The sequence below is a fragment of the Rhinoderma darwinii genome, chromosome 3 (assembly GCF_050947455.1).
Source record: "Rhinoderma darwinii isolate aRhiDar2 chromosome 3, aRhiDar2.hap1, whole genome shotgun sequence".
Lineage (NCBI taxonomy): Eukaryota > Metazoa > Chordata > Amphibia > Anura > Rhinodermatidae > Rhinoderma > Rhinoderma darwinii.
Window position 1 is genome coordinate 265,286,880 of NC_134689.1, and position 288,358 is coordinate 265,575,237.

The 288,358-nt window shown below is 41.3% G+C and overlaps 1 protein-coding gene across 2 annotated transcripts; it reads right to left on the bottom strand.

Moving 5' to 3' along the window:
• Positions 1-42,771: 42,771 nt before the first annotated feature.
• FOXB1 (forkhead box B1) lies at positions 42,772-175,966 on the bottom strand. 2 transcript variants are annotated; one of them, XM_075855194.1, is made up of 2 exons: positions 175,914-175,966; positions 42,772-44,940 (listed from the first exon to the last, which is right to left on the bottom strand). In XM_075855194.1, exon 2 carries the CDS (start codon positions 44,916-44,918, stop codon positions 43,950-43,952), a length of 969 nt encoding a protein of 322 aa, XP_075711309.1. In that variant the 5' UTR covers positions 44,919-44,940; positions 175,914-175,966; the 3' UTR covers positions 42,772-43,949. The 2 variants fall into 2 exon arrangements, with proteins under 2 accessions (XP_075711309.1, XP_075711308.1); XM_075855193.1 differs by lacking the exon at positions 175,914-175,966 and adding an exon at positions 45,155-45,510.
• Positions 175,967-288,358: the final 112,392 nt, after the last annotated feature.

A 288,358-nucleotide genomic window follows, 5' to 3' on the forward strand; every position in this document is an offset into this window, starting at 1 on the left:
GCTCCCTTTATGTGCAGGAGATAAGAACATCCTCCAAAGCTATAGTCAACTTATGAGAGCAAAATGTTGGTTTATAAAAGGCTTTTTATATATATATATATATATATATATATATATATATATATATATATATATATATGCAGTTCCCTATTATACAAGAATAAATTCCCTTTTGACATACCAAAGTCTTACTGGAATTATTGGAATTTCTGGATGTGTAGTCTAAACAAACAAAAGACTAGGTCAAACCAAATGGCAGATGGAATCTTACTATTTGGCAATACCATCACATCATCTTCGGACTTTTTAGTCTATATGTTATTTCATGTCAGAATATAAACAGTGTTGAGGTGGAAACCGTACCAGATTTACATGTTAGCATCCTATAGGCATGGGATGCTTGGTGCCTTATGTCACGCCGCTTATTTAAAAAAATAAAAACTGAAAGGACTTGCATTAGGAAACAGTTCTTTTAAGAAAAAAAAGAGTATTACCACTAGATTTGTGAACCTGACCTTACATATCACTTGCAATTACTGCCCCCCTAACAGTAGTCAAAACACAGCCCCACTACCGCTTAACAGTTGGTGCATCTGTAACCACTCAGAAAGAAACCACAAAAATGCCGCCCTTTCCCCCCAACTACACAGTGGTGGTCCCCCTCTGTCTTCCAGTAGTCACAGCAATGTCCCCCTTATACCTTTATTATCTGACAACCACTGTGGGCTCTTTTTATCTGGCAGGAGTGGTCTGTGAATGTCTCTTCTAGTCCACTTCAAGCACGGCTGTCCATAGGAACGTGCCTACTATTACTTATAGTTAATCAAGCCCTAGGTGCAAAGAAAATAGTCTCAGACGGAAAATTCTTTTTTCAATCTAACAAGCTCAGATAAGGCGGAAGTGGTCACTCAAATTACAATGGCCTCAAATTACAATATTTTCAAATTACAATAGTCTAAGTAACAATATTTTTAAACTATAATGGCCTTTCCTGGACTATCGTAACTTTAAATCACATTCAACTTACATAGCCACGGACACTGCCGATCTGCGGCCAATCAGTGTGCTCATTTCATTGGCTAAATTCCTGTGAACCAGTGAATCACATTACATTGTGAACAAGAAGAGTCATTGAGTAGGCACTGTAGTACTAAAGTACATGCACAACTTGTGCCTGGCAGCAACTTTTTGCAGTACTGTATAGAGCTATAGGCGCTATACCGCTATCTACCTCTGTCAGGACGAGCTGCCCTTATAGTGGCTACATTTTCTTTTTATTATGTACTTTTATATGTAAGGACTTGTTTTACGGTACTGGTTATGTGCTTATTTTTCTTATTCTGAATTTTTTCTTATTTCATGTTGACATTGTTGGGGGCTTTGGAAACCATTGCCCGTTTTCTATTAAATTATGGTGTTTAGTTACAATATTTTCAAGCTATGATGGTTGACCCGGAGTGAATTAACATTGTAACTTGAGGGACCACTTTTATGTGATTGTCTTGGTCCATACTAAATCTTTTGAAATCAGCAGGAGAGGAAAACAAGCACATAATTGTACATTTTGTCCTCTGTACTTCTACAAGTAGCCTTTAGCAGAAGAATTCAGCATTTTGCTCTGGCTTCAGATTCACAGTCTCTACCATTTGCATTCAATGTATCCCTCATCCCAATGTTCTACATACATTAAACAACCCAGAAGTCATGTTTTTATTGTGAATAAATGCTACTCCCATTTCTACTCTACTTTTCAGCCGCAGTTCACATGCACGCGTACATGATGGATTGTAGAGCTGAAGGAGTTTAAACAGAAATTTGTCTTCTCTTTGTCCTTAATCTTGATTTGCCCTGTAGGTTAGTCTTATCATAAAGACAGTATGAATGACTGTCTCAGCTCTTTTGCTCATTAATACTGTTGGAAATTGATGAGCAGCACTTGCAAACTGTGGGTTTTCTGCTCTAGAATTATAGCCCTTATTTATTCTAGAGGAACCATGCAGCTTTCTAAGTAAATATATGTAAAATGTTTCATCCTCCCAAAAATAAACACTATAATTAATTGCCTGATATATGAAACTGACACTTTGGATTTGTAGCAAGCCTGAGTTAGGTAAAAATCTAATTTTCTCAGTGGAATATTGTGAATGTATAACCGCAAGTATATTTAAAATGCTGGTACTTTTTGAAAGAGATTAATAATCTCTTGCTGCAAATTGTCAATATTTGTGATAAGACCAGCATGCTATTTTGTGCTTTACTTGTACTGTACTTAATAAACACCTAAGGCTTCGTTCACATCTGCGTCGAGGCTCTGTTCATGGGTTCCATCTGAGCTTTCCGTCAGGGAATCCTATGAACAGAATCCAAACTGAAACAAACGGAAAACGTGAATAGCGCAGTCGACTACGGTATTGATTCCGTCATAACGACAGAACCCTTACACAACGATGACAAACAGAAACCATTTGCACCCGATCGGTCAGCATTGAAATCAATGGTGATGCAAACGGAAACCTATGATTTCCGTTTGTTTTAGTTTGGATTCCGTTCATGGGTTCCCCTGACGGAATGGTCCAACGGAATCCATGAACGGAGTCCCGACGCATCCTAACATACTTACTAATCACAAGTATCTACAGAGGGACAGACTCTTCCAGTTTTGCTTTTTTATATTATTTTGAGAAATCTTATCCGTCCACTTTGGACAAAGAACTACTTAGATGTTTTACTTATAAGGTTATTCACCTATATCTAATAAAGCTTACCTATCATTATAAATAGAGATAAGAGAATCAATTCTACACTATTCAAAGTCGTTCTAAATTTCAAAAAAGTTTTGGAATTTTGGGAATCCAAATCTTTTGGGATTCGTCCCATCCAAATTGCTCAAAATGGCGGCCACCATTTTACAGATCAGAAGAAGACAACAGAGAAGGATCACATGATCTCAGGTGGCAGCCCTGGAGGGTTTCCCCATAGTGTCTTGCAGGCAGCCCTCCCTCTAACACAGCCAATATTGAGGTGTATACGTCTAAGTCACTGATGACTCAGTAGATGTCAGTCATATGAGCCATAGCAACTATAAACAGCCCAACCAGGAAATGCTGCTGCAGATAGATAGTGCATTAGTGTCAGTGAGTGTGTTTCATTGTGAGGAAAAGAAAATATATAGTTAGATTTACAATAATTTGATAGAGAGATAGATTTTAGAGAGATAGGAGTCAGTCAGTGTTAGTGTGTTAGTTAGGCAGGCACAGGCAGCCATTGCTGTGAGTAAGTGCTGATTGTGAATCAACAGTCCTCTTCACGTCATTCACAAATCATCTTCAATAATATTAATCGTGCTGCTGATAGCGTGCCGCTGCCTTCTGAAACAGACATCACAGACGTGACCTCACTCATTGTTTTGCACACATCTAATAGTGCCACCAAAAATTGGCATATTGTTATGCTTTAAAGGGAATGTGTCGCTAGAAAAAAAATAATTTTTTTTTTTAGTTAAACAATTATTATTTAAGTGATTACACATTGTGTTCATATTTTTTTTATTTTTTTCACAAGTCTGGAAATATTATAAATTAGATTCTAATTTATAACATTTCCATGTGCTGGTCACTAGAGGGAGCAGTTCCCAAAATTGCATCATGTCAATGTGGTAAAGCAACCTCATTGCTTTATGCTGCAAATTTGGGGTAGACACACTCGCTCTAGTATCCTCACACAATCCCCCCTCCCTTATTCTGGCTAGTGCCAGGAGAAGGAGCGGGTTGAATATTCAAACCTCCTACACTGTGTGCCGCCATTTTCTGAGCGAATTCACAGTGTAGGAGGATTAGATACAGGGCTAATCAGACAGTATAACACGAACATATACGAACATAATACACACATCACATACACAAACATGACTTACCTGCTCCTGCCGCCGCTGCCGCCTCCGCTCCTATTCCTTGCGTCTTTGCTTCCTTGAACATATGGCAGGAAGCCGCGGCCGGAAGTCGTCATCTGACTGTCCGGCAGCAGCTTCCGGTCCACATGAAAATGGCGCCGGATTTCGCTCTGCTAACGAGCTTCGAACACAAATAAATAAATTTAAATTTTTTTATCATACTAAAAGCAATTGGATAAAAAAAATATTTCATTAAACCTTCCCTTTAAGAATCTATATTGTAGCATTATACGTCAGTCTCTGTCGAAGTGACAGTTTTTTCTATTTAAAAAAGCATACAAATCCGACAGTGCAATGTGTTTTTAAACAGGCTGTTTGTTACCACTGGCTTTCATCCATTTACCCATAGCCACGAGCCATTTTTAATGTCCTGGAGTTTGTCACTCAGGATTTGACGGTACATGGCTCCATCCATTGTCCCATTGATGCAGTGAAGTAGTCCTGTGCCCTTAGCAGAGAAACACCCCCAAAACATAATGTTTCCACCTCCATGCTTGACAGTGGGGATGGTGTTCTTTGGGTCATAGGCAGCATTTCTCTTCCTCCAAACACGGCGAGTTGAGTTAATGCCAAAGAGCTCAATTTTAGTCTCATCTGACCACAGCACCTTCTCCCAATCACTCTCAGAATCATCCAGATGTTCACTTGCAAACTTCAGACGGGCCTGTACATGTGCCTTCTTGAGCAGGGGGACCTTGCGGGCACTGCAGGATTTTAATCCATTACGGCGTAATGTGTTACCAATGGTTTTCTTGGTGACTGTGGTCCCAGCTGCCTTGAGATCATTAACAAGTCCCCCCCGTGTAGTTTTTGGCTGAGCTCTCACCTTCCTCTGGATCAAGGATACCCCACGAGGTGAGATTTTGCATGGAGCCCCAGATCGATGTCGATTGACAGTCATTTTGTATGTCTTCCATTTTCTTACTATTGCACCAACAGTTGTCTCCTTCTCACCCAGCGTCTTACTTATGGTTTTGTAGCCCATTCCAGCCTTGTGCAGGTCTATGATCTTGTCCCTGACATCCTTAGAAAGCTCTTTGGTCTTGCCCATGTTGTAGAGGTTAGAGTCAGACTGATTAATTGAGTCTGTGGACAGGAGTCTTTTATACAGGTGACCATTTAAGACAGCTGTCTTTAATGCAGGTACCAAGTTGATTTGGAGCGTGTAACTGGTCTGGAGGAGGCTGAACTCTTAATGGTTGGTAGGGGATCAAATACTTATTTCCCTGTGCACAATGCAAATAAATATATATAATTTTGACAATGTGATTTTCTTGTTTTTTTTTTTATATATAATCTATCTCTCACTGGTAAAATTAACCTAGCCTAAAAATTCTAGACTGTTCATGTCTTTGACAGTGGGCAAACTTACAAAATCAGCAAGGGATCAAATACTTATTTCCTTCACTGTATATGTTCCGGTCACTTTAAAATTTACTAATATTATCTTGGTGTTAAAGGGGTATTCCCATCTTAATGATTAATGTACATGTCATCCTTAATGTAAATATAAGCATCTTTAGTTTTTAATGATGCAGCGTTTGCCAGATATTTCATGCTGTACAACACATGTTCCCTTCTTTGTTTGATTGCAATCACCTATGGATTTGGCCACTGCCAGGGTACAGCAGCGGTGGCCGCGCTTGCGCAGTTTCCTCTGCGTCATTTTCTTCATTCTAGCCAGGTCTCGAGTGGGCACATAGATTGCACTTGTGCACTAGCTCCTAGCCCAGCCACCTCTTTCTCTTTCTATTTAAATCAATGGGACGGTTCCCGGGCATGCGCACTGCCCTGGAGCCGTTCAATCGCTTTCCACTTATCGCATGGCTGCAGAGCGCTTATTAGGTTAGATACACTGTGCTTGCTCAGATACAATGTTGTCTCTATTGCATAGTGTCTCGGACTTTCTCACTGCAGCATAGGGAATGTATGTTTTTGTTTGTATTTGTGTGCCCGATGCAGCTATTGATATTTTAGATAGTAGCATTGGGAACACGCATGTTGAGGAAAGTGGTGCTGTGAGGTTATCACAGCGCCGCTTGCTAGTGATTCTTATGAAGAAAAAGCGTCACGCCCACATTATAAAGCTGACGAGGAACAAGAAGAAGGGAAATGTGGATGGATGATGAGGAAATCATGGTAGGAGAAACAAATGGAGATGTGCAATATATTTTTTTTTCTATAGCATAACGGTCTAAACAAAAAAAAATTAACAAAGGAGATGGGAATAACCCTTTAAAGAGTTTAAAAGGGGGTTGAATACAGTCCTAGAAGACCTTATGGTATGTTCACATGCTTAACAAGAAACGTCTGAAAAATACGGAGCTGATTTCAGAGAAAACAGCCTCTGATTTTCAGGCGTTTTTGAAGCTGAGAATGAAATTTGGAGCTTCTTTTGAGGCTTCTTTTCAGACGTTTTTTGAGGCGTTTTTTGAGGCGTTTCTCATAGTGTTCAATGGAAAATCAGCTCCAAAAAACGCCTCAAGAAGTGACATGCTACTTCTTTTGACGGAGCGTCTTTTTACGCTCCGTTTTTTGACAGCGAAGCGTAAAATAAAGGCTTAAGGGTATGTTCACACGGCGGGGGTCCGTAACGGCTGAAATTACGGGGATGTTTCAGCCTGAAAACATCCCCGTAATTTCAGCCGTACCGGCATGTGCAGGCGCTTGAACGCCGCGTCAATTACGGCCGTAATTAGCGCTGCTATTCATTGGAGTCAATGAATAGCGGCTCCAATTACGGCCAAAGAAGTGACAGGTCACTTCTTCTACGCGTGCGTCTATTTACGCGCCGTCATTTGACAGCGGCGCGTAAATATACGCCTCGTGTGAACAGACAAACGTCTGCCCATTGCTTTCAATGGGCAGATGTTTGTCAGCGCTATTGAGGCGCTATTTTCGGGCGTAATTCGGGGCAAAAACTCCCGATTTACGTCCGTAAATAGGCCGTGTGAACATACCCTGAGGGAACAGAACATCGTAATTCCCATTGAAAGCAATGGGCATATGTTTGTAGGCGTATTAGGGGCATTTTTCAGGCGTAATTTGAGGCGTAAAACGCCTCCATTATGTCTGAAAATAGGTTGTGTGAACCCAGCCTTAGAGCGTCATACATGACTCTTCAGGGCAATCGAGGCACTTTCAATTTGCGAATCATTTATTTGGACAAAATCGAATCTGACGACAAGTTATAACTTTATAGATACTGTAATACTGTGCCCTTCCTCTAACTTTATAAACTGTGCAAGTGAATGAATGAGAGAAACATACTTACATCTTTGAACAATTATGGCAAGTGGAATACATGGTTACTAGAGTATTAGGACTGCATTCTTTGGACTAACATGTCCATCTCTACTTGTACCACATTAAATAACTATTCCACAACATACAATTAAGGTTGGAATTGACACGCTGTAAAGTTGTAGCACTCACAGTGTTTTAGAAGCATTTTTTGCAGCATTTTTCTTTTTGAGACATTTTTTTCTTGGGGAAAATAATTGCAGCAGTCAAATGCTGGCTGTGTGTCAATGGGAAATATTAATTTCTATTCACACAATGAGACCGTTTTATTAATGTATTTTTGGCACTTTTTTAGTGTAAATGTGTTGGAAAATGTCTGAAGCCCATTTGTAACACATATGAGTGTGTCGGAAAAAGTAGACGATGCTAAAAAGACCTGCCAACCATTTCTACTTAGAAATAAAAATAGGTTCACAGGTTCTTGCTCTCATAAAATTTACATTTTAAAACATGGGCAGGTTAATGATTTTGATGTTTTATAATTTTGCATTTTTTAGAATTTTTATATATTTTTTCCTGTCTTTGGAAGTTGGTTTCAACCTGTTGTACACATCACCTTTAATCACCTTGCAATTTATGACAGTCTAGAAAGTTATGTTTCATTTGTGAATGATTAGCATGGACTAATAAGAGACTTCTGTGTACTGAAACAACCTAGAGCTATAGCAGAGGTGAAGAAATGCATGCCTTTACCTGAGGGAGTGTGTGTTGTGTAAAGAACAGCTATTAGGACATTAGATTTAACTAGGTGCTACTAATAAAGTGTCAAAAAGCAAAGTTCAAAAAGAGTGCACTGTGTATCTAGGAGACACCAAGCAGATGTCTCTCTTGGGCCCTGTTCACACAGAGTTTTTTTGACACAGAAACCACGTTGAAAAATGTGCCAAAAAACGGCCGAAAACACCTCCCATTGATTTTAATGGGAGGCGGAGGCGTTTTTTTTCCGCGAGTGGTAAAACCGGCTAGCGGGAAAAAGAAGCGAAATGCCCTATCTTCAGGCTCTTACGTCTCTCACCTCCTATTGACATCAATAGGAGGTAGGGAAAGCATTTTTTACATTTTATTTGCAGCTTATACAAAACATTAGGTTTACAGGGCCCATAATTGAATAATATAAATACAAACTATTTAGACTTCATTCACACCTTCATAGGTGTGTTCCATTGTTCTGTTCAGTCAGAGGAGCAGAACAAGGGAATAATGGAAGCAACATTTCAGTTGCACACCGGATACCGCCGGCGGCTGACAGAACCCACTGATTTTAATAGGTTCCGTCGGCTTTCCATCGAGATGTCTGTGATATTATCGGAGACAATAGCGCAGCCTGCTACGTTATTGTCTCTGGTAATCTCCGGTAATCTCAGTCGGATCTGCGATGGAGGCCACTAACGAAGCCTCCAACGCAGATGCGAATGAGGCCTGAGATTATAATAGATGAGGAGTAGTTTATAACAATAAGGAAGGAAGGTTTTCTCAATGAGAACTGAAGTGCGAACTAATCCCTGAGATATCAGACTGATGAAGTCTGTTTTGGTAGGACTATTGAATAATCCTATACAGTTCTCAACAATCGACCCCTGAGGAAGCCACAGCATAATCTTTTTACCTTTTTTTTATTTATTCTTGTCATTGTCACAGCATTGGCCAACTATGTATTTATTCCTGATGCATTTCAATAGTGTATCAATATTTTTTTTGCAGAACACACTTTATGCCAGGGTGGTCGGCCCTGACCTTATGATCAAATTTTAGGTTTTTGCAAAAGAGTAGTCTATAAATTCTACGTATATATCTCAGTTTAGTATATTATTTATTGATCAAGGATATTACCATTATCATTGCTTATTGTTCAATGGCATTTTGCACTATATTTTGTGAGGGATGGTCTAGGGGGCTTAACAGTTTATGGTCTGTACCTCCTTGAATTGATGTTTCGAAGCATTCGAGTGTTTTTCAATTGTTTTTATTTATTGGTGTGTGTGCGTTTCCAATATATATTGAATTCAATAATTTTTTTTCCTCTATTGAGAGGTCATTTGCATTGAACACTTCTTATCTTTAGTTGAATACCCCAGTTGTTTGGTGTGTAGCAAATGGAGCCTCTACTATGTTCATATAGCGGATCATGGAAATTATTTGTACATCAGTCTCTTTATATGGATCATTTGTGACATTTGTCATTTACCTGAAGTGCATTGTGTGCCGGATTAAGTTGTGGCAACTAAAGCATTTTTAAATTTTTTACAGTTTTGTTTTTTTTACAGTTTTTTTTACTGTTTTTACATGTTTATTAGGGAGTTTTATGTATTTTAAGTATAAATTGCATATATAAAGTGAGCATTATAATTTTTCAGTAAAGTATAAACAGCTATAAACGGATACATAAAAATATGCTTTATTTTAGCACATTAGCCTTCGTTGGTGCTACACTAATATATACGTATCATCAACCCCTATTTCTCCATATGAAAAAAAAACCTGATATTAAATTGCCATTCTCCCTATTTTCCAGTAACTGTATTATGAAAAAGAAATATTCCAGTAGGAATGCTACTAAGGGAGAATAGCTTTGTAATATAGCGGGAAATAGAGCACACCATAATTTTATTTTCTGTTTTGGTAATACGGAATACGACAGGAAATACTTCCACAAACCTCTCTTTGAAGTCAAAGACATTAGCCCCCAAAAAAAGCCTATGCATGTATTTTGGCTCCGTGCAACTCAAAGGTTATATGCTAAGGTGTATGAGCCCTAAAGTATGTTGAAATTCCCCTTTTTTTTTATTTTGAGTCGTATTATGCTGCTTTTTTGTTTACCATAATGGGGGCAGATTAACACAGTACAGCTTTTACTTTATACTTCTTCTCCCTCTAGGATCTAATTTTGTTTTGACAAAAAAATAAACATAAAAATTAAGATATTATAAATGATACTAAACATGAGAACATAGCCTATTCATGGTTTTAAATGCGTATTATTATTTTTTGTTCCCCCCTTCCTCATTGAAGTTAATTATGTGAGACTACTTAAATGCAATGGACATGTGATGATAAGGCATGTTGAAGTTTGAAATAGCACTTTATTAAAAAACAAAGAAAAAAAAAACTACAATACACTAAAACTTGCATGTATGGACATCACGTGAATGTGTTGAATGTTGAGGCGTCTGGGGGTCGTCGATCATGGACACGGCTTATCCCTCGAGTGTGGCCCCACGCTGAGCGCCAAAATGTTCGGGTACTAATCAGTCTCAACCGGCAGGGATAATACGCTGAGTTCGTACGAAAGGAATCACACCACACAAAGTCTGGTATAAAGCTCCTCACTCAGCATCAGGAGAGGCGTCACTGCTTTATTAGACACATTTGTTCTATATCTCCTTTCTCCTGGGGGTGGGTACATGTTATCACACTTTTATAAAAGCACGTATCACTGTAAGCCTCTTGATACTTGTGTCATCCTTGGATAGGTTCACCCTTATCTGGTCCTTTAGATATGTCTTCATAGTTCGTTCATACCAGGAAGTGACTTGTTATTTTATTAGTGCGTAGTCCCTGTTCAGGGGCCATCTTGCCACGTATACTTATCTAATCCTACTATTGCTTCATCACAATTATGTACACAACTCTATAGTCTATATTTTATTAAAGAAAGAAAATTATTATAAACATTAACTTCTGTCCACTCCATCCTTCACACATCCGCTGCTTAGAAGCCTAGTCAGGAAAATTTTTTATTGTGGAAATAACAGTCACTTGAAGACTGTATCCCATTTCTGACTTGAATTTTCTTTTTAGGCCAGGATCACACTTAGGGCATGACCACACATGGCGGAATTCCTCCGCAACTGTCCGCATCAATGCCGCACCTAATCCGGGTTGCGGATTACGGCTGCGGATCTGCACAAAATGTGCAGAAAATTGATGCGGACTAGCTGCTGCGGACTGCGGGAAAAGTGCTTCCCTTCTCCCTATCAGTGCAGGATAGAGAGAAGGGACAGCACTTTCCCTAGTGATAGTAAAAGAAATTCATACTTACCGCCCGTTGTCTTTATGACGCGTCCCTCCTTCGGCATCCAGCCCGACCTCCCTGGATGACGCGCCAGTCCATGTGACCGCTGCAGCCTGTGCTTGGCCTGTGATTGGCTGCAGCCGTCACTTACACTGAAACGTCATCCTGGGAGGCCGGACTGGAGACAGAAACAGGGAGTTCTCGGTAAGTACGAACTTCATTTTTTTTTACAGATACATGTATATTGAGATCGGTAGTCACTGTCCCGGGTGCAGAAACAGTTACTGCCGATCGCTTAACTCTTTCAGCACCCTGGACAGTGACTATTTACTGACGTCTCCTAGCAACGCTCCCGTCATTACGGGAGCCCCATTGACTTCCTCAGTCTGGCTGTAGACCTAGAAATACATAGGTCCAGCCAGAATGAAGAAATGTCAAGTTAAAAAAGCAAGACGCATCCGCAGCACACATAACATGTGCATGACAGCTGCGGACTTCATTGCGGAACTTTGAATCTCCATTGAAGTCAATGGAGAAATTCCGCCATGAGTCCGCCACTGCTCCGCAACAGACAGAGCATGCTGCGGACACCAAATTCCGCTCCGCAGCCTATGCTCCGCAGCGGAATTGTACGCATCGTGTAAACGAACACTGCTAAATTAAAGTGAAAGTCAATGGAGAAACGGCTCCGCTGCGGAATAACGCTGCGGAGTGTCCGCAGCGGAATTTAAGTGAAATTCCGCCATGTGTGAACCCGCCCTTACAGTTTTGATGCAGGCTTTGGTGCATTTTGTGACTACATTTTTTGAACAAAACCTAGAAGTGGACACAAAAGAAGGGAGCTACATCAGTCTTTTCTTTATACATTTCCTTCCTTTTGGTTCCACTTTTGGCTTTGGCTTAAAATATGAGCCAAAGACTGCATCTAAAACGGCATCACAACTGTGTGTGTGATCCTGGCCTAAAACTTACCTGTAGCCAAAATTTAAAACCGTTACGATTCTGGAGTATGTGGACCCACTTGGCAGCTCCGCTGTGGCAGAGTGGCAGCTGGCCAAACAACAGTCAATGAAAGTCTTAGCGCAAGAGTACCTGTGTGAAAGTCCAGACAGACCCGAGATGTAGCAGACTCTTTGGCACAGATGATGCTTGGCGTGGCAGATGACGCTTGGCATGGTAGATAACACTGGACGTGGCAGATGGAACAAACACGCCTCCAACATTAGACTGCAGCTCAGGAACAAACACAGTAACAGGATACATGAACACTATGAACAGGATAAAACTAAGGGCCATTTGATTAAACTAACATGGGAAGACAACAACAACAACGCTCAGGCAAAGAAGAAGATGGCAGAGTCCTTTTTTATACAGCATGGAGAGTAGTGATTGGATAGGAAGCTTTTTCTAGCTCAATGTATACAGGTCTATGAGAGAGATGTTTCACAACTGGTGAAAAGAAAAAGTGAAGTAATTGCCCATGACAACTAATTGGATTCTACCTTTCATTTTTCAGAGGCCCTTTTAAAAAAAAAATATAACCAGTGGCATGATCTGTTGCCATTGGCAACTATTCTAATTTTCCATGGAACCAGTTTTGACACGTCTCCTCCTGTTGTGTGAAATAGTTCCTTGCTTTGCCTATTCCCTCTCCCTTTCAGCTTACTCTATAAAAACTAATACCCATGAGATTAACCTTCTCCATGCCTGACTGAATCTACACTACCGTTCAAAAGTTTGGGGTCACCCAGACAATTTTGTGTTTTCCATGAAAACTCACACTTATATTTATCAAATGAGTTGAATGACTAGAAAATATAGTCAAGACATTGACAAGGTTAGAAATAATGATTTTTATTTGAAATAATAATTTTCTCCTTCAAACTTTGCTTTCGTCAAAGAATGCTCCATTTGCAGCAATTACAGCATTGCAGACCTTTGGCATTCTAGCTGTTAATTTGCTGAGGTAACCGGGAGAAATTTCACCCCATACTTCCAGAAGGCCCTCCCACAAGTTGGATTGGCTTGATGGGCACTTCTTGCGTACCATACGGTCAAGCAGCTCCCACAACAGCTCTATGGGGTTGAGATCTGGTGACTGCGCTGGCCAATCCATTACAGATAGAATACCAGCTGCCTGCTTCTTCCCTAAATAGTTCTTGCATAATTTGGAGGTGTGCTTTGGGTCATTGTCCTGTTGTAGGATGAAATTGGCTCCAATCAAGTGCTGTCCACAGGGTATGGCATGGCGTTGCAAAATGTAGTGATAGCCTTCCTTATTCAAAATCACTTTTACCTTGTACAAATCTCCCACTTTACCAGCACCAAAGCAACCCCAGACCATCACATTACCTCCACCATGCTTGACAGATGGCGTCAGGCACTCTTCCAGCATCTTTTCAGCTGTTCTGCGTCTCACAAATGTTCTTCTGTGTGATCCAAATACCTCAAACTTCGATTCGTCTGTCCATAACACTTTTTACAATCTTCCTTGCCCATATTAATCTTTTCCTTTTATTAACCAGTCTCAGATATGGTTTTTTCTTTGCCACTCTGCCCTGAAGGCCAGCATCCCGGAGTCGCCTCTTCACTGTAGACGTTGACACTGGTGTTTTGCGGGTACTATTTAATGAAGCTGCCAGTTGAGGACCTGTGAGGCGTCTATTTCTTAAACTAGAGACTCTAATGTTCTTGTCTTGTTGCTCAGTTGTGCAGCGGGGCCTCCCAATTCCCTTTCTACTCTGGTTAGAGTCTGTGTGTGCTGTCCTCTGAAGGGAGTAGTACACACCGTTGTAGGAAATCTTCAGTTTCTTGGCAATTTCTCTCATGGAATAGCCTTCATTTCTAAGAACAAGAATAGACTGTCGAGTTTCACATGAAAGCTCTCTTTTTCTAGCCATTTTGAGAGTTTCATCGAACCCACAAATGTAATGCTCCAGATTCTCAACTAGTTCAAAGGAAGGTCAGTTTTATAGCTCCTCTAAACAGCAAAACTATTTACAGCGGTGCTAACATAATTGCACAAGGGTTTTCAAGTGTTTTCTAATCATCCATTAGCCTTCTAACACAGTTAGCAAACACAATGTACCATTAGAACACTGGAGTGATGGTTGCTGGAAATGGGTCTCTATACACCTATGTAGATATTGCATTAAAAACCAGACGTTTGCAGCTAGAATAGTCATATAGCACATTAACAATCTATAGAGTGTATTTCTGATTAATTTAATGTTATCTTCATTGAAAAAAACTGTGCTTTTCTTTCAAAAATAAGGACATTTCTAAGTGACCCTAAACTTTTGAACGGTGGTGTATGTCTGGAGCAAATTACTACAGATATAAAATATTTCACATTAACTGTAAACATGCTCAAAGAGTGCACGTGCATTATACACTTACATCTAAGGACTGGAACCTACGGCTCGCTATCTGTTATGAAACTACAAGTTTCACTATACCAATGAAACCACCATTGATTATAATACAGCCATATGGAAAATGGTACTATCTGCCCCGGCAGAAGTTCGGGTTATGGTAAACTTAGGAATGTAGGACATATTTATGTAATTATTCATTGAAGTCATTAAACTTTCCACCACAGGGACCACCAAGATGATACGTCATACAGCAGGAGTGGGGAATGTCCGGCCTGCGGGCTGTGTAAGGTACGCGAGATCATTTGGTCCGACCCGACCTCACTTAGACCGCGCTGCCGCCGCGTCATTCGCTACTTGGCTCTGTCCGCCCTACTCACTCGCATTAAGGAGCAGGAGAAGGGCAGATGGAGCCAAGTACGGTGGCGGCGGTCTGAGTGAGGTTGGTGCAGGCCGGCCCAAACGTGGACCTAAGTCAGTGACATGAGGTCAGGTGACCGTAATGGTCCACTCCCGGGCCAGCACAGACCAGTCACCTGACCTCACATTAGTGACGTGAGGTCAGGTGACTGGACTGGTCCACTCCCATCACAGCACACCCCGACCTCACTCTGACCGCCGCTGCCGCCGTGTCATTCTCTCATGGGCTCCGTCCACCGTCCCTACTTACTGACATTTAGGAGCAGGAGAAGGGCGGACGAAGCCAAGTATGGCGGTAGGTGGTCTGAGTGAGGTCGGTGCGTGCCGGGCCAAGAGTGGAGCAGTCCGGTCACCTGACTTGAGTCAATGACTGGTCCACTTCCGGGCCGACACAGTCCAGTCACAGAAAATAACTGCGGCGCTCGTTTGATGCTTTTTTTGTCTGCGTCTTTTGCATTAGCTTCAATGGCTTAAAAAAAAAAACGCAAAAAAAAAAAGGTCAAACAATGCTGTCAATTCAAAATCTGCTTCAAAATTCCTGAAGGAATTTTGAGGCAGATGTTTTTTGCCTTACAAAAAACGCTGTGTGAACATACCCTAAGAGTGTAGTGCCTGTTTTTAGCAGTTTTCTGTCTTTCTCAAAAACAATTTTTAGTAGGGGTGCCGTGAGGAAATTGTATTTTTCCAGTGGTGCCTCGAGTCTGAAAAGGCTAGGAAACTCTGTACTAGGCTACAGGAGCTCAGTTTGTCTTGGCAATGGGAACCAGGTGAGTACAATTTATTTTTTTGTTTAGGGGCACTGTCTACAAGGGGGAGGCGTGGGGCTGAATGGCACAATCTACAAGGAGGAGTTGGGGGATTATGGCACTGTCTACAGGGAGGCTGTGTGGCACAATCTACAGGGTGGCACTATCTACACGGGGGGCTGTGTGTGGCAGCCAGACGACAGGGGCATTATACTGTGTGGGGGCCACTAAGCGGACATTATACTGTGTAAGGGTCCTACAAGGGTCAATATACTGTGTGTGGCAATTAGGGGGCATAATCCTGTGTGGGCACAATTAGAGGACAAAATATTGTGTCTATGAAGGGATTATAATATATTATTAAATATTATTATTATACTGTATGTGGGGCACTAAAGGGGCATTATACCATGTGGGGGCACTATATAGGGCATTATACTGTGGGGGCATTATACTTTTTTTATGGGCCATTTTTTTTATGATTTGGTGGGGCGCCGAAAGATAATTTGGGGTGGATGGGTGTATGGGTTAATTTTTAATGTGCCTAGATAGATTTTAAATGTTATCACATAGATGTTAATATGATTGGCAAAGGCTGGTACTACTACTGGTAGATCTTTGATAGGTCCTGAGCAGATCACTGATGCCTTAGTTCAACAGGCCAAATAATAATTGTTCAACAAAAATAATAACAAAGAGGCATATATAAACTTGCTCTTCTTTTCACATTTTCCTTTGCCTAAATGGTCCCCTATGTGAGTATACAAATGTAAGTCGTATTTGCCCTCTAAGGAAAATAGCTCTTTAAAGAAAATTAATGGACAAAAACTAAATTTCACCTCTTTACCCTCTCATCGGTAGCAAACCTAAGCTAAATAAATATGTGACCATTCAATCTTTTTCACGTAAGGTTAATTTGAGTTTATTATTCAGGCTACTGCCCTTGTGTATTAAGCAAAGCATAAATTATGCATACTAATTACAGTGGATGGGGCAGCTATTTAATGAATTATTTTAATTAAACTGCAACACCGTGATTTTACACAGGAAGGTCTGTATTTCATTTTTAAACTATGTTAACCTTCGTCTTTGTCTGTGAGAATCACACATATGCTTAAGGTGTTTGATATCAGATCCTGTACAGGTTTAGCAATACAAACTCTCATTGACCTGTCATGCATTGAACTTATTGTAGGCCAAATAAACACAAAGTCCCAATGTTGCATGTGGAAAAAAAGGTGGTCAACCGTGAAGTAGCTCAATACAATTGTTTGCAAGTGTTTTCTTATTGCTCTATCCTGCTGGCTATTATCCTGTTAAGTCCTGGTACTAGATCATAGAGGATAAAGTTAGGAGGAACTTTGACTATGACCCTCTTATGCAACCATTAGGTTATATTCCCACGACAGTGAAAAAAAACGTCCGCTAAATATTAATTAAAGTGTCAGTTTTTATGGCTGTTTTGCATCAGTGTGTCTCCAAATTTGTATCCATTTCCCGGCCTTCTCTCATACGTTTGCTGTCCGTTTTTCAGGGCTGTTAAAAAACGGATACAGTTGATTTGTCAGGTTTTTTTCCAGCACCCTGAAAACACCACAGTGCCCATGTAGAGAGTGCCACAATTCCCCTGTGGATAGTGCCACAGTGCCCACTGTAGATAGTGCCCACATAGATAGAGCCACAGAGCCCATTATAGATAGTGCCCACATATAAAATGCCATTGCCCACGAAGATAGTGCCATAGTGCCGATGTAGATAGTGCCACACACAGTCTCCATGTAGATAGGACCACAGTTTCCTTTGTAGATTGAGATAGTGCTTACATTGTGCCAGAGTGCCCATGTAGATAGTGCCACACCACCATCTGGAGATAGCGCCACACACACACCCTGTGGATAGAGCCACCGCCTGTAGACAACACCACACCCCCTGTAGATACGACAAACATCCCCTCTAGATAGTGGCACTAGAATCAGAATCAGTGGGCAGAGCGTCTGCCCGGAGATTCTCGCATTACACTGTACATATATGGACAGTGATGTCAGGGGCTCCCTCAAGGAGTGGAATCCCCAGCCAGAGCATTGCCGATGCTCTGGCCGGGGATTCTCGCATTACAAAGCCCCTATCGTCACTGTCCATATATGGACAGTGACGCCAGGGACTCCTCCAGGAGTGGAATCCCTGGCCGGAGTGTTGCCAATGTTTTGGCCGGGGATTCCAGCATTTCAAAGCCCCTAATGTCATTGTCCATATATGGAGAGTGACGTCGTCAGCTGCTCCCTCTAGGAGCAGACTCCCCGGCCAGAGTGTTGCCATCGCTTTTTCATGCACTTTTTTGTGCCAAAGCCAGAAGTGGATCCAAAGGGAAGGAAAAGTATAAGGCTGGGTTCACACGACCTATTTTCAGACGTAAACGAGGCGTATTATGCCTCGTTTTATGTCTGAAAATAAGGCTACAATACGTCGGCAAACATCTGCCCATTCATTTGAATGGGTTTGCCGACGTACTGTGGAGACAACCTGTCATTTACGCGTCGTCGTTTGACAGCTGTCAAACGACGACGCGTAAAAATACAGCCTCATCAAAAGAAGTGCAGGACACTTCTTTCAGACGTAATTTGAGCCGTTCTTCATTGAACTCAATGAAGCACAGCTCAAAATTTACGGCTGTCAGAGAAGCCTCGCAAAATGCGAGAAGGAGCATTTACGTCTGAAACGAGGCAGCTGTTTTCTCCTGAAAACAGTCTGTCTTTTCAGATGTAAAAGCCTGCTACCGTGTGTACATACCCTAAAGGAAAGAGATAAATCTACTCTTTTGCATCCACTCCTGGCTTTGGCTTAAAAACTGCATCAAAATCTGCATCAAAACGGTTTTTACCCTAATACATCCCTGCATTAGACCACTGTTCATGGTTGATTAACATGATCATTAACGTAATTTGTTAAGTTCAGCAGTGAGGTTCAGCTTTATATATATATATATATATATATATATATATATATATATATATATATATATATATATATACATATATATATATATATATATATATATATATATATATATATATATATATATATATATATATATATATATATAAAATGAGAAAAAGAGTAAAGCAGCACAGCAACAGCAGTGGGTGCAGGCCTCCTAGGTTGAGGCTAGGAACCCTTGTTAATGAAATCCAAAAAAATGAAGAGGCAGCACTCCAAGGAAATTGGTGAAAAAAAGTGGTGTGTTTATTCACCCCAGGCAGGCAACGTTTCGATCCGTCTCTATGATATATATATATATAGTTTCTCAATGGTGAATAGAAACAGGCCACAAGTCACTAATGTCAGCCAAAAACAGCTTAATATTAAGTATTTAAAAATAATGTACATAAAAGATCTGAGCACTCAAAAGCACAAGTTGGAGTTTAGTAATGACATCACTGAGAGAGTACGTTAGACTCTTTCTTTTACAGAGGTCAATGGAGTGCAGCTCATCTGCAACCAAAGAAATCGAAAGAAGAATTTTTAAAAAGCATCTATACTACTTGTGTCTTAGACACTGTGATCAGATAACTGGAAATGTCCTCTAGTCTTCATAACACTCATATATGAGGAAAATGCATCCATTGACGTTCTGCCTTCTAGATCAAACCTATAAAGCTATTTTGGGCTGAAATTATAGTAAATATCATTTTGTAATATATATTAAAATAGACTTTGGCTAGCATATACAATGAGCAAGGAATACATGGCTTTTATTTGGCTCTTTACCTCATTAAAAGACCAGCCCATGGCATGACACTGTGCCACCGGGAAAAACAGAAAGTGCCTGGAAGCCTTTTTTCATGCAACATATGTTTTATGACATACAATCTGGTCCATATTCCCAGTAGACCCATATTATATACGCCAACTGTCAAATTGTACATTACCAAACAAAACCTTCATTTTAAAACTATAAATGTTTTTGTTCAACTATATTCACTAAACTGTCAAAAAACCTAACATATTTCTTAAATGAGTCATTGGAATGGAATGCTAGCAGTCCGCTAGTTCCCTTGGAGGGGCAGCTAATTCTATTTGAATTTCTTATTTGTACCAACAGTGCTGTGAAAAAGTGTTTGCCCCTCACCTGATTTTTTTTATTTAAATTTAAATGTTTCAGATCATCCAACTCATTTTAATATAACAGACATAACACGAGTAAACACAAAACACAGCTTTTAGTCTCTTGACACACCAGGACGTCCCCGTACGTCCTGGTGCGGGTGTTGAAATATGGAGCGGGCTCACGCACTGAGCCCGCTCCATATGCTGCGGTTGTCAGCTGTGTATTACAGAAAGACAGAGAGAACTCTGATTCTGGCCGTTTAACCACTTAGATGCTGCAGTCAATGCTGACCGGAGCATATGTCATTAGAATGAGGGGAGCCAGGGTGCCGATGGTTGCCCAAAAAGTTATGGCTCTTGGATGCAGGGAGCAAAAAGAAACGAAAATGAGAAAATAAAAAATGGTCATGGCGCCAAGGGGTTAAATGATCATTCTATTTATTAAATATAAAGATTTATTTAAAACCTTAATCACCCATGTAAACCTAATAACTGGTTGTGCCACCCTTGGCATTAACAACTGCAATAAAACGTTTACGAAAACTTGTGATGAGTCTTTTACATCACAATGAAGGAATAATAGCACACTCTTCTTTGCAGAACTGTTTTAATTCAACTACATTGGAGGGTTTTCGAGCATGAACTGTCTGTTTAAGGTCTTGCCACATCATCTCAATGGGATTCAAGTCAGGTCTTGGCCACTTCAAAACCTTTTATTTATTTTTTGTTTTTAGCCATACACAAGTGTGTCCTTGATCATTATTCTGCTGCATAACCCAACTGCACTTGAGTTTTAGGTCAAGAAATGATGGGCGGACATTCTCCTTCAGGATTTTCTGATAGAGAGAAGAATTCATGGTTCCATCAATTATGACAAGTCATCCAGGTCCTGCAGAAGCAAAGCAGCCCCAGACGTTCACACTACCACCACCATGTTTGACTGTTGGTATGATGTTCTTATGGTGAAATGCGGTGTTAGCTTTACGCCTGATGTGCCATGTACCATGTCTTCCAAAAAGTTCCAACTTTGATTCATCAGTCCACAAAATATTAGCCCAAAAATCTTGGGGGTCATCTAGATGTTTTTTGGTTTGTAGAGGTTTGTGCCTTGCATCTCTCCCATGGATGCCACTTTTGCTCAGTGTCTATCTTATTGTGGAATCCTGTACATTGATTTTAATTGAGGCATGTGAGGCCTGCAGTTCTTTAGATTTTTTTCCTGGGTTCTTTTGTGACCTCATGGATGAGTCGTCAGTGCGCTCATGATGCAATTTTGGTAAGCCGGACACTCCTGGGAAGGTTCTCCGCTGTTCCAATTTTTTCTATTTGGGGATAATGGCTCTCAATGGGGTTCATTAGAGTCCCAGAGCAATAGCAATTACTTTGTAACCCTTTCCAGACCGGTAGATTTCAGTGACTTTGTTTGGCATCTGTATTTGAATCTCTTTAGAATGTGACATCGTGTGCTGCTTTTTGAGACCTTCTAGTTGTATTCATATTGCAAGACAGTTCTATTTAAAGAGGCTCTGTCACCAGATTTTGCAACCCCTATCTGCTATTGCAGCAGATAGGCGCTGCAATGTAGATTACAGTAACGTTTTTATTTTTAAAAAACGAGCATTTTTGGCCAAGTTATGACCATTTTTGTAGTTATGCAAATGAGGCTTGCAAAAGTCCAAGTGGGTGTGTTTAAAAGTAAAAGTCCAAGTGGGCGTGTATTAGGTGCGTACATCGGGGCGTTTTTAATACTTTTACTAGCTGGGCGCTCTGATGAGAAGTATCATCCACTTCTCTTCAGAACTCCCAGCTTCTGCCAGATCACGCTGTGACGTCACTCACAGGTCCTGCATCGTGTCAGACGAGCGAGGACACCGGCACCAGAGGCTTCAGTTGATTCTGCAGCAGCATCGGCGTTAGCAGGTAAGTCGATGTAGCTACTTACCTGCAAACGCTGATGCTGCTGCAGAATCAACTGTAGCCTCTGGTGCCGGTGTCCTCGCTCGTCTGACACGATGCAGGGCCTGTGAGTGACGACACAGCGTGATCTCTCGAGAACACGCTGTGTCTGCACTGCCAGAAGCTGGGCGTTCTGAAGAGAAGTGGATGATACTTCTCATCAGAGCGCCCAGCTAGTAAAAGTATTAAAAACGCCCCGATGTACGCACCTAATACACGCCCACTTGGACTTTTACTTTTAAACACACCCACTTGGACTTTTGCAAGCCTCATTTGCATAAATACAAAAATGGTCATAACTTGGCCAAAAATGCTCGTTTTTTAAAAATAAAAACGTTACTGTAATCTACATTGCAGCGCCGATCTGCTGCAATAGCAGATAGGGGTTGCAAAATCTGGTGATAGAGCCTCTTTAAGTGAAGTTTAGACTCAAGAGGTCTGGCAGTAATCACACCTGGGTGTGGCTAGGGAAATTTAACCCAATTGACAATTGAATTTTGTTAACTGGTTGATTTAGTAGCTAAGGGGGACACTATTTGTTCACATAGGGCCAGGTAGGGCTAAACAGAATTGTTCTTTCTATAAATGAAATCATAATTTAAAAACAACATTTTGTGTTTACTTGGGTTATCTAAAACATTCAAATGTGACTGTCACGATGCAGGGTGTGGCAGCTGGCCAAACAGGTATAGTACAGAGTCTATAGTACAGAAAGCGTACCTGTGGCAACTCGGACAGTAGCAGGTAGACGTCAGGCGTGGGGTAGCAGAACAGGCGTGGAACACAGCACTTGACCAGGATAGCATGGGATACAGGATACAGGAACAGGGAACACTTGGGAACTGGAAGACACTAGGAGACCATTTGCAAGACAAACTTTGGGTAATGAACAACGCTCAGGCAAAGAACAAGAGGGCAGAGCCCTTTTTATAGTCCAGTAGCATTCTGGGCTTGATTGCAGACTTCCTGCAATTATGCACGCACTGGCCCTTTAAGACCGTGCACACGCGGGCACGCGCGCCCTCCTCTCGATACCAGGAAGTTAGTCCCGGCGCCTCACAGGGGGACGATGCTGCAGGGAACTCACATGTCCATGGCCGCAGCCGTTGAGGGTTAAGTCAGAACGACGGGCCGCGGCCATAGACGTTACAGTAACAAATATGCAAAAATAGAAAATCATAGTAAGAATTTCATATTAAAATTTGATGACAACACAAGAAGATACTTTTTAGTAGTTAAAGAGAAGGTGTTACTTTCCATTTTTTCCATTAAACAAATATTCATTTTCACCTTTTTTTCTTTAATAGGGTTGTCTGGTATAAATATTCTGTGTTACTGGAGAGGGGTCCCCCATTCAGGAGTATCATCCATTGGATTTATTACGTAGTGAAAAGTGGTTAAAAATAGCATCTTTCATTCTGCAGGACCTGGTACTTCCATGGATTACACAGATAGACTATTGATTTCAATGGGACCTGTGCAGGTTCTGAGGGGGAATTAAACACTTAGATGCCCTGTAATCATCTTTTCATTGGGGGACCCTTCTAACAAAAAGGGATTGATTGTCCAAACCTGGCAACCTTTTTAAATAGTTTCCACAGCTGTATTACCTGAGCCTATTGCAAATAAATTATGAATAATACAGACTTAATCTTTTTTTAGCTGTTCTTTTGGTTGTACAGCCAGTGCAAACTGAATACTTAGAAAAAATTATGATACCATGTCTCCCCTGTCTAAAGCTAGCCATAGACAAAAGATGAAAGTCAGCTAATATCGGCCGACAATCTTATGTGTTTGGGGGCCTCTTAACTCCCCCTAGATGACAGGTTCAAGGGGAAAGTGAGACTGGGCATGTTGGATTTCACCAGCTTATTCCCCTCTCCCCCTTGAAATGTGTGCATAATTAGGGTGGTGCTGGGAGAAATAGCTGTCAGGCAGAACGACCATTGAGCTAAGTCCTCATGCCTAGTTCAGTTATTTTCTTCAGGGTGCTATCCGTTGTTTTAATGGATAGCACCCTGACACATTCATTTCTATGGGTCCATGCACACTTCCGTTGTTTTGATGGTTCCGTTCGTCCGTTCCGTCAAAAGTAGAGCATGTCCTACTATTGTCAGTTGTTCAGTGACCGTGGGGCCCATAGAAGTCTATGGGTCCGTCAAATTAACGGACGGCACACGGAAGGCATCCTCGTGCTGTCAGTTTTTTACGGATCCGTTGCCAAGCAACTGCAGGGCCTGCCAAAGTTCCCAGCATTCAACACACAATATAAATGTGGAGAAATTAATCAGCATGGTGCATGACCACCCAGAACTATGGGATAAGCGATGAGAACCCTACCACGATCGCTATAAAAAGGATACAGCGTGTTAGGAACTTGCAAAGGAGCTTTTGCAACGCAGATGGGAGCAGAGAACAAGTGCACAGCATCAGAAAATAAGTAAGTAAATACACACATTACACTTTTGCTGTAATTGATTATTTCTGACCAGTTTTGCTATCATGCCATTATTATGCTTATTTGTGGTCAAACTTTACACACACGCAAAAATGTTTTGTTGAAATAAGTTGCTGTGCTTGTGTGAGCACTGCAGCCATTTCAATGATTATCGGCTCATTACGGTGTTTTGCAAACATAATTCTATGTTTGGTATACAGAATGTGCAGCTCCAAGTGTGTCAGAGGGTAAACAGGAAACCTCGCACAATCGCCACGGCCCCGTCAGCTGATCCGCGTGGGTGCATCTAGTTTGACCGCCTGCGAGCATACATATGGCCTGTTCTATGACTAGTGCAATAATAATGTAATTCTTTTTTTTATAAAGTCCGGCGGAATCCGTGTCGTGGCCAATTTCGACGTAAGCCCTCACAAGATGGAAAAAGAGGACAAGCTCCATTTAGAAAAAAACAACGTACATGTTCAAGCAGCAACTTATGTTTTTGACATATGTTATGGAAGTAAATGGGGGAGGAATCCTCCAGCTCACCGATCCTATGTTCGAGCCCGGACAGCGCATGTATCCTCGTGGCGTTGTTATGGAACTTCGTCCGTAAGTGTACAATTTTTTTTTTGCACAATTTTTAAACAATATTGTAATTTTATCATAAATAATTAAAGCAATGTTACTATCGTCATGACGTATTACAAACCTATATTTTTTTTAAAAAATAAAAAAATATTGCATGCATGTTTCAAATTTTTTTGTGTAAGCGGCGCTTCTACGAGGCATGCTTACCCTCCATTCTTTTAACCTGATTGTAATGTCAATCGCAGACACACTTTGAGCTGCAATTCACAGTACACACTTCTGTAAGCTCCCACTACAAGTGTGTCAGGAATTGACCATACAAATAGGTTCTAAACTATGTCGTCTAAGGACCGTAGGTACGACCGCTATGCCACATTCAATACAGCTGATAGTCGTGTGTGCATGTAGTCGCACCGCCCACCAACAGGATATACAGTATATGGCCTATTATGAGGAAAGGGCATCCCTTATTAATAATTCAAAAAGTAGCGACAATCTCCAAGATGCCCAGGAAACGGACCACTCAACTAGAGGAGACCGAAGCAGAGTCGACTTCCACGAGTGAATCTCCTCATGTGTCAACAGAGTATACGTTCGAGCCTTCCACCACGACCAGGGTTACTTCAAACACAGCACCGCAGAGCACTTCACGGCACAGACGTGAGTCTGCGGCTAGTACTGTGTACACAGGGCTCTAATTGACTCCAGAGTCCTGGATTATCTAAATAAGAGCAGTGTGGAAAATCGTCTTCGGAGCCTCACCCTTCATCTAACTCGCCTTCCTCCAGAATGTCGGTTGCGAATACAGGGAGCGATGATCGTGATGCTCCAGGCAGCAATGCCACCAAACGATCTGAGGCCCATCGTCCGGGCAGTCGATTTGTGGTGTCTCCACAACGATGAGCCCATTGATAGTGGAGCGCCTTTAACAAACCCGGTCACTCCTGTAGCGCAACCTACGCACAATACCCATTATAGGCCTGCGTACGAGTCCTCACCTAGCCTGTTCAGCCAGGATAGAGGCATGAACGTATTGCCTGATTACTATGGCGCCTCATCAGGCGGGCAAAGTTACCAAGGTAACGTGGCATACCCCTACCAAGGGCATCTACAGGGCCACGAAATGTCAGACTTTTTGACCTTTAATTGTGGATTGAAAAGATCTTAATTGTTGGCACCATGTTGGTGCATATGAACCATCTTGGTTTATTTTGTATTTTTATTAATAAACTTGGTTGAGTTTAAAAAAAATTCTCTAACAAAAAAAGCACTTGTGTCTTAACTGATTGTGTAGCGTACTTGGGTGTTTATAACTTTACGCGTCAGATGTTTTAGTGTACATTTACATCTTTTTTTTTTTTGCTCTGTTGTTCACTGAACAGTGGATGTAACTATTACGGTACCAGTATCTGTCAACAGAACTTATAAAAAGATCATCTTTTTTTAACGATACTCAGGAACCCCAACATTGTTTTATTGAGAAATAGATATATTTTTTAAATTACATTAATTATATATTTATTTTCAATTTTAATCAAAGCTTGACATGGATCGTCGATCATACCCAATGATGCAGGGTGCCCATTCCACACCTAATGAGGTATTTGTTTATATTTTTGCAAAATTAATTTTTTGAGTAGTCAATCAATTTGGCGTTATATGGCAAGACCAAATACTACAATTTGGTTTTTGTTTTAATGTTACTTTTTGGGGGGAAAAAAAATACATTTTACAAAAATATATAAACTCACAAGCCCACGTCAAGTGTCCTCACTGTCTTGCAAGTCCCTACACTAACTAACCAAACAGGTCTAACTAATTAAACTGAATCGAAGAACAACTAGAACCATTCTTCAAAATTAAATACTTAACGAACAGCACAGAGAGAGTCCTGCTGCCAGGGGACTGCTCCCTCAGGGGTTAGGAAATAATCCGCATAAATTTCACGGATAGCCAGTCCAGACGATGCAGGTCTTCTATATGTCGTCTGATCTATCAGGACCTCAGCAGCATATTGTTTGACAACTGGGTCCAAACAAGTATCGTGAATCCTGGTGAAATTGTGTAATATCACACACTTAGTCATCAGGGTCACATTGTCTGGATCCATCTGTATGGCAGACATCAGCACTCTTCATTTATGGGTTAAAATCCTAAAGGCGCACTCTACATACAAACGTGCACGTGTCAGCCGATAGTAAAAAATGTGCCTCCTGTTGTCCGAACCTCGACAAGGGAATGGACGCATGACGTGGGAAGATAGTGCAAAGCCTTCGTCAGCCACAATTATAAATGGGGCTGGCGGTCCAGATGATCCTGGTAGTGGTCTGGGTTCAGGGAGGGAGAGATGATTTGATTGAAGCCGTTCATCCATTCTGGAAGCACCAAAGACGTGAGCATCCACAGTGCTCTCATAGGCCCCGATATCCACAATTATAAAGCTGTAGTTGCTGTCAGCCAAGACCAACAGCCAGGGGCTGGTTCCAGGTTTTTGCGGGTCCTTAGGCGACACAGACTTAATAGGCCTCTTTGCGGAGGAGATCACGGGGGCAGTAAAATGGCAGAAAACGTCACTTTGTGCCCCCCATATAGATGTTTATGCCCCTATAAAGAAGTTAGGCCCTCAGTTTGTACCCCCATAAATTTAGTGCCCTCAGTAGATAGTGCCACACAGCCCCCTCCAAGTTAGTACCACACAACCCCCTCCCAGGTAGTGCAATACAGCCCCCCTCCCAGGTAGTGCTACAGATCACCCCTCCCTCGTAGTGCCACACAGCCCCCCTGCCTGCTAGTGTCACATAGCCACCTCCCTGGTAGTGCCACACAGCCCCACTTACTAGTACTGCCACACAGTCACCCTCCCTGTAGGTAGTGCCTTTGGGGTTCCCTCTAGGAGTGGAATCCTGCTCTGGCTGGGGGTTCCGCTTCCGGAGAAGCCCTTGACGTCACTGTCCTTATATGGACAGTGTTGTCAGGGGAAACCCCAGAGCCATAATGCCGGGCAGAGCACTACTAGCACTCTGCCTGGGACCAGGGGCGTAGCTAAAGGCTCATGGGCCCTGGTGCAAGAATTCAGCTTGGGCTCCTGTACCCCTCCCCAACACCACCAGACCCCTGCGGACGCCTATGCCCAGCTGCCTTGCCCGGCAGACCCAATGAATGCCACCATACAGTATAATAACCCCATAGCTACCCCCTACACTGTATAATTCCCCCCCCACACAGTATAATTCCCCCCATAGCTGACAAACATTATATAATTCTCCCCATAGCTGCCCCCCAGAGTATAATGCCCCCCTATAGCTGACCACCACAGTATAATGCTCCCCACAGCTGCCCCCACACAGTATAATGCCCCCATAGCTGACCACCACAGTATAATGCCCCCATAGCTACCCCCTCAGTATAATACACCCATAGTTACCCCCCCCCAGTATAATGCCCCTCCATAGCTGCCTCCACAGTATAATGACCCTATAGCTGGCCCCACACTGTATATTGCCACCCATAGCTGCCACATACAGTATAATGCCCCAATACAGTATAATGCCCCCATATCTTCCCCATAGACTTTAATGCTCCATAGAGTATAATGCCCTCCATCGCTGTCCCATACAGTATAATGCCCACATACAGTATAATGCCCCCGTAGCTTTCTGTGCTCTCCTGGCCACTTGATTACATGTGGAGTTACTGAAACAGCGTAACTGGATGAGCTACGCTGTTTCCGTAACTCCATTAGAACTGAACAGTAGAACTGAACAGTAGTTATGGAAACAGTGTAGCTCGCATGCTACACTGCTTCCGTAACTGCCATTCACTACTATGGGAGTTAGGGAAACAGTGAAGTTACGCTGTTTCAGTAACTCCACATATAACCAAGTGGCCGCTGGTTGAAGTCCCCTAGGGAAAATAATAAAATGTGTAAAAAAATAATAATTGTTACATACGTTTTCATGAGTGTAAAAAAAAACATTTTCCCATTTTCCACAAGCACAATGTAAAAAATAAAATAATTTGGTATTGCTGCGTCCGTAAAAGTCCGATCTATTACAATATACCATTATTTAACTCGCACGGTGAGTTTAAAAATGTAAAACATCAAAATAGTTTTTTGGTCACATTAGTGCTTAAAATATGAAATAAAAAACAAAGTGATCAAAAAAATCGTATGTACCATAAAATGGTGCCAATAAAACTACAGCTCGTCCCACAACAAAATAAGCCCTCAGACCGCTCAATTGATAAAAAAAAAATATATAAAAGTTTTGCCTCTCAGAATGTGGTGAAACATTTCTTAACAAATAATTTTTTTCCTATTTTCTGTTGTCTAAAACCTTGGTGCGTCTTATGGTCAGGTGCATCTTATAGTCTGAAAAATATGGTATAGTATAAAAAGAGCTTTATTAAGTCATCTCTAAAAAAATCCATAAGGAAACAGGTAAGGCGTGTCACAGTTGGGACTTAATAAAGCTCTTATTTATACTATATTTTGCGGATGTGCTGTGGAAAAATTTGCAACCGTTACCACCCCTATAGCTACGCCACTGCCCTGGACACTGCTCTGCTCCTGACAACACTGTCCATATATGGACAGTGAAGTCAGGGGCTTTCCCAGAGACGGAGTCCCGGAGCAGAGCCGCTTCTAGCACTCTGCCTGGGACTCCTCTCCTCCTTACATCACTGTCCATATATGGACAGTGATGCCGTGACGATGATGATGCTGACACCGACCCTGCTAACAGCACTACAGAGAAAAACAATTTTTATATATTGGGTTGTTGGAAAGGGGTCATTTACGTTAATGCTAGCTGTATCAGGGTGACATGGTGGGTTTTTGGAAAGGGGGCATTTACGTTAATGCTAGCTGTATCAGGGTGACATGGCGGGTGTTTGGAAAGGGGGCATTTACGTTAATGCTAGCTGTATCAGGGTGACATGGCAAGTTTTTGGAAAGGGGGCAGTTACATTATGATCAGTTGTTCTTCAGGAGAAATGCAGCGCCTCATATATGTGTCCTGGAGAGTGATTCCAGGACACACAGCCTCCAGCAGACAATCAAAAGTGCTGATTGACATACAGCAGAAATTGTTTAATTTTTCAGGGGGCTGCCACAGGTCACGGTAGAGGGTATGGAAATGCTCTTTAGAAGCCCGTTGGGAAACAATGGGATGAACCCAATACCTCCTACTTCTCTTCGGTTCTTCTTCAAGCATAGTAGATTGCTGTCCAAAGCACAGAGAAATAAGCCAGGCTTAAAGGACACGGTCAACTCATCTGGAACACCTCTTTTCTGTCAAAAAGTCACAAGAAACCAAAGCAAGCCAAGTAGAGGAATCTCAAACTGTTCTCTATGCTCTGAAAGCTACAGAAAACAGTGCCAAAACGATCATGTGACATTCCTATGGGTGTTCCCTGTAACATGTGACAAGTTCAAGCTAATTTTAATACCTTCCGTTTTTTTAACGGACCGTTTAAAACGGAAGATAAACGGAAGCACAATGACCGTTAAAAACAGCACAATGAAACAGAGGCGGAGTGAAAACGGAAACCACACGGAAGACATAACAGACACACGGATCCGTTTTAAACAGACGGGAAAACGGTGAAGTATGCATGAGGCTAACAGTTAACTCATGTGTATAGCAGGCTTAAAGTGCAACCACTGATCCATTTAAATTCTACAAACTGTGATCGTGTAGTGAGGAGGAATAGGGGTCCGGACCCCCGTTCTAGTGATCGTGGGGGTACCAATGGTGGATAGCCTTTGGATAAGTGATAAATGTGATTAGTAGGAAAACTCTTAATTATAATTTTTATAATTTTTTGTACATTATTAAAACATTTATTTACCGTATTTTTCGGACTATAAGACACAGTTTTAGCAAGAATAAATCTTGCTAAAAAGTCTTATAGTCGGCAGTCAAGGGACCCGGCAGCGCCAGGCCCCCTGACCGCTCCTTACTTAAAGAGGCTCTGTAACCAGATTTTGCAACCCCTATCTGCTATTGCAGCAGATAGGCGCTGCAATGTAGATTACAGTAACGTTTTTATTTTTAAAAAACGAGCATTTTTGGCCAAGTTATGACCATTCTTGTATTTATGCAAATGAGGCTTGCAAAAGTACAACTGGGCGTGTTGAAAAGTAAAAGTACAACTGGGCGTGTATTATGTGCGTACATCGGGCCGTTTTTACTTCTTTCACTAGCTGGGCGTTCTGATGAGAAGTATCATCCACTTCTCTTCAGAACGCCCAGCTTCTGGCAGTGCAGACACAGCCGTGTTCTCGAGAGATCACGCTGTGACGTCACTTCCCCAGGTCCTGCATCGTGTCAGACGAGCGAGGACACATCGGCACCAGAGGCTACAGATGATTCTGCAGCAGCATCGGCGTTTGCAGGTAAATCGATGTAGCTACTTACCTGCAAACGCTGATGCTGCTGCAGAATCAACTGTAGCCTCTGGTGCCGATGTGGCCGACACGATGCAGGACCTGTGAGTGACGTCACAGATCTGCACTGCCAGAAGCTGGGCGTTCTGAAGAGAAGTGGATGATACTTCTCATCAGAACGCCCAGCTAGTAAAAGTAGTAAAAACGCCCCGATGTACGCACATAATACACGCCCAGTTGTACTTTTACTTTTCAACACGCCCAGTTGTACTTTTGCAAGCCTCATTTGCATAAATACAAAAATGGCCATAACTTGGCCAAAAATGCTCGTTTTTTAAAAATAAAAACGTTACTGTAATCTACATTGCAGCGCCTATCTGCTGCAATAGCAGATAGGGGTTGCAAAATCTTGTGACAGAGCCTCTTTAACCCCTTCCCGACCCATGATGTGTCGGCACATCATGGAGTGGGGAGGGGAAGATGTACGGAGCGCGCTCACGCGCTGAGCCCGCTCCATACACTGCAGGTGTCAGCAGCTAACATGCTGCTCTAACGGCCAGGAACAGCCAGGATCTGTTCCTGACCATTTAACTAGTTAAATGCCGTGGTCAATAGCAACCGCGGCATTTATAGTGGTTTTCCCATGAATGACATTTAGGACATATCCACAGGATATGTCATAAATGTCAGATAGATGCAGGTCCCACCTCTGGAACCCGCATCTATATCTAGAACGGGTTATTCAGGCCACTTCACTAGCTGCTTACATAGTTGAGTTACGCAAACAGCGTAACTCGCTGAGCTACGCAGTTTCCGTAACTCCCATACAAATGAATAGTAGCTGCACTGCTTCTGTAACTGCCATTCACTACTATGGAAGTTAGTTATGCTGTTTCCTTAACTCATCCATGTATTGCAGTGTATTGTAGCAGCAATCTAATGATCGCTGGTTCAAGTCCTCTAGGGGAACTAATAAAAGGTGTAAAAAAAAGTTAGAAAAATTTTCAGGAGTGTAAAAAACTTTTAAAGTTTCAAAAAAAAAAAACATTTCTCCCCAAGCACAATGTAAAAATAAAAAAATAATAAAAAAATTGGTATCACTGCACAAATTGGTATTGACTCACACAGTGAATGGCGTAAAAAAAATTAATTGAAAACCCCAGAAACGTTGGCTTTTGGTCACCATAGCGCTAAAAAAAATGAAATAAAAAGTGATAAAAAAATCGTATGTACCAAAAAAACGGTGCTAAAAAATACTACAGTTCGTCCCGCAAAAAATAAGCCCTCCCACCGCTCAAACGATGGAAAAATATAAGTTATGGCTCTCAAAATGTGATGAAACTGAAAAATATATATTTTTAACCAATAGTTTTTTCTTTGTAAAAGAAGTAAAATATGAATTTTTTCCTATTTTCTGTTGTCTAAAACCTGGGTGCGTCTTATTGTCTGAAAAATACGGTAATTGTTTTTTATTTCCCTACCCCTAAGGGTTAGAAGAGCAATTAAATATAATACAGTGAAGCCTCTTTGAGACGACCACCTATAATTGCATACAAAATGGTCCTTTATGGGAGTGTCCAGTTAAAGAGAAAAATTATACAGAATGCTAGATTTAAAGGGAATGTGTCATCAGAAAATGAGCTCTTGTTTAAATCAAGTTCATGTTAAACATATTTTTAGAGAATTGTTGGTATTTAAAAAATGTTTATTTTCTTTCATATATGTAAAAAAATAATCCCAAAATCTTGCAGTTTTCGCTCTGGCCACTGAGCCTCATAATAGCGATTACTTCTATAATGTCCGCCGCACCCTGCCACCGTGCTTTATTTACCCTCTCCCGCGTCCTCCTTCTCCTTGCTGGCCCCGCTCCTGTGCTCTGAGGTCCATGTCTGCCGGCATCCCCTGCCGAGTATGTGCGCGTTCTCTCCCACCATCTTAAAGGGACAGCACGAGCCAAATAATTCACACAGCTTTCCCTAAATATTTGGGGTCCTTCCTTCTATGCCAGAGCAATTTGATTCTTACTTCTTACTAGTGTTCCCTGTGTTCTTAGTGTTCCTCTGCTATCTCATCTATAGGATTCCAGTGTTTTGGCCTCAGCTTGTACATTTGACTATCCTTGCCTGCCACCTGCCCTGACCTCTTGCTAAGTGACCTGTGACAAACCTCTATCGCCTGCCCTGATCACTTGCTAAGCAACCCATTATAAACCTTGCCGTCTGCCCTGACCTTTTACTATACCAGACCACACTTACTAGCACTACACCTGATACGTCGGCCGTCACTATGGATGACTATTTTAGGGCATTTCCCTGCAGCAAAGTCCAAATCCCTGTATACGTTGTTAAAGGGTGAATACCAGGGGTTCCCTTAGACTCCGCTCCACGGTTTAGCCCCACGTCAAATCCCTTGCTGGCAAAGTGGGTTACACGACCCCCTGTTAGCCGTGTGAAAGAATCTATCAAGAGCCTCGTGATAACTTCTCAGGAGTCATCTCATATCATCACAGGCAGGATTACAATGAAAGGTAACACTTTTATATAGATGACACAGAATCCACCATTGACAATAAGTAATGCACACAGCTCCCCTCTTATTTCTTCCTGCACATGACCTCTGCACAGGTCACAGAGAATGCCTAGAAGATTCTCCCAAAGAAGTGAATGTGTTCCCTCCTGATCACATGTTCCTATGTTCTATGTGGCTACTGTAAAGCATATCTCTTAATGCTGTTAAAAGCAGCTCAGGATGGCTGCCCCCATAATAATGTACAAAAATAGAATAATAACATATACTATCCCAAAAAAAACACACATACCAAAAAACATTATGTTTTAATATCTGGTTTTAATTAGGAAAAAATATATTATTGTTTTAGAGGTCCCCAATATTTAGAACGTTAGGCGGAGTAACATGATATAGGGGCACGTCAGTCATAGTTTTCTAAGAAAAATATGGGAGAGACCTAAATTATGTGCAAGATAATATTCTGCATTCAGGAGGGTTTCCTAAAAAATCTCTTTGCCTAATATTGTGCAATTGCCCCACCAGATAATGTAAATGCAGGTAAGGTAGAGCTGTGTCACCATGTCCAAAGGGCCTGTTGGCTTCAGAACAGTCAGATTCAAGTTAGATGTGTTCCTACCCCAAACAAAAGAAGCAGTGGCGTAGTTATAGGGGTCGCAGCAGTCGCAGTTGCAACCGGGCCCCCAAGCCTGGGGGGCCCGTAGGCCCCCCGTTGCCACGCAGCGCGCTGATATAAACTTTGTTTGTGCCGTGATGCGAGCACTTCCTGATTACGGGCATGTTTTGTTTAGACGTCACAGTCACATGGTACACTCAGTGAGGGGGCGTTCCAGCCACTGTGCAAGAGCCGATGCGGAAGAGCATGGAAGACTGCAGGTGAGCTCGTAATGTATCTGTGTTATATTGTACTGTCTGTTGTATTGTACTGTCTGTGTTTGCGGTCGAGAGAGGAGAGGGGGGCTTTAAATTACAGGCCCCCTCTTCTCTCTCCACCGCAAACACAAACTGCACGACACAATACATTACAAACTGTGGGTCGCACTCCCCCTGGGGGGACTGGTGAAGACCTCCGGGGGGTTGCGAACCACTCACCGAGGTCCTGCTTCCAACTGTATTTGCGTCCTCAGGACGCAGATCCAGTTGAATTTAATCCTGGAGCAAGGAGCTGACGGCTCCTTCCTCCAGCATTCATTGTGCCGTGAGATATTAGCGCGCGTCATTTAGTGACGTCATTGCACCTGTCTGCGCCGAGTCACTCAGCACAGGGCAAAGAAGGAGAAGTATCTCCTCCACCCATCGTGGGAACGGGGATAGTTAAGTAATTTTATATGGAGGAATTATACTGTATAAGGAGGGGGCTAATATGGTGGCAGCTATGAGGGGCATTATACTGTATGGAGGGCTGATATGGCGGCAGCTATGGGGGCTATTATACTATCTGTGGGGCTGAAAAGGTGGCAGCTATGAAGGGCATTATACTGTATGGGGGGGGCTGATGTGGCAGCTATGAGGGCTATTATACTGTCTGGGGGGCTGATACGGTGGCAGCTATGGAGGGCATTATACTGTATGGGGCTGCTATGGGGGCATTATACTGTGTTGGGCAGCTATGAGGGGCATTATACCATATGGGGTCTGCTATGGGGGCATTATACTGTTTGGGGGGCTGATATGGTGGCAGCTATGGGGGCATTACACTGTAGGGAGACAGCTATGGGGGCTTTATATTGTGTGGGGGCAGCTAAAAGGGGCATTATACTGTATGGGGCTGCTATGGGGGCATTATACTGTGTGGGGCAGCTAAGGAGGGCATTATACTGTGTGGGGGAGCTATGAGGGGCATTATACTGTATGGGGCTGCTATGGGGCATTATTCTGTATGGGGGAATTTATGAGGGGCATTATACTGTATGGGGTCTGCTATGGGGGGCATTATACTGTATGGGGGCATTATACTGTGGGGGGTAGCTATGGGAGTATTATACTGTGGGGGGAGGGTAGCTATGGGAGCATTATACTGTATGGGGGCAGCTATGGGGAGCATTATACTGTATGGGGACAGCTAATGGGGGCATTATACTGTGGGTTCAGCTATGGGGGGAATTATACTGGGGGGACTGTTGGCCAAGGCGGCTGCCCATAGGCACGGCAGGAGTCTTGTGGTGTTGGGGAGGGGTAGGGGGGCCCAAGCTGAATTCTTGCACCAGGGCCCATGAGCCTTTAGCCCCTGAAAAGAAGGGATAGTTTTAAAATGGAAACAGATAAAGTAACAGGACAGAAACATGCTTCAGAGCCGACAGACATTTCAATAAAGTAATAATAGCAATAAAGTTTAAGTGCCCAGACACAGCGAGTGGAGGAGAACTCCAGACCTAAAATCTAATGTGGACATTATCTAGAAAAGGAAAAATATTACTAGCCAAAGAAATTTGCACAAATATTTAAAGTAAGACATGTACCCATATTTTTATATAGCAGTAAGCATGGCCTTATTGCAATGTAAAACCACCATATTTGGGATCCTTGTGGTAGATACAGATCCATAACATAGTCATGTACATTAGCCATAAGAGTTAATTTTACTGTTTATCAAAGTTTTGACTGATTAAGTTAAAGGGGTTTCCCAAGTCAAACATTGATGGCATATCTTTAGAGCGGTTTGAACGGTGGGAGTTTAACCTCTAGGGCCCCCGCCGATAACACAATTACAGGTACAGTGTTGAATAATTTTTCAGACGTTTTTTAAGAATCTACCAATGCCAAGGATCAGCATTCACATTTGTTTGGACAGTGAAGTACATGCTTTTTCATAAATTCTTTTGTTAATCTGTATATGCCATTGGTACATGCTATTCATTACTTCGTTCGTTCGTTCGTTCGTTCGTTCGTTCGTTCGTTCGTTCGTTCGTTCGTTCGTTCGTTCGTTCGTTCGTTCGTTCGTTCATTTCAGTTTCACTTGTAGATTTTAAATGTGGTAGTCACTCATGCATGGTCACCTCTCCATAAAAATGGGAAACCCTATTAATTTCATCTATATCTTGATGGTGGCTCAGCGGTTAGCACTAGGAGAACTAGATTGTGAACCCCATTGGGGACAATGAGTGATGACAATCTGTGTACAGCACAGTGGAATAGGGTAGCACTATATAGACAACAGGAAATAAATACCTAAAGGAATAATAGATTCTGCTTATTTCAGACACAGTGCCACAGAAAAATATAGTTTTAAATAAAACTTCTTTGAACTGGTAAAATCGAACATCGGATTGTTTTCTACTTGAAATTATGCAGCTAATACAATGACGAGGTGAAGGATATATTCTTTCTGACAGTGCACTGGATAAAAAATATATAGTAAACAGACGTGATAGCCACTCCATCTGTATTATGGCACACGATGATAGCTGGATGTTAAATATTTGATATATAGATCTATTTTTTATTGCCAACCCTGCCCCTGAAGAAGGTATTAAAATTTCCAGATGAGTAACCAAACAATAAATAGATGAGACAGTAGCTGGGAATATAACATTTTTGCATAATAATGAGAAATTGCAGGATAATGCAGTGCGCAGTTCACAGTTTGTCTACATTATCATTTTGATTGGTTGACTGTAAAATAAAGAAATATAAACCAATAAACACATGTCAAATGCTTTATTCTCTAGAGATTTCCAAGAGTAGTAATGAGGAAAATTACAAAATGTATTTATAAAATGCCCCACCCCACCCACTGTATTGAAAGGTATTTGAATGTTTTTGTGATGTTGTGGCATTATTTTTTTTATAAAGATTTATTAAATGTATACTTGTTTATTAGTAACAATATCCATTATTTATGAACATAAGGAATACATAAAAATAACTCAATGAAAACCCAAATGGTGCAGTGCATTTAAGCTATTTTAGAATGTATCTCCATGTTTATTTGCAATATGTGCCAGAGTCTTTCTGCTTAAAAAAAAATATGGCTAGAGAAATGCCATGTATTGGCCAAAACGTCACCTATCCTGTATGTGCATCTGTATTCTCTGATGATAGAATAAAGACATTGTTTCTTATATGCAAATTTACTCCAATCGTGCCATTGAACCTCTCAGATGCTGCTGTCAGTAGTACGACCACAGCCTCCCCATAGATATTTTAGGGGTGAATTCACAGAGGCTGAAAATATTTACCGCTAATTCTAGAACAGTAATTATACTTAAATTCTGCGGATTTTGGGGAGTATTTGTTGCGGATTTGTGTTGTGAACCTTGGTGCAGAATTTCAAATAGCATTGAAGACTATGATGAATTTCTGCATCCTAAATCCGGAACACACAGAAAACACATACGGAAATATGATTTACTCAAATGAAAACTATGTATGTATTGTGACTCATAGAAACAGATTTTTCCGTTATGAAAATTATGCCACGTGTAAATTTACCCTGCAGTCTGCATCCTACCTGAGCCATCATAATACTATCACAAGATTCTTTAACTAATCAATTAAGATGTAGTAAAAGCAGAACATAATGGCATTTCAGTACTGATTTTCAAAACATTTTTTTTTTTCATATGCACGTGCCTAGTGTCCCTGCATGGTAAATATAAACCTTTTTGTGAACTTTTATATGGTATAAGGTATTATTGGGTCAGTTGGAAAATGCAGCATAGGAGTGTGTGGCATATGCATAATGATATTTAAGATTTACAAAAATATTAAAGACAAATCCAATAAAAAAATATTGAAACCTCAATTTTAGGTGGAGCTCACTTGATCTTCCACCTTTGGTTATTTTGGGCCTTTTTGTTACATTCCCTGTGAACAATAGAAGCAATTAAACTATTCATTATGGCAAATACCATAGTTTTCAGTATGAATAACTTATGCTCTTCATTATGGCATTCATTAACCTCTATGACTTTTCGGTAAGTAACTCATCCTCACCTACCCCAACTCTTTCAGATATTCTATTTTTAACACCACATTTTTCTGTGTCCATAGCAATTAATATTTGTATTGAAAAGCATAATTTATGCAAAAATGTCTGCTTCCTAGCACAACGCCTATTAAATTACATCATTAACCCTTCCATAGTAGCAACACTATATTAACTTAGTGACCTGTTCATGTTGGTGACTGAGCACATTACAAGATCTTCCTTGTAGTTATATACATACACCAGTCACTGCACAAAACAAGCAAATTCACCTCCTGCTTCACGCCGCAGTTGGTTAATCTTCATGCTTCTGCAACCATAGATCTGTCTCTTTATCATATGTTACAGGTTCTACATTATTTGGTCAGGCTACAAAGGGTTATAATAGTGATTTAGTTACACATCTGAAACTGTCGGTGGTTTTAAGGAAGAGATTTACTAATTAATATTCACTTTTAGTAGCAGTTGTGAAATATTTTGTATTTGATAATAGGTCTAATAGTAACATACAGTGGTAATATATTGGAAAAAAAACTGATTCAAATAAGGAGTAGATATGGAACCGACATAACAGCCAGACCATGCGACCTACTGGTATTCATATATATATATATATATATATATATATATATATTTATATATATATATATATATATATATATATACATATATATATATATATATATATACACACATATATATATATATATATATATATATATATATATATATATATATAATCAGACACAAAGTGGGTCAGGGAAAAAACTTATTTTGTTCTATATTATCTGTTGTCCAAACAATTCTAAGTGTTGCACAGTTCATTATCTGAATGTTTGTGTATGTGTAGTTGTGCTTGTGTTTGTCTAAGGCGAAAACAACTAATGAATCATTAGTTCTGTAGGAGTGTTCACTTCCATGTGATATACTGAAAGGTATACAGTTCATTTTTTTACTTATAAATTTAGGGTTAATTAAAATATAAAATGTATGCTTTGCACTACTTATTGTTCCAGTCTATATAATATGAAGTGACTCTATGCTATGGCCTATTATTATCTTGTTATTGACACTCTAAGTTGTATGCAATAAAATAATATCTGTACACATTTAGAAGTGAATAGTTAACATGAATAAATATACGTATCACACAATGCAGTTGACCTACATGAACATGATAGCTCAGTACATAAAGTATCAAAAACAGATATGTTTGTTTTTTGTTTTTTTAAGTGTACGTTACAATTTACAGCCACTGATTGTTACAATTTACAGTGACCACTGCAGATTAGATAGATAGATAGATAGATAGATAGATAGATAGATAGATAGATAGATAGATAGATAGATAGATAGATAGATAGATAGATAGATAGATAGATAGACAGACAGACAGATAGATAGATAGATAGATAGATAGATAGATAGATAGATAGATAGATAGATAGATAGATAGATAGATAGATAGATAGATAGATAGATAGATAGATAGATAGATAGATAGATAGATAGATATGAAAATCTCCGTTGATCTACCATTCCAAATAAATAAAAGAAAATTTCCAGTTATAATGATCATATTTACCACACATCTAGTCTAATAACCAAATGCTAATGCATATTTTTTTTCATACTACTAAAAAACTAGTAAATAAAACAAATAGAACTTGTTTAATTTATAAATTGGCCTATCTCAAACACAATGTAAAATGTGAGCTTTTATTGTTTCTTTTTTGGAAAGCTTCACAACTTTACGGATCTGTTGGGCAATTGGTGCCTGTAAAAACTTTACACTATATTTTTTTAACAGAGGATGCCAATATAACTAGCACTGTAGTGCAAACAAATCCTAAAAGGAGGCGAGATAACATGAATTTAAATTCCAAAGGGGTTCCTGTGCTGGTTTCCTAGTGCACCAGTCAGTAATGTATTTGTGGGAATTCAGTCTTTTTGTCTCTAAGAGGGAGAAAAAAAGCTAAATCTACATCGGTGGCCCAGTCTAGGTTTGCCATTCTTTAGGTTTTCTATTGATGTGAATGAAGTGGCCTGGACCTTTTATTTGATCTACTCAATTGCATAAAGTGACAGAATTCTAATATATTTGTTTAATGCTCTTCAATAGGATTTCACTTTCTAACTTGCAAATAAAGCCCAGATCTTCTAATGTGTTATCTACTCTTGGCTCAGGAACATATTTCATATAACCCTGCCACTGTTTTCAGCAGAATTTAAGAAGGTTTTGCAAATCAAAAGTTGGAGATAAAGCAACAGATGTGAAGTTAGTGTGAATTCCTATAGTGAGGTCTGAGCCTATTGTAAGAACACTGCAGGAGGTCCTGAGGGTCTATTTTCCATGCTGTAATTGAAACATATTAATTAGGTAATTTGTTGTTAGTTGGGTGAAAACAAATAATGGACTCAGAAAAGACTGACATGGGGCGTTTTGGGAATTTTATTTTTTATTTTTGCTGTTTGATTTATTATTGCATTATCAGACCCATATACGGTTTGTCATACCAATAAGTGGTTAAATTGCTTCCATACATACACTAACCTTTGAAAACAGTTAACATTAAATAGATAGTAATAAATAAATTAACATGTTAAAATTTGGCAGCATAAAATTATTCTATTATTTCAGTTAACTACCTCATACTATGTTTTGGTCTTTTTTTTTTTTTTTTTTTTTTAATCCCTAAAAGCGTTTATTGACTTTGGCTGTGAGCCATTGACGAGGATTGGAAAAAACTAAAAACAAAGCTGTTGATTCATTCAGTCGTCAACCTACTTACTTGTTGATAAGCTTAAAATTAAAGTATTTTTAAACAGAACAGATTTGTTACTGATTTTTTTTTCTCATTTTCACTTATTTTCACAATATAGTACATCCAGTATGTCTTGGTTATTGGTTAAACAAGAACATGCACTGTATAAGCCAAAAAAAGTTTGAAAATATTAAAAAAAGCGCAAAACATTATATATTGTTTAGATAACAATTAGAATAATTGACTTTTTTACACATTTACCAAAATTGCCTGTTGTAGACTTTAGTAAAATTAGACAATTTTTTTCCCCATAAAATGCATTTTATTCATGACAGATGAGCAGATACCCTCTAGTCTGCAATGTGCTGCAGGTGCCGCTTGAAGATGTCATACTTATTACTGTTCATAATATCATGATGCATAGTTTTCTATGTATGGTCATATTGATAGAAGGCTTTAGTTGATCTTGATGAATATGATTGCTCAACTTCTAGCTATAGGACCTTCCTGCCTTTTAATCAACTGCATGATTCATTTGCTTTTTTTTTATATTGTATATAGAAACATAGAACGATAAAACTGGGGGAACTAATTCTTATATCTCTCGCAAAAAGTAACTAGAAAGGAGCAGATACTTATTTCTGTAGTAGACTTATCGGCATTAGAAAGCCATGTAACTGTGTTCTATGTTCCGTTTACTGAAATTGGATATTTGTCAGCCTTCTGCTTCATCATTATTACACATATATATTCTTTTCAGTCTGGAGTTTATATTAATCTGTCTGTTTTTTTTCGTTGTTATATTATATTAACCAAATAAAGTATTTTACATTCATTTGGAATTGTTATCGATAAATGTATACAATTTATATTCAAATAATATTCTGTACATGTCCCAATTTTATCAGCTTCATTTTGACCCTTTAATCTATCCAGTAGAGTTTCCTAGTCATAAAATAGTCCATGACATAGTGTGTTATCACACACCTGTTAAATAGTAGTAAAATATGCTGCATTCAATGTCCTGTTAAATTGTCCCTAGAGTTATTTAATATGCAAATATTCAAGTTCAATCTATGTTTGATTCAATTCAACTGATGAAGTCTACAAATTGTGGCCACTCATCACTAAATATAAACTGGGTAAAAATACTCACATAAGATTACACTCCTAAACACACACATCGGCACATACTCACTCACACCTATATATAAGCAAAATAACATGATTCAACTTAATACTATAAAAATGAATACAAAAAGACAGACCATCGATTTGAATTAACATTTTAATGAGAAAATATTATTTGGACGACTAGGTTCATAATTTAACGGTGACACTTATTTTTGTAGTCTGACATACACACATGCTGTGAATAATAACATCAATAAGCAAATGCCATGCCTTCTGTACAACAAGGAGACTGAGTGGTCATTTCTTTACAGCTCAGATGACAGTAGGGTCATTTGTAATTAACTTAAATTCACCATACAGCAACAGTATATTTTTGTATATTTTAAAAAATATTTGTAAAAAAAAATTGCCTAAATTAAAACTAAAAGTGGGTCAAATAAAAGTGCATTAAACACATTTTATATTCATTCATATTCACAAACATTTACAATACTTCTCTGGACTTTTGGGAGGGCGGCCCCAAAGAAACTGTGTTTTTAACATAACAAGGGTTATGACCCCTACCCTCAAAAATAAATATATATAAGCAATTTTTAATTCAGAGATATCGACTGATCATTTTTCAGTGCCTTGAGATCAATACTCACAATTGACAGCCAACAAGTACAGTGAATGGTTTGCTTTCTAAGTTCGATATGTACATTAGGGCAGTATAAGTGTAAACATTTATTTTTCACTGTTAAATATATTATGCTCATTTTCAATGTTAGTGTTATGGCTGAAACGATTTTGCATTATTTGATCGCTGTGCACATACATGTATGGGTTTATACGTAGCAAATGTAAGCAAACTATGTCAAGATGTTAAATTTGGCCAAAACAACCATTCACGGCATCTTTTTTTTTAAAAAAGGAGTCTGGATAATACTGCAATGCAGATTGCTAAAATTTTAGGCATACTCTAACCATTGGATATGGGATGCTTTTCCTGTTGTTTTTTTGTTGTTGTTTTTTTAATAAAATTGAAATGTGCTCTTTAAATCTTTTACCTGAAAATGCCTGCCCTTCAATTTTGAAATACATTGAATACAAGATGTGCAAAAGTGTCTTTAAGAATGGCATTGCTATGCAGAAAAACATTTTCAAGTGTGTGAAATCATGAACAAGAATACAAAATATCACATTGGATGAACAACTAACAAAGCTCACATACAATGTTTAACCTCCTCGCTGGAATGAGTCTTTTCCTTTGAGAGGAAAAAAGTAAAGTGAGTAAACTTTGGAGAAATGTTTTGAACTGCACAGTCCCACAGGTTAATGCACAGCCACAGAAAGTAGGGCAATGGGTGGGCTGGTGAGAGTTTCACTAGGCGTTGCAGGGCTACTTTGGCTGGTTGCTGTTTGAGGAGATGTTGGGCTCAATGATGGAGAAGAGTTCGACAAAATAGCTGGGATATGTGTTGGGAGTGCTGGAAGTGTTGGCATAGCTGCTGGTGTAGCTTTGATAGGAACTGGGATAGCAGGCAAAGTCTGTCCTCCATGGCAGAGTGGCTTGATGGGAACTCCATAAGCACTCATACTGTAATCACTGTTAGCCATTGATATAGGTGAGGTAGTGTCTATCATGCTGGAACTGTACATATGGGGCCAACCAGTGCCAATGGAGCTTCCAACTGTAGTCAATTGGTTGTGAAGAGGGTAGGCAGCTGACATTGGTGGCATTGTGGAAAAGGCAAGTCCTCCTGGCATTTTATATTCTCTGGCAATTATATTCTCAATAGCAAAGGGATGTTTAAAACTGGATGTTTGTGAGACCCCCAAGTTATATGTTGACATCTGTGGCAAATGGGTGCCAGAGGCAGCCAAAGCACTAAGCCTAAGCTTTGCTTGTTGCTGCAGGTACTGTGCTGCATCTGATGGCTTAGTAGGGGCAAGATGGTCCGATTTCATTACCTTGAACCTCTTCCTACGCCGTAGGAAACTACCATTTTCAAACATATCACCACAACTTGGATGAAGTGCCCAGAAACTCCCCTTGCCAGGCTGATCTGGTCTCCTTGGGATCTTGATGAAACAGTCATTGAAGGACAAGTTATGTCTCAGAGAGTTCTGCCATCTTTGAGTATTCTCTCTGTAGTAAGGAAATCTGTCCATGATGAATTTGTAGATTTCACTCAGGGGCAGCATCTTCTCCTGGGAGCTTTGGATAGCCATGGCCGTCAATGAGATATATGAGTAAGGGGGCTTTTGATCACTGTATGTGTTTCTTCCTGGTCGAGGCATCTTCGATATGCTCACAGGTAATCTATATATAATTGGAGAGGTGACCAAGTCAGCTTTTTAGATAATATAACAACTATATATGTAAACCATTATCATAAACAAGACTGAAACAACTATAGTTATTAATCAGTATTAAACCTGCATGTATTCTAACATAAGCTTTAGTTTAAGTAGTCTTTACATCACTTTGCTATACATTATAAAGAATAGAGAAAATAAAAAACACAGCATCATACCTTCAACTTTCTTGTTACAAGTTGACACTCTGCATCTGGAATGTAGCAACAAAGCGGTTTGTTCCTGTCCAAAAGCAAAATCCACAAGAACTAGCACTTTCTAATATTTCAGATCTTAATTCAATTCCTAGCCAGTCTGGACCCTTCTTGGATAAACTCTGATCCTCTCCTTAGCATCAGGAATAAGCTCCTTTTCTGAACTGCAGTTGAATGGGAGCGGGTAAAGTATTTCTCATTTGCTGGGTGGGAGATAAGCTAAGTAGTTGTGTCCATGTCCTTCCTCAAACCATCTGATAGTTTTATGTGGTGACATGAACAGAAAAGACCCCTGTAGAGGCGCTTCATTAATGTGCCACTTCTTTGCTATCATATGACAATCGCCTTGGGAGGAGGAGGAGGGAGAGAGCAGAGGAGAGGGAGAGTAGAGAGGAGGGGGCATGGGGGAGAGAAAGGAATAATCTGGTTTCATTTACACCTATTTACATGGACACCTTGGGCCAATAGAAATCATTTCCATTTGAAGACAAGGCAAGGGGTGAAAAGGCTCAGCAACCGGAATTGAAGTGTGATGGTACCCAGTAACAGTGTGTGTGAAGGTATGCACAAACCTTCCTGTGTGCATTGCAGGGAGCTTAGTCTGCAATTCACACTTACAAATGGAGCTACTGAGCAGTGGGATGTTTGACATGGAAATTGCTTGGCTGTGGTATTCTGTTTGTTCTATATTGTTATCTGATTTGTATTGTTAGCTAACTTAAGGCAGCGCTTTTACTTTTTAACAAGAGGGGGAGGGCACTTGTTCTTAGGCCAACTAAACTAATTCACTGAGTTTTACTTTATTTTACATTTTAGATGTTTTGTTTGTGTTTTTATAGATAATGTATAGATATACATTCGGAGGAAGTTAGAAGCATTAATAACATATTATGTTGTTATTGATATTATTACGCTAGTGTGCATTTTGTGCTGTGCTTTTCTTAATAATGAAAGTGCCAAAAAATATTGCAAACTTTCCATTCATCTTTGTCTTTTTTCTTTGTATAATATTTAACCGTGTCATTTGGATTATGAATATTATTGAACAATCATGTAGCAATGTATAACTTTGGATAAATAAACTTTTTGAAATGCTTGTCAGTAGATTTACGTTTGTGTTTGCTAGACTGATCTTATATGACTTTGCTTTTAACTAAGTAATTCAAATGTTATGTTGAACTTCAACAAGTGTGTATTATCCCAAATGAATGTATTTTGAGTTTGATATATAGCAGAAGCATGTTAATATGAAATGAGTAGCTAGTGAATAAAGAACAATGCCCAATTTTATTATTACAGTAATATTTAATATAAGTAACATTAGCTAACTAGTTATAAAACATCAGAAAAAGGTGCTCTCCGAGGGGTCTAAAAGCAATTCATTTGATTCCGCTGCAATCCCATTCTAAATCCCAAGGGATGCCACTGATAATCCCTAATCATTCAAGCTCATAACAACATTGTACACTAAACAGCTGCTAAGCAGCCAGATGTGGGGGCTTTAAGAAGCACGTTACAACTAAACAACAACAGGCATGTTAATGACATCACAAATGCATAAGCAAGAGTTAGTCTAGTTACCCAGTATAATTGATAGTTTTGTATGAGATGGGAAACATTCAAAAAGAAAAGCATTCACTGACTGTATACTATATATATATATATATATATATGTATATATATATATATATATATATATATATATTTATCTATTTATTATATACATATATTTATTTATTATATATATATATATATATATATATATATATATATATATATATATATATACACATATAGATCTTCAAAACAATGACAAAACAGGAAGATGAGATTTCAAATAAGAAATGTAACAATAAATACAGTGTGTGTATATGTGTACGCTCGTACATATGTTTAGGAAGAATTCATCATTGTCTCTGTTTCATCTACGCTGCTTGCCTCATCAAACCCTCCCTCTCCTTACAGTGTGACACTGTGTGAATCTGCTGGTTCTCGGAGATGGAATGGGTGATTACCATGATATTAATCACACGTATCTTGTAATTCTGGCTATTCCTGTTGAAAGTAGTTGCTTGTTCTAAAACTTCCCATGCACATAACAAGTTTGTTTAAAATAGATAAAGGATCTAATATTGTTAAGATTGTCTAAGAACAAACTAACATTTGTCCCAAAAAAAGAAATATTTTTTAACCATGACACAAACAATTTTTAATTGATTACCCTGAGTTAATGAATAATATGTGCCTCAAAATATAATATCAATAATAACCTCCAAATACATAAGACAAAATTGAAAATCAAGTATGATAAAAAAAATAGTTGGATTTTAATAGTTGGATTACTGTAAAGAAAATAGTTTAGTCTGTGACCGCCTTGAGGAATTTTAGTTGGAGATTATTTGTCCCTTCTCCCTAGGAAACAATATGAGAAATTGCAATAATGGCTGTTAGCTAATATTAATAATAATGTATATGAAATATATACAATAATGTACATACAATACAAATATATAAATAACATGGATATTATTAATAATAAACATGATAAAATAACATATAGATTATGGCATAAATGTGTCTTAATTAACACTACATTGTTCATTTTTCCTAAATATTTTCTTAGTAAAGATAAGGGGGTAGGTTTATCTGCAGTCCTATGTAAACCCATAGATAACACATTACAATCACTTTCCTTTCCCAATCAAGATGCTTTAAACATGTAATATCACAGAGTGCAAAATGACAACTCAGTTCTTGAATTTATGTTTTGCTATTCTATAAAGAGATAGGGCAAATGTCTTACATTTAAAGATAATCCAAAATGTATACAAAAGCATGCTCGAAATGTATGACCTAGTATTTTTATCTGAAAATATATATGTGGAAAAATGCAGTACATGGCAAGAAAATAAAATAAAACAACTAAATCTCCATCATTTTGCAAAGAAATACAGAAGTGCTTATTTCTATTCTAAATACATAATATTGCTTCCATATTTTTGAGCAGATTTGGCAGAAGAATTACTTCCTAGCGATAAAAAAAACATGGAATTATTAAAGTTTTAAAGAACAAATTGTTGACTAAAGTCCTAAATATAAAGAAATTGTCTAAAATATAATTAAAGTAAAATATTGTAAAGTGCGTCCAATAAGAATTTTTGTTGTCTAATTCAGAAAATATAACAGTAAAGCATAACACACTCTAAACACAATTATTAGATCTTTTATACATATTGTTTTCTTAACGGATAAATTATCTTATAGAAAAAAGTTCTATAAAAGCCTATTATATATAAAAAATGAAACAGGAAAATGTTTTACATGTCCAACATTGACATAGATATCACATAAATTATGTCAATTCAAAAGCATAACATTGAGAATTATTATTATTTTGTATATATCAGTAAACATAGTGTTTTATTGAATCATTACCGATTTGCTGGAAAATATGCAAACAGTATATGGTTGAAGTTCCTGAGCTTTTTCTTGGCGTCTTTCTACTCATTGAGAAGTTTTCAAGATCGAGTTGTACATAAAATATTGGCATTGGAATAAACATTAGCACTATATTGTTATCGATAATGGTCTGTTACCTCACCGGTTACTTAGAAGCAGGAATGTTGCTCTTAGTTTAAATGAATGTGTTATTTAACATCTTAATTTTTTTTTTCTTTTCCTTTGCAACATTTTAGAGGCTTTTTTTATGGCTGTAAATTATATTTCAAATATGGTGTCTTTAAGCCCAGAGGGCTTTGTACAATTAGATGTAGCTCAACAAAAGATATGTTGGGACAAGCAAAACATTAATGACAGTTTTCCTTGCTGACCAATAAATCACCAAATCGTTACTTAAACACGATGAATTTAGGAGATTAAACAATTTCATTAATATTGAAATAGCTGCTGTGATTCAGATTAGTTACTTGAAATGCAGAATCACGTTTCCCAATATTAACAAAAGCACTTGAGCACTAACACAATATGACCTTCTAAATTCAGTTAAAAAAAATAATTCATTTACAGAAAGCATAGCCTATATTTTTAAAAATAATAATAATTACTTTTTATGGTATTAACTCATAATATTCCGGGGAAGAATACTGAACTGCAATGCTAAGTCTCCGGTAGAAATGGGTTACTACATTGCATACATAGAAATGATCATGTATATGGATAAAAGGAGATCATTAGAATAAAGGATTAAAATAAATTAACTCACCATAGAATTACAATCACTTTTCATCTGGGATTGTTTAATTGAATGTTTTAATTTATTTATATTGTTGATAATACTACAATATTTAAGATAATTACTTATTGACTTTTCTCCACATTCAATTGTTGTTTTTTGGTCTATGATTTAATTCTTTTAAAACAAAAATATTTATTTATTATTATTAATTTTTTTAATATTAATTTATACGTGAAAAAATGGAAATTGTACTTATTTATTTTTGTATGTTTTAAAATGTGCTTTAATATTTATTTTAAATATGTTTAACCAATAATTAATAATATTTTGTATTTGCACTTTATTATATATATATATATATATATATATATATATATATATATATATATATATATATATATATATATATATATATATATATATATATATATATATATATATATATACATGGAGGTAAATTCCCTGTCAATTTTAAATAGTTTTACTTGTGGGAATGTGACAATTTGCCTTTATGACTATAGCAGATATAAGTTTATGAAATTACTGGGTATTGATATTATTGACATACAATCATTAATATTTTTTTAAAAGTCTTATTGTTATATAATATACAATAATTACATATAGTTGTGTAAATGTAATGTATAAGTCTGTTGTCCAGAAGAAGACATAATATTGTTGTGGTAGAATGTGTTATCTATTAAAAAATATATATTATTTAATAAATAACTATATACTGAGCTTTTAATTTAATTATTTTAATTATATACGCCTTGGTATGCATTGGGAATCACATTGCAGTGCAACTCTTTTCTTAATAATGGAATGAATAGGATGTGAAATGTGTGTACCGGGTGTCTTTTAAATGTGAATGTATCTCTTTGTTAAGAAATGCAACACAAATAAAAAAAAAGTCTTTCTAGAGACTCATTTGAATGAGGAGATCCAACTGTTGTTGGGAAAATGGAATAAAATACACATAAGTCAATTATATCAATGTGCAAAGCAAATGGGAATCTTCTTCAAACCAAAGCTATTCAGTCTTTCCATCACGATGTGTAAAGCTCAGCTTTCTGCTTGAAAGGACTGCAATAGACTCCTGTTTTCCCCAAAAGCAGGACCCCACACGTTTACAGGTTTGGTAATAATTTATGCTAATTTCCCTTCAATAAATCCACAATTCGTTTCAGTAGCATGCAGCCTGTTCAGATGACCAAGGGAGAGGGGCATAAAAGTGGCTAACACAATATTGGTTTTCATCCTGTATCTTTTCAATGCAGGTGTGAGCATATTGTGAGCCCAGGATCTATCCTTTAACTCCAGCTAAAGCTAAAATAGACTAGCCCTCCTTTTCAAACACATGTTAATATTTGCAATATAGAAATAGGGAGATGTTAAGCAGCTTCTTAGGGTCTCCTAGGCTTCAAACAATACACAGATCCAAACCAGATTTCTCAACTTGAAAGTATCCCCCATGCATTTCCAGTTAAGTCCTAGATTATATTTGATGAACTTACTTGTGCTCCCTCTGTTTACTTATTGATACTGAAAAGGGAGCTGATAGAATTGGGTTTGGGGACTGGTTTCTTTTGTTGTACTTGAAGGTTTTTGAGTTTACCGAAGTGATTTCACTGCCTATGGGAACTAAGAGCATGGACCAAACCCTTTGTTGCAGAACACTATTTAACAAATATACCACATTGCTGTGAGAAGCTACTTATCTTTCCTTTAAATGGGGCTTTGCTGTTTAGAATAATCTCTATGTTCCATCAATGACCAATGATTTTTCCATACTGTCAATTTCTGAAAATGCACTTGTCATGTAAATATAGTAGATTTTAGGTAAAATAGCAAAAATGTATTATTGTAGTATTTTTCTAAGAATGGACAGAAATGTAACTATGTATAGAAATATTATGTTTATCGTGAGAGAATTCTTTCTAGTGGAATACATTAACATGATTTGTATATAATATGTACTATTTTTTAATATAATGTAGTTTATCATAGTGAAATATACTGTTTGTTTGATTAATGTCTGTGACTTTGTACATTTAAAATGAACAACATTTTTATTTCTTGTATTTTGTATATGTTCCTGTTATTGTATTCTGTAAACATTGTTGTGTGCTATAGCATGTTGCATATTAACCCACATATGTCATATTTTAATATTTAAGGAAACACTTATTGACAATGAAATGTATTGTAATATTATTTATCAACACAAAGTAAAAAGATGACCCTGTACCTTCCCAAGTATGCAGCTCTTCTGCACTTGTATATGTAATTAATATTGTTGCCACTATTAAGAATAATGTGTGTTGCTCCCACAGTTTTTTCATGTAAACATCATTTTCTGTGGTTTTTAGATACATAGTTACTACTTATTGTTGATAAAAGAAATGTATTAATCCTACATATTGGTACAACAATCTTACATATTAAATAATAACATAGAGCATGACATGAACATATTCCAGATCAGAGGATAGCAAAAAGTTCTTGTGGAACTATAAACCCCAGCCAACCCGACACTGAAAGCTGTAATGTAGTATTAAAATTCTAGAAAAGATGGAGTTGACTGGAAATGATTTACAATCTGTGTACATTTGGAAAAATAAGTACATACTGCAGGAGTGGTCTGGCCCTCTCGGCGTTAAAGGTCATGGGCACTTTATAAACTGTTATATCAATAATATACTTGATTTAAGTAAATTAAATCTATTTGAGGAGCGATCACTTTTCAGGCCCTGCAGCTTTGAAGCAGATGTGTCATCAAACTATGCTGCCATATTTAAGAAAATATTGTGCCGTTTAGCTAAAAGAAGCGTTAAAAGAATTCACCGGACTCATTTGTTATGAGTCCGATGTATTAATCACCAAGAAAGGTGAGGAGAGGCGGGAGGAGCGCTCCACTTATGAATACGCTGGACTCATAGGGCAGCTATGACCAATGATCTGTGGGTCTTCTCTATCCATTGGCCCACAGGCCATGCCCTAAAACCTGTAGTACATTACAAAAATGAAACATATATAAAAGCTGATGTAAAGGAATTCTATACAACTATAAATAAAAATGTGATCTTAGGTCATTTTTAGATTTTTATTTTCTCTCCACGTACCAAGCTTCATTCTCCCCCATAGAGAGTAATTTACAATATAACTTGACAAAAAGTTGACATGTGCATGTTGTTTACAAAAAGGCATGCAGTATGAAGAACTAGATAAGAAAAAATATTCAGACCCCAGAACAGACTCCTTCATAAACTAACCCTCCTTGCTCCTGGGCTCCTATTCCGCTCTAGATGACGCTAGCGTCAGGACATCGTACACACCACCGTACTTCCTGACACGATTGCATCAGCATCCAGTGCAGTGGCAACTGGAGAACAAGAGGAACCCAGCAGTGAGGAGGCTATGTGTTATGGCCTTTATGTCTTGGATTAATCCAATGGATAACAGCTAATTAAAAATAAAATTAAAAAAATGCACGGTTGTGGCAGAGGGCTGTGTGTACTGCTATGACCCACGCGTGAGCCTCAGGCCTTCATGTGGCTGCCTAAACCGCCTATATTTAATCCACCACTAATTTTTGGCCGTTTTCCAGAGGAATTTAGCTATCCTACATTTATAAAGTACCATTTTGTTTTTAAATTACAGCACTAGCCAATTAATCTTTATCTAAACATGGTTATTAAATGTGTGCCTATGTATAAACTATAAAGAAAACTATAGAATAAGAGCTATAACATAACACAATTCAGTATTAATTTTCATATCTTTTGTCTACTTGTGTCAGAATAAAAAAAAAATCAAAGGTTCAGGCAGGGAGAGCTATTTTTGTCAACTGTGATTTGTGTGTAAAATGAATTTACATGTGAAATGTATTTACATATTACACTTGCCCTAGAATAGGCAATAAAACAATCAAGGAAAATATAAGGTTCTTTGTTGCCACCTGCTGGTACCTTTGTATAAGTTACACTGAGCTACTACAATAATACTAATAATGCAAATGTACCTAAGGAGCAGAAGTTAAAACATTAACTTACTTAAAGCAACACCACAAGCGGCACCAGAGATTAAATATTCTTAATGAGTCCTAACATTTAATGTGCAAAGTAATCATGCTAGCAGGTTTTAGTGCAATTACATGGCTAGTTATAATGACAGAGCACACCATGACTTCCAACTAATAGACATATAGGAAAATAGTAGCCTAAAATATCTGAAACATCCCCCATAGAATCTATCGGTGGTCGGTAAAATCTACTGTATTAAGTGGATGAGTAGAGACACGTGACCTAAATATTTCTGCCTACCTGGTTCAGTTAGCTACCAGAAGCATGAAGACTGCCATCTGGTCAGGCAGAGACAAATAATTTATATTAAACAAGTAAAAGGGATCTCCAGTGCAGGAGGTCAGAGTGCCAATTTATCTTGCTAAATTAAAGTATAGAATACCACCACATCAACCAACAGTTATATGACCAAAAAAATTGTAGTTCCAGCAGCCAAGGGAAATGTTAAAAATAAGCTATGAATAAGACTAGTTTTATTCAGTCTAAAACGCGTAAGCGGTTTCGACCCCCGTTCTGACACGTTCATGTTTTTAACATTGTTTTCTAAATAAAAGGTTTTTCTTTTTAAAATTTCCCTTGGCTGCTGGAACTACACTTTTTTTTTTTTGGTCTGGACTGCATCTGACTTGGCCCGGCCCAGTGCCTACGTTTCGTGCACCTGCCTTATACATGCCTGAACCAAACTCCACTCTCAAGCATAGGTGAGCTGATACTTTTCATTTTTACAGTTATGTGACAAACCTGTATTGAATATGTACTGTGTATACCTCATATGGCACAGTGGTTATCTTATAATAACTTAATACTAACAATCTCTGCAATTTGGTGCAGAAAAAATATTAATCAACAATGATCCCTGCGAGTCACAAAATATAAACATATAAACCCTCCTTATATGACATACACTAATTTCCTAATAAGGCTAATAAAATATGTCCAGTGAAAATATATATACACCTTCTAGATGTTCCTATTATTGCATATTTGCCATATCAGGCAAGAGAACCTGAGTAAACACATAATAGCTTTTGAATAATTTTTGCATTTATTTGAAAACTAAGCTCTCAATGCCCTATATTGACCATGTAAGAAAATAATTTTTAAACTTAAAAACTATTTGCAGTTGTTGTCTTTTCTATTGTGGAGTTACTGTACGAACATTGTCCTTAGCTAACACTAGAGAGGCTTGCAGATCGTTGTATATTCTATTTGTCGTGTAACGCCCTGAACAAGTTTTTGCTGTGTGGTTGGGATCGTTTTGGGAGGTCGGCCACTACTGGGAAGATCCACCACTGCCTACAGTCTTCTTCATTTAGCAGTCACCATAGCTTGGAGTTGTTTCTCATATTTTCCTTTGATTTTAACGAGTGCGCTTATTCAAACTCTGGTGACTGCTTTCCTTCCAGTAATATATATATTTTTTTTATATACTTCTTTATTTTGTTGAATTTTTTCCTCCAATCTTCAACAGATTAAGGGTATGTTCACACGATAGCAGGCATTTACGGCTGAAATGACAGACTGTTTTCAGAAGAAAACAGCTGCCTCGTTTCAGCCGTAAATGCTCCTCCTCGTAATATACGAGGCGTCTGTGACGCTCGTATATCTTGAGCTGCTCTTCATTGAGTTCAATGAAGAACAGTTCAAATTACGTTGCAAAGAAGTGCCCTGCACTTCTTTGCTGAGCCAGTCAATTTACGCGTCGTCGTTTGACAGCTGTCAAACGACGACGCGTAAATTACAGGTCGTCTGCACAATACGTCGGCAAACCCATTCAAATTAATGGGCAGATGTTTGCCGACGTATTGCAGCTCTATTTTCAGACGTAAAACGAGGCATAATACGCCTCGTTTACGTCTGAAAATAGGTCGTGTGAACCCAGCATTAGAGTGTACGAGAGATACCAAAGAAAAGCAAGACATATATATGCAAATAGGGCAACACAGCACCCAATCATTTTTGTATGTATATTTGGGGGAGGGATCACAGTTATATTTAATATATGGTGCGGTAAGGATTCAACAAGGCTGTAGACATGGGACTTATGGAATGCATAAGAACCATTTGGTTGTTCCTTAAATAAATGCATTAAGAAATCAAATACTAAGCTATGTGTTTACTCCTGGTCCTGGTTGTGTAATATTCAATTTTGATAAGGATCACAAACCATTCCGTATGACATAAATCTGGTGCTATGAATATATGGAAGGGAGCAAACACTTTCTCAATTGAAGTGTTGAAGTAAAATGGAATTCTCAGAGGAAGCCCATGTGAACCTGTGGAGAATATACAAACTGCATTCAAATGTTGGCCTTGTCCATTTAAACCCAAGGCTACAATGCTGCTTTACACTATAGTGCAATACTACACCACAGTGCTGAGGACATCCTATCAAAGCACCATCTTTAAGGAGTTTGTATGTTTCTACATAAAGGCTTCCTTCAAAAACATAGCACCAGTTTATTGTATTCCTAGGAAATTAGAACTTTGTGTTGCTCTTGTGGTGAAATTTTATTTTACTTGGACAGAAACTCATGTGAAAAAGTAAATCTAAAGAGATATATGATATATAATGTCTATATCAATAAAGGATTATAACAAGGTTAGTAAGGCAATGACGATGCTAACTATTCCAAAATTCTATTCTATGTCAAAGCTAGACTTGGTGATCATTTGAGGAAAGGAGAAGTACAAATATTTGGTGTAGTAAAAGTGGAAATCAGATCAGTATAGATCAGGCAAATTGTGTAAATTTCACAATTAAATTAGATTTACTTATTAATTGGTAATATTGGTGATTAACCTTTTTTATTAATTAAAGGGGTTTTCCAGTCCCTAAAAACTGATGACCTATTCTCAGGACAGGCCATCAATAGCTCATCGGCCGGGGTCCAACTTTCGGGACCCCCACCGATCAGCTGTTTTGAAGGGGGTGCAGCGCTCGTATGAGTGCTGCTTCCCCTCTATTTCTACTTGCGTACTGTGAATCGTCGACACACATGTAGCGGTGATTCACAGTATTGCAGCTTTCTCCGATTGAAGTTAATGAGAGAAGGCTGCAATACTGTGAATCGCCGCTACATCTGTGTCGACGATTCACAATGAGCAAGTAGAAATTAAAGGGAAGCAGCACTCGTACGAAAATAGCTGATCGGCGGGGGTTCGGGGAGTCAGACCCCTACCGATCAGCTATTGACGGCCTATCCTGAGGATAGGACATTTATTTTTAGGGACTGGAAAACCCCTTTATATGTAATGTATGTTCTAGAATGCAAAATGAAAGCAACTTTGCAAATGGTCTCGATTTACCCTTTCCTGTGATTTGACGCTTATGTACTTAATTAATGGGAAGTAATCCCCGCAAAATGGTGTACATGTGTGTTATGTGACTCCACGGGAGTCTGGCAGTGTCTGATAGACACTGTTATATGACGAGATTGGAGATAACCTAATAACCTGAGGTAGGGCCTAATAGGATGCAAGCTGGCAGGCAATAATACACTGAAATACTGAAGTATCACAGTCAATTAGATAAGTGATCAGGATATTGCCAAAAAGTTCTGGCTCTAGGAAGGCTGGGATGAAAAAAACAAAAAAATTGCCATATCATAAAGGCCAAAACATTTTGTGTCTACAGCTCCTTTGCAGATCTCTACATCTCCATGTTGACAGGCTTCAAATAAACTAAGTGTAGTCTGATTCTGCAGACATAGCCCCTGCCATTTGTCCTTAGTAACATAAAGTTGGTCAGTAAGCAAGAAGTAAGGGACAGATAGAAGAGAATTATGGCAGCAGGATCAGGCTCTACAGAGTGTAGTCTGTTACCATGGGGACACATAGGTCTGGCTAGAGACTGTAGATACACAATTATAGGAATTTATTAAGCAAAGTTGCCTCATTTTTCACTTTAGATGTTTTGGAGAAATTACAAAATATTTCCTGCCACGGTGAACATAAAATGAGTTTAATCTCGAAGGCTGGGTTCACACGACCTATTTTCAGACGTAAACGAGGCGTATTATGCCTCGTTTTACATCTGAAAATAGGGCTACAATACGTCGGCAAACATCTGCCCATTCATTTGAATGGGTTTGCCGACATACTGTGCAGACGACCTGTAATTTACGCGTTGTCGTTTGACAGCTGTCAAACGACGACGCGTAAAATGACTGCCTCGGCAAAGAAGTGCAGGACACTTCTTTGCAACGTAATTTGAGCCGTTCTTCATTGAATTTTTAATAAACACTAATTATAAAGTTGCACCAATCACACTGATTGACCTTTTTATTTTAAAAAAAAAATCCCTTTTAAAGGTTTAGATAGTCTTTAAGTCCCTTCCTTAGAAAATAAACACAAGATTTGTGTATATTTTCAGAGGATAGGACTGGTCAAGTTTTGAAACATGTTTATTGAACCTATACACTATAATAGAGAAAGTCTATACCTACCTCTGACATATCAAAGCCTTTCTGAAGGCACGCCTCCAGCACAGCAGCTTCAAACATACAAAGCGATCTAAGGTGTTGTACTCTAAATGCAACACGTATAGGTGAGCAGAATATATTGCTCTATGAAGCGCTCTTTTCCCTCTTTTGAGATATATTATCAGCTATTAAATACTAAGATTAGTCTTTGTTTATAACAATAAATTCGAAGTTATAGAATATTTGTCTTTTCTTACTACATTACACTGAATTTAGACTAACCCCCAAAAAGAAGTATTGTCTATATTTCATTCCAATAAAATATACTTTTCCTAACAAATGTACTTTCAATGTCTACCTAAGTACTAAGGGGTAAATGTATTAGGACTGGCGTATAAACGTTAGAATAAAATGTGCCTAATTCATTAAGAGGTGTTCAAAACCACAAAAAAGGCCATACTCACTAGGTAGGTGGGTGGGTGAAAACCCGTTCCCATCAGGACGCAGACGGGTCAAAGAATGCTGCAGCACATTATCCCTCCACGTATTACACATAGTACTGACACCCCATGTACTATTCACAGCACTGACCCCTATTTATCACATTTATTTATTTATTTATTTTTTTACATTATTACACACTTTCATACATACATATTTATTTTTTACCATCCATTCACACCCTAGCACTACACTGACACTCATTTATCGCACACCTTTGAGCACTTAGTCCGCCACTCCCCTCAAGACTAGTGGGAGGGGCTATCACTACTTAATGCACACTCCTTCTGCAGCATTCTTTGACCCGTCTGCGTCCTGATGGGAACGGGTTTTCACCCACCCACCTACCTAGTGAGTATGGCCTTTTTTGTGGTTTTGATGATCTTTATGTCCCATTTTTTCTGTTTGTGTTTTTAAATTAGGAACGAAAAGTTCTGGTTAGGGACTCGCAAGGCACTGGGGACCCTTGACGTTGGGTTGCGAGCTTTGCGTATTTTGGCCAAAATAACAACTAATACCCCATGTTTCATGGATATTTCTTACTACGTATACTACACTTTTTTTCAGGACGCAGCCGGGTCTTATATGCTGGGAGGGCATGATGTGCTGGCGTTTGGTTTGGAATGCAGAGCAGCCCGCTTTAGCTAACACTAGCGGCGTTACAAATAGGCTGTTATTCGGCAAGATACGCCATGCCTGACGACCAGCACATTATCCCTCCACGTATTACACATAGTACTGACACCCCATGTACTATTCACAGCACTGACCCCTATTTATCACATTTATTTATTTATTTATTTTTTTACATTATTACACACTTTCATACATACATATTTATTTTTTACCATCCATTCACACCCTAGCACTACACTGACACTCATTTATCGCACACCTTTGAGCACTTAGTCCGCCACTCCCCTCAAGACTAGTGGGAGGGGCTATCACTACTTAATGCACACTCCTTCTGCAGCATTCTTTGACCCGTCTGCGTCCTGATGGGAACGGGTTTTCACCCACCCACCTACCTAGTGAGTATGGCCTTTTTTGTGGTTTTGATGATCTTTATGTCCCATTTTTTCTGTTTGTGTTTTTAAATTAGGAACGAAAAGTTCTGGTTAGGGACTCGCAAGGCACTGGGGACCCTTGACGTTGGGTTGCGAGCTTTGCGTATTTTGGCCAAAATAACAACTAATACCCCATGTTTCATGGATATTTCTTACTACGTATACTACACTTTTTTTCAGGACGCAGCCGGGTCTTATATGCTGGGAGGGCATGATGTGCTGGCGTTTGGTTTGGAATGCAGAGCAGCCCGCTTTAGCTAACACTAGCGGCGTTACAAATAGGCTGTTATTCGGCAAGATACGCCATGCCTGACGACCAGCACATTATCCCTCCACGTATTACACATAGTACTGACACCCCATGTACTATTCACAGCACTGACCCCTATTTATCACATTTATTTATTTATTTATTTTTTTACATTATTACACACTTTCATACATACATATTTATTTTTTACCATCCATTCACACCCTAGCACTACACTGACACTCATTTATCGCACACCTTTGAGCACTTAGTCCGCCACTCCCCTCAAGACTAGTGGGAGGGGCTATCACTACTTAATGCACACTCCTTCTGCAGCATTCTTTGACCCGTCTGCGTCCTGATGGGAACGGGTTTTCACCCACCCACCTACCTAGTGAGTATGGCCTTTTTTGTGGTTTTGATGATCTTTATGTCCCATTTTTTCTGTTTGTGTTTTTAAATTAGGAACGAAAAGTTCTGGTTAGGGACTCGCAAGGCACTGGGGACCCTTGACGTTGGGTTGCGAGCTTTGCGTATTTTGGCCAAAATAACAACTAATACCCCATGTTTCATGGATATTTCTTACTACGTATACTACACTTTTTTTCAGGACGCAGCCGGGTCTTATATGCTGGGAGGGCATGATGTGCTGGCGTTTGGTTTGGAATGCAGAGCAGCCCGCTTTAGCTAACACTAGCGGCGTTACAAATAGGCTGTTATTCGGCAAGATACGCCATGCCTGACGACCAGCACATTATCCCTCCACGTATTACACATAGTACTGACACCCCATGTACTATTCACAGCACTGACCCCTATTTATCACATTTATTTATTTATTTATTTTTTTACATTATTACACACTTTCATACATACATATTTATTTTTTACCATCCATTCACACCCTAGCACTACACTGACACTCATTTATCGCACACCTTTGAGCACTTAGTCCGCCACTCCCCTCAAGACTAGTGGGAGCGGCTATCACTACTTAATGCACACTCCTTCTGCAGCATTCTTTGACCCGTCTGCGTCCTGATGGGAACGGGTTTTCACCCACCCACCTACCTAGTGAGTATGGCCTTTTTTGTGGTTTTGATGATCTTTATGTCCCATTTTTTCTGTTTGTGTAATTCATTAAGAGGTGCACACCGCTTAATCAATTAGGCATAGCTCTTGAGGTGCATGTGCCAGAAAGTAAAATCTACACCAGCTATGTGTTTCTGGCATAAATTATAATAAATTTATCATTGCTAAGCCATGCCTCCTTTTAAAAAGTGTGTGGCACAGAGTAGAAGTTAAAAAAAATTAGCACATTTTTGCACAAAACAAGTGTGCAACAAAATTTGTGGCTTTTTTATTATGGATAAATCTGATAATGAATTCCCTCAAAGGATTGTTTAACACGAACTTATGGGCAAAACCAACTATAGTTAAAGGGGTTGTACGACAGCCCAAAAAACAACACACATGTATATAATTTCCCTTATGGTACTATATAATTTCCTAAAAGAAAATAATTTAGTGCCATTAACTTACCCGCGATATCGCGGCACAAACGCTCCTCTACTTCTGGGACTTAGTGATACAGCTTGCGCTGATATACTACATATCCCATCATGCTTTTCTTACCTGACTGCAGCCTATTCCCAGCTCATTCCTTGCCTCTGATAGGCTGTGCATATGGCCGGGACTAAGGAGGGGGCTGGCTTAAGAGAGCAGCAGTCTCATTGCTAGCACCTCTAGGTCACCTGATTGAGTATGCGGCAAAACCAGCAATAGGAAAAGGGTCAGAAGTCACGTGGGGCTGTGTCGGCCCGTCATCATGTAGAAGGAAACTACAGTGCTTCTTGCATCACATGACCAGGCTTTCGGGCAGTGTTTCTGCATAGAATTGAAAATACAAGTATACTGATAAGTCACTTGGATTCCTATTCTAGGAATAACAATGGGCAGATTTAGGTCTCCGGATAACCCCTTTAACCATTAAAATGTTTATGTTTGTCAGTAATACTTAGACCAGTTGGCCCCATATTACACCTGGATAATTTGCTTAAAGTAAAGCCTGAATAATGTGTCCGAAATATACTATTTTAGTAGCGCTTGCTAATATTGGATCCCATTCAGAACTAGTAATATCATCATAGACTCTGACCTAGATTGACTGTACATAGCCTGCAAAGTACACAATTCAAAATCAGGCTTCAATGATGCAATGGACCATACACGTAACTCTAGGCTTGTAGTCTACTTACTAGGTCATGACTATTTTACTGCACACACAAGCAAATCATTGCTCTTCTTTTCTTGCCTGCCATACAGGTGACAAATAGAAATAATGTAAGTAGGGGTGATTCAGAATTCATATATCCAGACCAGTGTTGGTAAGTGAGTGTAGGTGAAGACTGTTGGCTTTACTGTATATGATTTAATGTCGTCAACTTTTCTTTCAGTCTTAGATTCGCTCTAAGTCACAGTCAAGATTACATTTGTGGATTCCCTTGCTAAGCTCACACCAATTTCAACTGGACTGTAGTTAGTTAAATATAGAAACATTTAGATACTAAGCTGCATCTGTAAGTTTACAAAGATGTAATTTTAATGTTTATAGCTAATTCTACAGTTAATTTGGTAGATAATTAAACTATATAATTAAGAGCTTTATATAAAAGGACCAATTGATATTGGATTATAAGCAGTGGGATGCTGAGTCTTTGTGAAAACGATCAAATACGAATTTCCACATTTTTCCCGGTTGGAAATAGTACCAACATTGAAAATGCCACCTTGGTACTGGAGGGATTAGCTCTCTCCCAGCCCCTCACTTCAGTGTTAAGGCAGCAGTAGATCAACTGTATAATGTGTACTCTGTTTGGTCATTTGTACAAGCAGAACAAAGGTTGAGCTTAGCCAAATTGCATTGCACTTGTGAACTGAGCCCCAATTTGAAGTATCTTTTACAGCAGGGGGAATGAGAACAATTTCGTGTGTGTCTAAAAAAATGGAATAACAAAGCCACTTTCTAGAGCATCTCAAAGTGAAGTACTGAGGCGTGACATTCCCAGGGTGAGGTAGGACAAAGGCCGGGTCAGGAGGATGAAAAAGAGAATCAAACAGCCACTTTCACATGTCTGCCCTCAACTGCTGCACCTCTCCATAATAGAAAACAAATGTTGTAAAAAGGGGGATTGCTCCAATTCATTTAAAATAGCAAATGATAGCTAAACAACATTGTCAGAACGGAATCAACTTCTATGCAGTGCCACCCAGAATAGGCTATAGTGCTTGATTCAATAAGGGGCAGCAACAGTTTTTAACTCTCCCAAAATGTTCAATGGAGTCCTGCCCCTTAGCCACAAATGCAGAGCAGGTGTCTGTTACTATATATGAATATAAGATACAGTCTGCATGTAAATATTTATATATATATGGACATATATATACATATATATATATATATACATATACATATGTCCATATATATACATACATACATACATATATATATATATATATATATATATATATATATATATATATATATATATATATTTATATTGACAAGCACCTGTATCAGAAAATATCAGAATACGTAAACATTACGTAAAATCATTGGATTATTTTGTAATAGAAATCCATTATTTAAAGACTTTTTGTTAGTTAACAAAGATGCTTGGGTTTGTTTGTTTGTTGTTAGTGTGTAGAAACATTCTATTATACTATTTATTTTGCTAATCATATACATGGTTTAAGTATACCAACAGTTTATTATTGGCTCTTGAAAAGGTTAATAGAACTCTATTCATTCCTTTCAACTTGTCTTCTTTATTTCTCTTTCCTCAGTTCACCACTGCCTTGCCACCCACAAAGCTGGCAAAAGGAGGTCATGTGATTATAACTAACCTCCAGTCAACCAAAGGATGGCTAATTCCTAGTGTCTAAGAGCAGCATTGATCCCTTTCCAATGAATGATCTTTGCATTCAGCAAAAAAACAAGCACTTTCTACAGGAAAGAGGTCATTTGCAAAAAGTCTGGACATGAAAGACTTTCAGACACAATATGGACTTTTTCATGTTGAAATAAAAAGTTACTGGCTTAGAATAATAAAGTATCTTACAATCCTTCAAATAAATATGTGAATGTAACAGTAATTTGTTTATTTATATGTGTCTGTAAGATTTCTTTTTTTCTATCTATCTATCTATCTATCTATCTATCTATCTATCTATCTATCTATCTATCTATCTATCTATCTATCTATCTATCTATCTATCTATCTATCTATCTATCATTAATGCCTTTATTGATCTAACATATCTAGAGCAATCTAGTCTACATATATTAAATATAAATAGAAGGAAGAACTGTTGAAGGCTGGCACTGTTGAACCAGTAAATATTTGAATGGAGTTTTTCAATGGCCTTCTTTGATGGACATAAATGTAATTTGTTGTAAAGTCGGTGAGTGCCTCGATATCTTCTATCTTTTGATATATTAAATATAATCTATCTGTGCATCTATTGATCTAGCACTTATCAATCGATCTATCTGTCGATTCCTATATATTAATCTACTCCTTAACTCTTTATCTAGACAGCTGTTAAATCAAATTTATCTATCCATCTTTCTACATATATATATTCTTCTGTTGTTCTAATATCTATCTTTCTAGACATCTGTTATAATAATAACAGCTATCTTTCTACCTTATTTTGCCCTATCTATCTATCTATCTATCTATCTATCTATCTATCTATCTATCTATCTATCTATCTATCTATCTATCATCTATCTATCTATCATCTATCTATCTATCTGGTATATACATTGTATATTGATGCTTGATTCAGAACAGGAAAAAATTGTTATTGAAATGTAAAACACTTCCCATTGCATAGATAGTTGACATCTGCTCAACATAATGTTAACGTTAATCCTATTGAAAGCCTCACCAAACCTTGGTGCTTGAGCAGAAGGATATATTTAACTTCTTTAATATTTAATTCTGGGAATATGTTCTTTAGATCTGACTTTAGAAAGGATTTCCCCCGCAGCTATCCCCTCCTTTGTGTTATTTTTCTGAAAGATATCACACAGATAGGCAGGATTTAATCACTTGCCTAAAGTAGAGATTGTGGCTTAGACTTTTTTTGAGAGAAACTTTTCTGATCATAGAATGCAAGTGGAAAGTTCATTTAAAAATGTTTTTAGTTAATAAATAAGTGCCTTGTAAGGATTTTCTAAAACGATATACTTACACTAATTCTGAATAGATCTCTACTACGAAAACAAAATAATGCTTACAAATATCCATTTCTCCCTTGTGATTTCTCCATCATACACGTTTTTAAATATGCTTTAGAATACAGAAGAGAGAATAATATGGATGCCTATGGGTAAGTCACCTAAGCCAGAATAAATATGCCTCTCAGGTCTTAAAATCAACCTCTTCTTCAACTCACAAACTTTATCAAGACCCTCTATGACAATAAATATCATCCGTATTTAGACAGGACATGTTAGAGGACTAGGGTAAGGTAAGTCTACCTGCTATAAAATCAAACCTAAAGGGGCTTTGGAGTTCCCAATATTACCCAGTGCTATTAAGCAGCCCAAGCAGCCTAACTAGCCCTCTGCCATCTCACATAGTCCCATGAGAACCCCCCATTTATCCTGGGTTTGATTTAATGGATCCACTATCATCTGTACAATGTACAGTGTTCTCTCAGGTTACAATGGTTTCAGACTACAATAATGTCAATGTACTATGGCTTTTCCTGGGCCTTAGTAAATTGAAAACATAGCAAATATGTTATTCTTATAGCAATGCTCTCTCTTCTGGCCTTGTATGCTGTGTTCACTTCAATATGACCCATCAATCTCATTGTTTGCAACAAGTTTATAAGAAATGTACATTGGATCCACTACTTTACAGGAGCAATGATCCCAAATGTAGGTCTTCTCTGCATCTTAAATACCTTGAAGTTGGAGACAGGGTTGCCCACCGACTGTAAATTCACAGACAATCAATGAACATAAGGGTTATTGGCCAGTGTTCGGGGTGGACGTTCATAAAGGCACAGTGGAGGAGATATATCAGAATTGGTGCAAAAGAAAAGTGAAGTAGTTACCCATGGCAACCAATCAGATTCCGCCTCTAATTTTTCAAAGGTCCTTTGAAAAATACCAGTTTGGATATATCTCTATATCCCCCCCGGAGTCTGTTAATTAGCATCTAATAATGACGCCATACCTTCAAGGGTTAGATTATAGCTAGAAAGCCATGCAAAACGCATGATATTTGATCAACTTTTGAAAGCCCAACAATCATTTTATCAAATAGTTGTGACATATAATATAGACTGGGACCGCAGTAGCAATAGCAATGACCATTGCAAATGCTGTCCCAGTCTTTATTATATTTAATACATCAGCTCCTATGAGGTCAAGGATAATATTTTATTGCCTGCTTATGTGCAGAACTAATAGTGAATCCAAAGTGGTTCAGTGCGAGAAATGACTGTACTGCCCATGCACCTGATCTCTAGTAAAAGCTGTCTTCTTTATCTTCCACTATCAACCTCATTTCTGGTTCTGAAACTGTTGCAGTCTACTGTCATGCTGCTTCATAAATCTCAGCTGTTTATTAGTCTACAACTGATATGCAGAAGAATGATCACTGAGCAGGAGGTGATACTTAAGATTAGTGATGTGGTCACCTGTACGCAGCATTAAAGGGAAGGTGTCACGGAAATTATTTTTTTTATATGTTTTTGCTTTTAGTATGTTATTAAAATAAATTTTATTTATTTGTGTTTTTGTGTTTTACTTTTTTCTTTTTTCTTTCTTTTACTTCTCTATGGGGGTTGCCATTATTTTTTCATCTCTGTATGTGTCGATTAACGACACATACAGAGATGGAATACATCACATACATCCCCATAGTGAATGCGAACGGGAGCCGTTCCATTCACTATAGCGTACGCCGTCTGTGTAGGAACGGCGCATGTGCCGCTCCCACACAGTACAAAAGGAAGGTCTTCGGCCGAGCGACATCCGGCGCCAATTTCATGTAAGTAAGATGACTACTTCCGGTCGCGGCTTCCGTCCATATGTTCAGATGCAAGGACTAGGAGCGGAGGGAGCGGAGGGAGCGGACGGAGCGAAGGCAGCGGTGGTGGCAGGAGCAGGTAAGTTATGTATGTGTATGTTCGTGTTATACTGTGTGATTACACTGTATCTAATCCTCCTACACTGTGCATTCGCTCAAAAAATGGCGGCACACAGTGTAGGAGGTTTGAACATTCAACCTCCTCCTTTCTCCTGGCACTAGCCAGGATAAAGGAGGGGGCATTGTGTGAGCACACTAGAGCGTGTGTGTCTGCACCAAATTTGCAGCATAAAGCAATGAGGTTGCTTTACCACATTGTAATGCTGCTATTTTGGGAATTGCTCCCTCTAGTGACCAGCACATGGAAATGTTATAAATTAGAATGTAGTTTATAATATTTCCTGACTTGTGAAAAAATCTAAAAACTTAGAACAATGTGTAATCATTTATTGACTAACAGTTTAACTAAAAAAAATATATATATTTTTCTAGCGACACATTCCCTTTAAAACCCGCACATGGACAACACTGGAGACAAGACACATCAGAAAACAATAGGAAGTGTCAGATTTTCCTTGAATGATTATTTTCAACAAACTCCACAGGCAGCAGATAAATCCTCAGTGTATTTTCTGTTGTAGCCCCTTTACCTTCATATACCCTCTTTCCTTGACTTGACACATATCTTTCTTTTCCTGTATCCCCTTAACTCCAATCTTATCTGGCGTCTCCTGACTCTCTTTCGCAGGTTTTTTTAGACTCTCTTACGGTTCATGTTGACTACAGGGGTATTTCCATGTTACAATGGTATGAGATATAACTAGGAAACCTTGGGGACTAGCACTGTCCTGAAAATTAAGAAACCAAGGTCCCTTCTGCTTTTTTTTACTGCACAGTGGCGTTTCCAACTGTCTGCTGTACAGGGAACTGCAACACAGTGAAAGCACCTGCTGTTCAGGTTACAAACATAAGGGAATTGTGGGGCTTAACTACAGCTCCTTCTTAGGATTAGTGGTGGTCACTATGATGATCAAGAATTGATGACATTGATGGGAAACCCCTTTTATATGTTTAGCTCCAGTTTATTGGGGTACCATGCTGACCATAATAATCTTGCATTATTATATAGATTTATCTAGACATGAAGGAAGTGAAAAAGATCATTCTAGATTAAGGCCTCATCATGCAGAAAAACCTTAGACAGAGATTGACAGGATAAATGGTAGTTATTCTGCTAACCTGATAATGTGCTAACTAGGGCAGAGCGCTAGTGAGGACGTATAAGGTAGATATCAAGTGCAGCTTCTCTAAGCCGGCTGGTGAGGAATCACACGATGCTCAAATTATACGGGACAAACCAAAAAATGGAGAACATCAAAAGCACTGCTGATAACATAGGCGGTCACTTAATGGATTAAGATATAATAGCTTTATTTGGCTATGCATTTAAAAACCGGACCAGGGACAGGCCATATACACATTAGTCATACACTCAGAACATATATGTATACAAAAAAAGTGAGATAAACCAATTGATGAAGTCATAAACGGTTAATAGGTTATACATGATCCCATAAAGTAAATACAAAGGGAAATTGATAAAATGTGAACATTGTCTACATAGCTAGATAAATACATTAGCAAGAACGAAATAGGTTTAACAGAAAATACAAAAAAATATAATAAATAGGAATTACATTTGCATATGGAATATATAAATGAAATGCCTTAAAATGGCATCAACTAATTACCAATCTTCTGACCAGGGCCAGCGTCAGCATACGGCGAACCCGGGCAAGTGCCGGGGCCCACTATCCTTGGGGGGCCCACTCAGCAGCCGAGTGCTGTTGCTGCCATCGTCATGGCATCACTGTCCATATAAGGACAGTGATGTCAGGACGAGAGAAGGAATCCCAGGCAGAGCGCTAGCAGCTCTGCTCCAGGACTCCGTCTCTGGGGAAGCCCCTGACATCACTGTCCATATATAGACAGTGATGTCAGAGGGAGAAAAGGAGTCCCAGGCAGAGTGCTAGAAGCGGCTCTGCTCCGGGACTCCGTTTTTGGGGAAGCCCCTGACATCACTGTCCCCTGACATCTGTTTCGGGACTCAGTCTCTGGGGGAGCCCCTGACATCACTGTCCATATATGGACAGTGTTTTCAGGAGCAGAGCAGTGTCCCAGGCAGAGTGCTAGTAGCGCTCTGCCCATGACTTTGGCTCTGGTGTTGCCCCTGACATCAATAGCCATATATATGGACAGTGATGTCAAGGGCTTCCTCAGAGCTGGAGTACCAGAGCAAAGTCTTTACTAGCGCTCTGCCCGGGACTTCAGCTCTGCTCGGGACATCACTATCCATATATGAACAGTGATGTCAGGAGCACAGCAGGAGTCACAGGCAGAAGGCTAGTAATGCTCTGCTCGGGATTATGGCTCTGGGATGGACCCTGACAACACTATCCATATATGGACAGTGACGTCAGGGGTTTCTCCTGAAGCGGAATCCCCAGCCAGAGCATCGGCAATGCTCTGGCTGGGGATTCCACTCATAGGGGAAACCCCAAAGGTGCTATCTACAGGCAGGAAGGCTGTGTGGTACTACCAGGAAGGGTGGCTGTGTGGCACTACCAGGGAGAGTGGCTGTGTGGCACTACATGGGAGGAGGGGGATGTGTAGCACTACCTGGGAGGAGGAGGCTGTGTGGCACTACCTTGGAGGTGGGTGCTGTGTGGCACTACCTGGGAGGGGGCTGTGTGACACTACCTGAGAGGGGGGGTTGTGTGGCACTACCTGGGAGTGGACTGTGTGGCACTACCTGGGAGGGGGGCTGTGTGACACTACCTGGGAGGGGGCTGTATGCCACTATCTACAGAGGGCACTAAATTTACGGGGGTAAAAACTGGGGGCCTAACTTCTATATAGGGTCAAAAAAAGAAAAAAAGGCCCTAACATCTATATGGGGGAACAAAGTGACATTTTCTGCCTTTTTACTGCCGCCGTGAGTTCCCCCGCAAAGAGGCCTACTAAGTCTGTGTCGCCCAAGGGCCAACATAAACCTGGAGCCAGCCCTGCTTCTGACTTTTATGAGCTCAAAGGTAATCCACTGAAAGTTATCAGAAACTATGAAAGTACAGAAATTAATTGTATTGCTATATTATTAGTAGTGCCTTATTATACATTAAAAAGTATGGACCCAATCTCATTAGGGCAAATATACCGCGTATAACATAAAAGAGACGTTCAATTGTGATGGCTAAATGACCAGAGCCATATCCAAAACGGAGTGTCTTGTGTACATATCAAAAGTGGTCAAAGGAATGACAAATGGTGAACCGGCAACATGGTCATGGATCGCTAGCTCGTCTGGTCCGATCCCACAGAACCGCTACTGTAGCACAAATTGCTGAAAATCTTTATGCTCGCTATGGTGGAAAGTTGTCAGAACACACAGTACATATCAGCTCACTGCGTTTGGGGCTGCGTAGCTGTAGACCAGCTAGAGTGCCAATGCTGATCCCTGTCCACCTCAGAAAGCAGCTACAATAGGCATGTGAGTATCATGAATTGGACCATGGACAAATGGAAAAATTGGCCTGGTTTTTTGTTTTTTATGTCATGTGGATGGACGGGTGCATATGCATCATTTACCTAGGGAAGAGATAGCACCAGGATGCACTATGGGAAGAAGGCAAGCCAACAGAGACAGTATGATGCTCTGGGAAATGTCCTGCTGGGAAACCTTGGGTCCTGACATTCATGTGGCTGTTAGGCTTTGTTCACATCTGCGTCGGGACTCCATTCATGGGTTCCGTCTGAGCTTTCCGTCAGGGGAACCCATGAACGGAATCCAAACTGAAACAAACGAAAACCGTAGTCGACTGCGCTATTTATTTCGTCAAAACGACGTAACTCTTGCACAACGGTGACAAACGGAAACCACTTGAACCGCATCCGTCACCTTTGAAATCAATGGTGATGCAAACCGAAACCTATAGTTATGTTATGTTAACGAAGCCTTACTTTGACCCATACCACCGACAACATAATACCTACAGAGCTCTGTAGCTAGGCTTTCGTTCATCCAGAGCAAAAAAATTCAGTGTGGCACCCCACTTAAATTCACACCTAAACCTTAGGGTATGTTCACGCGGGTTATTTTCAGCCGTTTTTTAGGCCGTAAGCGTCCCGAAAAACAGATGAAAAATCGGAAGCAGAACGCCTCCAAACATCTGGCCATTGATTTCAATGGGTAATATGGCGTTCTGTTCCGACGGGGCTTTTTTTTACGCCTCATTTTCAAAAACAAGCACAGTAGAAGGAAGTCGGCACCACTCTCAATCCTCACAGCATGGAACAGGCAGATAGATGCAAGTGGAATCAGGGTTTTTCTCATTTAAGCAAAATTCGGGCGGTGCTCAGCATAAAAACAGACGGTCTTGTAGTATAATATAAATGAAAGAAATGAAAATGCGGCACTCACCCATTTGCAAATCTTCTTAACTTTATTGTGTCACCTTGGCGAGGGTAAAAGCATTACAGGGAGGACAGCTAGTTGTAGGTTACAGCCTGTTTCGCAGAAGAAGCGCGATCTCCAGCGCGAAACAGGCTGTAACCTACAACTAGCTGTCCTCCCTGTAATGCTTTTACCCTCGCCAAGGTGACACAATAAAGTTAAGAAGATTTGCAAACGGGTGAGTGCCGCATTTTCATTTCTTTCATCTATGTCATTTTCAAAAACCGGCACGTAAAAAGAAGCCCCGTAAAAAGAAGTGCATGTCACTTCTTGAGCCATTTTTGGAGCCCTTTTTCATTGACTCAATAGAAAAACAGTTCCAAAAACGGCCGTACAAAACACCGCAAAAAATGCTAATGTGATCAAAAAAACGGCTGAAAAACAGGAGCTGTTTTCCCTTGAAAACAGCTCGGTGTTTACAGCTGTTTTTTGTTAAGCGTGTGAACGTACCCTTAAGGGATTTGTCAGAGTTCATATATTTATTTTTTTTTAGAAAAAGCTGCAAATGTCCTTAAATACAAAAAAAAAATATCAGTACTCACCTATCCTTTCCAAAGGTAATCCAGCACTGACACCTTAGCGTTACTCCTGGTGTTTTGACTGCTGCAGCCAATCAAAGGCTGAGCGTTGATGCCAGGAATACAACACATGACTGTTGAGCCCTCTAATTGGCTGCAGCGGTCACATGCTGACCGCATGTAAACAAGCAGTGGGAGGACTGCCAGAGCATCAGTACTGCATTACCAGGGCAAAGAATAGAGAAGTGCTAATTGCTTTTTTTATTTTAAGACATTTGTAGCTGTTTGCAATACATTTTAACACCTCGGATAACCTCTGTAACTAAATTTGTTTACCCTATACCATAAGTATCTGTACATATGTAATGTATACTGTACACATATGTAGTACCGCTATACCCACACAAATTTAGATCTCCAAACTAGACACCATTCATAATTCAGACACCAGACCGGATCCCAGATATTAATATTAGATTCCAGACCAGATCCTTATATTAATATCAGACTCCAAACTAGGCTCCTGTTATAATATTAGACCGCAGACCAGACCCCTAAATAAATATCTGACCCCAAACCAGACTCCCTAAATATATTCAGACCCCAGATCAGGCAGAAAAAAATATTTAGATCCCAGATCAGACTATATACTTACCCTCCTAGCTACCGACTCTTGTTCAGTACTGTGCGACGCTGCACTAGGTCCTACCACATTCAGCATCAGGACCCAGTGCATTGGTGTCGGGGAGCAAAAAGGGTAAGTACACAGGCCCTTGTCTAAATGGATTAATCCAATAAATAAAGTTGTTTTGTTTTATAAATGTGGAGAGGGCCCATGCTGCACCCCCTTTACATTCTGTGCCCAGGGCAAGTGCCCTGCTAGCACCTCTAGCTATACTCCTGCCACCTACCTAAACATTGCTACAGACCAAGTACACCACTTCATAGCAATGCTATTTCCTTCTAGCAGTGGCATCTCTGAACAGGATAATGCGCTCTGCCACACTGCAAAAATTGTTTAGGAATAATTTGAGGAACATAACAAAGTTCAAGGCGTTGATTTAGCCTCTGAATTACCCAGATTCAATATAATTGAGCATCTGTGGGATGTGCTGGAAAAATAAATCTGATCCATGAGGGGGGGGGGCACCTTGCAAACTGCAGGATTTAAATGATATGCTGCTAATGTCTTGGTGCAAGTTGAGACAGGAAACCTTCAGAGGTCTTGTGGAGCTGTTATGGCAGCCAGAGGTGTCCTACGCAATATTAGGCAGTGACTAGGGTCGGCGAAGGACGTAAACATAGGTTTTGTCTTGGTCATGCAAGTTGCATGACCGAGAAACTGACGTTTGATTCATCCGTCACTCCCTGCTCTTAATGACAGCTGTAGCAGGCAATCAGGAGACTGCCAAAGCCGTTACTAAGAGCAGATGAGCTTGGCTGGCTGCCTTTAGTGCAAGAGCACTTGCACATTAAGTGCCCGCCTCAGTGGCACATGCGATCGCGACTTGCTTGACCGAGACAATAGGGATGTTTCTCCCCCTCCCCTATATTGCTATGTCAGCTGTTTTGAGGCCTCAAAACTGCTGACAGATTCCCTTTAAGACATAATTCCTTGATAGACATAAATAGGATTGTAAAGTTCCCCCGTTCATACACTATATGCATAGTACATTTATTAAGCTTATTCTTCATATCATATTACCTATTTCTTCCTTTCAACCAACTATTATAATCTTAAGATTTGCCATTTTGTCCGAAAATAATAAGACTAGATTTAGCTATTAGTTCATTTTAATCCATAGAGTAAAACAAACAATATGTTTTTTTGGTACAAACAGGATCAGATCCTCTTAGTGTAAGGCAGGGAAGCCTTTCCTTGGATTTTCGCTTTTGGCAAGAAATAATGTATAGTCTTCCTACCGACTGTTCACACAGAAATACTGTATGAATACAGCCGAACCTAGCCATACACATTAGATCAAAGTCAGTTAAACAGACTAATTTTAGTGGGATCGGTCAATTATGTAATGTGCATGGGAGAGTCTGACAGTCCCTCTACGGCATACGTCAGGAGAAAGAAGGATTTGGCATTTTGGATTTCAACATGCCTGATTCCTTGTTCCTGCAGAGGGATCTGGCAGCAGTTTATTTCCCTCTTCCACTAAAGTAAACATGCACACTTGACTTACGGGCATGCATGCTTGAGGGGGAGGCAGGAGGTATAGCTTTAATCCGAACGAGTGCTTGAGCCACAGCTATCTATTATCTGTATGGTCAGTTTATCGAAAATATCTGTTTAGTCTAAATTACAATACAAAACAGTCGAAAAATATGAAAGTTAAAGGAAAGGTATACTATAGGAACAAAATACCTTAATTTATTTAAAAAAAGAAAGAGAATGATAGAGAAATATTTTGTTTGCAATTAAACAAAGAAGGGATGAGGGACAAACTTCCTTTAAAATACTGCATGAATAAAGCATAATTCTGATGGTGGAAGACCCAGCTGGCAGATTTAGTGGTGGTGTTGCGAAGACAACCATATGACACCTGAAGACTATACTGCATAGGAGCTTTGCAGTAGAGGCTGCTGGGATTGTGCCACTACCTTGGCAAAAGTACCACCTAAACTACTAGCTGTGTTTACCGCCATCAGATTTAAACTTCTGTTGTGAGACATTGCCAGCATCAATATGTCAGGTAGTTCTCAGATTCCCTATTTATTCCACTGCATTTCTCTAAGCCATTTTGACAGAGCAAATCATATAAAACTGCATTTTAACCAGGGCCAGCCTTAGGGGTGTGCGACCTGTGCCATTGCACACGGCCCACCACTCCAGCTAGTGAAAGGGGGCGTTGCGATGGCTCCCTTCCCCTACATGTTTCAGAAGCGTCTGGGCCCGGCGACTCAGCAGCCGCTTTTCCACCCGGGCGCTTCTTCACTCAGTAGCGTCGGTACTGCTGTAGCAGCCATGGTGGCTGCTAGCGGCGACACTGGGCATGAGAGCCACCTACCTCTGGCCAACGGCGCCATTAGCAGCCACTGCGGCTGCTACAGTGGTAGCGACGCCACTATAGTAGAGCAGGGAGGTATCTCCCTGCTCTGCAATCTACTAGCGCCACTGTAGCTCCCCAAAGGAGCGGGATTCCCCTGTGGCTGGGGATTCCCCTCCTGGAGCTCTCTACTTGATGTCCATACATGGACAGTGACATATATATGGACATAGACATCAAGCAGAGAGCTCCAGGAGCAGAATTCCCACTCCAGGAGCTGAATCCCCAGCCTGGGGGGATTCCGCTCCTTTAGGGATCTTCAGTGGCGCTATCTACAGGAAGGGGAGTGATATCTACAAAGGGGCTGTGCGCTGTGTGGCACTACCTACAAGTGGGTATTATGGCACTACCTACAAAGGGGTCTGTGTGGCACTACCTACAGGGTGCTGTGTGACACTACCTACAGGGTGCTGTGTGACACTACCTACAAGGGTACTGTATGGCACTACCTACCGGGGGGTGTGTGGCACTACCTACAAGGGGGCTGTGTGGCACTATGTACAGGGGGAATCTGTGAGTGGCGGGCTGATGGTCATTTTCGTGAGAGTGGCGGGCTGATGGTTATTTTACTGTGATTGGGGGGCTGATGGTTATTTTACGGTGACTGATGGTCATTTTACTGTGACTGGGGGCTGATAGTGTTCAAGTGGTTTCCAACTCTGACTTCCAATTTAAATTTATAGGAGGCAGAAAATACCTGCTGTGCTCGTTTAGTGCTTTTTTGCCTGCGTCTTTTGCATTAGCTTCAATGGCTTAAAAAAAAAAGGTCAAACAACTCTGTCAATTCAAAATCTGCTTCAAAATTCTTGAAGGAATTTTGAGCTTGATTTTTTTTTGCCTTACAAAATACGCTGTGTTCACATACCCTAAGGGCATGCCCAGACGTGGCGGATTTCTTCCGCCACTGTCCACATCAATGCCGCACAGAATCTGCGTTGCAGATTCTGTTGCGGCTCTGCCTAAAATGGGCATTAAATTGATGCGGACTAGCCGTTGCGTATTGAGGGGAAGAGGGCTTCCCTTCTCTCTATCAGTGCAGGACAGAGAGAAGGGACTTCCCTTTCCCTAGTAAAAGTAAAAAGAAATTCATACTTACCCGGCCGTTGTCTTGGTGACGCGTCCCTCTTTCGCCATCCAGCCCGACCTCCCTGGATGACGCGGCAGTCCATGTGACCGCTGCAGCCTGTGATTGGCTGCAGCCGTCACTTGGACTGAAACGTCATCCTGGGAGGCTGGACTAGAGGAAGAAGCAAGGAGTTCTCGGTAAGTAGGAACTTCTATTTTTTTTACAGGTTGATGTATCTTGTGATCGGAAGTCACTGTCCAGGGTGCTGAAACAGTTACTGCCGATCGCTTAACTCTTTCAGCACCCTGGACAGTGACTATTTACTGACGTCGCCTAGCAACGCTCCCGTAATTACGGGTGCATACACGTAGTCACCCGTAATTATGGGTGCACACACGTAGTCACCCGTAATTATGGGTGCACACACGTAGTCACCCGTAATTACGTGAGCCCCATTGACTTCCTCCGTCTGGCTGTAGACCTAGAAATACATAGGTCCAGCCAGAATGAAGAAATGTCATGTTAGTAAAACCAATACGCTCCACAGCACACATAACATCTACATAACATCTGCGGACTTCATTGCAGAATTTTGACTCTCCATTGAAGTCAATGGAGAAATTACGCAATGAGTCCGCAACAAGTCCGCAACAACCATTGTATGCTGCGGACACCAAATTCTGCGCCGCAGCGTATGCTACGTAGCGGAATTGTCCGCAACGTGTAAACGAACACAACTAAAAAGCTGTGGAAGGTAATGGAAAAACGTGTACGCTGCGGACTGTCCGCAGCGGAATTCCAGAGCAGTTCCGCTACGTGTGGTCATGCCCTTAGAGTGTAGTGCTTATTTTTATCCGTTTTCTGTCTTTCTTGAAACTATTTTTGGTAGGGGTGCACTGAGAAAATTTAATTTTTTCCGTGGTGCCTAAAGTCCGAAAAGGTTGGGAAACTCTGTACTAGGCTACTGGATCACGCCGGCCTACGCAAGGATCCCATCGTGGAGCAGCTCAGTTCTTCATGGGAACGGGGCCTAGGTGAGAACAATTATTTTTTGTTTGGGGCCACTGTCTACAAGGGGGAGGTTGGGGGGCTGTATGGCACTGTCTACATGAGGGAGGTTGGGGATTATAGCACTGTCTACATGTAGGCTGTATGGCACAATCTACAGGGGGCACTATCTACAAGGAGGGCTGTGTGTGGCAGCAAGGGGAGGGGGCATTATACTGTGTAGGGGCAATACTGGGGCAATATACTGTGTGTGGTACTTAGGGGGTATAATATGGTGTGGGCACAATTAGAGGACAATCTACTGTGGCCCTGAAGGGGTTATGAAATGCTATATTATTAAATATTATTATAATTATACTGTATGGGGGGCACTAAAGGGGCATTATAATGTGTGGGGGGCACTATATAGAGTATTATACTGTGGGGCGCATTATACTTTTTTTTATGGGGCTTTTTTTTATGATGGGGTGGGGCACCGAAACATAACTTTGCATGGGGCGCCATCTATCCTAAGGCCGGCCCTGACTGTAACATATAAAAAAATGCAATTGAGCATGAAAATGCTAATTTATATATGATTCAAAGGTTGTGGAACACTGGAGGACAGTCTCTATTGACATTATAATGGTGGTCATCACTTGTTGTCACCCAATATCTCATCCAGATAGGCAAATATAATAAAAATATTACAAGATTTATCATAAAAAGACATCTCAGGATCTGATATTTCAGGTTAGGCAGCTTTATTTGTTCTATCTGGCCTCTGCTATTATCAACTTTTTAATATGAAGTGTGAAGACACAAGCCACAAGGAGATCTCTTTTCCCCTGAAACGTATCCCAATAACCACTTCATAAATTAATTTTATATAGGTATATCAAAAAGATATTGGTAAGTGGATACTTATTGTAGAAATGGCTTAAAAGGTAGATAATTCTTCTTTTGCCCCCTTCTATAAGGGTTAAAGCAGTTGTCCAAAATTAGAAAATGGTCTTCTTTTTATTTTTTTCTGAAAAAGCTACTGCTACTTCTGGAAAAAAAGATGCCAATTTTTTTAGATCCCAGACAAACTCGTTAAAACACCTGCTCTTCATACTTATGTAGGAACCTCTTGATTTAATAAAAATTTTTATAGTGTATTTTTTATTGTAATGCTCGTTCAAATACAGTAGGGACACAGATTGAGCATTTCATCATTAGACGACATTCACAATTTATCACAAATTTAATATTCAGGTAAATAATGTAACTTATCTCAACTGTGATCTAAAGAAGTGCAATAGACACGTATTCTCTACAATATGCACATTCTAGAAAATGGGACAACCAATCCGTATTAACCTAATGACCTGCCACATAAACTATTAAGGTGATATTACTCGGCCCGACGTGGGCCGTGTAAACGAGTGCCGATCAATGAGACAGCTCATTTGCTCCTTTCGCAAGGAGCTAGTATGGGGATGAGCGCTCGTTACTCTGATAACTCCTCCCCATACATTTTTATTAAGTCGGCAGCACATCTCCCTTTTCACACAGGGAGATGTGCTGCCAACAAAGATAATAGTTTCGGCATTTAAAACGATGCAATCTGTGAACGCTTGTTTGCCGGATAATTGGCCATTGTAAAAGGGCCGTAAGTATACTAACTGTGTATTCACCCACCTCTTATATACATTCTCTTCCAAAATCTTCACCCCTAAGGCTCTGTAACATTTTCTTCATGCCGAGGCAAAATGGGCGGTCCTGCTCTGCCTCTGCTATGCTAAACTAAATTTCCCAGGCATACCCTGCTCTCTCCTTTGCGCTTCCCATGTGCCACAACTAATTGGCCATTGTGAAAGGGCCCCTACTTCCAATGGTTGTAATAGATAATTTTTTCATTACTTCAACATAAAATAATTATCGTGGTTGGAATTCCTCTTTACTATAATTCCAAATATATTGCTTATTAGTAACTTTTAAGATGATTTATGGCAATAATCCCTCTAGAAAGTTACAATTCCATTTGAGATAAATATAGTCAATATTTCTGGATGCATTAGGCAATACAATGGGCTGGTACATCAGGTAACATGTACATTTACAAGTAAGCAAAATAATCATATATAGGTCCTTCTCAATGAATTAGAATATCATCAAAAAGTTAATTTATTTCAGTAATTCAATTCATAAAGTTAAACTCCTATATTATGTAGATTCATTACACACAGAGTGATCTATTTCCAGAATTTATTTTAATGTTGATTATTATGGCTAACAGTTAATAAAAACCCAAAAATTTAGTGTCTCCGAAAATTGGAATATTATATAAGCCCAATTTCAAAAATGATTTTTAATACCGAAATGTAGGCCTACTGAAAAGTATGTACAGTATATGCACTCAATACTTGGTAGGGGCTTCTTTTGCTTGAATTACTGCATCAATACGGCGTGGCATGGAGGCGATCAGCCTGTGGCACTGCTGAGGTGTTATGGAAGCCCAGGTTGCTTTGATAGGGAATTCTCTGTCAGGGAATTCCACATATGGACAGTTACGTCAGGAGCTTCCACAGCTTCAGAGCCCCCAGGCAGAGCACTAGCTGATAATCTGCCTAAGGACTCCAGCCCTGGGAAAGCTCCTCATGTCCTGGGGAAGCAGTCTATATATAGACAGTAACGTCAGGAGCTTCCACAGTGCCGGAGGGAAGCTGTGTGTGGCCGCTCATTTTACCTGCAGGGGACATGTAGTAGTGCATGTTACCAATTCAAAAGAATGAGCATCTATGTTATACATGATTTTGTCAAGCCTACAAAGGGCGTTTATAAATGTCCTAATAGGGATCAATATCGTCATGAGTCGATCACTTTAATGCATAAATCCCATAAAATAAGAATCCATACACCAACAGGTATATAGTAAAAATAAATGTGTGATATAGTATCTGACATTTTTAAAAACAGTGTTTTACAAACTTTGTCCTAATTTTCTTGTTTGTGAGTGGGTGCCAGCTCATGTGACCGTACCTTTGGGGGTTATAAACTAACTTTGTACTTACTGTATATGTTATTCAGTGCTTGTTATGACACCTAGTTATCGAATATAAACACTAATGAGCTGACTGTGTATCTTCTTGTGTATTTCACATTATTATCCATTTATCTAGAGGCAATGTAGATTTTCTAAAGATCTAATTAATAAACAACCAGTAAATGCTGGCGGTGTCATTTACATTGTTAATGCCTACATGTGTATTATAAATATGCATTTCTATGACTTCAAACAAAATCTCTGTAGTTTATAACCTGTGGTAATTTAGGTTGCTTGTCATCCACGTAAGCACTTCTCAGACAAATAAATTATAGTAAAGTCAATCAGAGTCATTCTTGTGACCCCACTTTAGATTTTAGCCTGTGTTCTTGCCCAAGTCACAACTGTGGACCTCAGTTTTCAAAGATAAAGTTTACGCAGCAGAAAGCAGGAGTGCTTTATACTACTATGTCTTGATGGTCTGCTTACTACATGTCTTCATGAGCTCCAAAAAAATTTTTTTGTGCCTGGATGCAAGCATGATAGCAAAATATAATACCTGACAAAAAAAACCAATGTTAAACAGCGTCATTCACACATCCCTATTACGGCTCTGTAGAACCTATGAGTTGTAATACGGCACCCATAGAAGTCTTAAAGAGAACCTTTCACCTGCCCATACATGTAAAGCTGAGTGCAGCATGTAATAGGCAGGGCTTCACAAACCCTGTCTCACTTGAAATTATTTTTATAACTTCCTCTGTTATTTACATAACAGTGCCATTATATTTGGCACCCAATATCGAAATAACCCCCTGAACTGTCAATGGGGCATGTAAATGGCAAGGGGGCATGTTACTATCGCTGTGACACTGTCCAATCAGCTACAGACAGTGTCACAGCTGCTTGCGCTGTGTGAACTCTCTTGCGAGATCACACAGTCTTTCCTTCCCTGTCTGACAGGAGATGGAGAGGAGAGCAGTGGCGTAACTACCGCCGTAGCAGCAGTAGCGGCTGCTACGGGGCCCGGGGCATGAGGGGGCCCGTGTCGCCCGCCGGCACGGCCCCCACCATGGCCGGAGGCTCCGCTAGCAGCCGCTATGGCTGCTACTGCGGGACGCCACTGAACACTACGGCATAGCAGGGAGGTATCTCCCCGCTCTGCCATTAACTGGTTCCCGACCGCTGGCTATATTTTTACAGCCAGCGGTCAGGGACGGGTCCTTAAAACCCGAGCCATAGACTTTCTACGGCTCGGGTTTTAACTTGCTGCCCGCGCGATCGGGCAGCTGAATGTCGGGTCTCCGGCTGTCAGTGACTGCCGGGGACCCTGAGGAGAAGACAGAAGCAGCTATTCTGCTTCTGTCTTCTCTGATGTCTTCTTACACAGCGCTCAATGAACGCTGTGTATAGGAATAGAGACAGCAGCAGCGGCGCTGTCTCTATTCCTCCCGGTGATCATGTGACTGGTCACATGATAGCCGGGTGCCGTTAGTGACAGACTGTTGCTGGGTCTAACTAGACCCAGCAGAGCCCTATTAGTGACAATCGTCACTATGAGAGGGCTGATTTCCCCTGTAACTGGGGCTGCTGTGCAGCTCCAGTTACAGTGGAAAAACATGGTGTAAAAGAAAGAAAAAAATATATAAAGTTCCCCAAAGGTCTTCTTTGACTTTTGAGGGACAGACCATAGTAATAAAAAAATAATAAATTAAAGTGCAAAAAAAAATTAAATAATAAATACACATAAAATACCCACCCCAAAAAAAAAACGTTCCCCCCCCCCGCAAATCATTGTTGTAACGCTAGCGCTGACCCAATTACCCTAATATAGACATGTAATATATAAAGATTTACGGTAGACAATGGCGATCACAAATAAAAGGTCTATTTTAGGGTAAAACTATGGTATTACCAAAAAAAAAATAGCTGAAATGTAAAAAAAGCTTATTTTTTTACTATTATTTTCAAACTTTATGAATAAAAATTCTAAAATAGCAAAAAAGGTGTGTATAAAAACGATAAAAAATTAAACCTGCATTGTCTACGGAAAAAAACATCGCAAAAATCACGTCGTTAGCCCAACAAATAAAAAAGTTATAGCCATTTAACTAACACGTGCTAAAAATGGCTAAACGGTGTCTGGTCCTGAAGGCGCAAAATAGAGCAAAAGACATGTATCCCCCCCCCCCCCTCTCCACAGGACATGTATCCCCTCTCCACAGGACATGTATCCCCTCTCCACAGGACATGTATCCCCTCTCCACAGGACATGTATCCCCTCTCCACAGGACATGTATCCCCTCTACACAGGACATGTATCCCCTCTCCACAGGACATGTATCCCCTCTACACAGGACATGTATCCCCTCTCCACAGGACATGTATCCCCTCTCCACAGGACATGTATCCCCTCTACACAGGACATGTATCCCCTCTCCACAGGACATGTATCCCCTCTCCACAGGATCTCCACAGGACATGTATCCCCTCTCCACAGGATCTCCACAGGACAGGGGATACATGTGTGATCGCTGGCAGGGATAGGGAGAACAGGGGACTGAAAGTCCCCTGAACTTCTCCATGACAAACCTCGGACTTCCGGGGTCTGTGTCGGCAGCTCCGGAGAAATGAATGGAGCGACGGTCGTGCTTGTGCGCATGCGTGACCAGCGCTCCTTTCATTTTTATTGAGCTGCGCAGACGCCGGACGTCAGAGGTTAGTCATGGAGAACTTCAGGGGACTTTCAGTCCCCCTTTCTCCCTATCGCTGCCAGCGATCACACATGTATCCCCTGTCCTGTGGAGATCCTGTGGAGAGGGGATACATGTATTTTGTAGGACACACTGTAGGTCGCATTTTTTTGGGAGGGGGGACGCTGCATGGCGTTCCCTACAGGGGGGGGGGTGGCTGTATGGCGTTCCCTACAAGGGGGGGTGGCTGTATGGCGTTCCCTACAGGGGGGAGCTGTATGGCGTTCCCTACAGGTGGGGGGCTGTATGGCGTTCTCTACAGGGGGGGGCTGTATGGCGTTCTCTACAGGGGGGGCTGTATGGCGTTCCCTACTTTGGGGGGCTGTATGGCGTTCTCTACAGGGGGGGCTGTATGGCGTTCTCTGCAGGGGGGCTGTATGGCGTTATCTACAGGGGGATGTATGGCACTATCTACAGAGGGGGGGGCTGTATGGCGTTATCTACAGGGGGGGGCTGTAAAAAAAGGCACTATCTACAAGGGGGCGGGGTTGTGTGACACCCAGGGGAGGGGGGGGGGCCCCAGTCAAAAGTTTGCTATGGGGCCCAGTCTTTCCTAGTTACGCCCCTGGAGGAGAGCGTGTGTGCGCATGGGCGCCAGAGCTGTGCGCGCATGCTTGCAGGTGCGCACGCTCGCACTCTCACTCATTAGCTATCGGCAGACAAGATAGATCATACAGTCTTGTCCTTGTCTGCCTAGAGCTGAAGAGTGAGAGCGTGCGCTCGCGCGCACTCATGCATGCACAGCTTCGACGTCGGTGACCAGTGTCACATCAATAGTAACACATTATTGATGATTCATACTATTATCCAATTTTTAAGTCCATACCTTACTTGTAACCCAGCACAACATCTTATAGTCTTCCGTTCTAAAATATGGTGAAATATTGATTGGGGCCCAAAGTAGTCAACTATAAGGTAAACTATAGAAATTCGCACAGCCACATCCATTTTTAACCATGGGGTATATCTTTAGCCATTAGGACATCAAATATAACTAATGCTGTCAAATCCAAACTGAGAAAAACTCATGCAACCAAAGTACAGGGACCATGGTGATTGAACGGATGAAATCGAATATGTTCAGCAGCCACTGCAAAACTGAAATACTATGTACACTGGATCATTACCACATTCCTTGGTGGTTGTATTCTTACTTTAAATTAAACTCAAAGCTCTATCCTATTTTAGTCCAGGGGATCACACACAATGTTAATATATATATATATATATATATATATATATATATATATATATATATATATACAATCCTCAACATTGAAATTGCAACACCAAGAGGGGGAAGCCGTAAGGTTATGCAGATCGAGGAAGTAGCAGGTCTCGCTAAGATCTGCAAATGATCACATTTTCAATCACCTAGTTCCAAAATGGGGCATGTGGGAGGAGCATAAAAGCCAGATTAAAAGCAAAATTTGTTAGCCACATGAAAACTCAAAAATCGGATCACATGGTGTATGATTATTATGTGATACCTCCTGTCTGTCGACGTGACAGTAATCGTCACTTGTCGCAAACTGAGAGGGACAGAATTAGTGAACTAAGAAACCTTGGTTTATCACTCCGGTAGATTGCTACGCGCCTAGGCCGAGATGTCAGCACTGTTCAACTTTGCATGTCCCGGAGGTTGGGGGAACAACAACGAACGGGAATGACAGCAAGAGGTCCGCAGAGGGGAGTCTGATTGGAAGAATGGCGCGTAGTGATCCATTCTGTACTGAAAGTGAAATTGGACGTCCCATTCCAAGCCTAGGGCATCAATCAGTGTCAACACAATCCATCAGAAGGCGTTTGCACCACTCTGGGCTATGAGCCAGACGTCCAGCTACAGGTGTTCCATTGACCACACACCACCACTCCCAAAGGCTATCATGGTGCACAGAAAGACGGCAATGGAGGCTGGAATGGAGGTCTCTCCTCTTCAATGATGAGTCTCGCTTTTGTCTCGCACACAATGATAGACGGAGATTGGTCTGGAGACCACGTGGGCAACAGCATGAAGAGACCTTTACAAGAGAACATTAAACCGGTTCCACTCCCGTGATAATTGCCTTGTGTAAACAGGGCAATGATCAGCAAACGCTCGTTCATCGGCTGATTGCATCGTTTTAAATGAATAAACATTTATCGTTGTCGGCGGCACATCTCCCTGTATAAACAGGGAGACGCGCTGCCAACACGATAGAACTGTATGGGGATGAGCGATCGGAGTAACTCATCCCCATACATATCTCCTTGGCAAACGTGCGCCGATGAACGAGCTCTCTCGTTGATCAGCGCTCGTTTACACGGCCCACATTGGGCCATGTAATACTATCTTGAAGGTATGGGCAAATACTAGAAATATAATATATATATATATATATATATATATATATATATATACATATATATATATATACATATATATATACAGTGAAGGAAATAAGTATTTGATCCCTTGCTGATTTTGTAAGTTTGCCCACTGTCAAAGTCATGAACAGTCTAGAATTTTTAGGCTAGGTTAATTTTACCAGTGAGAGATAGATTATATTAAAAAAAAAAAGAAAATCACATAGTCAAAATGATATATATTTATTTGCATTGTGCACAGAGAAATAAGTATTTGATCCCCTACCAACCATTAAGAGTTCAGCCTCCTCCAGACCAGTTACACGCTCCAAATCAACTTGGTGCCTGCATTAAAGACAGCTGTCTTAAATGGTCACCTGTATAAAAGACTCCTGTCCACAGACTCAATTAATCAGTCTGACTCTAACCTCTACAACATGGGCAAGACCAAAGAGCTTTCTAAGGATGTCAGGGACAAGATCATAGACCTGCACAAGGCTGGAATGGGCTACAAAACCATAAGTAAGACGCTTGGTGAGAAGGAGACAACCGTTGGTGCAATAGTAAGAAAATGGAAGAAATACAAAATGACTGTCAATCGACATCGATCTGGGGCTCCATGCAAAATCTCACCTCGTGGGGTATCCTTGATCCTGAGTAAGGTGAGAGCTCAGCTGAAAACATACAAAGGGGAACTTGTTAATGATCTCAAGGTAGCTGGGACCACAGTCACCAAGAAAACCATTGGTAACACATTACGCCGTAATGGATTAAAATCCTGCAGTGCCCGCAGGGTCCCCCTGCTCAAGAAGGCACATGTACAGGCCCGTCTGAAGTTTGCAAATGAACATCTGGATGATTCTGAGAGTGATTGGGAGAAGGTGCTGTGGTCAGATGAAACTAAAATTGAGCTCTTTGGCATTAACTTAACTCGCCGTGTTTGGAGGAAGAGAAATGCTGCCTATGACCCAAAGAACACCGTCCCCACTGTCAAGCATGGAGGTTGAAACATTATGTTTTGGGGGTGTTTCTCTGCTAAGGGCACAGGACTACTTCACCGCATCAATGGGAGAATGGATGGAGCCATGTACCGTCAAATCCTGAGTGACAACCTCCTTCCCTCCATGAGGACATTAAAAATGGCTCGTGGCTGGATCTTCCAGCACGACAATGACACGAAACATACAGCGAATGCAACAAAGGAGTGGCTCAAAAAGAAGCACATTAAGGTTATGGAGTGGCCTAGCCATTCTCCAGACCTTAATCCCATCGAAAACTTATGGAGGGAGCTGAAGATCCGAGTTGCCAAGCGACAGCCTCGAAATCTTAATGATTTACAGATGATCTGCAAAGAGGAGTGGGCCAAAATTCCATCTAACATGTGTGCAAACCTCATCATCAACTACAAAAAAGTCTGACTGCTGTGCTTGCCAACAAGGGTTTTGCCACCAAGTATTACGTCTTGTTTGCCAAAGGGATCAAATACTTATTTCTCTGTGCACAATGCAAATAAATATATATAATTTTGACAATGTGATTTTCTGTTTTTTTTTTTAAATATAATCTATCTCTCACTGGTAAAATTAACCTAGCCTAAAAATTCTAGACTGTTCATGTCTTTGACAGTGAGCAAACTTACAAAATCAGCAAGGGATCAAATACTTATTTCCTTCACTGTATATATATATATATATATATATATATATATATATATATATATATACATACAGGGTGGGCCATTTATATGGATACACCTAATTAAAATGGAATGGTTGGTGATATTAACTTCCTGTTTGTGGCACATTAGTATATGCGAGGGGGGAAACTTTTCAAGCTGGGTGTTGACCATGGTGGCCATTTTGAAGTCGACCATTTTGTATCCAACTTTAGTTTTTTCAATGGGAAAAGTGGTCAGAAACTTGTAAATAACTCATGAGAGTATAAAGTAATGTCAAAACCAAGCACACCATTGTTTTTCTTGTGAAATACTCGATAAGTTTGATGTGTCACATGACCCTCTTCCCATTGAAAAAACGAAAGTTGGATACAAAATGGCCAACTTAAAAATGGCCGCCATGGTCAACACCCAGCTTGAAAAGTTTCCCCCCTCCCATATACTAATGTGCCACAAACAGGAAGTTAATATCACCAACCACTCCCATTTTATTTAGGTGTATCCACATAAATGGCCCACCCTGTATATTAGTTTCAAGCCAATCCATAAAGACATTTAGGAAGATAAGTAAGCATAAATATAATATGCATGAAACGTACAACTGCAACAGTATATATGTTCTGGTACATCAACAGAAATAAGCACAGAGTTTATTACAAGGAAAACAACAAAAACATGATAAATGTAATAAACAATGAAGTACACTATGATAAACACACCATCAATCATTTGGAGTAAATGTAGAAGAAGCTAATTAATCTTCAGTGGTTTAATCTATTTTAATTAGGTTTCCATTCTATATGTTAGATATAAGTGCCTGCAGCTAAAAGAGGCATTCTATACCTTGTTTTGATACCGTTTTATTTTTTTTAATATGGAATTTTAAGGAATACCTTTTTGCCATGATCCAAAAGTGAACATTACCCGTCTATGTTATAGGTTGAACCCATCTTGTCATTAGATCTGTAATATATTCGGAATTAATTAAGATACATTTTACAGTTGATGTGTGGCAAAGTTAATGCCTAATTTATGTAATTAGCCAATTAAACTATATTTCTAGCATATGCTTAAAATGCCCAGAAGGTATTTAGTATCCCAGGTACTTGTTTTGATGTCATGAAATGCTGCTAATTAATTTTGCATGCATATTAATTTCATATCTGTTTTGCAGATCCCTTTGTGAAAGCAGATTTAATATTTATCTTTCTAACCTTTTGGGGAGTATTCCTCTGTTATTGTTCAAATAAAAGTGACTTTTCAAATAGCATTTAACATGCTTTCCTTTTTTATAAAACTATATTTGCATATGACTTTAATTAAATTCACATATTAAATAATATTTTAATTTGCTTTATTTCAGCTAAATTAGGTGACTTTGGAATATGAGTTTTTTTCTTCAAAATGAATAATTAATACTAAACATTTTCATGGGGAAATTGTGTGTGTTTTTAAGAAAACAATATCCTTAGGATATTTAGACAAATGTAAAACATATAGGTAAATATACCTATTGACAGTGAAATTGATAAATGAGATAATACTTTCATAGCATATTGACTAATTGGAAATGTTTTGTATCTGCATTTTACTTGGGGGTGTTTCTAGTTAGACAATTTACTGTCTAATATATGAAGACATATAAGTTACAAAAAAATATTCCATTTAAATACGTTTTGAATATGAAATACAATATATTACATATACGATGGAGCAGAGGCACCCCACTGAGAGACACGAATTAAGGGATGCTTGTCTAGAGGATATGATTTTATGTATCACTCTTTAAGATGTTTGTATAGTTTGCCCCCCTGTAGATACAAAATATTATTTTATTTATCACTCGCACAAGATTGGATTACATTTTCATATCCGCAAATTATTAAAATAAATGATATCGCGATATAAGATCATGCACTTTTAGGAGTATTTATGGAATTATTCACTCAATATAACACTTAAGTCTACTGGTGATTTCAACAAGAATTTTATTTGTTCTTTAAAAAGAATGGTACTGTATGGGGATTGGCAATTAGAAACACAGAGATAATCCCATATTGGACTGGGAGACTCTTATATTTTAGCATATACAAAGTTAGCTAAAGGGGTGTCCAGTTTAAGTAAATTAATATTTTTTTGGGGAAAATTTAAGGTATACAATTTTCCAATATACTTTCTGCAATAATTCCACATGGTTTTCAAGTTCTCTGCTTGTTGTTATTCGGTAGGAACCTTCATGGTTTACTTTCAGTGGATAAAAATCTGTCCATGGTCATGTGATGGACACACAGGTGCTGGGAAGACACAACTATGATACACAAACCACAAATATAATGAGACATGCACCTGTGTGATCATCACATGACCATGGACAGAATTGTATCCACTAGAAGTAAACAATGAATGTTCCTACTGAATACCGAGAACCAGAGATCTTGAAACTGTGAGGAATTAATACAAAAAGTATATTGAAAAATGATATAACTTTAAATTATAACACGCCTGTAATGCATTAAATTTGCTGTTTGAAGCCACCTTCAGAACTATAACAAGGAATGCCCTAAATGTACATCTTATAGGGCGAATGTGATCCATTACTTTTGTAATGTTTTTAGATTAAGATACAAGAGCTAATGATTGATATGGGGATACCTAAATCCTTGGTTTTATCTGTTACACTATGAGAGAAGGGGGCGAGAATAGATAGAGTAGGAATGATACTGCATACTGTATATCTAGTACTGCTGGTTAGAAAAAAAACATATTTTAAGAAACTTCCACCTTCAGTTAAGGACATAATTGAGAGACTGATTTTTTTATACATAAAATATGGAATTTTGTATGAATTCGAGGTAAAAATTAATAAAAAAATACATAAAATGACTGCTGTTTTTTGCTTTCTGTGACACATTTATATAAAGATAATTTTCGGATCAGGCAATGTAATAGCGAAATATATACATATTTCTCTATTACATTGCCTGATTCGAAAATTAAATATTTTCTAAATATTTTCTTTGCATATTTAACCAGAGGAGTGCTTGAGTTTTATCTTATCAATATTGATGGGGTGCAGGGGCGTAACTAGGAAAGACTGGGCCCCATAGCAAACTTTTGACTGGGGCCCCCCCTCCGCTGGGTATCACACAACCCCCCCTTGTAGATAGTGCCTCCCTATAGATTCCACCACACAGCGCCCCCTATAGATAGCACCATACACAGCCCCCTGTAGATAGCGCCATAAACAGCCCCCTGTAGATAACGCCTTACAGCCCCCTGTAGATAACGTCTTACAGCCCCAAATCCCCCTTGTAGATAACACCATACAGCCCCCCTGTAGATAATGCCTTACAGCCCTCCTGTAGATAACGTCTTACAGCCCCAAATCCCCATGTAGATAATGCCATACAGCCCCCTGTAGATAACACCATACACACACCCCCTGTAGATAACGCCATACAGACACCCCCTGTAGATAACGCCATACAGACCCCCCTGTAGATAACGCCATACAGAGTCCCCCTGTAGATAATGCCATACAGACCCCCCTGTAGATAACGTCATACAGACACCCCCTGTAGATAACGCCATACAGACCCCCCCTGTAGATAATGCAATACAGACCCCCCTGTAGATAACGCCATACAGAGTCCCCGCTGTAGATAACGCCATAGAGACCCCCTGTAGATAACGCCATACAGACCCCCCCTTGTAGATAATGCCATACAGACCCCTCTGTAGATAACGCCATACAGATTCCCCCCTGTAGATAACGCCATACAGACCCCCCTGTAGATATCGCCATATATACCCCCTGTAGATAACGCCATACAGACCCCCCTGTAGATAACTCCATACAGACCCCCCCTGTAGATAACACCATACAGAACCCCCCTGTAGATAACGCCATACAGACCCCCCCCCGCCTGTAGATAACGCCATACAGACCCCCTGTAGATAATGCCATACAGACCCCCCTGTAGATAACGCCATACAGACCCCCCCCTGTAGATAACACCGTACAGAACCCCCCCTGTAGATAACGCCATACAGACCCCCCCTGTAAATAATGCCATACAGACCCCCCCTGTAGATAACGCCATACAGACCCCCCCCCCTTGTAGATAGCACCATATAGCCCCGATAAAAAAAAACGGCCTATAGTTTGTCCTACAAGAGAGATGTATCCCCTATCCACAGGATAGGGGGTACATGTGTGATCGCTGGCAGCGATAAGGAGAACGGGGGACCGAAAGTCCCCCGAAGTTCTCCATGACAAACCACGGACTTCCGGCGTCTACACAGTTCAATAAAAATGAAAGGAGCACTGGTCACGCATGAGCACAAGCGCGACCGGTGCACAAGTAATTTCTATGGAGCTGCAGACAGACCCCGGAAGTCCGAGGTTTGTTATGGAGAACTTCGGGGGTCTTTCGTTCCCCCATTCTTCTTATCACTGGGAGTCCCAGCGATTACACATGTGGATAGGGGATGCATGTCTTTTGTAGGAACAACCCCTTCAGTGGCGTCGCGCTGTAGCAGCCATAGCGGCTGCTAGCGGAGCCTCCGGCCATTGGGGGGCGTGCCCGCGTTTGGCACGGGCCCCCTCATGTTGCGGGCCCCGTAGCAGCCGCTACAGCTGCTATAGCGGTAGTTACACCACTGATGGGGTGGGAACCCTACCTACAGTACACAGACCATTTTGCAGAGTGCCACAGATTTGATCTACATTTAAATAAAGACATTAGTTTAATTTTGGCACAGAAAGAACACACAGCGCTGCAAAATATTAGGCATAAATTCTGTTCCAGGCATATAGTTCCATTACATATACAGAACAGAAGCTGTTGGCTGTTGCAATTGTTTGAGCAAGATTATCCAGAATGATAATGATCGGGATTGTTCAAAAGGACTGAGGGAAGAAGAGACAGGCAAGAACATTTACTCGCAGGGCTCCTAATTGTTTAGGAGCAGGCCTGATAAACTTACACACCACTGTGGGTGCAACACCACGAGACCACAGACAGTTACATTGAAGGTATAAAAGACAGACATCATGAGCTGGGGACATGCTCTAATAGAGAATAGAGGGTATCTAAAGTGACCAAAGCGGCTAAGTAATTGAGGAGTCTGGAACTCCCCACATATGAACCCCACAATTGGTTAAGGACTGAAAAGCTCATATCCCTGGAAAAAAGTCAAACTTCTGTGAACTCTAACTTTTTAAGCACTGCATTATACCTGAAAAGCATAATTTACTGAACTGGCAGGAATACGGAGAATCAGATAGGTAAATTGTTCTTCACTGTTTGCTAGATGATACTTGACCCCAGACAAAAATTGACATGGTTGATAGTCTACAGCTGCATTTTACAACTCTGCAAGCTTCAAAGCTAAAATCTCCCAGCATTCCTTTTTGGCTCAATATCTGCTCAGTGCTTATCTATGTGATTTGCTTACTGGTAAGTACAGACTTTACTACTTACAATAGGTCTAACACACTATTTACCTGCCCCCAATCTAGTGCCATCTGAACAGTATAAAGCTGCAGGTCATATAGTGAAGAAGTCTTGCAACGGAACAGGGGAAGCCGGATATAATGGAAAATGTAAACCAAAGCTTTCCTAGGGTTACTTGGTCTTTTCTATAAGCCTATGGTGTACCTGGCATTTCTTGATTTCACAGACAGATCCCCTATTACTGACTTGGCCTGACCAGTGGCGTAGCTATAGGGGTCGCAGCGGTCGCAGTTGCGACCGGGCCCCTAAGCCTGGGGGGCCCATGGGCCACCGTTGCCATACAGTATGCTTCCTAAAGAAATTATTCAGGGAAAATTCAGCAAGGGGAAGGAATGAGACCCAATCGAATTGACAGTCAGAGATGAAACACCTTAAATATTGTTCCAGGGATTGGTTAGTCCTTTCCGTTTGGCCATTAGTTTCGGGATGGAAGGCGGAGGAGAAGGACAGATCAATCTCCAACTTTTTACAAAAAGCGCTCCAAAATAAGGAAACAAATTGTACCCCTCTGTCAGAAACTATATTGACTGGGGCCCCATGGAGACGCAGGATGTGTTTCACAAACAAAGAAGCTAACGTCTTGGCGTTAGGTAGCTTCTTAAGGGGCACAAAGTGGCACATCTTGCTGAAGCGGTCTACTACCACCCACACCACCGACTTGCCCTGAGATGGAGGCAAATCGGTGATAAAATCCATGGAGATATGGGTCCAAGGTCTCTGGGGAATGGGCAAGGAACGTAGTAGGCCCACAGGTCGGGACCTAGGGGTTTTGGACCTAGCGCAAACCTCACAAGCGGCGACGTAAGCCCTAACGTCTTTAGGCAACCCAGGCCACCAATAGTTTCTGGTAATGAGGTGTTTGGTGCCCAAGATGCCAGGATGACCAGATAGAGCGGAGTCATGGTTTTCCCTGAGTACCCTTAGCCGGTATTGCAGGGGAACAAACAGTTTGTCCCCAGGGACGTTCCCGGGAGCTGCACCCTGATCAGCCGCGATATCAGAAGCTAAATCAGAATCCGTGGCAGAAACGATTATACCAGGGGGTAAAATACAAGCAGGATCCTTCTCGGAAGGAGGATTGGCCATGAAACTACGTGACAGAGCATCAGCCTTAATATTCTTGGACCCAGCCCTATAGGTAACCAAGAAATTAAATCTGGTAAAGAATAGTGGCCACCGAGCTTGTCTAGGATTAAGCCTCCGGGCCGATTCTAGGAAAACCAGATTCTTGTGATCCGTAAGGACCGTTACCTGGTGTCTGGCCCCCTCCAGGAAGTGCCGCCACTCTTCAAAAGCCCATTTAATGGCTAGAAGTTCGCGGTTGCCAATATCATAGTTACTCTTCGTGGGCGAAAACTTCCTAGAGAAGTAAGCACAGGGGCGGAGATGGGTGAGGGAGCTGGTACCCTGGGACAAGACGGCCCCCACTCCCACCTCGGATGCGTCAACCTCCACAATAAATGGCTCCTCTTGGTTGGGCTGAATCAGCATGGGGGCCGAGATAAAGCACTTCTTGAGAGTCTCAAAGGCCTGGACGGCCTCAAGGGGCCAATGGAGGACATCAGCACCCTTGCGAGTAAGGTCCGTAAGAGGCTTAGCGACGACCGAGAAGTTGGCAATAAATCTCCTGTAATAGTTGGCGAACCCTAAAAAACACTGTAACGCCTTAAGGGAGGCAGGTTGGACCCATTCCGCCACAGCCTGAACCTTGGCAGGGTCCATGCGGAATTCATGAGGAGTGAGGATTTGCCCTAAAAATGGTATCTCCTGTACCCCAAAGACACATTTTTCAGTCTTAGCAAACAGATTATTCTCCCGAAGGACCTGGAGCACCTTCCTGACATGCTCCACGTGGGAGGACCAGTCCTTGGAAAACACCAGTATGTCATCAAGGTACACAACAAGAAAATTACCCAGGTAATCTCTCAGGATTTCATTAATAATGGAAGACAGCAGGGGCATTACACAACCCAAAGGGCATGACCAGGTATTCGAAATGACCCTCGGGTGTGTTGAACGCAGTTTTCCACTCATCCCCCTCTTTGATGCGGATAAGGTTATATGCCCCCCGTAGATCGAACTTAGAAAACCATTGGGCTCCCTGAACCTGATTAAAAAGATCCGGAATCAAAGGAAGTGGGTACTGGTTCCTTACGGTGACCTTATTCAGGTTACGATAATCAATGCACGGCCTAAGACCACCATCCTTCTTCCCCACGAAGAAGAAGCCAGCACCTACAGGAGAAGTCGAGGGGCGAATGAAACCCTTGGCCAGGCATTCTTGGATATACACCCTCATAGCTTCACGTTCAGGACATGAAAGATTAAATATCCTACCCTTAGGAAGCTTGGCACCAGGCACCAAATCGATGGCGCAATCGTAATCTCTATGGGGGGGCAACACCTCGGAGGCCTCCTTAGAAAACACATCGGCGAAGTCCTGAACAAACTCAGGAAGCGTGTTTACCTCCTCCCGGGGAGAAATAGAGTTAACAGAAAGACATGACATAAGACATTCACTACCCCATTTGGTGAGATCCCCAGTATTCCAATCAAACGTGGGATTATGCAACTGCAACCAGGGAAGACCTAATACCAGATCAGACGATAATCCCTGCATCAACAGTACAGAGCACTGCTCCAAATGCATGGAGCCAACCAGGAGTTCAGAAACAGGAGTATGCTGAGTAAAATAACCATTAGCAAGGGGAGTTGAGTCGATACCTACTACAGGGATAGGATAAGGTAAATCAATAAAAGGCATCTTTAGAGACATAGCAAATTCCACAGACATGATATTAGCAGATGAGCCAGAATCCACGAAAGCACTGCCCGTGGCAGACCGGCCAGCAAACGAGACCTGAAAGGGAAGCAAAATTTTATTGCGTTTCACATTAACGGGAAATACCTGTGCGCCCAAGTGACCTCCCCGATGATCACTTAGGCGCGGAAGTTTTCCGGCTTCTTATTCTTGCGCCTGGGACAGGTGTTCAGTAGATGCTTGTCGTCCCCACAGTAGAAGCAGAGACCATTCATTCTGCGAAACTCCCTACGTTGTCGAGGGGACATGGAGGCCCCGAGTTGCATAGGTACCTCCGAGTCCTCCGTGGAGGGGCGAGGAGATGGGACCTCGGGGGGGATCGCAGAAAAGTCAGAGGGGAGCACATTGAAGCGTTCAAGCTGACGTTCCCTGAGACGTCGGTCAAGTCGTACTGCTAGGGCCATAACCTGGTCAAGGGAGTCAGAAGAGGGGTAGCTAACCAGCAGATCCTTCAGGGCGTCAGATAATCCTAACCTAAACTGGCACCATAGGGCCGGATCGTTCCACCGAGAAGCTACGCACCACTTTCTAAAATCAGAACAGTATTCCTCAACTGGTCTCCTACCCTGACGTAAGGTCACCAGCTGACTCTCGGCTAAAGCAGTCTCGTCGTAAATGAGTCCGAGGGCAGAGAAAAAACGATCAACAGAGGAAAGTTCAGGGGCGTCAGGAGCCAAGGAGAAGGCCCACTCTTGGGGCCCTTCCTGGAGTCGGGATATGATGATACCCACCCGCTGGTTCTCGGAACCTGAGGAGTGGGGTTTTAGGCGGAAATACAGTCTGCAACTCTCCCGGAAGGAGAGAAACGTCTTACGGTCCCCTGAGAACCGTTCAGGTAACTTGAGGTCGGGTTCTAGAGGTGAGGTGAGGGGTACTACTAAGGCAGCGTCACCCTGGTTGACCCTCTGGGCCAGGGCCTGGACCTGTAGGGAGAGGCCCTGCATCTGCTGGGTCAGGGTCTCAAGGGGGTCCATGATAGCGTCAGCGTAGGAGAAATGGTAGACTAGGTAGTGGCTTGTAATTATGTAATGGCAGGAAAGAGGTGAAGGGAAAGTGAGCCCTAATCTACCCACCGCCCTGTCCCTGCCTACTTGCAACGACCCGCCCTATGCGACGGGGTACAACTGGGCGGCGGTCCCTACGCTGTCTAAGTGCACGGGGGAACAAACAGGGAACACGCAAGGGAAGGGGCAGTAGCCACGGAATGCCGCGAGGAAACGGAGCGGTGAATGAGTAGTCAGGACCAGGATGAAGTGGAGTATACAAAAGTGAGCACGGAGAAGGAAGCAAGCCAGGGGCAAAGCAAAGCAGGTTAAGCGGAACTGCAGCAAGGCAGAAGCACGGCAGAAGCAGGCTGGAGCAAGCAGCAGTGAGGCCAGGAATCCAGAAGAATTACAAGCACTGAGGAAGAGAACACGGCAAGTAATAAAGGACAGGGGGCGGAGCTAAATCCGACTGACCAGGCCGCGATAGGCTCTCCCACTCCTGAGCCTGCCACCCTGGTTGGTGGGAGATGGTGTCAGTCGAACAGGTCTGGCCTCAGGTGTGTATTGATTAATCCCAGGAGTATACCTAGACGTAGTACCTGGCAGATCCCTAACACGTGAATGCTGCAATCACAGCGGACTGCAGCATTCAGGGGAAAATGAGAAGGAGGGATGCCCCTTGGATTGCGTCACAGGGAATTCCTGTGACGCGATCGAGGGCCATACCATATATGGGCAGACAGCCCAGGGTCCATTGAAGGACCCCAGGGCTGTCTTACCATATTTCCTGTTAGGGCATACTTAGGTATGTCCTAACAACTGCCTGTGTACTATCAGTACACAGGCTAATGTACTGGCATATATCGGATATATGCCAGTGCATTAAAGTTTAAAAATAAAGTAAAAACAAAGTAATGTTAAATAAAATAATACACATTCACCTTTTTTACAATAAACATTTAAAATAAGTCTCAATACATAAAACATACACACATTCAGTATTGGTGCGGCCGTAATAACCTGCACAACATTTTTTTTGCATCATTTATGATGTGTACGCTGTAAAAAAATAAAATAAAAACTGCTTTCTATCACTTATTGTGGGGCACGAGGTGTGATGAATTTAACCTCCATGTGCCTCACATTCAGGGCTCATTTACACGAGCGTGTTATACGTCCGTGCGACGCGAGTGATTTTCACGCACGTCGCAGGGACCTATATTAGTCTATGGGGCCATGCAGACAGGTGCGTGATTTTCACGCAGCGTATGTCTGCTGTGTGAAACGCGCGACATGTCCTATATTTGTGCGCTGTTCGAGCATCTTTTAAGGTTAGATTTAAGGGGGTTTTATACTGGGTGTCATATAATGCTCATTGCCGATAATTGCCCTGTGTAAACAGGGGAACGATCAGCAGATGAACAAGCAAACGAGCTCGATCATCTGCTGGTCGTGTCATTTTAAAAAAGGGAAATATTATTGTTGTCGGTAGCACATCTCCCTGTGTAAACAGGGAGACGCGCTGCCAACATGATAATAATGTATGGGGACGAGCAATCGAAATAACGACCGCTCGTCCCCATCCATGGCTCTGTGTGACAGGAGCAAACGAGTGCCGATCAACGATGTCTCGTTGATCAGCGCTCACTGCACCGGACACTTATCGGCTGGTGTAAAAGGGCCTTAACATTCAACTTCCATACTTTGGTAGCCATATGTGATAAGTCCACCCACAAACCACGATAGTATCCAGTGCCTGACTTAGAGTGCAAGCATTCATTTCCCTTTATCCCACTAGGCAACATCACCTTCTTTTTGTGATGTTGACAAATTGTACATCACATGTTAGCCCAGTGACAATAACCGGCTACCTGGTTATCTAGTGGCTAATTTCTGTTCCCGTCTGCATAATATCAAAATTATTATATTGCTTCCTATTTTTCTCTAATTTCTGCTACAAAAATCACCACAGGGAAAAGAGAATAGAATAGTATTGCTGTAATAATAGTGGAGAACACTTTGCAGAATGTAGGACAGCGGAAAGGCACACGTATGCAAGTATCTAGTGTCAATGGAGGTGACTCTATTCTAAGCGGGAAAGGCTTCTTCCTTCTTATGTCACCACTATGTTATGGAAAGTTATTTTCATAAAGATAATATTTTCAGGTGTTAGGTATTTTAATGGATGAATGAAAAGGTAATGGGGCTGCTATTAGTAGTAGTATACATACTGTAGGGCATATTTAAAGTCTCAGGAGCAAGGAAGCTGAGATATGGTGTTTAGGTGGAGTCCTCCTTCCATGTCACAGACAAACAGAAGCAAAGCTAAAGCACCTGCACAAAAGTGAGGAATCCACCAAACAACTCCTCATGTATCAGCTTCCTGAGACAACGGACTCCACGTGATAAGATGGGAAGTGGCTGGCAAGTCCTCAAATTCATTCTTCAACCTCAAAAGAACCCTTACACAGTTCCCAATAAAATCAACAGGACATCAATATATTGCACATGTGAGCCGGGTTTTCCAGAGAGGGAGTTTCTCTTTTCAGGGGCTCTCAATTATGATTAATAGAGGGGAAATCTAAGTGGACTTTATCTCTTTTTGGATTATTTCACAGTCCTTATTGATGACGTAGCCAATAAGTGTAATGAAAACTGCCAAGTTTACAATTAAAAGTGGACATGACTAATATACTCCTGATACCCAGTTTTAAAAAAGTTTTGTATGGACATAGCCATGCCACATGTATTATTAATTGGTTAAATGTTCTATGAAAATGAAATAAACGCAAAAGATATGTATGCTATGTGCCAAACACAAGAATTAAACAGACTTTTTATATCAAACAAAGCTGAAATTGATAATGTGGTTAAAAAGTTTATTGTAGGAAGATTAATGCAGTTTTAATTGATAAAATGAAAGGGCACTGCATGTAATCTTGTAATGAAGGTAAATGAGTGCACAGTAAAATATTCACTAATCCAACGCACTGGCAAAAGCCCCTGTAATTCTATTGAGCAATAAAGGGTTGGAGTACTTCTAATGAGATTCCTCTGTCTGCTAATGAATTGACACCCTTCTGAATATTCATATCGACTACTATCAATAGGTCCCTAATTGCTCAGTGAAACGGATCTCAGAGGAAAGTAAATCGCCCTAGATTAAATTAAAATAATGTATTCCACATATAACATGCTTAAGATGAGAAGTCTGAAGCCTTAATAAAGGACACTTGGCTAGCTGAAATATGGAATATGACAAAATAGAAGGAAAAATGGGAAAAAAATGTACAATTAAATATGTAATATTAACAGAAGGGCCACCATATTTAACTCCATTAGCCCAGGTGTTTCTTGCTTGATGATTTACTACTTTCTTTTAAATCAGATACAATTTTTATATATAAATGTAAAGGCTATGTACACCTTTGAATTTTTTTTTTTGTTGTTGTTTTTTTTAAATAAAAATGTGTGTTTGGTGCAACATTCTTAATACTTTTTATTAAAACATATTTACAATTTTTGAGATAGGGCGGGTTCACACATAGCGGAATTTCACTTAAATTCCGCTGCGGACACTCCGCAGCGTTAATCCGCAGCGGAGCCGTTTCTCCATTGACTTTCACTTTAATTTAGCAGTGTTCGTTTACACGATGCGTACAATTCCGCTGCGGAGCATAGGCTGCGGAGCGGAATTTGGTGTCCGCAGCATGCTCTGTCTGTTGCGGAGCAGTGGCGGACTGGTTGCGGACTCATGGCGGAATTTCTCCATTGACTTCAATGGAGAGTCAAAATTCCGCAATGAAGTCCGCAGATCTTATGTGTGCTGCGGAGCGTATTGTTTTTACTACCATGACATTTCTTCATTCTGGCTGGACCTATGTATTTCTAGGTCTACAGCCAGACTGAGGAAGTCAATGGGGCTCCCGTAATGACGGGAGCGTTGCTAGGAGACGTCTGTAAATAGTCACTGTCCAGGGTGCTGAAAGAGTTACGCGATCGGCAGTAACTGTTTCTGCACCCGGGACAGTGACTACCGATCTCAATATACATGTATCTGTAAAAAAAAATATAAGTTCATACTTACCGAGAACTCCCTGCGTCTGTCTCCAGTCCGGCCTCCCAGGATGACGTTTCAGTGTAAGTGACGGCTGCAGCCAATCACAGGCCAAGCACAGGCTGCAGCGGTCACATGGACTGGAGCGTCATCCAGGGAGGTCGGGCCGGATGCCGAAAGAGGGACGCGTCACCAAGACAACGGGCGGTAAGTATGAATTTCTTTGACTTTCACTAGGGAAAGTGCTGTCCCTTCTCTCTATCCTGCACTGAATAGGGAGAAGAGAAGCACTTTTCCTGCAGTCCGCAGCGGCCAGTCCGCATCAATTTTCTGCACATTTTGTGCAGATCCGCTGCAGAATCTGCAACGCAGATTCTGTGCGGCATTGATGCGGACAGTTGCGGAGGAATTCCGCCATGTGTGGTCATGCCCATACAGCTGCTTTGTATCCTGTATACAGAGCAGCTGTATTGTGCACTGAGACCTGAATCCGCCAGGTCAGCGGCACTGATGTGTCTCTGACACGCAGGATTCACCTGTTATTGGTTGTTGATCACATCTGAGTTATGAACTTAGATGTGATCGGTAACAGCACGATCCTGCGTGTCCGAGACCTGACGGATATAGGTTTTAGTGCTAGATACAGCTGCTCTGTATACAGAATACAAAGAAGCTGTATCTCAAAAAGTAAAAATATTTTTTAATAAAAAGTATTTAGAAAGTTGCACCAAACACACTGATAGACAATTTTCTTTAAAAAAAAACTAAAAAAACCAAAACCCTATTTCAAAGGTGTGCATAGGCTTTAACCCCTTCCCGACATCCGCAGTATATACACAGAAAAGTGTAAAAAAAAAAGTGTAAAAAAGTAAAAACAAAAGTTGTAAAAAATAAAATAACAGTTTCAAGTAATAAAATAAAACACTATAGCTCTTTTTCCCTTATCAAGTCATTTATTATTGAAAAAAATAAATAAAACCATGCATATTTGGTAACGCTGCGTCCGTAATGAACTGAACTATAAAAATGTTATGTTATTTGTCACGCGCAGTGAATGCCGTAAAAAAACAAAAACTAAAAAATACTGCCAGAATTGCTGTTTTTTCCAAAAATTGAAATAAAAAGTGATCAAAAGGTCGCATGCATCCAAACATGGTACCTATAAAAACTATAGCTCGTCCAGCAAAAAACAAGCCCTCATACAGCTCTGTTGACGAAAAATGTAAAAAGTTTTGGCTCTCACAACTTGGCGACAGAAAAAATACATTCTTTTTACAAAAGTAATTTTATTGTGCAAAAAGTTGTAGAACATAAAAAAGTGCTATAAATTAGGTACCGCCGGAATCGTACTGACCCGCAGAATAAAGTTAACATGTAGTTTATAACGCATGGAGAACGCTGTATATAAAAAAAAAAAAACTATGCCAGAATTGCTGTTTTTGGTCACCTTGCCTCTCAAAAAAATAAAGGATAAAAAGTGATCAAAAAGTCGCATGTACCCCAAAATGGTACCAATAATAACTACAGCCCATTCCGCAAAAAAACAGCCTTCATGCCACTACGTCTATGAAAAAATAAAATTAGTTAAGGCTCCAATAAGTCAGGAAATAAAAATATGCGATTGTGCAGATCAGAGGGGAACATTTCTTCTGTTTCAAGTGGCAATTTATCAAGGTCCTAAAATAGGGAACCAGGAAAGGGAGGGCCCAAACTTATCTGCTGGAAGCGAGGGTGCCCGTATTATACCGGGACAAAGCTTTCCCAGCAAAATCCTCCAAACTACAAAGGTGCGGAGTGTGGACCAAAAGGGCAATAAGAAAGGATATTTATCAGTGCGACACTGGCCTATGCTTACAGGATTGTGTCGCAGCGTAACAAATATTTATGGATTATTTTATTGTTTACCCCATTATTATACTACCTGATAGAGATGAGCGAACTTATGAAAAGTTCGGTTCGGCAGGTTCGCCGAATTTCGTGAAAAAGTTAGATTCGGACCGAACTAGTTCTGACCGAACCTGTAATACAAGAAAGCCCCTAAAAATCGTGTATAACACTGTTTAAAAGCCCTAGAAGCCCTGTATAACACTCTTAGGTCACCCATGAGTGTATCCAAGTACTTTTGTGCTGTCTTTAAGGCAAAGTTAGTGTCAAAGTTACGCCAACATGTATGGCTATAGGAAAACGGATGGGACACGGTGATAACTAACAGAAACCACTGCTCTTGTGCATGTTGTATGCTTAATGCATTGTTAAAAAAGGTACAAAAATTAACCATTTTAGGCGGCTGATGCCTGCCAGGGTTCATACATATAAGGTGGTAAAAGAAGAAGCAATGGCTTTTGACAAGCCCTCAAAAAATTTACCCTTTATGGTGGCAGATGCCTGCCGGGGTTCTTCCATACATGGATGTAAAAGCAACAAGCAATGGCTTTTCACAAGCCCTCCAAAAATTGACCCTTTTTATTGGCAGATGCCTGCCGGGGTTCTTCCATACATGGATGTAAAAGAAACAAGCAATGGCTTTTGACAAGCCCTCCAAAAATTGACCCTTTTTATTGGCAGATGCCTGCCGGGGTTCTTCCATACATGGATGTAAAAGAAACAAGCAATGGCTTTTCACAAGCCCTCCAAAAATTGACCCTTTTTATTGGCAGATGCCTGCCGGGGTTCATCCATACATGGATGTAAAAGCAACAAGCAATGGCTTTTCACAAGCCCTCCAAAAATTGACCCTTTTTATTGGCAGATGCCTGCCGGGGTTCTTCCATACATGGATGTAAAAGCAACAAGCAATGGCTTTTCACAAGCCCTCCAAAAATTGACCCTTTTTATTGGCAGATGCCTGCCGGGGTTCTTCCATACATGGATGTAAAAGCAACAAGCAATGGCTTTTGACAAGCCCTCCAAAAATTGACCCTTTTTATTGGCAGATGCCTGCCGGGGTTCTTCCATACATGGATGTAAAAGAAACAAGCAATGGCTTTTGACAAGCCCTCCAAAAATTGACCCTTTTTATTGGCAGATGCCTGCCGGGGTTCTTCCATACATGGATGTAAAAGAAACAAGCAATGGCTTTTCACAAGCCCTCCAAAAATTGACCCTTTTTATTGGCAGATGCCTGCCGGGGTTCATCCATACATGGATGTAAAAGCAACAAGCAATGGCTTTTCACAAGCCCTCCAAAAATTGACCCTTTTTATTGGCAGATGCCTGCCGGGGTTCTTCCATACATGGATGTAAAAGCAACAAGCAATGGCTTTTCACAAGCCCTCCAAAAATTGACCCTTTTTATTGGCAGATGCCTGCCGGGGTTCTTCCATACATGGATGTAAAAGCAACAAGCAATGGCTTTTGACAAGCCCTCCAAAAATTGACCCTTTTTATTGGCAGATGCCTGCCGGGGTTCTTCCATACATGGATGTAAAAGCAACAAGCAATGGCTTTTCACAAGTCCTCCAGGCCTGCTTGTAGCAGACGGCAGTGGAGGTGTATTGGTGGTAGTAGGGGTAGCCAACACAGACAGCAAGGGTGGTAGTAGTAGTAGTAGCAGCACATTAAAAAAAGAGACTGGACGACAGTCACAGGACAAAGCCCTGTGGTGGGGCAGGCCTCAGGCCTGCTTGCAGCAGACGGGCGGCAGTGGAGGTGTATTGGTGGTAGTATAGGTAGCCAACACAGACAGCAAGGGTGGTAGTAGTAGTAGCAGCAGCACATTAAAAAAAGAGTGGACAGGACAGAATCCTGTAGTAGCAGGCGGCAGTAGCAGGCGGCAGCGGCAGCAGCAATGTCAGATCTAATCAGTGGCATCAGGCACAGGGGTTTTAAAATCCTCACCGATCCACGCTTGATTCATTTTCAGAAACGTGAGATTTTCCAAGCTGTTGGCGGACAATCTTGTTCGCTTAGGGGTGACGAAGCCCCCTGCCGCGCTGAATACCCTCTCTGACGCTACACTGGAGGGTGGACAAGACAGTACACCCATGGCAAACTGGGCCAGTTCTTGCCAATGATCCAATCTGCTGAGCCAGAAGTCCATGGGGTCTGGGATCAGCATTTCTGACGGAGAAAGGGCACAGTCCAGGTACGAGTGAACCTGGTTGTTTAGGTGCTGCACCTGGTGATGGTGAACATCCCTTTGGTGACTACGATGTGTGTCAGGTCGGGGTATTGGATGTAAAAATGTTGTCATCATATTTTCCAAACTGAATTGGCTGCTGCTGCTGCTACCGCTGCTGCCGTGGCTGCCGCGGCTGCCGCCTATTGCAGAGGTAGCTCTGCCAGAGGCGGTGGAACGATGAGACAGTGGGGAGCGGAGAGTGGCCCCCCGGTCAGACATGCTTGCAGCAGGTGTTTGCCGTTTGAAAGCCGTGACAAGCTGGCTGCATAGCTTCTCTCGATAATAAGCCAATTTTGCCTCCCTCTCGGAAGGCGCAAAAAACTCCCCCATTCTGGCTTTATACCGAGGGTCTAAAAGTGTGGCTATCCAGTACTCATCTCTTTGCTTCATGCTAACAATACGACAGTCAGCGCGCAAGTAACGAAGCATACAGCTCGCCATCCTAGCGAGCGTTTCAGAGGGCCCGGTTGGTTCCATCTCCGCCCCATACTGCCATGGTTGTCCATCATCAAGGTCGTCGTCAGACTCGTCACCACCACCATCACTGTCATGTTGTGCGGCTGCCTCGTCCCCTATCCCTTCCTGTGATTCCATCTCCAAATCCAGCTCCTCTTCAGGTCCTGTTTCCTCATCCTCATCGTCCTCCTCCTCCTCAACATCCATAGCCAAATGTGATCCTTCCTCCATCCTTTGCTGAATCATCGCTGTGAGCGTTTGCTCCATAATGAATATCAGCGGCATAACATTGTTCATTCCGCTAGCGTCACGGCTCACAAATCGTGTGGCCTCTTCAAAGGGCCTCAAAACGCGACATGCGTCTCTAACCAGCTGCCAGTGCCTGGGCTCGAAATTACACTGGCTCCAAACGCTGCCCATCTGCTGCATCAGGAAATCATTCACGGCTTTCCGCTGTTCGTACAGACGGTCCAACATGTGCAGGGTGGAATTCCAGCGTGTTACATAGTTACATAGTTACATAGTTAGTACGGCTGAAAAAAGACACATGTCCATCAAGTTCAACCAAGGGAAGGGAAAAGGGAAGGAAAAATTTCTACACATAGGAGCTAATATTTTTTTGTTCTAGGAAATTATCTAACCCTTTTTTAAAGCCATCTACTGTCCCTGCTGTGACCAGCTCCTGCGGTAGACTATTCCATAAATTCACAGTTCTCACTGTAAAGAAGCCTTGTCGCCTCTGCAGCTTGAACCTTTTTTTCTCCAGACGGAGGGAGTGCCCCCTTGTTTTTTGAGGGGGTTTTACAAGGAACAGGATTTCACCATATTTTTTGTATGTGCCATTAATATATTTATATAAGTTAATCATGTCCCCCCTTAGTCTTCTTTTTTCAAGGCTAAATAGGTTTAATTCTTTCAATCTTTCCTCATAACTTAAATTCTCCATGCCCCTTATTAGCTTCGTTGCTCTTCTTTGTATTTTTTCCAACTCCAGGGCATCCTTTCTATGAACTGGAGCCCAGAACTGAACTGCATATTCTAGATGAGGCCTCACTAATGCTTTGTAAAGTGGCATTATTACATCCCTGTCCCGCGAGTCCATGCCTCTTTTAATACACAACAATATCCTGCTGGCCTTTGAAGCAGCTGATTGACACTGCATGCTGTTATTGAGTTTATGATTTACAAGAACACCCAGATCCTTCTCAACAAGTGAATCCGCCAGTGTAGCTCCCCCTAGGACATATGATGCATGCAGGTTGTTGGTACCAAGATGCATAACTTTACATTTATCTACATTAAACTTCATTTGCCAAGTGGACGCCCAAACACTTAGTTTGTTTAAATCTGCCTGTAATTCATGAACATCTTCCATAGTCTGAACTATATTACATAGCTTGGTGTCATCTGCAAAAATAGAAATAGTGCTATTAATCCCTTCCTCTATATCATTAATAAATAAGTTGAATAATAGTGGTCCCAGCACTGAACCCTGGGGTACACCACTTATAACCGGGGACCATTCAGAGAAGGAATCATTGACCACAACCCTCTGGATACGGTCCTTGAGCCAATTCTCAATCCAATTACAAACTATATTTTCTAAACCTATAGTCCTTAATTTACCCATTAGGCGTCTATGGGGGACAGTGTCAAATGCCTTTGCAAAGTCCAAAAACACTAAATCCACAGCGGCCCCTCTGTCTAGACTTCTGCTCACCTCTTCATAAAAACAGATTAGGTTAGTTTGACAACTTCTGTCCTTAGTAAAACCGTGCTGGCTGTCACTTATAATGCTATTTATTGTCACATAATCCTGTATATAGTCCCTCAATAGCCCCTCAAACATTTTCCCCACGATGGATGTTAAGCTTACTGGTCTATAATTACCCGGGGAAGACCTAGAGCCCTTTTTGAAAATAGGCACCACATTTGCCCTGCGCCAGTCCCTTGGCACTATACCAGTCACTAGAGATTCTCTGAATATTATGAAAAGGGGGACAGAAATAACTGAACTAAGCTCTTTAAGAACTCTAGGGTGTAACCCATCTGGTCCCGGAGCCTTGTGCACATTTATTTTATTTAATTTAGCTTGGACCATCTCTACATTCATCCAATTCAGTATATCAACTGATATATTAACAGCACTGGCACCGGCTACATCAGCTGCTCTTTCTTCTGTTGTATACACAGAGCTAAAGAACCCATTTAGTAACTCTGCCTTCTCTTGATCCCCTGTGATCAACTCCCCATTACCATTATTTAGGGGTCCTACATGTTCAGACCTTGGCTTTTTTGCATTTATATGCTTGAAGAATTTTTTAGGATTTGTTTTACTATCCTTGGCCACCTGCCTTTCATTTTGTATTTTTGCTAATTTTATTACATTTTTACAGATTTTATTAAGCTCTTTATATTTTACAAAGGCTACAGCTGTACCCTCAGATTTGTATTTTTTAAATGCCCTTTTTTTGTCATGTATTGCCCCTTTCACAGAAGGTGTAAGCCATGTGGGGTTTAATTTGAGTCGTTTATACTTATTACCTGTAGGAATAAATTTTGCACTATAATAACTCAAAGTAGATTTGAAAATCTCCCATTTATCATTTGTTCCATTATTTGACATTAGTTCTTCCCAGTCTATATCCTGAATTGCAGCCCTCATCCTGGGGAAATTGGCTTTCTTAAAATTAAATGTTTTTGCCCTCCCAGCCTGCGTTTGTTTTTTACAGTATAGGTAAAATGTAACTATATTGTGATCACTGTTACCGAGGTTTTCACGAACATTGACATTCCCAACAAGATCTGCATTATTAGAAATGACCAGATCCAACAGAGCTTCACCTCTAGTCGGGTCTTCCACAAACTGGCCCATAAAATTTTCCTGCAACAGGTTGAGGAAATGTCTCCCCTTTGCAGTTGAAGCCGAACCATGACACCAATTAATATCCCGGAAATTAAAATCTCCCATTATCACTACAGTACCCGCCTGTGCAGCCCGCTCCATCTGTTTATATATCTGACCTTCCATCTCCTCAGTTATATTGGGGGGTCTATAGATTACACCAAAAGTAATTTTTTCAGTGTTTACCTCCCTTTCTAGTTCCACCCACAAGGTTTCAACCTCCTCACAGTCTTCACCCACTATTGTCTCTTTCACACTCGCCTTCATATCACTTCTCACATACAGACATACACCACCACCTTTCCTATTTGTCCTGTCTTTACGAAAAAGTGTAAAACCCTGTAGATTTACAGCCCAGTCATGTGAAGAGTCCAGCCATGTTTCAGCAACACCAACTATATCTATATCTTCTTCCAGTATTAAGGCCTCCAGCTCCCCCATTTTGCTTGCTAGACTTCTGGCATTTGTGAACATACACTTTAACTTGCCTGTCAGTTTTTCACTTTTATTATCAGAAATGTGATTTGACATTAATCGGTCCTTTTTATTTACACTGATGTTTTGTAACGAAAGGATCTCCTTATCTTGTTGTCTAGTCCTCTCCCCACATTCTGTTTCTCCCCCCACCAATATAGTCTGACCCCTCTCTAACCTGGCTACCCCTTTTTTTTCTACATTGACCTCCCTCCTCAGCCCTAGTTTAAATACTCCGCCACCCCAGCTAGAATTCTCTCCCCCAGCACAGCGGACCCCCTTCCATTTAGGTGCAAATCATCTGCAGAATACAGTTTGTACCCCAATGAAAAGTCAGCCCAGTGCTCTAGGAACCCAAATCCTTCTCCTCTACACCAAGACTTCAGCCATGCATTTAACTCCCTAAGCTCCCGCTGTCTTTCCTGTGATGCGCATGGCACAGGCAGTATTCCTGAGAATACAACCTTGGAGGTCCTTCCCTTCAGCTTGTAGCCTAGTTCTTTAAAATTATTCTTAAGGCTCCTCCACCTACCATTTATTCTGTCGTTGGTACCGACATGGACCACGACAGCTGGATCATCACCAGCCCCTCCCAGCAATTTGTCCACCCGTTCCACCACATGCCGAACCCTGGCACCAGGGAGACAGCAAACCATTCGGTTGAGGCGGTCATGGCGACAAATTATTCTATCCGTCTTCCTGATTATAGAATCCCCAACAACTATCAATTGTCTTGGCTTGCCTGCATTACCATCCCACCGACTACTAGCTGGGCTGTTCTCCCGGCTGTTAGGGAGATCAGTATCCACTAGGGCTGCCTTTTCTGAGACTGACACCCTCGCATCATCACCCAACCTGGCAATTTTGCTTGGAATGCCAGAAACCGGATCGGCCTTCCTTGTCTTTGACCCCTTTCTACTGCCCCTAACTACATTAACCCAGCTACTTACCTGATCCTGCTCACCCATGTCTTCACCCTCCAGTTCTAACCCACTAACTGCATGCTCCGTGAGCAGCAAGCTCAGCTCAAGATTGTCTATCCTCCTCAGTGTTGCATTCTGCTCCTCCAGATCTCTAATACGAGCTTCCAGGTGAACAACATGCTCACATCTGCCACAGAGATATTCACCCTGGAACTCCGGCTCCAGTCGTGTATACATATGACAAACTGTGCACTGAAGAAAACCTCCAATCTTGCTATCCATTATCCAAGTTACACCAAAACAGCGAACAATTGTCAAAGAAAAAGAAGAGTACTTACTGGGGCTTCAACTCCTCTTTTCAACTCCGGTTTTAGAACTCCACTTAGTTCACAAGCCACTTAAACCACCAAGCTCAGAAAGAGCAAACCAAGCTCAGAACGTCGCAAATCAGGCTGTGCTCTGGGAGATTGTTTTGATTGTTTTAAAGCGGATGCAAACCCTCCTGGACATGGCCAGCACACCCTTCAAACCAACATATGACTTTAAGGAGCGTGTTATGACCAGATTGATCACCTGTGCCATGCAAGGAGCGTGTGTCAGGGGACCTAGACGCAGTGCAGCCACAACGTTCTTGCCGTTATCAGAGACAACATTGCCCAGTGTGAGTTTCAGAGGAGACAGCCAGCGTGCGATTTCCTCCTTGATGCACAGCAGCAGCTCCTGCCCTGTGTGGCTTTTCTCGCCCAGGCTCAGCAGGTGTAAGACAGCATTGTGGCGCTTCACCTTGCACCTATGAAAAGAGGAGGGAGGAGGAGTGGAAGATACGCTGTGTCCTGTCGGGGACGGGAAGACCTCCAAGGAGGAAGGCAAGGAGGAGGAGTAGGAGGAGGAGGCTGGTAGGCGCCTGGTGTCCGGAGTTGAACCAGAAAGATACAAGCGTGGAAGTGGTAATGCCTGGCATTGCTGCGGTGGTGCATCGGACTGCAAAATATTGACCCAGTGGGCCGTGAAAGACATGTACTGTACCTGCCCATAGTTGCTGCTCCACGTGTCGACGGTGGCATGTACCCTGCTGCACACGGATAATTGCAAGGACTGGCACACCTTTTCCTCCACATGCTTGTGCAAGGCAGGGACAGTTGTTTAAGAGAAGTAATGTCGGCTAGGTATTCGCAACCTAGGCTGAGCGCACGCCATCAATTGCTTGAAGCCGGCGGAGTCGACCAGGTGGTACGGCAGCGACTGCACCATCAACAACTTAGCCAAGTGTGAATTAAGCCGCACGACAAGTGGATGACTGGGTATATATTGTTGCTTATTGGACAACGATTCCGTAATGGATAACTGACGGGACGTAGGAGGAGCACTAGATGACAGTGATGATGATGATGACAACGACATGGTGAATAAGGCCTGGCTACTACTTAGATGACAGGGACTCGGAGCAGCAGCAGCAGCTGCAGAGGGGTCTTCATTAGATGTACATGATGATGGTGGGGCATTTCGATTGTCCCACATGGCCTTGTGATGCCGCTCCATGTGTTTACGTAGAGTGGTAGTTCCTACATTGCTGCCCTGCCCACGCCTTGCTTTCTGCTTGCAGATACGGCACTGTGCCATGTTTTCGTCCTCCGGGAAGGTACAGAAAAATTGCCACACGGCAGAGTACCGTAAAGAGGTAGTACCACGTCCACCACCACCACCCGAGCTTGCCCCTTGTCTGGCAGGCTTTTTTCGGGAGCCTACACCAGCATCAGTGTCGCCGTCACCGGCTCCTGAGCTGACCCTACCGCTGCAACGTTTTGCAGATTGACTTCTGCCCCTACCTCGGCTTGGCTGTTTATCACGGCCAGTGCCGCCACTACTACCCTCCTCCTCTGACGCCGTCATCACCTCGTCACCTTGTTCCGACGTCTTGTCTAAAACAACATCATCATCATAGTCTTCCTCATCATCCCCGCCACTTCTGTCACTGTGTTGTGAATGTGATGTGACATCATGGCGGGCTCCATGCCCCCCCTCATTACTGCGTCTGCCACCACGGCTACCACCACCAACACCCCCACTACCGCAGCAATGCGTCTCGGACACCGCTTCCACCTCCACCACCGCCGCAACACACTCCGTTGGCTGACTCGCGGAAAACAAATCATCATCATCACTATGTTGTTCAGTATCTTCCTTCGCATCCGAGGAGATGTCTCTTAGGACTCTCAGGAAAGATGGCTTCCCGCTACGAAGGGGGAGCGAAGACATAGATGATGGAATAGAAACGCTAGAAATACCTATATTACTACTGTCACTGTGCCAAGGAACTGTAGAGGATCTGGAATCCAACGAAACCTGGCTTGAAGCCAGATCGTCAGAGTCTTCCTGCTGAGATGACCGCGAGCCAGCCAACCAGTCCACAATGGCCGTATTGTCTAAAGTAACCCGCCCACCGGAGGAGATGGACAAGTCTGGCTTGCTACTACCAGCAGGCACATGGCTGCTGCTACTAGTGGAACTGGGCACATGTCTTGTGCCACAAATGCTGGTACTGGGTCTGGCACCAACAGATCCAACATTTGGACTGGAAGAGGAGACGGCATGGGTGTTTTTTCCTCTACCCCGTCCTTTCACAACCTTTTTTTTACCAGACATTTCACTGCTGGAGTGCAGCAAGTTGAATCAAAACCTGGGGGATGAGCCCCTTCTAAAAGCGTATTCACACTGACACTGGCTTGGCAAATGGCAATGAATGAGAATTTCTATCAGCCACGCCGCGGTGCACTCATGGAATGCTGGGCCTTGTAGTACTACTACTACTACTACTACTACTACTACTACAAAGGCTGCCTGTATTGCAAGTTGTATTGTTATTTGTTTGTTATGTTAACGGCCGGGGATGAGCCCCTTCTAAAAGCGTATTCACACTGACACTGGCTTGCCAAATGGCAATGAATGAGAATTTCTATCAGCCACGCCGCAGTGCACTCAGGGAATGTTGTGCGTTGTAGTACTACTACAAAGGCTGCCTGTATTGCAAGTTGTATTGTTATTTGTTTGTTATGTTAACGGCCGGGGATGATCCCCTTCTAAAAGCGTATTCACACACTGACACTGCCTTGGCAAATGGCAATGAATGAGAATTTCTATCAGCCACGCCGCAGTGCACTCAGGGAATGCTGGGCCTTGTAGTACTACTACTACTACAAAGGCTGCCTGTATTGCAAGTTGTATTGTTATTTGTTTGTTATGTTAACGGCCGGGGATGAGCCCCTTCTAAAAGCGTATTCACACACTGACACTGGCTTGGCAAATGGCAATGAATGAGAATTTCTATCAGCCACGCCGCGGTGCACTCAGGGAATGCTGGGCCTTGTAGTACTAATACTACAAAGGCTGCCTGTATTGCAAGTTGTATTGTTATTTGTTTGTTATGTTAACGGCCGGGGATGAGCCCCTTCTAAAAGCGTATTCACACTGACACTGGCTTGGCAAATGGCAATGAATGAGAATTTCTATCAGCCACGCCGCGGTGCACTCAGGGAATGCTGGGCCTTGTAGTACTACTAGGCTGCCTGTATTGTAAGTTGGATTGTTATTTCGTTATGTTAAAAGCCGGGGATGAGCCCCTTCTAAAAGCGTATTCACACTGACACTGGCTTGCCAAAATGCAATGAATGAGAATTTCTATCAGCCACTTTGCCTTGACTCAGGGAATGCTGGGCGTTGTAGTACTACAAAGCCTGCCTGTATTGCAAGTTGGATGCAACGGGGATGAGCCCCTTATAAAAGCGTATTCACACACTGGCTGAGTAGTGAGTAGTGGATGAGCCCCTTCGATTGCTGGATTCCTGCCTTTTAGATTCCTAAAGCTTTCCCTTACTGCACAGAGATGCTATCACTACAGCTCCTGTCTGTAAAATGGCCGCTGAGCTCCGTGCATAGACTTTTATTGCAGGCTTGAGCCCGCCCCTATGCTGCCTCCCGATTGGCTGGGAGAGCCGTTTGCAAGGCATTATGGGGTAGCCTGATGTCAGGTGATCTTGTGAAATCCTCCATTTTAGATGTAACATGTGGCAGGCGCCAAAATGTAGCCGGGTTCGGTCAAAACGGGTTCGGCCGAACCCGGTGAAGTTCGGATTCGCTGCGAACCGAACTTTTCCGGAAGTTCAGACCGAAACCGGGTACGGTTGTCCCGGTTCGCTCATCTCTACTGCCTGACTATGCCCCTGATGTACTCTGCCCAGCTCACATATGCCCCCACATTATAAACTGAAATACCAGTAAAGCTCCAAACAAAACTACCACCAAGCAAAATCCACGCTCCAAAAGCTAAATAGCGCTCCTTCCCTTCTGTTTACTTCCACATATATGGCATCACCATACCCGGGAGAACCCTTTTAACAATTTTTGAGGGGGTGTGTGTCTCCAGTGGCACAAGCTGGGCACGACATATTTTCCACTGAAATGTCACATCTAGGGAAAATTAAAGTTTTTACTTTGCACCATCTGCAGCGCAATCATTTATGGAAAAGACCTGTGGGGTGGAAATACTCACTACAACCCTAGGTGAATACACCCCTTAATAAATGCCTTGAGGGGTGTAGTTTCCAAAATGGTGTCACTTCTCAGCGGTTTCTTTTATTATTTCACATCAAAGCCTCTGCAATTGTGAACCAATACTTTGTAAATCGCCAAATTAGGCCTCAACTTCGCATGGTACTCTTTCACTCCTGAACCCTGTTGATAGTCCAGGCAAATGATTAGGGCCACATGTAGGGTGTTTCTAAAACCGGGCAAAACAGAATAATAATTAGAGAGCTGTCTTGTTATGGTGGCACAAGCTGGCCACCACTTATTGGCATATCTATGGAAAAAAATCCCATTCTCACTCTGCAACATCAAGTGCACACTAATTTTCTGCAAAACACCTGCGGGATTAACATGCTCACTACAACCCTAGGTGAATACCTTGAGGGGTGTAGTTTCCAAAAAGGAGTCACATGTGGGGGTTTCCACTGTTTTGGTCCCACAGGGGCTTTTCAAATGCGACATAGCAACCAGAAACCAATCCAGCAAAATCTGTACTCCAAAAGCCAAATGGCGCTCCATCCCTTCTGAGCCCTACTGTGTGCCCAAACAGCAGTTTATTACCACATATGGGGTATTGCCGTACAGAGGAGAAATTGCTTTACAAACGTTGTGGTTCTTTTTTTCCTTCATTTGTTGAGAAAATTAGAAATGTTCAGCTAAATCTACATCTTATCGAAGAAAAAGGATTGTTTTTATTGTCACTGCCCAATTTTAATAAAATCTATGAAACACCTGTGGGGTCAAAATGCTCACTACACCACTAGATGAATTCCTCAAGGGGTGTAGTTTCCTAAATGGAGTAACTTTTTGGGTGTCTTCTCTGTTTTGGTCCTTCAGGGACTTTGCAAATGTGTCATGGCCACCGCAAACCATTCCTGCTAAATTTTAGCCCCAAAAGTTAAATGGCGCTCTTTCCCTTCTAAGCCCTGCCGTGTGTCCAAACAGCCGTTTATGACCACATGTGGGGTATTATTTTACTCGGGTGTAATTGCTTTACAAATGTTGTGGTGCTTTTTCTCCTTTAGTCCTTGTGGAAATTAGAAAAAATTGCAGCTAATTTTCTAAGCCTTGTAACGTCCTAAAAAAACGATATTCAAAAAACTATGCCAATCTAAAGTAGACATATGGGGTATGTTAATTAGCAACAATTTTGTGAGGTATCACTACCTGTCTTACAAGCATATACATTTAAATTTCGAAAAATGCTAATTTTTGAAATTTTTCAAAATTTTTGGGTGTTTTTCACAATTAAATACTGAATGTAACTAGAAAATTTTGCCAGTAACATAAAGTTCAATGTGTCATGAGAAAATAGTGTCAGAATCGCTTGGATAGGTGAAAGCACTCCAAAGTTATTACCACATAATGTGAAACATGTCAGATTTTAAAAATGAGGCTCTTTCAGGAAGGTCAAAAGTGGCCAAAGCGGGAAGGGGTTAATTAAGTTTATTTAGTAAACATACAAAAGTAAACAAAACAAAAAGAATGTAGAGAAGGACTTCACATTACCATTATAACGTCCCTTAGGCCTCATGCACACGGCCGTGTCCGTAATCATGGCCCACAAAGTATGGGAGCATAGCCCGTAAAAAACAAAAAGTAGGACATGCTCCATAATTCCCTGCACAGTTCTAGGGCACGGACACATATCCGTAGCGATACGGAAAGGTGTCCGCGGCCAATAGAATCAGGCAGGTCCGTAATTGCGGACCGTATTACGGTCTGCAGTTATGGAGATTTTTTATGGTCGTGTGTATGGGACCTTACTAAGTAGTGAAAAGTTCTCATTTGTATTTTGTAATAGCCTGAACCAAAGGATTAGAGGCACATTTTAGCTACTTTTCAACGGTATTGGCAAGGTTTTTTTTTTATCCATGAAAGAAACATATTGAGGCTTTTTGTCAACACCTACAAAGTGTCAGAAAAATAAAGTGTGACTTTATCTGAGCATGCACTGCAACTTTAAAATGAGGTAAAACCTTCATCAGCTGCGCCATATTCTTCGCATAATAATGCTGCTTTCAGTGCTAATAGGGTCCACATCAACACAGCGTTGCCTATGATTCGCGGTAAAATCGTGGCATTACTGTGACTTGCGCACAATGTTTTCCTTTAGAATAAAAAGTGCAACTGTGGATTTTTTTTTTTCGATTTGACCAAGGTCATTTGCAACTTTTAAACTCTGTGTTACTGTGAGGCCCAAGCCTTAATTTAATAATGACATGAAGTTTGTTTAATCTTCCATACTAGAAATGCACTGAATTCTCTAGTTTACCCCTACGTTTCAATATTTCATCCTTCTTGCCCCCCTCCCACACACTTTATAGACCGCATAATCTATAAACATATTATAAAACAGATCAAATTTAGTGGTAGTGCTTGATATTTTGTCATTCTTAATATCTGATGTGTAAAAAGGTCTTGGTAAATTAGGTGAATTTTTAAGCTTATTTCTCAACCAACAATTTAGAACCTAAATAAATCATATGGCCAATGATGGCTTCGCCATACTATATTTTCATATTCCTAGGCCCGAGAAGAGATAAGAAATGTGCCATCTGAGACACAGCCCAGACTGCTGAATTAACGCAGTTGCATATTAGGAGATTAAAATTGGCACCAACAAGGATCTCATTACCTTGTGGCCCAATGCTTCAAATACTTCAAATTTAGTCAATGTACAGGGTTAACACACTACGGATAGTTAAAAGCTCCATATATTCCATTGTATTATTGGCTTCCTGGTCGTCAGTGGAATATCGGTACATCTTGGTCCCTTTACAACTAATTCCCGCAAAGAAAGCTGGTACAGAGATGCAAACGTTGTTCAAGCTGAAGGAAAAGAGACATTTATGCTGATGTGTGAAGTAACAATTTCACTGATCATTGTAAAAATGTGGCATACCAAAGCATTTGGTTACAGCCCTAAATGTGTTCAAAGGCACCTAGATAGACAAAATTACAACAAATTTAAATTTTATAGCACAGTAAACATAGCAGTGCCAACTTTAATCACTTTAGGACCATTTCATAGAGTGAACATACGTAAGATTCAATTGAGTGGGGAACAGAGAAGATCCAGTGGTAAAGTGGCTCATGATTTATCTATTTTGACTTCATCCAAATAAATAAGTCAAATTATTCAATAAGGAAGGTAACCTCATGTGCCTTTGATAGGCAGTTAGAGCAATAACTTGAAGCTCCTGGGTGGAGCCTATCATGTCTTCTATACACTGCACAGAGAAAATGAGAATCCTGCTCTCCTATCTCTATCTATCACATATATAGAAGCTGCAGCAGCATGGAGGACATGATACAGCAGTAATGAGCAGTGTAGCTGAGAATCTAGCACCGGGGTGACATAGAAATCTTACCAGAAGTCTGTATGTCTCTCTCTGCTTCTACTTCCTCCCACTGCGCACCACTCCCCCTCCATAGACTTATATGCAGGTTGGACAAACAGTAGAGATCAGAAAGGCAGGAGCGCTATATGACGTGTAAATTTTACTGGATTTGTTTCTGGGCGCCATGTCGGATTTGCAGAGCTACTGAGGTACCAGTATAGGGGAAACCCCTTAAAAGTGACCCCATTTTGGAAACTAGACCCCTTGAGGAATTCATTATAGTTTTCATGGGGTGCATGCAACTTTTTGATCAGTTTTTATTCAATTTTTTATGAGGCATAGTGACTAAAAAACAGCAATTCTACTATTGTTTTTTATTCCTTTTTATTTACAGCGTTCACCGTGCACTATGAATGACATTCACTTTATTCTGCGGGGCGATACGATTACGGCGATACCATATTTTTATAGTTTTTTTTATGTCTTACGGCGTTTATACGATAAAATACTTTTTATAAAAAATCATTTATGTTTGGAGTTGCCGTATTCTAAGAGCCATAACTTTTTTATTTATGCATCAAGAAAGCCGTGTGATGACTTTTTTTTTTTGCGTAACGAACTGTAGTTTCGATCAGTACCATTTTTAGGTACCTGCAACTTTTTGATCTCTTTTTATTCCCTTTTTTGGGAGGTGAAGTGACCAAAAAATTGTGATTCTGGTATGGTTTATTATTATTATTTTCTTTTATGGTGTTCACCGTGCGAGATGAATAATGAAATAATTTTGTAGTTCAGGCCGTTACGGACGCGGCGATACCAATTATGTATAGTTTATTTGTTTATTTATATATTTTTATTAATAATAAAGGACTGATAAGGGAAAAAGGGGGATTTTTACTTTTATTACTTTTAAAACTTTTATTTTCTTCTTTTTACACAACTTTTTTTAAGTTTTTTTAACTTTTTTACTTTGTCCCACTAGGGGACTTGAGGGCTGGAAGCCCTGGTTGCAATTCTAATACACTGCAATACATGCGTAGTGCAGTGTATTACAGCTGCCAGCTACTCGCTGACAGCAAGCATAATGGGTCCTGACTTTGTCAAGACCCACTAGGCTTCCGTCGATGGCGTAGCCGGAGTCCATTGTTAGGACTCTGGTTGCCATAATAACCATCACCACCCGCTATCATGTAGCGAGCCGTCGATGGCGGTTTAACCCCTAAGAAGCCGCGATCGCTATTGAACGTGGCTTCTGAGGGGTTAATCGGCGGGGACCACCGCAATCGGTCCCTGCACACTGAGCTGTGATAGCCTGCTGTCGGAAACATCAGCTATCACAGCGCGGTGTTTCATCCATGACATACTATTATGTCATGGAGCGCGAACGATGCAGTTACCATGACATAATAGCGTTAACGGGTTAATAATGAAATATTAAAACAAAAACAATAATTTGTTACTCAAAAAGGGGCACTGCAGATGTGCACATGATACAAGGATCTCAGAGCTGCATGTGGAGGGACAAGCAACTCTTCAGCTTTTCTCATGTAAACAAGGAATATTGATAACACAAAGGATGTATACAAGTATAAAGTATTACATAATTGTAAAGAAAAAGCATTGCAGAGGTTAAAAATGAAATGTATTTAATATAAAGACTAAGAGTAGTTTATAGGCTTGTATGCATGTATAGAGATATCACAATAAAAGTATTTAGGCAATTTATTTGTTTAAAAAAAATACTGTTTTTGCTATTTGCTAAAAACGTAGGTTTTCCACACCATTTCTGTTTTGACTGACACAGCACCATGGATTACATTGTAATCTTACTAACATCTAAATGCAAAACCACATGACAGCAATAGATGCAGAAATTGATATCTTTTCCCTATCCCATGTGCACAATCACTTTACTCTCCTCCCCGGGGAATCGTTCCTTTGTCTTTTAACAATAATAAATCAGTTAGGAGGGTGCTGGCTTCAGACCAAACCTTTATGTGCTAATTATGATGTGTCCCACATAGAGCTACTTCAATGTCACCACTATATACACAGTTTCATCATAACTCAGGCTTTGTTAAACACCATAAAAACATTGTGTACTTCTCTCTTCATTTATAGAAACAGTTTAATGTGATTTAGGACCAACTGCTGAATGTGAATGGATGGGAGCAAAAGCAAATTGTTTTTTCTTTTCCGAAGAATACGTAGCAGAAGCTAAAATTGCCAATAGTCTTTCATTCCTATGGACCGGCTTTGACAAATTCTTCATAGCTTTTTTCTTTAAAGTCATTGCTGATTGCCTAGATCTGTGTCACATTATATATATAATTCATGCCATTGACTTTTTATTTCATCATTATAGTTAATATATCTTGAAAAGCATATATCGAAAGGACAAATACACACAGTGGGGGAGATTTTTCTCAAAATAGTGCAAAAAAAAAAGGGGGAGTAGTTGCCTGGAGCAACAAATCAGATTCCAGATCTCCTTTTTCAGAGGCCCTTTTAAAGATTAAATAAGTCAGATTTGTCAATGTAGCAACAACTCCACGTTTTCTCTGCACTATTTTGATAAATCTCCCCCTGTATAAGTAAAGGTCTTCTTGATGTTTCTGAAAGTTTACTGTCTACAGATATACTGTGCAATTAAATTCAATGTATGCAATGAGCCATAGACAGTATGGGCATGCACGTGTTTATACAGCCGCTGTCTGTCCGTACAGCTCTGGTTGAGACCTTGGCATGGCAACTGAAATAGAGCAGAATGTAAATCAGAAAGTTTCCAATTTTTGGGGTTCTGGAGAAACCATTTCTGTTCTAAGCATCCTTATTAATATTGTATCTAATAGTTACAAGATATAGTGTAATTGAGTCTCTATTCTAATTATATATTGAAATCTTAAATAAAAATTGGATCTTAAGACCTACCCACATGTTGTACAAAACATCTCGACAATGCAAGGCTGACATAAGCATTAGTCAAACATGGACAGGTGGCAGGGCCAACTGGACTTGGGGAGATCATGTAAAAGTGGCTAAACATACTCTATGCTTGTTAAGCTGGGAGTGGAGAAGACAGGGGCCAAAGGGTTCATATACACTTGGAGCCAAACCTATTCCCACACTGATAGTTTATATCTTCTTTATTAAACTTTTCTACCTTGTATTGCATTGATTTAATCTGAAGCAGCATGATTTCTCTTGTAGAATTTATCCGATAACAAAATTATTGAGATCATTGTGGTATGCATTTCATTATCTTGTGTAGAAGATCAGAAAAGAACCGTCAGAGTGTCTGGTCTCCTTGCGCAAGTTACTCATACTACAATAATCTCAATAGTTTTGTATCATTTTCTCATGTTTCTTTTCACCTGGGATAGACCTAATGAAAATCTGTGCAGAATGGATAAACTCAGAAGTTTATAGGGTAATTGACAACATGTGTGCTTTCCACAAACATGATAGTTTAGATATAAATATGGGCTACTATTTTCAACAGTCTCACCCCTGAGGAAGCTGCACTAAGGGTCAGCGATACGCTTGGGGAGGTGTTCTGACTACAAGTATCTGTCTAAAAAAAATTCTATACAACCAGTCCTGACATCGAATCTCGGTGCTTGGTTCAGCCAGGGGTGTTGGTCTGGGAGCCTGGTGCAGGGGGGGGGGGCGCCCAAACCATTTTGCCTTGGCCAGGGCATACAAATACTGGGCTAGGGTAGTGAGCTGAACCTTTGCCCCGGGCAAAGAAAAGACTAGCTATGGGGCTGAGTTCTATTTGTTAACTTGCAGCAATAGATTATAATAAATTACAGATATCATACTGTGTTAAATGTTTTGCTATAATAAAAAATTTAGATTTTAGTTGTTATTATTTTCAATAAGTCATAATTTATTATCAATAATAACAGAATTACTAATTAATATCACTGGTGGTACTGCGATCAATAACATTCTAATAAAATATAACAAATACATATTCCCAGTCCTCACTGTACACATATTTTGCATAGTATCATCATAACTCCTTCAATTTTATGTTGCTAGAAGCTTGAAAAGGATCTGGACTATTCTGTTATTTATTGGCCAGTTTCTTGCTTACATGTGTCTAATGTGCAGGGCTATGAGTGGTTTTACAGGACAATGAATTTTAAGTAACATCATCCATCACATAATGGGATAGAAGGTACAACATTTCCTTGGATGCTATGAATTATACAAGGGTCAGCAAGTAAAAGTCGCGGTTGACAACACAAACATTGGCCTGAGGAATCAAAACCATCTAACCAGCTGTTCTCTTCCATATGCGTTCAATGAACTGCGGAGAGTACAAGACTTTCCTCGTTGACAACGCTTGTGAGCTTCTATTTCATGTAAACGGTATCATAAAACAACCATCTGAGAAGGTACCTACAATTCATCAAAAGCTCATCTGGTAGTCAGCCCCTGACAAAAGGAAAAATATCGATATTAGAAGGAAACAGATGTTTTATGTCAATTCAGGTGCTAGAGACATTGAGAAAAGCTAAAATTTGAAGTATGAGTAGAAATGGGCATTGCACCTGTGCTTCACATACCATATGGATAGCACCGTACATTCCAAAATCCAAATCATGAAGACGTTGAAAACCTCTTAATAACTCTGAGACTTAAATGCCAATTATCAATTCACTAATGATATCAGCTATCAAATCAGATATTCCATCATGCCCGGGCAAGTGTTTAGTGATCGTGAGGTCACTAAGGAGTGACACAATGTTCATTTCTCCACACCTTTTATATTATAGTTGACATATAACATTACTGGTGTCTGTAGCATATGCATCGCTATAGTTTAACATAATTATACACCACTGAGTACTGAAAATTATTAACACTGTCAATCCCATATGTTCTGTCCATCTGACTGAATGGTCAGACCAGTCTAAACAATATAGTTCCTCATGCTTAGGCTGAAAAGAAGACTGGTTCAAGGTAAATGTTTGACCAGCATAAGCCTATGTGTAAAATTTACCAATGGGAAGTTTTTTGCTTTCTAGTTCACTTATGTAGAATAGTTAAAGGGGTATTCCCAGAATGGACAATTATCACCTATCCACAGGATAGGTCATAATTGTCTGACCGCTGGGACCCCAGCATAGGGGTGACAAACCCCCTGTTTTTCCTCACTGCTTGACCACAGTGAGGAGGACATTGAATGGAGCGGCGGTCAAGTATGCACTCTGCCTCTCCATTCAAAGTCTATTTGAATGAAGGAAACAGCCGAGTACAGCAGTCTGCTGTTTCCTGTTAGTCCCTTAAACATTGCAAGGAGCAAAGGATGCATGCTCAACCGCTGCTCCATTTAAGCTCCTCCTCACTGCAGGATAGGTGATAATTGTCCATTCTGGTACAACCCCATTAATGAACTGGTAAGCTACGTTTAATATAAGATATGCTTATAGATAAACCTTGCTCTCTATTACTGCTTTCAGTATATAAACAAAAAAAAACCACTTGGTCTGCAAAAGCTAAGACTATCCTGCAACTAATTAACAGAAGTAACTGGTTCTATCCTTGCTCTCTGTTTGACAATACCCTGGATTCAGATGCGGTGTTGAGATCTCTCAGTCATAGAGACACCCTTGTCTAACTACTAATTGTTCGTCAACAGTACAAATCACATAAAGCAACTAAACCTAAAGCAAATTTTTATATGAATTTAGATAGCATTGCATATAAATATACAATAATGAAATAAGGGCCTGTTCACATCAGCGTTGCCCTTCCATGGAGGGATTCCGTCTGAAGTTTTCGTCGGGATAACCCCTCAACGGAAAGGCAAACTGAAAATGTAGCTTCGGTTTCCCTCACCATTGATCGCAATGATGACGGAAATGTTGCTAAAGGTTTCCGTTTATCACCACTGTGACACCGTTGTGACAATAGTCGACTGCGCTATTGATTCCGTCAAGACAATGGAACCCTGTCACAACAGTGACAAACGGGAACCATTAGCAAAGTTTCCGTCACGATTGATATCAATGGTGATGCAAATGGAAACTAAGATTTCAGTTTGCCTTTCCATTGAGGGGTTAACCCGACAGAAACCTCAGACAGAACCCCTCAACGGAAGGGGAACGCTGATGTGAACAGGCCCTACGAGACAGAGATTTGTTTGTGCTGCAGTCTTGATAGATCTTGGTTATAGATGTTTTTACAGTGTATAGCAGAATGAGATCTAGCACAAATACAAGTGCACACTTATGAATAGATATAGATGGATAGATAGATAGATAGATAGATAGATAGATAGATAGATAGATAGATAGATAGATAGATAGATAGATAGATAGATAGATAGATAGATAGATGGACGGACACAGACAGATAGATAGATAGATGGACGGACACAGACAGATAGATAGATTGATGGACGGACACAGACAGATAGATAGATAGATAGATAGATAGATAGATAGATAGATAGATAGATAGATAGATAGATAGATAGATAGATAGATAGATAGATAGATAGACGGACACAGACAGATAGATAGATAGATAGATAGATAGATAGAGAGAGAGAGAGAGAGAGAGAGAGAGAGAGAGAGAGAGAGAGAGAGAGAGAGAGAGAGATAGATAGATAGATAGATAGATAGATAGATAGATAGATAGATAGATAGATAGATGTTAACAGGCAGCTGTTTTTATTTGCTATGTAATTCAGAACTGTCCCTCTTTGCTATTTGGGTTAAACACAGTTAATAGTCTATAATAATCTGTGAAATTGAGGATAAAACAGCATATTGATTTTGTGTCACTGATTTTGTGTTGCTATTGATTTTGTGTCACTGTAGGTAAGAACATCTAAGTATTAAATAATGTTCCTTGGACACTTTCAGTATGACCAGCAGAAGCAGGAGAGCACAACATATTTAATGATCTGTAGCACACAGCTTCTGGGAGGTCAATCACGTATACTTAACCTCTGCACTTTCCATGTTGTCTGCTTGTCTAACTGGTTTATGAAGTGCCTGTTAACATGATTGGGGATTTAGGGCACCAGCACCTTGATCTCAGAAATTTCTCAGAAATTGCAGAAACAATTATTCAAGCCCAGAGATATTTTGCACCAGTTAACTATATACAATAGTTATAATCTCTTAAACTATAATTTTAATCTCTGCAAATGTAAAACTATAATAGTTCATAACTACAGCATGTACTCTTCCACTCACATATATTCTAAGTGCATTGTCCTCACATGCCTCAGTTTAATATCTGGCCCCTATTAATGTATTGAACATTATATTTTTGCGTTAAACCAAGATCTCCCTGATAGTCCATATTTCTGAATATAATTTGAGCATAATAAATAGTACAAAGTAAGCAAAGTACACAGCATAAGGCTCTGTTGACATTTGCAGCAGAGGCTCCGTTTGGACACCGTGATGGAAGTCAATAGGTTCTGTCAGGAGCCGTTGGTTTCTGTCATGCAACAAATCTGGACAGCCCCGGTTTTTCGTTATTCTGTTTCTATTACGGAGCAGAACAACGGAAAGTTCAGCCACAGATATGAACAGAGCCTTAGCATGATTTGGGGTGAAGTGCTAGGTTGGTCTGTAAAAATACTGAATATTAGATATGAATTTTAGATCACACCAAATTGCTCTTGTATACTGTATGAGTGCAGCTCTGTTAATTATTGGGATCATTAAAATGTTCAGGTAATTTATTTTCATGCAGTGGATATAGGTTGGATGAAATTGACTGTATATTTTGAATACATAGTGAGAATTAAAATTAATAGAAATATATTGCTTATAATGTATATTCCTCTTCGGAAGTATTTATGCTTTAACAGCACACTAGACTCAATTCTGGAAAAGTAACCCTTTTTACAGCGTATACCACACACTTCCACAATTTCACTAATTAATATAAAAAATTGTGGACCAGATACTGTAGTAATTCCATCAATCCTGTGTCTCCACCGAAGAAGAAAGATGAATCCAGCCATAACTGAGTGCTATGTTAAAATGACAACAATCATGTGCACTAGATGACATTTATTTGACATAACTTTACTGTCTAAAAGAGCCTGTTCTTGTGACTGACACACTCTGCTGTCTACTTATTAGTTAATAACTTACCATACTGTACTTATTTCTACTTGGTAGACAATGGGATGTATATTGTATATCAGTATTATTTTCAATCATGTAACCCCTTTAAAAGCCCTGAGAACCAAACTAAATTTTGCCTTCAGAACATGAAGAATTATTTTATTTTTCCACTATGCATTCCAGCGGTCATACATTGTTTAATTTTAGATTGACCTAGCTGTACAACGTCTTGTTTTTTTTGTAGGACAAGTTGGACTTATTCATGTGCCATTTTTGGTATATAAACATTAGTATTTAATTTATATAAATTTTTATTTTGGGATAGGGCACAGGCAGTTATTAGAGCATTATGTATGCACTAACAAAAGGCAAGGTGGTTAGACTGCCCTGGGGTCCTTCAATAGACTCAGGGCTGTCTGCTCATAAATGTTATCATCTTTGATATCATCTCCCGATCCACATTGCCCCCATTCCTGTCTCTGCCCTTATATGCTGCGACTGGTATTTTCCATGACATAAAAGGGGTTAAATGGCAGAGATCAGAGGTCAGAGAATGATTATCATGACAACGTCATGATGCTTCTACTGCCTGCCACTAATGATGAGCATATACTTTATTGGTCCTCAAGGGGAAGCCCTTTCACATTGAGACATTTTTTCTATACAGTGCTGTGAAAACTAATCTGTCATTTCCAAATGTCTCCTACATATTTGCCTCATTATATGTAGTAAAAAAAATAAAAGATAAGCCATATTGAAAGAAAGGAGCAATTACTTTGGCTTTTATTCATTATTACTAAAATTATTCAGCAAATTTTGTAAAGTTATGTACTAGGGTCATTTAACATACGAGGACCTTTAATTCTTTGAATCTGGTTCATCAAATGAAAGTTTCCAAGAGCCCTTAACACCTCAGGGAATAGCTGAATGTTACTGGGCTGAACAAGAGACTTTACAAAAATGATGCGTCCTTCTTAGACATCAGCCAGTTCTCTGCAGCTATTGGCTGAAGCTGCACCTCAAAGCTCCCTGCTTCCAAATAATTCTCTTTACTTTCTTGTTCAAAAGCAGGAGAAAGCTAAAATGGATTAGAAAATACTAGTATTACCAGTATTATGTCCAGAGTGCATGCAAGGGGCAGGCAGAGCGGGAAGTCTGTGTGGTGCAGCTTCAGCCGATATCTGTAATGTCAGAGAATGGGAATTGTTTTAGCAACTTCTCCTGTACAGCCTTGTAGCATGCAGAACTTTTGTTATTCCCTGTGGTGTTAAGGTCCTATTATTCACAGAGCACCTTGGAAACTCGCATTTGAGGGAACAGAATGAATTAATTATTGGTCTTGGTATGTTCAATTTCCCCAATATGTCCATTTTTCTAATTATGCCAATTTGCTTGAAGTCTCACTTTAAAGTAAAAATCCAGTCATAAATCATTGTAAGAAATTTCCAGAAACAGAAATCTCCAAGCAACGCCAAATAGTTTTGATTACTCTATGGACCCCTTTTGTTCTGAACATTGTGGTGGTCCAAAACCAAACTTCACAATTGGGATATTCTCTCATGTATCTATGATATATCAGGTGATCCTTATCAGCAGATTCCCAGATTTTGACTAGATTTCTGCTTTAAATAAATGGAATAATAATTCAAAAACTGTGTTATTCAATGTGACTAAGAAGAATCATCTAAAAAGGTGCTAATCCTTTTTCACAGCGCTATTGATTCATTTAAACAATGGAAGATGATAGTAATGCTTATAAGCTCAGACAATAAAGCAGTGATCTTCAACCTGTAGCACTCCAACTGTTGAAAGCTGGGAGTTGTAGCTTTACAACACCTAGAGAGTTACAGACCACTGGCGTACAGTAACCTTACTTCAAACCTGAAAATAAAGACCTTAAACACTTGGTGATCTTGGGGTTAGATACAGTGCACTTGTTTCTGAATGTTTAGGCTTATGGAATATTTTCCATAGAGTAAAAAAAATATATAGCAGCAAGTCATGTTAATAAACCAAAGGTACTAAGATTACATACCAATATCTGTCACATGACATAATGCATTTGTATTATTTTTATTATTATTAAATTATGTATTGATTTTATATATTTAAACAAATTGCTGCATTACAACCACAGGAGATTACAATGCATAATTACAATTCATACAATATCCTGCGCATATCCAAACTAATTAGGAAACCTGGGCCTAAGTTTCTATTCTATAACCTTTGACTAGTGAAAAAAGTGTTACATGAATGTAAACTTATAATATACTTGAAAGTGAACTATTAGCTACATTTATCTTAAGAATACATTCTAAAGCAAAGTGCTTTTAAATCCCAAACAAATTTTTATCCTGAGTTTTAGTGAAGGCATGCCCCAATTGATAATACCAATATCCAAATGTATTATTTATTACAAACGTTCCAAAAAGGAAATTAATTGCCCTCCCTTAAACACGTGTCACACCAATGTAATACCTGCTCTTTCCCAAATATTATAGTCAGGGATGATGATAAACTGTTTATAATTCAGATTAGGAAGAAAAAGCTGCTCCTCTGAACGGGCGCTCAGGTGTGGATTGTACTGATATCTTCACAAAATCGTCAGGGTGTATTTTCAACGATTTTATTATTAAAAAAGAACAATATAAAATTTGATTGCTGCAACGCGTTTCAACCACGCACTGTGGTCTTCATCAGGCATATAAATTTGGTTACAATACATCATCTTATATACTTGTATCATATGCTTCACTTCCAGGTTAAACTGGCAAGGTGAAGGTTCATCATGGGTGTTTCAGCACAGGTGTGTGTATGTTTTTTCCTCAGACTGATTTTCTCTTAATTGCTATTTCTCCTCTTTTCTACCTTTTAACCAACTATTTTCTGCCAAATGGTAGATATTCTTAGCTTTAGTGTAAAAGAGGATTGATTTTTTGTATACATATATATATATATATATATACACACACATATATATATATATATATATATACACATGTCCACATGCAGGTGACCGTATATTTCAAAGAAATCATCATCGTCCGCGTATTCTCGCCGCTGACAGACAGTGTGAGTACTCTTAGTTTCTTTGATAATTGTGTTTATTCTTTTTGATAGTTTTGATGCTATCCTTTATTCTAACTAAGATAATTGTATTACTGGTAAAAAATGCTTCTAGTTTCATTGCTGTTCGTTTGAATCTAATTGTCGGGAGCCAGGCGCTCCTGTTTTTTATGTATATATATATATATTTAATTTTAAGAAGAGAAATATTCCCATTATTATTTATTCTTTGTAGGTGTATCACACTCAATCTTATCCTATCATTTTTAATACAGATGTCATTGTATTTTAATAGATCGTTCAAACTACACTTGATCAATTTTTTCATTGAGTCCGTTTGGGCTCAAGGTCCCAAATTTAAATATCCAGAAGGACTCCCTTTTATTCAGGGTAGAGATTCTGTTGTGTGTTTTAACATTTACTTGTTCGATTGGGGAAATTTTTATTTTAGAAAAATCAGATGAATGGTTATATAGTAAATGCCTTGATAAGCTATGTTTGAGAAAACCGTTTTTTGCATTAAAGCGGTGACCATTTAATCTCTTTCTTAGTGTCTGGGTTGTTCTTCCAATATATTGCAATCCGCACTCACATTCAATCATATAAATTACATAATCAGTTTCACAGTTCATATAAGTATCAATTTCAAATATTTCTTGTGTTACGTTTGATGTAACTTGAGTTTTTCCTTTGTTAATATTAAAACAACACAAACAGTTTCTTTTTCCACATTTATGGATCCCTGCCGGTTTATAATAATGATCTTGGGTAGAGGTGGGGATATTCGTTTTCAACCTACTAGGTGCTAATATATTTTTAATAGTTCTCCCCCGACGGAATGTTATCCCTGGTTTTATAGGGATAATTTTATTTAAAATCGGATCGTTTAAAAGTACATTCCAGTGTTTTTGCAATGCACTTCTAATAACATTATGATCTTTATTAAATGTTGTAATAAAATTGTTTGAATGTCTTTTCTTTAAAATATCTTTGTTATGTGCTATATGTACTTTTTCTACAAGGCATGCTTCTTGAGATGTATCTAAATTTTTTTGATACGCATGTTTAAGGAGATCTTGAGGATATTTTTTCTCCTCAAACTTTGCTTTGAGGATTTTGGATTGTTCTTTGTATCCATTCACTGAGGAGCAATTTTTTCTTATTCTCCTATACTGACTGTGTGGGATATTTGTTATCCATTTTTTATAGTGTGCACTTTTGAAATTTAAAAAACTATTTTTATCTGTGTCTTTAAAATGTGTTTTTGTTAAAAATTTATTATCAGAATGACTGATTTCTAAATCTAAAAATATTATTTTTTCTTTTGATATATTTTGTGTAAATTGTATTCCCCACGTATTCTTATTTAAAATATTTATGAAGCTGTTCGCTTCCTCCCTAGTACCAGACCAGATTAAAAAAAGATCGTCAATATACCTTTTATAATAGACAATTTTATTCCGATATATATGAGCATTCTCTATATGTATTGATTCAAAATGCCCCATGAATAGGTTGGCATAGCTAGGGGCAACTCGTGTCCCCATAGCTGTGCCCCTTATCTGTTTATATAATTTAGAATTATGTTTAAAAATATTGTGGGTGAGAATAAAATGTAATCCTTCTAATAGAAAATCATTTTGTTTTTTCGGGAGTATACCTCCATGTTCTAAAAAAAAATGTATGGCCTTTAATCCAAGAGTATGATCGATATTCGAATATAAGGAAGTCACATCCAATGTTATCAATACGTAATTTTCATTCCAGCTGTATCCTTGTAATTCTCTGATCAGACTCGTAGAGTCTTTCAGATACGATGGTAATTTTTTCACTAGATTTTGCAAATGTAAATCTATATAATGTGAAAGCTGACTTGTCAGGGAATTGATACCAGATATTATTGGTCTACCTGGAGGATTCGTTTGATTTTTATGAATTTTAGGTAGATGGTAAAAAAAAGGGGTTTCCGGATTTGCTGTCATTAAAAATGATTTTTCTTTTTTATTTATAATGCCCTCTTCGAAGTTAATTTTTATAAAATCTGAAAATTCTTTTTCATATTGATCTGATGGATCAGAGGTTATTGTTTCGTAATATTTTTTATCAGAAAGTATTCTCTCAGCTTCTTGGATATAAGTTTCTCTATCTTGTATTATAATTCCTCCTCCTTTATCCGCTGATCTTATTACAATATTTTTATTATTTTGAAGGTCTTTGAGTGATTTTTTCTCTCTTTTATTAAGATTACATTGGCTAGGTACGCTTTTTTTCTTATTGATTATTTTCAATTCATTTGACACTAATATATAAAAAGTTTCTAAAAAATTGCCCTTATGATGCAGTGGGTAGAAGCTCGATTTTCCATTGACTTCAAGATGTGTATATGGGTCTTCTACACTATTATCTTTTTCCGTTTGTTTGGATTTCCCTGTTTCTATAGAAAAATGACGTTGCAATGTGAGTTTTCTAATAAAATTATTTAAATCTAAAAAAAGTTGAAATTCATCAGCTGATTGTGTGGGACAAAACGACAAGCCTTTAGATAGTAACTCTATTTCTCCTTTTTTGAGTATATATTGTGATAAATTAAACACATTACTGGATTTTTCATGTATATTCTCAATTTCAATAGATTCTTGCAAGTCGGTTTCTAATCCTCCCTGCTTTTTTTGTGGGTTTCTTTTTTTCCCCCCTCTGCATCCTCTGATCTTTCTTTTCTTTTCGTAGATCTGGATAGATGCATTTGATTTGGGAGGGCTTGAAAATATTTTGTGATTACATGATTCCCTATAGGGGGTGATGTCTTGGATTTTTGTGTTTGAGGACTGATGTTCGAACTTGGGGGGAACTCTAAAAAAGATATATTGGTTAGTGTGCTATTTATTGTAGAGTTCGATGTCTCTATTTCAGGAGTGATAGGATCTGCGGTGGGTCTATCCATGTCATTGAGATATAGTATCAAAGGTGATGAAAAAGTCGGTTCTGGGCGACTACCTGTGTGGACCGGAGTGCCTATCCAACGGAAAGTGGTATTTATACCGTCAGGTGAGTCATGTGTGGTAAAAAATGTGTTATCTATTGAATTAGAATGATGTGACATATCTATATGCGCTGTTTCCATAGTAGCTTTAGGAAATAGTGGGGGTAAATTAATATTGGGTGGAATCCATGGTTCCGTATTCTTTATTGTTTGGTGATGATCTGTTTGCCTTACTATGTTCTGATGACTATAATCCTTCATTTTGTTTTCATTATATTTTTTATAGATTCTATTGGTCTCTACATTTTCCTGTTGAGGTGTATTAGTATTTCTTCTGTAGGTGTACCTACTATATCTTTTTGTATTTGTACTTATGTTTTTATTAATCCTAGGATTTCCATATGGTCGATTATGATGATATAGAGTTGACTGTTTGTTTTGTTCTTTGTCTAGGGATTCTGTTGTGGGTTTGTCAATTGATTGACATGCAAAATCCTGTCTATCACGTTTAAATTTAGTTGCTTTTTTTTCGATTACATCTCTCTCCAATTTCAACAATCTATTCTTAATAGATAATTCTATTTTTTGGAAATCTTGGTGTTTTTTGTATAATTCTAACTTGACCCACGTGATATTGAGAAGTTTGGAAAAATGGTCAGATAGCGATGTTCTTTTATTATATAGTCGCTCCATCATACCTCTAGAGCATGTGGACATGTATTCTTTCCATTCTAAGGAAAAGAGTGTATCATCAGGGAATGCTGATAAAAAGGGTAATCTTAAACCTCTAGGGGTGAGATTCTCTGTGATATACATTTTTAAAAAAGTGGCATCTAGATTATGCATCAGTTCCGCTTTACTAAAATCTTCAAATTCTAAAAATAAGTCAGTCATGTATTTCGTTTCTTCAGTAGTATATATTTTTGTTGCGATCCTCCTTGTAGGGCTTCTTTTCTCAGTTGGAATGGTATTAGTAAGTAATAAGATCAATTTGTTACGATTGTCTAAACGATGTTGATAATATTCCATTTTGTTGAATGAAGAGTGGTTGGGCTGAACTTTTAACCACCTCTAGTATGCTTGCCGTACTCTTGAGGACGTATTTTTTCCTGGAATGGAATCGTCCACCTATTGAATCCGGTATATCCTGGTTGACAACCGTATTGAAGATTCTTAAGATAAAAAGGGGGGATAAAAAAGAGAAAAAAAAACGGCGCTCCTCTAAGGTGATATCGTTCTGGTATTTGTAAGATATTGAGTAACTTAATGAATGGAGCTCACCTTGGTGAGTTGTGCAATGTCGCCAGCACAACTTAACTTTGTAGCTTGTACACGCTTGATCACACTGTGCTTGCCTCTGGAGCCATAACCGCATGGGGTGAATTCGTGTCAGGAACTCCTCTCCTTGCGGTTTTGAAGTAATGCAGATTAGGAAGAATAAAATCGTTGAAAATACACCCTGACGATTTTGTGAAGATATCAGTACAATCCACACCTGAGCGCCCGTTCAGAGGAGCAGCTTTTTCTTCCTAATCTGCATTACTTCAAAACCGCAAGGAGAGGAGTTCCTGACACGAATTCACCCCATGCGGTTATGGCTCCAGAGGCAAGCACAGTGTGATCAAGCGTGTACAAGCTACAAAGTTAAGTTAAGTTGTGCTGGCGACATTGCACAACTCACCAAGGTGAGCTCCATTCATTAAGTTACTGTTTATAATTATAATTATTCCAAATCGGAGTGAAAGGTAGAGCTCCCCTAATCCCACAAAGCTTTTTAAAATCTTCCCAGCTCTTAGAGAGTAGACTGCTGATAGAAAAGATCTTAAACCACCCATGGTTCAGTTGCCCGGATTCAATTAGGATCTTTAGGGCACAAGAATTCTGCCAGCACACTAAAAATTAGAGTTGAGCGGCCAAAAAGAAGCCCTGAATACATGGGATGGATAAGCCTCCCTCTCTTACATTTTTCCACAAGTACTTCTGTTTGATCCTGACCCTTTTCCTGCCCCAAATCAGATTGTTAATAATTACCTCTATCGATTTAAATATCTTACTATCGATCCATACCGGACAAGAAGATAAAACATATTATAATTGAGGTAGAAAGATCATATTAACGAGAGATATTCTATCGCTTCTTGATCGGGGGAGTTTACCCCACATATGTACCTTAGGTCTAATTTTAGAGACCAATGGCATAATATTCAGAGAAATATGATTTTCCAGATTCCCAATAATTCTGATTCCCAAATATTCTAAATACTGTGAGGGATTCAAAACAGATAGTTTTCCAATTGAACCAACGTCTATTGCGTCCAATGGTAGCAGAGTCGATTTGCGCCAATGAATCTCTAACGAAAGCACCAAAATCTTCTATTAAATGAATGACCCTCATGACAGACCTCTCTGCTTCCGTCAAGCATAATAAGATGTCATCCGCATACAGAAGGATTTTGTCCCTTACCCCACCACAGCCAAATCTGTATATGGACACATCCTCTCTTATTAGAATCGGCAAGGGTTCAATAAATGTAGCAAATAGGAGCGGAGAAAGGGAAAATCCCTGCCGAGTTCCTCTAGAGGGCTTAAAAGGGTGGAACACATACCCACCTACGCTAACTCTAGCCATGGGGGAATTGTACATCACCTTCACCATATCTATAAAATTCCTACCAATCCCAAATGTCGCCATTACCCTCCAGAGAAAAATCCACTCCACCCTGTCAAATGCCTTGGTAACTTCTAAAGGCAGGATGGAGCGCATTCCACACTGGCCCAACTGTATGGTATGAATTATAGAATTTAGAACCTTTTTAAGCCTATTTGCTAATATTTTCGCATTTGTATTTTTAGTATATAATCACGGACTTTGTATATTTTGTCATTAATTAAGCATAATAACTGAGAGTATTTCCATTTTATCTATACATTAGTTAGTATTGTGCATTACAAGGAAATATAAATCTTACATTTTGGTATCTTACCACAGAAAAAAAAATTAAGTTGTCAAAATCAGTTAGTTGTTTTCATGCTCAACCTTTACAATGGAGGTTGTCTTATATTTGCAGCCTACCAGGTTCCCCGGAGTACAATATATTTCATAATATCGTATTGTCTTTAAGTTGTTAGTATGGTATAATGCTAAATTCATATTAAGCGATTGGTGAAACGCGCGTCGGGTGCATAATCCACAATCCTTCGGTGCAAACACTTGGCCCGAGCTGTCTCTATTCAGCTCAGGTCAGATCACGATACATATTGCGGCTGACAGCTGCCAGCTGCTCAAGTCTGCTACACCACTTTGCCTGCAGCGTGTCCCGCTGTGTAATACTGAACAGCTGGGGCATTTTTCCTGCCTATCGCCACGTCCCATCCTGACGGTTGGTGACTCACAGTGCGGTCCTCCCGGGGTGATAATCTATTCACCCACGGGTACAGACCGCAGGGGAGGCTGTGGGGTCTCGGCAATCGAGCCCTCACCGCTCCGCTCATTAACTCAGCCCACACACTGGGCTTTGTCTGCAGACCGCCTCTCGGCTGACAGCTGAGCGCGGCCACCGGGCCTATTCATAACCGCTCCCACAGCAGAGTTGACCCGGAGGACGGCCGCAATCTGCCGCCTCTGGGCTGACAACTGTGGGCGACAGCAGCGTACAACACAGCCGCTCCCCACGCTGCTGCTCTAAGAGCAGTACACCGGCGTGAGGGTGCGTTTGTTACAATAACTGTTTACCAACAACGCAGCAATAACGCAAGGTGTGCACTTGGCAGAGATCACATCTGCTCACTCAATCATTGCAGGGCCAATTTGAAATCCACTTTGCTGCCTGTTGTTACAACAGCGCAGCAAAGACAATATGAGCCCACATTCCAGCACAACCTAGTTTTCCTAACTGACACATTGCTACAATTTAACACATTGACTCCATTCCACTCCATCTGGAGCTTCATTCAATATTTACAGCTCAGTGATTTGTGGACTACAATGGAGCAATAGTGACAGTGAAATCACTTAATACATTACCAACTATATTATTCCAGGCCAAGGGTATGTGAGTTTGGGGGTCACTCACACATACCAGTTTGCACCAATCGACTTTTAACAATTTTAATGCAGATCAATAAAAGTTATATATTAATTCATTTCTAGACCACATCTTTTCCCTTTCCCCCACTTCTGACTAAACTAAATTCATATTAAACTGTGTGATATGTTTAACCCCATAGTCACTTTTACACACCCAGGGGTCTAATTTTTTTAGAAATACAATTGGACATGTTAAACCACAGATTGAAGACTACAGTATAGATGAGATTTCTTTATCGGAATCATTAACGGACTTCTGCCTGTTCTTCAAATTTCAACTGCATCTAAATCGCATCTAAATGCACTTGTAATTGTCCAGCTTTTAATTGGTGTTGAAAACTACCATGCAATAGTTTGTCTTTTTATGTTTGTGACTTGAGCTAGACAGGCAATGATATGATGAAAGATATGGAAATACATCCCTCCTGGGCAACTGTGAAGAGTCTAGTGATGGATGAAAGGGTTAGCTGTTCACTATAACGATTACTAACAAGAGAGGCTATGCTGCTGTGGGCTTCTTGCAAACTCATTAAGCAACAAGCATTGTCTTAATAATACGCTCTATGTATTATGAAAGTATTTGGTTAGAAATCCTGTACTGAGATGCAAGCTCATGACTGAAGACACACAGAGTTATATGCACTAAAAAGAAGAGGGTCAAAAAGTAATTGGATAAAAATGCCATAGTGGTGAAGGCATTGCTTTGCAAAGGGTTACTTTGGGCCAGCATACTGTGTCTACTCTAAATATGCATTATGGTACATAGTATTAAAAGGTGGGAAATACCTTAAAACTAATCTTCAAAGAGAAAAAAAGATACATATTTAAAAAATAAATAAATAAAATTATATATATATATATTGCAAGTTAGCTTCATCAACATGTACAATATATATATAGAGAGAAAAGAGACTGCAGCACTCAAACTAGAAAAAATGTTGTTTTCTTTAATTCATCAAAACATGGACATGCAACGTTTCAACCCTGTCAGGGTCTTTCTCAAGCATGCTAAATACCATTTACAGTTTATATATATCCAGTGGCATACACAAGAGAGAGGGTGCTCCATAGCAAATATCAAATGATGCTGGGTTTTGCCACCCAGGACAGAAAGGCCTAGTGTTTGCTTGTATGTTTTTCTTCTATAGTATGTACGCCCTTGAACATACATATGATCTAAATAAAATATTGTAATTTTGCGAAGACACTACCAGAGGCGTTGCTAGGTTCTCCAGCACCCAGGGCAAAGATTCCGTTTGGCGTCCCCCCCCAACCTCTTTCCCGACATCTCCTTCCCAATCGCCATGTTTGTTTTCTCTACCAATCAATGACTTGTCATTTCTATTTCACATTTTTTTTATGTAACTCGAGCATAAAAACATTTGTACATTTTACAAGCAATATAGTTCTATACACAACACCAGAACCAAACTCACCCCATATATACAGCACAAGAACCAAACCAAGGTCATTACATATACACAGCACCATAACAAAGCTCAGTACATAAATATAGTATCAGAACCAAGCTCAGTACATAAATACAGCTCCAGAACAAAACTCATTACATATATACAGTACCAGAACAAAGCTCAGTACTTAAATACAGCTCCAGAACCAAGATCATTACATATATACAGCACCAGAACAAAACTCAGTACATATATATAGTACCAGAACCAAGCTCAGTACATATATACAACACCAGCACAAATAGAGCTCAATTTGGTGCAACTCCTGCCGTATAGGTTTGCACTAAATTGTTTCCAGCTCCCAGCATGGCCCGAACAATGGTAAGAATATGTTGGGAGTTGCTGTTTCACAAAAAAAAAATCATATCATAATCATACCACCCATCATCTCGCTGCAGATCATACAGTGACTACAGTACTGATTAGAGGCAGAATAAACATTTACATTAAGTGACTCACCGGTGACGTCTCAGATTCTAGTTCTTTTTCTTCATCCGGTCCAGACCTCTATGATGACTTCTCCTGGTCATAGCCCATTTCTGCAGTTTGCCACTCAGATGTCTTCAGCTTCTCACTTTTCAAACATTTCTACACCTATAAACAAAGATAAATTTCTCATTATACCACACACTATGCCCTTAAATATAATATCGCCATACACTGCACCTCTAATTATAATATCACCATACATTGTGTCCCACACACACACACACTGTGCCCCCTGTAGATAGTGCATGCCATAGAGCCTCCTGTAGATAGTGCCCCCCATAGAACCTCCTGTAGATAGTGCCCCCATATAGCCCACCCCTGTATATAGTGTCCCACATATACCTCCCCCTATAGTGCTCCACAGATAGACCACCCTGTATAAAGCCTCCCTGTAGATATAGACAACTCCTGTATATAGTGCTCCACATATAGTCCACCCCTGTATATAGTGAACCACAGATATCCCACCCCTGTATATAGCCCCCTGTAGATATAGCCCACCCCTGCATATAGTGCTCCACATATAGCCCACCCCTGTATATAGTGCTCCACATATAGCCCACTCGATTATATAGCCCCCTGTAGATAGAGACCCCTGTAGATAAAGCCCCCCCCGCAGATAAAGCCCCCCCCTGTAGATAAAGCCAGCCGCTGTAGATAAAGCCACCCCCTGTAGATAAAGCCAACCCCCATAGATAATGTCACACACTTTTTTATTAGTATAAAAAAACAAACTATACAAACTCACCTTAATCCCGTTCCCGTGTCATCTGGCGGCAATGGAAACCTGCTCTCTTCTGCGCAGGTCTCCTGGGGTTGAACGACGCAAGCAGAACGATAACGTGATTGCGCCACTTGCGTCTATGAAAGGCGCTGAATGGCAGAATGACTTTCCCTGTCAATCAGCGCCTTTCAACAACGCAAGTCGCGCAAAGTATCGCGCCGCTTCACTCGTAGAAAGGCACGGAATGGCTGGGCACGAAACGTACCCGCCCATTCATTGCTTCTAATTGTACCTGTGTCCTATAGACGCAGGTACAATTATAGTGCAGGAGGGGGTGGTGGCGGCTGGTTTGAGTGGACGGTGCGGCCCTGGTACCCTCCTCTAAGTTGCGCTCGGGGCACATGCCCCGCCTGCCCCCCTAGCTATGCTCCTGGACACTACACTACTTTTATTTCCAAAAACTTGGGCTGCAACCTGTATAATAGTTCAGAGTAGCCTTCATAGTTCTGCTCCTTGTCCTTGCAAACCATTGACAAGCTCGACATGAGACAGATCCTTAACAGCATAGTAGAGCAACTTAAAGGCCGGGTTCACTCATCACATATTTGTTGGGAAATTTTAGTTGTGAAGTATACATCAAAATTCTACAACATAGTACAGTATAATGTAAGGGAATGGGAGTTTAAAAAACCCAATTCACTTACAGCGTAAAACATCCACAGCGGATTCTAGAGATGCTGCAGATTTTTACATGTGTAGCATACCCGATCTGTTGAAGAAATGCTGTGAATTTTTAATGCAAATTTTATTCATTGCAATACAAGAAGTGAAATCCATGGCTATATCCGCAACCAAATCCGCAACAAAATACTCATGAAACACTTGTGGATTTCGGTGCAGACTTGTAGGCCCTTTCGACAGCATAACAGCTGTGTGTGAACCTGGCGTAATGAAAATACAAAAAAACAAACACGGCGCCACATAGTGTGAGTAAGCCCAATCAGACAGTCAGGGTAAGACGAATGGATGCTTACCACAAATGAAAAGGTCAATCACTTCAAAGTCAATGTAGATCGTGAAAGTGCTGCTGCCGAAATCCCCAACGGTCACACAAAGGTGTAACCGTACAATAATGATAATTGGAAGGTAGAAAAAAGAGGGATATAACCACGGCGCTGCTACTCAATAAGGATGCAGGAGTAAATAATGGTATTTATTAGTAGGCTACGCGTTTCAATGCCGCACCGGCATCTTCCTCAGGCCACATGATAGAGAGAAGGGCTGCCGATTAGTGCAATGCAATTTTGCAGCGAAAAGGTGCCCGTAAATACGGGTCGAATACGTGTGACCAAGGACCCGTATTTACGCCAGTATTTACGGGAGGAAAAAAATACGTTCGTGTGCATGAGGCCTTACTGTAATTTTTTCCCTAGATCAGTTTACTTTACAGTACTTGGTCTAAAGATGTCACTTCCCAGAGTGCAAAGAGCAAAACCAGAGCAGAAGTATTAGTAATGATCAGTATTTACTCCACTTTATTATAGATTATTACATATGTGAACTGTAAAATGTAATTCAATGATGGACATACTTAAAAAGGACCTGTCACTAGGTCATAAAAATTTAACTGGTTTACTGAGCTGAATAGTACCGTATCCCTGATTCCAGCAGTTTTATCCCCTGGACCCACCGTTCCAGAGATATGGCTCACTATTGTGTTGGCTCCATATATGCTAATTTGATGTAGCTAATCAACTGGTGGAGCTTACTTCCCTGCCTCTGATGCTGACCAATCAGCACAAGGCAGCTTGAGGGTAGTTCACGCAATTTGGCTAACTAAAGAAAATTAGCATATAAGGAGTCAACACATTAGTGGGCCATATGCCTGGAAGGGGGGGTCGAGGGAAAAAAACCAGCGCTCGAATCAGGGACACGGTACTATTCAGGTCAGTTAACTAGTACAACTTAAATGACAGGTCCTCTTTGAATATTAAAGATGAATCAATGCTCTGAGAAAGCCATAGAACAAGCATAGAGGTTAAAGATTATGTTATTCTGAGGATGTAGTGCAGGACAAAATCTATAAAGCTATATGACATATTACCCCATCCTTTACTACACATAGCTAAAGTGTTGTAATTGTGGAGTCACTGTTTATAAGTGTTTTTTGTGTATAGAATGCGGATGTCAGGGCGCACTGGGAGTTGTAGTCTTGCAACAATTGGTGAGTCTCAGGTTGGTGACCAATGGTGTATAGACATAGAGTTTGCCTCATATTTTCATTGAACGCTTGTGTATTACATTAATGAAACCCATTATTGACCTCTTCTTTACATATTGCAACATTGTGAACATCACACATGTAATAATTCTACAGTTTAATATTTTGTACAATTATCTGTGATACAAGATATTTTGTAATAATACATTATAAATTACCTATATAAATGGAAACATATTTTTTCATTATCCGTACAGTCTACTTTTATCAATCCCTGAAGAAAAAACATAGACAATAAAAACTGACAAAATAATCTGCTGCACTCTCTTTGTTCTTTTCCACCTGCCCCGATCTGAGTATACGTATAATTAAAAATACAAATGTTCCAGGCTTCTTATTAGTAAGAATTTTGGAAACAAAATTTCATTTATTCACTTTCGATATGGTCCGTAATACCTACTATTACATGCATTCCGCTGGCCTTTGATTAGCTACGGATTAATAAAACTTTTATATCTTCTTTGTCAGCCTCATTTTGAACTCTGTTTTTGCATACTGTTACTATTAAATAAATGAATTAGTGTCTAGAAATGTGTCATGCATATTACCTAGCAGCAGGAAGTCTAATACAGTGGTCAGCTCCCCGAGAGCGTTATAAATCCGAACACGCACACTAACCTGCTCGTGTGGCCCTATTAAAAGCATGGTGATTTAGTGTGAAGCTGTATTTGTGCTTAACAATGAAATTTCTGTTAATTCAAAACAATGTAAATCATACCCAATTACTGTATTTGAATATTCACAACTTCTGCACAGGAATATTTGCTGTTGCCAAGGAAAAGCAATGTAAAGGTTGACTGGAGCTTAGATTCTGGCATCTAGTGTTTAAACAGAATGTTTTATGGTTAGATGTAACCAGATGTAATATTGTTATAGCTTGTTTACAGCATTCAACATACCGCAGCTGCTAGCTATGTCCATTGAATTGGCTAGCATTAAACCTAGAAATTGCTATAGGCTGGAAACCAAATTGAGAGTAAAATCTACATAGTGACTATTAAATCTACAAGTGTTAGATATTTTGGTTTCTCTTAGCATTTTAAGGTTTGGCATAGAATTGTACTTTGTTTTTGTTTTTACAGTAAGTTAAAGACAATTTAAAGGGGTCCTAAAGTTCTAGCAAAAAGTGCCCGGTTAGTAGCAAAATCTGCAACAAAATCCGAATGATTTTTAGGCCGATTTCTCAGTCTTAACTTTTATGCTGTGTGTGAACCCAGCCCAAGTCAATACTATAGGACAACAGGTTAAAATAGATGGACTTGTATCTTGTTTAAGCATTACTATATAGCTATGTATGACGGTGCGAAAAACGGCTGAAAAATCTGAAGCAGAACGCCTACAAACATCTGCCCATTGATTTCAATGGGAAAAACGGCATTCTGTTCTGACGGGCTGTTTTTTACGTAGCAATTTTTCAAAAGGACCGTGTAAAAAAATGGCCGTAAAAAAGAAGTGCATTTCACTTCTTGAGCCGTTTTTTGGAGCTGTTTTTCATAGACTCTATAGATAAACAGCTCCAAAAACGGCCGTAAAAAACGCAGCGAAAAATGCAACGAAAAACGCGAGTGGCTTAAAAAAGTCTGAAAATCAGAAGCTGTTTTCCCTTGAAAACAGCTCCGTATTTTCAGACGTTTTTGAGTTTGTGTGTGCACATATCTTTAGGGTATGTTCACACTAAGGGTATGTGCACACACACTAATTACGTAATTATGTAATTGACGGACGTATTTCGGCCGCAAGTACCGGACCGAACACAGTGCAGGGAGCCGGGCTCCTAGCATCATACTGATGTACGATGCTAGGAGTCCCTGCCTGGCTGCCGGACAACTGTCCCGTACTGAAAACATGATTACAGTACGGGACAGTTGTCCTGCAGAGAGGCAGGGACTCCTAGCATCGTACATAAGTATGATGCTAGGAGCCCGGCTCCCTGCACTGAGTTCGGTCCGGGACTTCCGGCCGAAATACGTCCGTCCATTACGGACGTTAATGTGCTCGTGTGAACCCAGCCTTAGTGTTTTCAGGTGTATTTCGGGGCATTTACACCTCGAAAAATACCTGAAAAAATGGAAGCAGAACAACTACAAACCTCTTCCTATTGATTTCAATGGAAAATATGGCATTCTGTTCCGACGGGGTGTTTTTTTAAGCTTCGTTTTCCAAAAACAGCAAATGAAAAATAAGTGCATGTCACTTCTTCAGCCATTTTTGGAGCCGTTTTTCATTGAGTCAATAGAAAAACGCAGCGAAAAACGCGACTTTGATTAAAAAACGTATGAAAATCAGGAGCTGTTTTCGCTTGAAAACAGCTCCGTATTTTCAGACGTTTTGATTTTGTGTGTGCACATACCCTAAGTATTGTCATAAACCCCAACACATTGATATCTACTCTGTAGCCAGTTGAATATCCCCATTGATTCTCTATTGATTAAAGGTTGCCATACACATTATAAAGTTGTCAGTCAAACGCTTTTTCCCTAGTTCCCCAAATACATGCACACTCGGCTTGGCTATGGGTAAAGTGCAGCTGTCAGTTGCTTCAAATTGCATTGCCTTTTAAATAACCAGATAAAAAAAAAACATGAAAAAAACCCAACGTTGAATTGTGACCACAAAATCTGCTCAAAGGGGGGAATTAATTAAGACTGTCATTTCATATGCCAGAGTTAGTAGGAAACCAGCTGAAATAAGACGCCTCTTAATAAATTTGCATTTTTAGCTGTCCATGTGTCACTGAGTGAAATCTAAGCCAGCCAGGAGCTGGTGAAGAATTACGCTATAACTGACGCCAGTTTCTGGTGTAAATAATAGTAAATCTGTCTGTCCGTGGGGGGCCCTGCTTCCTTCGGATTAGCTTACTTTTTAGAAAGGTGGTGAGAGCGGCAGAAATGGCACAGTAGTACCAATTTTTGCGACTTTTGTGCCATTGGCGACTTTTCTATGCCAGAAAACTGGCATAGAAAATTTGATAAACTCCCCACAATTAGATTGCTCTAGCCTAAAACTAATAAATATATATTGATTGATTGCAATGTGGTGCTAATAATACCTTAGAAGATGACTGCTTCTTCTGCATGTGGGAACCTAGTGCACGTAAAAATGTGTTTGTACGTTTGAGGAACATGCACTGGGGATACTAAACTAAGTCAATCGTAGTTTCATAAAATGTAAAAACAAAAAAGCGTTCAAAGCTAAAACAATGGCTCATTGTCAACCATTTCCCATCATGGATTGCTGGTTTGAAACATGTTGAATAATGATTCACACAATGATAAGTTTACACAGATAATAGTGTCAACAATAGTAGATAGAATTCTGCATAATCACTTGTCACCAATTTGGGTGATCCAGTTTAATAATTTACCAGCAGTTGTCAGTGGTCCAGCTTCTTTACCCCATTGCTGACTAAATCTTTATCTTCCTGCCAACGATCGGCATCCTATGCAAGGAATTACTTTTCACAAGGTCTTTAGTTCATTCATTCATCTTGATTGATCGATAATTAGTGCTGACAAAAGGACAGACCAACACAAGCGACCAGGACAAAAACATCTGGGACTCTCCGTAATAAGAAAGCCCCAGCTCCTCTTTAGTGCTAATTGCACAGTATGCAAAAGATTGTATTCACAGTTGTCTTTGCAAATGGCCCACATTAACACATCATAAAGCACTGAAGTGGCTCAATATGCTACTTTAGAGACAATATGTTGGTTCCTATTAGGTTACCAGCTCTTAAATATGGAAGACCGATATAAGCTTCCCAAGCATGACAAGTCTTCAGACGAAAGTAGGCTTATTAAATACCTCTAGCTGCTATCAAAAAGCCAACTAACAATCCTAATGCTTCCATTCTTTTACGATTTACAATATAACATCAGATAAATATTATGATAAATAATGAAGGTGCAGTATAATAGTACAATATTTTATTAAATACTCGTTCATTTGTTTCTCATCATTTGTATAGTGCTAACATATTCAGCAGACCCTATTGTAGCCTATTCCACATCCCACTACTCCTGCTCAAGTCTTTAAATGGAAAGTAATAACCTACTATTCTGTCAAACAGTCTTCACTTTAATACCACTTCAGACAATTCTATATACTGTTTGCATTCCATCCACCTCCTATTTCTAGCCCCAAGTCTTTTAGATTGTATACTCATTCACTCGTTCCGCCATTTTCTTATGGGTTTTGTTTTTACGGTGTTCAATGTACAGTGAAAATGACATGTTACCTTTATTCTGCAAGTCAGTACAATCACCGTGATACCAAATTTATATATTTTTAGTTATGTTTTAGTACCTTAAAAAAAAAGTTTGTGACCCCCGTAACTTTTTTTATATTTTCGTGTATAGATCTGTGTAAGATGTCTTTTTGTATAGGGAAAGATGTCATTTTTATTGATACTATGTTGGGGAATGTCTGGCATTTTGATTATTTTTTATTCAATATTTGAGAGGTTGAAGTGGCAAAAAAACAGCGATTCGGCCATTTTGATCTTTTGTCCCCACTGTGGCGTTGACCGTATTGGATAAGTATTTTTATATTTTTATAGTTCGGGCATTTTCGTACGCGGGGATACCTAATGTGTTTATGTTTATTTTTGTTTATTTATTTTTATATGTGATCTAGGGAAAGGGATCAGATGTCTCTCATCGCAAGCATTGCCACTGGGTCCCTGCTGTATAACACAAAAGAGATCCAGCGGCTATGGCTTCTAAGCAGGCGCCATTTTCAAATAACCCTTTCCTGACGAAAAAAGCCAGTCTAGTGATGGGAGAGTGTTAAGGACTGGCCTTTTTTTCAGTCTTTAGGACGAAGATTTTTTTTTAAATTGTTTCATTGTTGCATTCAGAGAGCTATAACTTTTTTAGTTTTTCAGTGATGTACCGGTAACTGTATGAGCTATACCTTCTAATAGAACTATTTTGGGGTACATATAGATTATTGATGACCTTTTATTAGCTTTCTAAAAAACAGCAATTCCACTCATATTTTTTTTGCATTTTAACTGGTTCCCGACCGCTTGCTGTATTTTTACGGCCAGCGGTCAGGGTCCTTAAAACCCGCGCCATAGACTTTTTACGGCTCGGGTTTTAACTTGCTGCCCGAGCGATCGGGCAGCTGAATGTCGGGTCTCCGGCTGTCAGTGACTGGCAGAGACCCTGAGGAGAAGATAGAAGCAGCTTTCGCTGCTTCTGTCTTCTCCGATCTCTTTTACACAGCGCTCAATCAAAATAAGCTTTTTTACATTTTTTTGGGTAATAACATAGTTTTACCTAAAATAGACCTTTTATTTGGGATCATCCTTGTCTACCATAAATTTTAATATATTACATGTCTATTTTAGGTTAATTGGGTCAGAGTTAGCTTTACGACAATGATTGGAAGGGGGAAAGTTTTTTTGGAGTGGGTATTTTATGTGTATTTATTATAAAAAAAATGTTTTACTTTACTTTACTTTTATTTTTTTATTACTATGGTCTGTCCCTCAGAGGTCAGAAAAGACCTTTGGGGGACTTTATTTTTTTTTCTTTCTTCTTTTACACCATGTTTTTCCACTGTAACTGGGGCTGAACAGCAGCCCCAGTTACAGGGGAAATCAGCCCTATTATAGTGACTGTTGTCACTAATAGGGCTGTGCTGGGACTAGTAAGACCCAGCAGCAGTCTGCCACTAACGGCATACCGGCGATCATGTGACCAGTCACATGATCACCGGCAGCAATAGAGGCAGCTGCTGCCTCTATTTATATTCACAGCGCTCACTGAGCGCTGTGTGCAAGGGAACAGAGAAGGTAGAAGCAGCTTCTAACTTCTCCTCAGGGTCCCCGGCAGTCACTGACTGCCAGAGACCCGACATTTAACTGCCCGATCGCCTTAAATAGTCTATGGCGAGAGTTTTAAGGATGCTGGCCGTAAATACACAGCCAGCGGTCAGGAACCGGTTAAACCTTGTGGCGACATCTACCATACATGCACGGCGGATGCCGCCGGAGTATGTATGGAATTGGATCAGGATACGAAGTGAGTGTTATCTGTATATTACCCACTATTTAACCAGTTAGATGTTGCGGTCAATAGCGATCACGGCATCTAAGACGTTAGACAGATACAATCACAGGATGCTGATGGGTTGTCATGGAGGTCAGGGCCTAATGAAGGCACCCAGGTCTGACATCTTGGTCCACCTATTAGGCTAAGCCAAAGGCAGGACTATATAGGAGAATGTTAAAAAAGCAATACACTGCAATACTTTATGTATAGCATTATATTCTATTGGTAACGGATGCCAGTATTAGGCATCCGTTTAATTAATCCGTAACCCACAGAATATAATGGTACCTGTTTAATGAACATGTCATGAAAGGCTATTGGAAAGCCCAAGTCACACTCTTTTTGGTTTCTGCTGGCAATGGAGCCCTATGGACATGCCGATGTACATGCTAAACGGCGGGCATAAACGTCATAGGAATAGGGCCTTATTAGTATTATAATTATTGCTAGCTAAATTTAATAGCACGGTATTTCTGACACATTATACTAACACATTAACAATACTGAAGTGTTTAGACAGTGAATAGACATTCCACGGGATGTCTATTCACAATCTCTGCACTTCGTTACTGGTTCTATGGTAGTTACAGCCGAGGAAGCGTGATCTCGTTGTAACCTGTCATTTACCTCGTAATCTCGCGAGATTACGCGTCCTCTGCTGTAACTAACACAGACAGAGTAACAAAGTGCAGAGATTGTTAATAGACATCCCGTGGAATGTCTATTCACTGTCTAAACACTTCAGTATTGTTAATGTGTTCGTATAAGACAGCACATAATGATCTAACAGGGTCCCTATGCGCTGTGTAAATGAATGGAGAGGAGTGCATGATGCTGATTGGTCAGCGTCATACACTGCCCTGTACAACGCCCACTCGGTCTAAAGTAAAAATACGCCCACTTGGGCATTAAGCAACTCATTAGCATAAATCTAAAAACGCTAAAAAGTGGTAAAAATAGATCGTTTTTTTTTAAATAAAAAGCATTACTGTTACCTACATTATAGCGCCCATCTCCTTATGTAGGACATAGGGCACTTATAATGTGGAGACAGAGCCTCTTTAAATATATAGATGATAAATAGATTCCATATTTAATAAATCCATTCCTCCCATTAAGCCAAATAGTATCTTGTTATATAATATTAGGAGTTGGAGTTCCATTTCTCTTATACAGACCTCCTAATCCCCTGCTCTCTCTGAACTACCTATATAGTAAGCTGTGGGAATTCCAGCAGCTTGCAGTCTCCCCTAGGGGGAGCTTTCTGAGTATTTTTTAATATATCTTATAGTGGTCGGAGCTCAAGTTTTTCTGGTACACAATTCCAAACCCCATGCATAGCCGTAGATTTTTTTTTAAAAATGTTATAATCTGTAAATTACATATTATTGAAATCAGGTTTTTTCTTATTATTTTATCTGACCGTCCACATAAAAAAATATTGAAATACTACAGTTTTTGCACTGGTTTCTAGAGTAGTCACAGTAGGCTAACACTTCATGTTTTAGGTAGCTCACTTGTCAGCAATGCTGTATAGACTAGGACATGATAAGCAGAGTCGTCTTATTATCATTAGAGGGTGGGCAATTTAATGGCAGCTCTATTGTACTCCTGGAGGCCTAAATAAGGCGGGACAGCACCAAAATACTCTAAATACACAGATAAGGCTCTGTATTCATCTCACTCCATGGTCTCTAAGGGAAAGGGCTGTACTCCATAACTTCCTGAAGACTGTAATAATCTATGATATTTCTCTGTGGGTTATCTCCCATTCATTACAGCTGCAATAAATCACACACTCTCTGCTGAGTAGTCTAAGGGCTCGTCCTCATGTAACAAAATTGCTGCGTATTTTCCATCCATTATTGCGGATGGAAAATACTCAGCAGAATACAGTAGCAGCAAAGTGGGTGTGAATGAGCAAATGTCATCCACACGATGCATAAAATTTCAGTCCTGAAATTCACCTGCGGTGCATATTTTTCTGCAGCAGGAATTGACATGCTGCGGAAAGTGGACTGAATTCCTGCGTTTTTAATAGGAGATATCACTATCTCACAGACTTGGAAAAAAATGCAGAAAAATACACACTATTTTCTGCAGTAAAAAACAAAGAAAATGGTGCGGTTTTTCCACAGCGGAATGTCTACTAGTGTGTATCTCCAATATGGCCACCCCAGAAAAGTTTTTAAAAATAAAAAAAAAATATCTACATAAAAAAAAAAAGAACAAATACATTCTCTTGTACAGACTTCTACTGTAATTAATAAAACTAAAATAAATACATAAGACAATTTCCTTTAAAAGATAACATGATGAGGGAGCATGAGAGCTTACTGCATACTGTCTAATTATTGAGTTTAATGTATAACAGTATGCAGTTAGCTCCTAAGCTCCCTCTAATGGTGGCTGCAGGCAGCAAGCATCTTTTATTTTAGACTTTTGTCTATACAGCTGATTCACATATCTCTATCAGAAAAATCACTGACCGCTATTAAAATATATTAAGAAAATAATCAACACTGAATATTGAATTTATTTAGATTAAAATAAATGAAATTCAAGGGCAGACATTCACTTTAAGCAAATTCACGTCATTCACAACTTGATTAATCAATGAAGAACATAATTTCTAATGATTTGTTTAAAATGCCAGCCAACAATTGCTAAGATATAGTACTGTATGCTGACAAATTATAATATTTTTTCATTTTCTACACTGTAAACTACATTTCTTTATATAGTAAATAAATAATAAAGCTCAAAATATAGAATGGAATTGTCACGTGAAAATAATGTCTCATATAGAGCCACCAGGTCACTTTCAAGTACCATCTGCATGTGGCATCTGTGCGAAACTAAAGCAAAACATCTGGACTTGTGTCTTGTTCCTGATATACATCCTATTAAAACTGTATGAGATGAAGATGCCTAAAGTGCCAGCCTATTGTGTTGTGTGAAAAGAGCAAACTCTGAATAACTGTGTTTATCATCATGCAAAATGCAGTGAGCTATTCTCCCACAGGGTGAGCATCTAGAATAGTATTAGTTGCGCTTTTTCACTGTAATGAATTCCCAGTCTAATTCACTATGAGGTTTCAATTTCTACCACATTTAAAGCACTCCAGATCCAAGTCAACACGGCAGTAATTAGCTTATTTCCACTCCTTCAAAATGAACCCACTAATTTTTGCAATCAGCCTTCATTTGGTTAATCACCAGTTTAATTGATTTAATTAGTTTAATCTGCAAAATTAGTCAAGTGTAAATACTGTTTTGTAAACAGACTTTAGCTTCAAGCTGTAATATGGGGAATTCTAATTTAAACCTAGAATTAAGAATAAAACCAACAAATATTTGATTGTGAAATGATGTTACCAAATTTGTTTATAGTTGAGCTTTGCAAAGCCGATTTTAATTAATATGAAATACTTGTTCTGTTGTTGAGTACTGTTTCTTATGGGCGTGACAAATGAATAACAATATTTATCTGTAATAACATATTTATAATTAGATATCTGACTTGTAATACTCAAATAGGATTTGTAATGTCGTATATAGTCAAATATTATATTACATTACATATTACATTTGAAACGAAATTTGTGAGAGGTCTCATCTTAAGGAAAAAATACCTAACCATTATAAAATGAAAAGTTAGGCAGCTTTCCAAAATAATTTGTGTTTGGATTTATGACAGTTCTTAAGCCCTTAATGACCAGGCCTTTTTTGGCCTTAATATTTTTTGTTTTTTCACCGTTCCAAAAGTCATAACTTTTTTTTAAATCCGTCGACATAGCCGTATAAGGGTATGTTCACACGATGAGAGGCATTTACGTGTGAAAAGACAGACTGTTAACAGCTGCCTCGTTTCACACGTAAATGCTCCTCATCGTAATTTACGAGGTGTCTGAGACGCTCTGAGACGCTCGTAAATCTTGAGCTGTGCTTCATTGAGTTCAATGAAGAACAGCTCAAATTACGTGGCAAAGAAGTGCCCTGCACTTCTTTGCCGAGGCAGTCCATTTACGCGTCGTCGTTTGACAGCTGTCAAACGACGACGCGTAAATTACAGGTCGTCTGCACAATACGTCGGCAAACCCATTCAAATGAATGGGCAGATGTTTGCCGACGTATTGTAGCCCTATTTTCAGGCGTAAAACGAGGCATAATACGCCTCGTTTACGCCTGAAAATAGGTCGTGTGAACCCAGCCTAAGGGTTTGTTTTTTGAGGGACGAGTTGTATTCTGCAATCGCACCATTTGTGAATGCATATAATATATTGATTAACTTTTATTTACTTTATTTTAGGAGAGAATCGAAAATAAACAGCTATTCCAGCATAGTTTTTCGTGTTATAATTTTACGCTGTTTACTATACGGCGTAAATAACATGTTACTTTTATTCTATGGGTCGGCTCGATTACGGGGATACCAAATATGTATAGGTTTTATATGTTTTCCTAGGTTTGCACAATAAAGACCCTTTTAAAAAAAAATACTTTTTTTTGATCGCTGCATTCTATAGCCATAACTTTTTATTTTTCCACCGATGTAGCCATATGTGGGCTTGTTTTTTGAGAGACATGGTTTAGTTTTCACTGGCACTATTTTGGAGTACATGGGATTTATTGATTAACTTTTATTTTTTATGGGGGAATAGGGAAAAACATGAATTTTGCCGTTGTTTTTTGCATTTTTACGGATATATACGTCACTCGTCATTAAGGGTTTAATATCTTTACTTGCTGGCATTTAATGGAAATATTTATAGTTTAAATTAAAGTTTTTTTTATGCTTAAAGCATACCTAACTTTTCAGATGACTTTTCAGAATATCGGAATAAGCTGTTATATGTGTGTACGTGAGGTATAACACTATTTCCGGCTATTATATGACTTGTATTCTGCATTTTTTTTTAGCAGCTTTGCTATATGCAGGCTCTATCTCTAAATCTCAGGTTTCCCTCAGCTAATGGGTGGAGACTACGAGCTATCATGTCTTCTATACACAGCCCACATATAGAAGAGGACAATCCTGCTCTTCTATCTCTAACATTCAAATATATATATAAGCGGCAGCAGCGTGGAGGACTTTATACAGCAGTAATACAAGCAATGTACTAAGAATCCAACACTGAGGTGAGATATAATACTTACCAAGAAGCTGCTGCAGCGTCTGTCTGTGTCTTTTTCACTGTGCTCCTGCTCCCCTCCCTCTCCATAGACTTGTATTGGCAGCATGTCTGTGTCTGACTCACTCTCTTCTCCCTCTCTTCTCCCTCCTCTGGCTTTCCCCTCCTTCTCCATAGACTTCTAAGAGCAGAGTATCTGTGTCTTTTTCTCTCCCTGCACCTTCCTCTGGCTCCACCATCTTCTCTCTCTATAGACTTCTATAGGCAGCATGTCTGTCTCTCTACTCTTGCTCTCTCCTCCTGCACCCCCTCCCCTCGCCATAAACTTCTATGGGCAGATTGTGAACAGACACACCCCCACCTTCTGCAGTCCGTAAATTTTGCTCTGTAAACGGACAGAATTTACTTGATATCATGGGGTGGACAGCAGATTAGAGGAAGGGAGACACCTAGTGGCAGTAACTTCACACAGAATTTGCATGGGTAAAACAACTCAATTCTAACAGTAAGTAAATTACAAAGTTTCGACTTTCTATTATGCAGTGGGGGGAATTTATCATTAGTTTTACGCAAGTTTTTAGCATAGAAAAGTCGCAAATGCCCAAAAAATTGCAACTTTGAGGAATTTTCACTGCTCGTTACACTTTACAAAAAAGTCGGTGGGGTTTAGCAAAAGGGGTGGCCACAGCCCAATCAATTTACTATAATGAACGCCAGAAAATTTGCATAAATTATGGAGCAAATTTACTCCAGCCCATAGCTGAAATAGATTTGACTTACTGGAGCATGGACAGCCGGGGAGGCACCTAATTTAAAAGGAGTGTCTGCCTCTTAATAAATTAAGCACATCTTACTCTGGCACTCTTCAAATTAAGACTGGCATCTCAAACATTAGTCTTGATAATTCCCCTATATGTGTTTCAATTCCTCAACATTTTTAAGCTCTCTGTTTAAATTCACAGGCAGCAAACCTTAGCTCAGCTCTCAGCGGAGAAGATGATACAATTGTCTATGGTCTAGGCAATACTATGTGAGCTAAATACACCAGTAGCAGCTGCACAGATTTCTCTGGTTATTTGCTACTTTGTATCAGTCTGGAATCTAGGCTTTTCAGCTCAGACTCTTGTCTAGATGGGAAACAATTGCTTTACCACAAATTGCCACCGTTTTTTTTAATGCAGTTTGTATTTTATAGCTATTAGGCTCCTTGCAAAACATATTTTTTGCCCTTGAATATGTTTTTTGTAAAATTTTATTTAAAGAGGCTCTGTCACCAGATTTTCAAACCCCTATCTCCTATTGCAGCAGATCGGCGCTGCAATGTAGATAACAGTAAGGTTTTTTTTTTCAAAAACAAGCATTTTTGGCCAAATTATGAAAATGTTTATATTTATGCAAATGAGCCTTTCTTATGTACAACTGGGCGTGTTTAAAGTTATGTCCAACTGGGCGTGTATTGTGTTCGTTACATCTGGGCGTTTTTACTTGTTTTACTAGCTGGGCAATGTGAATAGAAGTGTATGATGCTGACGAATCAGCATCATCCACTTCTCTTCGTTACCACCCAGCTTCTGGCAGTGCACAGACACACAGCGTGTCCTCACGAGATCACGCTGTGACGTCACTCACTTCCTCCCACAGGAACTTCATCGCGTTGGATGAGCGAGGACACGCTGTGTGTCTGTGAACTGCCAGAAGCTGGGTGGTAACGAAGAGAAGTGGATGATGCTGATTCGTCAGCATCATACACTTCTAATCACAACGCCCAGCTAGTAAAACAAGTAAAAACGCCCAGATGTACACACACAATACACGCCCAGTTGGACATAACTTTAAACACGCCCAGTTGTACATAAGAAAGGCTCATTTGCATAAGTATAAAAATGGTCATAACTTGGCCAAAAATACTCGTTTAAAAAAATAAATAAAATGTTACTGTTATCTACATTGCAGCGCCGATCTGCTGCAATAGGAGATAGGGGTTTGAAAATCTGGTGACAGAGCCTCTTTAAGTAAACATTTGCACAGTATATGTTTGAACCTGTCGGTTGAAAATACAGACAAAAAAAATCAATAAAAAAAAGTACATAGTTGGCACAGAGTTGCATCCCTCTTTCAGAAAAGGTAAAGGCTTGAAATACGGTAAAAAAAAAAAGTCATTGTGCACATGCCCTCTATTCTAGATGTCTATCCTTTGCATTTTACAATATCAATCTCAATATTCCAAAGTCTTAGGTATCTATTTGCAGGAAAATCAGGAATTGTGAAGCGATAAAGACCTTATGAATTTGATCTGTTCCTGTAATCGAGGGTAGGATAAGAATTTTATTATTGGGTTGATTAATATTAATACAGTATTTTCTATAATTTGGGTTATTCACAGATTCAGGGCCAGCCTTAGGATAGATGGCGCCCCGTGCGAAATTATCTTTCTGCGCCCCACCCCATCATAAAAAAAAATGCCCCTTAAAGAAGTATAATGCCCCTTTAGTGCCCCCATACATTATAATAATAATAATATTTAATAATATAATATATTACAACCCCTTTAAGGATACAGTATTTTGTCCTCTAATTGTGCCCACAGTATTATGCCCCCTGTAGTACGCCTACACAGTATAATGCTTAGTGGCCCCCACACAGTATAGTACCTTCATGTAGATTTTGCCATACAGCCTCCCTGTAGACAGTGCCATAGTCCCCCACCTCTTCCTTGTAGATTTTGCCATACAACCCCCCACCTCCCCCTTGTAGACAGTGCCCCCAAACAAAAATTGTACTCGCCTAGGCCCCTGAAGCTAATGCAAAGGATGCAGGCAAAAAAGCACTCCAAACGGGCGACGCAGGTATTTTCTGCCTCCTAATAATTTCATTTGGAGGTCAGAGGTGGAAATCACTTGAAGACCATCAGCCCACCACTCACAGATTCTCCTTGTAGGTAGTTCCACACAGCCCCTTGTAGGTAGTGCCACACAGCCCCCTGTAGGTAGTGCCACACAGCCCCTTGTAGGTAGTGCCACACAGCCCCCTGTAGGTAGTGCCACACAGCCCCCTTGTAGATAGTGCCACACAGCCCCCTTGTAGATAGCGCCACACAGCCCCCTTGTAGATAGCACCACACAGCCACCTTGTAGGTAGCACCACACAGCCCCCTTGTAGATAGCGCCACACAGCCCCCTTGTAGATAGCACCACACAGCCCCCTTGTAGGTAGCGCCACAAAGCCCCCTTGTTGGTAACGCCACACAGCCACCTTGTTGGTAGCGCCACACAGCCCCCTTGTTGGTAGTACCACACAGCCCACAGCCCCCTTGTTGGTAGTGCCATACAGCCCACAGCCTCCATGTAGGTAGTGCCACACAGCCCCCTTGTAGATACAGCCCCCCCTTCCTGTAGATAGCGCCACTGTAGCTCCCTGAAGAAGCAGAATCCCTGTGTGGCCGCGGATTCTGCTCCTGGAGCGCTCTGCTTGATGTCTCTGTCCATGTATGGACAGTGACATTAGGGGCAACTCCTGAAGCAGAATCCCCGACCACAGAGTTGCCAATGCTGTGACCAGGGATTCCACTCCAGGAGAAGCCCCTGTCGTCTGTGTCCATTTATGGACAGTGACGTCATTAGCTTGTCCTGGAGTGGAATCCCCGATCACAGCATCTGCAACGCTGTAAACGGGGATTCTGCTTCAGGAGTTTCCCCTGATGTCACTGTCCATATATGAACAGAGAAATCAAGCGTAGCATTCCAGCGGATTCCCCGGCCACATGGGGATTCCACTCCTTCAGGGAGCTACAGTGGCACTAGTAGATAGCAAAGCAGGGAGATACCTCCCTGCTCTGCTATAGTGCCGTCGCTACTGCTGTAGCAGCCGCAACGGAAGCTAGCGGCGCCGCCGCCCATGGGTGGGCCCAGGGCGGGCACCTTCATGCCCAGTGTCGCCGCTAGCAGCCGCTATGGCTGCTACAGCGGACGGTAGCAACGCCACTGAGTGAAGAAGCGCCCGGGCGAAAAGGCGACTGCTGAGTTGCCGGGCTCGGGCGCTTCTAAAACAAGCAGGGGAAGGGAGCCAGCGCAGCGCCCCCTTCCACCTACTGGAGTGATGCGCCCTGTGCGAAGGCACGGGTCGCACACCCCTAAGGCCGGCCCTGGACAGATTATCATATTTTTATTGTAATAATGTACAACATGCCTTTGAAAACTGGCAAATGCATTGTGAGGAAACATAGATTGTCTTCTCCACTAAGCTGAGACATATTTCCATCCCATGATGCTCTTTTCTACTGTTGTAAAGTAAGTTCAGTGGCCCAATCATGTCCTTCACCGTTTTACATATAAATAACATAGCCTCAATACATACAGTTCTGATAGATTTCTATTATAACCTCAGATGATTCTATTTAGTAGCCTATACAGTGATTACTTAACATATCACTTAGAGGATTTCCATCCAATAACAATTACTATATTTTAATAATACAGTATGAGAAATTACAGCAGCGGTCAAAGTTTGGTAATTATGTTTCTTTCTTTTTCTGTTATGTTGCTGTGTCCATTTTTCAAAAAGTCACAAAATAAAGTGTTATTGTGCCTTTTAAATTATTTTCTCAGTCACTAATGGTAAAAGTGTCATTAGCAAGGGTAGCAGCAGGTTGGATCCAGCGCTAATAGGAATAAAATGGAAACTGTTTCCAAGTTTTAATGGTCTTCTTTAAAAAGGGGTCCAAAGGTTTGGAGTCCTGGTGTGCAATAAGGAATGTCCATCCAATGATGAAGCCAAAGTGTCACTTTGTTATTGAAAGAAGAGGCTGACAGAATGTGTCAGTTTCTGACAAAGTGAATTCAAAATTCAAAACCAATATGACTACAATTCACTTTTTTTTTTTATAAAAAAATTAATAAATGGGCACTGAAACAAAACTGAAAAATAGCAATATATCAGTAGATAAAAGAAACATAATTATTAAACTTCGGATTTACTAGTATATGGCCCTTTTTATGTTTTGAGTGAAAATCCTCTTAAGAGAAGCTCTTTGGGCATGACTGATATGCTGTGGTATGCCTAGTACAGGGTCTAAGGGGACGGTGCGTGACAGGGATTCTCTCTTTGGTATTCTTTGAATCCCCGTGTCATGCTCCACCCTCCTCAGACCCTGCACTAGGCTTTAAACTGTGTATCAGTTCAGTCCAAAGTGTTTCTTTAATTTGATAAACATATTTCTTAATGCAAGAACACAATGTTAGATTCAGTAATTACCATAAATTTTGGAGCCAGATTTTAGTACAGCTCTTCTTTTATTAAGTTTAATAACAATATGTATTATTCAATCATAACAAGGATTCTTCAATTCACATACACTATGCCAGCTCTCTCCATTTAATTATACAAGTGGTCATTGTGTTATAGAGATTAGATTCCGTTATGCTTCCTCAAGGACCGATAATTACAAGGATTTGCAATTTCACATTTTTTTACAGTTAACAAGTGCAAATTCTCATTAACAACATGCCTTCATAAAGCCTGTCATGGTCTTTAATGTGGCTTCATTTATTAATTGATATGTTGGTTCTGAGTTATGGATGCATAGGCTTGCTGTTTATCTGGAACATTTTGTAACAATATTACATTTAGTAAGTAAACGCATTAAGCCCTATTATTTATATACTTAGTTTTGTGTGAATATATTTGGGCTGTGCGGAGTACTGTGCCAAAAAACAATGAAACTAGCGGTATTCAAATTATGTTCTAAATCATGTCTATAGCATATAAAATGTCAATATCATGATGACAATGAGAAGAACTTAAAAATAAGGATTTGCTTATATTAGGCTTATATTAAGGTATTTTTGGTCTAAGGCCAGGTGTGTTAACTTTGAGTCATTATAATACTTGCAATTACTGCTTACAGGGGTTGCCCAGGATTAGAAAGAGTCGATGTGTGTGTGTGTGTGTGTGTGTGTGTTCGTGTGCGTGTGTGTGCGTGTGTGCGTGTGTGGATTTATTCGTCTGTTTGTGTGTGTGTGTGTGTGTGTGTGTGTATGTGTGTGGTTGTGTGAGACCCATTCACTCAATGGTCAGGTGTGGTCCTGTTTCTGGTAGAAACAGCCATGTGTTTTTAATCCTGGACAACCCCTTTAAGGTACCTACAACATTAATATGCTTATATTCAATGCTTAAGGGAATACCATTTTATAGTTTACATACAGAATTACTACTAATTCTAAATAACTACTACTACTGCTATAAATTACCCACTGCCTGAACATAGTTGCATTTACAATCCTGAAATGTTTAGAGCTGAAATCTCCCATCATTCAATGATTTCTTGAAAGAGTAGTCTTTCCACTAGAATACTGTACAATAAACTAATGTAGGAATAAATAATTGACCTGCTGAATTATAGGAGCACGGCTTAGTTTTCACACACTGTGTTTATATATAACATTTAGTGATTTAGTAACCAATCGCCTTTTGCTTCTGCTAGAAGAGTGACAAAGAGATAAAACAATAATTACCTTTCCTTTACATTCCCCTGTGACTACTGTTTCATGCAGTTAAAACGTATGTCGAGTAATAGAAAAGAGCATTCATCTATAATCGCTGCTAATAAGTGAGTAGGGTAGTCCCTGAAATTAAATTTTTCCCCATCCATTAAAGTTCAATTTCACGTTTCATGTGGTCACTGATAATTTTACTCACATATAAATACTGTGATTTATGTTAATGAATGCATTGAATATAGACTATAGAATATATACACTACCGTTCAAAAGATTGGGGTCACCCAGACAATTTTGTGTTTTCCATGAAAACTCATACTTATACTTATCAAATGAGTTGCAAAATAACTAGAAAATATAGTCAAGACATTGACAAGGTTAGAAATAATGATTTTTATTTGAAATAATAATTTTCTCCTTCAAGCTTTGCTTTCGTCAAAGAATTCTCCATTTGCAGCAATTACAGTATTGCAGACCTTTGGCATTCTTGATTTTAATTTGCTGAAGTAATCGGGAGAAATTTCACCCCATGCTTCCAGAAGCCCCTCCCACAAGTTGGATTGGCTTGATGGGCACTTCTTGCGTACCATACGGTCAAGCTGCTCCCACAACAGCTCTATGGGGTTGAGATCTGGTGACTGCGCTGGCCACTCCATTTCAGATAGAATACCAGCTGCCTGCTTCTTCCCTAAATAGTTCTTGCATAATTTGGAGGTGTGCTTTGGGTCATTGTCCTGTTGTAGGATGAAATTGGCTCCAATCAAGCGCTGTTCACAGGGTATGGCATGGCGTTGCAAAATGGAGTGATAGCCTTCCTTATTCAAAATCCCTTTTACCTTGTACAAATCTCCCACTTTACCAGCACCAAAGCAACCCCAGACCATCACATTACCTTCACCATGCTTGACAGATGGCACTCTTGCAGCATCTTTTCAGTTGTTCTGCGTCTCACAAAAGTTCTTCTGTGTGATCCAAACACCTCAAACTTCGATTCGTCTGTCCATAACACTTTTTTCCAATCTTCCTCTGTCCAATGTCTGTGTGCTTTTGCCCATATTAATCTTTTCCTTTTATTAGCCAATCTCAGATATGGCTTTTTCTTTGCCACTCTGCCCTGAAGGCCAGCATCCCGGAGTCGCCTCTTCACTGTAGACGTTGACACTGGTGTTTTGCGAGTACTATTTAATGAAGCTGCCAGTTGAGGACCTGTGAGGCGTCTAGTTCTTAAACTAGAGACTCTAATGTACTTGTCTTGTTGCTCAGTTGTGCAGCGGGGCCTCCCACTTCTCTTTCAACTCTGGTAAGAGCCTGTTTGTGCTGTCATCTGAAGGGAGTAGTACACACCGTTGTAGGAAATCTTCAGTTTCTTGGCAATTTCTCGCATGGAATAGCCTTCATTTCTAAGAACAAGAATAGACTGTCGAGTTTCACATGAAAGCTCTCTTTTTCTAGCCATTTTGAGAGTTTAATCGAACCCACAAATGTAATGCTCCAGATTCTCAACTAGCTCAAAGGAAGGTCAGTTTTATAGCTCCTCTAAACAGCAAACCTGTTTACAGCGGTGCTAACATAATTGCACAAGGGTTTTCAAGTGTTTTCTAATCATCCATTAGCCTTCTAACACAGTTAGCAAACACAATGTACCATTAGAACACTGGAGTGATGGTTGCTGGAAATGGGCCTCTATACACCTATGTAGATATTGCATTAAAAAACAGACGTTTGCAGATAGAATAGTCATTTAGCACATTAACAATGTATAGAGTGTATTTCTGATTAATTTAATGTTATCTTCATTGAAAAAAAACTGTGCTTTTCTTGCAAAAATAAGGAAATTTCTAAGTGACCCTAAACTTTTGAACGGTAGTGTGTATATATATATATATATATATATATATATATATATATATATTTCACGATCTGTGGGTATGTGGACCCACTAAGCCCCACCGCCGTAGCGGAGTAGCAGCTGGCCAAACAACAGTGTACCAAGTCTCTACAAAGTCCAAGCACAAGGGTGCCTGTAATATTCCAGTAGCAAAGCTAGACTCAGATGGTACTTTGTCGGCAGTTGATGCAAAACGTGGCAGGAGGTACCAGGCGTTGCGGATGACACCAGACGTGTATGACCTCAGGTGTAGCAGACGGCACAAAATGACTCCAACACTAGAGAGGGCACAAGAACAAATACAGCACGGGATACAGGATATAGTTAGTCGGGCGTGGGAACACTGGGACCAGGGTACAACTAAGGGACCATTTGCAAGACTAACATAGGAATACAAACAACACTCAGGCAAAGAGTAAAAGGGCTGGGCCCTTTTTATAGTCCAGGGTGATCTGGGAGAAATTAGTAAATTAGGAAAGAGCTCGCACGCACCCTAGTGGTCAATGCAGGGCAGGCCGGCTGCATGTGACGGCATCTCCAAGGAGGGAGACTTCAGCAGAATGAGAGTGGTCTGCGGTCCGCATCCGCGGAAGTTGCAATATATATATATATATATATATATATATATATATATATACATACAGTGCATTTGGAAAGTCTTCAGAACCTTAACTTTTTTCACAATTTGTTGTGTTGAGGCCTTGTGCTAGAATAAAAAAAATGCATATCAGAGCAAAAACAAGCCATGAGGAGGAATGAACTGCCTGTAGAGCTCAGAGACAGGATTATGTGGAGGCACAAAAATGGAGAAGGACACAAAAAAATTCTGCTGCACTGAAAGTTCCCAAGAGCACAGTGGCAGGACTCTTCCTAGACCTTGGTAGGAGAGGTAACCAGGATCCCAATGGTCACTCTATCAGAGCTCCAAAGATGCTGTGTGCAGATGGTAGAAACTTCCAGAAGATCAACCATCACTTCAGCACTCCACCAATTTGGGCTTTATGGCAGAGTGGCCAGAAAGAAGCCTCTCCTCAATAAAAGACATATGAAAGTCCATCTGGAGTTTGCAAAAAAGCACCTAAAGGACTATCAGACTGTTAGAAACAAGATTCTGTGGTCTGATGGAACCAAGATTGAACTTTTTGGCCTCAATTCTAAGCATCATGTCTGGAGGAAACCAGGCACTGCTCATCACCTGTCCAATACCATACCTATAGTGAAGCATGCTGGTGACAGCATCATGCTGTGGAATTATTTTTCAGCGGCTGGGAAAGGGAGGCTGGGCAGGGTTGAGGAAAAGATAAATAAAGCAAAGTACAGAGATATTCTTAATGAAAACCTGATCCAGAGTGCTCTGGACCTCAGACTGGGCAGAAGGTTTACCTTCCAGCAAGACAATGACCCTAAGCACACAGCCAAGACAGCATAGGGGTGGCTTAGGGACAACTCTGTGAATGTCCTTGAGTGGGTCTGCCGGAGCCCTGACTTGAACCCAAACGAACATCTATGGAGAGACCTGAAAATGGTTGTCCACCGACGATCCCCTTCCAACCTGACAGAGTTTGAGAGGATCCACAGGGGTGAATCCCATCTGGGAACATCAGGGACCAGAGACCCGTGACTTACAGTGCTTCCTACAAACTTTCCGGACAGCATTTGAGGAATCTGGATGAGTCTCTTCAGTAACTGCATCCCTGCTGACCCTGCGCCAAGGAGACACCTTTGTGGGCGAGTACTCCATTGTGTTCCGTACCCTGACGGCCGAGCTGACCTGGAACAACGACGCAATAGTGGCCACATTCTGGCAGGGTCTATCCTCTGAAATCAAAGACGAGCTTGCCACTCAAGACCTGCCCTCTACCCTAGATGACCTCATTCTTCTTGCCACCCGGATTGACATGCGGATTAAGGAACAGTCTCAAGAGGTATGCCGATCCAGAAAACTTCCTAGGCTGGCTCCTACATTTCAGCAACCCCTGTTGCTCTTATTAGCTACTCCACCTCAGGAACCTATACAAGTAGACCACCTCAAATTGTCTAACCAAGAAAAACAATGCAGACGCACTTTGGTACTGTCTGTATTGCGGCCTCGGAGGCCATTTTGTGCTTCTGTGCCCCCAAAAACAAAAAAACTCCAGTGCCTAGGTTTGGATGGACAGACAACCCTAGGCGGAAGGGCGCTAAATAAAAGAATCTCTCCCAAATTGTCCATCCCCGTGACCATAGTGTCTGGCGAAAAGAAGCATCGGGTCTCTGCCTTTCTGGACTCAGGGTCCGCGGCAAACTTCATCCAGCAGGATCTAGTGGATCATCTCCAGTTGCCCACTGTTCCTCTGGATACGTCTTTGGCTGTTACCTCGGTGAATGATCTTCCTCTGCCCGATCCGATCGTGTCTGAGACCAAGCCACTGAAGCTCCAAGTTGGAGCTCTTCACACGGAACTGATTACATTCCTTGTCTTGCCTAAAGCCGTCAATCTGGTTTTGCTGGGTCTGCCTTGGCTCCAGTTGCATGCTTCAGTCCTGGATTGGAATTCAGGAGAAGTTCTCCAATGGGACACCAAATGTCGCCACCACTGCCTGGTACAGTTCCATCCCATCCAGCCTCCGCTGCCTCAGTCATGAGAGGGATTACCCACTAATATTTCCCAGTTTGCAGACGTCTTCAGCAAAAAGGAGGCTGAGATGCTTCCTCCACACCGGTCTTATGACTGTCCAATTGAACTGGTTCCTAACGCTTCTCCTCCCCATGGACGGGTATATCCTCTCTCCTTGCCAGAGACTCGGTCCATGTAGGCATATATAAAGGAGAATCTGGAGAGGGGTTTCATACGAAAGTCTTCCTCCCCAGCCATGGCCAGGTTCTTCTTCGTTAAGAAGAAATACGGATCTCTTCGACCCTGCATTGACTACCGTGGTCTCAACCAGATCACGGTCAAGAACTAATACCCATTGCCACTAATATCCGAACTGTTTGACCGCATATGAGGAGCCAGGATTTTTGCTAAACTACACTTGTGTGGGGCTTACAATTTGATCCGAATCCGTCAAGGTGACGAGTGGAAAACGGCATTCAACACTCAAGACGGCACTATGAATTCCTGGTGATGCCCTTCGCTCTTTGTAACGCTCCCGTGGTCTTCCAGGAATTTGTCAATTATATCCTTTTCTATGTCTGTGTTGTGGTCTATCTTGATGGTATTTTGATTTTCTCATCATGTTCTGCTGCGTTTACGGGAGAATCGCCTGCATGCCAAGCTGGAGAAGTGCATCTTTGAAAAAAAATTCTCTGCACTTCCTGGACTACATCATCTCGGATCAAAGTCTCGAGATGGATCCTGAAAAAGTAAAGTCCGTCCTGAAATGGCCACGTCCTCAGAGCCTGTGGTCCATACAGAGTTTTTTGGGATTCGCCAACTTCTACCGCCAGTTTATCCCAAACTTCTCATCACTGACGGTTCCCATCTCTATCCTTACCAAGAAGGATGTGAATGCCAAGGTGTGGACCCCAGAGGCAGAATCTGCATTTAATAGCCTCAAGAATGCCTTTACCTCAGCCTCGATCCTCCATCATCCTGACATCTCTTGACAGTTCTCAATGGAGGTGGATGCTTCCTCTGTTGGTGCAGGTGCACTTCTGTTCCAGAGAAGCTTCAAAGGAAAGGCAATGGTGTGTGGCTATTACTCTAGACTTTTTTCCTCTGCTGAGCACAATTACTCTATTGGGGATCGCGAGTTATTGGCCATCAAATTGGCGCTGGAGGAGTGGAGACATCTGCTAGAGGGCACAGCTTATCCCATCCTGATATGCACGGACACAAGAACCTCACTTATCTCCGGTCAGCTCAACGACTAAACCCTCGTCAAGCCAGGTGGTCGCTGTTCTTCACCCGTTTCCAATTCGTGCTCCACTACCATCCTGCTGACAAAAATGTGAGGGCCGATGACCTAACCAGGTCTTTTGAGACAGGGGACATTGTGGAGTCCCCCTAATATATCATAGACCCGTCCTGCATTATTATGGCTAATCCCCTGCAAGTAAGAGACATCCCTCCGGGGTGGACTTTTGTGCGGTTGGCAGACAGGAGGACAATCCTTCGCTGGGGACACAGCTCCAAACTGGCTGGACACGCGGGTGTTCGTAAGACTCGAGACCTGATAACTCATCATTTCTGGTGGCCCAAGCTGCCCAAAGATGTTATGGACTTTGTCTCTTCCTGCACTGCGTGTGCTTCAAACAATGTTACTCACTCTAAGCCTGCAGGTCTGCTCCAACCTGCCTGTACCCAATGCCCCTTGTCAGCACAATGCAATGAACTTTGTCAATGACCTCCCTCCCTCAGCTGGATGCAATACTGTCTGCTTGGTGGTGGACCGGTTTTCGAAAATGGCACATTTTATTCCGCTGACCGGCCTACCTTCGGCTCCCCGACTGGCAAGGCTCTTCATTCAGCACATCTTCCGCTTGCATGGCTTGCCCCTTCACATCGTGTCTGATCGGGGGGTTCAATTTACCTCAAAATTCTGTAGAGCCCTCTGTAAACTCCTGGATGTGAAATTGGACTTTTTCCTCAGCTTATCACCCCCAGTCCAATGGTCAAGTCGAGAGGATTAACCAGATCATGGAAAATTATCTCCACCACTTCATCTCCATGCAGCCTGATGACTGAGTACAGCTTCTTCCTTGGGCCGAATTCTCGTAGAACAACCACACAAGTGAGTCCACCACTTCCACACCATTCTACATTGTGTACGGTCATCAACAACATCCTAGAATACCTCTTCCTGTGTCGGCTACATCTCAGGTACCTGCAGCTGACTCTGCATTTGGGGACTTTCTGCATGTCTGGCAACTGACCCGGTCCTCTATTCTGCTGTCAGTTGATCGCATGAAGCGAAAGGCAGATAGAAGAAGAAAAGAGCCGCCCCAGTATCTTCCGGGTACCAAAGTCTGGCTGTACAAATTTGCTCCCAGGTTCCTCAGACCTTTTGAGATCCTGCAACAGATTAAACCCTGTCTCCTACAAGCTTCGGCTGCCTCCTACCCTCAAAATCCCCAACTAATTTCATGTGTCCCTCCTGAAGTCTGTGATCCTGAACCGCTACACTAAAACCCTTAGCCCTGCAGCTGCTCCCATCGGTTCGTCCGATGTGTTTGAGGTAAAGGAGATCCTGGACTTCAAGAAAGTAGGAGGAAGAACTTTTTATTTGGTGGATTGGAAGGGGTTTGGCCAGAGGAGAGGTCCGGGAGCCAGAAGAGAACCTCAATGCCCTTACCCTCATGAAGAACTTCCCCTCTCGCTCTGACCCCAAGAAGAGGGGACGTAAGAGGCGGGATACTGTAACATCCGCGGCCGCGGACCGTCAGGACTACTCACCCCACCGATGGCCGCAGCCATGGACTTGTGAGCGCTGGTCCGCATATCCTCCCCAGGAGAGGCCAACGCTCACTTCTGCTCCACTCTGCTGTGTCCCGTATGGTGCGAGCACACGCTCGCGCCCGGCCTTAAAGGGCCAGTGCGCGCACATGTTTAACATCACTAATTAGCCCATGATCACCCTGGATTTAAGTAGGGCCCTGCACTTTTGTTCATTGCCTGAGCATTGTTCATATTCCTAGTTAGTCTTGCAAATGGTCCCTTAGTGTTATCCTGTTCCCATTGTTCCCATGCCCTGCTACCTGTATCCCGTGTTATAGTTGTTCCTGTGCCCGCTATAGTGTTGGAGTCGAGTTCTGCCATCTGCCACGTCTGCTGTGTTACACCACGTCTGGTATCATCTGTCTCGTCAGCATCACCTGCCGTCAAGATCCCATCTGTGCCTAGCCGTTGCTACTGTCTGGACTATCACAGGTACCCTTGTACTTGGACTATATATATTAACTTGGTACACTTGGCCAGCTGCCCTGTGGGTCCACACAGTGCCGCCATCAGGAATTTCAGGGCCCCATACAGCTAAATTGTCTGGGCCCCCCTACCGTGGCACCACGCGTTAACGATACTCCGTCCAGCACCATATTGCGCTCTTTGTGCGATACATAACTAATAACTTTTTATTTGGCCGCAAGATATTGAAGCCTGCCACCACGAAAAGGTAGACTCTTTTGGCAGGGCCCTACTCTACTCTAAAATAAAATTATATAGACTTTATTCCTTTTTCTGAAGATTTAATGAATATAATTAGAGATGAGCGAACTTATCAAAAGTTCGGTTCGGCTAGTTCGCCGAATTTCACTAAAAAGTTCGCTTCGGACCGAACTAGTTCGGACCGAAACTGTAATTTCCGTGCGCCAAGCATAGTACTGTCCAGGGTGCTGATAGAGTTAATGGGCTGCACTAACTCTTTCAGCAACCTTGACAGTACATGCTCGGCGCGCGGAAAATACAATTTTAATGTAATAAAAAAAAATAATAATACGTTAATACTTACTTTCCTCCTGTCCGGCCTCCAGCGATGACGTTTCATCCATGTCACAGGCTGTAGTGGCGGTCACGCACGTCAGGATGACGTCAGAAGGCCGGCCTCCAGGGATGACGCTTCATCCCACGTGACCGCCTCTGCAGCCAATAACAGGCCGCAGCGGCCTCTGCAGCCAATCACAGGCTGCAGCGGTGACATGGATGAAACGTCATCGCTGGAGGCCGGACAGGAGGAAGGTAAGTATGAACGTATTATTATGTTTTTTGGGCATGTATGTATGTTGGCATGTATGTATGTATGTTGGCATGTATGTATGTTGTCATGTATGTATGTATGTATGTTGTCATGTATGTATGTATGTATATATGTGCATGTATGTTTGCATGTATGTTGGCATGTATGCATATATGTGCATGTTTGTATGTATATTTGCTTGTATATGTTTGCATGTATGTATGTTTGCATGTATGTATGTTTGCATGTATGTATGTTGTCATGTATGTATGTATGTTGTCATGTATGTATGTATGTATGTGCATGTATGTTTGCATGTATGTTGGCATGTATGTATATATGTGCATGTTTGTATGTATATTTGCATGTATATATTTGCATGTATGTATGTTTGCATGTACAGTGAAGGAAATAAGTATTTGATCCCTTGCTGATTTTGTAAGTTTGCCCACTGTCAAAGACATGAACAGTCTAGAATTTTTAGGCTAGGTCAATCATACCAGTGAGAGATAGATTATATAAAAAAGAAACAGAAAATCACATTGTCAAAATTATATATATTTATTTGCATTGTGCACAGAGAAATAAGTATTTGATCCCTTTGGCAAACAAGACTTAATACTTGGTGGCAAAACCCTTGTTGGCAAGCACAGCAGTCAGACGTTTTTTGTAGTTGATGATGAGGTTTGCACACATGTTAGATGGAATTTTGCCCCACTCCTCTTTGCAGATCATCTGTAAATCATTAAGATTTCGAGGCTGTCGCTTGGCAACTCGGATCTTCAGCTCCCTCCATAAGTTTTCGATAGGATTAAGGTCTGGAGACTGGCTATGCCACTCCATGACCTTAATGTGCTTCTTTTTGAGCCACTCCTTTGTTGCCTTGGCTGTATATTTCGGGTCATTGTCGTGCTGGAAGACCCAGCCATGAGCCATTTTTAATGTCCTGGTGGAGGGAAGGAGGTTGTCACTCAGGATTTGACGGTACATGGCTCCATCCATTCTCCCATTGATGCGGTGAAGTAGTCCTGTGCCCTTAGCAGAGAAACACCCCCAAAACATAATGTTTCCACCTCCATGCTTGACAGTAGGGGCGGTGTTCTTCGGGTCATAGGCAGCATTTCTCTTCCTCCAAACATGGCGAGTTGAGTTAATGCCAAAGAGCTAAATTTTAGTCTCATCTGACCACAGCCCCTTCTCCCAATCACTCTCAGAATCATCCAGATGTTCACTTGCAAACTTCAGACGGGCCTGTACATGTGCCTTCTTGAGCAGGGGGACCTTGCGGGCACTGCAGGATTTTAATCCATTACGGCGTAATGTGTTACCAATGGTTTTCTTGGTGACTGTGGTCCCAGCTGCCTTGAGATCATTAACAAGTTCCCCCCGTGTAGTTTTCGGCTGAGCTCTCACCTTCCACAGGATCAAGGATACCCCACGAGGTGAGATTTTGCATGGAGCCCCAGATCGATGTCGATTGACAGTCATTTTGTATGTCTTCCATTTTCTTACTATTGCACCAACAGTTGTCTCCTTCTCACCCAGCGTCTTACTTATGGTTTTGAAGCCCATTTCAGCCTTGTGCAGGTCTATGATCTTGTCCCTGACATCCTTAGAAAGCTCTTTGGTCTTGCCCATGTTGTAGAGGTTAGAGTCAGACTGATTAATTGAGTCTGTGGCCAGGAGTCTTTTATACAGGTGACCATTTAAGACAGCTGTCTTTAATGCAGGCACCAAGTTGATTTGGAGCGTGTAACTGGTCTGGAGGAGGTTGAACTCTTAATGGTTGGTAGGGGATCAAATACTTATTTCTCTGTGCACAATGGAAATAATTATATATAATTTGGACTATGTGATTTTCAGTTTTTTTTTTAATAGAATCTTTCTCTCACTGGTAAAATTAACCTAGCCTAAAAATTCTAGACTGTTCGTGTCTTTGACAGTGGGCAAACTTACAAAATCAGCAAGGGATCAAATACTTATTTCCTTCACTGTATGTATGTTTGCATGTATGTATGTATGTATGTATGTATGTTTGCATGTATGTATGTTTGTTTGTATGTATGTTTGCATGTATGTATGTATGTATGTATGTTTGTATGTATGTATGTATGTATGTATGTATGTTGTCATGTATGTATGTATGTAACAGAGGTCGCCTTGTCGTGGCAGGTGGGCTAACACTTTTTGATCAAAATGTGCACTAAGAACCTCCCTATTTGTAGGTAGATTTAGCTTTAGTGCATATCTATTTATATTTAGTGGTTTAGGTGGCATTAGTGTTGCAGGGTGCTGTCGCCATTTTTTTATATCTGCTGTCGCCATTTTTTTATATCTGCTGTATATCTGCAGTCATAGGTGTTCTTGCACCTGCGTATTTTGTATCATTTAGTTGGAATGTGCTGTTCAATTTTTGTTGTGTTTATGGTATCCATATATGTGGGGTTAGTGACTGCCTCCACTTGTTGTTCTTGCACTCCTCCCACTCTGCCCTGGGTGACTTTAATCAGTTCAATGCTGGATCCTACCATCCCCAGGTATATATATGTAGGCTTAGTCCCAGTTCTGGGTGTATGTGCAGCGTAGGTTCCCACCTTACAGAGGTCGCCTTGTCGTGGCAGGTGGGCTAACACTTTTTGATCAAAATGTGCACTAAGAACCTCCCTATTTGTAGGTAGATTTAGCTTTAGTGCATATCTATTTATATTTAGTGGTTTAGGTGGCATTAGTGTTGCAGGGTGCTGTCGCCATTTTTTTATATCTGCTGTATATCTGCAGTCATAGGTGTTCTTGCACCTGCGTATTTTGTATCATTTAGTTGGAATGTGCTGTTCAATTTTTGTTGTGTTTATGGCATCCATATATGTGGGGTTAGTGACTGCCTCCACTTGTTGTTCTTGCACTCCTCCCACTCTGCCCTGGGTGATTTTAATCAGTTCAATGCTGGATCCTACCATCCCCAGGTATATATGTAGGCTTAGTCCTAGTTCTGGGTGTATGTGCAGCGTAGGTTCCCACCTTACAGAGGTTGCCTTGTCGTGGCAGGTGGGCTAACACTTTTTGATCAAAATGTGCACTAAGAACCTCCCTATTTGTAGGTAGATTTAGCTTTAGTGAATATCTATTTATATTTAGTGGTTTAGGTGGCATTAGTGTTGCAGGGTGCTGTCGCCATTTTTTTAAACCTATGTATGTATATATGTGCATGTATGTTTGCATGTATGTTGGCATGTATGTATATATGTGCATGTTTGTATGTATATTTGCATGTATATATTTGCATGTATGCATGTATGTATGTTTGCATGTATGTATATTTGTATGTATGTTTGCATGTATGTATGTTTGCATGTATGTATGTTGGCATGCATGTATGTATGTATATATGTGCATGTATGTATGTTTGCATGTTTTTATTTTTGCATGTATGTTTGCATGTATGTTTATATATATATATATATGTGAATATATGTAATTATGTTTGCATGTATGTATATTTGTATGTATGTTTGCATGTATGTATGTTTGCATGTATGTATGTTGGCATGCATGTATGTATGTATATATGTGCATGTATGTATGTTTGCATGTTTTTATTTTTGCATGTATGTTTGCATGTATGTTTATATATATATATATATATATGTGAATATATGTAATTATGTTTGCATGTATGTATATTTGCATGTATATATGTGCATGCTTGTATATATGTATGTTTGTATATATGTATGTATGTATGTTTGCATGTATGTTTGTTTGTATATATGTCTGTATGGCCATGTATGATACTATCTGCTGGCGCCCTGTATCTAAGTCAACTTCGCGCCAGGCTTCTATACATGGTATAAAAGTCAGTATCACACATTAAACTGAATCTAAGCCTACAACATGTTTTATTTAATTTTTTTTTTATTTATTTTTTACAGGTTTGGTGTTTGGACTACGTCGGTTTCGAGGACTACTTAGATGACGTTTTTTTTCTACAATAAAATGGTTAATGAGGGTTGTGTTGGGGGTGCTTTATTTCAATAAAATATTTTATCTATATCTTTGTCTTTTTCTTTTCAAATGTTATTACTACCACTTTAGTAATGGCCGCTGTCTGAGTGACAACATCCATTACTAAGGCGAGGCTTAGTGTTAGCCGGTGCAGAGGCTAATACTAACCACCATTATTACCCCGGTACCCACCACCACCAGGGCTGCCGGGAAGAGCCAGGTACGATCCAGTACCCGACCATCTGTTGTGATGGTCGGGCTCTGGGGCGGCCGCAGGCAGGTATTATGAGGCTGGGAAGGGCCAAAAACAGTGGACCTTCCCACCCTTGTAATGCTAGGCTGCTGCTGCTGCTGTGTTGTATCTGGCTGGTTATAAAAGTGGGGGGGACCCCACGTCATTTTTTTAAATTATTATTATTATTTTTTTAAAAAGACATGGGGTTCCACCCAATTTATCATAACCAGCAACATACAACACAGTGTTATTAGCCTGGGAATGGACAAAACCAGTGGCCCTTCCCACCCATGTAATGCCAGACTGCTGCGGCCTTGTATATGGCTGGTTATTAAAAATGTGGGGGACCCGTCTATTGTTAAATTTAAAAAAAAAACAAACGACGTGGGGGTCCCCCCCATTTTTATTACCAGCCCGATACAACACAGCAGCAACAGCCTAGCATTACAAGGGTGGGAAGGTCCACTGTTTCTGGCCCTTCCCAGCCTCATAATACCAGCCTACGGCCGCCCCAGTACCCGACCATCACAACAGATGGTCGGGTACTGGATCGTACCAAGCTCTTCCCGGCACCCCTGGTGGTGGTGGGTACCGGGGTAATAATGGGTGGTTAGTGCTAGCCTCTGCACCGGCTAACACTAAGTACCGCCTTAATAATGGACGCTGTCAATCAGCCAACTGCCATTATCTAGGCACTAATAAAGTTTTAAAAAAAACACAAAGATAATTATTTTTTATTGAAATAAGAAATCCCCAACAAAACCCTCGTTAACCATTTTATTAAAATTTGAAAAAACGTAGATCTACGCAGTAGTCCAACGAATCGAAGATGTAGTCCAATCGGTACATCAAAATCTGCAACAACATAAAAAAACAGTTATCAATGTGAACAATAACAATACTTCTACTCACCTACACACATATATACACACACACACAAACAAACAAACAACCATACACAAACACACACGTATATACACAATATACACAATCACAACAAGATATACACACACACACACACACATAAACAGAAAAACACACACACACACACATATACACGAACTCACACATATACAAACAAAAACACACATATCCAAACACACACATATACACGAACACACACATATATACACAAACAAACACATATACACAGTTATACACAAACACAACAAGATATACACAAACACACACACACAAAGAGACAAACACACACACATACACACACACATATACACGAACTAACACATATACACAAACACATATACAAACAAAAACACACATACCCAAACACACACATATACACAAACACACACATGTACACAAACAGACCCATATATACACAAACACACACATATACACACACACACAAACATATACACAAACACATATACACAAACACACCCATATATACACACACACTCACACACAAACACACACCCATATACACACATATACAAAAACACACACACACACAAACATCTACACACACACACACACACACAAACACAGAGTTCACAGCAGCACAGAGTATTTCAGGAGATGAGCGTGCGGATCTTGTGCGGGGTGGTGACTTGCCAATCATGTTAAGGTGTTATTGAGGACAGGGGTGGAGGAGAGGTAACAGACTGAGCTACGTAATGGTAAGAGTAGAGTTCACAGCAGCACAGAGTATTTCAGGAGAGGTGCGTGCAGATTTTGTGCTGCTGTGAACTCTGCTCTTACCATTACGTGGTGACTTGCCAATCATGTGAAGGTGTTATTGAGGACAGGAGTGGAGGAGAGGTACAACTGAGCTACGTAATGGTAAGAGCAGAGTTCACAGCAGCACTGAATCTGCACGCTTATCTCCTGAAATACTCTGTGCTGCTGTGAACTCTGCTCTTACCATTACGTAGCTCAGTCTGTTACCTCTCCTCCACTCCTGTCCTCAATAACACCTTCACATGATTGGCAAGTCACCACCCCGCACAAGATCCGCACGCTCATCTCCTGAAATACTCTGTGCTGCTGTGAACTCTGCTCTTACCATTACGTGGTGACTTGCCAATCATGTGAAGGTGTTATTGAGGACAGGAGTGGAGGAGAGGTACAACTGAGCTACGTAATGGTAAGAGCAGAGTTCACAGCAGCACTGAATCTGCACGCTCATCTCCTGAAATACTATGTGCTGCTATGAACTCTGCTCTTACCATTACGTAGCTCAGTCTGTTACCTCTCCTCCACTCCTGTCCTCAATAACAAATTCACATGATTGGCAAGTCACCACCCCGCACAAGATCCGCACGCTCATCTCCTGAAATACTCTGTGCTGCTGTGAACTCTGCTCTTACCATTACGTGGTGACTTGCCAATCATGTGAAGGTGTTATTGAGGACAGGAGTGGAGGAGAGGTACAACTGAGCTACATAATGGTAAGAGCAGAGTTCACAGCAGCACTGAATCTGCACGCTCATCTCCTGAAATACTCTGTGCTGCCTTAAACTCTATGGACAGGTCAGGATCCTGTTTCTTTTAAATGCTGCACTGTAGCGCAGCCTTATATAGTGGATCGAGCGGGTTCCCCAGCAGCATTTAAAAGAAACAGGATCCTGACCTGTCCACAGAGTTTAAGGCAGCACAGAGTATTTAAGAAGATGAGCACGGCCGGCCACGGGCAGCCGGTCGTTTTTCCAAGCCGTGCTCCCATTATAAAATATATTACCCGTAATGACGGGTGGCTACATGTGTGCACCCGTCATTACGGCAGCGTTGCTAGGCGACATCAGTAAATAGTCACTGTCCAGGGTGCTGAAAGAGTTAACTGATCGGCAGTAACTGTTTCAGCACCCTGGACAGTGACTACCGATCACAATATAGAGTAACCTGTAAAAAAAAAGACGTTCATACTTACCGAGAACTTTCTGCTTCCTCCAGTCCGGTCTCCTGGCCGTTGCCTTGGTGACGCGTCCCTCTCGACATCCGGCCCGACCTTCTTGGATGACGATACAGCCCATGTGACCGCTGCAGCCAATCAGAGGCTGCAGAGGCCTCTGCAGCCAATCACAGGCTGCAGAGGCCTCTGCAGCCAATCACAGGCTGCCGCGTCAGAAAAGAAAGTCGGACTGGAGGAAGAAGAGGGACTCGTCACCAAGACAACGACCGGGTACGTATGAGATGCTTTTTATTTTATTTTTAATCAGCAGCCTCTTTTCTCTATCAGTGATTGATAGAGATAAGTGGCTGCCGATTTGTATAATATTTTTGACCGGGTTCGGTCAAAACTGGTTCGGCCGAACCCGGTGAAGTTCGGATTCGCTGCGAACCGAACTTTTCCGGATGTTCGGACCGAAACCGGGTTCGGTTGTCCCGGTTCGCTCATCTCTAAATATAATATTTAATGGGGTTTCCCAAATCCTAAAAATTCTCAGGATAGGCCATCAATAGCTGATGGGTCGGAGTCAAACTACCGGGACCCCCGCCGATCAGCTGTTTTGAAGGGAGTGCAGCGCTTGTACAAGCGCTGCTTCCCCTTCATTTCTACTTGCTCACTGTGAATCGTCGAAACAGATGTAGTGCAATTCAGAGTATTGCAGCCTTCTCACATTCACTTCATTGAGAGAAGGCTGCAATAGTGTGAATCGCCGCTACATCCATTTCGACGATTCACAGTGAGCAAGTAGAAATGAACAGGAAGAAGCGCTCGTACCGACCCTAAAGCTATTGATGGCCTATACTAAGGATAGGCCATCAATTTTTAGGGGCTGGAAAACCCCTTTAAAAGGAACCTTTTAGCACACTAATGCTGCCCTAACAATGGACACAAGCCAGTGCTAAAGCTATGATTTCTCTAAAATGATGCAGCACTTTAGAGTAACACATAGTTCAGTTTAATCAGTGCAGCTGTCACTATATTATACTGCCCGCAGTTAGGGCAGAATTAACAGGTCGACAGGTTCACATAAACAAAATAGAAGATACAGGATTTGTTTTGGTACAATCTTAAAACCCTATCTATGATCAAAAATAGATGCATAAGAGCAAAGGAGAAAAAGGTTGTTAAAACAGTGGCATAACAATTGCGGTTACAGGGGGATGGGTCGACCTGGAATGTGTGAGCCCCACTTAAAACTGGATCCACGTATTTAACAAAGTGCTAGGTGTATGCTGCGTCTCATATAATTTCCTATGCTGCTGGGCCAGATGTGCCAGTGGGCCTTGTGTACCAGGCCATGAAGGCCAGAGGAGCAAGAAGTGGGGAGTACATTTATTTATATTTTTATGTCGATTTTGGGGTCCATGCTTAAGGTGGACGAGGCTATTCAAAAGTGTGGCATGAGGCCCAGCAAAATGTAGTTACACCCCTGTGTGTAAATATTATTCGAATTCTCTTTATAACCCATTTATTCATTTTACACTTACCTTTTGCAGTCTTCTCTTCTCTTCAGCAGGGGGGCATCAAGCTCACTAGTGCTGACCACACACTGAAGCTGAGCCGCTCCCACTACTCTATCCGGACACATTAGCTGGTGTCACTGGGATTGCTCTTCACTGCTTTGATGTCTGAGAAGAGAAAAATATACACAGCGCCACATGGTGCAAGATAAACCTTTATAGGTAAAGTAATGGATAGCAGTGGTAAGTTGTTGCACTCACCGTAACAGCTTGTACTGGCAGGTACAGCTTGGACATGTAGGCAATATTGTAACAAGGTCGCAGCTTTCAGTATCCAGGTACCGGCATCAATTGTATTGTGCCGCGAGTAAATAGCAATTTAAAAATATATATTTTTAAAAAAATATATGTTAAAAACTGGATGTTTAGAAAGCGCTACTCAAACGGAAGGATAAGCAGAGTGATGCTGATTGGCAGATTTATTGTACAAAAGGAAGTGCAACGTGTTTCAACGCAGAACCTGCGTCTTTGTCAGGCCGAAAATTAAGTAAAAACAAGCATGAACATACATCTTAAATACACATGTGGATGAGGCGGAGGGCATCACAGGCAAAAAAACGCCAAAAAAGAAACAATCAGATACACAGATAAAAACCATATGTGAATGACGTCATCAGGCAAACAGTCTCAATTACAAAAGCCATGAGATACGTAAAACAGATAATGGATAATAGGGACTGTATAAAACGTACTAGTTGATAAGAAGTACAGAATGGGCACACAATCATAAAATGCAGATTGGATTTGTAAACGCAAACATGCAAACATATAAAAACTCAAGGTAAAAAATGTCGGGTAATTACAGAGCGGACAGAAATAACTTTACATTTTAAAACATTATGAGAAGAGCTTACCGGTATTCAGAGGAGTAAGGATGGACATGGAGGAGACAGTTACAGCAACACAGTCAGCGATAAGGCTGAAGCGAAACGAAAGGAAAAAAACGCTGCCGGCGTCAGCGTAGTCTAGGCAACCTGAAGAACTATGGTGGCCGTAAGGGGAAGAAAAGGTAACGAAAGCAAAGCTGATGCTGTAGGAGAGGGAGATACGTATGCAGGGAAACATGGAAAATTTAAGTAAAGCGAATAGTTACTTTTGACACGTTAATTATAAGACATGTTAATTATCAGGAGGTAAGGGAAACAAAGTTTTGTGAAGAACAATTTAATGTTTATCAGAGAGAGAGTGAAATGGATGTGAAAGAAGAAGGCAAAGAGGAAAAAGCATGTACATAGAGAAGTATTTGAGCAGGTCGATGCGGTAAAACTGTAGAAATATATTGGAGTCATATAATGTGCTGGGATGTATGAATTTACAGAGACTGTGAATTCATAGTATTACATGTATAACATGACAGGTATGGTGGTCACATATTTATTAGATGGAAACATATATTTTTTTGACAAGATTAATATTATTCAGTCTAGTGCAGATTCAGAAATGTCATTAAGACCACCAGGTTGCAGACAGGACAGTTTAAAAATCCAATAGTTCTCCCTCTGCTTAAGCCTATTAAACCTGTCATTATCAGTAGCTGAGATGGATTCAATGGGCGTAACAAGAATATTTCCAAAGTCGTTATTATGGACAGTTGAAAAATGTCGTGAAACACTATGTTTTAAAAAGCCAATCTTCATGTTGAACCTGTGCTTGTTAATCCTGCAAAGCAATTGTTGGGTCGTTCTCCCCACATATTGTAAGTTGCAGGGACATTTTAATAAATATATAATGCAGCTATTGCTACAATTCATAAAGGTTTTGATAGGGAAAGACTCATTTGTGATAGAGGAAGTAAAAAAAGTGCAGCCATGTGTAATGATACTACAGCACAAACAACTCTGATGGCCACATCTATGGGAACCAATTACAGATGGTAATGAGTTATGCTTTCTCAACTTCACAGACTTCAGTCTGCTTGGAGCTATAATGTTACTGTAATGACGGGGGGGTGGGGAGACAGACAAGTGAGCCCTAATCTACCCGCCACTCAGTCCCTGCCTACTTGCAACGACCCGCCCTAGGCGATGGGGTACAACTGGGCGACGGTCCCTACGCTCAATAAGTGCACGACAGACAAACAGACAAGGGTACACAGAGCTAGGGGGAGAAAGGGGCAGTTGCCCACGGCAACACAGTGAGCAACAAGAGAAGTAAACAAGCCGAGTCAAACCAGGAGTGTACGAGGTACCAAACGCAGAGCAGGAGAGTAGTCAGCAAGCCGGGGTCAATATGAAGCAAGGACAATAGTACAAGAAGCTGCAGCAGGGCCAGGAAACCAAACGAAAAGAATCACAAGCAAAGGAGGAACAGGAAAGGCAGGTATAAATAGACAGAGGGCGGGAGCTAGCTCCGTCTGGCCAGGCTGTGATAGGTTCTCCCACTCCTAAGCCTGCCACCCTGAGTGGTGGAAGATGGAGTCAGTCTCACAGACATAGAAGCAGGTGCAGACTGATTATCTATGGGCGTTAACCCCGAAGCTGTGCCTGGCAGATCCTTTACAGTTACGTATAGTTTCTGATCTCCTATAGGTTATTTTAGGTTTTTCTGGTAGGATCTCTTTAAGATAGGGATCACTCTTCAGTATGTGCCAATGTTTATTTATAATTTTCATGCATGCATTGCTGCCAGAGTTGAATGTGGTGATAAAATTATGATTAAAATTTCTGTCAGAGTCAGATTCAACCTTATTGTAGTTAGATGAGATCCAAGCATCTTGCGTTAATATGGTGGCTTTAGATATGGCTCCTTGGATGAGACTTGCAGGAAAGTGCTTATCCTTAAAACGTTTCTTTAAAACATTGCATTCCAACTTAAATTGCTCATTATTTGAACAATTTTTTCTGAAGCCCCTGAATTGCCCAAAATGTATGTTTTTGAGCTATGAAGGGTGATGTGCACTTTTAAAATCCAGGTAGCTATTTACGTCTACAGTCTTAAAATGTGTGTCCGTACTAAAAATACCTTTGTTGTCTTTGTTAATCATAAGATCCAAAAAATCTATTGAAGTGGTAGAAAAATGTTGTGTGAAAGTGAGCCCAAAATCATTTTGATTTAAAAAGCTAATGAAAGCAGAGGCATCTGTTGCATTTCCCTTCCAAATAAAAAAACAAGTCATCAATATAACGGCGATAAAAGACAATATTCTCACTAGATATGTAGGAGTCCTCAAATTGTCCCATATAAAGGTTAGCATATGAGGGTGCAAATCTTGATCCCATTGCACACCCTCTAATTTGTCTAAAAAATTGGGAGTTGAATGAAAAAATGTTGTGTTGTTGGATGAAGTCAATGCAATCTAAGAGAAAAAGAGATTGAGCACGGGGTATGTGAATGTCTGACATTAATACAGTCTCTATAGACAGCAGGCCTTTGTCATGAGGGATGGTTGTGTAAAGTGCTGATACATCTGCCGTTAGGAAATTGTAGTCAATAGAGTGGTGTGTTTTGTTCAAGGCCACAAGATCTCTGATAAGTTGCGTTGAATCTTTGAGATATGATGGAAGTTTCAGAACTTTAGGCTGAAGGTGTAGGTCTATGAAATGTGATAGGTAGCTTGTGAGTGAGCCTATACCAGATATAATTGGACGGCCAGGAGGATTGGTAGGAGACTTGTGGATTTTGGGGAGGTGATATAGGAATGGAAAGTTAGGGTGAGAGATGTTTAAAAAGTTATATTCTTTTTTAGATAAAAGACCTTCACTATGACCGTGTTCAATCAGACATTTGTACTCAGTAGTATAGGAAAAAAAGGGATTGATAGTCATTTTTTCATAGAAAGTGTCATCTGATTACTTACAGACGAAATAAAAGCATCAGAGATAACCTGGTACATAGTCACTTAAAACCAGTTCCCCCTGGTGACTGCTGGCTCAATAGAAGACCAATAGGGTCCTATAAATGTGGTAACTGCCTGGCCTGTGACTCAGTATTAATATCTAAAACTTTCACAAGTACATCTACTGGCAGAGTGTACACTAATAGAGACTTCATTAACTGCCTTACTAAAGGGGTCATCTATATGGCCAAATGTCCATGCACTATGGACTATATAGGCAAAACCAAACGCGAATTTAGGAGATGCATAAGGGATCACTACAATTACATTTTAAATAAAAGAGACACACCCATTGCTAGACATACATGGGCTGTGCACGGAGGTAACCCTAAAGTAATTACATTCCAGGGTATACAACACATCGAACCGAACCAAAGAGGTGGTAATTGGGATAGGGATTTACTCCAAATGGAAAGCTGTTGGATTCATAGACTTAGGTCAGTGACCACAGGAGGTCTGAATGAAAGCCTAAATTATGCTTGCTTTCTCTAAATCAGAATCTAAAACATGCCGACTTGCAGCAAGTGATCCCATAAGATCTGAATGAAAGCCTGTATTATGTGTGTTTCCCTGAAATTAGAATCCAAAAAACATCCATTTATGTGTTATATTATACACGAGGGCACTCTATTCTACACTTGTTTAAATATCTGATGCTCTTTAATGTCATCCCATGTTTGTTCACTATTCGTGGGATCGAGATGGCATGCTACTACTGTGATCTGCTGTTTAACTAAGTTATCATAGTGACCAGATAGTTAGCTATAACTATACTTCAATAACGGCATTTAGGGTCCAGATGAGAATATCGCTACTGACAGTACGAACTCCTAATAAATAGGAATGACAAAATCCCCTAGACATTTACCAACATCTCGATCGAGAATCTCTCTCCTCCCGTCCTTTCACTTTGCTATTGAACTATTTATTCTGGGACAACAATCATTCGATCTGTGTAACTTCATGATAGGAAAGTTGTATAGCCATATAGGGGAATGGCTGAATGAATCCCCTATACGATATCATTTCATCAACTCACTGTGCAGGTAACGTAGGACGCGGTATCGAGGGGAGGGTGAAGACATAGTAGCTCTCTCACCTGATTGGATGTCCGATGACCGAGCCTCCACAGTGGGCGGAGTCTATGCACGTAAAAACAGTGCTGATACAGGCATTCGCTGCCATTGCCATACTAGCTGTCAAGCTGTGAGGCTCTCTATCTCCCTAACGAGCCAGTATAACTGGTGAAACGCGTAGGAGTATGAACTGAGTTAGAATATGGTCTTTATCATAAGGACAGGTTCCAGAAACAACCGGGTCGTTCTTTTAAGAACGTGAGCCCGTTATGTTGTTACAGTGAGGGTAATCTGAGACGCAAGGGACAGATAGAAAACCATTGTGTTTCGTAACTGATCCTGAGTAACCCTGCTGAATACGAATCTGGACATTTGAATAGCACTTGGCAAATTGAACTTTATAGTGCTACATATGCTACTTGTTTATAGCACAACTTTTACTCACATTGTTATCCCATTTTATACGGACAAATAATTAAAAGTTATATTTTATACATTATCCCTTCCTCAATATATTTTCATCTGACAATACTCTCATGGCCTCATTAATATAGTCGATACGATCTTGTACAACTATACCACCTCCCTTATCTGCTGACCGGATAACAATAGAGTCATTTTTGGAAAGGGTTTTTAGAGCCTTTCTCTCTGATTTAGTAAGGTTATCCTTAGAGGAGGTCTGGTGGTCAAGTGATCTAAATTCCGTGTTCATTATATTGGAAAAGGTTTCCAAAGCAGACCCACGGTGATGTAAAGGGTAAAAGTTAGACTTAGGTCTTAAATCGACACAGACATGTGGGGCTGTGTGTTCAGTAGTCAAGGGGGCATTATTGGTAGCTAGCGATGTGGGTGCCATGGAGAAATGTCTGGCCAGAGTCAGTTTTCTAACGAATCTGTTAAAGGGAATGTGTTGCCAGAAAAACATGTTTTTTTTTTTTTAATTAAACATTTAGTGTGTAGGTGATTAAACATTGTTCAAATTTTTTTTATTTTTTTCACGAGTCAGGAAATATTATAAATTAGATTCTAATTCGCAGTTCCCACACAGACGGCGTACACAGAAGTGGATGGGACGGGAGCCGTTCGCAGTCCCTATGGGACTGTGGCTGCCGTATTCCATGTCTGTATGTGTCGTTAATCGACACATACAGAAATGGAACAAAAAATGGCAGCCCCCATAGGGAAGAAAAAGTGTAAAAATAAGAAAAAGTAAAACACAAACACACAAATAAATATAAACGTTTTTAATAAAGCACTAACATCTTTAACATATGAAATTTTTTTTTGTGATGACACTGTTCCTTTAAGATCCATGAATAGATCAAAGCCTTTTGGGGTTGTTGACGGACAAAATGATAGACCTTTAGAGAGTAGGTTGATTTCATTAGGATTAAGAGTGTAGTTAGACAAATTAAAAATTTTAACAGTGTTAGTCTGATGAGGTTTGTTTACTGCTGAAGGTTCGGTCTGATTTTTTTTTTAGTGGTTCTAGTTCTTTTCTTTTTACCTCCTCTGCATCTACTGTATTTATGTCTATTTGTCTTTTTAGTGATGTTTTCTGTAGTTTTGGAAAAAAACAAGTAATTGTCTGGGATTTTGGACTCTTTAGCATAGGTATCAGGAGTGTGGTGGATTGGGAAGTGGGGGTTATGGGTGGCATGGTAAGTTGTGACGTGAGTCCTAAAAAAGAAATGGAAGAGTATGTGTTATTGGTAACATTAGAGAGAACATCAATGGAAGAATTATCAACAAAACATGGGGGTTCATCAGAGGGTAACGTGGTGGACAACATAGGCAGCAGAGGGGTGGGTAAAAGCTGGGAAAATGTAGTGAATGTATTGTCATGGGTGGTGAGATTGAGTAATGAGGATGAGAGATGTTCTGACCCAACCATATCAATGGAATCATTAAAAATGGAAATTTATACAGAGTGGGATCCAGGTGTATGTGTGGGAATGTTAAGAAGTGAGAGTCTAGCTTCAAGTTCAGAGGGGTCAAAGGCATGGATGGGGACTGAGCCTAAACGGGTAAAGATAGAGGGATTAGAAAGGGTGGTGTTAGTGATATGTTCAGGAACAATGTTGGTGGTGTGATACGGTTTGTTACTGATAGAAACGGGGATATTAATGGTTGTGGTCACAGATTTGTCGTTATTAATATGTTTGTTGTGAGTATATGAACCGGCATTTTGTTTGACATTTTTAGGTTGTTTCTTGTGGTGATGAGGTGTGCGGTAAGTGCTAGTGGAGAAATTTGGATTTCTCATTATAAGGTCAGAGGGGGCTGATGTCTCAGTTGTTGGATTAGTGATCCAGAAACCCCTAGGGTTACCTAAATAGTCAGACCTGTCTCGAGTCAGTTTCTTAGCTTTCTTAAGAGTGATCTCTCGTTCATATTTATTCAATCTATTTTTGGTAGATGTGCTGAGTTTTTCCAAATCGGGATGGTCTGTATAGATTTTTCACTGCTTTGGACCTTTAGAAATAACAAAAATTATTAAGTGAAAGAAAAAATAAATATATATAAACATTGTAAAGAGCTTCGACATTAGTTCTACAGAGTTTTAAACATTAGGGTTTACGCTTATGACGTTGAGAGTGACATCAAGATGTGCTAGATTCGAGCATGAGACTGCTGAGCAACGTAAATACACCCCAGCTTGATGCACATTGGAGCTGCTTCTTACTGGTTAAAAAGCAAACATTCAGTCCAAAAAAAAACTAATTAAGAGCTGCAAAATTATTGTTAACCTACCTGCTGGCCTCACTTGCTTGCTTCTGGCTCTGCTTCCTCTTTCCAGTACCCGTTTTACAGAATCCAAGATGGCTGGTGCTGTCTCAGACTTGCATATAGAAAGCATTGCCTGCAAGTCTGGGACATGCCCCCACCTCCTTCACTGCTCTCAGAAGGACAAGCACCGATGATGTCAGCATTGTGTCCATCTCTTCTGACACTTCACCTGCTGTGTCCTTGACAGGGTTCCGGCTGCAGCAACATCCTCACTGACAGCGTGTCAGTAGAGGACGGAGGAAGACAGCGCCAGGTTTGTCATGAATCATCTTCTGTATGTAAGTATATCACATTGTATGCTGGTTACGGTCTTATACGTTTTATTGTCTGTGTTTTTTTTAAACGTTTCCGTGTCTTGAGCTACGTTGGATTGTTGTGGGATCTAATTTCTACCAATAAAATGGTCAAAGCGGGCTGTAGGGGGGGCAGTTTATTGAAATAAAGTGTTTTTATATTTTTTTTCAACTGTGTAACAGCGCTAGTAATCGAGGTGTCTGACTGACACCTCTCCATTACAATCGCTAGGGCTTGGTGTCAGTCAGAGGCGTGCTATGTCCACCTTTGGCTGTCGCTAATCCCTCCAATTACCTCAGTACCCAACGCACCAGGGGTACTGGGAAGAGGCGAGAACCATCAGGAGCCGCCCAACCAACGTAATGGGCAGCCGCAGGCTGGTGTTTTTAGGATGGGAGGGGACCAATAGCCATGGACCTTCCCATCTGGACAATCAGACTGTAGCTATTGATTTTCTCCATGTTTTTTTTTTTAATATATATTTTTGTATTTATAGCATAGTAATAATGCCTTTCTTAAAAAAAAAAAAAATAAGTAAATGATTAAACAAAAAAACATGTGGGGTCCTCTTATTTCTCTATCCAGCCAAGAAAAACCAACAACCGCAGTCTGAAATTCTCAGGATGGGAAGGTCCATGGCTATTGGTTCCTTCCCATCCTAAAAACACCAGCCTGCGGCCATCCCAGGGGCCACCCATCACATTAGATGGGCCGCTCCTGATAGTCCTCAGCTCTTCCCAGCACCCCTGGTGCATTGGGTACTGGGGTAATAGATTGGAGGGGTTGGTGTCAGCCAAAAGTGGACATAGCACACCTCTGGCTGACGCCAAGCCCTAGCGATTGTAATGGAGAGGTGTCATTCAGACACCTCGATTACTAGTTCTGTTGTACAGTGGAAAAATTTATAAAAAATACTTTATTGAAATAAACTGCCCCCTACAGCCCGCTTTGACCATTTTATTGGTAAAAATATGATGCTACAACGATCTTACGAGATACTGAAACCTGTAAAAAAAAAACACAGACAATAAAACATATAAGACCGTTACAAGCATAAAATTATATACTTACATACAGAAGATGATTCTTCCTCCGTCCTCCACTGACGCGCTGTCAGTGAGGATGTTGCTGCAGCCAGAACCCCTGTCAAGGACCCAGCAGGAGAAGGGTCAGAAGAGATAGACACAGCGCTGACATCATTGGTGCTTGTCCTTCTGAGAGTAGTGAAAGAGGTGGGGGCATGTCTCAGACTTGCAGACAACGCTCTCCACATGCAAGTCTGAGACAGTAGCAGCCATTTTGGATCTCGGACAACTATGACCAGAACGAGGGAACGGAGCAGGAAGCAAGAAAGTGAGGCCAGCAGGTAGGTTAACAATAATTTTACAGTTTCATTTTTTTTTGTGTCCATAAGAACAAGGGTCCCAAACCCCCAGGTACTTCTCACTGCACCCCCCCCCTCTCCACTGTGAGGGGGACATTGAATTGAGTAGCGGTCAAGTGTGCACGCTTCCATTTCATTCAAAGTGAATACCAGAGTACATGTTTGACCGCCGCACAGTACAAGCTCCGCCTGCATGGGAGTGCAAGTTCTATTTTACGCAAAATGCCCAAAATATAAGGCTGGGTTCACACCTGCGTTCAGCTTTCCGTTATTTTCCTCCGTCAGAGCAGAACAACGCAAAAATAAGAAGAGCCTGTTCCGTTGCACAACAGACAACACCTGCCACCAACAAAACCCATTGACTTTAATGGTTTTTGTCTGATTTCCGTTGGGGTGCCTGTGGTTTTAACGAAAACAATAGGGCAGCATGCTGCACTATTGTATCCAGTATCCTTGGTCAGAGCTGCAATGGAGCCTCCAACGCAGATGTGAACAAGGCCTAACACAAACGTTTTGTATTTTGTTAAGCTAGTTCACACAAAATAATTAAAATATAAATGATACTGGACCAACTGCCTATTTAGAGACAGGCAGCAGCTTCAGGAGCGCATCATAAGGGTAGGAACACACTTGGCGGATACGCTGAGTAAAACTATACAGCTTCTCTGCCACGGTAGCCGCAGGGAATTCCGCCAGCAAAACCGCACCAAATAATGGTGCAGGTTTCGTGAGGCATGTCCGCTGTGAAAATCCTGCAGGGAAACAAAAGTTTGGACTTACCTCGGGAGTAGACTAGGCGACGCGTCTCTCTCTTCTGAACATAGCCCCGCTGTAGACCATGTGACCACTGCAGCAGTCACATGGGATGAAACATCATGACAGGAGGCCGGGCTGCGCTAATAGAGGATTGTGTCGCCTAGACTACGGCTGGGGTAAGTCTAAACTTTTTTATACATTAAAAATAAATCCTTTTTTTTTCTCATTTGTGATTTTTGTGTCAGAACTGCAGGATTGCTGCAACAGAGGAGCAGCGATTACGCAGCATAAATCGTCATGTTGCGGCTTAAAAAACTACACTGCAGGTCAATTTTTTTTGCTGTGTGTGCATGAGATTCGTTCACATCTCATCCAGTCTGCTGCTACTGTTATACGCTGCGGATTTTCCGAAATTAAATTTGTTGTATAAAATCTACAGTGTTCACGCCTAGTGTGTTTCTACCCTAACAATAAGGCTCAGTTCACAGAGTTTTTGGACCTTGATATTGACTCGGACACTACGTCAGAATCAGCGCCAAAAACTTCCAAAACCGCTTCCCATTGATTTCAGATGAAATCAATGGGAGCCAGTCGCGGCAAAAAATAAAAAGCAGCATGTCTTTTCTTGCTGCGGTTCCTCCTCTGATCTCCCATCTAAATCAATGGGAGGCAGAAAATGCAATTTTCGCTGCGTTTTTTGTCTGCGGTCCTCAATCGCTGCGGGCAAAAAACGCAGCAAAAAACGCGGCAAGATAGTGTGGGCAGGTCAAAATCTGCCTCAAAATTCTTGAACAGGGCTTTATTCTTAATCATCACTTTACTTACTGTGTCAGAAGAGCTGCTGGCTCCCACTCCAGTCCTCGTTGTCAGGCGATGTCTTCCAGGTCCAGTCTTCCAGGTCCAGTCCTTCACCTCCAGGCTCCAGAAAATGGCGGGCATCGGAGAACGGCCGACGTTGCCCTTCAACTTGACTCCTCCCCCTCTCCTTACGCAGCTATGCTCTGGAGGAAACAGAGGAAGAAGAGACAAGGTGAGCCGTGTTTGTGCCGGTGTGCGCGGTAGCTCGCGGGCGCTCGGCAGCTCGCGGGGGGGGGGGGCGGTGTTTGACAGACGGCCGGGTGGACGGGGGCCCGCAGCTCACGACTTTACTTTTGGTGAAAAGAACGGGCCCCAACACGTTTTACCTCATGCTTTTGGCAGACTTGATGTAGGTCTTTGCAAAACATAGCCGGGCTTGGATGTTTTATTTTGTTAGAAAAGGCTTCCGTCTTGTTGTTGTCAGATGCACTACATAACCAGTACCTGCCAGAAAATCCTGCAGATCCTTTAATGTTGCTGTAGGCCTCTTGGTAGCCTCCCAGACCAATTTTCGTCTTGTCTTTTAATCAAGTTTTGAGGGACATCCAGTTCTTGGTAATCTCACTTTTGGGCCAAATGTAATCCACTTGTTGATGACCGTCTTCAATGTGTTCCATGGTATATCTAATGCCTTGGAAATTCTTTGGTACCATTCTCCTGACTGATGCCTTTCAAAAATCAGATCCATTTGATGTGTTGTAAGCTCTTTACAGACCATGGCTTTTGTTGTCACATGCAACAAAGAAAATGTCAGGAAAATCCTAATAGAACCGCTGAACTTTATATGGGATACTCAGAATCACTTTAAATAATGGCAGCTGTGTACTGACTACTATTTAACATGAGTTTAAATGTGATTGGCTAAGTCTGAACACAACCACATACCCAATTATAAGAGGGTGTTCACACTTATTCAACCAAAATATTGTCGTTTTGTTATTTTTCCCCTATGAATAATTCCAGTTTGCTTTTCAATGGAATTGTACAGATTATGGGTGACATTAACCCCTTAACGCACCATGACGTAACTGTACGTCATGGTGAGCAGTGAGTTCGCGCACCTTGATGTACAGTTACGTCAGTGCTTTGACAGTTAACCGCCGCGCGGCGCTACACCGCAGCGGCGGTTAACTGTGCAGGGTGTCAGCCCTGCTCTCCCCGTTGCCGATCAGCGGCCTGTCGCCGCTGATATCGGCAGTTAACCCCTTAATTGCGGCGCTCGATTTTGAACACCACAATTAAGGTCTTTAGCGCCGATCGGCAGCCCCCATGTGAAATCACGGGGGCTGGCGATGGTACCCATGGCAACCGGACGCCAGACAATGGCTTCCGGGTTGCCATGTACAGAAGCCTATGAGGACCACCCCGAGGGTGGTCGTCGTAGGCTTCCTGTCAGTGTGACTGTCTCGTCACAATGACAGTTGAAATGCATTACACTACGTGTGTAGTGTAATGTATTCCAGCAGCGATCAGAGCTGCAAGTCTAAGTGTCCCCTAGTGGGACAAGTGAAAAAAGTAAAAAAAAGAATAAAAATGTTTTAAAAAAAGTGTAAAAATAAAAGTTATAAGTGACATAAACAAGAACTGCTTTTTTTCCTATAATAAGTCTTTCATTATAGGAAAAAAAATGAACACGTAAAAAAAAGTACACATATTTGGTATCACCGCGTTCGTAACGACCCCAACTATAAAACTATAATATTATTTTTCCCGCACAGTGAACGCCGCAAAAAAAATAAACGAAAAACAATGCCAGAATCACTATTTTTTGGTCACCACCCCTCACAAAATATGTAATAAAAAGTGATCAAAAAGTCGCATGTACGCCAAAATAGTACTGATACAAACTACAACCCATCCCGCAAAAAACAAGCCCTTACACAGCTTTTTTGACTGAAAAATAAAAAAGTTATGGCTCTCAGAATATGGTGACACAGAAAATACATTATTTTCTAAATAAGTTATTTTATTGCTCAAACGCTGCAAAACATAAAAAAACGTATATACATATGGTATCGCCGTAATCGTACCGACCCGCAGAATAAAGTATAATAGTCATTTATAGCCCAGGGTAAACACCGTCAAAAATAAATAAAAATCATTGTCAGAATTGATGGTTTTTGGTCACCTGGCTTGCCGAAAAATTGAATAAAAAGTGATCAACAAAATCGCATGTACCCCAAAATGGTACCAATGAAAAATACAGATTGTCCTGCAACAAATAAGCCCTCACACGGCTCCGGTGGTGAAAAAATAAAAAAAGTTCCGGCTCCCAGATTATGGCGATGCAAAATGTGCAGAGCGTTCCAAAAGTGGATAAGATCGGGCACCATTTATCAGTGCGACACCGGCCACATATCTGTGGATTATTATTTATTTACCCCATTATTATACCCTCTTATTATGCCCCTGATGTACTCTGCCCAGCCTACATGTGCCCCAACATTATAAACTGAAATACCAGCAAAACGCCAGAGCTACTACCAAGCAAAATATGCGCTCCAAAAGCCAAATGGCGTCCCTCCCTTCTGAGCCCTACAGCGTGCCCAAACAGCCGTTTATGTCCACCGATATGGCATCGTACCAAAAAATGGTACCAATAAAAACGACAGCTCGTCCCGCAAAAAATAAGCCCCCACACCGCTCTATTGACAGAAAAATAAAAAAGTAGTGGCTCTTGGAAAGCGGGGAGGAAAAACGAAAAAGCAAAACATGAATCAGTTCGTAAAGGGTTAATTACTTTCTAATGAAAAAACATTTATGACCACATGTGGGGTATTGCCGTACTCGGGAGAAATTGCTTTACAAACGTTGGGGTGCATTTTCTCGTTTATCCTTTGTGAAATTGAAAAAATTCAACATTTTAGTGGAAATAATGTTGATATTAATTTTCACGGCCTAATTCTAATAAATTCTGCAAAAGACGTGTGGGGCCTAAATGCTCACTATACCCCTAGATAGATTCCTTAAGTGGTGTAGTTTCCCAAATGGGGTTACTTTTGGGGGGCTTCCACTGTTTCTGTCTCTCAGGGGCTTTGCAAATTCGACATGACACCCAAAAACATTCCAGCAAAATTTGAGCTCCAAAAGCCAAATAGCGCTCCTTCGCTTCTAAGCCCCGGTGTGGGTCCAAACAGTAGTTTATTACCACATATGGGGTATTTACGTAATCAGGAGAAATTGTTTTACAAATGTTGGGGCGCTTTTTCTCCTTTATTCCTTGTAAAAATTAAAAATGGCTACCTTTTTTCAGAAAAAAAGGAGATTTTCATCTTCACATACTAATTCAAACAAATTTAGCAAAAAAACTGTGGGTTCAAAATGCTAACTATACCCTTAGATAAATTCCTTGAGGGGTATAGTTTCCAAAATGGGGTCACTATTGGGGGGTTTCCACGGTTTTCTTCCCTCCAGTGCATTGCAAACGCGACACGGCACTGAAAACTATTCCAGCAAAATCAGAAATCCAAAATCCAAATGGTGCTCCTTCTCTTCTGAAGCCTGCTGTGGGTCCAAACAGCAATTTATTACCACATATGGGGTATTGCTATAATCGGAAGACATTGCTTTACATATGTTGGGGTGTTTTTTCTACTTTATTCCTTGTAAAAATTTAACATTTCCTAATTTTTTCACAAAAAAAGTAGATTTTCACCTTCACATACTAATTCAAATAAATTTAGCAAAAAAACTGTGGGTTCAAAATGCTAACTATACCCATAGATAAATTCCTTGAGGGGTATAGTTTCCAAAATGGGGTCACTTTTGGGGTGTTTCCACTGTTTTGGCAGCACAAGGCCTCCTCACACCTGACATGGTACCTAAAATATATTCTAATAAAATAGAGGCCCAAAATCCACTAGGTGCTCCTTTGCTTCTGAGGCCTGTGTTTCAGTCCATGACCGCGCTAGGGCCACATGTGGGGTATTTCTAAAAACTGCAGAATCTGGGCAATAAATATTGAGTTGCATTTCTTGGGTAAAACCTTCTGTGGTACAGAAAAAATTTATTACAAATGAATTTTTGAAGAAAAAAAATGAAATTTGTAAATTTCACCTCTACTTTGCTTTAATTCCTGTGAAACGCCTAAAGGGCTAAAATACTTTGTCAATGCTGTTTTGAATACTTTGATGGGTGCAGTTTTCAAAATAGGGTGATTTATGGTGACTTTCTAATATATAAGGCCCTCAAAGCCATTTCAGAACTGAACTGGTCCCTGAAAAAATAGCCTTTTGAAATTTTCTTGAAAATATGAGAAATTGCTGCTAAAGTTCTAAGCGTTGTAACGTCCTAGAAAAATAAAAGAATGCTCAAAAAACGACGCAAACATAAAGTAGACCTATGGGAAATATAAACTAGTATGTATTTTGTGTGGTATTACTATCTGTTTTACAAGTAAATACATTAAAATTTAGAAAAATGCTAATTTTTGCTAATTTTCTCTAAATTTTGGCGTTTCTTACAAATAAATATTGAATTTAATGACAAAATTTTTTCAGTATCATAAAGTACAACATGTCACGAGAAAACAATCCCAGAATCGCTTGGATAGGTAAAAGCATTCTGGAGTTATTACCACATAAAGTGACACATGTCAGATTTGCAAAAATGGGGCTGGTCCTGAAGGCCAAAACAGGCTTAGACACTAAGGGGTTAAAGGTGGAAAAAGTTCTGAAATTACTCATCTTGTACTGATTTTTTGACATGACAAAAACCTGGCATTTTAACAGGGGGTGTATAACCTTTTTACACCGCTTTCCAAATTATTATGCAAATGTTATTTTTCGCTGATTTTCCTAAATAGTCGATGCAAATGACAGTCAGTATAATCTTCAAGCCATCAACCGTTGGAGTATAATGCAAATTTTATTGAACAAATCTCCTAATAATAACAGATTTTTTTTTAGAAGTAAAAAACTCAAAATGCACTGTTTCAAATTATTATGCACAACAGAAATCAAAACATTTTAAAGGCTGTAAAGAGAACTAAAATGGTAATTTGTTGAATTTGCAGCATCAGGAGGTCATATTTACAGAAATCAAAAGCTCTTTCAATCAACAAAAAACGTAACAGGCCAAGTTACATGTTAACATAGGACCCCTTCTTTGATATCACCTTCACAATTCTTGCATTCATTGAATTTGTGAGTATTTTGACAGTTTATGCTTGAATATCTTTGCAGGATGTCAGAATAGCCTCCCAGAGCTTCTGTTTTGATGTGAACTGCCTCCCACCCTCATAGATATTTTGCTTGAGGATGCTCCAAAGGTTCTCAATAGGGTTGAGGTCAGGGGAACATGTGGGCCACACCATGAGTTTCTCTCCTTTTATGCCCATAGCAGCCAATGACACAGAGGTATTCTTTGCAGCATGAGATGGTGCATTGTCATGCATGAAGATAATTTTGCTACGGAAGGCACGGTTCTTCTTTTTGTACCATGGAAGAAAGTGGTCAGTCATAAACTCTACGTACTTTGCAGAGGTAATTTTCACACCGTCAGGGACCCTAAAGGGGCCTACCAGCTCTCTCCCCATGATTCCAGTCCAAAACATGACTCCGCCACCTCCTTGCTGACGTCGCAGCTTTGTTGGGACATGGTGGCCATTCACCAACCATCCACTACTCCATCCATCTGGACCATCCAGGGTTGCACGGCACTCATCAGTAAACAACACGGTTTGAAAATTAGTCTTCATGTATTTCTGAGCCCATTGCAACAGTTTCTGCTTGTGAGCATTGTTTAGGGGGGGCCGAATAATAGCTTTATGCACACTTGCAAACCTCTGGAGGATCCTACACCTTGAGGTTCGCGGGACTCCAGAGGCACCAGCGGCTATACCTGTTTGCTGCTTTGCAATGGCATTTTAGCAGCTGCTCTCCTAATCCTATTAATTTGTCTGGCAGAAACCTTCCTCATTATACCTTTATCTGAACGTACCCGTCTGTGCTCTGAATCAGCCACAAATCTTTTCACAGTACGATGATCATGCTTAAGTCTTCTTGAAATATCCAATGTTTTCATACCTTGTCCAAGGTATTGCACTATTTCACGCTTTTCGGCAGCAGAGAGATCCTTTTTCTTTCCCATATTGCTTGAAACCTGTGGCCTGCTTAATAATGTGGAACGTCCTTCTTAAGTAGTTTTCCTTTGAGTGGGCACACCTGGCAAACTAATTATCACAGGTGTCTGAGATTGATTACAATGATCCAAAGAGCCCTAAGACACAATACCATCCATGAGTTTAATTGAAAAATGAATAATTAAATGTTTATGACACTTAAATCCAATGTGCATAATAATTTGGAACACAGTGTACATTCCGGTCCCCCGTCGGGCTGATTCTGAGATTTTTATAGAATTTTATAGCGCTGCCGATGGGACCGGAAGTCTAATTGCACAGCCTTCTTTGATGACGATATGACTGCTACTGCTTGTAACTACTGCTACTGCTTGTACATAGAATACAGCGGGGCCGGTCACATGACGAAGAGTTGTATCGTCATCAAAGAAGGCTGTGCAACTAAACTTCCAGTCCCCTGGCAGCGCTATAAAAATCTATCAAAATCTTAGAATCAGCGCAATGGGGGACAAGAATGTATATTAGCGATTGTACTCACATACTGAAGTAACTACTCTGCTAATAATTCTTAGTCCCCACATAATCCCTTTAATGACCAGAAAAATGATGTGTTCCCCAAATAGCCTAATTTGCATTTTCGTCCAGGGTTTAAGGATTACGTATATGATAAAAAAAAATATTTCTGGGCAGTAAAATAAGAGCATAGAAAAAGAGAGGGCTGTAGGGGTTAAGGTACATGTATAATGTGGGTGATATGTGCACAGTAGTAATACCCATTGTATGAATAGCTGTTGGAAGTTCTTACATTTAGTGACTAAATTTGTCAATAGTAATATGGGCTGCCGCTATAATACTATAATTTTTCTTTTATAAATATGCATTTATTTTTCAATTTGTTTTGCAATTGTTTGTAAAATGACCTCTATACTATAATTAAAACTGAATGCAGTATTTCATCCCCAGTTTTCAGAATGGAAATACTTCTGTCTTTCCTTCTAAAACCGTTGATTGGATGAATACTAATGTGTTCATCTTTTCACTTGGGATACCACTTGATGTATCCCATTTTCTAGAGTCTAATTATTCCATTTGTAGACATGAATGCCATTTAGATGTAAGCTAATTCAGCATGGTAACTCAATTAGATTTGTAGTGACTAGGATTTATGAAACATCAATGGCTTCTTGGTGAGACCAATGGGACTGGTAGTTATTTATCCCTATGCTTCACTGATATTGCATCTCAGGAGTTCAATTAAACAGGCTAGAGATGAGTCTGTTCTGGAGGAGTCGTCTTTCACAATTAGACAACTTCTTGTAATACACTGTATATGACTAGAGTATTAGAAAGCCTACAAAGCAGATTTTCCTTTTGTTGATTAGAAACAAAGCAGCTGGAATAATTCTTCAGTATGGAAACATTTTGGCTACATTTGACTGACAAAGAAAAGGTATAGAACATCTTTACCATGCATAGTTTTATTATTGTGTTTAGTAATGTATGTTTCTATGTATATTTCCATGCTGACACATATTGAGATGAAGTATTCTACTGAGTTTAAGTGCAGTCAAATATTCTGCCTACGAAAAAAGTGTGAGGCACTGTCCAGCCTTTTCTATCTCCTCTAAAGGCGACCTATACATTATAATGTCTTGCAAAATATCAAACTTACTATTTCATAAGGTTCCTTAGGGGCAGTAGTGCCTTCAGTATGGTGACCCTCCAGCCATTATTGGATAAAGCAAAGGACTTCATTCTACTCCATCACACCTTGTGTCTCACAAAAAGTGAAAGAAAGCAGTTTTTATTTTATTTTTTTACAGCGTACACATCATAAATGACGCCAAAAAATTGTTGTGCAGGTTATTACGGCTGCGCCAATGCCGAATATGTATATTTTATGTATTGAGATTTATTTGACTTTTTAGTGTAAAAAAGGTGTGTGTGTGTTTTTTTTTTCCAATTAAAGTTTTTATTTTTTGAGAAAAAAAAACAAAACATGAGCGTTTACAACAATCCTCACACCCTTAATCCAAAGGATAATGAGGTACATCATTAGTACAGAATTATAGAAGAACAATAAGAAACAAACAGACAGTAAAAAGGAAACCGTGACTGCTGAAGAGAAAAGCAGTGTAAGGCCTCATTTACACGAGCGTGTGCGTTTTGCGCGCGCAAAAAACGCTGCGTTTTGCGCGCGCAAAAGGCACTTGGCAGCTCCGTGTGTCATCCGTGTATGATGCGCGGCTGCGTGATTTTCGCGCAGCCGCCATCATAGAGATGAGGCTAGTCGACGTCCGTCACTGTCCAAGGTGCTGAAAGAGCTAACTGATCGGCAGTAACTCTTTCAGCACCCTCGACAGTGAATGCCGAACACAATATACACCAACCTGTGAATAAAAAAAGACTTTCATACTTACCAAGAACTTCCTGCTTCCCCCAGTCCGGGCTCCCGGCCGTTGCCTTGGTGACGCGTCCCTCTCTTGTCATCCGGCCCCACCTCCCAGGATGACGCCGCAGTCCATGAGACCGCTGCAGCCTGTGATTGGCTGCAGCCTGTGCTTGGCCTGTGATTGGCTGCAGCTGTCACTTGGACTTAACTGTCATCCCGGGAGGTCGGACCGGAGTTATCGGTAAGTCAGAACGTCTTTTTTTTTTTACAGGTTCATGGATTTTAGGAGCGGAAGTCACTGTCCATGGTGCTGAACCAGTTTAACGCTTTCAGCACCGTGGACAGAGACTGTCTCCTGACGTCGCGTACCCGAACATTTTTTACCGGTTTCGGTCAAAACGAGTTTGGCCGAACCCGGTGAAGTTCGGTGCGCTCATCTCGAATTTGACACTCCGTTTGGATGTTTGTAAACAGAAAAGCACGTGGTGCTTTTCTGTTTACATTCAGGAGTTTGACAGCTCTTGCGCGAATCACGCAGTTCGCACGGAAGTGCTTCCGTGCGGCATGCGTGGTTTTCACGCACCCATTGACTTCAATGGGTGCGTGAGTGCGCGAAAAACGCACGATTATAGAACATGTCGTGAGTTTTTTTCTGCGCACACGCGCTGAGCGCAATTCACGCATCGTCTAAACTGCCCCATTGACTAATATAGGTGCGTACGACATGCGTGCAAAGCACGCGCGTCGCACGCGCGTATATTACGTTCGTGTAAATGAGGCCTAAATGTTATACATATCTATTGAGTGTGAAACAGATATTATGGCTAACAGAATGTGCAAACATTATTAGGTCTAAATCCTATATGCAGAGAGACAGAAACTATACTTCCCAGAATCGAAAAACAAATATAATGGAAATATCTCAGCAGACAGATACCACAGGAGCTTGCGAGCATATATCAGGAAGTTGGTCTACAAAGTCTGACCAAAGAGACCAACGTAAGGCAAAGGCAGAGTATCGGAAGGTTCGTATTGCCAACATTTTTTCCATTAACCAATCCAAGCGCACCTGGTTAGTGAGTTCCTGAAGAAACAGAGGTGACGGGGACTTCCAGGATCTAGCTATTATAATTCTAGTCGCCATTATTATATGTCCCACAATCGTCCTCATGGATTGTGGGATGTCCATAATGCCTATGAAGCATAGAGCTAGAGCCGGAGACGGGAGGATTGTGCAGCGAGTAACGTTAGATATTAAGGAAAAAGACACCTTCCAAAATTCAGATACCCGCGGGCAACTCCACCAAGCATGAAGGAAATCGCCCCTCTCACCACAGTTACGCCAACATAGTGGAGAGTAGGATGGGTTAAACCTGGAGATTTGTGCAGGCGTTTTATACCATCTCATCATAATTTTTAAAGCAGTTTCCCAATGTGATGAACTATGAGAGGCTTGTTTTGAGCCTCTGATGGCCTGCATCCAGTCTTCCATTGAGACAGTAGTATTGAGCTCCTCTTCCCACACCAAAAAATGACCAGGTTTCAAAGAGAGTTGAGGTCTATGGAGAGCAGTATAAAAAAAGGAAATACCTTTTAGTTGATGGGCTGAGCTGTTATAGTAATCGAAGGCTGTTTTGGGAATAGTCGGAGAGTCAGGAGACCAGGACTGTAAAAGATGTCGGATCTGGAGGAATTTATAAAAATCCCGATTCGCGATGCCATACGTATTCCTGAGATGTTGGAAAGAAACGAGACCTGTGGAGTCCAGGAGAAGATTTATCTGGGAGATGCCCACTTCTTCCCATCCTTGGAAGGATATGTCTGGAATCTTAATGGATAGGTATTTGAGCGGTAAAAATTTCAACAATTTGTAATCCTCGATAGGTGTACATTTGTGCAGAAATTTCCAAGCTGCCATAGAAGCAGCTATTGTAGAGAAGCGGGTTGAGAAACTCATTGGGTTCTGTTCACTGGAGTGTAACAATGAGATGAGAGGTACCCTGGCTAGATCTCTTTCAATGGCAACCCACCTTAGATCTGAGTTATTATTCCACCAATGTCGAAGATGGGAGAGAATGGAAGCGACATAGTATTTCCTCACATCTGGGACCCCCATCCCTCCACCAGAACAAGGTCGAACCATGGTGAAGGCGCGAATCCTAGGCTTTCTGCCCGCCCAAATAAAATTGGTAAGTAAACGTTGCAACTTTTGTAAAAAGGTGACAGAAACAGGTATAACAACTGCCCGGAAAACATACAAAATAATAGGAAGTATCATCATTTTAACAATAGCCGTATGACCAGCCCAGGAGATCATAGGTTTAGAAAAGGTGCCCAGAAGATGAGATATCTTGGGAAGAAGGGGAAGATAGTTCCTAGCATACATTTGAGAGCTGGGACTCGTCAAGGATATACCCAAATATGTCAGGGAGCCGTCCTGCCATGAATATGGTAATTGAGAAGCAAGTAACGTACAGGTCGCTTGATCTATACCAATGTTCAGGATTTGAGATTTGGTGTCATTAACTTTATAATATGAGATTTTGCCGAATTCTGCGAGAACTAGTTGTAATGACGGCAAGGAAGAGAGGGGCTGCGTGCAAGATATAAGGACATCGTCAGCATATAAACCTATTTTGTGGGTATATTGGTTTACCTGAATACCATGAATACTTGCAGTTGAACTAATTTTTTCGGCCAGAGGCTCCATGACCATAGCAAAAATTATCGGGGATAAAGGACACCCCTGACGAGTCCCGTTGGTGATGTTAAAGGTATCGGAAAGAAAGTCTGAGGACAGAACCCTAGCCGATGGTGAGGAGTAAAGAGCCAATATAGCCGATTTAATACCCCCACTAAAGCCAAATTTATCTAATATTTGTGACAAATAGCCCCAGTGGACCCTGTCAAATGCCTTCTCCGCATCCAAAGCGAGAAGTAGAGAAGGCATCCGAGAGGCCTCCACCTTTTGAATTAGGTTCAAAAATCTTCGGGTCCCATCGGGGGCCTGCCTACCAGACACAAAACCAACTTGGTCAGGATTAATTAGTTGTGGAATGACATGTAGAAGCCTATCAGCCAATAATTTCCCATAAATTTTGAGATCCGAGTTTAGGAGAGAAATAGGGCGGAAATTGGCAGGGGTTATCGGATTCTTTCCTGGTTTCGGTAAAGTCACTATGGTGGCAGCGAGCATTTCTTTTGCGAAGTTTCCATCTATCCTGGCCCTATTAAACACCTGAACTAAATGTGGAGTTAATATAGACGAATAGTATTTAGAAAATGAGTTGGAGTACCCATCAGGACCCGGGGCCTTATGTGGTTTGAGGGAGGAAATACATTTAGAGACTTCCTGGCTAGTAAAGGAGGAAGATAATTTCTCCACCTGTTCCGAGGAAAGCGTAGGGAGGGAAATGGAATTTAGAAATGATTGTATACCTGTAGTAGTTGGCTGTGTCCGGTTGTCGTCGAGATTAAGATTATAAAGGGAGGAATAGTATGAGTGAAATTGTTTAGCGATTAATCTAGGGTCAAGAATCTTATTATTTTGGGCATCCTTCAGAAACGCTATACGGGATCTAGATGATATCTGTCTAATTTTTTTAGCAAGTAGTGCTCCCACCCTATTATTATGGACATAGGACTGAAGTTGTAGCTTTTTAAGGGTTCTATCATACTGGGAGGTAAGTAACGATTGGAGCTGTAACCTAAGACTACGGAGTTCCGAAATGAGAATTGGATTAGGAGATGCTTTATTCTTGGATTCCAAGTCCGTTATTGAGGAGCACAAGTCATAAATCTCTTTTTCCCTTTTCCTTTTTGCAGCTGAACCTGCTTTAATAAGCATACCGCGCATGAATGCCTTATGGGCATTCCATAAGGTATGAGGGTTCTGAACCGAACCCACATTATCTAGAAAAAAATTGGACAAATCGGTTTTCAAGGATTGTTTGTGATCAGGGTGTTGGAGGATGTAATCGTTCAATCTCCATTGAGAAGGGGGAGGAGAAGTGAAAGATTCTTGCAGGGACAATGATATGGGTGCGTGGTCTGACCAGGTAATGGTGCCTATGGCGGAAGACTGGGACTGGATAAGGGCCCTGTTAGAAACCAAGAAAAGGTCAATCCTAGAGTAGGATTTATGAGGGGCAAAGAAAAAAGTATAATCCCTTTCTCCACCGTGCTGACACCTCCAAACATCATACAAGCCCTCGTCATGTAGAAGTGGAGCAATTAGTGGGGGGTTTCTTAAACATGAGGTAGTGTCCAAAGCTGAGTCAAGCACTAAATTGAAATCACCCCCTATAATTAGAAGGCCCTGAGCAAATGACTTAATTTTAGGGAGCAGGGATCTAAAGTAGGGGCCCTGTCGCTTATTGGGGAGGTAAACATTGAAAAATGTGTACAAAATATTGTTGATTTCACAATTTATGCCTAGGAAACGACCCTGAGGATCCAGAAGAGTAGACTTAAGGGTAAACGCCACTGAGTCTCTGATAGCAATGAGAACACCTTTACGCTTAGCTGGACATGAGGCCATGAAAATATGTGGAAATCGTTTATGTGTAAATTGGGGAGTTTTATCTATATGGAAATGTGTCTCCTGAGCAAGAACAACATCACAATTCAACCCTTTAGCCTCCCGCCAAAACATACTACGCTTGAAGGGGCTGTTTAGCCCCTTAATGTTAATAGATGATATTTTCAGAACCATTAGCGTTCCAAATAAAGCTACGACATGAAAGATGGCTCAGTGTCAGCACGGTGGAGCATATAGGGACACACAGATCAGAGTTACAACAACAGTATTGCAGACATTTTACTATGTGAGAGAGAGTTGCAGCAGTCACAGTATAGAACCAGGAACAAAAGCAACATAACAATAACATATCAGCATTAACACATGCAACAGTAGATACAGCGCGTATGCGCACTATGGACTCCGGGGGGAGACAAGACACCAAATTTTTGGTAGGAAAAACATGGATGTCCAAAAAGCGTAATACAAAAAAAAACCAACAAGAAAATAATGGAAACTATCTTGTATCAGAATACAATGTGGGTGAGTGCAAAATCAATATCAGCATCTTACCACCCTTCATGTGGGGGATCGTCTAGGTTTAGCAGGAAGCCAGTCAGGAGAAAGTCTAGGTGGAGAACGACCCTCAGGTGGCGGGTCGTATCCCGGGTGAAGGATATGCCATTTTTGCAGCAAAGACATGCCCTCCTCCACCGAGGGGATGCCATGGGATGAGCCTTTGTAAGAAATTATTAGTTTGGTGGGGAATCCCCAGCGGTACTTGATATTGTTGTCCCGTAGAGGCTTGGTAACTGGTTGGAGAATCATGCGTGCTTGCAACGTGGCAGCAGACAAATCCGGAAATATGGAAATGGAGGAATACGGAGTCGAAAAACGGCAGAGTTTCCTGTATGTGAACATAATAAGTTCCTTAATATGATAAAAGTGAACTCTAACCAGAGAGTCTCTAGGGGCCGAGTCCGGAGCTTGTTTGGACTTAGGCAGCCTATGAGCACGATCTATTGTCAAGTCCAGTTCTGAGAGCGTTGGCACTATGGAGAGAAACAATAATTTGATATATTTTGCGAGATCCGATGGAGGGACCTCCTCCGAGATGCCCCGTATTTTTAAATTGTTCCTCCGTGATCTGTCCTCCGCGTCCGTAGTTTTGGTCTTGAGCCACTTTACATCGTCAGCCAAAGCAAGGTGTGCATCAACCAGTTCGTTATGGGCAGCAGAATATTCTTCCATCTTTCTTTCCAAGTGATCCGTTCTTTCACCTAGAATATTCACGTTAGATTGCAACTTGCGGATCATGGAAGACATACTAGTGGTAATCCCATTTTGCAGAAGAACGAGCATATCCTTGAGGGTATCCACCGTAATGGGTTCTCCAGATGATGGAAAGAGAGCTATATCATATTGCGGGTTTAAAAGGGTCAAGGACAATGATGTGTCCCCCTCGGGACTGCTTCTTTTTTGTGCAGGTTCCATGGATTTGGGAGAAGCCGGGGAAGAGGCAGCAACTCTACGTTTGTGTCCATCTGGGTTCGGATCAGGCGCCCCCGGGAGGGCCTGAGCGACCGAAGACTGGGCTTGTAAACTCAATGGGGAAGGCATCTCCACATTATGTAACGGCGAAGATGAAGATTCCTCCAAATCAGGGGCTGAAGAGCCGAAAAATTCTGTCATTTTTCTGGGAGCAGTCGATTTCCCCCTCTTTTTTGCCATGGTAGCTGACTGTGAAGAAGCTAGAAAGAACTTCACCAAAAGGAGGGATCGTGTCAGTAGATACTGCTAATTCCGATTGTATTCCCACCTTGACACCTCTTGTGCTGAGCTATGTTAGCTCCTGGAGCTGGAGAAAACCAGGCAACTTCCCCCAGTAGATAAAATGAGTCACTCACCCCTTCACAGGCTGTGGAGAACCCAGCAGGAGGTGAGATAAGTGGAACCTGACAGATTTATCTTCAGCAGTCTTGGCGTCCCTGCTCTATGTAACTTGAGCCAGAGGGGGGATGGGCGAGAGGCAGCTTCTGTGCACAGTGCAGCTAGATAACAGTCCTCACTACAGCACGAGGAGAGCCCTCTGCAGAGGGAGACACAGAGGGAGACACAGAGGGAGACACAGAGGCTGCGATCTCTAAGCAGCTGACAGGCGGCAGGCAGACGAGCAGAGCCTAGGAGAGAGCAGGACCTGGCTAGTGTTTCCTCTCACCTCGTGGCAGATCGTCTTGTGGATGGCGTCGCTGGAAGAAGAGTCAAGTTTGAGATCCCGACACAGTGAGTAAACTTGTGGGGAAACTTCCCAATGTATGCTCCGGTCCAGCCTCAAACCCCAGCAGGTATCTTAGCCGGACAATGGAGGAGATAGTGTCGCTATGAGCTGATTTGAGCTGCTACGATGCAGGAGAGCAGAGATCAAGCAGCCATTAGTCTCAGCGGTCAGACTCCGCCCGTCTGTGTGTGTTTTTATTTATTTAACCCCTTCCTGACATTTGTCGTAAATATACGTCATGGAAAGCCAGTGCTTCCCGCAAAATGTTGTATACTTAGTCGGTGCCATCATCGGTGCTGAGTCGGTGCCATCATCCCCGGATGTCAGCTGTATCTTACAGCTGACATTCTTCTGTAATGGCGGGGACCGAAGTTAGCTTCGAATCCCGCCATTAACCCCTTAAATGCAGCCGTCAAAAGTGGTCGCTCCATTTAAGGTGTTTGCAGCTCATCGACACCCCAGCAATGAAATCGCCGGGGTGTCGGTGGCTGCAATGGCAACCGGAAGCCTAATACTGGCCTCCTGGTGTGTCAAGCACGGAATACTTTCAGACCATGCCCAGAGGCGGGGCCTGAAAGGCTTCCGTAGCCGCCGGCAGTATGGCGCCGGCTCAGTAGATGAGCCGGCGTTATCACCGGTGGATTTCAGCTGTATGTTACAGCTGACATCCATCTGTAAAGGCAGGAATCGGAGCTAGCTCCGATCCCTGCCATTAACCCCTCAGATGCAGTGATCTGATGCGATCGCTGCATCTTTGTGGTTGTTAGTAGATCGGTAGCTGTGCCCTGCAATCACACGACTGTCGACTGCTATTATGGCAACAGGAGACCTAACAATGGCCTCCTGTCTGCCATTATGGAAGCCGATTAGGCCCCATCCGGAGGCGAAGCCTAATCGGCTTGCTGTCAGTGAATGACTGACAGATCTAATACATTGCACTACATAGGTAGTGCAATATATTAGAAAAAAACTAAATCTGAAAGTTGGACCTTCAAGTCCCCTAGTGGGACTAAAGAAAAGTGTAAAAAAAAAAAGTTAAAAAAAGTTGTAAAAAATATAATAAAAGTTTCAAGAAATAAAATAAAACACAATCGCCCTTTTTCCTTATCAAGTCCTTTATTATTGAAATACAAAAACAAAATATACATATTTGATATTGCCATGACCGTAACAGCCTAAACTACAAAAATATTAAGTTATTTATTCTACGCGGTGAACGGTGTAAAAAAAAAACGTAAACTTTTTTTTGCTCACTTTGCCCTACAATAATTGAAATAAAAAGTGTGTAAAAGTGTACAAAATAGTACCTATAAAAACTATAGATCGTCTCGGAAAAAAAAAAATCCTCATACAGCTCCGTTGACGAAAAATATAAAAAAAATATGGTTCTCACACCATGGTGACAGAAAAAATACATTCATTTTACAAAAGTAAATTTTATTGTGCAAAAAGTTGTAAAACATAAAAAAGTGCTATAAATTAGGTATCTCCGGAATCTTACTGACCTGCAGAATAAAGTTAACATGTAGATTATAACGCATGGTGAACGCTGTATAAAAAAAACCCCTAAAAAAACTATGCCAGAATTGCTTTTTTTTTTTTGGTCACCTTGCTTCTCAAAAAATAGGATAGAAAGTGATCAAAAAGTTGCATGTACCCCAAAATGCTACCAATAATAACTACAGCTCATCCCGCCAAAAAAACAGCCCCCATACCACTATGTCTATGAAAAAATAAAATTAGTTAAGGCTCCAATAAGTCAGGAAATAAAATATGCAGTTGTGCAGATCACAGGGGAACAAGAGGCGATTTATAGGGGCCCTACAATTGGGGAACCAGGAAGGGGAGGGCCCAAACATATCTGCTAGAAGCGAGGGTGCCCGTATTATACCAGGACAACACCCCAGCAAAATTCACCAAACTGTAAAGGTGCGGAAAGGGGGATAAGTAAAGACACCATTTATCAGTGTAACACCGGCCTGTGCAGAAAGGATTCTTCACAGCGTAACACACATCTATGGATTATTTTATTGTTTACCCCATTATTATACCACCTGACTATGCCCCTGATGTACTCTGCCCGGTTTATATGTACCCCCACATTATAAACTGAAATACCAGTAAAACTCTAAACAAAACTACTACGAAGCAAAATCTACGCTTCAAAAGCCAAAAGGCGCTCCCACCCATCTGAGCCCTACAGTGTGCCTAAACAGCTGTTTCCACATATATGGCGCTGCCATACCTGGGAGCACCATTTTAACAATTTTTGGGGTGTGTCTCTCCAGTGGCATAAGTTGGGGCACGATATATTTGCCACTGAATTGGCATATCTGGGGAAAAATTTTAAATCCGCAGCTCATTCATTTATGGAAAAGACCTGTGGGGTGAAAATGCTCAATACACCCCTTAATAAATGCCTTGAGGGGTGTAGTTTCTAAAATGGGGTCACATCTCAGGGGTTTCTTTTATTACTTCACATCAGAGCCCTGCAATTATGAACCAATACTTTATATGTCACCAAATTAGGCCTCAATTTCGCATGGTACTTTTTCACTCCTGAGCCCTGTCGAATGTCCAGGCAAAAGATTAGGGCCCCATGTAGGGTGATTCTAAAACCGGGAAACACAGCATAATAATTAGAGAGCTGTCTTGTTATGGTGGCACAAGCTGGGCACCACATATTGGCATATCTATTGAAAAATCCCATTTTCACTCTGCAATATCGAGTGCACACTAGTTTATACAAAACACCTGCGGGGTTAACATGCTCACTACACCCCTAGGTGAATACCTTGTGGGGTGTAGTTTCCAAAATGGGGTCACTTCTGGTGGGTTTCCACTGTTTTGGTCCCACAGGGGTTTTGCAAATGCTACATAGCGACCAGAAACCAATCCAGCAAAATCAGTACTCCGAAAGCCAAATGGCGTTCTCTCCGTTCTGAGCCCTGCCGTGTGCCCAAAAATTAGTTTATGACCACTTATAGGGTATTGCCGTACTCAGGAGAAATTGCTTTACAAATGTTTGGGTTCTTTTTCTCCTTTATTTTTTGAGAAAAGGAAACATTTTGCTCTAAATCTACGTCTTACTGGAAAATAAAATTATTTTTATTTTCACTGCCCAATTCAAAAAAAATCTATGAAACACCTGTGGGGTAAAAATGCTCACTACACCCCTAGATTAATTCCTCAAGGGGTGTAGTATCCCAAATGGAATCCCTTTTGGGTAGTTTCCACTGTACTGGTACCTTAGAGGCTTTGCAAAAGCGACATGGTGTCAATAAACTAATCCAGCAAAATCTGTGCTCCAAAAGCCAAATGCCGCTCCTTCCCTTCTGCCCAAACAGCCGTTTATGACCACATATGGGGTATTTCCGTACTCCAGAGAAGTTGCTTTACAAATGTTGGGGTTCTTTTTTTTCTTTGTTTGTTGAGAAAATTAAAAATTTTATCTTATTGAAGAAAAAGGATTGTTTTTATTTTCACTGCCCAATTCTAATAAATTCTATGAAACACCTGTGGGGTGAAAATGCTCATAACACCTCTAGATAAATTCCTCAATGGGTGTAGTTTCCTAAATGGAGTCACTTTTTGTGTGTTTTCACTGTTTTGGTCCCTCAGGGGCTTTACAAATGTTGTGGTGCTTTTTCTCCTTTTAGGCCTTGTGGAAATATGAAAAAATTTGCTAAACCTACATTTTCTTTGAAAGAATGTAGATTTTAATTTTCACGGCCTTCTAATAATTTCTGAAAAAAACCTGCAGGGTCAAAATGCTAACTATACCCCTAGATAATTTCCTCAAGGGGTGTAGTGTCCAAAATGTTTCTGCAAATGCGACATGGCCTCTGTAAACCATTCCTGCTAAATTTGAGCTCCAAAAGCCAAATAGCACTATTTCACTTCTAAGCCTTGTCGTGTGTTAAAACAGCCGTTTATTACCACATATGGGGTACTGTTTTACTCGGGAGAAATTGCTTTACAAATCTTGTGGTGCTTTTTCTCATTTAGTCCTTGTGGAAATGAGAAAAAAATAGCTAAACCTACATTTTCTTTGAAAGAATATAGATTTCCATTTTCACGGCCTACTTCCAATAATTTCTGCAATAAACCTGTAGGGTCACTCTACCCCTAGATAATTTCCTTAAGGGGTGAAGTCTCCCAAATGGGCTCACTTTTTGGGGATTTCCACTGCTTTGGCACCTCAAGAGCTCTTCAAACCCGACATGGTGCCTAAAATATATTCTAATTTAAAGTAGGCCCAAAATCCTCTAGGTGCTCCTTGGTTCTGAGGCCGATGCTTCAGTACATTACCACACTAGGGCCACATTTGGGATATTTCCTAAAACTGTAGAACCTGGGTAATAAATATTGAGTTGCATTACTCTGGTAAAACTTTGTGTTACAAAAAAAATGGATTAAAAATGAATTTCTGCAACAACAAAAAAGGAAATTTGTAAATTTCACCTCTACCTTGGTTTAATTCCTATGAAACCTCTAAAGGGTTAAGAAACTTTCTAAATGCTGTTTTGAATACTTTGAGGGGTGAAGTTTTTAAAATGGGGTGACTTTTTGGGGGTTTCTAATATATAAGGCCCTAAAAACCACTTCACATCTGAACTGGCCCCTGCAAAAATAGGCTTTTGAAATTTTCTTCAAAATGTGAGAAATTGCTGCTAAAGTTCTAAGCCTTGTAACGTCCTAGAAAAATAAAAGGATGTTCAAAAAACTATGTCAATCTAAAGTAGACATATGGGGGATGTTAATTAGCGACTATTTTGTGTGGTATAACTGCCTGTCTTACAAGCAGATACATTTAAATTTAGAAAAATGCACATTTTTGAAATTTTTCGCAAAGTTTGTTTTTTCTTTACAATTAAATACTGAATGTATCGAGCAAATTTTACCAGTAACATAAAGTCCAATGTGTCATGAGAAAACATTCTCAGAATCGCTTGGATAGGTTAAAGCATTCCGAAGTTATTACCACATAAAGTGAAACATGTCAAAAGTGGCCAAATGGGGAAGGGGTTAATATTACTTTATGTTTTTATTTATTTTTAAACTTTAATGTACTGGTATATATCTATATGCCAGTACATTAACCTGTGTACTGATAGCACACAGGCAGTTGTTAGGACATACAGTGAAGGAAATAAGTATTTGATCCCTTGCTGATTTTGTAAGTTTGCCCACTGCCAAAGACATGAACAGTCTAGAATTTTTAGGCTAGGTTAATTTTACCAGTGAGAGATAGATTATATATTTAAAAAAAAGAAAATCACATAGTCAAAATTATATATATTTATTTGCATTGTGCACAGAGAAATAAGTATTTGATCCCCTACCAACCATTAAGAGTTCAGCCTCCTCCAGACCAGTTACACGCTCCAAATCAACTTGGTGCCTGCATTAAAGACAGCTGTCTTAAATGGTCACCTGTATAAAAGACTCCTGTCCACAGACTCAATTAATCAGTCTGACTCTAACCTCTACAACATGGGCAAGACCAAAGAGCTTTCTAAGGATGTCAGGAACAAGATCATAGACCCGCACAAGGCTGGAATGGGCTACAAAACCATAAGTAAGATGCTGGGTGAGAAGGAGACAACTGTTGGTGCAATAGTAAGAAAATGGAAGACATACAAAATGACTGTCAATCGACATCGATCTGAGGCTCCATGCAAAATCTCACCTCGTGGGGTATCCTTGATCCTGAGGAAGGTGAGAGCTCAGCCGAAAACTACACGGGGGGAACTTGTTAATGATCTCAAGGCAGCTGGGATCACAGTCACCAAGAAAACCATTGGTAACACATTACGCCGTAATGGATTAAAATCCTGCAGTGCCCGCATGGTCCCCCTGCTCAAGAAGGCACATGTACAGGCCCGTCTGAAGTTTGCAAATGAACATCTGGATGGTTCTGAGAGTGATTGGGAGAAGGTGCTGTGGTCAGATGAGACTAAAATTGAGCTCTTTGGCATTAACTCAACTCGTCGTGTTTAGAGGAAGAGAAATGCTGCCTTTGACCCAAAGAACTCTGTCCCCACTGTCAAGCATGGAGGTGGAAACATTATGTTTTGGGGGTGTTTCTCTGCTAAGGGCACAGGACTACTTCACCGCATCAATGGGAGAATGGATGGAGCCATGTACCGTCAAACGTTGAGTGACAACCTCCTTCCCTCCACCAGGACATTAAAAATGGCTCGTGGCTGGGTCTTCCAGCACGACAATGACCCGAAACATACAGCCAAGGCAACAAAGGAGTGGCTTAAAAAGAAGCACATTAAGGTCATGGAGTGGCCTAGCCAGTCTCCAGACCTTAATCCCATTGAAAACTTATGGAGGGAGCTGAAGATCCGAGTTGCCAAGCGACAGCCTCGAAATCTTAATGATTTACAGATGATCTGCAAAGAGGAGTGGGCCAAAATTCCATCTAACATGTGTGCAAACCTCACCATCAACTACAAAAAAAACGTCTGACTGCTGTGCTTGCCAACAAGGGTTTTGCCACCAAGTATTAAGTCTTATTTGCCAAAGGGATCAAATACTTATTTCTCTGTGCACAATGCAAAAAAATATATATAATTTTGACTATGTGATTTTCTTTTTTTTTTTTATATAATCGATCTCTCACTGGTAAAATTAACAAAGCCTAAAAATTCAAGACTGTTCATGTCTTTGACAGTGGCCAAACTTACAAAATCAGCAAGGGATCAAATACTTATTTCCTTCACTGTATCTAAGTATGCCCTAACAACAGGAAATATGGTAAGACAGTACTGGGATCCTTCAATGGACCCTGGGCTGTCTGCCCATATATGGTATGTCCCTCAATCGCGTCACAGGGATTCCTGTAATGTGATCCAAGGGGCATCCCCCCTTCTCATTTTCCTCTTGAATTCTGCAGTCAGCTTTGATTGCAGCATTCAGGGGAATAACGGCGGAGATAAGAGGTTTCTTTGATCTCCGCCGTTATTGAGCGGGTCTGCGGTTGTGTAATACAGCTATTGCCCCGCTCCTGACAATAAGTGCGCACGCGGTCAGCAGGAGGTGATGCGGCCGGCACTGCACTAATGAGCGGCGGTTCAGGCACTGAAGACAGAACATGGGGGTGTTTTTCAGTGCAGCCGCCATGTTCTGTCTTCAGTGCCGCCGCTCATTAGTGCAGCGCTGGCTGCATCGCATCATCCGGACGGCGCGCACTTCTCAGGAGCGCGGCAATGGCTGTATTACAGAGCCGCAGCCCCGCTCTCATACATTCATGTGTTACTATACTTAGCTGTGCGGCCGCACAGCTAAGTATCGAAATACATGAAATAACGGTATCAAACCGTTTGGGGGTGCACAGTATCGAAGTTTCGATGCACCGTGTATCCCTAGTACTAGGTATATGTACACATGTGTGGGTATATATGTGTACATGTGTTTCTGTGAGTTTATACAGGTGCCTGTGTGTCTATATATGTGCTTTTATGTATTTGTATATGTTCCAGTATGTTCATGTATATATGTGCCTCTGTGTGTGTACGTGTGTCTATACTTGCTGGTATACCTAAATATGTGCCTTTATGTATGTACAGTATATGCAATGGATATAAAAAGTCTACACACCCCGTTTAAAATACCAGGTTTTTGTCATGTCAAAAATCAGTCCAAGATGAATCCTTTCAGAACTTTTTCCACCTTTAATGTCACCTATAATCTGTACAATTATATTGAAAAACCATCTGAAATTTTTTTAGGGTGGAAAAATAAAAATAAAGAACAAAAAGAATGTGGTTGCATAAATATGCACACCCTCAAACTAATACTTTGTCGAATTACCCTTTGACTGTATGACCGCAACCAGTATTTTGCGTAGAAGTCTATCAGCATGCCATATCTTGACTTGGCAATTGTTTCCCACTCTTCATTGCAAAAGTGCTCCAAATCTGTCAGATTGCGAGGCCATCTCCTGTGTACGGCACTCTTCAGGTCACCCCACAGATTTCCAATGGGATTCAGGTCTGGGCTCTGGCTGGGCCATTCTAAAACTTTGATCTTCTTCTGGTGAAGCCATTCTTTTGTTGATTTGGAGGTATGCTTTGGGTCATTGTCGTTCTGAAAGGTGAAATTCCTCTTCATCTTCAGCTTTTTAGCAGAGGCCTGCAGGATTTATGCCAATATTGACAGATATTTGGAACTGTTCATAATTCCCTCCACCTTGACTAAAGCACCATTTCCAGCTGCAGAAAAACAGCCCCAAAGCATAATGCTGCCTCCACCACGCTTCACTGTGGGTATGGTGTTCTTTTGGTGAAGTGCAGGGTTGGCATTGCGCCAAACATACCTTTTGGAATTATGGCCAAAAAATTCAACCTTGTGCTCATCAGACCATAACACGTTTTCCCACATGCTTTTGGAAGACTTGATGTAGGTCTTGCTTGGATGTTTTACTTTGTTAGAAAAGGCTTCCGTCTTGCCACTCTACCCCACAGCCCAGACATATGAAGAATACGGGAGATTGTTTACACATGCACTACACAACTTGTACCTGCCAGAAAGTCCTGCAGCACCTTTAATGTTACTGTAGGCCTCTTGGTAGCTTCCCGGACCAATTTTCGTCTTGTCTTTTCATCAAGTTTTGAGGGACGTCCAGTTCTTGGTAATGTGAGTTTAAAGGAACAGTGTCATCACAAATTATTTTTTTATATGTTAAAGATGTTAGTGCTTTATTAAAAACGTTTATATTTATTCGTGTGTTTGTGTTTTACTTTTTCTTATTTTTACACTTTTTCTTCCCTATGGGGGCTGCCATTTTTTGTTCCATTTCTGTATGTGTCGATTAACGACACATACAGACATGGAATACGGCAGCCACAGTCCCATAGGGACTGTGAACGGCTCCCGTCCCATTCACTTGTGTGTACGGCGTCTGTGTGGGAACTGCGCATGCGCCGCTCCCACACAGTCCAATTTGAAATTGGCGCCGTCCGGCGCCATTTTCCTGTGGACCGGAAGTCGCGGCCGGACAGTAATATTACTACTTCCGGTCGCGGCTTCCGGACTTGTGCACTTGCACCAGCGGCAGCAGACGGAGCGGACGGGCCGGAGGGAGCCGCGGCGGCAGGAGCAAGTAAGAGATTTAAATGTATGTTCCGTGTTTGTGTGTGTTTACTACTGTATGTAAACCTACTACACTGTGTGTTAGCTCAAAAAATGGCGACACACAGTGTAGGAGGTTACACCGTTCAAACCCCTCGTTTATCCCGGCACTAGTCAGGATAAAGGAGGGGGGGATGCTGAGAGCTCACTAGAGCGAGGGCTTTTCACCCAATGTTGCAATGCTGCAATTTTGGGAATAGCTCCATCTAGTGACCAGAAATGGGTAATATTATAAATTAGAATTAATTTATAATATTTCCTGACTAGTGAAAAAAATAAAAAAAATTTGAACAATGTTTAATCACCCACACACTACATGTTTAATTTTTTTTTAAAAAAACATGTTTTTCTGGCAACACATTCCCTTTAATACCAAATGTAATCCACTTCTTGATGACCGTCTTCACTGTGTCCTATGGTATATCTAATGCATTGGAAATTCTTCGGTACCCTTTCCCTGACTGATGCTTTTCAACAATCAGATCCCATTGATGTGTTATAAGCTCTTTACGGACCATGGCTTTTGCTGTCACATGCAACAACAAAAAATATCAGGAAAATCCTAATAGAACAGCTGAACTTTATATGGGGTTACTCAGAATCACTGTAATTAATGGCAGCTGTATACTGACTACTATTTAACAAGAGTTTAAATGTGATTGGCTAATTCTGAACACAATCACATCCCCAATTATAAGAGGGTGTTCACTTTTATGCAACCACATTATTGTACAGTAGTTTTGTTATTTTTATTTTTCCCCTCTAAATGATTTCAGTTTGTTTTTCAGTGGAATTGTACAGATTATGGGTCCCATTAAAGGTGGAAAAAGTCCTGAAATGATTCATCTAGTAGCGATTTTTTGACATGACAAAAACCTGGCATTTTAACAGGGGTGTGTAGAGGTTTCATATCCAATGTATGTGGTTAGTTTTTGTTTGTGGAGGGCAGCAATAAAGAATCCTGCACAGGGGGCCATCCAAACTAAGGCCAGCCCTGCTCAGATATAAAGTTTAAGTAGCGCTGTAGCCATTTCTGGACAGTTCTGAGGGGAACGACGGATCCATGGCACAACTAGGGGGTACCAGATAAGGTATTTATGTACTATTTTACCATGTTGTATGTCCCAGTCCCGGGACCAGAGGGTCACTTCAATTGTATTCGCGTCCTTAGGAAGCTAATATAATTGAAAGCGCAGGCGAGTGAACCATCACGCCATTCAGCGCTTTTTTGTGGTGCGATGACGTCATCGCACCATCTGGCATCATTCTACTGGAGCAGGCCCGATCAAAAAAGACCAGGCCTGCATAAATGGCAAGCCTAAATGATGATCCGGGACTGACGCTAGTAACTCCTACCCAGTGGCGGATTAAGTAGACCATAGGCTATGGGCTGTTCCACAAGCTTGGGCCCCCCTTCCCCACCACCACCCTGCCGTGTCTATAGTGAACACCACCTTTTTGTGTGAGCATTGACAAATGGATGTTACGATTCCCCTTGTCAAAGGGCTGTGTCCCTACATACTGACAGTCTCCAACCATCGCTGACAGTATCACACTTCCACTTGACAATGGGAATGGTAACACGCATTTGTCTATTAGTCCTGGGTACACAAAGATATATAGAATACAAGGATTACCTGCAACAGACATGTCAGGAGAGGTGACAGATCCACTATAGATCCAGTGACTCACAAGTGACGTCTTCTCTGATGGGAGCCGTTCACTTTTCCTCTCCATCTGATGCAGACCGTTATGGCGACTTCTCCTGATGAGACATCTTTGCCCATCACTTTTCCAGAAACACACAAATTTAGACACCAAGGCCCAGGACCATACATTAAAGGGGTTGTCCGGGCACAGCCCTTTTTTTATACTGATGACCTATTGATGTGCCCGGACAACCCCTTTTACTCAGACTAATAAATTTGGACCCCAGACTAGATCATAGAATACATAAAGACCCAGATCTTCTAAACTATTGCAGTCCCCAGACCAGACCCCCCTAAACAAATACAGACCCCAGAATAAGCACACTAAAAAAATACAGACCTCAGACCAGACTCTTAAATACAGACCCCAGACCTTACCCCCTACAATAATAATGACCTCAGACCTGACTCCATTAATACAGACCCCAGACCGGTCCCCTTAAACAAATATGGACCCCAGAACAAGAACCCTGAATAAATACAGACCTCAGACTGGACCCCTAAATACAGACCTCAGACCTGACCCCCTACACTAATAATGACCCCAGACCTGACTCCCTTAATACAGACCCCAGACTAGACCCCTAAACTAATACAGACCCCTAAATAAAGACCCCCTAAACTAATTCAGACCCCATAAACTAATACAGACCCCAGACCAGACCCCTAAATACAGACCCCAGACCTGACTCCCTACACTAATAATGACCCAGACCTGACTCCCTTAATACAGACCCCAGACTAGACCACCTAAACTAATACAGACCCCTAAATAAAGACGAAATAGAAAAGTTGATCCAGCGCTGCAGAAGTGTTTTTTAAAAAGGAACGTGTTCCTAAATTTATTATTGTCAGAAAATGTTAAAATAGTATAACAGGCAGACTTGGTAACAAGGCAGCAACAGGTAGGTATAGTAAGCCTACGCGTTTCAAGCACATCGGGTGCTCTTAATCATGGCTATCATTCACTCACTGAGACCCAAGTCCTTATGTTTATGTGTTTGGCTCCATGGGTGGAGCTTGAAGTGTTTTTTAATTAATTAGTTAGGGCAGCTTCTGTGTTGCTTAGAAGTTTAGAGTATACTGATAACCCTTTGTTGTCTATGGGTTAAACAATTTTATCTCTCATCTAAAAACATAGAAAATGGTACACAGACGGTACAGTCGAAAATCAATCGATCTGTGAGTATTTTTATATTTATATCTTATGATTGGTATACAAAATGACCCCGATATGTGTCTTTTATTGATCTGAAAATGATTAATGCCAATCTGTGATAAGAAAATCAACCGTTATCGCATTTAAGCCGCACCAAATGTAAAGCCGCACTAACCATGCCAGGTTAGGGACAAATTGAAACCTATTATGGACTTGTGTGTCTGTGAATCAGTGAAATATACATAAATACCAGTCATGCAACATGTTTGAAAACATAGGAAAAATTTAGAAAGTAGTTTTGAAGAGGACATTAGTAATTATAAAGAAGAAATAGAGAAATGTTAAAAACATATATAAATGTAGATATCAACATAATAGGTTCTATGTTGTTTTAAAAACAAAGAATATTTGTGTAGTTAAGGTGGAAACAATTGCTCCTAAAGTATTGTATATATTTGTTTGTTATATTCTTATGTTGTACATAGGTATATATAGGGAGAGAGCTACCTCCGTATACCGACTTCATTAAGCACAAATATACCAGATACAAAAGTGGTGATAAATGTGCACTTGGCTTGAAATATTTAATGTTACAACTTTGATGCAGAGAAACAATGGTATACTAGTCGTTCTATTATAAAATGTGTCCGAACTCGGATTGAAAATTATTACAGGGATCCTTTTTATAGAGATTGAAAATAATGCAGTTATAATGTGTTTATAACAAGTTTATGTAAGAGAGAAAATTTAATTGTCTAGATGATTAACTGATTGTAATATATTTATAATAAGTTTACTGAATGGGGGAAAATTTTCTATACTGAGTCACTCAGGAAATTTAATTTTCCCCCCATTCAGTAAACTTATTATAAATATATTACAATCAGTTAATCATCTAGACAATTAAATTTTCTCTCTTACATAACAAACTTGTTATAAACACATTATAACTGCATTATTGTTAACTAAATCTTCTGTGCCGTGAAGCCGGCACTTCCTGGTTACGGTCACATGGTACACTTAGTGTACCATATGACCGTGTTGTCACGTGGCACGTCTTCCAGCCTATGCAGTGGAAGAGTCGGTGCGGAGCACTCCAGGTGAGCTGCAGAGTAGTGTATTGTATTGTAATGTATTGTGTTGTGTTGGCTTGTAATGTATTGTAATGTATTGTGTTGCTTTGTAATGTATTGTGTTGTATTGTGCTGTTTGCGGTGGAGAGGGGGGGGGGCCCGTTAAATGACAGCCCCCCCACCTCTCTCTCCACCGCAAACTGCACAATACAACACAATACATTACACACTGTGGGTCGCGTCTCCCTGGGGATTCGTGTAAAGACCTACGGGGGGTCGCGACTCACTCACCAAGGTCCCGGTTCCATTCAATGCTGGAGCAAGGAGCTGACGTCTCCTTCACAGAATTTAAAATCTGCAGCGTTTTCAGGGCATGGCAGTTGGCAGACGTTCAATCACATTTAGCAAAGTCATAGGTCAGGGCAGTCGGCAAACGGTTGTCACAATAAACAGACAAGTGGTCAGGGCAGGTTAAGAGAGGGTGGGTAACAGATAATAAGAATACAAGCCACAGGAGAATATAACTAGCAAGCTAGAGTATAGAGCCTAATTGCTCAAGCATTGAGCAATGTGGGAAGTACCTTTTATGTACAGAAAAGCTGGGTGGATTTTGTCACACACTAGCCCTTTTACTAGGAGCAGCAGCAGGAGAACTAGGAGGTGAGCTCCTGTGCGTGTAAGGCCGCCAGCAGCATGGACAGTAGCAGAGGAGTGGCGGCTGACATGAGCCAAAAGACGCTGGGACTGGTAAATATATGGAGGCGGTGGGAGCGGGAGGCAGCAGTGGCAATTACATCTGGACACTGGACAACGCTAAAGCTTGGGGAAGTCAGTAAATCACTGGACATCAGGTATGTCCGTTTACTGCCCTAGGTCACTAGTAATGTGCACCTTAACTTCTTAACTACTATAGGCAATCAGGAGTGTGCCCTTTTTAATATACTGTGCCCCTGTTCTATGATCAGATCGCGCTTCACGTTCTTCTGGCTCTAGTGACATCACATATACCAATAACTTGTCTAGGAGCTGATAGTCCTAGCCCAGTATACGGCATGTCACTGGTGATGTATCATTTTGAGGGAATGTAGTTTTACTGTAGGGAACGCGCATACATAGTTTCCGCTTTACTCTTCTTGAAAGGTGGCTAGGAAACAGGGAAGAGCCTACTACACACTGGTTACAGCGTGCCAAGCATCATGGGAATTGTAGGCTCAGCATTATGCTGAGTAAACAAACACGCCATGCAATTGCAGGCCAGCAAGTAAAACAAATGTTGTGCGAGGAAACAAGTATCGTTAATTACCAAACTGTTTTACACACCAGGTCCCATTAGGTTGGATATAAGTTGGAAATGTGTTTTGGCTATGATTTTTTTTTGAGGGGAGGTATTTTGGAAAACCCATTTAAAGGGTTATTCCCAACAAACATCTATGACCTATACACTGGATGTGCCATAAATGTCTGATTGTAACGTCTATGGCCGAGGGCCGTCGTTTAGACTTACCCTCTGCAATGGACATCTGTGTTCTCGGCGACATCTTCCTCCAGGTTCTGGGACTGTTTCCCGTAGGTCGTGTGCGCCCGCGCGTGCACGGCCTTAAAGGGCCAGTACGCGTCCAGCTGTCATTACTCAATAATTAGCCCAGAAGGCTGCTGGACTATAAAAAGGGCTCTGCCCACTTGATCCTTGCCTGGGCATTGTTGTATATCTAAGTTTGTCTTGCAAATGGTCTCCCAGTTTTTTCCAGTTCCCAGTGTTACCTGTTCCTGCTGCCTGTACCCTGAATTCCGTGCTATCGTTTCTACAGTGAGAGTCAAGTCGTGTCTTCCGCTGCATCTACTGTGCCATCTATAGTGAGAGTCAAGTCGTGTCTTCCGCTGCATCTACTGTGCCATCTACAGTGAAAGTCAAGTTGTGTCTGCGCTATTGTCTACATTGCCTCAGGTACCCGTTCTGGACTATAGACATTGTTTTGTACCTAGTTGGCCAGCTGCTATCCCGCTACGCGGTACGGCCCAGTGGGTTCACACCCCGCGCCATGACACGGATATATGCATGTCCCTGCTCTGGAACCTTTACCTATATCGAGAACGGGGCTCACCAAATCCTGGTTTTCTCCTGCCTGGTGAGGCAGACGCTGGCTGCCAAATCCAGGTGGGGATTAAGGGGTGAGGGGGCTGGCTGCTTCTGGAACTCCCATAAAACAGAATGGAGAGAGTGGCGCGGCCCTAATCTTCACTTAGTGAACCCCATTCTCGATATACAGTAGGTGCGGGTCCCAGAGCTTGGACTTGCATCTAAAAAACATCATGTGGATATACTATAAATATCTAAGTTGAAAATAACCCTTTTACTTCCATAAACTGTATTCTATACCAAATTTGTATTATTATTGTTTTATGTTTTACTACTTTTGCACTAGAAAAGTACTCTTTATGGAAAAATGGTTTGATTTTTTTTTTTTTTACGGTGAACATTTTTTTTTAAGAACTTTTATTTAACTTTATTTTATTTCTATTTTTAGTCCCACTAGGGGACTTCACCATGCACCGCTCAGTATTCCAAAGAATTAATTAGAGATGAGTGAATCGATTGTACACAATAAATTTACCAAAAGCTTCGGATTTGGCAAAATCAGATTTTTGGTGTTCTCAAGTGCACCAATTAATGTATCTCTTCTTTTCTCCTCACTGTGAAACACACTATCTACCCTATCTGTTTTCTGTGTTAGTTCTCAGTTTCTTCTCTAGCTCTGTCTGCAGTCCTCTCTCTCCTATCTATAGCCCTACAAATTAGTAGCATTTCCTGGTTGGGCTTTTTATAGTGGATATTAGTCATAAGCCTACAATGCATTCGGAAAGTCTTCAGATCCTTTAAATTTTTTCACATTTTATTGAGTTGAGGCCTTGTGCTGAAATAAATTAAAAAAAAAAAAACATTTTTCCCCATCATTCTGCACTCAATACCCCATAATGACGAAGTGAAAACAGAATGTTAGTTCGGTTTGCTAATTTATTGACGAGGAAAAACTAAAATATTGCCTTGACATAAGTATTTAGGCAGTTTACTCAGTACTTAGTTGAAGCACCTTTGGTAGTGATAACAGCCTCCAGTCTTCTTGGGTATGATGCCACAAGGTTTGCACACCTGGATTTGGGAATTTTTTGCCAATCTTCTCTACAGATCTTTTCGAGCTCTGTCGGGTTGGATGAGGACCGTCTATGGACAGCCATTTTCAGGTCTCTAGAGAGATGTTCGATTGGATTCAAGACAGGGATCGGGCTGGGCCACTCAAGGACATTTACAGAGTTGGCCCTAAGCCACTCCTGTGTTGTCTTGGCTGTGTAGGAAGGTGAACCTTTGGCCCAGTCTGAGGTCCAGAGCACTCTGGATCAGGTTTTCAGTAAGAATATCTCTGCACTTTGCTCCATTCAGCTTTCCCTCAACCCTGACCAGACTCCCTGTACCAGCCACTGAAAAACACCTATACAGCATGATGCTGCCACCACCATGCGTTACTGTAGGGATGGTATTGGGCAGGTGATGAGCAGTGCCAGGTTTCCTCCTGTCATGAAGCTTAGAATTGAGGCCAAAAAGTTCAATATGGGTTTTATAAAACCACAGAATCTTGTTTCTCAGAGTCTGAGAGTCCTTTAGGTGCATTTTTGCAAGCTCCAGGCGGGCTATCATGTGTGTTTTACTAAGGAGAGGCTTCTTTCTGGCCACTCTGCCATAAAGCCCAGAATAGTGGAGTGCTGCAGTGATGGTTGACCTTCTGGAAGTCTCTCCCATCTGCACACAGGATCTTTGGAGCTTAGCCAGAGTGACCATTGGGTTTTTGGTCATCTCTCTTACCAAGGCCTTTTATCCTTAATTACTTAGTTTAGTGGTGTGACCAGCCCTAGGAAGAGCCCTGGTTGCTCCAAACTTCTTCCATTTAAGTTTTAGGCTTTTGCTATGATATGCATTGTCAGCAGTGAGACCTTATATGGACAGGGGTGTGTCTTTCCAAATCAAGTCCAATCAAATGAATTTATCACAGGCGGACTCCAATCAAGGTGAAGAAACATTTAAAATTTGATCTAGAGAAATGGGAGCTCCCCAGAGCTAAATTTCAAGTGTCAGTGCAAAGGGTCTGAATACTTATATACATCCAAAATTTTAATTTTCCACTTTTAATAAATTAGCAAAAATGTTGAAACTTCAGTTTTTACTTCACTATGGGTTATTGAGTGCAGAATGATGGTGAAAAAGTTGATTTTTGTTTTTTTGTTTTTTTGTTTTAGCACAAGTCCTCAACATAACAAAGAGTGGAAAAAAGAAGGGGTCTAAGACATGCCAAATGCACTGAATACCCCTCATGATTAGTAGTGCTTGAATGAGGAAGCATTGTGGGAAGGCAAGGCATTATGTGGGAGCCCACCCGAAGTCTTGTGATTCTTTTTCTAATCTGTAAACTTGCGGCTGTCACTGGTAGGTGGTTGACATTTTGCGTTATTCGTGCACTGCAAACCCCAGAAGTTTCGGAATTCGCAGAATCTGAAACTTTTGGGAAATTTGGACCTAATTAAAATTATATAGCATAAATTTGCTCATCTCTAGTCCTTATATATAAAGTGTTGGGCTAGCATATGCCTGGTACCGATAATTAGTGATAGGGTAACGGAAAATCTACGCGCCAGTTGCGCGCCTTTTGCTAATTAGGTGGACGTGTGCTCCAACCTCTCCCATCCCCTCTGCAGTGTATTGACGTCTCTGCTTGTCTTTATTATCATACAATCAGAGCCGTCAATCAACTGCAGAGGGGAGGGAAGTAGTTGGAGCTCTAGATGCCTGGCACTTCCTGGTACAGTGGACTCTCCAACCTAATTAGAAATATGGCGCACGGTGGAATAAAAGCAATTTTTATGCAAACCCTATGATCCACCTCACTGGTATGAACATTTTCCTTTTTCCTATCGCTAACTGGCGGTGCCAACCGTTTGTGAGCTTAAAATATGCTGACAGACTACATTTAATTTTAAAACCTGCTCTAGAAAAAATGAGCACTTATCTTATTGGCTGGTGGAAGTGATGTAATAACCAGAGTGATGTTACACTGCTTCTGCGGATATCATAATATACCTACTGGAACATACAGTCAGGGACCAAACATACACATTTCATACAGTACATCTTCCTCACAAGACCATTCTCCATCTCCTGTTACAAAGAGAAGCCATCTCTGCTGTGTTCTCTTGGAACATGATTAGAACAACTTCCTACATGCGTAAAATGGGAGATATCACAGTCCGTCTAATATAACAGATGAAGTTGGGTATATGTAGGCAAATTGTGTGCAGCCTGTGTTGATGGGTAATACAGATAGTCCTAAATTGTCCAGTCAAATACTAACGCTCTGTGAAGTAACTGGATATCTCTGCACTGTACTAATCCCAGGATTATGAACAAACTCCCCTATAACATTCATCTATAAACAGGGCCAACCTTAGGATAAATGGTGCACCGTGCAAAATGATCTTTTGGCGCCCCACCCCATTATAAAAAAAAAATGCCTCATAAAAAAATTATAATGCCCCCATACAGTATAATAATAATATTTAACAATATCATATATTACAATCCCTTTAAGGACACAGTATTTTGTCCTCTAATTGTGCCCACAGTATTATGCCACCTGTAGTACCCCTACACAGTATAATGTACGCTTAGTGGCCCCCACATAGTATAGTGCCCCCCTGTAAATTTTGCCATACAGCCTCCCTGTAGACATTGCCATAATCCCCCACCTCCTCCTTGTAGATCGTGCCATACAGCCCCCCCCCACCTCCCCCTTGAAAACAGTGCCATACAGTCCCCCACCTCCTTGTAGACAGTGCCCCTAAAGAAAAACAAAAATTGTACTCACCTAGGCCCCGTTTCCATGACGAACTGAGCTGCTCCACGATGGGCTTCTCTATCCTAGTACAGAGTTTCCCAACCTTTTCGGACTCGAGGCAGCACTGGAAAAATTAAATTTCCTCAGGGCACCCCTGCCAAAATTGTTTAGAGAATGGCTGAAAACAGCTAAAAGCAAGCACTACACTCATAGGGTATGTTCACACACGTTTTTTTATAAGGCAAAAAAACTCTGCCTCAAAATTCCTTCAGGAACTAACAGCGTTGTTTGACCTTTTTTTTGTGTTTTTTCTTTAGCCATTGAAGCTAATGCAAAAGACGCAGGCAAAAAAGCACTCAAAACGGGCGACGCAGGTATTTTCTGCCTCCTATTAATTTCAATTGGAGGTCAGAGGCGGAAACCACTTGAAGACCATCAGCCCGCCACTCACAGTAAAATGACCATCAGCCACCCACTCACAGTAAAATGACCATCAGCCCACCACTCACAGATTCCCCCTGTAGATAGCGCCACACAGCCCCTTGTAGGTAGCGCCACACAGCCCCTTGTAGGTAGCACCACACCGCCCCCTTGTAGGTTGCACCACACAGCGCCCTTGTAGGTAGCGCCACACAGCCCCCTTGTAGGTAGCGCCACACAGCCCCCTTGTAGGTAGCGCCACACAGCCCCCTTGTAGGTAGCGCCAGACAGCCCCCTTGTAGGTAGCGCTACACAGCCCCCTTGTAGATAGCACCACACAGCCCCCTCGTAGGTAGCGCCACACAGCCCCTCGTAGGTAGTGCCACACAGCACCCTCGTAGGTAGCGCCACACAGCCCTCTTGTAGATAGCGCCATACAACCCCCTTGTAGATAGCGCCACACAGCCCCCTTGTAGATAGCGCCACACAGCCCCCTTGTAGATAACGCCACACAGCTCCCTTGTAGATAGTGCCACACAGCCCCCTGTAGAGATCGCCACACAGCCACCTGGTAGGGAACGCCACACAGCGCCCTGGTAGGGAGCGCCACACATCCCCCTGGTTGGTAGCGCCACACAGCCCCCTGGTTGTTAGTGCCACACAGCCCCCTGGTTCGTAGTGCCACACAGCCCACAGCCCCCTGTTTAGTAGTGCCACACAGCCCAGAGCCCCCTGGTAGGTAGTGGCACACAGCCCACAGCCCCCTTGTAGATAGCTGCTGTAGCTCCCTGAAGGAGCAGAATCCCCATGTGTTCGGTGATTCCGCTCCTGGAGCGCTCCTTGATGTCTCTGTCCATATATGGACAGTGACATCAGGGAAAACTCCTGAAGCGGAATCCCCGTCCACAGATCGCACACCCCTAAGGTCGGCCCTGTCTATAAATCCATGTTACAGACAATACTATTGGTTATTGATATAAACTAAACTTCAGTGGTTGTGTTTATTGAAAATTACAATACTGAGGAGAATGTGTTGTGCTGTTGGCTAGGTTGAGGACAACTATCTTGGGGCTTATGTTAGAAAAGGACAATTGACCAAGGATAAAAGCTGCGGAAAAGAGTGTCTCTCTATTTAGAGGACCTTGAGCGCCTTTGCGTTTCACAGATAGCCCGGTGATTTCCATGGGCACATGTAATGTTTCACTGTGCCGTAGTCGCACTGCAAAGGAATTAAAAGCTATCTGCTAGGTTCCCTAGAGAGATTATAGCTGATTGCTCATTTTCTATACCAGACAACCCCTTTAGTTAGGCATCATAAAAGCTTGGATAGTCAAATTATAAAAGCAAAAATAAAATGCAACACCAGAAATCTTTTTTTTAATATGTGAGGTTCAGCCACAGACTGCCTAATGCAAAAAATGCAACTGTGCAAATTTGTTGCATAGTGGTGATATGCGATGGTGATGCACAGCAGAAGTAACATACAGTCATGAGAAAACAAAGTATACCCTCTTTGAAGTCCATGGTTTTACGTATCAGCACATAATAAAAAACCATATGGTCCTTAGAGGGTCCTAAAATTAGGTAAATTCAACCTCAGATGAAAAACAACACATGACAAATTACACTGTGTCATTAATTATTCAACAAAAACTAGGCCAAAATCGAAAATCCATGTGTGAAAAACACCCTATGAATCAATAGCTTGTAGAACTACCTTTAGCAGCAATAACGTCAAGTAATAATTGTTTACTATATGACTTTCTCTGTCTCTTAAATCGTTCTGGAAGAATTTTGGCCCACTCTTCTTTACAACATTGCTTCAGTTCATTGAGGTTTCTAGGCATAAGTTTATGCACAGCTCTTTTCAGGTCCTGCCAGAGTATTTCAATTTGGTTGGGGTCTGGAACTTGACTGGTCCATTGCAACACCCTGATTTTTTTTATTTTTCAGCCATTCTGTTGTAGATGTGTTGGTGTGCTTGGGATCATGGTGCTGTTGCATGACCCAGTTTCAGTCAAGTTTTAGCTTTTGGAAAGATGGCCTCACATTTGACTCAACACTTTGGTATACAGAGGAGCTTATAATCAACTCAATGACTGCAAGGCGCCCAGGTTCTGTGGCTGCAAAACAAACCCAAATCATCACCCCTCCACCACCACGCTGGACACTTAGTATGAGGTGTTGTGCTGATATCCTGTGTTTGGTTTTCTCCAAATGTGGCACTGGACATTACGGCCAAACATCTCCACTTCTGGTCTCGTCTGTTCAGAGGACTTTGTTCCAGAAGTCTTGTGGTTTGTTTAGATAAAACTTTGCAAACTTAAACCCTTAATGGCCAGCCTATTTTAGACCTTAATGACAAAGCTATTTTTTAAGTTTTTCCATCGTCACATTCCAAGAGCTATAACTTTTTTATTTTTGCATCGACATAGCTGTATAAGGTCTTGCGGGACAAGTTGTATTTGTTAACAGCACCATTTTGGGGTACATATAATTTATTGATTAACTTTTAGTAACTTTTTTGGGGGATAATGGATGAAAAACCATAAATTTCTCCACTCTTTTTTTGCGTCTTAGATTTACGCCGTTGATTGTGTGGTATAAATAACATAATAACTTTATCCAGTGGGTCATTTCGTTTTTTGCGATATCAAATTTATGTAGATTTTGTATGTTTTACTACTTTTACACAGTAAAAACAGTTTGTGTCGCCATGTTTTAAGAGCCATAATTGTTTTATTTTTAAGAGCTATAATTGATGCAGCTGTATGAGGGCTTGTTTTTTGCGTGACGACTTCTAGTTTTTATTGGTACCAATTTTGGAGTAAATGCGACTTTTTGATCACTTTTTATAAAAAAATTTTGAAGGCAGGATGAACAGAAAATAGCAATTCTGGCATTGCTTTTTATTTTATTTTTTATGACATTCACAGTGCAGGTTGAATAATGTAATAGCTTTATAGGTGGGGTCGTTATGGACGCGGCGATAACAAATATGTGTAATGTTTTAATTTTGTTTTTTGTTTTTTTCATATTAACCCCTTAGTGACCAAGCTTGTTTGAACCTTAATGACCAAGCCAAATTTGTCAAATCTGGTATGTGTGACTTTATCAGAGAATAACTCTGTGAAAGTTTTGAATATCCAAGTAATTCTGACATTGTTTTTTCGTCACATGTTGTACTTTATTTTAGTGGTAAAAGTAGACTGATACGATTTGCGGAAATAACTTAAAAAATAGAAAAATTGAAGAAATTTTTTAAAAATTATCATTTTTCCCTATTTTTAACTGCAATATGTCACATATGTACACACATACTGTACAATTTTTTTTATTAAATATATATTTCCATCTCTTTACTCTATTTTGGCAGCACTTTTGAAAAAAAAAATTACTTTTTGAGCAATTTAGAGGACTTACAAGTTAAGTAATAATTTTATAAATTTTGTAGTACATTTTGTTTTCCTGCACCAAGCCAGGTTTTCATAGGCTCATAGGTGTCAGAATGGTGGAAACCCCCACAAGTGACCCCATTTTGAAAACTAGACCCCTTACGGTATTTATTAAGGGGTGTTGTAAGTATTTTGACCAAACAGTTTTTTTGTAAGAATTCATGCAAAGCAGGCATAAAAAAATATAATTTAACTTTTTTCATAAAAGTATCACTTTGAAGACCGATTTCTTTGTAAAGCGACCATGAGAATGAAGAAACACACCCAAAAATCTATCACCCTGTTTCTCCTGTTTTCAAAAATGCCCCCATTGTGACCCTAATGCGTTGCCTGGACACACGACAGGGCCCGAAAGGGAGGGAGCACCCAGAGGCTTTCAGGACTCATATTTTGCTTGAAAATGTTTTAGGCCCCACTGTACATTTGGAGAGGTTTTGAACTACCAGAACGATAGAAACTCCCAATAAACGACCCCATTTAGAAAACTAGACCCCTTAAGGTATTTATCTAGGGGTGTAGTGAGTATTTTGACCCCACAGTTTTTTGTTAAATTTAATGCATAGCAGGTGAAAAAAAATACAAATTCACTTTTTTCATAAAAGTATCACTTTGAAGACCGATTTCTGTGTAAAGCGACCATAAGAATGAAGAAACACACCCCAAAATCTATCACCCTGTTTCTCCTGTTTTCAAAAATTCCCCCATTGTGACTCTAATGCATTGCCTGGACACACAGCAGGGCTTGAAAGGAAGGGAGCACCCAGAGGCTTTCAGGACTCATATTTTGCTTGAAAATGTTTTAGGCCCCACTGTATATTTGGAGAGGTTTTGAACTACCAGAACGATAGAAACTCCCCATAAACGACCCCATTTAGAAAACTAGACCCCTTAAGGTATTTATCTAGGGGTGTAGTGAGTATTTTGACCCCACAGTTTTTTGCTAAATTTAATGCATAGCAGGTGGAAAAAAATAAAAATTCACTTTTTTCATAAAAGTATCACTTTGAAGACCGATTTCTGTGTAAAGCGACCATAAGAATGAAGAAACACACCCCAAAATCTATCACCCTGTTTCTCCTGTTTTCAAAAATTCCCCCATTGTGACTCTAATGCATTGCCTGGACACACAGCAGGGCTTGAAAGGAAGGGAGCACCCTGAGGCTTTCAGGACTCATATTTTGCTTGAAAATGTTTTAGGCCCCACTGTACATTTGGAGAGGTTTTGAACTACCAGAACGATAGAAACTCCCCATAAACGACCCCATTTAGAAAACTAGACCCCTTAAGGTATTTATCTAGGGGTGTAGTGAGTATTTTGACCCCACAGTTTTTTGCTAAATTTAATGCATAGCAGGTGAAAAAAAATAAAAATTCACTTTTTTAATAAAAGTATCACTTTGAAGATCGATTTCTGTGTAAAGCGACTATAAGAATGAAGAAACACACGCCAAAATCTATCACCCTTTTTCTCCTGTTTTCAAAAATGCCCCCATTGTGACCCTAATGTGTTGCCTGGACACACAGCAGGGCCCGAAAGAAAGGGAGCACCGGAGGCTTTCAGGACTCCTATTTTGCTTGAAAATGTTTTAGGCCCCACTGTACATTTGGAGAGGTTTTGAACTACCAGAACGATAGAAACTCCCCATAAACGACCCCATTTAGAAAACTAGACCCCTTAAGGTATTTATCTAGGGGTGTAGTGAGTATTTTGACCCCACAGTTTTTTGCTAAATTTAATGCATAGCTGGTGAAATAAAAAAAATAAATCACTTTTTATATAAAAGTATCACTTTGAAGACCGATTTCTTTGTAAAGTGAACATGAAAATGAAGAAACACACCCCAAAATCTATCACCCCGTTTCTCCTGTTTTCAAAAATACTCTCATTGTTGCCCCAATCTGCTTATTAGACGTGTGGCTGGGCCAAAAAGAGAGGGAGCACCCTTTGGCTTTCAGGGCACAATTGAATAAATTCTAGGCCCCATATCATGCATTTAGAGGCATTGAGCTGCCTGAACAAAAAAAAAAACACGCAGAAATGACCCCATTTTAAAAACTAAACCCCTAAAGGTATTCATCTAGTGGTGTAGTGGGCATGCGGACCAAAAATTTTTTAAAGGAGGAAATAATGGGTATCATTTCAGACACTATGGGTATATAATGTTTTCTTCAAGCTTTTATTACGTTTCCACATGAAATAGAGGAGACGTGGTAGAAGGTTATTTTGTTAGAAATATGCCACATTAATACATTTGTGCGGCACAGAATAGAAGTGAAGCCGTGTATTCATAATGGATACATGTTGCTATAGACGTATTTGCCTGTACTTATTACTATGTCTTGCTGAAGAAGCAGTTGGTGCCATTATGATGTCATTGTGGACAGAATTCTGTCCTAATATAAAATCAGTCAGAGAGGAAAAAATAAACTGTACTGGAGTGACGGGCAATATCTTCAAACAAATGGAGGAAAATGTATCCAACTATGTTGCAAACTCGAGTCTGTTCACTAGATAGAAGAACACATGCAGGGCTGTCATGACAAGGATTTTTTTTTTCAGTGACTGGTTGTACAACGTCTCTTTAGCTCCATCAATCCTTATGAGGGACGAATGTGCCAAGTGACGCGGTACACCATAACAGACCCCTGCCCGGCAAGGTAGGAACCGCTATGTGCACAAAACAACCAATCACCTACAGAATATATAAAAGGACAGTGTCCAAAACCATCTATAGGAACAGTAAAGGATCACTAATCCCCAAAATGATGTCAGTATTTCCAGAAGAACCGTAACAAAGCCCATGGTGTATTGATAAGGAACAGCTCAATTATTAGAGATCCTCCAAATAAAAAAAAAGATCATGCCCGTATCACGGTACAGAATTAGGAATGTAACAGCTGTATGTGGCAGGACATAGTCATAAGAACAGTCAAAATAAAAAAATTGTGGATGTGGGATTTTGTACTGGACAATTAATTCCAGCACTTGATCACCCACAAATAAATAAAAAAAATCATAAGGGGTAAAATTAGTTTCACGGTCTGAAAAAAATGTGCTCTACAACCTCTCCCACAAGAAATAATCCCTACTTGGAAAGCCCACGAACTAAAAAGAAAATATAAAGAAATTGACTCCCTAAAAAGGCCCCCAACCCATTATTTTTTTTTGTGTTAAATTCTAGTAATTTGCAACCGTGTGAAAGGTTTCGAAACAGGGGTAGTTACAAAGGGCTGGTTTTGATGGACACATGGGGCAATAAAAGCGGGTATCCCTCCTCCTGCCATGCCTGCTACATACCCGACACCTTTTTTGGATATATTTTTGGGTCTCAGTGGAGGGAATAGGGTGTAAAAAGTGGCACTCTGAAAGCCTGCGCACATCCTCAGATTCGCAGGATTGTGCCGGTATAGTGGACTCAAAAAGGAGATGCTCAATGACCTTCTCCTGAAATTGAAGGAAAGTGAGCGTTCCTTGGGCTTTTTTGAAAATAACAAAACTGTTATAGGTAGCAACCTGGATGAGGTAGATTGCTACCTTTTTGTACCAGGCCTTATTTTTGCGCTTCACCAGGTAAGGCTGAAGCACCTGGTCGGAAAGGTCTACACCCCCCATAAATTGGTTGTAGTCTGTTACACAGACAGGTTTCTGCTTTGCAGTGGTAGCCCCCCTCTCCGTAATTGCCACAGTGGTGTCCGTGTGTACGGTGGACAGCATGTAGACATCCTTCTTGTCGGCCCACTTCACTGCAAGCAATTCCTGACTTGCAAGGGCCATGGATGTTCCCTTTCCCAAACGCCTGGACACCAACTGTTGTGGGAGTCCCACTCTGTTCTTCCGTACTGTCCCAAAGGCCCCTGTATTTGCAGCATGGAGGGCTTTATAAAGGGCAACGCTGGTATAAAAATTGTCTGTATAGACGTGGTACCCCTTGTGCAGAAATGGCTCCATTAGGTTCCACACAATTTTGCCAGAGGTGCCAATAGTTTCTGGGCAGCCTGGGGTATAAATTTGGCAGTCCCTGCCTTCATAGATTTTGAAACCGCAGGTGTAACCCATTGTGCTCTCGCAAACTTTGTACAATTTCACCCCATATCTGGCTCGTTTGGAAGGGATGAATTGACGAAAGGAAAGACGCCCTTTGAAGCTCATGAGCGATTCATCTACTGACAAATTTTTGTCAGGGGTGTACAACTTTAAAAATAAATCATTTAGAAGGGTGATTAATGGCCTTAATTTATTAAGCCGATCATAAGCTGGGTCACTTCTTGGGGGGACTTGGGAATTATCAGTAAAATGCATGAATCGCATTAGGGCCTCATAGCGGTTTCTGGACATCACTGCTGCAAATACAGGGGTAGCGTGGACAGCATTACAAGTCCAGTAGGACCGGACAGAGGGTTTTTTAACCAAACCCATATTGAGGGTAATGCCTAAAATTTTTTTTATTTCTGGGACACTTGTGGGGCTCCACATTCTGGAGTACATAGACGCAGGCTTTTGTAGAACAAACTGCCTAGCATACAGATTAGTCTGCTGGACTATCAAGTCTAGGACCGTATCACATATAAATAAATTAAAAAAATTATAGGGGGTAAAATTTTGGACGTCGACACTAATTCCTGGGGTCGCTTCAAATTGGGGTACTTGGGGGGAAAATGATAGTGCAGGATCCCACATCACGGGAGGGACTGCAACACTCGGCCCTGCACTTGACACCTGACACCCTACAGTGACTGACGTATCCACCACCATAGGACTATGGGGTTCAGCGGTGGAATTAGAATCGTCACTGTCACTGTCTGGAACAAATTCTGAAGCGGTGTCTGTTTCGCTTTCAGAAGTGTCGGAACATAGCAAGGCGTAGGCTTGCTCCGCGCTGTACATACGCTGAGACATATTTATAGATGTGTATGTATGTATATATATATATATATATATATATATATATGTATATATATGCCGTATAAGTCCTAACCCTAAAGTAAACCTAAAATCCTAAAAACGACACAAATAATTATTTTTTTTTTTTATATATATATTTTTTTTATATTTTATTTTTATTATATAACAGACGTAAAATTAATTCTAAACGGCCCTAAACACGAACGCTAAACTAGCCCTAACCCTAAAGTAACGCTAAACTAACGCTAAACTAGCACTAACGCTAAACTAGAACTAACGGTAAACTAGCACTAACGCTAAACTAGCGCTGACGCTAATCTAGCGCTGACGCTAATATAGATTTGATATATTATATATATATATATGTGTGTATAAGAACTATGATTTTTTTTTCACTTTTTCTTTCTTCACAGCACAGGACTTAGACTGATTTCTCTCTCCTCTCAGAACAACTACAATGGGAGGAGAGAGAAACACAGCCCATGTTCTGGCTGTGTTTTGAAAATAACTGTCAGTGATCTCTGTGATAGGTTTTATCACAGAGATCACCTGATCAGGGACCAGTCACAACGGTCCCTGATTGTTGCTGTGCCAGATGACGACACAGGTAAGACATGCAAAGCGCACTCGGGCGCCATTTTGGGGGGGGGGGGAATCGGACCGTGGGGGGGGGGGGATCGGACCGGGGGGGGGAATCGGACATGAAGGGGAATCGGACGGGGGGGGATCGGACGTGGGAGGGGGGGGATGCACTATTTACCCGTTCTCTCTCCTCTCTAAGGAGTTATTCCATGAGAGGAGAGAGAAATGGCGATTATCCGCCGGTTTAGCGTGAACGCCGTGAAATAGCGATTCACGGCGATCACGTGACCAGAGACCACTCGTTATGGTCTCTGGTCGTTGCCCCGAACTCTCAGCTACCTCCGGTAGCTGAGAGAACGGAGCCCCGATCTTTAATTTCGGCGCTACTTTAGGCTAATGCGATCACGTTAAAAGGCGTCGCATTAGCCTAAAGCCCATTAGTGAGAAACGTAAAAAGGCGTACTGTTGGTCACTAAGGGGTTAATTAAAGTATTTTATAAGAGGAAAAGTGAGTGGGTTTTTCATTTGGGATTTTTAGTTATTTATTTATTATTAACTTTATTAAACTTTTTTATAACTTTATTTTTAGTCCCACTAGGGGACTTCACTATGTGATTTTCCGATGGCTTTGATAATACACTTCAATACTTCTGTATTGCAGCGTATTATTGCCTGTCATTGCCTTCTTTCACTGTACAATCACGCTGTGCAGTGAAAGAAGCTTGGCTGGAACAATGAGAAGTGTATGATGCTGATTGGTCAGCGTCATACACTTCTCTTTACAACGCCCAGTTGGTAAAAAGTAAAAACACGCCCAGTAGTCTATTAAGAAACTAATTAGTATAAATCTAAAATTGTTCATAACTTTGTCAAAAATTATTGTTTTTCAAAATAAAAACCACTGTAGTTATCTACATAAAAGCGCTGATCACATTATGTAGGAGATAGGGCATTCATAATTTGGTGACAGAGCCTCTTTAATGAGCTTGGTTTTGGTACTATAGTTGTGTAATAAGCTTCGTTGATGTACAGTATTTAACTACGCTTTGTTCTGGCGCTGTAGCGATGTATTAAGCTTGGATCTGGTACTGTATGTATGCTCTGAGTTTGATTCTGGTACTGTATCTATGTAATAAGCTTGGTTCTATACTGTATTTATGTTATCAGCTTGGTTAAGGCACTGTATCTAAGTATAAAGCTGTAATGCCGGGGTAGGGAGACAGACAGGTGAGCCCTAATCTACCCGCCACTCAGTTCCTGCCTACTTGCACGGCCCGTCCTAGGCGACGGCGTACAACTGGGCGACGGTCCCTACGCTCAATAAGTGCATGACAGACCAACAGACAAGGGTACACAGAAGCTAAGGGAAATGGGGCAGTTGCCCACGGCAAAACCGTGAGCAACAAGAGTAGTGAACGAGCCGAGTCAAACCAGGAGTGTACGAGGTACCAAACGCAGAGCAGGAGAGTAGTCAGTAAAGCCAGGGTCAATTAGAAGCAGAGGTTAATAATATTAGCAGGAGCAGCAGAGCCAGGAAACAGACAGAATCACAGCCAAAGGAGAAGCAGGAAATGAAGGTATTAATAGATAGAGGGCGGGAGCTAGCTCTGTCTGGCCAGGCTATGATAGGTTCTCCCACTCCTCAGCCTCCCAGCCTGAGTGGTAGCAGATCGAGTCACTCTAACAGACCTTTGCACAGATGCAGGCTGATTAACCACGGGCGTCGACAAAGAAGCTGTGTCAGGCAAATCCATTACAAAAGCTTTGATTGGATACTCTATCTGTAGACTAAAGACACAGAAACGCTGCCCATAAAATTCTATAAAGAGAGGAGGGGAATGGAGGAGGGAGCAGGAGCAAAGAAAGGGAGACACACAGACATACTGCCTATAGAAGTCTATGGAGAGGGGAGGCGGAAGCATGAGCAGAGAAAATGACACAACCACGCTGCACATAGAATTCTATGGAGAGGGGAGGGGAGCAGGAGGAGGGAGCAAGAGAAGAAAGAGAGACAGACATGATGCCCATAGAAGTCTATAGAGAGGGGAGTAGGAGGAGGAAGCAGGGAGATAAATACACAGACACACTGTCCATAGAAGTCTATGGGGAGGGGAGGTAGGAAATGTAGCAGCGTTCCAGTATCTCTGCTACTGAGTGAGAGACACAGGAACGCTGCTCATAGAATACTATGGAGAGGAGACATGGAGCAAGAGGAGGGAGCAGAGTGAGAGATACAGACGCTGCCCATAGAAGTCAATAGAGAGGGGAGGAGATAGTAGGAGCAGAGTGAGAAAGCTTCTGGGAAGGTTTCTATCTCAGCCCTGGACTAGATTCCCAGCTACAACGCTCATTACTCCTGTATAATCTCCTCCATGCTGCTGCAGCATATATATATATATATATATATATATATACATATATATATTATATATGTATATATATACTTTATATATATTATATATATTTTATATATATATATATATATATATATATATATATATATTAATGTGAGATAGAGATAGGAGTGCATAGTGTCACGGTTTGTGGTTATGTGGACCCACTCGGCCGTATCGGTAACAACTGGAACCGGAAACACTAAGGGACCATTTGCAAGACGGACTTGGGATAAACTTACAACACTCAGGCAAGGATCAGATGGGCTGGGGCCTTCTTATAGTCCAGGAAATCATGTGTGTTGATGATGATGATTTCTTTCATGTGTGCGCGCTGGCCCTTTAAGGCCGGGCATGAGCATGCGCGCGCACCCTATGGGACACAGCGGACCGGAGCGGAAGTGAGTGCTGGCGTCTTCTAGGAAGGAGACGGGGACCAGCGCTCAAAGATCCATGGCTGCGGGCATCAGGAGGTGAGTAGACCCGACGGCCCACGGCCATGGACGCTACAGTATCCCCCCTTTTACGCCCCCTCTTCTTGGGACCTGAGCGAGAGAGGAACTTCTTAACGAGATCAGGGGCATCGAGGTTCTCCTCCGGCTCCCAGGACCTCTCCTCAGGATCAAACCCTCTCCAGTCCACCAAATGGAAAGGCCTTCCTCCTACCCTCTTGCAGTCCAGGATCTCTCTCACCTCGAACACATCAGATGAACCGCTGGGAGCAGTTGTGGAACAGGAAGTCTTGCTGTAGCGGTTCAGGACCACTGGTTTCCGGAGGGACACATGAAAGGAGTTGGGGATTCTGAGGGTAGGAGGCAGCCACAGCTTATAGGAGACAGGGTTAATATGTTGCAGAATCTCAAAAGGACCAAGGAACCTGGGAGCAAACTTGTATGAAGGCACTTTCAAACGAATGTTCCATGAGGACAGCCAAACTTTGGTGCCTACAGCGGCAGTTCTCTTCTTTTTGTATCCGTTTTTCGCTTCATGCGATGGACAGCCAGCAGAATAGAGGACCGGGTCTGTTGCCAGATTTGCAGAAAGTCCCCAAATGCAGAGTCAGCAGCGTGTACCTGAGAAGTAGCAGACACTGGAAGAGGGACTCTAAGATGTTGACTGTACACAATGTAAAACGGAGTGGAAGTGGTGGACTCGCTTGTGTGGTTTTTGTACGAGAACTCGGCTCATGGAAGAAGATGTACCCAGTCGTCATGCTGTAAGGAGATGAAGTGACGGAGATAATTCTCCATGATCTGGTCGATCCTCTCAACTTGCCCATTGGATTGGGGGTGATAAACTGAGGAAAAGTGCAATCTCACATCCAGGAGTTTACAGAGAGCCTTCCAGAATTTCGAGGTAAACTGAACCCCACGATCGGACACAATGTGAAGGGGCAAGCCATGCAAGCGGAAGATGTGCTGAATGAAGAGACTCGCCAGTCGGGGAGCAGAAGGTAGGCCGGTCAGCGGGATAAAATGTGCCATCTTTGAGAAGCGGTCCACCACCACCCAGACAGTGTTGCATCCCGCTGAGGGAGGACGGTCAGTGACAAAAGTCCATCGCAATGTGCTGCCAGGGGGCATTGGGTACAGGCAGAGGCTGAAGCAGGCCGGCAGGCTTGAAGTGAGTAACCTTGTTAGAAGCACACACCGTGCAAGAAGAGAAAAAGTCCACAACATCCTTGGGCAGTGTGGGTCACCAGAAGTTACGAGCAATCAGGTCTCGAGTTTTACGAAAGCCATGGTGCCCAGCCAGTTTAGAACTGTGTCCCCATCGGAGAATTCTTCTCCTGTCTGCCAAGCGAACAGAAGTCCTCCCCGGAGGGATGTCTCTAACCTGCAAAGGATTGGCAGTGATAATGCAGGACGGGTCTATGATAGCTTGCAGTGACTCCAATGTGTCATCAGTCTCAAAAGACCTGGACAGGGCATCGGCCCTTACATTCTTGTCAGCGGGATGGTAGTGGAGCACAAATTGGAAACATGCAAAGAACAGCGAGCACCTGGCTTGACTGGGATTTAGTCGCTGAGCGGACTGAAGGTAGGTGAGGTTTTTGTGGTCGGTGTAGATGAGGATGGGGTGAGCTGCGCCCTCCAGCAGATGTCTCCACTCCTCCAGGGCAAATTTGATGGCCAGTAGCTCCCGATCCCCAATAGAGAAATTGCGCTCTGCAGAAGAAAATAGTCTCGAATAGTAACCACATACTACTGCCCTTCTTTTGGAGCTCCTCTGGAACAGAATTGCACCTGCACCAACAGAAGAGGCTTCCACCTCCAAGGAAAACTGCCGAGATACGTCAGGATGGTGGAGGATCGAGGCTGAAGTGAAGGCTTTTTTGAGACTAATAAATGCGGACTCTGCCTCTGGGGTCCACACCTTGGCGTTCACACCCTTCTTGGTAAGGGTGGAAATAGGAGATGTCAGTGATGAGAAGTTTGGGATAAACTGCTGGTAGAAATTGGCGAATCCCAGGAAACGCTGTATGGCCCTCAGGCCTTGAGGACACGGCCACTCCAGGACAGCTCTCACTTTCTCAGGATCCATCTTGAGACCTTGATCCAAGATGATGTAGCACAGGAAGGGCAGAGAACTCCTCTCAAAGACGCACTTATCCAGCTTGGTGTATAAACGATTCTCCCTTAATCGTAGTAGAACTTGACGGACATGCCTCCGATTAGTCTTCGGATCTGGGGAGAAAATCAAAATATCATAGAGATAAACGACAACACAGATATAGAGGAGATCTCGGAAGATATCATTAACAAATTCCTGGAAGACCGCGGAAGCGTTACACAGTCCAAATAGCATCACCAGGTATTCATTGTGCCGGTCTCGAGTGTTGAACGCCGTCTTCCACTTGTCACCTTGACGTAAACAGATCAAATTATAAGCCCCACGCAAGTCTAGTTTAGAAAAAAAACTTTGTATCCTCGTATACGGTTAAACAGTTCAGATATAAGTGGTAACGGGTATTTGATCTTCACCGTGATCTGGTTGAGACTACGGTAGTCAATGCAGGGTAGAAGAGATCCGTCTTTCTTTTTAACGAAGAAGAACCCAGTCCCGGCAGGGGAGGAACACTTTCGTATGAAACCCTGTCCAAATTCTCCTTGATATAGGCCGACATGGATAGAGACTCTGGCAAGGAGAGAGGATATACTCGGCCACGGGGAGAGAGGCATTAGGATCCAGTTCAATGGGGCAGTCATAAGTCCGATGTGGAGACAGTGTCTCAGCCTCACTTTTGCTGAAGACATCGGCAAACTGAGCAAACTGGGGGGGCAGTCCCGCCAATGACTGGGGTAGAGGAGGCTGGACAGGAAGCATCTGCAACAGACGACGACCAAGGCACTTGGAGCCCCATTGAAGAACCTTTCTGGAAATTCCAGTCCAGAACTAGGGCATGCAGTCGAAGCCAAGGCAGGCCCAGCAGAACAGGATTGATGGCCTTGGGCAAAACAAGGAAAGCAATTAGTTCAGAATGAAGGACTCCAACCTGGATCTTCAACGGCTTGGTTTTAGAAACAATGGGATCCGGCAGAGGCAGTCCATTCACTGAGGCAACAGCCAAAGATGTCTCCAGGGGAACTGTGGGCAACTGAAGATGATCCACTAGCTCCTTTTGGGTGAAGTTTGCCACAGACCCAGAGTCAAGATAGGCAGAAACTTGATGCGTCCTCTCGCCGGATACTAGGGTCACAGGAATAGTCAGCTTGGAACAGAATGCTTTATTAGGTACCATTCCACCTAGGGTTGTCTCTCCAACCAATCCTAGGTAATGGGGTCTGTCTGGCCTCTGGGGACACAGATGCACAATATGGCCTCCGAGGCCGCAATACAAAGTCCAGAAGTGCATCTGCATTGTTTCTCCTGGATAGACAATTTGACATGATTCATCTGCATATGATCCTCTGGTGGGATGACTGAGGAGGATAGTAAGGATTGCTGGAAAGTAGAATCCAGCCTAGGAAGTTCTCTCTCCCGGAGAAGCTCTTGGGAATGCTCCCGGATTCTCATGTCAACCCGGGTGGCAAGTAGGATAAGATCGTCCAGGGTAGATGGCAGATCGCGAGTGGCCAGCTCGTCCTTAATCCCCGAAGACAGTTCCTGCCAGAATGTGTCCACCAAAGCCTCGTTGTTCCAGGTTAACTCAGCAGCCAGGATACGGAACTGAATGGCATACTCGCCCATGGAGAGGTCTCCCTGGTGTAGGATCAGCAGAGATGCAGCAGCCAAAGAAACTCTCCCAGGTTCCTCAAAGATTGAGCGGAAGGTCCGTAACAAGCACTGCAAGTCACGGGTCTCTGGTCCCTGATGTTCCCACAGAGGATTTGCCCATGCCAGGGCTTTGCCAGTAAGGAGAGAGATGATGAAGGCAATCCTGACATCATCTGAAGAGAAGGCCCTGGCATGTAGTCTGAAGTGGATCAGGCACTGATTAAAAAATCCCCTGTAGGTCCTCGGGTCTCCGTCATAGCGTGGAGGTAGCAGCAAGAAGCACAGGGGATCAGCACTGGTACAGACAGGAAGTGTAGCAGGAGGAACAGCAGGAATGGGTGCAGTGACGACTGTGGTTGGAGCAAGCAGCCGATGGGCAATGGCGTTCACCGACAGGAGGAGTTGGTCTTGCCGTGACTGGAGGTCTTGCATCTCGGTCAGCACGGCTTGTGTCGTCAAGGTCTCAGGTTGACCAGCGGGGTCCATGCCTCAGCGTACTATCACGGTTTGTGGGTATGTGGACCCACTGGGCCGCACTGCCGTAGCCGGGAGGAAGCTAGCCAAACAACAGGGAACCCCAGCAATACAAAGTCCCGCACAAGGGTACCTGGATAGTCCAGACAGTGGCCGCAGCTCTGACACGGATGGAGGTGGGTGCAGCAGGTAACGTCAGACGTGGTGGATGACAGCAGGTGCCACAGGTTGCGCCAGATGTAGAGAATCCCTCTGGATGTGGCAGATGACACAGGACGTGGCGGATGACACAGGACGTGGCAAACAACAGCAGGTGCAGTAGACACGACTCCAACTAGTAGGCACAGGAACAAGAACACAGCACGGGATACAGAAATAGGTAACACGGCACGGGTAACAACTGAAACGGGAAACACTAAGGGACCATTTGCAAGACAGACTTGGGATAAACTAACAAGGCTCAGGCAAGGATCAGATGGGCGGGGGCCTTCTTATAGTTCATTAAATCATGTGTGTTGATGATGATGATTTCTTTCATTGCGCGCGCTGGCCCTTTAAGAGTGGGCACGAGCGTGCGCGCACCCTACGGGATACAGTGGACCAGAGCGGAAGTGAGCACTGGCGTCTCCTAGGAAGGAGACGGGGACCAGCGCTCACAGATCCATGGCTGCGGGCGTCAGGAGGTGAGTAGACCCGACGGCCCGCTGCCATGGACGCTACACATAGAAGACATTCCCACTATCTCAGATAAAACTGAGATTTAGAGAAAGAGCTTGCAGAGGGGAAAACTGCTAAAAACAAATGCAGAATATAAGTCATATAATGGCCAGAAATATGTGTTATTCTTCATGTACACACACACATAACAGCTTATTCTGAAAAGACACCTGAAAAGTTAGGTACACTTTAAAGTAGTGTACAAACTAGTTCTTAGATTCTAGGCTAGGGGTATCACACAAGTTTGCAAAATATATAGGATATTACTTCATCAAAGTAGTTGTTCATCAATCAAGGAATATAGATGTGTCTACCCTTAACTTTTTTGGGATTGCGTTGTTATACCATTTGCCATGATACTAATACAATGCAATCTTGCAACATCCAGTAAAAAAACATATACCTTAAACATACTTTTTTTTAATTTGGGAGTCTATAGCCGACGAATGGCATCCATCAGAGGCATCCTTCGGAAGAATACTCTTTATTGACATGTTTGTTTAACATTTTGTGCCATACATGACGAGATATGTCGGGTTTTTTGAAGGACACATCTGTAGTTGTACGTGGCGCTACACTACTGGAACCCTGTATGCTAAGTAGCGTATATGTTGTTAAAAATTGGAATTCTACCACTGATCGGACCACAACTAGATACATTTTTTTCACAGACAGCAGGCAATCAAACAGACCAAAGTCTTTTTTGGACTTCCCACAGTGTACTACATTTGAATACAAAATCATTTTTGGCAGCAATGGTGCAAGCAGCGCATGGGTACCACTATTTATATAAAACAATAACCTTCATTCTCAAGTCAATTAATATTGAGTAAGTAAAGAGTTATGTTGTATTTCTTATTAATAATTAGTGAGGAAAAAAACTTGTGGGGATCCGCTGCAGCATTCACCCCGCCCCTGAAAACCTAGATACCCATGCAGGGCCGGCTACAGGTTTATGTGGGCCCTTGGGTGACACAGACTTTGCAGGGGAACGCACAACGGCAGTAAAATGGCAGAAAACGTCACTTTGTGACCCCATATAGACGTTAGGCCCTGTTTATGCCCCCATATAGAAGTTATGCCCCCAATTTGTACCCCATAAATTTAGTGCCCACTGTAGATAGTGCTACATAGCCCCCTCCCAGCTAGTGCCACACAGAGCCCTCCCAGGTAGTGCAAAAAATTGGTAGAGACCCTAGCAGCTGGCAGGGATAATTTTAATGAACGAACAGATAAATGTGCATAGGCACAGAGAAGTCCCAAATTTCCCAGCTGCTATCGAATTAATTAAAATATAACTTTTAATGTTTAGATTAGAAACAAATTGGAAACAAGTTGCAGTAAATAAAGTAAATAGTTGTACAATAATTGTTTGATTAAAATTTTTCTTCAGAGCTGGTTAGTCTAACGTTGGAGATCTGGAGTATATTAGGATCTCAATGTGTCAGGCATGGACGGCAGCTGCAGACTGCTCGGGCAGCCTCTATTATGACACAGTGGTAGGATTAATTTGTTAGACCAGCAATGATTTTAAAAAAGAAGAAACGCTAGCCCCCCCGACATGTTTCACTGCTTCAGCAGCGTCCTCAGGGGATAATTTCAGGGCTATTACTCGCGCGTTTGATTTCCTCTTCCTTATATAGTGAGGAAACACCTCTTTCATGGTGTGTCATCACCATGAAGCAACCAATGAAGATTGTGAACCGAGACGAGCCTTCTCTGTGTTTAACTGGCACAGAGATCGGCCTATCATATGTCGAGGCCGTTGTCCCGGACATGTGGAATGCCTGGTGCATGCGCACTACCGTCGGATCAAGTGATAGAGTCAGGTAATGAAATTTATGGCTCTTAGAAGATCGTTGTTCTAAGTGGAGCTGGTAGTGATGCCCGAAACTGAACGATACATTATATATACAAGTGCATTCTATAATACCGGCGAACTCTTAGTTTTTCATCAAACAATGGAGTTGTCCGATGAAATAGGTCATTGGTTCTATAGTTTGTACTACTGTCAGAGAGGTCATTGTCGGAATCAGACTATAAGTAGCGACACTTACGTGCCTTAGTTAGATCCGGACGTAGAATTACGATATTAAGAGGGACCACTATGATCACTAAAGATGCCATAATAGACAAGAGAGAAAAGAGTAAAGAGTAAATATGCTCTGTATACAGGTGCACTGCATGTTATCGGCTGCGTCTACATTTACTGGCATCTAGTGTAGATCCTAGATTTAGAGGCAGTTACATCTGGACGTATATGTATTTATTGAGATGACAGTGAAGTATGGCCTTCACTGAGACCTCTGCTGTCATTAGAAGATACCGCAGCAGATAAATGCGCTGTATGTATAGTCGCATAACATATTATCATCTAAATTTAGGTTTGCCTGCTATAATGTTGTTACTATAAGGTATATCTATATTTACCCACATATAATTAAATTACTATGTGGCAGGTGTATTGTCTAAGGAAAACCAGAAAATGCGCCGTATGAGCCGGCGTGTGAGGTGTTAACTGCTACGTCTTAGTTTCTCATCCTGATGTAGTTGCGCTGTTTAAGTAACTGTTTGGATGTATATATACATCCACAAACAGTAGTGGTAATTAAGGTGCTGGCATCAGTGTTCATGGTGATGACATGTATAGAGGGAGAGGAAAAATGTCTTATTTTAAATTGTACAACGACAATGCGTTGTGAATCTGTTATCAAAACTACTTGTTGAGTATGTTAATGTATATTAATAATTATATGTTTTTTTAGTTTTAGTTTTTTGGAAGTCCTGAATAACATCCTATTGATTGATAGGTAGTAGTTAGGGTAGATATGTGTGGAGTTAGTACTAGTGAATGTGATAGTAAGTAAGTAAATGTATGGGAAAATTGATAAAATTAGGAAGAAATTTCTGAGTAGGTTATGGATAACCTACAGGAAGGCAGCAAAAGTGAAGCCCTCATTGAGACCATTAGGACTAAGAGAATTAAGTCTGTGTATCCAGCGTGCCTCTTCTTGTAATAATTTTTTATCTAAGTTTCCAGACCTTGGACCTAGTTTTACTTGTGCAATACCCCAGAATTTTAGAGTGTTACTATTTCCTTCATGAAAGTATCTAATGTGCCTCGAGAGGGGTGTATCTTCTTGTGTGTTGATTGTACTGATGTGCTTTGAGATCCTTCTTCTTAATTGTTGAATGGTCTTACCGATGTAGAGTTTTGGACATGGACAAGTGGCGGCATATATAACACCGCTACTCTGGCAGTTGATAAATTGCCTTATAGTATATTGTTTATCGTCCACTGGGTTTTTAAAGGTTTTATTTTTTAGCATGTAGGGACAGAAGGAACATTTTCCACAGGGGTATGATCCTGTGGCAGGTGATGGAAGCCATGTTTGACGAGGAGTAGATATTGTTGTATAGTGGCTGTGCGTAAGATATTCTCGGAGATTCTTGCCACGTCGATACGTAATACTTGGGCTATTAGAGATTACCTCAGATAGGTCGGGATCTGCCTGCAGAATGGGCCAGTGATTTCGCAAAATATTTGATACAAGAGGTGAACATGCATCGAAGTTTCCAATGCATCTGATCAAGGAGGGATGTTGGTCTTTGTTTTTGACTAGATGTTTGTTTCCATACAGGAGTTCGTCTCTCGAGACTGCTCTAGCTCTAGCATATGCCCTATGTAAGGTCTTTTTTGGGTATCCTCGAGCCATAAATTTTTGAAAAAGGGTATCACATTCTTGTTGAAAGGTTAGTTCGTCAGAGCAATTTCTCCTTGCCCTAAGGTATTGTCCTATTGGTATCCCTTTTTTAAGGGCCGGTGGATGAAAGCTCTCCCAATGAAGGAAGCTGTTTGTAGCTGTTTCCTTACGATAAATGTCAGTATGGACACTCCCACCAGAGTCCAAGAAGATCTGAAGATCCAAAAAATTAATTTGATTTGTGTGTATATGGTGAGTGAAATGCATTCCTATAGTGTTGTTATTGATAATGTCCATAAACTTAAGAAAAAGTGTCTTGTCACCATCCCAAAAGACTAGTATATCATCTATATACCTGCCCCAAAATAAAATGTGCCTGGTGTAAGAAAGTAGGTTTTCATTGAAGATTATTGTGTCTTCCCACCACCCCAAAAATAAGTTGGCGTATGTAGGTGCGCAAACTGTGCCCATGGCTGTTCCTTTTAGTTGGTGGTAAAATTTACCATTAAAAAGAAAATAATTGTGCGTGAGAAGGAATTGAAGGAGAGAAATAGTGAAATTATTGTGTGCGTGAAACTGTGTTCCTTTTGTGTTCAGAAAGTGCTGAACTGCTTTTAGACCAAGCTCGTGTGTTATGTTAGTGTAGAGTGACTCTACATCTATCGTGGCTATTAGTGTGGTGGTGGTGACATTGATCTCTTGGATTCTGGTGAGAGTGTCCTTGGTATCTCTAAGGAAGGATGGTAGGGCTCTGACGAAAGGGGATAGAATCTCATCAACGTTTATACTAATTCCCTGAGTTAAATTGTCATTACCCGATACGATGGGTCTACCGGGAATTGGTCTGGTATTTTTATGAATCTTAGGTACTGCATAAAAAGTTGATAATGTTGGTTTAGCATTAAACATAAATTTATATTCGTCCTGCGTAATTAGTTCTTTGGTCTTTGCCTCATTGAGTAGGAGATCCAGTTCCAAAAGAAAAGGTTCAGTGGGATTCCTCTCTAAGATTGTATAAGTTGCTGTATCGTTTAGTAGTCTGTACACCATGGATGTGTAATCATCTCTATTTAGGATGACAATATTACCGCCTTTATCAGATGATTTTAGTACGATTTCGTTATTTTTACATAATGATTCTAAGGCGATCTTTTCCTTTTGGTTTAGATTGTTCTTAATACCATGGTTGTGTATTTTAAGTTTTTTGAGTTCTGCACTAACCAACCTAACAAAAATATCAATGTGTGCAAACTGCGTGAAGGGGGGAGTCATGCGTGATTTTGGTCTTAGTGATGAGAAGGGACCTGTGGCTGTATTGACTCTATATTCATTTTCTTTTTCTAGATCTTCCAGAGCCTGCAAGGTTCTCAGCTCAGCATAATCGAATTGGTGAGTATTGGTGTTAACTTTAAAATGTTTGTGTAAGGCTAATTTTCTTGCAAAGAGATGGATATCTTTTGTCCAGGTAAACTCATCGAATGCAAAAGTGGGGGTGTAGGATAATCCCTTACTTAGAAGTGTTTTTTGGTGTGGACTTAGCTGAATAGATGATAAATTGCAGATTTGTAAGTCATCAGAAGTAGAATTACCTTCTTTGGTTATTTTATTTGGTTCCATGAAGTTTGATTTGTTCCTAAAAAAGGAAACGCATTTGGGGGGCCTGTTAGAAATGAGCCCGTATTTGTTGCTGCGATAGTGCTTCTCCCTATGGCTTCCACATTGGTCGCTGTTGGAAATGGAGTTGTTGGTATATTTGATGTTGATGGCATGTTTGTTGTTTTTGATGTAGATGCAGAACGAGTATAGGAGGACACTGAGAAGGGCATAGAGGTGATAGTTTGTTGTCCACCGTGGCCAGAGCATGTTATGTTGCTTTTGTTTGGAATTGTGTATGTTCGCTTGGAAGGATTGTATTTATTAGTTTTAATTTTGCGTTTAGCTCCTAACCTATTATCGGCTGGGGGTTGTTTTGGTTCATCAGGACCAGAGATGTCTGATTCAGAAAAATCTTCAGGTCTATAGATGCGATTCTGAGGAGGAGGATTGCGAGTGCGATAGGTGTATGCTTGGCCGGTATCGAAATCTCTACGGTCCCTTATGTATTTGCGGTGTTTTCTTTCCTTGATTTCTTTCTGAAGATGTTCTATGTTTTTTTGTAGTCTAATTTCGCAATCTACAAATTCTGGCTCAGTGTTGAATGTTTGTATATCACTGATTTCTTTTTCTAATTGTGCACTGATTATGCCAAAGCCTCTTTTCTCGAAGTCAAGCAAGTAGTGTAACATGCGTAGAGAACTTTCAGTCAGTAGCTGTTCCCAACCCTGAGTGAAAGTACTGTCGTTGCGGTATGAGTTAGGGGTAATGTTTATGCGTAGCCCTCTGTAAATAATTTTCTGCTGTATGTAAGTCTCTAGACTGGTGATTTCCCAGCATGAGCGGACATATTGTTTATAAGTTTTTTGTATATCCCTAAATGCTGTTTGTACGTCGCATTTATGCAACGGTATATTATCTGTGGAAAACACCAGTGCAGCCTCAGATGATAGATCGTCTGGATTGAGTTTCTTGGAGAGAAAACTCGCCATGCCCCTATGAGGTTTCTGAAATTTCCCTAGAATTTCCCTAAAGATTGTTTAATTAGAATGGTACAGGTATGATGGGGTCGAAGAAAAAGGGTAATTAACCCAACATTGATTAGAAAAAATTGGTAGAGACCCTACCAGCTGGCAGGGATAATTTTAATGAACGAACAGATAAATGTGCATAGGCACAGAGAAGTCCCAAATTTCCCAGCTGCTATCGAATTAATTAAAATATAACTTTTAATGTTTAGATTAGAAACAAATTGGAAACAAGTTGCAGTAAATAAAGTAAATAGTTGTACAATAATTGTTTGATTAAAATTTTTCTTCAGAGCTGGTTAGTCTAACGTTGGAGATCTGGAGTATATTAGGATCTCAATGTGTCAGGCATGGACGGCAGCTGCAGACTGCTCGGGCAGCCTCTATTATGACACAGTGGTAGGATTAATTTGTTAGACCAGCAATGATTTTAAAAAAGAAGAAACGCTAGCCCCCCCGACATGTTTCACTGCTTCAGCAGCGTCCTCAGGGGATAATTTCAGGGCTATTACTCGCGCGTTTGATTTCCTCTTCCTTATATAGTGAGGAAACACCTCTTTCATGGTGTGTCATCACCATGAAGCAACCAATGAAGATTGTGAACCGAGACGAGCCTTCTCTGTGTTTAACTGGCACAGAGATCGGCCTATCATATGTCGAGGCCGTTGTCCCGGACATGTGGAATGCCTGGTGCATGCGCACTACCGTCGGATCAAGTGATAGAGTCAGGTAATGAAATTTATGGCTCTTAGAAGATCGTTGTTCTAAGTGGAGCTGGTAGTGATGCCCGAAACTGAACGATACATTATATATACAAGTGCATTCTATAATACCGGCGAACTCTTAGTTTTTCATCAAACAATGGAGTTGTCCGATGAAATAGGTCATTGGTTCTATAGTTTGTACTACTGTCAGAGAGGTCATTGTCGGAATCAGACTATAAGTAGCGACACTCCCAGGTAGTGCCACACAGCCCCCCTAACAGGTAGTGACACAGAGCCCCCTCCCAGGTAGTGCCACACAGCCCCCTCCCAGGTAGTGCCACACAGCCTCCATCCCAGGCAGTGCCACACAGCCCCCCTCCCAGGTAGTGCCATGCAGCCCCCCTCCCAGGTAATGCCACACATCCCCCATCCCGGGTAGTTCCACACAGCCCCCCTCCCAGGTAGTTCCACACAGCACCCCTGTAGATATCGCCATACAGCCCCCTGTGACAGAGACATACAGCTCCCCCTGTAGATAGCGCCATACAACCCCATCTGTAGATAGCACCATACAGTGCCATACAGCCCACCCTCCCAGGTAGTGCCACACAGCCACCCTGTAGATAGTGCCATACAGCCCCCTGTGACAGAGACATACAGCTCCCCCTGTAGATAGCGCCATACAACCCCATCTGTAGATAGCACCATACAGTGCCATACAGCCCACCCTCCCAGGTAGTGCCACACAGCCACCCTGTATATAGCACCATATAGCCCCCTGTATATAGCTCCATATAGCCCCCCTGTAGATAGCACCATACAGCCCCCCTGTAGATAGCACGATACAGACCCCCCCCTGTAGATATCGCCATACAGCCTCCTGTAGATATAGCCATAAAGCTCCCCCCTGTAGATAGCACCATACTGCCCCCTGTAAATAGCGCCATACAGCCCCCCTGTAGATAGCACCATACAGCCCTCACTGTAGATAGCGCCATACAGCCCCTCTGTAGATAGCACCATACAACCCCTGTAGCTAGTGCCATACAGCCTCCCTGTAGATAGTGCCATACAGCACCCCCAGTAGTTAGCGCCATACAGCCCCCCTTCAAAAAGCGCCATACGGTCCCCTGTAGATAGCGCTATACCGCATTCCCTGTAGATAGGGCGCAACAGCCCCCTGTAGATAGCGCCATACAGCCCCCCTGTAGATAGCGCCATACACCCCCTGTAGATAGCACCATACAGCCCCCCTGTAGATATCGCCATATGCTTCCCCGGTAGATAGCGCCATACAGCCCCTTGCCTGTAGATAGTGCCATACAGCCCCCTGTCTGTAGATAGCGCCATACAGCTCCCCTGTAGATAGCGCCATACAGCCCCCTTCCTGTAGATAGCGCCATACTGCCCCTCCTGTAGAAAACGCCATACAGCCCCCTCCTGTAGATAGCGCCATACAGCCCCCACTGTAGATAGCGCAATACAGCCCCCTCCTGTAGATAGCGTCTTATAGCGAGCCCCTCTTGTAGATAGCGCCATATAGTGACCCTCTAACAAATAAAACAAAAAAAACTTCATACACACCTAGGCACCGTTCCCACTATGAATGGAGCTTATCAACGCCGACGGGATCCTTGCGTAGGCCGGCGTGATCCAATGACACCATCACGCCGACCTGTGCAGGGATCCCGTCTCTGCACCTGATAGGCTGCAGGCTGAACGTGGCCTGTAGCCTAGTAAATGGCAGAGCAGGGAGATACCTCACACTACCATAGTGTTCAATAGTATCTGCTACTATAGTGTTCAATAGTATAACGGCTGTGGCGGTGCCACCGGACAAGCCCCCTCATGCCATGGGCCCCATAGCAGCCGCCTCCTAGTCAGGGGCTCCCTCTAGAAGCAGAATCCCCTGTAAGAGCGTTGGCAACTCCCCGGCCGGGGATCCTACTCCTGGAGGAGCCATAACAGCAGCGTCAGCACCCGCGGCCGAGTGGGCCCCTCCAAGGGTAGTAAGCCCTGGCACTTGCTCGGGTATGCCGGGAGCTGATGCCAGCCCTGTACCCATGTCTAGTGTTCTTTGTAGTAGAAGATTATAATTATGCAGTGCCAATACGTGTTGGCACCTTACAGAATTGCAAATCTGGTGACCAGATACGCATTATAGGAACGTTTGACTCATCCCATAGTGAAGTATTGAAGGTCCTACAGGCCTACTGGGGGATTCTTAAAACAGACCCTGATATTGGAAGTCTGGTGGGTAACAGACCACTGGTGACATACAGGAGGGGTAGAAACATCAGGGATCGTCTAGTACACAGCCATCTACAGCTCACTCTACTGACCACTTGGCTCACACATGGCATTAAGGGAACATTCAGATGTGGATCATGTAAAGCCTGTGAGTCCATACTTTGCCGCAAACATTTCTGCAGTTACACTACTGGTAGGACGTTTGATAACAGGTCCTTTGTCAATTGCAGAACAAGGGGCATAGTCTATCTTATTTCCTGTGAGTGTGGACTGCAATATGTCGGCAAGACCATCAGAGAGTTTAGGAGACGGATCAGGGACCACATAGGTGACATCCGTCGTAGCGAGGATACTCCAGTGGCACGGCATGTCTGGGAATGCCATGGTGGCGACACAAATGTCATTCAATTCCAGGGGATCGAACATATACGACCATCTGCTAGGGGGGGGGGGGGGATTTAGATAAAAGGATCTTACAAAAAGAGGCCCAATGGATCTTCCGCATGCATACCATGAAACCTGCGGGCCTCAATGAACAAATATCATATAATTGTTTCCTCTGATCCTTATCCCCATCTGTTTGATCCGCATGTCTTCATCGAATATGCTCCTCTGGGCCATGTATACATCGTTTCAACTCTATCCTGTGCCTCCTGTTCATTTCTCTACCGATCCTCATTTATATCTATTTATTATTCGTCCCTCCGTTGCTAGGGTACGTGGGTTGCTTTTGGATATTACCTAACATTAAGCCGCCTCCTTAACCATCTAAACAGTTTAATGATGATAGATCCTCTTGTTCCTTACCTCATCCTAGGTCATTAATCCTCTCCTAGCTTGTTCTATAGCCGCCTTATGATCCCTGGTTACTTGGGACGCTTTGTTTACTCCTTCTGCGATTGCAGTGTGCATCCGGGGGTTTGTCCTGCTCAGGTCATGTCATCTGCGTAGCTTGTGGCGGATTGGCTGCCCGGGCACTGCGTCATCGTTGGGGGGAGGGACTAGTACTATTTATGTCTGCCATTTACTCGGCTCGTATTCGACCTGCTGACTAGTGTCGTGCACGAGCCGGGTTAATGTTTTAGGCACGCAACACGTGCTTACCGGCCATTAGGTGTTTTAATTCAATATTATTGTGACCCCTGATGAAGCACACTGTTTAAGTGGTGCGGAAATGCGTAGGGACACAACTTTAGTGGCACGTATTGACCAGGAGTTTATGACATAAATCAAGAGGGGGAGAGATCTCCATGTATTGTGTGGTACACAGACCTAACAGTACCCACCTGCACCCCCCTTGCTGGACATCGTGCTTACGCCTCTAATAGTTTCTTGGCTATTTAGCCCTATTTTAGTTCATGATTTCTATAATAAAATGTACATTTTAATCGTTCATATAGGCAGTGATATTTATATTGAATACAGGTGAACGTACATCTATTTATATCAATACAACGTCAGTTGTGTAGTGTCAAATCGATTACTTTATTTACTCACAGTGGGGATGGCAGGCTTTCTTACTGGCGAGATTAATGCGGCCAAATGGATGAGTGATGCACAAGAAGTATTTTCTGAAAATGAACTGGCGTCTCAGGCACAACACTTGAGCATCAGCGCCTCTTTTAGCCAACTCACAAAGATCTATAAGGATCATATTAGGTCGTGGTGGGAGATTCAAACTGTAGATACTTACCTGAGAAATAAGATCATGCCCAGAGGGCTACGTATCACCCTTATTCCAGCCGCAAGGGTTAGGTCCCCTGATCTTCTTAAAAAATGGGAGAAAGAATCCATTGACTCGTCCATCAGATTCATGGGGATTTTACTTGAGGAAGAGAAAATTCTGTTGGCCCGTAGTTCTGTGGAACTTAAAGAGGGGATTGAATCGGTCAGAAAATTCTCTAACAATCCAGACTATGAAAGAAAAGAACTAGTACTCCAGCAGGGTATTGAGAAATTTACCGGACACATAAAAGAAAGGAAGCATTTCCAATATGTTCGTGATACCGCTGATTTTAAGGAGGGTAAAATCTTTGATTATAGTGTGAAGAACATGGGGGGTCTCGAATTGGAGACCCAACTGTCCTCCTCTGAACAAGAACAGTCAGATTCTGACAACCCCAGAATCTCCAGTAGAAGACCTAGGGGTAATCAACATCAAGGAAAAAATCCAACCTGTACATATCAAAGGGGTAGAGGTAGAGGAAAGGGATCAAACAGGGATAGTTTTTTAGCCAGAAACCATCCGATCTCAGAGTACCTTCTGTAAAGGGAAGTGTCCATATATGTGTATATATATATATATATATATATATATATATATATATATATATATATATATATATGTATATATATATATATATACATATATACAGCGAAGGAAATAAGTATTTGATCCCTTGCTGATTTTGTAAGTTTGCCCACTGTCAAAGACATGAACAGTCTAGAATTTTTAGGCTTTGTTAATTTTACCAGTGAGAGATAGATTATATAAAAAAAAAAAAAAATCACATAGTCAAAATTATATATATTTTTTTGCATTGTGCACGGAGAAATAAGTATTTGATCCCTTTGGCAAATAAGACTTAATACTTGGTGGCAAAACCCTTGTTGGCAAGCACAGCAGTCAGACTTTTTTTTGTAGTTGATGGTGAGGTTTGCACACATGTTAGATGGAATTTTGGCCCACTCCTCTTTGCAGATCATCTGTAAATCATTAAGATTTCGAGGCTGTCGCTTGGCAACTCGGATCTTCAGCTCCCTCCATAAGTTTTCGATGGGATTAAGGTCTGGAGACTGGCTAGGCCACTCCATGACCTTAATGTGCTTCTTTTTAAGCCACTCCTTTGTTGCCTTGGCTGTATGTTTCGGGTCATTGTCGTGCTGGAAGACCCAGCCACAAGCCATTTTTAATGTCCTGGTGGAGGGAAGGAGGTTGTCACTCAACGTTTGACGGTACATGGCTCCATCCATTCTCCCATTGATGCGGTGAAGTAGTCCTGTGCCCTTAGCAGAGAAACACCCCCAAAACATAATGTTTCCACCTCCATGCTTGACAGTGGGGACAGTGTTCTTTGGGTCAAAGGCAGCATTTCTCTTCCTCCAAACACGACGAGTTGAGTTAATGCCAAAGAGCTCAATTTTAGTCTCCTCTGACCACAGCACCTTCTCCCAAGCACTCTCAGAACCATCCAGATGTTCATTTGCAAACTTCAGATGGGCCTGTACATGTGCCTTCTTGAGCAGGGGGACCTTGTGGGCACTGCAGGATTTTAATCCATTACGGCGTAATGTGTTACCAATGGTTTTCTTGGTGACTGTGATCCCAGCTGCCTTGAGATCATTAACAAGTTCCCCCCATGTAGTTTCGGCTGAGCTCTCACCTTCCTCAGGATCAAGGATACCCCACGAGGTGAGATTTTGCATGGAGCCCCAGATCGATGTCGATTGACAGTCATTTTGTATGTCTTCCATTTTCTTACTATTGCACCAACAGTTGTCTCCTTCTCACCCAGCATCTTACTTATGGTTTTGTAGCCCATTCCAACCTTGTGCAGGTCTATGATCTTGTTCCTGACATCCTTAGAAAGCTCTTTGGTCTTGCCCATGTTGTAGAGGTTAGAGTCAGACTGATTAATTGAGTCTGTGGACAGGAGTCTTTTATACAGGTGACCATTTAAGACAGCTGTCTTTAATGCAGGCACCAAGTTGATTTGGAGCGTGTAACTGGTCTGGAGGAGGCTGAACTCTTAAAGGGAATGTGTTTCCAGCAAAACATGTTTGTTTTTTTTAGTTAAACAATTAGTGTGTAGGAGATTAAACATTGTTCTAATTTTTTTTTTTTTTTTTCACGAGTCAGGAAATATTATAAATTGGATTCAATTTATAATATTTCCCAGCACTGGTCACTAGATGGAGCCATTCCCAAAATTGCAGCATTGCTTTATGCTGCAAAATTGGGTAAAAATCCCTCGTTCTAGTGAGCTCTCAGAATCCCCCCTCCTTTATCCTGGCTAGTGCTGGGAGAAACGAGGGGTTTGAACGGTCTAACCTCCTACACTGTGTGTCGCCATTTTTTGAGCTAACACACAGTGTAGTAGGTTTACATACAGTAGTAAACACACACTGAAACACGAACATACATAGAAATAACTTACCTGCTCCAGTCGCCGCCGCTCCCTCCGGTCCTTCCGCTCCGTCTGCTGCCGCTGCTCCATGTGCACAAGTCCGGAATCCGCAACCGGAAGTAGTAATCTTACTGTACGGCCGCGACTTCCGGTCCACAGGAAAATGGCGCCGGACGGCGCGCATTTCAAATTGAACTGTGTGGCAGCGGCGCATGCGCCGTTCCCACACAGCGGCGTACACGATAGTGGATGGAACGGGCCCCGTTCGCAGTCCCTATGGGACTGGAGCTGCCGTATTCCATGTCTGTATGTGTCGTTAATTGACACATACAGAAATGGAAAAAAAAATGGCAGCCCCCATAGGGAAGAAAAAGTGTAAAAATAAAAAGAAGTAACACACAAACACACAAATTAATCCAAACGTTTTTAATAAAGCACTAACATCTTTAACATATTAAAAAAAATAATTCGGTGACACTGTTCCTTTAATAGTTGGTAGGGGATCAAATACTTATTTCTCTGTGCACAATGCAAATAAATATATATAATTTTGACTATGTGATTCTCTTTTTTTTTTTTTTTTATATATATAATCTATCTCTCACTGGTAAAATTAACCTAGCCTAAAAATTCTAGACTATTCATGTCTTTGGCAGTGGGCAAACTTACAAAATCAGCAAGGGATCAAATACTTATTTCCTTCACTGTATATATATATATATATATATATATATATATATATATATATATATGGTGTAAAGGATCTGCCAGGCACAGCTTCGGGGTTAACTTCCTTAGGTAATCAGTCTTCACCTGAGTCTATCTCTCTGAGACTGACTCCAGCTTCCACCACTAAGGCTGGCAGGCTTAGGAGTCGGAGAGCCTATCGCAGCCTGGCCAGACTCAGCTAGCTCCCGCCCTCTGTCTATTTATACCTGCCTTTCCTGTTCCTCCTTGCTTGTGATTCTATCCGTGTGGTTTCCTGGCCCAGCTACAGCTCCTAAAAATTTGATCCTGCTCCATTCTGACCCTGGCTTTCTGACTACTCTTCTGCTCTGCGTTTGGTACCTCGTGCTCTCCTGGTTTGACTTGGCTCGTTCACCACTCTGTTGCTCACGGTGTTGCCGTGGGCAACTGCCCCTTTCCCTTTGCTTTATATTCCCTTGTATGTTTTGTCTCGTGCACTTACTGAGCGTAGGGACCGCCGCCCAGTTGTACCCCGTTGCCTAGGCAAGTAGGCAGGGACAGAGGCAGGGACAGAGTGGCGGGTAGATTAGGGCTCACTTGTCCGTTTCCCTACCCCTATCATTACATATGGTGTGTATGTATACAGTGTATATGTATATATACAGTGAAGGAAATAAGTATTTGATCCCTTGCTGATTTTGTAAGTTTGCCCACTGTCAAAGACATGAACAGTCTAAAATTTTTAGGCTAGGTTAATTTTACCAGTGAGAGATAAACTATATTAAAAAAAAAATAATAATCACATTGTCAAAATTATATATATTTATTTGCATTGTGCACAGAGAAATAAGTATTTGATCCCTTTGGCAAACAAGACTTAATACTTGGTGGCAAAACCCTTGTTGGCAAGCACAGCAGTCAGACGTTTTTTGTAGTTGATGATGAGGTTTGCACACATGTTAGATGGAATTTTGGCCCACTCCTCTTTGCAGATCATCTGTAAATCATTAAGATTTCGAGGCTGTCGCTTGGCAACTCGGATCTTCAGCTCCCTCCTCGGCTGAGCTCTCACCTTCCTCCGGATCAAGGATACCCCACGAGGTGAGATTTTGCATGGAGCCCCAGATCGATGTCGATTGACAGTCATTTTGTATGTCTTCCATTTTCTTACTATTGCACCAACAGTTGTCTCCTTCTCACCCATCGTCTTACTTATGGTTTTGTAGCCCATTCCAGCCTTTTGCAGGTCTATTAGCTTGTCCCTGACATCCTTAGAAATCTCTTTGGTCTTGCCCAAGTTGTAGAGGTTAGAGTCAGACTGATTAATTGAGTCTGTGGACAGGAGTCTTTTATACAGGTGACCATTTAAGACAGCTGTCTTTAATGCAGGCACCAAGTTGATTTGGAGCGTGTAACTGGTCTGGAGGAGGCTGAACTTTTAATGGTTGGTAGGGGATCAAATACTTATTTCTCTGTGCACAATGCAAATAAATATATATAATTTTGACTATGTGATTTTCTGTTTTTTTTTTAAAATATAATCTATCTCTCACTGGTAAAATTAACCTAGCCTAAAAATTCTAGACTGTTCATGTCTTTGACAGTGGGCAAACTTACAAAATCGGCAAGGGATCAAATACTTATTTCCTTCACTGTATATACACATATATATATATATATAATATATATGTGTATGTATAAAACATATAATGTATCATGAGCCAGGGCTGTAACAACAACAGCCCTGGTCATGAATGCGGTTGGAAGCAGAGCAGGACAATTAGCATTGCCCTGCTTTGTTAGGAAACCAGGGAGACAAGGGATAGTTATCCCCTGTCTCCATTTCAAGTCTCCCGCGCGCACGGACTGTCTCGTGCGGGCGCTCATGAGTCGGCTGGTGATACATTATCACCATGCCAACCCATGCTAGCCAGGGGCAAGCGCCACATTCCCCGCTGCGGTTAAATAGCCCTGCGTCGGTACGCTCAGGAGCCGAAGCTAGCTGGAGCTAGCAGAAGACGATCAGCTGAGAGCTGCCTGCCTCACACACCACCGACCCGGCTCACCTCTCTCTCTCCTCCAAAGACCTGGGCTCCTGCTCCTGCCTCTGCTGCTCCACCAAAGTTACGCTAAGTATCAAGTGTAGCAGCAGCTACACTTAACCCTGTCTCTCCCTGTCTCCTCCTGCTGTAACCCTTGCTTCCCTGAGTTAATCCTTGCTCCCCCTGAGTACTGTCCCTACTCTCCCAGAGTCCCTGAGTTAACCCTTGCTGTCCCAGAGTCCCTGAGTTAACCCTTGCTGTCCCAGAGTCCCTGAGTTAACCCTTGCTGTCCCAGAGTCCCTGAGTTAACCCTTGCTGTCCCAGAGTCCCTGAGTTAACCCTTGCTGCCCCAGAGTCTCTGAGTTAACCCTTGCTGTCCCAGAGTCCCTGAGTTAACCCTTGCTGTCCCAGAGTCCCTGAGTTAACCCTTGCTGTCTGTTTTACACAGTAACCCATTCCCCTTTTTCCTCCTTATCCCGTATTAACCCTTAGTGTATAGGGAAACTTATATTAGGAGGGAGTGGGATAGAGATAGAGAGCGTGTGAGAATCACAAGTAACTTATGTGTATTGTGTTGTAATGTAACTGTATTCTGTGTATGTTTAGGTAAGTGGGTGGCGGTATAATATTGTGATACCGTGTTTATACTGTACTGTAATTAGTTACTGTATTATATATATGAGAGTGATTACTGTATGTTAATAAATATTAACTTTATTTACTATACAGTCTTATTCCCTTGAGTAGCCGCTAAAGCAATTAGATCGACTTTCGTATAAGGAAAAGGTAGGCGAACTAGGCATAACCCTAGTGACCCGGATTATAAAGGCGGTAGTAATAGTGGGTGTCACTAACCAGTGAATCCCGCTATTACCCCACCCCCTTTAACACCTTCTAAGAGACAGGAGAGAAGTCTAACATTCAGTCATCATGAGGATGACTTGCAGATAATGAATCTCTCATCGCGAATATTGACCACTGAAGAGACTAGCATTTTGAAGAAGGGTTTGTCTTTTGTGCCACAAATAGATTTGATCTATTTACATGGGTTAAGGATCTCAATCTCTTTGTGCGCAAACTGAAATGGATTTTTTTTTTTTAAAACCCATGACAAGCGAGAATGCTTGGAATTGGGGATTTCTGAGGAGGATCTGCCACACCTCAGAACGCTTGATCAATTATGGGAAGAAGGTCAAAGAAATATTGGTGATGGACCCTTTACTAATTTAAGGGAACCATCTACAAGAAATGCAACCTTGAGCAGGATGAGACAATCGTCATCATGCCCTCAGACAAAGGTGGCAATATTGTAGTGATGGATCGGAGTCAATATAAGATCATGTGCCATCGCATTTTGAGCGATACAGCCTGCTACAGGATTTAACCTAGTGATCCCATGAAGGTTTTTGGGAATAAACTAAAGGAATTAATAAATCAAAATAAATCCCTTAATCTGCTAAGCACTAATGAACAATGATTCATTCTTGTTGATCATCCACAGTATGCCACCTTCTACAGTCTGCTGAAAGTGCATAAAGGCACGTCTCCTCTCAAAGGTCGTCCCATTGTCTCAGGGGTTGACAATTTGACCCAAAATGCTAGTCTCTACATTGATTGAATCCTTAGTCCCTTCGTACTGGACCTTCCACCCTATGTCAGAGATACGATGGATGTACTCAGAAGGCTGGAGGGCATCAAATGCGATACCGGTGTCCACTTGGCCTCTCTGGACGTCGAAGCCCTCTACAGCTCTATACCCCATACCTCTGGTTGCAGAGCTGTAGAGGACTTTTTGAGTGAAAGGGGACTACAATTTCAGGCCCATAATGAGTTTGTGGTTATCTTACTCAAATTTGTCCTCGAACACAACTTCTTTCGATTTGATGGCAAATTCTTTAACCAGCTCAGGGGGGTAGCGATGGGAAGTCCTTGTGCACCCTCCTATGCCAACATCTACCTGGGCTGGTGGGAGAAGAAGGTTGTTTTTAGTGAGGAAATGGACATCAATGAGGTTAGGCCATCAATTTCTTTGGACTGCACGACCCCTTTAAGTGGAAGTACAGTGCAAAAACTTGCTGGGTGCGCAATATGTAAAAAAAACAACACACAAAAGTGTATGAAAAGTGTACGCAAAGTTTATTGCATACCACAAATGTGCACATACTTGTTGCTAACGTAAAAACAAATACTATCTTTATATTGGATATTCATGTACTTACTCCTCCAGTAGGATTTACTATGTTACTTTATATGAACAAACTGCATTCAGTATTTTGTATTTACAGATCTTAACCCTTTCAAGACCGAGCTCATTTTGGCCTTCAGGACCAGCCCCATTTTTTCAAATCTGACATGTGTCACTTTATGTGGTAATAACTCTGGAATGCTTTTGCCTATCCAAGCGATTCTGAGATTGTTTTCTCGTGACATATTGTACTTTATATTAGTGGAACAATTTGGTCAATAAATTCATTGCTTATTTGTGAAAAACACCAAAATTTAGAGAAAATTTGCAAAAATTATGATTTTTCTAATTTTAAATGTATCTCTTTGTAAAACAGATAGTAATACCACACAAAATAGTTACTATTTCACATATTCCATATGTCTACTTTATATTTGCATCGTTTTTTGAACATTATTTTATTTTTCTAGGACGTTACAAGGCTTAGTACTTTACCAGCAATTTCTCACATTTTCAAGAAAATTTCAAAAGGCGATTTTTACAGGGGCCAGTTCAGTTCTAAAGCGGCTTTGAGGGCCTTATATAATAGATAGACCCCATAAATCACCCCATATTAAAAACTGCACCCTTCAAAGTATTCAAAACAGCATTCAGAAAGTTTCTTAACCCTTTAGGCGTTTCACAGGAATGAAAGCAATGTAGAGGAACCCACGGCAGAGCTCAGAAGGGAAGGAGCGCCATTTGGATTTTGAAGCTCAGATTTTGCTGGATTGGTTTTCAGTGCCATGTCGCGTTTGCAACGCCCTGGAGGGAGCAAAACGGTGGAAACCCCACAAAAGTGACCCCATTTTGTAGACTACACCCATCAAGGAATTTTTCTAGGGGTATAGTTAGCATTTTGACGTCACAGTTTTTTTGCTGAATGTTAAAATGAAAATCTACTTTTTTCTGAAAAAACATAGAAATGTTAAATTTTTACAATGAATAAAGGAGAAAAAAATCACCCCAAAATTTGTAAAGCAATTTGTCCTGATTGCAGCAATACGCCATATGTGGTAATAAACTGCTGTTTGGACCAACAGCAAGACTCAGAAGGGAAGGAACAATATTTGGCTTTTGGAGCTCAAATTTAGCTGGAATGGTTTTCGGGTGTCATGTCGCATTTGCAAAGCCCCTGAGGTACCAAAACAGTGGAAACCTCCCAAAAGTCCCTTTAGGGGACTGGAACGAGTGATCATTAGGTCGCTGGTACAATACACTGCAATACTAATGTATTGCAGTATAATATAATTTTTACAGGCTCCTGTAACAGTGTCATTGCTGTTCCTGTCCATTAGTCCTGGGTGTCAGCTGTAATACACAGCGGACACCTGCAGAATATGGTGCGGGCGCAGTGCATGAGCCCGCTCCATATATAACCCCCCGCACCACGACATGCTATTAAGTCGTGGTGCGCGAAGGCGTTAATGCGCAGGGGATGGTGCAAAGTGAAAATTAAAATTTTCCACTAATATGCCATTTTAATTCACAATATGTTGTGCCCAGTTTGTGCCACTGAAGACAAATACCTCATACAATGTTGAGCGGGTTCTCCCGGATATAAAATATCATATATGTGGACATAAGCTGGTGTTTGGGCACGCTGTGTGGCTCAGAAGGGAGGGAGCGCCATTTGGTTTTTGGAGCGCAGAGTTTGCTTGGTAACTGTTGTGTTTGGGGTTTTGCTGGTATTTCAGTTTGTAATGTGGGGGTATGTGTAAATTGGGCAGAGTACATCAGGACATAATAAGAGGGTATAATAATTCGGTAAATAAATAATAATCCGCAGATATGTGGCCAATGTCGCACTGATAAATGGCGCCGATCTTATCAGCTTTTGGACACTGCACAATTTCTGTCGCTATATTCTGAGAGCCCAAACTTTTTTTATTTTTTCTTCACCGGAGCCGTGCGAGGACTTATTTGTTGCGGGACAATCTGTAGTTTTCATTGGTACCATTTTAGGGTACATGTGATTTTTTTTATCACTTTTTATTTGATTTTTTTGGCAAGCAAAGTGACAAAAGAACAAATTCTGACAATGCTTTTTGTCTTTTTTTTTTTACACTTTTCAACGTGCGCTATAAATTACATTTTACTTTATTCTGCGGGTCGATACGATTACGGCGATACCAGATGTATATAGTTTTTTTATGTTTTGTGGCATTTGCGCAATAAAATCACTTTTCGATAAAATTATTTATTTTTTGTGTCAACATGTTCTGAGAGCCATAACTTTTTTATTTTTCAGTCAAAAAAGCTGTGTAAGGGCTTGTTTTTTGCGGGACGGGTTGTAGTTTTTATTGGTACTATTTTAGGGTACATGCGACTTTTTGATCACTTTTTATTCTATATTTTTGGAGGGTTGATGACCAAAAAAATAGTGATTCTGACATTGTTTTTTCATTATTTTTTTTGCGCTGTTCACCGTGCGGGAAAAATAATGTTATAGTTTTATAGTTTGGGTCGTTGTGAACGCGGTCATACCAAATATGTTTACTTTTTTTTAACATTTTCATTTTTTCCTATAATAAAAGACTTATTATAGGATAAAAAGCATTTTTGGTTTTTGTAACTTTTAGAACTTGTTTTTACACTTTTATAAAACATTTTTATTACTTTATTTTTTACTTTTTACTTGAAGACTGGCAGCACTGATTGCTGCTATAATACATTACACTACCTAGGTAGTGTAACTTATTATAAACTGTCAGTGTGACGCTGAGAGTCACACTGACAGGAAGCTTATGAGGACCGGCCTCCGGCTGGTTTTCATAGGCTGCTGTGCATGGCAGACCAGGGGGCTGTTGTATGGCCTCCGGTTCTGCCTTATAACCGATTGCAGCACCAGCAATCGGTCCCCGGGAAAGTTTGTTGTAGCAACAAACTTTTCCAGTTTGTTGTATTAACAAACTTTCCAGTTCGTTGCTACAACAAACTTTCCCTGCGATCACATGACCGGGACCTGAATCAATTAGGTTCCCGGTCATGTCTCCGGGACCAGAGGCAGGTCTTAACAGCGCGATCCGGGTGTCAGTGCTACTCTGAGACACCCGGATCGCGCTTTTAACACCCACCGTGAATTCACGTCGGCGCTTGCTGGGCTCTGTGAATTTACCGTGGGCGGTCGGGAAGCGGTTAATACAATTGTCTTATGTACCCTATACTTGTTATACCCATATGAGGTTATTATTGTATTTGGGGAGTCCACTTCTCTGTCATTTGTCTGTGTAACTAGATTTAGCAGTAATGCATATTTATTTATATTTAGTGGCTTAGGTGGCATTAGTGTTCACAGTGTGCTGTCGCCATTTTCTTGTGTGCTGTATAAATTTGCAGTCACAGATGTTCTTGAACTTGTATACACGTTTTGTTTCATTTTGTTGGAATGTGCTGTTCAAACTTTTGTGCTGTTTATGTGATTCATAGATGTGGGGTTAGTGACTGCCTCCATTTTTTGATCTTGCGCTCCTCCCATTCTGCCCTGCGTGATTTTAATTAGTTTAATGTTGGTTCCTACCATCCCCAAGAATATGTAGGTTTAGTCCCAGTTCTGGGTGTATGTGCAGCGTAGGTTCTCACCTCATAGAGGTCGCTTTGTCGTGGCGGGTGGGCTCACACAATTTGATCAAAACGTGCGCTAAGAACCTCCCTATTGTAAGCAGATTTAGCAGTAATGCATATTTATTTATATTTAGTCGCTTAGGTGGCATTAGTATTTGCAGTGTGCTGTCACCATTTTCTTGTGTGCTGTATGCCATACAGTGGCATACATCTCCCATAGGCTCCCATGTTAAAAAAAATCATATACCGCGCAGAATACATTTTGTTGCAAGAATCCCTCCCACAATTTGACAATAATATTACTAAAATTTAAGCAAATGTTCTTCAGTTAATGCTGAATATGAAACCTTGTCTTATAGTTGAACTGTAGTGAAAATTCACCACAACCAGTATAACAAGCGGAAATTTTCGGCCTTGTTATTGTTTTCCCTTGGTATTCTGTTTTATTGTGATGAATGTAAATCCATTAAATAACCTCTTAAAGAGTTGGTGTAATTATCTGTAAACAATAATGTTAGGGAAAAGGTCAAGTTGTCCCACTATTACAAGTTTATGGGTATTAAAAGGATTTATGTTTCAATAAACCACAACTAGTCTACCCAGATTAATTCTAGGAAACCTAAACCAACTGTGGTAATATTTAGAAACAATAAAACGATACCAATTAACACGTTTCTATTTTTTCACTGTCACATTGATTAACGACATATTAAAATGAACAGGAGACCTTAAAATTCTGAATGGCTTCAGCAAAGTATCCACAGCCTGGCAAAAAAAAAAACACCAACAAAAGAAGCTGTTAAGTAAGACAGCTCCGCAATAGTATGAATATTTAATTAATAATTAGTCATGTAATATCTCCTCAGGAATTATTATCCCTCAAACTGGTTTGTGAATTTAATTATTAGCAGGCTTTTTGTTTCCTTGTCCCCTCATTACTGTCAGGATTGATGTAACATAAACTTCATTAAAAATTAAAGCAAGAGTCTTAATTACAAGGCTACCCTGACTGAAGTTGGAATTAGCCAACTCAGTGATGTGCAAATGAAAGCATTATTTAAGGAACATGCTGGAAGTAGTTATGCTAATTTGAAAGGTTCACAGTTGCAGACCTTTCCACTTGCAGTTGCATATTCATTAAATGCACTATGCAAATTTAATGTAGCAGCTTTAGTAATACGTTGTTAATTTATTCAGATTTATTGAGTACGACTTGTAAGGAAAAAAAAAGTACAAATTTAATTACTCCTCCTACTTTGATATGAAGGGATAGGCTAGGCTTAAAATGTGTAAATCTGGATTATTGCATTTTGATGGAGAATGTGGTATCAAAGGACATGTTATCTATTGCTGCTCGGAAAAAAATGTTTGATTTACTTAAAGAATTATCTAGGAAATCACTAAAAATGTGCATCTTCTTTCCCAACAGGAATGTAAAAAAGTCTCAGTTGTATTAAGTGAAGAGCCAAGGCAGTGCTGAGTCTACAGTCTAATGGATCTAATGACCCTATGGAGACCACTAAAGGTTATATATTGATGTCTGTGCAAAGAAAACGGTCTTTGGCAGAAGTTCATTGGCTGTTCAGTTTCTCATGCATGCTGTAGATGATCAAGTGTAACAACAGGGAGCCTGTCTTTATTCCTAAACTTCTAAACCGGGAAGCCTTGACAACTGCTAGCATGAATATAGAAGATTGTGGTACATTCAGAGATGCGCAGCAAGCCTATATCTACAATGTTTTAATATAATGTCAAATGATATATATGTTTAGAAAAGTTAATTGAATCAGTTTTATTGTTCTCTGTCATATTTTAAATATCCTTCATAATAAGTGAAATATACCACATCCAATTAACCCAATGCATTTATGTCAAACCAACACTTTGTATTTAACCAAATTTCTAAACTATTTAATGCGATAACATTTTCAAAATGAAAATAGCTGTTTTAGGGGGTGTTAAAACAGAAAACAAATGTCTTCTCAAAAAGTCCACCTTTTAATATCATGTCATTTTAAGGCCCAACATTCCCTGTAGATTAAATTCTTAGTATATCTGTTTAGCGTTTGAAGCTTTGTTTTTTTTTTATACAGAGCTTCAAATCCCCTGCATAGACATAGAGTTTAAAGATAAAATGGTGGCTGCCTGCAGTCACTAGTAGTAGGGGACTAGTTCTGGCTGTTCCTCACCCAGTTTTAAGCCTCCTACACAGCTGTTTCTGTTACAGTTAATGACTGTGTTTCAACCTACATATGAAAAGGATCATTATAAATGGTTAATCATACACCTGAGTATAATCCTACAAAATTCATGAGTTTGTGCTAGTGTACCTAGAAGAAAGGGTGGTCACACCAAATATTGATTTGATTTAGATCTACCTTCTGTTCAATTACTTTGTATAGATATTTGTATCTGTCATGTCTTAGGGGCTGTTCACATATGTCCGCTATCCGCTTCAGTTTCCCTCCGGCATGTTGCAGAACACCTGGAGGGAAACTGATGTTAGAACGGATCTTATACCTTTCTATGGGATCTGTCCTGGCACAGGGGACATATGTTGTGACTCCGTACGGCGCTGGATCTCTGCAGGAGCCGGATCCAAAAATGTTACCTGCAGCATTTTAGGTTCCAGCTCCCAGGGAGGTCCGGTGCCGAATCCTATCTATTTTAATTATGGCCAGATGAACGCCGGGTGCTGCCGCATCCACCTTCCGGCAGCACCCGGCGTGAAGGTGGATGTGAGCTAGGAGCGGTATCCCCGATCATAGCTTTGCTGGGGATTCCGCTCCAGGCGAAGCCCCTGACGACTACCCTCCCAACCATCCCGGATTCTGCAGGACAGTGCCGGATTCTGGGCGGTGTCCTGCTGCTCCAGGCAGCCGGGGGTATGTCCTGCTGTCAACTGTGTCTGCATCCTAAGGATGCAGACACAGTTCAACTTAATACTGAAGCAGAGCACCATCAGGTCCCTGCTTCAGAATGAGCGCAAAGGAGCAAAGGGAGCTCCTCCACTCGCTGAGGATTCCCCGGGCAGAGTGCTACTTTAAGCGCTGTGCTCGGGGGAACCCTTGACGTCACTGTTCATATATGGACCGTGACGTCAGTGGCTACTGATTGAGCAGAATCCCCATTTCCGATCTGGCCGGGGATTCCGCTCCAAGAGAAAACCCCTGAGGTTTCTGTCCATATATGGGCATTGACTTCAGGGGCTCCTCCTGGAGCGGAATCCTCAGCCGGAGTTGGCAACAGGGATTCCGCTCAAGGAGTAGCCACTGACGTCACTGTCCATATATGGACAGTGGCGTCAAGGGGTCCTCCATCTGGGAATCCCCAGCCACAGTGTTGGCAATGCTGTGGCCGAGTATTCTGTTCAGGGAGTAACCCCAGACGTCACTGTCCATACATGGACAGAGGCTTCAGGCGGGCCCTCCATGAGGGAATCCCCAGACACAGCATCAGCAATGCTGTGGCTGGGGATTCCATTCAGGGAGTAACCACTGACATCACTGTCCATATATGGACTGTGGCGTCAGGGGCTCCTCCTGGTGGGAATCCCCGGCCACAGCGTCGGCAATGCTCTGGCCGGGGATTCCGCTGCTAGAGGAGGGTGCTTCAGTGGCGCTATCTACAGGGTAAAGGGGGTAGCACTATATACAGTGGGGGTGGAGCTATCTACAGGGGGAGGCTATGTGGCACAATCTTCAGGGGGCGCTTTGTGGCGCTATCTACTGGGGGGCTGTGTGACATTATCTACAAGGGGTACTGTGGCATTATATACAGAGGTCGCTGTGGCATTATCTACAGGGGGTGTGGCCCTATATACAGGCGGGTTGTGGCACTATCTAAAGAGGGCACTGCAGCATTATCTACAGGGGGTGTGTGGCACTATATACAGAGGGCACTGTGGCATTGTCTACAGAGGGCAATGTTTCGTTATCTACACATGAAATTCATCTGTTTTTAAAAATGTGTCAAAAACGAAAAACACGGGCACAGAACGGATACAAAACAAAATGGGCGTCACAAACAGACCTAGATGGCTGTTTTTAATAGCCAACACCCAAACCCTGTTGTGTGAATAGAAACAACAGCAATCCCTGCGTGGTGTGGGGTGGGTAGGAGATGCGGGGGGGGATTGGGTAGCTGTAAAGGCACCAAAAACCAGCTACTCCCTGAAGTTAGGGTTAGTGTTTGGTGTTTTTGCAGGTTCACAAGGCTGCTTTGAAGATCTGATCTGAGTTCAGTGGACAGCAGCTGCCTTCTGGGCTCTCCATCTTGGCGCCGGCCTTGGCGCTGCACTGAATATGACACACGTGACATTACAATGTGTGTGTCAGACTTCAGTGTAGCTCTGAGGCCATAGCAGAGAAGGAGAGCCCTGACATGGTACACAACAAGTATCTAATCTATCATGTATCCAATCTATCACAAGCTATGCACCACTCTGATAAAATTGGCACATTTTCAGAACCTAGACTATCTTCTTGGTGGACCACTGTGGTAAAAACTGATGTTAAAAACGGATGGCAAAAACTGATGACAACTAACAACAATTGATGACAACTGATGGTTTTGTAGTAAAAATTTGGAAAAAGCCTGATGGCAACTGATACATTTTTGCATCCGTTTTTGCATCAGTTGTAATCACTTGTGAGACAAAAAAAGTTGCTGATGCAACTGATATATGTGAACACACCCTTAGGGCCTGTTCACATGAGTGTTTCCCTTCCGTTAAGGGGTTCCGTCGGAGGTTTCTGTCTGGTTAACCCTTCAACAGAAAGGAAAACGGAAACCTATGCTTCAGTTTCCCTCACCATTGATACCTAGCTAATGGTTTCCGTCTGTCACCGTTGTGACAGGGTTCCGTTGTTCTTGAAGGAACCAATAGCGCAGTTGACTGCGCTATTGATTCCGTCAAAACTATGGAACCCTGTCACAATGGTGACAGATGGAACCATTAGCTAGGTTTCCATTACCATTGAGTTCAATAGTGAGGGAAACGGAAGCTGAGGTTACATTTGGCTTTACGCTGAGGGGTTAACTCAACGTAAACCTCAGACGGAACCCCACAGCAGAACACAGACGGTGATGTGAACACAGCCTTACATTACATTACTTGAAAAGGTCCCTGTGAAAGGGATGAAACGCTGTATTTACATGAGTGAGTAAACTACACAGCATTTACTCAAACTTTTAGAATGCTGCAATCTTTTCTTCTGATTTACATACATATATATCAACACAAATTAGCTCACATGACATCAATAATTAGGCTGGGCACAATGAACAACATCACAATGTCCCCGTCCCCCCCTAATTTTTAATCTAAGTGATGGCAGAAACTCCACAATAATCTATATCAAACAAAAAAAAGAGAGCACTAAACTACCAAAATATACACAAAATATAAAGAAGTTGAATAACAAAAAAATATTATTAAAATAAACATAAAGAGGCAAATAAAGCAACATTCCAAAAGAAAACAGCAGGTGTATGTGGAAGGACCTGAGTAGGAATCCTGAGCATCACTCCCTAATAGGCATAGTGCATTGGGAGGTAAAGATCCCTATGACACTTTTTACGTCACATACAGCTATTACAGAAAAAGCCTATGACTCTTTTATTAATGTTTTCAGACACATCTCTACTTTATTTACTGCACCCTGGCACTGTTTTTAACTTACACCAGATTCATGAGCAACGTCCTATTGAGGAATATGGCACACGCTGCACTGGGTGAAAGACTGGCTCACCGCTTGCACGGTGCACTAGTATTAATAAATCTTCCCCATTGTTTTCTCCATATAGTTGCAATTGTATGTCTAGAAACCTATCCAGACCTATACTTTACAGCATCCATAGGTTTCTATGAGACAGAGGTACTGTATACCAAAAGAGTATAATTTTGACATATGTTTGCAGGATTCTGCCTGGCTACGTTTTTTTTATTTTTACGGTGCAGAATTCCATTGGTTTGGATAGTTGCTGCCAGGGCCACCATCGGAAATTTCTCGGCCCCATACAGTGAAGTGGCAATGGAAAGTGGCGGGAGGGAGCAGGGTAAGAAGCAAACCTGCAGTGGCTCTTTTAAATGACAGGGCGGATACATTAGGTGTGCAGGGGCTCTGTCAGGGGACAAGGAAGAGAGACTAGGTGGCAGGGCTCGGTGGATGGGAAAAGACTAAGAGAGCGAAAAATAGCAGAGGCAGGAGTAGGGAAAGGGGAGACAGTAGGTGTGCAGGGGGGTGCAACATAAAAAAATAATTGCACTGAAGCCGCTGCTTATGCACAGCAGAGTCACTCACCAAGTTACAGTTCGGGCTGCTGCTTCTGGCTCCTGCAGGCTCTAAGATCTTTCACCGTCGCGGCTGGATGAAGTCTCTAACTCTTACTCACACATGGCAACCACATAATCTGCGTAGACAGCAGACCAAATGCGAAAATTAATTTAGACCCTTGACCAGATTCTTAAATTTATTCAGACCCCTAAATTAATTCAGACCCCAGACCAGATCTCTATAGGAATGCACACCTCAATCATACCCCTAAATTAATTCAGACCCCTGACTAGATCCCTAAATTAAATAAAACCCTTGGCTAGACCTCTAAATTAATTCAGACCCTAAACCAGACCCCTAAATAAATTCAGACTCCTGACCAGACCTCTAAATTGATTCAGACCCCAGTCAAGACTCTAAATTAAATAAAAGCCCAAACTAGACCACTCTAAATTAACTCAGACCCTTTGGAGTAGTGAAATAACCTGTTTCTACGGTGTAAGGCTGTGGCAGGAAAAGTACTGTAGGGGGTGTATTTTCAACCTGGCTGATTAAGAAGGGTAAGATAAGGACTCCAGGAAAGTTAGGTTTCTCAGCAAAACTTAGTTTGCTATGGCTTTTGTTACGTCTGTTTTTCAGACGTGGATTTCTATGGAATGACAGTTAGGATTGGTAGAGGGACTTGCCATTTCCTCCTCACTCCAGAGCATGGTTTTTCCCTAGCCAAAATCAATACAGGTGAAGCTACTGGGCTCTTTATTGAGCCTCAAAATTTTGCAGATGGCGCACAGGGGGTCAGAGCCAGGAAATTCCCACAAGGATAGTGCGGAAAGCTGGATCCAATGAACACTGTACCCCTGGTTTATAATAGGTGAGGAAACTGCTGTTGAGTTAGTGCAGAGACAGGCCAGGTGTTTTGTTTTACTTATAAGCTGCAATTCTTGTATTCTAGGTGAGCACTACATATTTTTGGACTGCAATGAAGCCAAGTTTGGGTTTTAAATTTGAACGGTATCTATCTTTTTATTGCCAACCACAATATTCCCACACGCACAGATCCTGACAACAGATACAGCAGCACCCACCAAAACCAATTTTTTTCGACAGTTTTCCTACCTATACGTGAGCGAGTCTCATGAAAATGTTGACTTTACTTCAGCCATTTATCTGTATATTACACTAAAAATCTGTGGTGTGCCACCTATGGTCCTATAGCTATTGTATTGCTACAACTTCTAGATTTCCTTAAGTGGTTTCAGATTTTGGTACCGGAGTTTCAGAACAGCTGGAGTTCCACAGGTGGCACACTACCACTCTATTGTTTGTATTTAACTAAGTCAACTTTTAGTGAACTAATCCCCACAGACAATTGCCTGAAATAAAGTTTCTCACTTTTATGAGCTGTGCTCAGGTAAAGGTACAACTAAAATGAACCTAGCCTAAATAAGGGTACATTCACACATTTGTCACCGTTTGGCCACAATATTCACAAAAACGCATAGAAAATCATAGCAAAAGTGGGATGTGTGACTATACCCTAAAAAAAGAGTACTCAAGATCAACTGCTAATAGTGGGCCTAAGCAGAGCAGCTGTAAATACAGTCCGGAAAACACCAATGCCAGACATTTTACAAAATCTTCTATGTATAAATGTCTCTTCATGTGTATTATTAAAATCTGCTTGTATCTGATTTTTAAAATGTCCAAACTAGCTACTAATGCTGTGGCTTTAACAGATTCTTTACTCATTCAAACATTATATTTTACTTAATACAGTAAGACATGTTACTGCATTCTGAATAAATGTTATGTTTGGTAAGATTAAACCCAAAGAGTCAGAGGTGCAGAGTTAATTAAAGAAGAGTCACATTTCCACTTTCAGGCATTGTTAATACCTTCATCAATATGCTACTCGGATTTATCTCGCAATTTCATATTTATAAAATGCTTCTGCTAATTTCATGCTTCCAATACGGAAATATATATATATATATGTGGTTTATTACTTGTTAGGCGCCTTACTGTAACTTGGATTTTAAGAGTATGGAAAAGCTCACACTTACGTATCCTTGTCTACAATGTTTATATATAACCTGAAATATTATAATATTATCATAAGTTAGCACTTCTCCAGCAATCTTTTAAGCTCAAGTTACTAGTTATGAATCAGAATTTCAGTGTTAAACCAAATTTTTCTAAATTACGTGAATTGTGTGCAAAAACAGACAGGAGTAAGACCTGTCCTATTTTTGTCGGAACGGCTGCACGGTTCCGTTAAAACAATGGAAGTGTGCATGGCCCTATAGAAATGAATGTGTCAGTGTGCTATGGGTTAAAAAAAACTAATAGCACCCAGAAGAAAATAAGTGAAGTGAGCATGAGGCCTTAGTTGAAGCACCTTTGGCAGCGATAACAGCCTACAGTCTTCTTGGGTATGATGCCACAAGGTTTGCACACCTGGATTTGGGGATTTTGTGCAATTCTTCTTTGCAGATCCTTTAAAGCTCTTTCAGGTTGGATGGGGACCGTCTGTGGACAACCATTTTCAGGTCTCTCCAGAGATGTTCGATTGGGTTCAAGTCAGGGCTCTGGCTGGGCCACACAAGAACATTCACAAAGTTGTCTCTAAGCCACCCTGTGTTGTCTTGGCTGTGTGCTTAGGGTCATTGACTTGTTGTAAGGTGAACCTTCGGCCCAGTCTTAGGTCCAGAGCACTCTGAATCTGGTTTTCAATAAGAATATCTCTGTACTTTGCTCCATTCATCTTTCCCCCAACCCTGACCAGACTCCCTGTCCCAGCCACTGAAAAACACCCCCACAGCATGATGCTACAACCACCATGCTTCACTGTAGGGATGGTATTGGGCAGGTGATGAGCAGTGCCTGGTTTACTCCAGATATGACAATTAGAATCGAGGCCAAAAAGTTAAATCTTGGTTTCAGACCACAGAATCTTGTTTCTCACAGTCTGAGAGTTCTTTAGGTGCTTTTTTGCATACTCCATATGGGCTTTCATGTGTCTTTTACTGAGGAGAGGCTTCTTTCTGGCCATTCTGCCATAAAGTCCAGATTGGTGGAGTGCTGCTGTTAGAAGAATTATTCTCAGGTCTCTACATCTGTTAGTAAAAAACTTGATTTCCTTTTTTTTTTAATTCTCACTATCCCCCTAGATGAATATCTTCAGGTCTATGACAATACGTAGTGTCATAAACATTTTATATATTTCCTGTCAGATTTCATCGAAAATCTGAAAAAATCTCAAAGGCCAAGGAACAAACTATACCAATAGGTAAAAAACCTGTGGGGGTCTTCTTTCCCAGATAGCTTCATTTTAGAGGTATTTTATATCATCGGACACCACGGGGCTTCTGCAAAGACACTATGGTGCCTGAAAATCAGCTGTGGAAACAGTCATCCATAGGCCAAATTGGGCACCTTTCGTTCTAGGCCATTCCAAGTTCCAGTAAGAAATAAAACAAGTACTGTACATATTTGATATCATCATGCACAGGAGGAATTGGACAATGTTTTATCAGGTGATTTGGTGATTTTGACCAGTAACCTACTCTTTGTGCAACATATGGATGCTTGAAATCATACATTTAGATTCTTTTTTTATATTTTACATTCATTGTCAGATTTAGTAAAAAAAAACTAAAAAAAGATCTGAATAGCCAAGGGGCAAAGTTTACCCATAGGTTATTACCCTGTGGGGTCTTCTTTCCCATATTGGGACATTTTAGGTGTATTTTTATGATCCGACACCACAGGGCCTTTGCAAAAACACTATGGTGCCTAAAAATCAGCTTTGGAAACAGTCATCCTTAGGCCAAATTAAACACCTTTATTTTGAGGCCTTGCCAAGTGCCCAGTAAGATAACATACACCAACATATTTGGTATCCATGCAATCAGAACAAATACAGAAATCTAGGGGCATGCAAAGTAAAAACATTATTTATTAAAAACTTTTACACAACAAATTGAAGAAAACTGCATTTTTTTCAAAAAATGTTTGCATTTTTGTAAGATTTTGAAATAAAACAAAAAAGAAAACCTATAGTATATACCACCAAAGCCCTGTTTTTGCCAAAAAAAACAATATCAAATTTATAGGGATACATATGATACCTACAACGTTATAGCCTGTTTAATAAAGACATAGCGAAACTGCTAATTTTGCTTTGGTCATTAAGGTCCATAATGCATGAAGAGGGAAGGGGTTAAAAGTTAAGATGAATGGCAGGAAGAAGTTGGTATTACATTACTCCCCTTATTTTTACAGCCATACACAGTACATAGAGTCATATCGATGTTACTAAAGATGCCCTTTTAATGCTGAACTAGTGGGTACATTTCCATATTTGCTCTGTGATTGTTTGCTCTCACTAAACAAATGGGATGTGAGCAGTGTGAGCAAGATTTACACTATATACCTGCATCCCTAGCTTATGGCACTAGAACCTAGCAGCTCTTTTTGCTTGATGCTGGTGAAGAACAGGTATCAAACGGTAGGTGTTGCACAAGCCTCAGTGGAGAGCTGGAAGAGCATGGTGCACTACATGTAACCATGTGACTGGCACATTATAGAAAACTTATAAGTGTGCAATTGTAATACTAAGAACCCAACACATCCGCCCTCATGAATGGCTAATGGCTTGTTCTAACCCCCTAATGGCTTGTTCTAACCTCTACAGTAAAGCTGATTTCACACAAGTGTACCGTATTTTTCATCAGTATTACATCCGACTTGTTTGTCCATTATACGGAGCTAATGTTAATCTATGAAGCTATTCACATGGGGGAATAAAATACGTGCATATTTTAAAAATGTAGTATTCACTACTTTCATTCATTTTGCCAATGGAAAATGTCTAATGAAGTCTATGGAGAGTGTTTAAAATACGGATACATCAGTGTTTGATGTTTATGGGATCTGTTTTGCATCAGTATGTCATCAATATTTCAGAAGTATTGCATCTGTTCACATAAGAGGTGTCACGCCGCGGACCCACTGGGCCGTACCATGTAGCGGGATAGCAGCTGGCCAAACAGGTACAATACAAAGTCAATAGTCTAGAAAGGGTACCTGAGGCAATGTAGACAGTAGCGGTGATTCAGGCTTAAGATGAGGCTCCGGCAGTAGACAGACACCCGGCGGGTGTGACACAGTAGATGCAGGGGAAGACACAACTCGACTTCAACTCTAGTCGGCACAGAGGCACGGTAGCACGGGATACAGGGTACAGGCAGCAGGATCGGGTAACACTGGGAACTGGAAAGCACTAGGAGACCATTTTCAAGACAAACTTCCGGAAACACAACAACGCTCATTCATTGATCAAGAGGGCAGAGCCCTTTTTATAGTCCAGCAGCATTCTGGGCTAATTGCAGATTTTCTGCAACTGGATGCGCACTGGCCCTTTAAGACCGTGCATGCGTAGGCGCGTTTGCCCTGCAGGAGACAGTCTCTGAACCAGGAAGTGACTGTCGGCGTCTCTCAGGAGGGAGATGCCGCCGAAAACTGAAACGTCCATGGCCGGGGCCGTCAGAGGTTAAGTCAGAACGACGGGCTAACTCACTTATCTCCCTAGAAGATGGCCCTACAGTATTACATCCATATTGCGGATCCAAACTATGGACGTTTACCAATACGCTCATGTGAATCTGGCCTAATAAAGATGATAATGTCTGAATACTGCAAAGAATTTAAAAAGAGACGTAGCTAGACTTTTTCTTCATCCAGGGCAAATGTTCTGTTTGCTGCCCTAGCCCTGTATTTAAATACCTTGGCCAAGGCAAAGTAGTTTGTTGGTACCCCACTGGTATTTATCACCCGGCCAGGACACATGCCCCAGTAGTCTTTTTCTATCTACAACCCCTGGTATAAACTTTACTTCAGACATTTATGTTGAATTTAGACTTTATTGATGTGAAGATGCCTATCGACACGTGAGTCAACAAATGCATAAAATTTCTTCTGTATTATATCATTAACATTACAAGCTAATTGGACAGCTAATTTACTAAACAACGCAGCGCAGCTTATGTAATATAATATATATATAAGCATTATCTTTAGCCACTTGACTATATTTATTTATTTTCAGAAGTTGGTGATACTAATAGAGACTCCATAAATAGAATATATTATTGAAGGATATACAATTGAGCAAGCCTTTTTTTTTATTTTATTTTTTTTGGATGATGGATTGGACCGGGAAACTACTGGTCTTGAAATGGAAATAGTTAAACATGTTTTATTTGAATCTTATAGATAGATATGTATAATTGTATAAATAGTTTGTTATTTTATGTATATGTTTACACTGTGTGAATTCTTGTCAGAAATATCAACTGTATCATGGTTGTTGCTAAATGTAAAATATATTTTTCTATCTTAGCCCACTAAATAAGCAAACTACTGTAGTAATCAGATGGGCCACAAAATAATGAGATTTTTTTAAAGCTTGTTCCATCGCAGTTGAAGAGAGAATGCTTGGGTGGCAAGAGAGTGTTAAGTCCTCTGACTGGAAGGGAAGCTACTGTAACACATCATTTACACTTAAATTGGCACATTGTCCACTCAATGTTTTTTCCTCTCTTTTGTATTTTATGTCTATAAAATGCTGTATACACTTAAAGGAAAAGTGTCACAACAAAAAAAAAATTCATGTCAGTTTAATGTTAGTGTTTTATTAAAAACGTTTTTATTTATTTGTGTGTTTGTGTGTTACTTTTTTCTATTTTTTCACTTTTTCTTGTCTATGGGGGCTGCCATTTTTTTTTCCATTTCTGTATGTGTCGATTAACGACACATACAGACATGGAATACGGCAGCCACAGTCCCATAGGGACTGTGAACGGGTCCCGTCCCATCCACTTCTGTGTACGCCGTCTGTGTGGGAACTGCGCATGCGCCGCTCCCACACAGTCCAATTTGAAATGCGCGCCGTCCGGCGCCATTTTCCTGTGGACCGGAAGTCGCGGCCGGACAGTAAGATTACTACTTCCGGTCGCGGCTTCCGGACTTGTGCACTTGGACCAGCGGCAGCAGACGGAGCGGACGGGCCGGAGGGAGCCGCGGCGGCAGGAGCAGGTAAGAGATTTCTATGTGTGTTTGTGTGTGTTTACTACTGTATGTAAACCTACTACACTGTGTGTTAGCTCAAAAAATGGTGACACACAGTGTAGGAGGTTAGACCGTTCAATCCCCTCGTTTATCCCGGCACTAGCCAGGATAAAGGAGGGGGGGATTCTCAGAGCTCACTAGAGCGAGTGCTTTTTTCCCAATTTTGCAGCAAAAAGCAATGTGGTTGCTTTACCACATGCAATGCTGCAATTTTGGGAATAGCTCCATCTAGTGACCAGCAATTGGAAATATTATAAATTAGAATCTAATTTATAATATTTCCTGACTCGTGAAAAAAATAAAAAAAATTTGAAAAATGTTTAATCACATACACACTAAATGTTTAATTTAAAAAACAACAACATGTTTTGCTGGCAACACATTCCCTTTAAAGCGTTTTTGTTTTTTTTTCTACTTTTTTCAAAACTCTTTTGGGAGAATTTATTAATGACTGTTAATAATTTTGAACCATTTCTTGTTTTTAATGCACTTTTTAAAATAGTAGGCAGGGCTCAGTCTAAGGAGATGGGGCACAAGAAACTGGCGTCAATTATAGCGGATATCTACGCCAGCTTGTAGCTAGTGTGTAAAAATCATAGAAGGGGTTTATAGTATTGCTAACAAATAAATGAAATATATATGCAACAATAAGAATCTGTTCACACGTGTGTTGTGGCTTCCATTTAAAACTGTGCCAGATCCATCGCTCGATGGATACCAGCGGCACCAGACGGACCACATTGATTTACAATGGGTCTGTTGGGTTTCGCCTAGGTGCCTGTCCACTTGATGGAATCTACAAAGTATCTTTCAGATGGAGCTTCCAAAGCAGATGTGTACATTGCCTAAAACAATGAAATCATGTAATTTTTGGGCATTACATTTTAATCATGGTAGTTGTTAAATACAAAACAAGCTAATTTCTAATATGTTGATGTTTAATTAATATGAAAAGAATATTGTGACATATACTAAAATGATAGCTTTTACAACAGAGAATAATATATCACATATTTTTGTATGCAGAGAGTGAATCTTAATTTTTTAGGTATTTATTTAGCCTATCATGAGAAGTCCATCTAATGCACAATGGGGTGTCATCTTAATCCTTAGGATCTGCTCTAAAATGTCTTTTAAATAATTAATATGGAGACCATAATTATCAGGTGTATTAATAAGCAGATTCCTGTCAAAAATCTAATTTAGTCAGTAAAGTTAATTGGCAAGCCTTTACATTATGCCTAAGAAAAAAATACTCCAAGGAAAATGTAAATCATACATGTCATGGGTTTATTGTCAAAAAGAATGATGATGTAGTTTGTGTTAAAACCAGTCCACCCAGATTAAACCTCATTAATCTTACCAAAAACTATATAATTTTCCCTTTCTTTACTTTGTTTTCTAAATAATAAAATCTGCAATGTCTATAAGATTTCCATCTGTGGCTTTAAAAGTTATACCTAAAGTGGTTTTCCGGTTCTTTTAATTATTGTGTGCAAATGATGAAACTTTATTAAGATTAGTTAATTACCAATGTACTGTCTGTAGCTGAAATGACTCTGTAAACCAGTCTCACATGCAGTCACATGACCATGCCCCTGATGGATCTCCTGCTTGTGTGACGTTCCATACACTAAACAACCTCCTGTAGGTGTATTGTGTAGGTGTTCGAATACTTTTGTCCATTTAGTGCATGTTATCTTAGATTAACTTATTCCATATAACAAAAGAAAGCTTAAGACCCTTGAAATTCTGTTAAATTCTTTCAAAACCCAAGTATATCAGGGGCGTCAATTTATACAGGTGATCTAGATCAGAAACATGCTTGAGTAATTAAAGGAAAGAGACACATTGTGAATCATTTCTAACATAAATCCTATTGTATTTCCAAGATCATATTGGATATGACAAAAATGAATAGGCTTTTTAGCTAGTAAATGACAACTGATTCCTTTATCTATGCTGTTAATATTAAAATCAATCTATTTAATGAATTGCATCTGATGTGTGCCAGGGATACTTTCCTAGCAATACAGCAGAACCTCTCCATAGGTAATGAGAGTTTCACTCTCAGGCTGTTCTATGTAATTAGAAAGTCTGTGCTTGATTAGTTTAATCAAGTTCATCAGAATGGACAGTCTGTCTCATCTCATTGTCTCCCAAAGCTCTCTCAGCACCACACTACCTTGCCCATTAAAAGAAAGAAGAATTTATGGCCTCGTTAGATTCTGCACGGGTTCACTTTGGACAAATTGGTCCTCAAGATTATAATTCACTATAAGAATCCTTAGCAAAGATTAAATCTTCTTAGAATTTAAAAGAAAATATTGAAACTGTGAATGTACAACGTAGGTTCCTGCCAAGAGAAAAACAATGAACACTTAATTAAAATCAATATATAGATACATAAGAGGGTGATATTTACATATTAAAGTGATAAGTAGATATGAGCGAACTTATGAAAAGTTCGGTTCGGCTAGTTCACCGAATTTCACGAAAAAGTTCGATTCGGACCAAACTAGTTCTGACCGAACCTGTAATTTCCGTGCGCCGAGCATGGTACTGTCCAGGGTGCTGAAAGAGTTAATGGGCTGCACTAACTCTTTCAGCAACCTTGACAGTACCATGCTCGGCGCGCGGAAAATAAAATTTAAATGTAATTAAAAAAAAAATGTCATACTTACTTTCCTCCTGTCCGGCCTCCAGCGATGACGTTTCATCCATGTCGCCGCTGCAGCCAATCACAGGCTGTAGTGGCGGTCACGCACGTCAGGATGACGTCAGAAGGCCGGCCTCCAGGGATGACGCTTCATCCCACGTGACCGCCTCTGCAGCCAATCACAGGCTGCAGCGGCCTCTGCAGCCAATCACCCGCTCTTCTCCTGAAATACTCTGTGCTGCCCTAAACTCTGTGGACAGGTCAGGATCCTGTTTCTTTTAAATGCTGCTGGGGAACCCGCTCGATCCACTACATAAGGCTGCGCTACAGTGCAGCATTTAAAAGAAACAGGATCCTGACCTGTCCACAGAGTTTAAGGCAGCACAGAGTATTTCAGGAGATGAGCGTGCGGATCTTGTGCGGGGTGGTGACTTGGCAGTCATGTGAAGGTGTTATTGAGGACAGGAGTGGAGGAGAGGTAACAGACTGAGCTACGTAATGGTAAGAGCAGAGTTCACAGCAGCACTGATTATTTCAGTAGAGGAGCGTGCAGATTCAGTGCTGCTGTGAACTCTGCTCTTACCATTACGTAGCTCTCAGTCTGTTACCTCTCCTCCACTCCTGTCCTCAATAACACCTTCACATGATTGGCAAGTCACCACCCCGCACAAGATCCGCACGCTCATCTCCTGAAATACTCTGTGCTGCTGTGAACTCTGCTCTTACCATTACGTGGTGACTTGCCAATCATGTGAAGTTGTTATTGAGGACAGGAGTGGAGGAGAGGTAACAGACTGAGAGCTACGTAATGGTAAGAGCAGAGTTCACAGCAGCACTAAATCTGCATGCTCCTCTCCTGTAATATTCTGTGCTGCTGTGAACTCTGCTCTTACCATTACGTAGCTCAGTCTGTTACCTCTCCTCCACTCCTGTCCTCAATAACACCTTCACATGAGTGGCAAGTCACCACCCCGCACAAGATCCGCACGCTCATCTCCTGAAATACTCTGTGCTGCTGTGAACTCTGCTCTTACCATTACGTGGTGACTTGCCAATCATGTGAAGGTGTTATTGAGGACAGGAGTGGAGGAGAGGTAACAGACTGAGAGCTACGTAATGGTAAGAGCAGAGTTCACAGCAGCACAGAATCTGCACGATCATCTCCTGAAATACTCTGTGATGCCTTAAACTCTGTGGACAGGTCAGAATCCTGTTTCTTTTAAATGCTGCACTGTAGTGCAGCCTTATATAGTGGATCGAGCGGGTTCCCCAGCAGCATTTAAAAGAAACAGGATCCTGACCTGTCCACAGAGTTTAAGGCAGCACAGAGTATTTCATGAGATGAGCACGGCCGGCCACGGCCGGCCACGGCCGGCCACGGCCGGCCACGGGCAGCCGGTCGTTTTTCTGAGCCGTGCTCCCATTATAAAGTATAGGAGCACGGCCCGTAAAATAAAAAAATAGAACATGTTCTATCTTTTTAACGGCACGGGCACCTTCCCATGAGAAAACGGGAAGGTACCCGTGGCTAACAGAAGTCTATGGGCCCGCTATTTCGGGTCGTAATTACGACCCGTAATAACGGGTGTTTTTACAGTCGTGTGCATGAGGCCCCGTAATGACGGGTGGCTACATGTGTGCACCCGTCATTACGGCAGCGTTGCTAGGCGACATCAGTAAATAGTCACTGTCCAGGGTGCTGAAAGAGTTAACTGATCGGCAGTAACTGTTTCAGCACCCATGACAGTGAATTCCGATCAGAATATAGAGTAACCTGTAAAAAAAAAAAGACGTTCATACTTACCGAGAACTTTCTGCTTCCTCCAGTCCGGTCTCCCGGCCGTTGCCTTGGTGACGCGTCCCTCTCGACATCCGGCCCAACATTCCTGGATGACGTTACAGCCCATGTGACCGCTGCAGCCAATCACAGGCTGCCGCAGCTTCTGCAGCCGATCACAGGCTGCAGAGGCCTCTGCAGCCAATCACAGGCTGCCGCGTCAGAAAAGAAGGTCGGACTGGAGGAAGAAGAGGGACTCGTCACCAAGACAACGACCGGGTACGTATGAAATGCTTTTTATTTTATTTTTAATCAGCAGCCTCTTTTCTCTATCAGGGATTGATAGAGACAAGTGGCTGCCGGTTTGTATAATATTTTTGACCGGGTTCGGTCAAAACGTGTTCGGCCGAACCCGGTGAAGTTCGGATTCGCTGCAAACCGAACTTTTCCCGATGTTCGGACCGAAACCGGGTTCGGTTGTCCCGGTTCGCTCATCTCTAGTTATAAGGAACACCTTTTATTTTTAACCTAAAATTCTCTTGTGAGCAAAATTATTAATTTATTATTATTATTATTATTAAAATTCTTAATATTTTTTTTTTATTCATCAAGTTCACTAATTTATTCTAGATTTTGATATTTACTTTAAAATGCATGAATTAAATGGATCCATTTTTATGATGGTGGTAGAAGTTTGTCAAATGGTGGATGAGTATCTCCTAGTTAAATATGACAGCACTTATTGCAGAATGATAATGAATTTCTCTTAAAGAGGCTCTGTCACCAGTTTATAACTGCCCTATCTCCTACCTAATCTAATAGGCGCTTTAATGTAGATAACTACTGGTTTGTTTTTTTTAAAAATACAATTTTTTTTTATTTTTGACCAAGTTATGAACATTTTAAGATTTATGCAAATTTGTTCTTAATGCCCAACTGGGCATTTTTTTTAACTTTTCACCAAGTGGGCGTTGTAAAGAAAAGTGTATGACGCTGACCAATCAGCGTCGTACACTTCTCTTTATTCCAGTCCAGCTTGATCCACAGCACTTCCTCCTGCAGGTCCTTTGGACTTGAGACGGAGGATTGAACAGGCATTGCCTCCAGCTGTGCCAGGACATTTATCCAAATCTTCAGCGGCTGGAGGCGATGTCTGTTCAGTCTTCCATCGCTCCGGTGAAGGACTCGCAGGATGAAGTGATGTCACTCACGAGATCGTGCTGTGTATCAAGCTGGGCTGGAATGAAGAGAAGTGTATGACGCTGATCGGTCAGTGTTATACACTTTTCTTTACAACGCTCACTTGGTGAAAAGTTTAAAAAAAACGCCCAGTTGGGCATTAAGAAAAAATTTGCATAAATCTTAAAATGTTCATAACTTGGTCAAAAATAAAAGTTTTTTTTAAAAAAACACCAAAAAAACAGTAGTTATCTAAATTAAAGCACCTATTAGATTAGGTAGGAGATAGGACAGTTATAAACTGGTGACAGAGCCTCTTTAACTTACAGAAATCTTAATGGGATTTTTCGGGTTTCAGCAAATAAAGTGAATTTATTGTAATCAATGAGCTCTCTTTGCTGAAATCAAAATAACTCTATAATTTAAAGCGGATGTAAGAGATGAAAAAATTGGTTTTATTTTTATCCTGAAACAGTTATACTCTAATGGGCTATTTCTGGTATTGCAACTCATTCAAGTGAATTCACCCATAGGCAGAGAACCTGTATGGTGCCACATGGAGCTGTACAATTCTCCATGTGCTGCTGTACAATGCTCTGTTGGGTGCCAGATGTAAGGAGCTATTTTAGCCTAGAAGTAAATCTTCTAGAGGAAAAATCTCCATACATGCAGCATCTGATGGAGCTTACTGCAATTGTTTTTCTGGCAGATTCGTAAAGAATCCAACATAAAAAAATCCTCCTTATGCCTTTGTAAAAAAAAAAATTAAGGTCTATAGAGGTACAGTAAAGCCCCCCTGCACCTCTAGGAGTGCCCTTACAGCTCCGAACAAAACGAAACCTTAATACGGCCAAATGCATGAGGCTTAAAATTAGGAGCTCTGCCTTGTTGCAAATGACAATGCTTTATAAGACATACACCGAGCTATAAGAAAATTGTAGGCATTTATAATAGGATATTGATAATATCGCAACTAACAATCTGCACTACAGTACTGTAAAGCACTATTAGGCCATGTTCAGACGTGGCAGATTTTTTCCGCTTAAAATGTTGGTGCAGATTCGGGGCAATTACGCAACGAATCTACACCAACATTTTCATATTTGACAGGTAATTCAGACGTTGCAGATATCACAGCGGACTTGCCACAGATTTCAGTTTTTGCATTGCAACGACTGAAATCTGCAGTGAAATTCCGCTTCTTCTCCACAATGTAATAAGCATGCCGCGGAGGGAAAAATCTGCACCGCAGCCTGATTTCCGCACAGTTATTTTCTGCAACGTCTGAAGTAACTCTCCTAAAATTGTATAACAAGAAATTAAAAAAATGTCTGCTGCAGAATTCCACTGCGGACTGTCCACAACGGAATTCAACAGCAATTCCGCCACGTCTGAATGTGCCCTTACCATCAGTACATTTTAATAAGGTACAGCAGCACCAGAAGGTACCCAGAGAAGCACTCAGAAAACTTGCCAAGTACCATAGTTGAAGTTTATTCAAAGGTCTTGGGGCTGCATGATTTTGACAGGTGGTTGTGGAAAAATACCTTAATATATTCAAAGTTTGATTGCCCTATTGCCCTTCCCCCTAGATTTAACATTTAATCTTATGAAATTGTTTCTGATCAGAATCATTACATCACACTCTAATCAAGGAGATCCATTCCTGTAATACATCGCACTAATTGAAAAGGTAATGTCCTGGAAAATGCAAATTTTAGATAGATCATTCCACCATTGTAATGAATTCCCCATCTGATATTACAGTTTGATGTATGTGTTCTGCTCTTTAATTTGTAGAACAAAAATATGTTTGACAAAACTGGAAAATAAAACTGTCTTAGGCCATGTCGACAAAGCAAACAACATACAAAAATTTGGATAATTGATTATTTCCAATGTTTTTATTATGGTTTTGTTTTTCAGATTGAACTGATTAAAGACTTATTCTGAAAATGCAAAAGTGGTTTGGGATGACTAAAAGACAGCTAAATATTGCTTATATTTGTAGCTACTGTCATCTGATTCATCTGGAAAACGAAGCAGTTACGAGAAATATTTTGGTTAAAGAAATGCTTTAATTTTGCAATAGTTGGTACAGATCAGTATATTAAAATGTTGTGTGAGATCAGAAAAAACATGGCTGCTTTCTTTCATAAACAGTATCACTCTTGTCCATTGGCTGTGTCTAGTATTGCAGCTCAACCCAACTGAAGTGAATGGGGCTGAGCCTCAAACTATTGTGCACCCACTGCTCCTGAATTATACAGCGACCATAATTGCCTGAAGAATAGTATATTATACCCGAAAAGTTGCTTTAATGAGAAATCATGTGTGCTGTGCACGTTGTACACTGGCGGTGTGTGATATTCAATAAATACTATAACTTGCATCAAAAAAATTAGAGTGCTGTCTCTGCCTTCCAATAACGTTTTCCGGACACTTGGTAGAGGGTTCTTGAGATGTGCCCCAATAGATCATTGAGACGTGCTGTCGTTCACGTGTATTGTGTCGAGCTTCAATACTAGACACAGCCCATGACCAATAGTGGTTTCTGAAAGAAAGGTATTATATGGGATTATAGCCATGTTTCTCTAACCCCAAACAATAAATGTAACCCCTTAACAAATGCCGTTTAGTCTTTTTACGACAGTCGCTCAGGGTAGTTTTTCTGGCGGCACTTCAGAAGTTGTTTCCCACGTATCGGGCGCTCTGCTCCTGAAGCCAAGGCTGTTGCTAATAGCCTCGGGCTTCAGGACAACGATCCAAGACCAATAGCAGTGGTCTCCGATCATTTTATTCCGCCCATTTAGCCCCTCAGATGCATCGGTAAATAGCGACCACCGCATCTCAGTGGTTTTAGAGGGAGGGGGCTCCCTCTCTCACCCCATCGGCACACTCGCTATGCGATCAAAGGCCTCCAGGTCTGCCTTTAGTGAATGCTTTTTAGGCCATGCCAGAGCCATGGCCTAACAGATGCCTGTCAGTTTTACACTGACAGGCAATAATACACTGTAAGGCCTCGTGCACACTTCCATCACCGTTTTCACGGCCGTTTTTGACGGATCCGTGTGCCCGTTTTAGCGGCCGTGTGATTTCCGTGTGCACTCCATGTTTCAGTTTCTGAGTGCTGAGCATGGTACTGTCCAGGGTGCTGAAAGAGCAGGGTTGTTCAGCGCTAGTCACTGTACAGGGTGCGGAAAGAGTTAATGGGCTGCACTGATCGGCGATAACTCTTTTAACACCCTGGACAGTGACTAGCGCTGAAGAATGACCATGCTCGGCGCTCGCAAAATACAATTTCAATGAAATAAAAAAATCAGTTCATACTTACCCAGAACTCCCTGCAATTTCCCGCTGTCTGGCCTCCTGGTATGACGTTTCATCCCATGTCACCGCTGCAGCCAATCACAGGCTGTAGTGGCGGTCACGCAAGTCTGGATGACGTCAGAAGGCCGGCCTCCAGGAATGACACTTCATCCCACGTGACCGCCTCTGACGAATCAATAGCACAGTCGATTCCGCTATTGATTTTGTCGTTAAAACGGAAACCTGCCGGAATGGTGCCGAACGGAAACCATTAGCGATGTTTCCGTCACCATTGATATCAATGGTGACTGAAACGGAAGCTGTGGTTTCACTTTCACTTTCCATTGCGGGGTTCACCCAACGGAAACCTCCGACGGAACCCCAGAACGGAAAAGCGAACGGTGATGTGAACAGGCCCTAACCTGATCTGTTTTTATGAAGAGCTGAGCAGAAGCCTAGACAGAGGGGCCGCTGTGGATATAGTGTTTTTGGACTTTGCAAAGGCATTTGACACTGTCCCTCATAGACGTCTAATGGGTAAATTAAATTATAGGTTTAGAAAATATAGTTTGTAATTGGATTGAGAATTGGCTCAAGGACCGTTTTCAGAGAGTTGTGGTAAATGATTCCTAATCTGAATGGTCCCCGGTTATAAGTGGTGTACGCCAGGGTTCAGTGCTGGGACCACTATTATTCAACTTATTTATTAATGATATAGAGCAGAGGTCTCAAACTCGGCCGGGTAAGTGGGCCGCATATAGAAAAAATGTGAAGTGGTCGGGCCGCATTACTTTCAAAATTGATACAATACAAAATTATTGTTAATCAATTAGTTATTTGAACTACTATAACACTATATTACTATAATAATACCGCTAGGTTTAAAATTTGAGATATTTCTCCACGTGCTTATTTCAACAATCCAGCTTTCCAGTTTAAGTGTCGCTAAATGCAGTCCGGCAGCTCAGTTAGCACACATGTCAAGATTGGGCAGCCCCTTTTTAGATAGTACCATAGTGCCCTCGGTGGATGCTGCCACAGCAGTGCCCTGTGTAGATGCTGCCACAGCAGTGCCCTGTGTAGATGCTGCCACAGCAGTGCCCTTTGTAGATGCTGCCACAGCAGTGCCCTCTGTAGATGCTGCCACAGCAGTGCCCTCTGTAAATGCTGCCACAGCAGTGCCCTCTGTAAATGCTGCCACAGCAGTGCCTTCTGTAGATGCTGCCACAGCAGTGCCCCTGTAGATGCAGCCACAGCAGTGCCCCCTGTAGATGCCGCCACAGCAGTGCCCCCTGTAGATGCTGCCACAGCAGTGCCCTCTGTAGATGCTGCCACAGCAGTGCCCCCTGTAGATGCTGCCACAGCACTGCCCCCTGTAGACTGGGACTCCAGCTGTGCTCCTGACATCACTGGGACTCCTGCTCTGGGGAAGCCCCTGACATCATTGTCGATGTATGGACAGCGATGTCAGAGGCTTTCCCAGAGTCCCGGAGAAGAGCCGATAATAGCGCTCTGCCCGGGACTCCACTCTGGGGAAGACCCTGACACACTGTCCATATATGGGCAGCGATGTCAGGGAATTCCACAGCGTCCCGGAGCAGAGCCGATAGTAGCGCTCTGCCCGGGACTCCGCTCTGGGGAAGACCCTGACACCCTGTCCATATATGGACAGCGATGTCAGGGAATTCCACAGAGTCCCGGAGCAGAGCCTGCACTAGCACTCTGCCCGGGATTCCGCTCTGGGGTAGACCCTGACACACTGTCCATATATGGGCATCGATGTCGGGGAATTCCGCAGCGTCCCGCAGCAGAGCCGATACTAGCGCTCTGCCCGGGACTCCGCTCTGGGGAAAACCCTGACACACTGTCCATATATGGGCAGCGATGTCAGGGAATTCCGCAGCATCCCGGAGCAGAGCCGATACTAGCGCTCTGCCCGGGACTCCGCTTTGGGGAAGACCCTGACACACTGTTCATATATGGGCAGCGATGTCAGGGAATTCCACAGAGTCCCGGAGCAGAGCCTGTACTAGCGCTCTGCCCTAGACTCCACTCTGGGGAAGACCCTGACACACTGTCCATATATGGACAGCGATGTCAGGGAATTCCACAGAGTCCCAGAGCAGAGCCTGTACTAGCGCTCTGCCCGGGACTCCGCTCTGGGGAAGACCCCGACACACTGTCCATATATGAGCAGCGATGTCAGGGAATTCCACAGAGTCCCGTAGCAGAGCCGATACTAGCGCTCTGCCCGGCACTCCGCTCTGGGGAAGACCCTGACACACTGTCCATATGTTGACAGCGATGTCAGGGAATTCCACAGAGTCCTGGAGCAGAACCTGTACTAGCGCTCTGCCCGGGACACCGGCTCTGGGGAAGCCCCAGACATCGCTGTTCATATGTGGACAGCGATGTCAGGGAATTCCAGAGTCTCGCAGCAGAGCCGATACTAGCGGTTCTGTGTCCCGCGGGCCGCAGATGACAGCCCCAAGGGTCGCATGCGGCCCGCGGGCCGCGTGCTTGAGACGCCTGATATAGAGGATGGGATTTATAGTACTATTTCTATTTTAGCAGATGACACCAAGCTATGTAATATAGTCTATGGAAGATGTTCGTGAATTGCAAACGGATTTAAACAAACTAAGTGTTGGGCATCCAGTTGGCAAATTAAGTTTAATGTAGATAAATGTAAAATTATGCATCTGGGTACCAATAACCTGCATGCATCATATGTCCTAGGGTGAGCTACACTGGGGGATTCACTTGTTGAGAAGGATCTGGGTGTACTTGTAAATTATAAACTAAATAACAGCATGCAGTGTCAATCAGCTGCTTCAAAGGCCAGCAGGATATTGTCGTGTATTAAAAGAGGCATGGACTCGTGGGACAGGGATGTAATATTACCACTTTATAAAGCATTAGTGAGGCCTCATCTAGAATATGCAGTTCAGTTCTGGGCTCCAGTTCATAGAAAGGATGCCCTGGAGTTGGAAAAAATACAAAGAGGAGCAACGAACCTAATAAGGGGCATGGAGAATCTAAGTTATGGGGAAAGATTAAAAGAATTAAACCTATTTAGCCTTGAAGAATGACGACTAAGGGGGGACATGATTAATTTATATAAATATATTAATGGCACATACAAAAAATATGGTGAAATCCTGTTCCATGTAAAACCTCCTCAAAAAACAAGGGGGCACTGCCTCCGAAAAAAAGGTTCAACCTGCAGAGGCGACAAGCCTTCTTTACTGTGAGAACGGTGAATCTATGGAATAGTCTACCGCAGGAGCTGGTCACAGCAGGGACAGTGGATGGCTTTAAAAAAGGCTTAGATAATTTCCTAGAACAAAAAAATATTAGCTCCTATGTGTAGAATTTTTTCTCTTCCCTTTTCCCGTCCCTTGGTTGAACTTGTATGTAACTATGTAATAGCACCTGATCAAAACTAAAAATTGGAAGTGAATGAAACTGAAGACTCACCTATTCACCAATTCGCCCACCTGCAAATTTCCTCTTATAGAATCATATTTTCCCCATTTAAGATAATGGAGGCACAAATGCAGATTTGTTTTTACACTCCACTGTCCTAAATGATGGAAATCTGATTCTATAATAGGAAATCAGAATATTTTGATGGTCAGCAAACTGGTAAACAGGTACAAACAGGTAAATTTGCTCATATCGTAATGGTCGCCGATTTACAACATAAAAGTTTTGTAAAACCACATTTACTAAAATTGTACAATAAATTTCTTACTAATTTCCTGTGCAGAATTCATATCAAATATCGGCAACATATCTTCTGTCTGAACTCAGCCAGAAAGGTAAAATAGTCCCCAAATATCAAAAACATATGTATGTATGTATCTATAGGAACATAATAACAGAGTGAGAATAACCAGTTAGCCTCAAACACAGCCGGGTAAATGGGCCGCACATAGAAGAAATGTGAAGTTGACGGGCCGCATTACTTTCAAGAGTGTCCAAGAGAAGCGAATATACATAATAATGAAAAATACCTGGGGTATTAGTAATCATTTTGGCCAAAAGGACGCAAGCTCACTCATTACTGCCCCCTATATTTCACTTATAGTATTACACTTGCACACACACTATTCATTTATTATTTCTTACTACACATCCCATGCACCACACACCACTCCCCTCAAGACCAGTGGGAGTGGCTATTTTTATTTAAAGCACCTGCTCACTCCTTCATCAGCGTTTCTGACCTGGCTGTGTCCATTTGCAAGTATGGCCTTTTTCGGTGTTTTTGTATATGTCCCCTTGTTTTTATCGGTTCTGTTTGTGCATCAGGAACATTCTGTTCCAGTTAAGGAGTTAGGGACTCGCAAGTCTGGGGATCCTTGTCGTGGATTGCGAGCTTGCGTCCTTTTGGCCAAAATGATTACTAATACCCCAGGTATTTTTCATTATTATGTATATTCGCTTCTCTTGGACACAGCCGGGTCTCTGATGCTGGGAGAGCATGGTGTGTTGTTGTTTGGCATAGCAAGCAGGGTAGCCCGCTCTATGAACTATCAAGGCGTCACAAATAGGCTTCTACCTGGCTATACATGTTGTGCCTCATGACGTACACACTATCCCTCCATGTTTCACTCACTTGCACCCCATTATCCATTTATTTCTATTGAGGCACTTCACTCATTACTGCCCCCTATATTTCACTTATAGTATTACACTTGCACACACACTATTCATTTATTATTTCTTACTACACATCCCATGCACCACACACCACTCCCCTCAAGACCAGTGGGAGTGGCTATTTTTATTTAAAGCACCTGCTCACTCCTTCATCAGCGTTTCTGACCTGGCTGTGTCCATTTGCAAGTATGGCCTTTTTCTGTGTTTTTGTATATGTCCCCTTGTTTTTATTACTATAACAATACTACATTACTATAGTAATCCTACATTACTATAACAATACTAAATTTCTATAATAATACTATATTACTATAACATTACATTACTATAACAATACTACATTACTATAACAATACTACATTACTATAATACTACATTACTATAACAATACAATACAACATTACTATAATAATCCTACATTACTATAACAATACTGTCATGTCCATGGTCGCGAGCCGTCAGCCTCACTCACCTCCTGACGGCCGCAGCCATGGGTCGGCGAGCGCTGGCCCCAGTCTCCTCCTCAGGAGACGCCAGCGCTAACTTCCGCTTACCTCGGCCGGGTCCCATAGGGTGCGCGCGCATGCTCATGCCCGCTCTTAAAGGGCCAGCACGAGTTAATGTCAAAATTAGCCCATGAGCACCCTGGACTATAAGAAGGGCTCAGCCCCTTCCTCCCATGCTTGAGCGTTGTTCTTGTACCCAAAGTTTGTCTAAGCAAATGGTCTCCTAGTGTTTTCCAGTTGCCAGTGTTCCCCGTTCCTTTACCCGTGTCCTGTGTTATCCTGGTCAAGTGCCATGCTGAGCTGAAGTCGTGCTGTGCTGTATACCACGCCTGTCCTTCTACACCACTCCTGAAGTCTGCCTGCTGCCTAGTCCCAGCCGAGCCTGTCTTGCTACTGTCCGAGCTGCCACAGGTACACTGTACGAACTATAGACTGTGACCTACGTCCCGTTAGCCAGCTGCCATACCGTCAAGGCAGTACGGCCCAGTACACGCACCCAACGTGAAAAATACTACATTTCTATAATACTACATTACTATAATAATACATTAGCATAACAATACTACATTACTATAAGAATACTACATTACTATAACAATACTACATTACTATAATAATTCTACATTACTATAACAATACTACATTTCTATAATAATACTACATTACTATAACAATACTACATTTCTATAATACTACATTACTATAACAATACTACATTACTATAATACTACATTACTATAACAATACTACATTACTATAATAATCCTACATTACTATAACAATACTACATTACTATAATAATACTACATTACTATAATAACACTACATTACAATAACAATACTACACTACTACAATAATACTACATTACTACTGTGGCTATAATAATACTACATTTTAATTTAATAACAATGCTACATTATTATAATAATACTGAATTACTATAATAACAATACTACATTACTATCCCCTTCCCTCTTTAGCCACTTTTGACCTTCCTGACAGTGCCTCATTTTTCAAATCTGACATGTTTCAATTTACAGTGAAGGAAATAAGTATTTGATCCCTTGCTGATTTTGTAAGTTTGCCCACTGTCAAAGACATGAACAGTCTAGAATTTTTAGGCTAGGTTAATTTTACCAGTGAGAGATAGATTATATATATAAAAAAAAAAAAAAAGAAAATCACATTGTCAAAATTATATATATTTATTTGCATTGTGCACAGAGAAATAAGTATTTGATCCCTTTGGCAAACAAGACTTAATACTTGGTGGCAAAACCCTTGTTGGCAAGCACAGCAGTCAGATGTTTTTTGTAGTTGATGATGAGGTTTGCACACATGTTAGATGGAATTTTGGCCCACTCCTCTTTGCAGATCATCTGTAAATCATTAAGATTTCGAGGCTGTCGCTTGGTAACTCGGATCTTCAGCTCCCTCCATAAGTTTTCGATGGGATTAAGGTCTGGAGACTGGCTAGG

Bases quoted from the DNA above. Each gene is read 5' to 3' on its own strand.
- FOXB1 (XM_075855194.1), bottom strand. From the start codon at position 44,918: ATGCCTCGACCAGGAAGAAACACATACAGTGATCAAAAGCCCCCTTAC.